The sequence below is a fragment of the Vanacampus margaritifer genome, chromosome 6 (assembly GCF_051991255.1).
Source record: "Vanacampus margaritifer isolate UIUO_Vmar chromosome 6, RoL_Vmar_1.0, whole genome shotgun sequence".
Lineage (NCBI taxonomy): Eukaryota > Metazoa > Chordata > Actinopteri > Syngnathiformes > Syngnathidae > Vanacampus > Vanacampus margaritifer.
In genome coordinates this window covers 28,532,005-28,815,722 of record NC_135437.1, presented here as the reverse complement: position 1 = coordinate 28,815,722, position 283,718 = coordinate 28,532,005, and the positions used below count along the sequence as shown (strand labels likewise).

Below are 283,718 nucleotides of genomic sequence, written 5' to 3'. Positions count from 1 at the left end.
GCTCACAATATTCTGTTGAAATAAGATGAGTGAAAATGCTGGAAATCGGCTGGCGCTGTGAGTCGGGGTTGTTTTTTTGGGATAACGTTTGGCGGTAAAAGAGTTCAAAAATGGTCTGCAATTGGCCGTGGGCGTGTCCAGGGTGTTTTCCGCCTCTCACCCAAAGTCCGCTGGGATTGGCTGCAACTCACCTACGAGCCCAACATGGAACACGTGCTATAGAAAAAGGAATGGATGGGATGTTGAAATTGTGTGTACCTTGCTTGAGTTGCCTGCCAAAAAGCGGTCTGTTGTGTTGTGCAACTTGCTGCCGTCCGTCTTTCATCTTGCGCTCATGTAATATTCACCGCAGGGCTCACAGTCGATCCTAATGAAGCATGAGAGCTAAATAATCCTCTCTTTTGTTCCGTGTATGATTCATCTTTTTTTGTTTCTCCGCCTTTTGCTCCCGCTCCGCCAACACGGTTAAATGGCACACGGCCAGAAACGAGTACAAGTCGCGGCGGGAAAGAACTCCAAACGCTGGCGATGAACAAACGCTGCCTTTTTGCCCCGACTATTTGTCGCACGCTGCCGCGGTCTAATCCGGTGTAAGTGAGCAGCCTTACTGCTCCGTATCGATTTTCAACCAGATCCAAAGGGAGAGAGACGGACTTCATATCGCCTGCTGCCAGCCCAGCCAAAGAGACGTAAGCATATTTGTGTCGGGTGCAAACGCAGCCAGAGATTTACGCTGCAGAAGGTGAGAAGACAGAGTCGGAATCAATAATGTTCACATTTATCTCCATTTACTCCTCGAGCAAACTCAGCCGTGCTTCCCGTAGAGGTCAAGTGCTTTTTAAGGAGGCCGATTTAACTCTTTGACTGCCAAAAACGTTAAATAACGTTTAGTAAAATCCTAGGGAGGAGTGCCAAAGACGTTAAAAGACGTTTGTTTCAAAACAGAGGTGAAACTAACCATTTTCTATTGTGGATTACTGAAAAACGGAATAAGGTAGAAACAAACTTTTTTTTTCTGATGAAAGATGAGAGTCCAATCTTTTTTTGGTAGTATGTGTGTTTCCATAGTCCAAACACATAATTTTCTATGGACCTTGAAAGATCAGTCAAAATGCTTCAAATCGGCTGGCACCCACGGCATCCCTTTTCTGAAAACGTCTGGCAGTCAAAGAGTTAAATGATAACCTTCTTTTAGGTCAGCGTTTTTACCACTTCTCTAAAAAGCAGAGTTGGCGAATGTACTGAAGTAGAAGTACGCTCAGGAAAGACGTACCGATTGAACTCCAGAGCGTCAAATCCATGGGAAGGGAAAATACATTTGACACGACAATCGTTAAGTATTTAAAGTGAGGCTCTGAAATCTGACATCGCGCTTGGTGGCTGAAAAGTAAGCTCAACTTTACGCCTGCTTGAAAGCAGGTCTAAGTTGTGGCGCGGGTGGTGTGACACGATTTGGGGGAATTCGATCAAGGTACAGGTGGGCCGATTCTGACCATGTGGGATGGATGCCGTCCTATTTCATTCATAGATATGACAAAAGCGTGCATGGAACCCTACGATCGTCTTTATTGACACACGGGCACGAACCGTCAGGTTGTAGGCAGTCTACGAGTGCCCCCTTCACAGCTGTAATTATTATTTTTTTTTTATCAGTCTGGCAAAATAAACATCATCCACCAGTGGAGGTCTGCTTGCAGTTCCTTATAAACTCAATCACTGGCAGCCATTTTCACTGAAGCAACCCCCTTCGCTCCCGTCTGTTTTACTGGATTTGGACAGATTTTGAAGGCCCGCAGAAAATTGTGTTCTATTACTATAAAAACATGAAACCTACCAAAAGATGTGGTCCAAGCAAGGTTTTGAACCCGGGTTCTCCATGGTGGCAGGCAATTGCTTTAAGCACCGAGCTAACTTGACTTCAGCATTCCCACAATTATTTTGCAATTAACTCTTTGACTGCCAGACGTTTTCAGAAAAAAGATGCCGTGGGTGCCAGCCGATTTTAAGCATTTTGACTGATCTTTCAAGGTCCATAGAAAATTATGTGTTTGGACTATGGAAACACACATACTACCAAAAAAAGATTGGACTCTCATCTTCTATCAGAAAAAAAAGTTTGTTTCTACCTTATTCCGTTTTTCAGTAATCCACAATAGAAAATGGTTAGTTTCACCTCTGTTATGAAACAAACGTCTTTTAACGTCTTTGGCACTCCTCCATAGGATTTTACTAAACGTTATTTAACGTTTTTGGCAGTCAAAGAGTTAAGCCATTCAGCGTTCCAGTCAACATTAAGACTGAACTCTAAAATACGGCATTGCGCGTTTATAAAAATAACCAACAACAAAAAAAAAGCTTCTACACACGAGCAGTAAACGCGAATAATGTGCCGTGACCGAGCAGGTGTCGAGTGCATTATCCACGAATGACCCGACTCCTGCAAACAAGTCCAAAGTGATTAGCATGCGACGCCCGCCTCTATTGCTTTTCTTAAATAATTCAGTTCTCTCTTTGCAAGATCCCCAGCCAGCGCGGCACACTTTGGATTGGGACAAGCTTGGCACATCATTAAACATCTCTCGACACCAGCGCTGAGTTTCGTGTAAATATCAGCTGCGAGGGCGACCGCGCAGACCGCGCAGACCGCGCCGCCTTTGCCGCTCTCCCGGGGACGCCTCCTTTGCATTTGACAAAAATAAGCTCGGAATATCGTCGACGCTGCGGATTTCCAATGCAGAACGCTAACTCGCTACGGTGCTGATGATGATCGAGCGTATGCATGCAAGTCATGAGAACATTTTGCATATGGCCGCTTCCACTTCACCTCTCGGCCCAATCCCACGCGGCGGCCGGGACCCAATTAAACGTCGCGAGGTTGGATGGACTTGACATGCGCGATGTTTCGAATCATCTGCGCTAATTTAGGACAGCGTCCGAGGCTGACATATTTCCATACGGTTCAATCAAGGAGCTGATTGCGGCCCGAAGAACCGGGAATACCTCCCGAGATGCTCCGCCATAATCATAATTGCTCAAAGCAACGCTTGTGTGAATAATCGCCCTCATTTGCATAATGTCTCAGTCTCGGGGAAAAAAAAGGTAGGGATCAACTTAGTGGCTTTTGCCTCGTGTCTTTTTTTAGAACCTTCAATCAGTCCTTCCGTGCGGAAAAATTCTTGAATCAGGGCACGGCCCCCCTGAATTCTCCTTGACTTTTCTGGGTCATGACGATAACAGCCAGCACATGTTTCTTATCTGGAAGAATGTTGCTGGCATTGAGGAGAGTCCGCTGGATGCTCAGGTGACGTGAAAGCGTTTCAACGGTTTGGAACAGAAAACAATGACTTTGTATTGCTTCAAGAATCACACTAAACATTTTAGGGTATTTTTTGTACACCGCATGTCAGCGCTACTCAACGTTTCATAGAATTAAAAAAAATTTAACATCGATGGAATTCATCCCTCACCCAATATTCAGCCTTTGGAGGCAGCCTTGACTTGGAATTGTTTTTAGTTGATTCATCGATGGCCGGTATTTTTTTGCCTTGAGATAAGAGCAAACATTTGAGATACAAGTGCGTTTTAGACACTCACTGCTAGATGGCGCCAGCAAATTACACCTAACATCAGTTTGTTTCTGCTTTAATGTTGCATACAAGAAAAAAATCCAGTTTTTCTGACTGTTTTTTTTCTGTTTTACTAAATATATAACAGAACACCAGGTTTGTTTTGTTTTTTTAATATTCAAAAAAAATAATTACTCTAAAAAATATCTAAATAAATAAATAATTATTTTATAAAGCGGGGAAAAAATACTCAGAAAAACTGAAAAGAAATATTAGAAAAACAGGGAAAAATAAATAAATAAAAATACTCAGAAAAGCAGGGGGGAATATTTTTTTAAAAACAGGAAAAGAAATGTATTCCAAAAAACAGCACCAGATTTTTTTTTTTATATTCAGAAAAACTGAAAAAAATATTCAGAAAAAACAGAAAAATTATTATTTTATAAAACGGAAAATATACTCAGAAGAACAAAATAAAATATTCAGAATAACAAGAAAAAATGTTTGTAAAAAAAAATAAAAACTGGAAAAGTACTCAGAAAAACAGGGGGAGAATAGTTAATAAAGCAGAAAGCAAAAATTTAATTGAAGTGCAGAAATCGGGCATTCCAATTTATGGAGTTTCCCCTGCAACGCTTTTTGTCAAACAGAGATAATAAAGTGTTGTGCCCCCACAATGTGGACATTTTCATTTCACCAATATAATGTTGGACGCTGTAAAAAGATGCCTCTGCTTGCCGTTTTATTATAACTGGAAAAATGTGCACCACCTGCTACAGCGAAGTCGACGCCAACGGAGATTGCCAGCCAGGCACGCACGCACGCACGCACACAAAATCTACAAGTGCTTGGGAATTTGTCTGCCTACATGCTCCAAGGAACTGTGTGTGCGTGTGTGCGTGCGTGTGTGTGCGTGCGTGTGTGTAGAAAAACTGGCTGCATGTCAATGCACTGCAGGATCACCGGAGGGGGTGATTGAAAGTAGTGCGTTATAAAAGGAGAGCACGAACAACACGTTACATAGCGTCAGTGGCGGGTGATGTCGAAATATAACAGCATTCAACTTTCAATATTTATATATTAACATGACCAAAACATAACAAATCTAAATAAAATATGTCATACCCCACAGAGGTGCTGATCATTAAATGTATTCATCTGTGAGGACGTGTTTTGCTTGTTTAACAGTTTGGCTCCAACCAACCAATCAGAAGACGGCAAAGTGCTGATGTCATCAAGGGCCAGCTCTCTGACACCTGCCAGGATGAATTTGAAATATGATTGGTTCAAGAGACGGCCCATTTGTTTACATAGTACAGAACTATCAATTCTGAAGGCCCCCCGGGCAGATTAGATTCACATGGCGACACGATACGGAATCTGATTGGAGGAAAAAATCTATACGCTGACTCGATGTTTTGTGAACGGATCATTGCTAGTTCCGCCGCTGAGGTTTATGGGAGGGAATGTAAGATTAAAGGATACGATGTACGTCAGCACGACAGCGACAAAAAATAAATATGAATACTTGAATAGTGACACAATTAAAGACATCAAGTAAAAACCTACGGAGGGAGGCCAATGACGTCAAAAGACGTCATCCGATTTTTTTTTTTTTTTTTTTTTTTGAAACGGGTGGGGGGAAGCCTTCCGCATCTGTGGTGAAAGTTTCAATTAGGTCTGTTGTGCCTAAGGACTATTTTTGGCCCCTAGAGGGCAGCGATGACTGTCTTTTGACAAGATCGGGTGGGCGTCAGTAGAGGCGGAGCTAGAGCGTCGAGCAGGAGATCAGAATGGAAAACAAAGGGAAAATGGCGACCGGTTGCGAGGAGCTCCCGCCCGAGCCGTTTTTTTCAAAGACCAAAAGCATCGACCAACGCTAAAAGAGCACATTGATGACAACGATGATCGTTTCACAAAAAGCTCTTTTTCTCCGTTTTTTGTTTCAAAACAGAGAATTTCGGTGAAAGTGACCATTTTCTATTGTTGATTACTGAAGAACGGAATAAGGTAGAAACAAACTTTTTTCTAATGAAAGATGAGAGTCCAATCTTTCATTTGGTAGTATGTGTGTTTCCATAGTCCAAACACAACATTTTCTGTGGACCTTGAAAGATCAGTCAAAATGCTTAAATCGGCTGGCACTGGGAACAACCCGTTTCTGAAAACGTCTGGCAGTGAAAGAGTTAAATATTCTAATAAAAAATATCGTGAAATATTTTTTTGAAAGGTGAAATAATGAGAGTAATAATTCAAAATGTAATAATATATATATATATATATATATATATATATATATAGCATAGGAATCAGTGTAGCCAAGAAAAATGCTATGAAATAAATAAAGTAGAATGTTAGGACTAAATTAATACAATTTCACGTAACCAGGGATGTAGTGACCAAGGAAAATATAATTAAAAAAAATATTAAACCCATTCCTGCATTGAACAAAAAACATCAGAATGTCGGTTGTCAATGTAGAAAAGTGCTTTTGAGCCTTTCCAGCCGTGACCTTCCACCGCTGCAGAGCATCACTCGTGTGTAAAAAAAATAAATAAAAAATTGGAATTGTAAAACAGTGTGATGTTGTTGCATAAAGAGTCAGCGGAGGCAAAAGCGCAGTTGTTGCTGCGTGTTCTCTTGTGGACCAACTTGACGAAAGTGTAGGAGTGACTTTTTGCAGCCTCTTGAAAATGACACCTCGTTGTTATGCGGACAGATGGCCTGATCTCATCCATTCCTTCACTCCTCTCTTTTTTTTTCCTTCTTCCCTTTCTCCTACCGATTCAGCGTGCGCATTGAAACGTTGCACTGACAGGACCCCCGTGCTTGCCATCTGGCTCGTCATCTTTGGCGCCCGCGCTTGCATTTCCTGCTTGGAAAAGGCTCGCTCGCTCGCTCACACTCGTCGGCTCAGGTGAAACTCAAATCCTCACAAATCTGTAAGTCTATATTAGAGTATTGACGTTGCATCTTGTGTATTTATTTACTTTTGCCTCGTACTAAAATTGGCTGCCTCCTCCCTCACTCTGAAATCTACACTCAGTAACTGACTAATCCCAAATTAGGAGTCTGTATGTTTATTTTAAAAAAGTTACAACATATAAAAAGTAAATAATATAAATAGATGTATTTTTCAAATATTATATTGATTATATTTATTTTTTTAAGGGGGGTGGGGTGAATGTATTCACTGAAATTAAACACATGCCACTTTGAGGGTTCTCTGTAGTCTAGCAGTTGCTTGAAAGTGGCTCTGGAACTTCACACACCCAAGCTGCTCATGGCGTAGGCAGAGAAGCTCTTTCTTTGGTGGCGGAAAAAATACAAATAACTTATGTTTGTTTAAAAAAAAAAATAAACTACTGTACTGCTTATTAAATTTCACACTTGTTGTGTTTGCTGGCACTCCAGAAATCCTGCTGCATTTTTATATTAGCATCTAAAGTGCCAATTTTCAATAACCTTTAACTCAAACCCAAAACCGTATCATTTTTTTTTTAAATACTTTGTCTTTGTTTTATGCTAGCTAGAGCATGCAGAAGGTGTCGATGCAGCTTCTGACCCGAAGAGGTTGCTTAAAGCAATGGTAGTTGTTACAAAAAACGGCCAGCAGGTGGCAACAGGGTATAAGAAATCATAATGATGAAACCATATTCTAATGTGCTGCAAAACAGAAACAGATATAAATATACTTTTTTTTCCTGATGAAAGAAGAGACTCCAATCTTTCTTTTGGTTGGTTCCATGTTTTTATAGCAATAGAACACAATATTCTGTGGGCCTTGCACAATCAGTCAAAATCCAGTAAAACAGGCCCGCGAGCGAAGGCGGTTGCTTCAGTGAAAATGGCTGGGGAAAAGAGCATGTTGCAACATGGCCCTGGTTGATCTTTTATACTTTGCTGCCGCCTGCTGGACGTTTTTGTAATAACTACCATTGCTTCAATCATTCTACAAACATTTAAAAAAAAAACGTATAAATACATTTTTGGGAGTGCGGAAGAGAGTATTTAATTTTTTTTTTTTTATAGATTTTTGTGTTTGAATGAGCTAATGTTAACAAAATGGCAAAATGTGCAACATGGCCCTGGTTGATCTTTTATACTTTGCTGCCACCTGCTGGACGTTTTTGTAATAACTACCATTGCTTCAATCATTCTACAAACATTAAAAAAAACGTATAAATACGTTTTTGGGAGTGCGGAAGAGAGTATTAATTTTTTTTTTTTTTTATAGATTTTTGTGTTTGAATGAGCTAATGTTGACAAAATGGCAAAATGTGCAACATGGCCCTGGTTGATCTTTTATACTTTGCTGCCACCTGCTGGACGTTTTTGTAATAACTACCATTGCTTCAATCATTCTACATACATAAAAAACGTATAAATACGTTTTTGGGAGTGCAGGAGAGAGTATTTTTTTAAAAAAAACAAATTTATAGATTTTTGTGTTTGAATGAGCTAATGTTGACAAAATGGCACCCACAAATTTAATTTGAGGGCATGTCACAACACAACACAACATCATTTGCGTGCCAAGGACTTCAGATGATTTTTTTATTTATTTTTTCCTATATCAAAGATGATCACCTATCATGGGTGCGCTTGGAACATTTTCCTGCAGTAAACACGGGTTCACTTGATCATGCAGAAAAGCTTCTGGAGGGGATGAAAGAGTATTTAAGAACATAAGGATGACACAGCATGTTTGGCTTGTTAATTGCAGCCTGCGAATTTGCGACTGCGGCCCCTGCAAGAAAATTCCGTCTTTACCGATCATCCAGACAAGGCCAAGAAATGACAGTCACTTTGTGGAGTGGAACCAAAATGTAATCAGTTTGCTTAATGGCGCGAGCCTCCGCTAAACAGCCCGTCGACGTCGTCCGCGTTGCCGCGCGGCCTCCTGAAGAATCGCACTTCAACATCTGTCGCCCGCGCGCTTTCGACGCGCACGTCGCGGGTGTTGGCAGACGCATGCGTGGAACAATCATGACAACATCGCTGATTAGCACCAAAACAATCAGCACTGGGGCCGAGCGCTCTTGTACCCACTTGAACTCAAGTCATCATTGTTCACTACCTTTTTTTGGTTGCTGGGTTTTTTTTTTTGCGCTTTTTTGAACGTAACGAGGAAACCTCGTTCGTCCAGATGTCATATTTTTCACAAATCGATACTATTGTGCCCATCGATCTGTTATTATTTTTTTTATTTTAGGGTCGTCAGGCATGATTTCAATAGTTAACTCAGGATTAATCTCAAATTTTATATCTGTTCTAAATGTACAATAAAATGTACAATAAAATATTTGTTTTCGAAGATTTCTTTCTCTTGTTAACATACGCTGCAAAATTGGCAATGTTAATTCAACACCTAATGAGTTAAATTTCATACCTCAAAAGTGTGTTTATTTTTAACTCTGAAATGGGGTTAAAACAACTCTTGTTGAAATTTAACACTACTCAACACTGGTCAGTGTTGATTTTACACTAATGGGTGGCAATTACTTTTTGTTGTTTGTGAAGGCAGAGATTAGTTACTTCTCTTCAGAGTTAATCTAACACTAGGCAATCAACTCTGTAAAATAACACCAATTAACTCTCAAAATGTTACAAAATTACACTTCAGGAGTTAAAATCAACTCCCCAAAATTTTACTCTGAAATTTGAACACTCCAATTTTTTGCTGTGTAAAAGGGCAAGGAAAAAAAAGTTAAATAGAAATATGGCTGGATCATTTAGTCATTGATACAGTAATTTCATAATAATTATTAAAATTGAGTTAAAATTAAATGGGGATAATGATTTGTGTTGAGCTCATTTTTCTGCCACTAGATGGCATCATTGCATTTGTAAGACGTTGGTGACATCTCAGTGTATTTTTCTTTTCATATTAAGAGCTATCGAATCTTTAACTTGTGAAATTCTGCACATTTTTTAAATTGTAAAATACAACCCCAGTCTCCATGGATACAAGCATTATTATTATATTTATTACCGCTAAATTTGGACACGGACGTGTCTGCTGCGCTGCGACTGGAATTCCCCCACTTAATAATAATAATAATAAGTAAGTGGCGGTCATTGATCACACGTTAAAAAAAATTGTGGCAACTTTAACTCAACTCAAAATGAACACACACATTTGGACACCATCAAAGCCTGTGAACACCCTCCGTTCTGATCGAAAGGCTTACCGGGAAAAAAAAAAAAAGGGAAATGATCACCAAATGACAAAATCTCCACTGAAAGATTAAATCACATTTGAATAATATTCCAGTAATATTATTAAGCTTGCTTCCTTCCTCTTTGCAAGTGAGTAATTGCTTCGTCAGTGCTTGATGGCAGGATGCAATCCGGGCACCAGGAAGTACATGAAAGCATGCGTCCTGTGAGTCAGCCGTCGCGTCATCAGCATCGATTGTATGAAAGCACTTCACACAATACACACGTTCACGCGACTCGCTCGCCGTAGACGGCCCAAAAAGCGCCAATGGCGTGAAAGTCAATCAAGCCGTCTCTCGCCGCACGCAAGGTGGCGTTCCATGATGGCGCTCGTGCGGAAATGGAAACGTCGAGCCGGCGTTTTGCCTCCTGCTCCGTTCAGAAAAACTTTGAAATTGAACGCGAAAGATACTGAGACTCAATTATTTGTATACAGGACAGTGCAATTACTTTTACAACAACAACAAAAAATCCATGTCTGCTTTTAGATGAGCTTTCATCGCAAACAATGTGGAGTTTTGCACAACAAGTTGTTTGTTGTTATTAGCCAGCGTGTACACAGACGGCGACGAGAGCGAGAGCAGCACGGCGCTATATTTAGCCCGCAGATGATTGGCATCTCTCCCCCCTTCCTCCTGTTCAAACTGTGACGGTGACATGAAAACACGCTGTTAGCATTGTGAAGCGCGCACTCCACTCGGTCACGCCTCCGTGACTGAAGACCATCCGCGGATTCTTACGACGTTCTACTTTATTATTTTTTCAGTTGTTTGTACTTGGGTATTTATTTTTTTTATTTATCGCTCCAAAGATCTCCGTCTAATATGAAAAAGTCCATACGAATAATGTGTTTTTTTCCCCATTTGTTATCATTAGCTAATTTTACATTTTTGCTCGCGCATTTAACTCTTTGACTGCCAAAAACGTTAAATAACGTTTAGTAAAATCCTATGGAGTGCCAACGACGTTAAAAGACGTTTTTTTTTTTTTTTCAAAACAGAGGTGAAACTAACCATTTTCTATTGTTGATTACTCAAAAACGGAATAAGGTAGAAACAAACTTTTTTTTCTGATGAAAGATGACAGTCCAATCTTTCATTTGGTAGTATGTGTGTTTCTATAGTCCAAACACATAATTTTCTGTGGCCCTTGAAAGATCAGTCAAAATGCTTAAAATCGGCTGGCACCCACGGCGTCCCTTTTCTGAAAACGTCTGGCAGTCAAAGAGTTAAGTTAATAAGAGGGAAAAATTTCAATCCATATATTGTTTAATCTTTCCATTTTCAAACATCTATCGAAAAGCAAAAAAGGGACACATAATGTTATTTGTTTTTTAAACACTCACGTACACACACACACACAAAATGCTACATTTACAGCGTTTACATTATCAGCTCTGATCAAAAATATAAAATAGAGAAACAGGCCAAAGGTTTGATTTGATTTTTTTTTTTAATTGTTTTACGTGGCCCTTAAAGCAACACTAAGGAACTTTCAGTTTACGTTGATTATGGCGGCGCCATATGGACAAAAGCGGTATTGTTATGCCTGAAGGAAGACCACATTTCCCATGAGGACAGGCGCATAGCATCGTGTTTTTTTTTTAGCTCATGCCAGCAAGTGAAAGCCGTGCCGTGTCGTATACTGTATATTATTCATTTATTTGTTTATTTATTTAGTCATGTATTTATTTTTAATGTTGGCAGTTTTGGTCCTCCATACAAGCATGAGCACAGCATGTGGGTACTTCCGCCGTACACGTCAGCGGTACTGCGATGGTTCCCAGCTGGTGGCGCACACCAAGAAGACAAAAGGTGCTGATCTTTGCGCCGACTCGCTTTAATGAAGAGCTGGAAGACGACTAAGACGCTCTCGTCCCACCTGTCAGCACAAAGTCGGCGTCCCATTAGCGCTGACAAGGCGCTAGCGGAACCAGCCGGCCAGCGCTAGCTAATTGCACAATGTGTGCTTGGTTAGAAAAGGCGGGAAGAGAAGTGGGAAAAGGACACCGAGGGCATATGGGAGGGGGGAGGAAGCGCAGCAAAAGGTTTGTGTCATTACCTCAGACAAGCAAGGTTGCTTTTACTAACGTATGAGTTTGTCTGGATTTTTCAAATAATTGTGGGAATGCTGAAGCATTGTTACATATATTTTTTGTGATTTTTATTCCCTACACTTAATATAATAACATAATACTTCCGATTTACAAAGCTCAAATTTCAACTTACTTCAAAAATTCACGCTCCCGGGGTATTTATATCAGGAAATGGATGATCATTTCTAAATGCATGCTAGCTTTTAGCATCAGATGACCCTTTTCAAAATAAATACGCCATTAGCCATCATTTTGAACAAGTCAAGTTAGCTCAATGGTTAGAGCAGTTGCTTTTCACAATCACCACATAGTACCTGCGTTCGAACCCTGCTTGCATCACATAGTACTTTAGTTATTTATCTTTCAATTTACTTCATAAGCACATGAATTAAAACTTAGCATTTAGCTTTTCAGCATTCCCACGCAATTTCTGAAAAAATTGCACTTTGTCTAGTCTTCTATATATGTTTTATTCCATTTAAGAAATATTGAATATATTCATATTGTCAAATCTAATACGTACTTTGTTGGGCATCCAGTTCTCTTAGTTCCAATCATGTATTAGTAAAAGGAAGTATTGGCTTGAAGCCAACTAATTGCTAATCACGTTTTTTTTTTTTGTTTTTTTTTCAATCGGCCAATTTCCAGAAGACTTTCAACTCTTTGTCTGCTGCCGTTGCCAAAATGTTACGCCCGGATGAGCTGCAAAATGTCCGTCCAACAAGGTGACAGTCTTCATACATCTGCGCTCATCTCCGAGTCTGATAATAAGATGGCGGCGGATGAGAAGAGCGATTAGCCTCGCTAGCTTTGGCTATTACGATAGTTTTCCATTTTTTTTTATACTGGTGCCATTGGCGGCGAAGACGCAGGGCAGACTCGCAAAGCCAAGCTCCGTCTTCATCTCCAATATGTTAAGGCCAATAAGAACGGTCTTTTCTTTTCTAGAAGCAAAGCAAAATCCATGAGAGGGAAAAGATGTGAACGACCGTAATGTCATTTTGAGAACATTTGTTGCGCAAACGTCAAAATCAAAACTCATTCTCTATTTTGAAAACAAATATAAATGTATTTTTTTTTACTATATTGATTTACTTTTAAGTTCATGTTAATGGCCGCTCCTCCTGTCTGACATATGGCATAGTATACCGTAATTCATTTCCGGTTCTGTTTAGCTAGTCACTATCACTTAATAACGTAGCTGCTATTTTGATCTTCAAAGTTAGGATGTCCTCCATTTTGACGCAATTCTAGCAAGACGTGAAAAACAGACCCAATCACCCAAGCACTTAATTCCGGTGTTAAAGGCGCTAGCCGTGTGGATATTAGCTTAGCAATTAGCATGACTTCTCTTAGCTTATTTGCCCCCCCACGGGTGTGATAATTACTGACTTGGGAGCAACTCTGCGACGTGTTTAGCCCAAAGCTCGTTGCTAGCTAGCTAGCTAGCATAAGTAGCATCGAGTTGTGCCTCATCATTCTACTACCCGAGGTGGTGTAATAGCTCTTTTTTTTTTTTTACCTTGCCACGATGTCCCCTCTTACAACAACCTTGGATGACCTTGATTTTGCCATCTTTAATGTTGTTGAACCAAACGATCCGTTTGCATCAGAGTTGCATGCAACGCTTGTGCAATTGATGTCACGCCAAAAACAGAAAGTAACTCTTTCTGGAACGTCTCGACACTCGCAAACTGTGAAAGGAAGCTGCCATGTTCACGACTTTGAATCCAAGGAGCAAACGTGCCGCATGACGGCGTCCCGATGAAAGCGTGTCGCGCGCATCACTTCACAAAGTGCTGCCTCGCTTCAAATGTGGGAACGCAAAAGGGCATTTTCATTTGCGCTCAAAGGTCACACGGCGTCTTTGTCTTGAGCAGTTAAATAGTCCGTGTCCATCATCTTATATAATCAAATGCAGGGAGTGTTGGAATTTATTTCTATATTAATATAAACTCAAGTTAATAATCTGACTCCAATTTGTGACCTTACCAAACTATCACCCATCCAACAATAGCATGCTCGTTCTGCAATAGAAAGGTATCAGGAAGCCGGCATTTTCACACACGAGTGGATTTATTCCTAACACTCAAATCTAATACAAAACAGCTGGGGTCCCGGGTCCCTATCAATACAATTCTATACGTCTCTGTCTCAAGCAGCCGACGTAGTCTCATCCGAGTTGCCCCAGTGAATAGTTATACTACACAGTATTTAAATGACACAGAAACAAAGGCATCCTGACATTATTCTATTGGCTACGTGTTTTCTGCAGTTTAACTTTAGCTTGCTTTTCATTGGCCGATCTTCATCCGCAGCGTCACTGGATGGCTTCTCCTGTTTTGTACTTTTCCGCCCCGGTGTAAAACAAATGTGGTTTACAACATACTTTGAGCTTATCGCGGCTCTGCATCTCCCCTTGCAATTAGCATCCTTTGTTCTGAAACATTCCATTCCTGCAACCCCCACTTGCATCACACACATCCTGTATTTCACCCCCACTCACACAAACTCTTATATTCCTTTAGGAGCAACACTTGTTGATTCTTTATAATAATATTAAATGCATATTTTTGTATTCCCCCGCCTAAATACGTTTGTTTTTTTTCAGTCACAACGCGTTTTTGAACATACAGTATAACACACATGTGTTATGCATAAAGAGAACCGCTTTTTTTCTGCTCAAACTGATCTCTTTATTTTACCTTTTTTTTTTTTTTTTTACTACATTTTGTAGTCTGAGGAATAATATAATTCATTTCCAGCAAACTTCTACTTCCTCTTATGTGTTTACTATGTATTTGTATGGACGTAAATTTTAATGCAAATTAATTTTTTTTAACGGGATTAAAGACCGCCCCTTAACTTGGAAAGCCTGTACTGGGGGGGATTACAATCGCAACGCAGCAGACACGCCCACGTTAAAATTGAGCAGTAATAAATGTAATAAAAATGCATATATTTGTGGAGACTGGGGTCAAGTTGTATTTTACAATTTTAAAAAAATACGCAGAATTTCACAAGAGACAAAGATTAGGTAGCTCTTGATATGAAAAGAAAAATGTACTGAGCTGTCACCAATGTCTTACAAATGCAATAAGGCCATCTAGAGGCATAAAAATGACTTCAACACAAATCAATATTTCACTCGTACAGTACATCTTTTTAAATTTTAACTCAATTGGGTGAATTATTATGAAATTACTGTATCAATGACTAAAAGATGCAGCCATATTTCTATTAGTTTATTTGTTCCCCCCCCCCCAGTTTATGTTAACAAGAGTATGAAAACTACATTTAGAACAGATATAAAGTTGGCAATTAATCGTGAGTTAACTATTGAAGTCATGCGATTAATTCCGATTCGAAAATGTAATCACCTGACACCCCCCATTTGAAAACACGACACGTGTTCTAGAGATAACTCAGCAGTGGTGGAACATTGTGATTTCCGAGGAATGTTTGTCAAAGTGGCCATTCACGGCAAAGATCATCGCAGCCACCAATTTGTCAATTAATCGCTGCGCAGCATCTTTGGACCTCATCTCGTCAACAGATGCACATTTACATTCCGTCTTGATCTCTATTTAATGCCGGTGTCTTCGAAGCAAATGAAAGCTGTTTTTTTGTTTGGTTTTCTTGCTTTCGAGCGCTCCGAAAGCGGCGGCGGCGCCGACAAATGACCGCAAGCGAATGGCGACTGGAGCTTCATGATTCTGTAACACGGCATGAAATGGGAGTGAATGTCATTGTGGTCCATTACTGTAAGCGGCCCGGTCCATCCGGCCTAATGCGCTTTCGTACGTACAGTACGCCTTGGCAGCTCATTCCTTTTTTTTTTCAGCAGGGGAGTCGCGCTCTCCGATGATGAAGACGTTGTGTCTGTCTTCGGACAGGATTAGACCAAAGCACGCACTGTGTCACTTTCAGCTCGTAATAATGCAAACTCCCAGAATGCAACGAAAGCTCGCATTTGGCAACCTTGAGGAGAGACGGTCAATCAATAGGTGCAAATCCACAAGACATAATTAACATACATACTTTTTTGTCGTAATAAATAAATAAATAAATAAATAAATAAAACTCTTGAGTCAAGTAGTGCCTTGTGTACCAGTTCTGATGTTCTAAAACCACCCACGATAAACAAAAATATGTAATGTATCATATACTACTTTTTATTTTAGTATTTATATATATATATTCTGAAGACTTACGCACAAAATATGTGAGGCACAGGTATTATTATTATTATTATTATTATTGTTATTGTCCACTTGAGGTGAACCCCTGACGTTCTATACTATAGTATCTGTGACTTTGAATGTGTGTGGCTTTTAACTCATTCACTGCCATTGACGGTTATAGACGTCAAATATTCATTTGAACTATTTCTATTGGTTTAACGTTTTCTTACCCTTTTGTTAACAAGAGTATGAAAAATGACAATTTTTTTAATTGTACTTTTAGAACAGATATAAAATGTGTGATTAACTCTTTGACTGACAAAAACGTTAAATAACGTTTAGTAAAATTCTATGGTGGAGTGCCAAAGACGTTAAAAGACGTTTGTTTCAAAACAGAGGTGAAACTAACCATTTTCTATTGTTGATTACTGAAAAACGGAATAAGGTAGAAACAAACTTTTTTTTCTGATGAAAGATGAGAGTCCAATCTTTCATTTGGTAGTATGTGTGTTTCCATAGTCCAAACACATAGTTTTCTGTGGACCTTGAAAGATCAGTCAAAAATGCTTAAATCGGCTGGCATCACTTTTCTGAAAACGTCTGGCAGTCAAAGAGTTAATCGTGAGTTAACTCATGAAGTCATGCAATTAATTACAATTAAAAAACTTAATCACCGGATGCTCCTAATTTTTAATAATCTTTTTTTTTTTTATTCCATCAGGCGATTAAAATTTTTTAATTGTAATTAATCGCATGACTTCAATAGTTAACTCCCGAATAATCATACATTTTTTATCTGTTCTAGATGTACAATATTTTTTCTTCTTCTAGGTTTTCGTACTCTTGTTAACAAAAGTGGAAAAAAATGTTAAACTAATAGAAATAGTTCAAATACATTTTTTGACGTCAATAGCCATCAATGGCAGCGAATGAGTTAAAAGGCGGGGCCTGGCCTGGTGAGTGACGTGGGAGTCAGCGAATGAGAGGGAGTCCCCAACGTTCGTCGTGGCCCTGTGTGAGTGTATGTGTGCTAATGTGTTTATTTTAATCAGTGAGCTACAAGAAATGAGTTCATGGTGTTTACGTACGAGTTGAAATGATCTCAAACTTAGAGAAAAATGAAAAATTGATCTTACGTAGCAGGAAAACCGTGCATGGCGAGTTGAGAAAGCCATGAAATCATTATTACAAGTCATTAATAATTAGCCTCTTTTTCACAACCAAGGAGTTTGTCCAATGGGGAGCAGCTGCACATTTTCCAGGAACAACAATTCCCAAAGGGGTCGCGATGAGGGTCCGAAATGAGACATCTGACGCTGAACTCTCAGCTGGCCTGGCGCCCTGAGGGAGGAGCGCGCACTGTACGCGCCTGCATCCGTGACGTTCCGCACTGTCGAATGTGTGTGCGCGCCGTCACCGTGCCACGTGAGTGTCGTGTCGTTGTCCCCAGCGTACCGTACGCCTTGTGTTCCCACGCCTCGCCTGACACCGCTAACGCAAACAGATGTGGCGGCCGTGACAGGAAGTCGAGCGCTTCTGGGACGCGCTCAATCTCGGACACTGAGAGCACGTGACGGGCTCGTTGTGTGTGCAGCGGCACTGAGCTACAGTATGTTTACTACCTACCACTTGACTTCCTTATAATATTTGTTCTAAGAATTGCATTTATTTTTTCATATTACATGTATGTGGATGTTAGATTTTGCCTGGCCAATCAGATTCCGGCCCCTTAATGTTGCTATGTCAATCTAATCTGCCCAGGCCTTCACAATCAATAGTGCTGGGCTGGCTCATAACATTTGAATTAGGATAGCAATGAGACAATCAAATTTCACATTTGTCCTCACTTTTTTTTTTCATTTATTGAACATAGTAATACAAATACCAGTCAATCCGATTTACATGAAAATAAAAGAAAAATTATAAACAGAGAAGAAAAAAAAACATCATTCAGGCAGTTCCAATAATAATATATATATATTTTTAAATAATTCTGCATGGATATTAATTATCAAATGACATTTCTTGTTCGCTACAAATTTAAGAGATTTAAAATAATTGTCAATTTCAATCCCCCAAAAAAATTTGAATAAAGGTTTCAAGTTTAGAAATGTACATTTATGGATACGAAATGTTCCCAATAAAACATACAAATTAACCAAAGTTGACCATTTTTTGTTCTTGGATTCAAAACGGGTAATAATGTTTTTACCATCCAATATAATTTTGTGTTTTGATTCACGCGTAAAATGATTTTCAAAATCTTTCCAAAAAACAGCACTAATGGGGGCAATCAAAAAAAATAAATGCGTTACAAAAAAATGTATCATTAATATTTCCAAAACGTGAAACATACAAAATTTTTAAATGTAGTTCTCTAACTTTATTGGTAATGAAGAACTTACAATAGTGGCAGATATTAAAAGGAAACCCGACTGCCATGACAAGTTTGCTCTATATTATTTATTTGGTTGTGGTTAACATAACTATGAGATCCATTTTTCAAAAATCATTTCCAGAGATGAATTGAGCTTTACAAAGTACTTTTTTTTTTTTTTTGAAATACTTTTCAGAATGTTTGTGAGAGTCGAGTCATTAGCTATAATGAAAATTAATCGTGCGAAATTGTTCTATTTATTTCCCTTATGACATCATATTTTTTTTCAATGGTGTATCTGTGAAACCAAACTAAATGTGTGCATCGCTAGGGAAGAGCAAGATTTCAAAAAATAAACACATTAAAAAAATTTTTTAAAAGAAGCCTGGGCATCCATTGAAATCAACATGTGAGTAATGTGTGCGGGAACACAATCATAACGAATGAAGCAAATTGCACAAGTGAGTCAAGTGCGCTCGTGCAGGCGCTCTGCGAAGTAATTCTCAAAAGAGGAGATTAGATTTCGAGGCATTATCATCTTTTTAAATGCCATTTAAATGTGTGCAATGAAGTGTTGCTTACACGGACAACAGCGCCACCTAGCAAGCTATTCCGGTGGCCAAATGATTTGACATTATTGTAGTTTAAGTGCATCGCGATGACGTGATTGCAGTATTGGCCGCGTTGTGACACCGTCTGTCCTGTTTTGTTCTTCAGTCCAAGACAGGAAGGCACAATTGCGCTTCATGCTGGAAGGCCAATGAACAACATTATGGGACGGCGCCGCGTTACCTTCCACACCCACACGCAATTTTTTTTTTCTTTTCCCCTCCCACACAACATATTAAAGCACACTTTTCCAAAGTAGTCCTTATGACCTGTTAGGGCTGCGCAATATATATATATATATTTTTAAAAAAAAAATCAATGTTGTGATATTGGCCCGTGCAATATGCAAATTGCAAACATGCAACAAAATTCATATGGAAATTTGTGCATAACGCAAATGTGGCCCGCCATCCAATAGTTGAACATTATCGAGAGGTTGTTACACTTAACTCGTTCATTTTAGATGTTTCTGGGGGTTGGCGAAGGACTCTGGTTGGTCGGTGCTGGATTTCACTTTCCTTTCTTTTCTTTGGTCCTTCCTCAGGTCTCCTGACGGCCTCACGACTCTGGCTGGATTCTGAAGTGTTCGGTTTAGGTGAACGGTATGGGATTTTTTAATAGGTTTTAGGTGAACTAACGAATACACGCACACACACACATGCACATACTCACCCACATACAAAAAAAAAAAAAAAAAAGAGAGAGCAATGATGATGACATGTCAAATCGGTAAAATTACCGAATGAACAATACTGAGCTCTCCAGAAAACCAAAACAAAAAAAAAACAATTAACTCATTCACACCCAGACATTTTCACTGAAGCAACCCCCTTCGCTCCCGGCTGTTTTACTGGATTTTGACTGATTTTGCAAGGCCAACAGAATATTCTGTTCTATTGCTGTATATATATAAACCACAAGGACAATGGCGGACAAACAAGTCTGTTGTTTGTGGCTTTTCACTAGAATTGAAAAGATGGCCGGGCTGACACATTGCTTCTCCTTGTTTCACACTTTTTGGCTACGACAGGGTGGACATGACACTGACCGCGCGCACACGCACGCACGCACACGCACGGTGTGTCGCTGATGTGAGCGGCTCTTTGTTGCGAGGCGGCGGCGTTGGTGCCACTCTGGAAGCGATTTTCCTTGGCTGAGAGCCCGTTTGTGTCGGCGCTGAAAGGCGATGGAAAGTGCTCCAGGATGAGGCGCCGACTCGGACCCTTGAGCTCGGCACAGTGCCACGGGGGGTGCGAAGCCTGACCTTTTTAACTCCAGGCCACTAACGCTGGCTGACCCTTTACTTGGTAGCACTCGCCTCAATGTCAACTTACACTAAGTGGCGAGAAACTTGAGTCAATTGTTTTCACTTATCTTGAGTACTCATTTTTCTGATGACCTTTGACTTTTATTCCCCACATTTGAACACAGATAGCTAGCTGTACTTTATACACTGTAAAAAGTCCCAACTTGTATTTTAAAACAGTCATTGAAGTTGGACCAATTTTCATATAAATTAGACTGGAGAACGCCATTTTTGTTGAGTTGGGTTGAGAGCTGCATTTAAACTAATTTTTGGTTGCGGAATCCAAAACTGATCTCAGTTTTTCTTTTTCAAGTCATGGTTTTGAGCTATAGAATCCACATTTTCTTATAAATAAATAAATAAATTTGTATGTATGTAAATAAAACACTAAAACGGAGTAGCTTTCAAAACTAAAACAAAATAAAACAACAAAAAGTCCACAATTACAAGATTATTTATCTGCTCGTCTTCTAACTTTACATTTTTCATGTAACCGTGTTTAAGATGAAAAGTTATTAACTCATTCATTCCCAGCCATTTTCACTAAAGTAACCCCCTTCGCTCCCGGCTGTTTTGCTGGATTTTGACTGATTTTGCACAGAATATTGTGTTCTATTGCTGTTTAAAAAAAACAAAAAAACACGGAACCTACCAAAAGAACGATTAGAGTCTCTTCTTTCATCGGGAATAAAAGTATATTTGCATCTGTTTCCATTTTGCAGCAATTAGTTAGCATTAGAAAATAGCTAAATTTCATCATTATTCACATTTTAGTTTTAATCAGTATAATAATGTAATAATCTAACTCAACAGAACCCCCCCCCCCCACACCCCATTTTTTTAAATTTTTATTTAGGGCAATAACGTTAGCTAGACCAAGAAAACAAACAGGTTGTTTGTGCCAAACAATTAGCTGAGCTGTTTTTACTTCTAAAATGAGCCCCGTGAACACTTATTGCTTTGTTGTCAAATGCCAATTTTCACAACAGCAAACTTATAACATTTTGTTAAATTGCCAAAATGGAAATGTTATCGAAAATGATTGTTTTGAAATTTTGAGCTCGTCCAACTTTTTTTTTCTTTTTTGCAGTGTACTCAAAACAGTGTGTCGAAATAGCCTTGATGCTTTTTCAACCTCCACAAATGACAACAAGACGTAAAAAAAAGACGTTAATAGAAGTCGCGTCAGTCGCGCGTGAGATCTTCATTGATTGGTTGACCTTCCGCTTGCTGACTTTGATCCAGAATTGTAGAAACATGTTTGAACATTGAGGTGAAATCCTGAACCGGTTTCACGTTCATCATCAATCGTTTTTCACACAATCGAGTGAGCTATTGCATTTTTATTGACGCGTGCTCTCACTTTGCCTTGAATCCTTTTTTTTTTTACATATATATATATATATTTCACTGACATATTTTATCCGCACCAAAATGATTTTTTAATACCCTTTTGGACGTCCCAAGGAATAAAAAAAAAAGAAAGTTACCGAAGATTAGACTCCATCTTGTTGCAAGTGAGCTCATTTGGGAATGTCGGGGCTGCGCGAGGGATGAAAGCGGATACATGAAGATTTCTTCTATGATTTAGGGTGCATTTCATCTTCAGGCAGTACGCATCAGTCTCGAGTAGTGCTTCACGTAGGAGGAGGAGGTGTGAACGCTGTTTTTTTTCTCCCTTCCTCCTTCTCCTCTCCTTTCGCCGCACACTGAAAACGCAGCCGTTGCTAACCAAGCATGAATTCCGAGGAACACCGCATGGGAGCCCTGCGGTAAAACGGGAGACACACGCAAAGATATGCTCGGCCGCCATTTTTCACACCAGTAATGACATTGAGGTAATGAGTCAATGACCAAATACTTTGGGGCGGGGGGGGGGGGGGGGGGGTGGCTGTGGTTGTGCATTGAGCCTCTACTGGTCTCCCGATTATCATGTCGATCGATTATTTTCTTTTCTTTATGGGATGAATAAAGTATCTCGCTCTCGCCAATATCTATCCATCGTGTATGTCAATGATTCGATTCACTGTCCAGAGGTGGCAAATCCAGGTCCAGAAAGTCAAAACCCTGCCACAGTTTGTGTTTAGCCCCTGATGCTATCTAGCTAGCTGGCTCCCTAGTAGGTAAACAAGCGCCATGGGAGCTAGCTAGCTAGCACCTGGGGCTAAAGCCAAACTGTGGCATGGTTTTACTTTCTGGATCTGGATTTGCCACCTCTGGAAGTAAAGTCACTGGCGGCCATCTTACATTGGCGGCCAACACCCCCTAACTTGACTACATTGATTACTCTGCAGCATTTTCACGTTATTTTTTTTGCCTCTATGGTAAAAATTCCACAGTGTATGAAATACGCAATAAGTCTGGGCGAAGTTTCATTGTTAAGAAAAATACTTTTAATTTGCTCTTCTAAGATGCTACTGAAAGATTCGCGTGCGTCATGTTGTCAGAGTCATCAACAATCAAATGGAAGTCGAGCCTATCAGGAAAAAAATGAGCTGTGAAATGTGTCGCTATCACGATGTGTTACATCAATTTTCGACATTACTCGGTTTTATATGAATGTGGTTTGGTTTTACTCCGTGAATTTCAATAAATCCAACTAGGGCATTAAAGTGCATGTCTCACCTCTTCTGAAAAGTGGCGCATTGTCCGCTTCGGAATACGCTCGTGAATCCTCGGCTATAAAGGCTCCCGCGGCCTGGCTTATTTTCTTGCCTTTGTCTGAGTTGAGTCGATAACCCACTTTTTAAACGATCGTAACAGATGACGGCGATGACATGAGACCAGAGCTGTAACGTTGTGGATGAAACTATCAGTGACACCCGGCCGACCACAGATTACTGCCAGACGATGATATGAGATGTGTCAGAAAAGTTCCAGGACTGTCATCGCAAAGGAAATGCCGCCGGACACCAGAGACTCACTTGCACTTCGCCTTCCTGACTAGGCCGCCTGAATGGCAATGAGTCGATATGTTTTGGCACGACCCGATTCTCGCGGCTTTTTGGTTGGCTCACCCACAACCCGTCTCCTTCCTCTGTTATGAATGGAATATGGCGCAATGTTGGCTGCGAAGCCTGCCTTCTACTTGTGCCCTCTTCACTCCCGGCACCCCTTATCTGTCTTATTACAAAAAACGGCCAGCAGGTGGCAGCATAGTATAAGAGATCAACCAGGGCCATGTTGCAAAAAAAGCTATTTTCCCCAGTGTTTGAAACAGATTTGTGAATATTGATTAAATGTAGCTTTTTTTTTTTAATGCTAATTGCTGCAAAACGGAAACAGATAGAAATAAACTTTTTTTCCGGATGAAAGAAGAGACTCTAATCTTTCTTTTGGTAGGTTCTATGTTTTTATAGCAATAGAACACAATATTCTGTGGGCCTTGCAAAATCAGTCAAAATCCAGTAAGGGAGTAAAGGGGATTGCTTCAGCAAAAATGGCTGCCAGTGAAGGAGTTAATCAACAAAAATAATAGACCGATTAATTCAATTAGATTCAAATATTCAGTTCAATTCAATAACCATGCTACCAAAAAATTGCTTTTGTTTTTCATAAGGCTGGAACAAATGAAGGGCATTTCCATTTATTTGAATGGAAATCCAGTAAAACAGCCTGGAGCGAAGGGGGTTGCTTCAGTGAAAACGGGTGCGAGTGAACGAGTTAAAGGGCAAAATTTGCCGTTTGGATTCGAAATCTCCCTTTTCCGATCCCGTGTGCATGCCAATGCGACGTTTTTTTTGTTACGAAATCCAAAACCAGTTCACATCCAGTGAGCCGGCAAGACAAAACAGACGTCACATCACAGGACAACTTTTTGGGAAGGAGCCACTTGATTAGTGTTGGCCCGAGTTGAGTTGTCGGTGCGATCTGGAGCGTATCACAGTGGCGCTAAACGACTGGTCCAGGGTGCCGGCTGGCGGAAGGAGATAACGGCCCATGTGGAGGGTCCGCTGCGGCCCACCATTGGTGCAAAAATGCCCCCTCAGTTATTTAGCTCGCGCAGCCACACTCGGAGTGAGTTGGCCCCGTGCGGCACATCTGCGTCCCCTGAGTGAGATGCAGCACACACACGCACACACACGCACACTCCGGCAAAACACTTGTAAGCACACATAAAAAGGTGACAATCACACGAATGCGCACACTCGACAAGTGACAGCCACATGCAGCATATCTTTCTTTCTTTTTTTTTTTTTTCAGGAGAGCTCAGTATTGTTCATTCGATTTGACATCATCATTGCTCTCCTTTTTTTTAAAAAAACAACAACAAACAAATCAATTTAAAAAAAATTAATAAATGTTTTTTTGTTTTTTTTTAAATATATATACATATATATATATACATATACACAAATATATATATATATATATATATATATATATTTTTTTTTGTATGTGGGTGAGTATGTGTATGTGCGTGTGTGTGTGCGTGCGTGCGTGCGAGCGTGTGTGCATTCATCAGTTCACCTAAAGCCCATTAAAAAAAATCCCATACTAATAATATAATATAATAATAAATTGCCAGATGCAGAAACATCAATGTAAGTTATCACGATGTGGTGGCTCTCGCTAACAGACAGAATTAAGTAACCGGAATTAGGTTAAAAAATTCTATATACGTAGACCATGTTTCTATAAATTTTGATATTTGGTTTTTATTTGAGGCCGATATTTTTTCCATTAAAATGTGATTCATGAGGAGGTTAGACCATTGGTCGATATTCAGAGTTTGTTTATTTTTCCAGTTAACAAGAATTGTTTTTTTTAGCGATAGTAAGGGCTACAAGTGGAGATTGAAATTGTTTATGTGGTAAGTCAGTTGTTGTTAGGTCACCTAGCAAACACAAGTTTGGAGATAAAGGTATCCTACAGTCCAAAATAGCGGAAAGTTTTTCTAAGACTTTAGTCCAGAAATACATAACCGGAGTACATAACCATAAAGCATGAACATAAGTGTCTGTAGTGTTTTGTAAGCATTGGAGACAAATGTCGGCGTCTGAGAGTCCCATTTTCTTCATCATATATTGAGTAATGTATGTTCTGTGAATAATTTTATATTGGATAAGTTGTAAATTTGTGTGTTTTGTCATTTTAAATGCCTTTTCACAAACTTGAATCCAAAAGTCAGGTTCCGGTGCTATAGACAAGTCTGTGTCCCATTTTGAGATGGGTAAAGACATTTTATCCGTATATGAAAGTAGCTTATATATTTTTGAAAGTTTTTTGGTTGTTGTCGGAGAAAGCTTGTTAATATCTTGAGCTAAAACCGGCGGTTGGAGCGTACCCCGAAGTGTTGGAATTTTTTTCTTTATCATATTTTTAATTTGTAGATAATGTAAAAAATTTCCGTTTTCTATATTGTATTTTTGGAGCAAGGATGTATATGATATAAACATATTATCTGAGAAGAGATGGTGGAGATGTGTAATTCCTTTCTGCTCCCACACAGCTAAATGAAACGGTTGGTTGTTAACTCTTTGACTGCCAGACGTTTTCAGAAAAGGGATGCCGTGGGTGCCAGCCGATTTTAAGCATTTTGATTGATCTTTCAAGGTCCATAGAAAATTATGTGTTTGGACTATGGAAACGCACATACTGCCAAAAAAAGATTGGACTCTCATCTTCCATCAGAAAAAAAAGTTTGTTTCTACCTTATTCCGTTTTTGAGTAATCAACAATAGAAAATGGTTAGTTTCACCTGTTTTGAAAAAAACGTCTTTTAACGTCTTTGGCACTCCTCCATAGGATTTTACTAAACGTTATTTAAAGTTTTTGGCAGTCAAAGAGTTAAGTTGAAAGTCGGGGTTATGCCATAGGGGAGAAAGTCCACAGGGCTCCACTTGGGCTTTTGTCAATTCTAGTGCCTTCCACCAGGCAGTCACGGTGGCGGAAACCATTGGGTTTTTAAAACAATTATGACGCTTAATCGATGTTGTAATAAAGAGTAAATGTGGAAGTCTGAGGTTATTACAATCCTTCTGTTCTAGTTCCAGCCAACAGTTCGTGTCTCTGTTGGGTTGTGCCCATAGAACGATATATTGTAGCTGCTTGGCTATATAGTAGTACATAAAGTGTTTTAGTTTAGTTTAAGTGATAGACTAATCTTTGCTTTTTTTTTTATTCCAGTAAAATTTTGTTACGGCTGAGTCCAACAACTGGAACCATTTAGCCGTAGGTTTAAATGGAATCATTGAGAAAAAATCGTTTCTTTTGGGTAAAACTTTCATTTTAATGGTGGCTATTCGTCCTATTATACACATGCAGCATATCTATTGCATGCCTGTTGAGGGGGGAGAGAAAAAAAAAAAGTGTCTGGTGGATATCAGTCAGTGGAGAGCAATGACAAGGAGAAATAGCGGAATGAAATATTAACAGCCATGAAATATTAAAGGCATTCTTCTGTTTAACGGCGAGCCTTCTTGGGAATGTCGAGTCTCGGCACCAGTGAGTGTTTTACACGCATACCGACAATGGATCCAAATTTGAGCATTTTCCGCTTTCCCTTGCGATCAAAGTCAGCAAAGGCCTGGCGTCAAGACGTCAATCTTGAGCCGTTATCCTGAAAACAATCGGAGCCAACGATCGTGCGACGTCGCCGTTGATCAGAAAGCCCGAATGCGGTCAATTTCAAGTTTTTCCACAAACCAAGCCGATTGTTGCGTTCCCGTGTTGTCTGTTATTTTTTTCACATTTTTAACACATTTAACTCTTTGACTGCCAAAAACGTTAAATAACGTTGAGTAAAATCCTATGGAGGAGTGCCAAAGACGTTAAAAGACGTTTGTTTCAAAACAGAGGTGAAACTAACCATTTTCTATTGTTGATTACTGAAAAACAGAATAAGGTAGAAACAAACTTTTTTTTCTGATGAAAGATGAGAGTCCAATCTTTCATTTGGTAGTATGTGTGTTTCCATAGTCCAAACACATAATTTTCTGTGGACCTTGAAAGATCAGTCAAAATGCTTAAATCAACTGGCACCCACGGCATCATCCCTTTTCTGAAAACGTCTGGCAGTCAAAGAGTTAAGGTGTTAAAGGTAAGCTGGCTAAAAAATCGATTGGCTCTCTTGAACGGTCAACTGTCTGAGAAATGCCTTAAAACTCTTCAGGGGTCGTGCGTCATTATGTTACCTCAAGATTGAAAGTACACGTGTTTTTTAGAAAGAGTGTGGAATTTTTTTTTTTTTTTTAATTAATGATTTAATAGGGTACTAAAATGTTCATTGAACATAAGATATAATGTCAAATTGAATGATGCGGTATTTGGTAACTCAAGCCAGAATATTTTTTGATGACCTGAAAAGTAGCGATTTTAGAGATACAAGATGAAAGAAGTTAAACCTGTTCAACACGTACGATCACAAATCCTAAGGTGAGGTATCCACAACACACGCCGACGATCATCCGGAATTCGAGCATTATAGATATACACACTATAATAGGGCTGGGTATCGATTCTAATTTCCTCAATCGATTCAACTTCGATTCACAAGAGTTCAGTTGGATTCAATTTTTTTCCCCAATTCAATTCATTTCACTTCAATCCGATATTTTGATAAATTATGGAACATAATCAAGTCTTCTTAAATATCAAGGACATGATAAAAACTCCACAAACATTAAATTCCAAATTAAATTTTGCGTAGGAAGTAACTGGTTCAATGATTGATGAGTGTTATTCTATTTATATTTTTTATATTTTTACATTTTTGGGATGTCTGCATTCAGTTCCATCCCAAAAACCTAAAAAATGTTTAAAATAAATAAATAAAGAAGACAAAAATGGACATAAGTGTTTTTCACACAGCAGCGACGATTTGCATCAGCAAGAATGAAATGAAAACATCTTCATATTTCTAATTCAATAATTGTAAATATAAATGAAAGTTCTTTTTTTTTTCTTTTTTTTGTGAAAGAGTTCTGAATTGTCTTAAAGTACAAGAAGTCAGGTCTTTCATAAATGTAAGAGAATGTGAACATTAAATGTCAAGAAAACGGTAAAATACACCAAAAACCTCAGCCTTTAACTCTTTGACTGCCAAAAACGTTAAATAACGTTTCGTAAAATCCTATGGAGGAGTGCCAAAGACGTTAAAAGACGTTTTTTTTTTCAAAACAGGTGAAACTAACCATTTTCTATTGTTGATTACTCAAAAACGGAATAAGGTAGAAACAAACTTTTTTTTCTGATGGAAGATGAGAGTCCAATCTTTTTTTGGCAGTATGTGCGTTTCCATAGTCCAAACACATCATTTTCTATGGACCTTGAAAGATCAATCAAAATGCTTAAAATCGGCTGGCACCCACGGCATCCCTTTTCTGAAAACGTCTGGCAGTCAAAGAGTTAAAATGATATTTTCTTATAAAATTTAAAATGAAAAGATATTCAAATCATCCATTCATATCATGCGAGAAAAGGAAAATCCATTCAATACTGATTATTGGATTTTTTAAAACCGGCCCTCCACTATAAGAGCGTGCCGATTCCGTTTGTACTTTCTGGATGTTTCCAGTCATTGAGTTGTTGAGGTGCCGTCATTTGAGAATGACGTCGCGCTGTAGCAAGTGCGACACGACGGCAAGAGGCGAAGCAAGGCCAATCGTCGCCGTCCATCTGTCACGTCATCCATCAATCTCGAACCCCGGCACGCACGTGTCAAGCTTCATTTCCCGCAATGTCAAGGTCCAGTCATTTGCCCGTCTTAATCCCGCCAGAAGTCTGGGACGGCGATGAGTCCGATTCCTCGAGAGCACAAATCAAACATTTCTCGCATATTCTTGGAGCGAGCTTCCAAGTACGCAGAATCCAAAAGAGCAAACATTTTGTGTTGGTTGTTGCGAAGGAGGAGAGCTTTGTCTTTCCAGTGCCTCCACGCAATGTGATGGGCTTTTTTTTTTTCTCCGCCCACTGCTTGTTTTGTTTGACAAGCACAACAAAATGGAGCCAGAAACTCCCAAAGTAAATAACCACATTTGAAAAGCTGAAAAAACAATGTCTGCTTAGCATTTTGGATCAAATGAAATGTTGTTTTGTGGTCAGGAATCGTTGCCAATCTTCGGGCATGGTAACGCGGTGTGTCGCGTCGAGGATGGCAACCGTTGCCGTGGCTACCCCACATCAACTGTAAATATAACATGACCTACGAAAAAGTCTTTGGCGTCGTATGCTAAATCTAACCATTTTGATTTTACTCTGGAATTTGGTGCCATTTTTTGGCGTCATATTTGAACTAACTCCTCCTATAGTATCTATCTGATCGTCTTTTAACGTTACATTTTTCATGTAACGATGTCTAAGATGAAAAGTTATTAACTCATTCATTCCCAGCCATTTTCACTGAAGTAACCTACTTTGCTCCTGGCATTTTTACTGGATTTTGACTGATTTTGCAACGCCCACAGAATATTGTGTTCTATTGCTATAAAAAACATACCAAGAGAAAGATTAGAGTCTCTTCTTTCATCAAGAAAAAATAAAAAAATAAAAATATTTCTTTCCGTTTCGCAGCAATTAGCATTAGAATATAGCTAAGTTTCACCATTATTCGAAAATCTGTTTAAAACACTGGCAAAAAGAGCTTGTTTGCAACATGGCCCTCGTTGATCTCTTATACGCTGCTGCCACCTGCAGGCCCTTTTTGTAATAACTACCATTGCTTTAAGCCACCTCTTCAGGTCAGAAGCTGCATCAAAGCCTTATGTATATTCTAGCATAAAAAAACATATAAATACATTTTTGGGAGTTTAGTTTTTTAAGTATTAAAAACGTATTTGAAAAGTATTTTTAAAAAGTATTAAAAAGCGTTTAAAAAAAAACTTTTTTTTAAATGTATAAATACATTTTTGGGATAATATTTAAAATAGAACGTTTTTATACGTATTTGGGAGCAAATGAGTTCAAAGCGTTTTTGTTTCGTCCGACGCTGTTGCCGTAGCAATGTGCACTTTCCAAAGTAGAAAAACTACGGCAGTTGACATTGGGGCAGGAGGCAGGGACCACCCTGGACTGTTCGCCAGGCAACCGTAGCCGGAGGTCCCTGTATTTTAACGATGGAGCTGATGACACCTGGTGCTTGTTGTTATTGTTTATTACGACAGGCCCCCGGAGGCTCTCGCTCCATAATTGCATGTGACAAATGAGCCTGGACGGCAGGATGGCGGCTGGTCATTTTACTTGAGAGCGTCAATCTGAGCCTCCATCTCCGATTTCCCGGCTTTTGTGCCTAATCCATTTTTTTTTTTTGCATCTCTGAGTGGCCATCGTGATAATCTGGCAATCTTGGCTATGGTTATTCATTTCTTTCCCCCCCCCAGCTTTTTCAACCATGCAGTTTACAGAGATGCTGTCTTTGGGATTTTCAGTTTTGTGACCATATCGTTCCCTCGCCCGTCGCTCAGCAATTATCATTGGAGCCGTGTTGCCAAATTGCCCCCGAGCATGAAAGTGCTCCGTGCCGGACCGCAGTTCAGCAGCAGCGCGAGAAGCTTTATGGCCGTCACACTGCTGTGACGCGCACCAACATCGGGTTGTTGAGCATCATAAGCCTCCCCCTCCGAGCCTTTCAACAACCCGAGGTCAGTTTAGGTAAAGCGTTCTCACGCTCCGAAGCATCTGCTGGATTGAGCTTTTGTTGATGCTGACTTTTAGTGCAGCGACTCCAGATCGACTTTGGCTGGCTTTGCGCAAACGCTTGCTTTAAGAGTTCCATCTTTTCATCAGTGGTGGGAGTTGCAGAAGTACGGAAGGTGATTAGGGCCAGCGAGGAGAAAAAAAGAGCTTGGCGGGATTCTGACTTTCTGCCCCCCCCCCCACACACACAATTCAAAGTCAGAATTCTCACTTTAAAGTCAGAGTTCTGAGAATAAAGTGAGAATTCTCACTAAAACAAAACGCTTTGAACTCATTTGCTCCCAAATACGTATAAAAACGTTCTATTTTAAATATCCCAAAAATTTATTTATTTAAAAAAAAAAATGTTTTTTTTAACGCTTCTTAATACTTTTTTAAAATATTTTTTAAATACGTTTTTAATACTTGGTCCTAAACTCCCAAAAATGTATTTATATTTTGTTTTTGTTTTTTGACTTGACTGCTAACCCTTTTTTTCCCCCTCTTCATTCGCCCTAATCCTCTTCCGAACAGAAAAACAAATGCTGTTGAGAGAAAATTGGCGTGAATAGTGTAACTTTGTGACTGTGATGGCATTTAAGCTTTTCAAGCTGGCACTGAACTGACAATTTTGCAATTCTCCTCCAATGTCAACTGGCGTTGATGATCTTATAAAAAATTACAACGTGTAATCAATCAAATTCTAGCGGCCTCGCGTGTGTCTGAATGATTCCTGATACAAAATAGAAGACAGGGAAAATGTATCGGGACTTTTGAGACACCGACTTTTAAGGTAAGAAGTCACCCCCCAAAAAAAAGCAAAATCTACTTGAGTACAGTAAATCTACTTGAGTACAGTAACAAAGTATTTATACTTGTTTACCTGCCAGCACTGGTTGCAAGCTTGGTGCGCCGGCATCCGCACGGAAGTCCATTTTTGCTCAAATCGCTACATCCCCACTTGACCGGAATGAGAGAGAACAAAAGGAAATACCTCCCCCGGGGAAAGCGCAAGGGGTTAAACCCATTACAGCAGACCAATCAGGAGTGGGGGGAGCACCGCAAACCTCCGCAGTAAAAGAGAGAGACGGCGGAGAGGGAGAGTGAGGACGAGAGCGAGAGGGAGGGAGCGCCGATGGGGAGAGCAGGAGTGCCACGGTTTTGCACTCCCGTCCAGACAGCCGAGGGAGGACGAGGGGTGTTCACGCGCTCGGCTGCCCGGATGGACGAGAGGCTGGATGAGGAGAAGCCCGCCACGGACTGACTCCCTTGTGGTCCTCCCGTCGGATCTGGGAAGGGAAAAGTACTGTTGGATTACCGCAGCCGGCCGACCTCGATCGTCACCGGAGCGCAGCGCGGAGACGAGAGGACAACGTGGAGCGTCCGCGTTTGCCCGGCATGGTGAGCTCGTCTGCCTTCGGACCAGGAACTCGCAACTCATCCATTGACCGGTCTAGAAACCGCATGAAAACTGGACCCGCATGCACAACAGTTGCATCTTTGGCGTCATGTAACTTTTGTAGATTGTCGACGGAACCTCAAGTATGCAAGACTGGAGGATTTGACTAAGATCTGATATGCGTGCTGCGTATGTAGAGAAGATATTCGGAGGGCGATGGAAGATTCGAAACGATAGAACCAAAGACAAAAACGAGGAGTTGAAAATCCAGGGTGGACGTTTGCAGAATATGACAGAAACACTTGAGTTTCTTTGCATATCATTGAAGAATTGTTGTCATGAACTGATCATTTTGTTGTGGTGGTCTTTGCAGATCGGGTTCCTCAGCCAGTCCAGGGTTTGCTCTTCCTTTTGCTCCAAAGTCAGCTAAACATGATTAAGCAGTTCTAGAAACGAGATACGGATGAGATCATAGAATAGTCTGTCACAACAGTCGCAGAGTAGTGGACATGTTTCTTCCGGGGGTTGGGGGGAGGGGGGGGGGTACGAATCATACGGAGTGTCATGGGAGGAGCCGTCCATGTCTGCTTGACAAGTTTCCCGGGGAATCACGCTGCGCTCGCAAGGCATTCCGCCTGCCCGACATCATGACAAATTGCGCAAGCGTTTCATCAGCCGGGCTGTAAAAGTGTCACAGAATCATTTCACACAAGCGCTTTTCCGCCGGATGATTTGCGTGGACAAAATTAGACGTAAATTGCCGGCGCTAATGTGAAATACTGGCAGAATTTGCGGCAGGCAGAAACACGGTTCGACATCAGAGGCTCGCTGCGATGCAAACGACAACGTCTTGGTTGGCGCTCTGCGAGGGGGATGTATTTATTTGCACCAACGCATCCCCCACTCGAACCTCTCCTCCACCTCCTCCTCTGACCCCCTCATGCATTGACTTGCTCTTTCTCTCTCCTCAGGTCGCCTCAAGGCGCAGGATTGAAGGACAGGGAGAAAAATCCCCTTCCCTCTGAACTCTGTGGGATGACCTCCCCCTCCCAGCAATCCCCCCACCCTCAGCCGCCGCGGATAAATTCTGCTATCGCAAATGTCACGGTGGTCACACGCCATGCCGATTGGATACGCCGCTAATCTGCTCCACTCACGCAATCTCCCGTTATTGCGGGTTCAAGCATGTTGAGGGGCCGGCGAGAGACCTGTGCTGGGTTTGCCAGTCTGCTGACGCCTCCGGAATCCAACGCACGGATAGAAGAGGCAGACGGCCAAGGCCTGCTCCAATAGTGCTCCCGGGGGGAGGCATGGGCCGGGGCGACTGGCCGGATGCGCTGACCTCATAAGCGGCCATTACGGACATGGTGGAGGCGGATCAATCCACATGACTGACACTCTCTCGTGGAATACAAGCTTGTGGATATAACTCGGGATCCCGGCATGAGCAATTGGAGTGTTTTTACGTCTCTCCTGGATGGGGACGCCAAGTGATACGGCAAAAACGGGAAAGTTCTTCTGACCGCATAAACACTCGAGCGGCCGGTCCAAGAGAAGTCTATCGTAGGACAAAAAGCCTGCAGCCCTCCAGACGGACGACAGGTGCAACCCCGCTAAGGAAAAGCCCGACACGCCGGCGATGTTTGGACGTGATGCTCGATCAGACGGATCCCGCACAGACTCGCTGGCCTGATTCCACCACCCCGCGACTCAGATAGTGCTGGAGGCGAGGGTAAATACCACTGGAAGCCCGTTGGAAGATATTTCCGGGTCACCTCGGGCCTCATTCCCGTTTATTTCTCCAGGGAAAAAACGTTTTAATATTGCACGGGTGATAATTCAATCTTAACAATGAGTTTTCGCTAGGATTTACGCAATCCGACCAATCAGCAAGTCCAAAGAATCCGATATTCAATCACCGACTGGATCAGAGGATGGAGAAATATATCTATTTAAACAATTTGTATTTGTATTTGTATATTTGTCTACAGTTGACTCCTGATATAAAATCAACGTTGACGCATTGAAATTTATTGAAAAAAAACCCCCTTCATTTAAAGCCCAAAAATTCGTCCAAAACAACAAACATCATCTATTTTTTAGACATTAAAGAAAAAAAAAAGCATGCTAATTTGCTAATTACTTTGGCTAATGCTAAATTCTATTACTTACTTACAGAGAGAAAAAAATGCATGAACTTTGCCACATAATTCAAGAGGAAGGGGAGTTTGCTAATTCCTTTGGCTAATGCTAAATGCTATTGGTAAATTACAGGGGGGGTTTACGATCGCATGAACTTCACCAGTAAGTTAAGTGGAAGGAGGTTTAGCTAATTCCTTTGGCTAATGCTAAATGCTATTAGTAAATTACAGGGAGAAAAATGCATGAACTTCGCCAGTAATTCAATTCAAGTGGAAGGGTTTTTTTGCTAATTACTTTGGCTAATGCTAAATGCTATTGCTAACTTACAGGGGAAAAATGCATGAACTTCGCCAGAAATTCAGGTGTAAGGGGGTTTTGCTAAATACTTCGATCGTCGGATACTTCGGATCCGCTCAATGACGTTACTGATTGATTGCGCAATTATTACAAAACACTCAATCGTCATCATCGATAAAATGCTAAATATCGGCCGATCTTGATCTAATCGATCAGATCGGTGTTAAGTCTAGTTTCAACAAACCTACCTCCCATTTTGATTACAATTCATTTTGTGTCCATAACTGATAAGTCGTTTACAAGGCACCTTATGTGACTCGACCATTGATGGACAGTCAAGTGATTCAAATGAATGCGGCTGCCTTCGTCCATTTGCAACCAAACAGAGCTCAAAGGTGGCCACGGTGTCGTCTTTCTTGACCTCTGCTGCACATGTATTATGCATCGGAAAAATACTGTATCCAGGCGCACTTAAGGTCGGCATTGTGTTCCTATGAATTGACAGCACGGCAGCCTAGCTTGACAAGATTGATCCAATTTATGGTAACTCAAAAGGTTCAAAAAGGAGCCCTGCACGAGTCGCCGAGCTTTCACAATCGAATTTAAAGCTGCAATCAGCAAAGAAGGGACCACACACAGGTTAATGAGATGCACCCTCATCTAGCGGAAGCGCCTTTAATTCTTGTCATTGTTGTTGAGTATACGTCGCTGGCATAGATAGTGGAACATGGATACATTATTTGAAGTAAATACATTATATTCGTGCCAATCAGAGGTGGCAAATCCAGGGCCTAGAAAGTAAAATCCCTGCCACAGTTTGGCTTTAGCCCCTGATGGTGGCTAGCTAGCTAGCTCCTGAAGGTAGGGTGACCAACTAACCCTAACCACTTTTGGGAGGACGTTTGGGAGGAAAGACCATTTTCTTACGTCCTGTTTGGGCGTCCGGGAGTTTTATAAATTCATGAAAATATCCGCTTGGCATTGCGTGGCTAATAAGTGAAGTACACTGCGTAACTGCCACAATTTTAAAGGCCGGGGCAAGTGTCGTCTTTTTTGGGGGGGAATGGGAATACGTTCACCCTACCTGAAAGTAAAAACCCTGCCACAGTTTGGCTACTTAGCTAGCTAGCTCCCTAGCAGGTAAACGATCACCTTGGGAGCTAACTAGGGAGCTAGCTAGCTAGCGCCTGGGGCTAAAGCCAAACTGAGGCAGGGATTTTACTTTCTGGACCAGGATTTGCCACCTCTGGTGCCAATTACGTGAAACTGGATGATTTCCAACAGCACACCTGATAATTTCTCCGATTTTCTCTCACACTGTTGGGAATCACAGTTTGATGATACTCTACTGTACCTGCTTCTAATTATGGCTCATTTCAATTCCCTCAGGTCTAGGTTGGAGTCTTGACTGCCTTCTTTCTGGTTTCCCCCAACACTCTCGGGAAAGTCCAAAATTATGCATGTCAAGCTCATTGAAGACTCTCAATTGTCCATCAGTGTGACTGTGAATGTAAACGTTTGTGTGTCTGTAGGTGCCCTGTGATTGGCTGGCAACAGTCCAAGACATGTTCCAACTTTTGGCCAAAGTCAGCTGGGCTAGATCGTCTCTAGCTCACCCTAATGAAGATAAAGCCGTATAAAAAATGGATTCATGGACTTTTGGACTGTTTTTTGCCTTTAAATTTGAGGCTAAATTCGTATTTGTCCACATTCCAGCGATCCATTTTCTGTACTGCTTGTTCGAAGAAGGTCTGGATTCTTTATCAAGTGACTTAGAACAAAAGTTGGCATACAATCTGATCTGAAAACCCGCTATGTGAACCACTACGCTGTTTCCACACTATATTGCGCTTCATCGCTCGCACTCCAGCTACAAAGTATATTGCGGATTTGTAATGATCTTTTTTATACATTTTTACAGCATAGCCACAGTCGTCGATCCTCCCACACACTTTAAACACCATTAAAGTCAGTAAAGCACACATTTTAAAGTGTTCCTTATCACCTGCTCTCTCCTCTTGCTATCGTAAAACATCACTTTGAGGAAATAAAACGATAAAACTCGCTTGCACAGTTCTTCACAGAAGATGCAAAGTGTGCTCATTTGTAAGTCCTAGTTGAAGTTTGTCGAAAAATTAACACAAAACAATCTAGAATTGAACAAAGTGTAGTTAATCACTCAAATGTTTAACGAAACCATGACATTTAATCTAACGAAAGGTGACTAGCTTAATGCTAAAGCCCGTATCCCACTGAAGGGCGAAGATTTGTGATGCTGGCAAATGTTGATTTCACGCCAGGGTTTTGCTCAAGGTCCCAACCTTGACTTAACGTTGCCTAAACAGATTTAATGTTTTTTCTTGTCGCAAGGAAATTTAACGAAGAAACGTCCCCAACCCTCGCAAATTGTCCCCTAAGCGGGATACAGGCTTAACACGTAACATTTGAGACTAAAGGAAATTAGCATAGATGTTAACGGTTATTATAAACCTTCACACAACGGCTACTGTGACACTCAAAGAGCAGCAACAAACACAAACAGAGATTCGCTAGCTTAATGCTAACATCTAATGGGAAACTCTATACACGTGCTAACAGAAATTTCGATTATTACAACCCTTCAAACTAGTGCTACTAAAGTGCTACTTTAAGACGCAACGAGCAGCAACACGTACAAATGGAGCACGATACTTATTAGATATTTGCTTCTGAACTACGCTACATCTTTTCCAGTAAACCTCATATGCTTATGTTGTGGTACTACACTGAAGGCGCTCAATTGGAACTTGCATGCGCGCCGTAAAAACTCATTCACTGGCATTGACGTATACAGCCGTCAATGGCAGATCACTTAAGAAACGCGATATAGTGGTGGTCAGGGGTGTCAAATCCAGGTCCAGAAAGTAAAAAAAATCCCCTTCCGCAGTTTAGGTGCTATAACGTTGGTGTGACTATCAAAGATTGGTGGATTTAAGACACAGAAAGACCGACATCATCTGTCCTTTGTCTCCCTCAAACATGACAGGATAATGCATATCATCCCCTGCCCAAAGGAAGAAGGCACCATGAGCAACGTGACAGTCACCGACAACACCGAGCCCCTCACCCGCACCATGAGCCCGGCGCCCCCCAGCCCCTACAGCTACCCCGTCAGTTTCCAGGTGTCGGTCACGGGATTCCTCATGCTGGAGATCCTCTTGGGCCTGAGCTCCAACCTGACCGTGCTGGCCCTCTACTGCATGAAGTCCAACCTCATCAGCTCCGTCAGCAACATGGTGACCATGAACCTGCACGTGGTGGACGTTCTGGTGTGCCTCGGCTGCATCCCCCTCACCATTGTGGTGGTTCTGCTCTCCCTGGAAGGGGACCGGGCCCTGGTGTGCTGCTTCCACGAGGCCTGCGTGTCCTTCGCCAGTGTGGCCACCGCCGCCAACGTGCTGGCCATCACCCTGGACCGCTACGACATCTCGGTCAAGCCGGCCAACCGCGTGCTGACCATGCGCCGGGCCCTTGCGCTCATGGCGGGAATTTGGGTGCTTTCCTTTGTCAGCTTTCTGGTTCCCTTCATCGAGGTGGGCTTCTTCGCGCAAGGCCACGCCGAACTCAACCAGACCCTGGTGGAGAACCTGGTCCACTCCAACCAGTACTACACGGAACTCGGCCTCTATTACCACCTTTTGGCACAAATTCCCATTTTCTTCTTCACCGCCGTGGTCATGCTCATCACCTACTCCAAAATCCTGCAGGCGCTCAACATTCGCATCGGCACGCGCTTCCACGCCTCTCAGAAGAAGAAGGTGCGCAGAAAAAAACGTCCGTCCATGACGGCAATGACGCCGCAGCAGGAGCCCACCGACGCGTCCCAGAGCAGCGGCAGCCGCAACCCCACCACGCTGGGCATGCGGACGTCCGTGTCCGTCATCATCGCCTTGCGCCGGGCGGTTAAGCGGCACCGCGAGAGGCGGGAGCGGCAGAAACGGGTCTTCAGGATGTCCCTCCTGATCGTGTCCACCTTCCTGCTGTGCTGGACGCCCATCACGGTGCTCAACACGGTCATCCTCAGCCTGGGCCCCAGCGACCTGATGGTCAAGTTGAGACTGGGCTTCCTGGTCATGGCTTACGGGACCACCATCTTTCACCCGCTGCTCTACGCCTTCACCAGGCAGAAGTTCCAGAAAGTCCTGAAGAGCAAGATGAAGAAGAGGGTGGTGTCCATCATCGAGGCCGACCCCACCCCCAACAACGCCATCATCCACAACTCCTGGATCGACCCAAAGAGGAACAAAAAGGTGACGTTCGAGGACAAGGACGCCCAGCAGAAATGTCTGTCTTCGAAGGACGTGGAGTGAAAACGACGTCGGCTCACCGCTTCAAAAGGGGAAAAAAATGTTCATCCAAAGCCGCCACGCACTTTGTAAATAACGTGCAATAGGATTTACAGGAAAAACAAGATCATTTATTACTATTTATTGAGAACAAATGTAGGTTTCATAGACGGGACAAACAGTCTACTGTACCGCAGGCAGTGGTGGCAAATCCAGGTCCAGAAAGTAACAATCCTGCCACAGTTTGGCTTTAGCCATTGATGCTAGCTGTCTCCGTAAACTAGCAGCATGGGAGCTAGCTAGGGAGCTAGCTAACTTGCACCTGGGGCTAAAACCAAACTGTGGCAGGGTTTTTACTTCCTGGACCTGGATTTGCCACCTCTAACCATAGGTACTGTATTGCATGGCTTTTTTGTAACTTACAGCACATTGTGTCCATACATGATACGTGTACAACTTAGCCAAGGAAGTAGGAATTGTGTAAATGTTTATTTATAAGAATAAATTGGCTCTCTACTCACCTGAAGTGGGGGAACTTTTTCTCTTATCGCCACCCCAAGCTCCAAGTCAAGTGTTTGTGACTCTCTAAAAGCTGTGAAATTTGGCCTATTAATCAACGTGCCACTGGCGAAACTTGGGGACATGCATTTCCTTGATTGGTCCCGTTTTTATTTTGGTTACAAGCTTGTTTTTTTTAGGTAAATCTAAAAAAAATGTCTCATGCTAAAGTTACTTTTTGCATATGTATGCCATAGTGCCGCAGAGTCTCATCTTCCACTACTCCCAAAATCTGCAGACACCAGTTGTCCATCTGTGCATATGCGGGTCACACATCTGTAAAGCTCCAGATGTTCCCCTAACATGAGATGAAAACCGCTTTTCCCGTGCCTACACGCTGGCTAAACCGTAAAAGTTTCAGATCACCCACTGGACTCTCCGCCATGTGGTTGATCTGTGAAGCCTGAAGCAGTGCGGCGATCTAAGAGTCCAATTGGGATGGACCAACATGTTTTTGTCAGGGCCGATACAGATTATCAGTAGTCGAGGGTGTTGGTAACCGATACTCGGAGCACATACTCATTTTCACTAAAAGGGAAAATATTGGCATCGAAATTCGAAAAAATACAAACATCAGCTCTTAAATTTGTTGAATTTTAAGCATAAATGTACTGAACAACTTCTAGGATTCGTCAAATATTGGAGTTTAAAAATCTAAATAAATCTTAAGTCATTAGACATCTTCGTTTCAAAAATGTAACAAAAGCTTCGGTTATCCCAGGGACAGTAGCATGTCTTCAAAAGTTAAATAAAATCTTAAGCAAGTAAATAGCTCACTATAGTTTTCCACAGTAAATAAAGTTTGCCAAAATGTCTAAATATCTGAAGTATTACATTTTTACTTATCTTTTTATTTCAAACAAAAACAGAAGTGAGTTCCCAGGGTCAACAGCATGTCTTATAACGTGAGCTGAAAATTGAAATAAACAGTTCCCTGAAGTTAAAACTTTTTTCGATCTATTATTGGCCGTATGGTTCTTCAAAATGGCTGATGCCGATATTTGTAAAGCGCTTACCTTTTGGATTTGATGTAGCGTTTCAGACTCAGGCAGTAGCTCGAGAGTGGCGCTGGATCTTCACCCAGCCCGGAAACCCAGTGATGGACGGCTATTATCTCTTTGACTGCCAAAAACGTTAAATAACGTTTAGTAAAATCCTATGGAGGAGTGCCAAAGACGTTAAAAGACGTTTTTTTCAAAACAGAGGTGAAACTAACCATTTCCTATTGTTGATTACTGAAAAACGGAATAAGGTAGAAACAAACTTTTTTTCTGATGAAAGTCCAATCTTTCATTTGGTAGTATGTGTGTTTCCATAGTCCAAACACATCATTTTCTGTGGCCCTTGAAAGATCAGTCAAAATGCTTAAATCGGCTGGCACCCACGGCATCCCTTTCCTGAAAACGTCTGGCAGTCAAAGAGTTATATTAATTCGCCTCCCTGTGACTTAACAGTGGGGTCGACATTTTGCAGAACATCTTGCTTGCACAGTTTCATAAATAGACGAGGTTATGCAGAACCCAGAAAGAAAGGCCATTTTCCAGAATGTATCAAAAGATGCATCCATGAATGATTTGGTCCCCGGAAAAACAAAAGTCCACCTTTTGTGAACTTTCGTCCACCCGCCGTGCATACAGTTGGTAGTGTGTCTCGGAAAATGAGAGTGGTGATCAGTCCCGGGCTAAACGGACTCCTGGCTCCAATTCCATCCCCGCCAACCTGCACAGAATAAGCATCCCAGCTAATGAATGTTGAGCCGCCAACGACACGCAGGGGAACTATTGAAAGTGTTTGTGTTTTTACCGTAATAACACTGATTTCATCCCTGCCGTAACCACACATCCTGGGCCTAATAAATGATTCCGTAAAGGTGTGGTCTTTCGTTTTGTCCGTTTGTGTTTGTAAACAACCGATTCAAAACGGACTCCTCTCATGGCTCCACCCCCTTCAGTGACACGCCCCCCCGCTCTGTGATTGGCTGGGGGGGGTGAACGTAGACTTTCCGCCCACAAACGTCCCTCTCATGGCAAAACACAACAAAATGGCAAACATGATCCACAGGAAGTTGCATCATTCGGATCCTCAGCAGGCCATGGGAAGGCCAAAAGTAAGTTCACAAATTGATTTTACTATATTTTAACTATGACAGTTGCCTAAATTATTTTCCATTACAGGTATTATTATTTTTAAATGCAATTTTTATTGACTGGCTGTATTGTTCTTAGCATCAGCATGCTATTAGCATAAATGCCACGTGGCTAAAAAATAAAATAAAAATCCTGTGGCTTTCAGTCCTCTTAATCAAGTGAGGAGTTTCAGTACAGTAAAACGCTGACATAATAAAATCAATTGCCTGAGGTTCAATATGTGCTGTTATGATTTTGAAAAAAGACAGAAATGTAAATTTAGTTTGAGATGGTTACAGATTTGATGGTGAACAGAAAAACCCGGCATTTTCTATATTTGATTGTAAATTTTGTGTGTAGCTCCATCTCGGGATTCGTTTTTCTTGGCGTCCCTCAAGGTCAGTCACTCGTTTAGCATAAGAATGAGTGCGGCGATCAGCACCTACACCGCACTTGACACGTACACGTGTCAATAAAGTAACGCGCTCAATAATAGCAAAGGCGTCGCAATGGACCTCACGTCAATCACTCGACCTTGCCGTGTCCTTTTTTTTTCTTCTTTAACGTCCGCTCCAGTCTTCAACGACTGTTACTTCCTTCCACATCTCTCTCTCTCTCTCTCTCGGTCAAAGGCTCAATGACTCCGGGCCGAGATGCCATCTCTTCTTTCCCCGGTGCAGACACATCATAAAAGCCTGGCAAAATGACATTACGCCACCACTATTGCATTACCTCAGCTAACACTCACCTGCTGCTGGCGGGAGAAGAAGAAGAAAAGCCGATTGGAGCGCCGCAACCAAGTCAGCTTCTGAGACCGAAAAACTCATCAGTAACCTAAACCCGCGATTCTGCTGCAGTTGGAACAAATTGGTTAAAAAAATGTTTATATACATTTGGGGCTTTTATTTTGAAAGACGTCTGTGGTAGGGATGAGCTGACAAACAAGCAACAAACAAAAAGTTGATACTAAATCTGCTTAAGTGGGCCACCAACAACTGATGTAGTGAGCTGGATTTGGCCTCCAGTTCTTGGGTTCTTGGGTTTCCCATGGCTTGGGACATGAGTAGTGTGTGTGTGTGTGGCTTGAAATCAATGACATATGAAAGCTGTTTTCTGTCATTATCTGCACCGAGCAGTCGTCTAGTGAGTGACTGATGAATTGTCTCCCTACTGAAGGGCGATAGTGGAAAATCAGCTAATCCAGGGAGAGTAAACATGCGACGATGGGAGCCACTTGACTTGCAAACGTGGATCTGACCTAGCCTAATATTAACATCCTCAAACTAAGGAGATAAACAGTGCTCAGCAAGTTATACAAGCAGTTTACAAGATATTGTTTTTTTTTTTCGCATTAATGTTATGTGAGGCATCTTAAAGCTTTTTGTGACATAACAATCACACCCTGTAGTGAAAACAATCACTCGCTTGTGTGCTTGAGGTTGGAACATACCACAGAAACGAATGTCAAATTGTCATTAATTAGGGGAACACAATTGCAATAATAAAGCTAGATGTGGCAAAACAATCACATGCTAGTGTTGTGAAAACAATAATTTTGGAACTGTAAAACAATTAGATGCCAGTCGTCAGCTGCGTATTGCCCATGTGTTGTATCTCAAGGTAGGACCATAGGACAATCACTAATACTAAAATGTTAAAAATGGAAAATAACTTGATTATTAGTATGTGTGGCATAACAATCACACATTTGTGTTAAGAAAAAAATCCGTAAACAGTGCTCAGCAATCTATAGAAGTAGTTTAAAAGATGTGATTTCTTTCACATTAAAGCAATGTGAGGATCCTTTAAGATGTCTGCGACATAACAATCACACCCCCCGTAGTGAAAACAATCACTCGCTCGTGTGCTTGAGATCGGAACATACCACAGACACTAATGTTAAACTGTCATTAAGGGGAAACCATTGCAATAATAAAGCTAGGTGTGGCAAAACAATCACATTCTAGTGTTGTGAAAACAATAATTTCGTAACGGTACAACAATTAGATGCCAGTTGTCAGCTGCGTGTTGCCCATGTGTGGTAATTAGCATAGGATAGTCACTAATACTAACATGTCAAAAATGGAAAATCATTTGATTATTAGTATATGTGGCAGATAGTTCAGATGTTCAGAATCTTCAGATAGTATGTGTATTTTCAATTAAATTGTAATGCAAAATTTGATGGCTCGCATCTGCATTTAAAATTTATTTTAATGTTACGTTTTTTTAATTAAATTAGGTGTGTATGTAAAAATTTTTTTGAATAAATCCATTAAATATAATAACTGAAAATTATCATTTTAAATAACACCAAATATGTCAAATGCATTTTGCTCTATTGAATTCAATTTAAAAATATGTTTTTGTTACCATGAAAATTGGACAAAATACAACTCAAACATATAAAATCTATGATTTTAAAAAGGTATCAGTTTGAATTTAAATTGTGAAAAAAATGTATGCTGTTGTATTTGTTATTCGTCAAAATTAATAATTTTAACTGTTGAAAACATTTTTTTTTTAATTATATAACCTAGATTTATGCTTCTGTTGTATTGAATTTAAAAAAAAATATCAGTATATTTATAATCATGGATATAATTTTAATTTAATAATTTAATTTAATATAATTTATTAAATATATTTACTACATAAAACAACTTAAATGTAGAAAAGCTTTTCATGTTTTCCTAAATAAAATAAATGCAATTGATCATTGGAGTAATGTTTGATATTTTTTTTTACTATCCTTTGATAGTAGTTTTACTACATTCTTTTGAAGATTAAATCAATATTTTAAACAAACTGTATGAATATTTTTTTTATGTATGAATGACATTTTATTTCAAAAATATCATCAAAATGACGGTAGCATGATTTTTCTGGACACGGATGGTGGGTGCGCACCAGCTTCAGAGTGCGTCGTGCGCGGCGGCCCAACGCAGCAAAGGGAGGAAGAGGAAACAAAAGGCGAAAGGGCAAACACTCAATTTACAGCTGAAATGATTTTGCAGCAGGTCATCGGGTTCAAACGCGAGCATGAAAAGAAAAGTGGCGTCTCCAAGCAAACGTCTTTTTCTGTTTCCAGGCCGTACTGTCCCGTCCTCCCCTGTGGGACACGGACGGCCATGGCTTGTACACAATGGCGGGATTGTGAGTATAAATAGCTGATGGTTGACTCCCACCTTGCACACGTATGAAAATCAACACAGACGACAGTTTATTTCCCAACTGGCCTGGGAAAGTCGACATCCCCCGAGCAGGAACAACAACGGCGAATGACTTCCTGGGGTCGCGATGCAGAAAGGGAAAAGAAGAATGTTGCTCAAATTACCTTTCAGTTATTCATAATAAATGATATACATTTACTATGTTAAGGATTTACCAAGGCAGGATACAGATAAATATCTAAAAAGTCCACAAGTGTTTTTGTGGAATATTGACATTATTTCTAGGAAATCATAATGTCCCGTCATTGGTGAGTTTTATTATTTATTTTAGAACAAGTCTGCTGGCTACTCTGAGGTACTTGGGGCTACCTGGTGGACTACTGAGGCATCATGGGCTGCCTCTCCTCATCTCGCCAGCAAGTGTATGCAAAACACAAGGTTGATCTAACTGGCGAGTGTGCCTGTATCGCTTAATGAGTTGGCTCACCAGCAAGTGCATGCACATTTTGTCCATCGTTTGGCTGTTTCCTTTCCTGCATTGCTTCTTGAGCTGGCTCCTATCAATGTCGCCGACAAGCGTATGTGTAATACGAAGCTCTATCTTGCCAGCAAGTGTATACTTAGGAGCGGGCTGGAGCTCACCAGCAAGTGTATGCACATTTTGTCCATCGTTTGGCTGTTTCCTTTCCTGCATTGCTTCTTGAGCTGGCTCCTATCAATGTCGCCGACAAGCGTATGTGTAATACGAAGCTCTATCTTGCCAGCAAGTGTATACTTAGGAGCGGGCTGGAGCTCACCAGCAAGTGTGTGCACATTTTGTCCATCGTTTGGCTGTTTCCTTTCCTGCATTGCTTCTTGAGCTGGCTCCTATCAATGTCGCCGACAAGCGTATGTGTAATACGAAGCTCTATCTCACCAGCAAGTGTGTGCGTAACATCTATCTGGATCTTGCTAGTTCAGGTTAGCATTTGGATGTTTTCTCTTCTGCATTGCTTGGTGAGTTGGCTGTCGTTGTTGCAAAAAGCCACCACAGCCTAATTTTGCCATATATTTGCTTGAAAGTGGCTGTGGACATTCCCCCAACCTAGATGATCATGTCATGAGTGGAGAAACTTTCTTGTTCTTCTTTTATAAAAATGTGCTGGACAAAAAAAAACACAGCCAAAGAAAACCTATTTTAGCACACACAGAGCAGGATTGAAAATAAGCTTAGAGAATTTTACTTCAACTCTGGTTGACCCTTTTTAGAAGGTCTGGTTTGCTTGCAGCACAACACAGTAGCTGGCGGCTTGCCAGGTAATTGTCCCCTTCTCCTGTTAATCAGTGCTTTTGTCCATTAGTGCTCGTGTAGCTCGTTTGAAACCAATGCATGTTTTATGACGTGCTAATAACAGTTAGAAACGCGTTCAAATTTATTCGGACCCCAATCATTTAGCCAGATTTAGTTAGCCTCTGAGCACGGTGGCCCAGTGAGGGAAAAAATGCAGTTGAACACGTGCCTTAGGAGCACAACAAGCCGGTTTTGACAATATAAGGAGTAGAAGGTACAACTGCAATTGAATGTAGGGAGTCCAAATAAAGTCATCCGAAAAAAAAATAACTCAAGATAAGGACAGATATAGTACAAAACTACAAGCAACATAGTCAAGGTTGAAACACAACAAAGAAGAAAAATAAGATGGGCATGTAAAATGAACTGTTAAAAAATATATAAGTTAAAAAAAAAAAAACCGATATATACATACTGTATATCAATAAAAGGCAACATCCCAACCTGTGTTAAAAGCAAGAGGGGAAAAATGTATTGTTTTGGCGCCATCTGGTTGTATCTTTGTACATAAGTGAGTTGAGGAACTTCGTTATGACAAAAGTAGTCCTTGACCGCCACCGTGTGTCATCCATAAGCAAATACAGTAAATACATTTTTTTAGGAAGCTGAGTTCTGTCACTTGGGGGAGATTTGACTATTTTTGGACCCCCAAATTGCGACTGGCGGGCGGGCCCCCAGTTTGAGGAGCACTGCTGGCTGCTGATTATCACCTCTGGAGTGTTCTCATATTTTCGTGGCATTCACTTGACAGCCATGGAGAGGCGAGCAATCAAGACGTATTCATTCACGGCTGAAAGGCGATTGACGGCGGTTGCAGACAGTTTGCCGTGAGCAGCTGTCTGCCGCTTTCAGACATGGGGGGGGGCAAAAATATAATTTGCTTGAAAGAGGATGAGCTCATGAATTTAATTCCCTCGCTCCTTCTGGTAATGCCTGCCACAGTCACGTCACAAAAACGCAATATAATATATTATAATATATATATATATATTTTTTTTTTTTAAGACAACACATTCTATGACCGAATGTATACTATTATTATTATTATTATTATTATTATTATTAAATAATAATGGCCTAATATTGATGAGCATTCCTTTTACTAGCTACTGGACGAGTGCTCATGGAGTAATGACGTATGCCTGCCCTGCACAATCTACGAGTGGCTAGCGCCCCCTGGTGGTCAATAGACTTTGTTACAAGATGTCTTTCGTGGCTTTACGTTTCAAACCATACTACACGTCTCCACCCCCCACTTCCAAACACCAACGCTACTTTCAAACCCTAAACCTACTTTTGAAGCCTAATTTGAAACCCTAATCCAAGTTTAAAATGACGAGCCACGTAGCTAGGAGGCCTTGTCACGTGCCTTCACGGGCAGTGACGCCTGACTCGGAGGTGCTTTTTGTAAACTCACAACCAAACATGCATACAGTAGTATTGTACTGTATGTACGCTTAAAATTAGCCCTAAAACAACAGAAAGCTGGGAATGGATTATACATTTAGCATCAAATTACATTGATATCTACTGTATGTCAAATTAATCATTAATAGCGAATGTCGGATGCTGAAACTAAATACGCTATTAAAATATTGGAACTAATGTATGGGAGGACACATTGTAAGAACAGGTCTTCAGTACACAGCTTTGACCTTGGTCACCTTTCTGTCTTTCAGTTGAGTGTCTCAAGAAAGCGTGTTGAGACTGTTTACTACCAAGAGTTCAAAGGTCACTTCACAGGCTTATGCTGTAATTGCACCACTGTCCCCAGATTGACCGCATAGCCTGGTCCTGTTTGGTATTGGGCATTTCAACGGATAGGAAGCTCTAAATTGACTTTCACTATAATGTTGTATAGACTGGCTGAGTAATATGACTTCTTACTCCTTTTCCATGACTTGCCCCTATTCTAAGTGTACGTATGAGGTGAGTGTGACCTGCTTGCTTTGCTCACCACCAAACATGTGACGTGACCGTGCCGCATACTTTCTCCCTTTCTGGAAAGTAACCTGTAACTGCTAAATTTAGAGGCCCCACGTGCCGAGACATTCCAACGTGTGGTTTTCGCTGTACTTGCTTTGAAGAGGGTTTGTGGTACCTGTGAGATCTTGTGCAATACTCTCACGGCAACAGTTTTTGATATACAGTGTTTCCTCACCTAATGTACTCATTTTATGAAAGTTATGAGGGTTTGAACATTGAGAAATGTGAGAAAATGTAAGTGCCTCAATGAAAAAAGTGTATAAACTATGTGGTGAGGGCTTTTAGAGCCGTAAAATATTTCTAATAAATGTAAATCATAAAGCTAACTACTTTGCGGATTTAATTTATTGTGGGTATTTTTGGGAACCCAACACCAGCGGAAAACGAGAGAACACTGTACTGTAATTCAATTTTGCGTTTGTAATGTTATTGTTTCACGTTTGTCTTGGGTGATTGTGATGTATAATGGGAAGTTGGGAAAGGCCGAAAGTTGGGAAATTACATGCTATTCAAATATTTGCATTTTGCACAACCTTAGTCTGGCTCCGTTTAAAACGTTTTTCAATTCAACAAAAACAAATACAAAACATTGACCACATTTGAGGTCAAAGAATGAATCAAATAATAAAAAAAAAAAGCTTTTTGCTTATGCCCGAAAGAAATGTGGAAGGGCAAGACTACCGGTCCAAGATGGCGGCCACTCCGCATGTCGCAGGCTCCGTTGGAGGAGCAAGCAAACGCTCCCGTGCAGAGGAGGAGAGAAGGGCGGTGCTTAGCCAGCCCGGCCGCTGCTATAACATCGCAGTGCGACTGTGTGCGCCTTCCTTCCTCTTCGCTCCGAGTTTCGTCGAGTGTCAAGCGCAAAGTGATCCGGGCCGGGGGAGACATGGCTGGATATCTGAAAGTCCTCAACTCGCTGTCTAGGTCTGCCGCCGCAGCCTTTTCCAGAAACCCGGCGGTACTCGCCCCGGCTGCTCAATGTCAGACTTTGCAGCAAAGGAACTGTGAGTGTGCCGACGGAAGAAATCATGCAAAATGGGTCGAATTTGTCATGGACCGATTGGGTTTTACGTCAGCCGTTAGTCGCCGGCGGCGGCGGCGCCTGGTTAGCAGCCATGCTAGCCGGGCTCGCGCGCTGCTCCTCCGCATGGATGCGGTTCGATAGCTTTGTGATTTAACGTCGAAGGCGAAAGTATTAAAATCTCATAGATAATTCTGATTTCAAATGGCTGCAGTTGTATGAGTAGCTTCGACTATCACCGGCTTTTTGTCACCCAGGGCCAGCGGAGCCCGTCTTTGTCTTCCCCATTCAAAGTGAATGGAGCGGGCAACTGAAAATACGCGCTAAAAGGGCAAAATGTTTGCTGACTTTAACGTTTCAGCCAACGTTTTTCTTGAGAAGGCATGGCGTAGACTTTTGGCATCGTCGAAGGTAATGGAACGTTTCGTAAAAATGAACGGTTACTGTTTTTTTCAAACGCGACCGACGAGTCAAACTGGTTATTTAAATAATAATCGACTAACATTGAATTGACTGTCATCCCTGTAAGGGTGTCTTTGGGGGCAAAGTTTCCCCAAGGTCAGCGCCGCAGACGAGGCTCCTCCGCGGTCAGAAATGGCTGCCGATGTCCTACATACTCTTTTTCCATCCCCTCCCTTGGCTACCGCAGTTTTGTCACGCTGCTGCGCTCTTGGTTTGAACCTGAACACCAAAAAGGTTGAGGAAAAATATCATGCAAATCGGCTGCTTGCGCGATACCTTAAAATAAACTTTGGACTTGCATCCCCTTTTGTTTAACTGCATAATAAAGCTTCATTGTCACATGATCGCTGCAGGCTACCCCAAATGAACTGCAAACTGAGACTACCTGAGCAAACCCTCGGGCCACATAGCCATTTATCAAGTTAAAGGGTCACTTGAAGGACTCCTGGCCATTTGTGTTGGTGTAGTATTGTATTGCCAATGTAGTATTTGCTAACAACAGGGCCTGTGTCATGTGTGTTGCCGGTGCCGGCGTGCCCTATTTCAAATGCATGTTAAAAGTAATAAACGTCAGCATGCAGTTTCTTGGCTTTGTCTCATATGTGACTTGCCTGACAGTAATGCTAACTTTCTATCTGTGTTGGGAGGGAATTGGCTATAACCTTCAATGGCTGCAGGTTCATGTCAGGTGAAAGTGAAACTAGGAAGGGCATTTAAGGTGACCGAGGTCATCCCGACTCTTTTCAACTTTGGCCTCATTTCAAGCGTTGATGAATCGGTTGAATTTGCATCGAACTGCGATGTGTTGTTTGGTATGACGTGTTCTCAAAAGCTGCAATTATGAACTGCGGTCGGTCTTGGGATAAATCTCGCATTGCAGGTGGTGCGGAGAATGCACACGGTCGCGGCGGCGAGCGGGCCTTTGTGCCGCTCGCCCTTCAGAGCCTGCTGTGTTGATCCAGCCACACTTACGTAACATTCTCTGCTCAAGTCCCACCTACCCCCCCCCCCCCTCCTCTGCATTGTGATGGCAGAATACCAGCTGTAGTGGATTTGGTGGTTTGTCAACCAAAGGGGAGTATAAAATGTGTTTTCACCCATGATGCACTGCACCAAGCATAATGCTGATAGAGTAGAAGATACCGTTGTGTCAACGAAAATGAAATGTCATGCCTAGATTGTATTGTTTGTGTATGGCTTCTGCTTGTGAGTCACAACTAAACCAAATCTTTATTTTCATGCTTGAATGCAATACCGAAATTTTCCGCTGCTTTTGCAATCCTGGTCACCGTTGTTGGAGAGAAGTCATGAATGTGAATGAGAGGGTGGTGGTGGTCTTGAGATAAGCATAATCATTGATTATTGATTTAATCACCTTAACAGAGGCAAGATGGTAGCGGTTGTTTGCTGCAGCAAAGCAGATGTTGATTCAGTCAAATGGCAAAAAATATATATTTTTCTAATGATCAAGTCAAGCCGTTGCAATGATTCCCTCAGTCCCGGGATGTGAAGTTGTTGTCAAGCAATCAGCAGCTCTGAGCAGCTCATGCTTGAGTGCTTTCCTTTCTTTGTAAGCATTGGACTCCTTTTGGGCTACTCTGAATAACAGAAGGGCACATTTGAAGGGACATTAATTGACCAGAAAAAGCCATATTAGAAGAATCGATACATGGTTTTATGAATCGATATTGGGCTCTGAAAAGCAATATGAATATTCTAATCCCAGCCCTACCAGTGATTACTCTCAACGACAACATTAACAGTCGTCTCTGCAAGTTTATTTTCGGTCCATCAGCTGAGGTTTGTATCATGTTGGGAACAGAGCGGCGGCTGTTTGGACAGGTGTTCCCATGACTGCAAGTGGGTCAAATGTCTCCGCAAACCAGCATCGGGGTGCGGGGGGTAGTGGGCGGGCATTAATTCGGGGCGAGAAGTCTCTTGATCTTCTGCTCCTTCCTTCGTCTTTGTACTTTTTCAATGCACTCAAGTAACTCTGCTGGCTCAAGAGATTGAGAGCTCGTCCTGGTTTGAGATGTTGAAAAGAGACATTTTGCAATCTGCATCAAGAGCATACAATGAAAGACCTGCTTCTTCGTTGCCATGCAAATCAAATAAAGCCATGGTGTCTGCTGATTGAAATCAGCTGCGTTGGAGCAGGGAAACCTGAAATCCAAAACCTGCAGGACTCTGGCCCTTGAGGACGGAGTTCGCCCACCACTGGTTTGGAGCGAGTACGCATTTTGAGGGTAAAACTCTTACGTTCCACTTTTTAAAAAAAAATATATATATTTAAAAAAAAAATAAAAAAAAAGTTGAACATTACAGTTTTACCACGTAATGTAAAGTGTGTGTGTGTTCAATTTTGTAGATTCCACTCTGTGATCCTCCGTTGTTTTTCCTTCTTCTTAACCAAGAGACACATTCGATGGAATGCGACACCACAGTACTTTCCTTTAACAAGATTACCACTGATAAGAAGGTTATCTTGTCACCCGCGTCCGCGCATTTGTGAGCCTGTCTGCTGGCAGCATTATGGCCAAAATACACCCGGTTCACTTTCTGCACGGGCCATGAAAGAACAAATTGAAGCTTCTCTCTCTTTTTTTTTTTTTTTCTCTCTCTCTCTTGACAAGATGAGTGCTGCTGTAATCAAAAAAAAACATTCCTGTGTGGTGACGGTCTCGTTTTGTGGTGATTGACAGATGCCGACAAGCGCATCAAAGTGGCCCAGCCGGTGGTGGAGATGGACGGGGACGAGATGACCAGGATCATCTGGGAGTTCATCAAGGAAAAAGTGAGCGTTCAACACACACACGCGTCAAGCCCGCCCGCCCGCCTGCATGCTCCCGAGTCGGCTTTATTTTTAAACCAGACTGACACGTGGACGCGAGTAGGCGGGGAGGTTGCCTCCAATGTGTGGGCTGGGCCTCGAGTGCTGATTCATTCAGAAACGTTGCCGGGGAGACGGCAGACGGCGCATGCGCTCTGCGTGCGCGTTTTCTTCCATGACCACAGACAAGAATAACCGCAAATAAACATGAATTATATTTGTACTAGGGCCCGACTAATTATTCTGATTATTGGTAGAAAAAAATACAGATCCATCTGCCAATTATTTATCTCTCTATATCTCTATCTATATATCTCTCAAACCAGGACGAGCTCTCAATCTCTTGAGACTTCGGGGATTGTATTTCGTGCCATGACATGTGGAAATGTGAGTGTCAGGACAAAAAAATATATATTTTTTAAAAATCCTTGGATGTTTGCGTTCTTGAATTTTGAGAAAAGGAAGTCTTTGAATCCTTCAACTATCAACTTTAAATACAACTTGACAGGCCCGCGACGAAATAAAACAATAAAGTGAGATAGAATCAACTAAAAATAATAGCAATTTAAAACAAAACAAAACAGTAAGAACAAATACTGCACTGACTTTTCCTGTGCGTTTTGGCCTCTTGGGGGCAGTGTGGTGCCGTGCATCCAATGGCGTACACACTTGAAGTGAGTACAGAAGAAAGTTGTGTGGAATTCTGTAAAAATACCTCGTTTTTCACACATTGGGAAGAATGGGCTTTTCTTCAATAATGTCTTAAGGGGTAAATAATCATCCATTTGACCCAATTGGCCGTTGGTTGAAGGCCAATAATTAAACCGTCGGTCGATTTGAAACTATCTTTATGTCCCAAAATATTGAGTTAAGCGCAAATGTATTTATTTTTCATCTGTGCACCCACAGCTCATCCTTTCCAACGTCGATGTGGAGCTGAAGTACTTTGACCTGGGTCTGCCTTACCGCGACCAGACCGACGACCAGGTGACCATCGACTCCGCCCTAGCCACCAAGAAGTACAGCGTAGCGGTCAAATGCGCCACCATCACACCCGACGAGGCCAGAGTGGAAGGTTTGTGAGAAGTGTTGTGCCTCGGGTGCGTGTCACTCAATTGTCAAACGATTTATTGGCCGCTTATCAAAAACGGAGCGTGAGGGAATTTCAAGTTTTCAATTTGGTTCACAATTACCTTGCAGTAAATTCATTAAAGTGTTTGGAAGGTTTGAATTCACTCTTCACACAACCAATTTCCTCAAGTAGCATCCGCCCACTAGGAAAAAAAAACCGCCTCACTTTAAAGGCCAACTTACTTTTTCCTCCCCACCCATCATTAGAAGAATTGTTGTAATTACCTTCTGATGACGTGTGATGTTTTGTGCTAGATTCCTTTGTGGCAGCACATCAGGTACTGCTTGTAAAGATGAACTTTGTTGGAGGTTTTGCTGCCAAGAGTTCAGCAAAACATGCTGGTAACATATCATTTGACCACATGACCAGACAGTGTGCTGTCCTTGATTTAAGAGCTTGCGCTTGACTCAAAGCACTCAATTCTCAAATTGTCTTTTCCCACTCAAATGAATGGAAATGAAATGAATTTGTTCCAGCCTTATGAAAAACCAAAGCAATTTTTTTAGTAACATGTTTATTGGGGCTGCAACAACTGAATATTTTAAAGTAATCACATTAATCCGTCCATTATTTTGTTAATTGTTGAATCAAAACCACCCCTTATTTGGAAAGCCTGTACTGGGGGAATTCCAGTCGTAAAAATTTTGAAATAATACATTTTATCATTATAATACATGTATTTGTGGAGACTGGGGTCAAAGTAGTATTTTACAATTTAAAAAATGTGCAGAATTTCACAAGCTACTTCATGTTGAAGATTAGAAAAATGTACTGAGCTGTCACCGTCTGAAAATGCAATGATGCCATCTAGTGGCAAAAAATGACCAACACAAAAGAATGACTAAAATATGTTTTTTTTAGTTAGTTTAATATTTTTCCACTTTAATGTTAACAAGAGTATGAAACTTTAAAAAAAAAAAAACATTTTTATTGTAGTTTTCACAAAAATGTAACATTCCACTGTAAATCTAAATCTGATGCATTATTATTATTAAAAATTAGATGGCTCTTAATATGAAGAGAAAAATGCACTGAGCTGTCACCAACGTCTATCAAATGCAATGATGCCATCTAGTGGCAAAAAAAATGACCAACACAAATCAATATCACACGTTTTTTTACAGTAATTTTTTTTTAATTTTAACTCAATTTTATAATATTACTGTAACCATGACTAAAATATGCAGCCATATTTTTATTCTACATATTTTTTACTTTTGTGTTAACAAGAGTATGAAACTTGGAAAACACATTTTTATTGTACATTTAGAACAGATATAAAATTTGTGATTAATCATGAGTTAACTAATGAAGTCATGTGATTATTTACGATTAAAAAAATAATAATAAAAATGTCATCGCCCGACACCCCTAATTAAAATTAATTTACTTTTTTATACACCTTCTAAATCAACCCATTTGTAAATATGTTTTTTTTTTTTTATGATTTTTTTAAATTTATTTTATTATTATGTGAATGTCCAGAGTTTAGCCTGAAGAAGATGTGGAAGAGCCCCAACGGTACCATCAGGAACATCCTGGGCGGCACCGTCTTCCGCGAGCCAATCATCTGCAAGAACATTCCCAGGCTGGTTCCCGGCTGGACGCAGCCCATCACCATCGGCAGACACGCTTTTGGCGACCAGGTACGAGCAGCAGGTGGGGACGAACCCAAAGCAACAGTCGTTGAAATGAGATTCTTTTCTCCTCCCAGTACCGAGCGACAGACTTTGTTGTGGACCAGCCGGGCAAATTCAAGATCATCTTCTCACCCGCTGATGGCGGCGCGGGCAAGGAATGGGAAGTGTACGACTTCCCCGCAGGCGGTTGCGGGATGGGCATGTACAACACGGACGAGGTGAGGGACCGTTTGAAGAATGCAAAATGTTTCTTTGGCTAATCTGCCGGCAAATCTCTTAAACCTCGCTGGTTTAACGGCTGCTTTTGCTGACAAGCGGCGAGCGGTCGCTAACTCTGCTCCGCTTGCGTTTTCTTGACTTTCTGTTTGGTTTGACATCGGACGAGGTCGCGTCGAAGATGTCAGGGGCAAGGCGAGGCTGTTAACCTCTCCAACTGATTGCTTCTCTTTCTTTCTGCTCAGTCCATAACAGGCTTTGCACACAGTTGCTTCCAGTACGCCATTAACAAGAAGTGGCCGCTATACATGAGCACAAAGAACACCATTCTTAAAGCGTACGACGGCAGATTTAAAGACATCTTCGAGGACATCTTTCAGAAGTGAGTTGCAGTGTTTGAGTGCATGTTCGAGGCCTCGTGGACAAATGTGCCACAGTGCAACCGATCAAGGAAATCCGATGTGTGTGTTTGCACCGTTGCACTTGACCATTTTGAGTTGCCCGTTGTAGGGCTGGGCGATATGGCCCAAAAAATACAATTTCGATTTTTTTTCCCCGTTTATTTCTTTATTTTTCCAGTCATTCAATTTGAATCTAATAAATCCAGCAAATATTTATTTAAACAGGGATGTGATTTTTCCGCTAATTCGCGGAATTCCGCTTTTTTTTATCTCCCCCCCCAAAAAAATATACTGTATATATTCCGATAATTTTTTTTTAATATTATTTATTTATTTTTTTTCAAGTAGTAGTTGATTGTGTATGCACATGACTCCGACAGATAACATCTTCTGCTATAACAAAGACATTTGTGGTATGCTCTAATATGAGTTACTTTTCATTTGGTCATGATACAATTATTTGTTCATGAAATTTGAACTCTTCAACATTATTTATGTGTTAACTTAGTAATCACATTAGTTAGATATGATGATATTCTCAGTGATAGTTTTTAAAAGCAAAGGCAGTCCAATGTTTTTGAATGGGACTGATTTTGAGTTGACTAAAACTGCCATTTTATATGGGATAGTTCAATATACATTGAAAATTGATGCTGTTGTTTTGTCTATTTCTTTGTCATGTCAGTGCATTGAAAGTACTTCAAAACACGGAAAACCCATGAGCTCCGGGGGGCGAAGCCTAGCTGGGTGCCAGCGGCCCCCAAACCCCCGGCTAAATTTTCAGATAATTTCACTTTGGTCAAATCACATCCCTGTTTAAAGTGTCGTTTATTCAAAAATAATTTCTGTGCAAAAATGTTCAGACAACAATAATTCTCTCAATCAGTTCTAACATAAACTTAACATATACAAAAACTCACAATAATTCTGCATGTAACAGAACATAAGAAACAAAAGCTTTCAATAATCCAGAAGACAAAATTCATTTTAGTCAATTTTCAACGATTCGGTTTTCAAAATGACGATTAATCAAATCAATTTGATTTTTTTTTTTGCCCAGCCTGTTAACATTTCAGTCAAATCAGTTGACCTTCAAGAACTTGTGAGCGGAATGATGTTTTTCTTTCTCTAAATGACGTCTTAGGTGACTGAAGATAAATACTGAAAATATGCCGAGACTATCAACTATGTAATCATCAATTGGGGCTTTTGGGGGGGGGGGGAGTCTGACATAAGTGGGTCCTCTCTCACAATATAAAAATTGAATCTGCAGTTCCTTGGCGACATTGCGACCCGCAGTTAGCTAAGCTTAGCGACATATTTAGGATGTTCGATGACACTTTTTTTCAAACCAATACCAGTATGAGTCATTTTTGTACATAAAAAAAAGGACCGATCATTCTCAAGAAAGAACTACACTGTATATCCCAATATAGCTTTATTTTTTTTTTAAATGGCATGAAATGAATGGCAATTTTCTATTCTTCTAGTTTCTGATTGTAAAACGGCCACAGCAGCCGTCACGAGTATTGACACCTCGAAAGAAGGCCAGCCATTGGCTCAATAACTGTTACCAGCACTCGGCCAGTCGTACTACGTATACGGACACGCCAAAAATGCATCTTCCTACGGTTTTAGAGTGCCCCGTTGTCAGCCATGAGTGCACGCCAGCGTTAATATCGTTTTGGAATTTTCATTTTAGTTAGTTTTTATTTTGTTTTGTTTATTGCGCAATATTTAATAATCACCTTTGTAAAACGAGAAAAGTAACGCATTTCTTACCTAGTGTTGCATTTGGGCTAAGTTGAATGAAAAAGCAGGCGAGCCAAAAGTCAAGACGCAAATTTGTCGCCTAAGAGTGATGTCGTCTGAAGTTGCTTTTCTATTGGCTGCTGCTAGATGACATCACTTGTGTGTGTGTGTGTGTGACACACCTTCAGAAGTCTTGATTCCCGGCTGATATCGAAATAAATCTACTTAAAATCATCCCAAAGGCTCATCATGTATTAAATAAATTATGAAAGACTAAAACAAAGGAAATGTTCGCTATTATTATAGTTTTAGTTAGTTTTGTAAACATAAAATGTAGTTTCAGTTTGTTTTTTAAAAAGCATTTTCGTTTTTATTTTATTTCTTTAACGTCATTTTTGTTTTTTTTAAATTAATTTATTATTTTTTAAGGTGACGACTACTAATGGTAATAATGATGACGATATTAACTGACCATTTGTAGATATATGAACTCAAACTCGGTAATTATTAGTAACAAAATTTCTCTTCATTAACATCTCAGTGGATGAAGAAAATACCTGTTCAGAAGCAAACATGTTTTGCTTACGTGAATTATTAAATTTTAACAGATTATCACTTTACTACAGCTTTCTTGTTTTCCTTTGAAATGTGGATTCAGGTTAAGTTTTGTGCAGTTTTTTTTAGTTTTTTACCGACAGCAGTCTTCGGAACATTTGAAGAGGTTCACATTGTACTGTATTTAAATTGTGTTGTTTTTATCAGAGCGAGAAAGTAGCAATCTGAAAGCGATCCTCCTTGTGCTCGTCTTTTCCCAAAGGCACTACAAGCCCGAGTTTGACAAACTGAAGATCTGGTACGAGCACAGGCTTATCGACGACATGGTCGCGCAAGTGCTCAAGTCTTCTGGAGCCTTTGTGTGGGCGTGCAAGAACTACGACGGTGATGTTCAATCCGACATCATTGCGCAAGGTGAAGCGATGCCTAGCGGGGTATTTTTTTTTTATTTTTTATTTTTTTGCTGCTTTGTCAGACGACAAAAGATCTGACTTTGCCCTGCTTTCTTTCAGGTTTCGGTTCTCTCGGGCTTATGACGTCCGTGCTGGTGTGTCCTGACGGCAAAACTATTGAGGCTGAGGCTGCCCACGGCACCGTGACCAGGCACTACCGCGAGCACCAGAAGGTCATTTCACTTTTCAATTCAGCCGCAAAGCAGTCATTCTGTATTGTGGAGTTATACTGCCACCGTGTGGTCAATTGATGCTGGGACAGCATTACCTTGATATGTGCAATTGATTCACACCACTTGTCTTTCAAATCAGCTTTCCCACTTTGAAATCAATAATCTATTCCATCCCCCCCAAAAAAACTTTCTTTGTAATGCATTTTAAACATAAAAAAATTGTATATAGAGAAATAATCTATTTTTCTGTAATTATGGCGATTAATTATCGCCTGATCCCCCTAATTTTTAATAATCTTTTGTTTTAAAAAGAAAAGAGTATTTCAAAATATATTAAAATATTTTTTTAAAGAAAATATTATTTAAAAAAAATTATTACAATTATATTTTTTTAAGAAAAGATTAAAAAATTAGGGGCGTCAGGCGATTAAAAGTTTAAGCGTAATTAATTGCAAGACTTTACTAGTAAACTCACGATTACTCACAAATTTTATTTGTTCTAAATGTAAAATCATTTTTTTCCTAGGTTTTCATAAAAAAAAAACAACTAATAGTTAAAATGAATTTTTTTCCCGTTTATAGCAATGGCAGTGAATGAGTTAAGAGCAATCTAATCTTTAACAAGAAATAACTTGTGAAATTCTGCACATTTTAAAAATTGTAAAATAAAACATGACTTCAGTCTCCTCAAATATATGCATTATTATTACATTTATTACTGCAAAATGTAGTCGTGGGCGTGTCTGCTGTGTTGCGACTGGAATTCCCCCAGTGCAAGCTTTCCAAGTAAGGCCATTAATCGCGCGTTAAAAAAATAATAATAATTTGAGTTGATAAAGAAACTTTAAATTAACACGAAGCAAAAAAAAAAATGGACTTGGTGACTGCTCATAGCTTGGAAAAACACTTAATATGGGGCGCTTAAAGTCAAGATTTGTGTGAGTACATCCAAAGTCTAAATTGTGTCCTCCATGTTGTTTTCAGGGAAGGCCGACGAGCACCAACCCAATCGCCAGCATCTTCGCCTGGACCCGAGGCCTGGAGCACCGCGGCAAACTCGACGGAAATCCCGACATCATCAAGTAATCCATGTTTCACGCTCTTAAAGTTTCACCACAGCCCGGGGTCAAAACATGACTTTTGCTAAGAGGATCCTTTTTGTTGAAATGATCAGGTTCTCTCAGACTCTGGAGCGTGTGTGCGTGGAGACGGTGGAGAGTGGCACCATGACCAAGGATCTCGCTGGCTGCATCCATGGCCTGGCCAAGTAAGTTCCTCCGACTTGATATTCGCTGCCAGCCTTTTTCGGATCCGCCTTAACCCAAACACTACTGCATTTCTCCTCTTTAAAGTTTCGAAACATTATGCTAATGAGGCCATAATATTGAAGTACAATGACCTCTTTGGCATAAAACATCAATGTTGATATCGACGGCTCATTTATTCTGCAGCAGATGCACTCGTCAGACCACACGGTCATGTGATCAGTCATGGAGGAAAGAAGGAAAATATTGTGTATTGTGTAAATTGAGAGTGCAATTCACTCTTCTATTGAACTATTAGTAACTTCAGAGAGACTTTTTTTTTTGTGACAACGCTGCATTTTTTTCGTATCTCAACATTAAACCAAAATGGCTGGAAATTGTTGTTTTCACCTTCTTTTTTTTTTTTTGAAACATTTTCTGCAGCTATAAGCAGACCAGGGAAAAAAGACAAAATGAACCATTTTAGTTGAATCAAGGTAGTTTTTTGCAACCTTCATTTAAGCACAGGGGCTTACAAAAAAATACTTTTTAGGGATAAAACCTCCCATCTTGTTGTTTGATGCTCATGAATTCCTGCATCTTCACGTTTGTTCCTCTCGCCGTCTTTCCCCTCACAGCGTCAAGCTGAACGAGCACTACGTCAATACCACCGACTTCCTTGACGCCATCAAGACAAATCTGGACAAAGCCCTGGGCAAGTGACGGACTTGAAGAAAGTCACGAAGATGGCGTTGTCACGCTTCAGTTTTTGTACCTCATTTTTAACTTAAAGGTCAATCAATTCACAGATATTTTCATCTGAAGGACGAGCGTTTTGTGTTCTAGAAGTATTTGGTGTTCTTTTAGGGGTTATTACACGGTTGAGAGTTGCCCTAGCACTTAATGCCTCCCTAACACCTGTCCATTGTCTTGCAAGGTTTTATTTTTGTAATGTGAAGTACTGTATTCGATACTGTGTAATGCCTGGAGCAAGACTGCAGCTTATTTGGCAATAAACCCTTTGTTTGACCCACACTACACCTTGTCAAGTCTTTGAAAACCTAAACGCATCATCCTTACATAAAACACCGGTGTTGTCATAGGAGTTTGCAGCTTCTCAAAACCATACAATCATTTAAAAAAAAATCAGCAGCCATCCCTATGATATAGTACCTAGTAAAACACATGGTGGTAGTAAGTAACATACATAAATGTAGAAATTAAACCGTTTGCGTAACATTGTAACTGTGCACCGTCTTGGTGTACTCGCCTTGGCCATGTGGGGGCAGTATAATACAAATGGACATTGTCACAAATTCAGTAAAGCGCAGTAATACTTCTTTTCATACAGAAGTCATTTGTTCTGCAGCTTGTGTTCAAATATGCATTGCTAAAAAGGGTTAACACTGAGGCACAGGTGCTATACGTTAGCCGGTCTAAGGCGTTTTGCATTGTTTCTTAGCATTAAGCTAAGTGGACTTTACTGAGGCAAAGCTATGTAGTTATATTAAATAAACGTAACTATTTTTAAGTTGACATTTTTTGAATACTATCTTACAAACTACTGTGTGTTGCCTTAATACAGGGTTCAAAAATACTGTAGATCCACATCGCCACAAAAAGATTTATTACAGCATCCCCTTATACGATTCATCGCCAACTGATGGAATGAACTGACACCTCCAAATTAGAATTTTTATTTGGACTTTATGATGGAGATTGCACATGTAAACGGTGTTTTGAATTTTTATTTATTTTTTTAAGCTTTGGGAAAACATATTGAACGCTTCTTGACTGATTTTGCGCAAGGTCCATCGCCCTGTCACAAGATGGGAGGTTTTCATTCATCACCGGAGAGCGTCGCGCAACGTGATGGATGGTGACACATCCCACAACACACTAGGGCACTTCATATTTCTGTCTTGAACTTCTTTTTTTTTTTTTTAGGACAGTTCTTGTTGAGATTCATCAATTTAATAAAAAAAAAAAAAGGAAAAAAAAGAAAGAAAAGTGATATGACTGCTAGGTTCGCATCGCTTTGGGGAAATGCAGCAGCCGTGACTTTGGCTCTCTCTCTGATCATCTTTTTTTAAGAGATCTACAGATGAATTGGGGAGGCGAGCTTGCATGAATGCAATTTCACAAGGTCTGAAATGAGACCAAAAGAAATCCAGTGTCCCAACTCGAAAGGATTCAGGGCGCCCGTAGCAACAAGATTAGCTCAAGATTCTTTGGTAACGGAGCTCTGCTGTTTTGATTCTCTTTTCGGTGAAAATGTCATTCAAATAATTACATTCATAGACTATTAGATGAATCATGGACACAGAGGTGGCAATGAATGCAGGGGAAAAAAACTAAAAAGTAGACAGTAGTCAATACAATGTACCAGCAACTGATACATTCTGTACAATAATATACAGTACAGTAAAAGGGAGCTCGTCATTCCAAAGGTATAGTATGGAAGCGTAGAACTAACTGCCAATGTGGAATAAACAGTTTTGACTGGGCTATGTCGTTCAAACGAGTTGCTAAAACTTTTCTATTGACTTATTTTTAACGTGTTGCTAAAACGCACGTAGGCTAAATGCATTTCCCATAATACCACGGGGCATTGATTTGCGCATGCGCAATTGTGCCATTACACCGTAGCATTATGGGGGGGGAAATGCTATGTTTTTAGCATTTAGTACATTTTAACAATACTGTATAGTACTTTGGAACAACATATATCGCCAGTCATTTTTTTATTTTATTTTTTACTCCGCATTGGCATGTCCACGCTGCCGTCATGTAGCAAACTTCGAAGACATGTTTGAATTCATCACAGTAAAACCAAAGTTGACCAGTGCCGCTTGTTAAGCTTTGGTAAGTGATTTAACACGTTTCCCTTTTCTCTTGAACCTTTTCTTGTAGTTTACATACAATAGAGGGATCAAGATTGTCTCAGTGTGTCAGTGCAGCATAACAACATTGATGCGTTTATCTTCAAATGTGCTTTTGGACATTTGGCTCAGATGATGTCGATGTGACGCAAAAAAAAAAATCCTCATTGGACAGTCCGCTTTTTTGCAGGTATGCTTACAGTACATTTGTTTTTTTGTGTTTGTTTTTTTCCCAAGATAAAAATAATAATAATAATAACGCTCTCCAAATTGTTACTTTTTAAAAAATCAAATCAAATAAACTTTTCTAGTTTAATTTTTGGCGCTGATTCAAATCTGCCCTCATTTTTTCCTATCTAACACATCAGGTTTTCATATTAGAGATAATAATGAATGAAGGGTATGTTAGTTCAGCAACAGGTGATTCTTTTTTTTCACGGATAAATATGTATATATTGATGTGGTTGAAAAAAGTAACAACCGTTTTTAAATCAGCGTTAGGGACACATAAAGCCATTGCTGTCGACCAGTTTCATCCACTCACCGGACATTTAATTAGGTACACCACTACGCTATTTCATTAGGATCCAACAAGTCAAATGAGAATTTATTTCACAATGTGTTTAGTTTATTTAGTTCATTTGTATTTTGGATTTCATGGTAGGCCAAGTGCGGTGAAATACTCATAACATTTGCATTTAAGAACGTTTTGTTTGTCCTCCAAGTTTTATTTTTTTAAGCTATGCATAATGTTGCAGTGGCTTCAAATCATGGACTTACCTTGGCCTGCTGTATTTTAAGGTGACCATGAGGGTGGTACTCGGACAACTAAGTATTTTTTAGGTGCTACTTCATCTAAAAAAAATAGACAAGCACTGTTGCACACTATTACAAGTGTGCAGTGTACCTAATTGTTTCCAGTGAGCAGAGTTGAACATTTGTTTTGAAACATTGCATTCCAGTGCATATGAATGTGCAGGATTGCTTGGGTTGTCAGAAAACAACCCAAGCAACAACAACAAAAAAGCCATTTCTATCCTCATCTTCATTTTGGGGTGGCTTTGCTAACTCATGTACTGCAGCGGCCTGCACCTTTGCCATACGTGCTGTAATACTCCATTTGAGACCGTTTGGAAATGTCTGCTCTGTTGTTGTTGTTGGCCCGGTTCTCCCGCTCGCTGAATTCAAAGCTCTCCCCGTCATACTCCTCCTGTCCTTCCGTGTCTTGCGGCGGCTCTGAAGGGAGAAGCACAGAGAAATATGAGTCAAGCCTGTCCTCAATAAGACCCCCGCAGCTATTTCCAAAGACGCATGGCGAGATTGGCTGTCCTCCCCGTGTCAGTATCACTCTCCGCTGATACGGAAACGGGCATGTCTAATCCAGACACGGCTATATTTGCTAAATACGCAGCTAGCAACTGACAGCCAAACGTCAAAACAGACAGACGTGAGATCGCACTACATGCTGAGTCAAAGTGCGTTAGCATCGTAGCCACAGACGCTGACAATAATTCGACACAAAGCCCGCCAAAGTTTGACTCTCGAGCAGGCACGTCGCAGTGTGTGTGTGGGGGGGGGGGGACTTTAGGCAACCTGGGCAGTTGCCGAGTGGAAGGGGGCTTCGGCTATCTATGGCAATCATGCTAAGGGGTATTGTTGTATACCAACTGACTATCATAGTTCCACTTTCCATTTAAATGAATGGTGGGTACTGCTTGCCTAGGTGGCACTGTTGAGTGATTTTTTTTTTTGTGTGTGTGTGTGTGTGTGTGTGCATTTTTCCATTGGATATCATTAGTTCCACTTTTCCATCTAAATGAATGGAGGGTACTTTCAGATAACACTTTAACGTAAACATTTCAACTTGCTACAAAAATTCACGCCTCCTGGGTTCAAGTGTTGTTTTTATCCATTTATCTTTCAACTACAATTAATGCATAGTAATTTTCACATCATTCATCTTTCAATTTACTTCATAAGCATTCAGCTTAGCATTCAGCTATTAGCATTCAGCTTCCAGCATTCCCACACAATTTCTACAGAAATTGTACTTACTGTATTTTATTCTAAAATTGTGCACATTAAAAAAAAGAAAAAAGAAAACGTTTTTTTAATACAATGTATGTAAAGTTTTCTTTAAGGGTTGGTAACTTGGTAGTTATGTGGAATCAGGTTGTTGCTTAAAGTGGCTCTGGATCTTCACCCAGCCTAGCTGATCACTTCATGGGTGGAGCAACTTGATTCATTATCAATTAAGTGGATAAAAAAAAACAACACACACACCATAATTGTATTTTTATTCGATTATTTAAAAACAGTCAACGGTGTAGAAATTGCACAAGCATAAATTAATGAATTGACTGTTTTGGTCATGTCAGAAAATAGTCAATAAGGTTGATCAACTCTTTTCCAAAGTAAAAAGCAAATAAATAAAGCAAACTTTTAAATTGAGTTTTAAAACGATCAATCAATTATCAAAATAATTATCAATTAATTTGATAATCCATTTGTTGTTGATTAATGCATTAATCGTTGCACTTTTAGTAAACATAATCAAAAAGTAATTGTCCTTGATTATATCATTTATATACAATAAAAATGACAATTTATGAATTATTTAATAAAATCAAGAATAATACAAATATGTAAAATTATTCATTTTACAACTTGTTTTTATTATATTATTATTAACTACAAATAATACATTGAAGTGAACCAATTTTAGGGAAAAAATTGCAATAAATGACTGCAGGAAATATGACCGAATTCATGATTGTTGCGTCATACTTTGCCCACCCCTTGTCCTAAGAGCACCCGAGTGAGTCACATACCGTGGCCCTCTATCGTGCCGTCCATGACGCCATGTTTGACCTTCATGTGTCGGCTGAGGTTGCCCTTCAGGTTAAACTTGCTGCTGCAGTAAGGACATTTGAAAGGCTTGCTGCCGGCGTGCAGGTGCATGTGGCCCAGCAGGTTGTACATTCGGTTGAAGGACTTGCCGCACACCTGAAAGACCAGAGCACAGACTTTTGGGGACCCCTTTTCCTTCCCGGCGCGGCCTCCCCGGGGCAGAACCTCGGCGTACCTTGCATTTGAAGGGCTTGACGGGTAAATGGACAATCATGTGCGTCTTAAGGGTCTGCTTCTGGACGAAGGTCTTGAAGCACACGTGGCACTGGAAGGGTCTCACGCTGGCATGGATCAACATGTGTCTCTTCAGGTTGGCGGACAAGGTGAACTCTCGGGAGCAGACCTCACATTTGAATTCTTTCATTCCCTATTGGGGGGGGGGGGACAAAAGGGTCTGTATGAATTTTGCGTCACAAATGTTGAGACAATTTATGTCTGTGTGCACCTCTCAAGTATTTTAGTCGTTTGTTGGCTATTCTATTCATGTCCCTGTTTGCTGAGGTCGCCCCCCCCCCCACCCAAACCCATACTATGCCCCTCACTTATAGAATGTTGGTCAGTGTTTTTTTTTTTTAAATGTCTCTTGGACAGGTTGGTACTGTTAAGTCGGGATGTGCCGAAAAATCGATTCTCATAAAAATCGCGATTCTCATTTAGTACGATTCAGAATCGATTGTAAATGTCCCAAAATCGATTATTTAAATGTTATACTGTCTTGCCCTTGTTTGTGTGTGCCTTTATTGGGAGCACTGTTCATGTTGTACCCGATTTGGCCACTTAGGGGCAGTGTGGTTCCACACATTGTGATACACTGTTAAGTTGTAGCCACATTAAGAGTAGAAGGAAAAAGTCACAATCAAGTTTTGCCAATAAAAGAAACCTAGTAGTTTGTAGATTGGATTTGAAATGTATATTTTGTGATACCAGTCTTAGAAGTTTTTTTTTTTTTTGACACACATGTAGTCATTAATTAGCAGAATCTAAGTGAGAAGAAGAAAATGACCATGCCAAATGGTTGAATACCTCGTGGTATATATTTACAATTTGCAGCTTTAATTTTGTGTTCATTCTGTCATAGAAATTCGGCAGATCTCACGGTGGAATAAAGATGATTTCATTCGGAGATAAAGAGCTAGCGAGAAAACTGGTGATTCAATTAGACACAAAGCGCTTTTCAACCGCTCACAAAAACAAATTCACACCAGTAGGGAATTGAGCCAAACAGGAAGTTCAAAACCTTTTGAAGATTAACAACGCATGCTGTTTTAGATAACAAAAAGAAAAAGAAAAAAAGACTAGTTGTCAGTTTGCTGCATAGCTTCTCATTTTCTTAGCGCTTTCATGTATTGACTGTTGAGTGGATTGGGTTCTTTGAATCGCCAGATAGTTTTGGATTCTTTTGCGTCTGGGCAAAAAAAAAGCCAAACTCATTAGCATCATCAGTATTCGTATCATCAGGACCTTCAGTTCAGTAGCTTGTGGTGTCATGTCACTCACCTTGTGAGTGAGGGCGTGTTGCCGCAGGTGATGGATCTGGACGAACTCCATGCCGCACTCGGGGCAAACGTAGGGTCGCACGTTCTGATGCTTCATCAAGTGGTTCTGCAGCTGGCTGCGGTACGCAAAGGACTTGTGGCACTCGGTGCACTGGTACGTGGCGGGGCCCTGGTGGCTGGCCAGGTGGCGCTTCAGGTGCGCGTACGTGGGGAACTCCATGCCGCACTGCGTGCAGACGTGGCACTGGCCGTTCTCGTGCTTGCTCTCGTGCGTCCGCAGCTCGCTGGGGTAGGCGAAGCCGCGGCCGCAGAAGCGGCAGCTGTAGGGCTTGACGTCGGTGTGCTGCAGCATGTGCCTCTTCAGGTGGCTGGTCTGCGTGAAGGCTTTCTCGCAAACGCTGCACTTGTGAGGTCGGGTGCCCTGGTGGGTCAGCAGGTGCGTTTGGAGGTGGCTGGGCTGCTTGAAGAGTTTCCCGCAGTGGATACATTCGTGGGGTTTTATTCCGTTGTGGCCCAGGATATGCGTGACGAGGTTATATTTGGACGTGTAGGACTTCTCGCACATTCGGCACTTCCATCGTTTTAGACCCTCGCCCACATCGACGCAGTAAGACTCATCGATCTGTACGTTGATGTCCAGGCGGTCGATCTGCATTCGCCTGGCGAGACCCTCGGGGTCCGACCATAGCATGGCCTGGCCGTTTTCCTCGTACTCCCCCGGTAGCGCCATGCCGGCCGACTCGTACGCAACCTCGTTGGCTTCAAAGTATTTGTTGTCCAGAGGTTCGCCGCTATCTCCACCGGTCTTCAGATTGAGGGCCTCCTCTTCCACCACGGATTCCTCTTCCTTACTGACCCTTTTAAGGTCTTGGTCCTGTCTTAGTGGTCCACCTTCTCGTGGTAGGGACGTGTCGCTGACACATGAAGGACGGTTTCCACAGGCTTGCTCTTTCAGAGAGCTTTTTTGATTTGCAAGAGGATCCTCTTGCTTGGCGGGGACGCACCTGTCGTTCATGTGAACGCAAGTAGGAGATGTCTCCGATTCAATTAGTTCACCTTTAACCTGAGCTTGCGGACTTTCGGCTTTGAGAGGGTGTGCCACTAACTCTCCATCGCTTCTGGGTCTCTTGGTCCTCGGTCCACGGGGGCCTGGCCGTCTCCTCTCACTAGTGTTAAGCTGAGAGTCCCCAGCAGGTTCAGGCAGGTAGTCCCCATTGGCCCCGATCAGCTGGTCCGCATACTCGTACTCCACGGGCTCGGGCGGCGGCGGCGGCGGCGGGCCCTCTTTGGACTCTCCCGTGTAAAAGCCGTTTGGAGCAATTGTGGCTCCAAAAATTTCATTTTGGGAGATGAGCCCGAGAACGGCGGCCTGAGCCAACGACAGAACCACTACAGGTTCCGTCTGCGTGCCCGCGTCCATTTGGCCTTCAGTCACCTTTGGGTAAGTCCGCAACATTTGGCCACTCTCCTCCTGGAAGAAACGTGGAGTTTGAATCAGGAAAACAAGCAGAACCCAACGGCGTCTCTGTTTTTCAGTTATTACAAAACCTGACCTTACGCAATATCGCCGCATTGTAACGGAGTTCCCCTTTTTAGCCTCACGGTTTGGTAACACTTCTATTAATGCAAACCAAATGGCTGTCATGTAAAAAGATGACATTGTTAGGTTTTATGCTCGATTGTGCCGGATCGACCGCAAGGGATTACAGGAGAGCCTTTTTCTGGGTTCCTCCGTCAAAACAACTCTGCTTTGTTTCGTTGCTTTGAACGCACACGTCGGATGACGCCGATAAGACGACAGACATGCGTAGCACGCCACTTCCTTCCTTGACGTGCTGTAGAATAATACGCAGCACAAGAAAGGATGCGGGTCCGGCCAGGAAGTTGACTTCCGTGGACTGTCTCGGCACTTCCTGTGGGATCTCTCGGCCAGCCTGGCTGACCGGGAAAGTCCGTCGCTGGAGTTCTGCCGTCGCATTCAGCTCGGCGGGCTCCACATTGCCTGCACGCCTGAACCAGATGATAAATACCAGCAGGCAATCTCATATCCATAACAGACATTTGATTGAGCTCCGAGCTCATTCCGTATTCCTGCCTGATGCATAACTCTGGCAAATTACGGCGCGATTGCAGAGAGTTGCGGACTCCGAGTGAAACCGCACGCAATCAATGAACGCTACAAATTGACGGCCGCCGGTTTCGGGTGGTTTTTCAGGGTGTGTAGTTTTTATGGCGTGACATTGGGTGTGTTCAATCACGAGTTGTAGTACGAGTTGTGGGACACAACACTGAAAAGAGAAATGACTGAAAGGGAAACAGCAGCCACAGAGAGGCAATAACGACTTGTGTGGGGCGAGCAGAAGCAGACCTGGATGTCCTGATAAGCACGTCATGGATAATTACTGTTTTTAAAAGTCGTCAGACGGAGACAGACTGTGTGTGTTTGCGTGTGAAAGAAAAGGAAAGAGTGACTGGGTGTGTGTTTGAAAAGCGTGTCAGTGAGTGAGAAAGAAAAGAGAGGGAGGGAGGGAAGGAGAAAGAGCTGTGGGCGGGTGGGGGGTGTGGAGGGAGGGAGGGAGGGAGGGATGTAGTCAGACGAAGAGAGAAATGAGATGGAGGGGCTGAAAGATAAAGAAAGAGGGGAGGAGAGGAGGGAAGGGGAAGGAGAGATTGAGTGAGCGTGTGAGAGGTGGGAAGACAGAAAGGAAAGGGAAAGGAGGAGGGAGGGAGGCTGGCGGTGGCGGCGGCGGAGGGTGAGCCGGGGTGGGGGGGGGGCAGAAAAGACAGAGTGAAAGAAGAGAAAGCTGAAAGGCTGACAACGTGAAAGAGAAAAAGACAAATGACAAGGCCGAGGCAAAAGAGAGAGAGAGAGAGAGAGAGAGAGAGGGGAAGGCTCGGTAAATACGCGAGGCCGCACTTTGCCGCGGAAAGTTGCGAGTGGAAAGACACCTACGGACAAACCGGCGCGCCGCTGATGGGAAACAAGCACGTTTGGAGACGTCGCAAAAGTGCACGCAAGCAAGTCGGTGCGCCGGCACCGGCTTGCAAATCATCTCAAGTTGTGTTGTGAACTCACCACATTGTTCCTGGAGTGATGCTTGAGATGTTTGAGGGATCGCATCCTTCAGGAGAAATGAGTGGAGTAAAACAAGCCGCCTCCTATTTATAGTGGAGGGGGGGAGTGGGGGCGGTCCCACGGCTCATCCTCCTCCTACTGTTGCTGTTATCAGAACTGACTGTGCCTGCCGCCCCCCCCCTCCCACAACAGCCCTCCGCCCCTCCAAACACGCACACACACAGCATCACCCCATTTCTTTCTCTTCCTCCCACCCTCTCCTTCCCATCTCACTTCTCTTTTCTCTCTCCTGTTCTCTTTACACACACACAGACACACACGCACGCGTCTTATCTGGCTCTCTCGCCACATACAATCCAGCATGACCCTTCAACACACATTTCTCTTTGCGGACACACATACGCACTCTATCTTGACTTGATCACACTTACGTTGATCAATATATACAGTGCTGCCTTGAGATTGGACTTGAATTCATTCCGTGACCTCACTCATATCCCAAATCGTCTTTTCCCATTGAAATAAATGGGAATGTCATGAATTTGTTCTAGCCTGCCACACCTCAACAAGCAAAAAAATTTGTGTTTTTGTGTGTGTGTGTGTTTTTTTTTTTTTTACAAGGAGAAAAAGCGCTCTATAATATCGTATTCAACATAATCAAATAGAATGTAAAACAGTGTGCGTCATGATTTAATCCTCTAATAATTACAGTGGACCCTTGCTTTTATTCACAATTTTATTCATAATTACCCCCCCCCCAATACTTTTAATATATATTTTTATACATATTATTTTATATTAAGTGACTCAGTAAGATACTGTATAATATTAGTTGTTTTTCATAGAGGCTAAAGAATGCAGTTGTGCTTGCAAGCTTATACATCTTTGGGGGAATGTCAACTTATGAGCACAACTGTAAATGTACAAAAGCTAAATGTTGCTTAATGACACAAAAAATTGTCACCAAAACTCATATGCACATCTCTACTCATGTCAACTTCATTCTCAATATCAAAACAATTGCCACAGCATTGTGGATTTTATTGGCATTAATCCTTTTTCTCGCCATACAGTGTGCTCATAAGTTTACATGATACCAATAAGGTATGTCAAGTTTCTAGCAGTTTGGCTTTAGTTAATCCCCAGATGCTAGCTAGCAAGCTCCCTAGCTAGCTCCCCGGGTGCTCGGAGACCTGCTAGAGCAGGGGTGGCCAAGTTCGGTCCTCGAGAGCCACTATCCAGCCTGTTTTTCATGTTTCTCCCCACTAACACACCTGATTCATGATCACGATCGTTATCATGCTTCTGCAAAGCGTGCTGATGAGCTGGACATTAGATCCGGCTGCGCTGAAGGGGCGACACATGGAAAACAGGCAGGATAGGGGCTCTCGAGGACCGAACTTGGCCACCCCTGTGCTAGAGAGCTGGTTAGCTAGCTAGCTAGCAGCTGGGGCTAAAGCCAAACTGTAGCAGGGTTTTTACTTTCTGGACCTGGATTTGCCACCTCTGACTGTATATACGATACGATACGATATGATATACTTTTATTTTCCCCGTGGGGAACTTTTTCCTGGACTCCGTCCAGCTGCAGTTTACAGTAAGAGAAAACAACAGAATACAGGGATGTGATTTATCCGCTAATTCGCGGAATTCCGCTTTTTCTTATTCCCCCCCCCCCCCAAAATCTTTTTTTTTTTTTTTTTTTTTTTGTAGTAGTTCATTGTGTATGCACATGACTCCGACAGATAACATCTTCTGCTATAACAAAGACATTTGTGGTATGCTCTAATATGAGTTACTTTTCATTTGGTCATGATACAATTATTTGTTCATGAAATTTGAACTCTTCAACATTATTTATGTGTTAACTTAGTAATCACATTAGTTAGATATGATGATATTCTCAGTGATAGTTTTTAAAAGCAAAGGCAGTCCAATGTTTTTGAATGTGACTGATTTTGAGTTGACTAAAACTGCCATTTTATATGGGATAGTTCAATATACATTGAAAATTTATGCTGTTGTTTTGTCTATTTCTTTGTCATGTGAGTGCATTGAAAGTACTTAAAAACACGGAAAACCCATGAGCTCCGGGGGGCTTCGCCCCCCTTGTCCCCCCACCAGGGCACTGCCCTGGACCTAGCTGGGTGTAGCTAGCAATAGCAATATAGCAATAAGTAGAAGACTTCCCAGAAGTCTTCACAGGCGTATACATGTGTAGAGAGGTACATTGCACACACCCATATACACACACACATATACACACTTCCATATATATATATACACACACATGAGTATGTACACAACATTGCACCATATATATATATCTTATAGCACTGTGTGCAAAACATAATGTTTGTCAGTATTGCTATATTGTCTAAATGTGTAATTCTCCACGGTTTGTGCTAATTGTTAATCATGCCCATAACGTTTTGCATTGTTTGTTAGCATTACGCTAAACAAGCATTCCAAAAGGTAAAGCTATGTTGTTTTGAAAATACACAAAGTGTATTTGTCATTTTGACAGTAAACATAACAGCTTGAAGCCTCTTTTTTTTGAATGAATTGTTTAATATTTGCTTAACTGTTGCTTATTGTGAAGAGAGTCGACTTGTATATATGCTTGTATATCAAGTTTGTGCTCGCCCAAAAGTCTTCACGTAAACAAGGAAATGAGCTCGTATCTTGGAAATAGTTGTAGGTTTGTCACTGCCACCTCTACTTCATTCACAGCATTCTCTTGCTGTAAAAGCCAATCAGAAGTTCCTTTGAGTGCGTGAGTGCGCGCGCGTGCAAGCGCAACACGGGCACGCACGCACTTTGTCCGACGCGCACGACATTTGCGCACACACTCGCAGAGCGAAGGTGCGTCCGTCAGTAGCAAAAGAGACGGACAGCTGACATTTGAACTTTTCTGCACAGTTTGCCAAATTTCAACATCCCAACCATGCAGCTAATTAACCGACAGCCCGACGTGTGTACAGTGGGAGAAAAATTTGATGTAAGAATGACAAAAGACTCGAGAAGGAGAAAGAAAGGAGAGAAAAGCAGTTAGGAGGGAGGGAGGGAAGCGTATAGGGAGAAAGAATAAGGAAGAAAGAAGCAGAAGCGGGGGGGGGGTGAAGCTGAGTGGAGGAGGAAGAAGAAGAGGGAGGAGGAGTGAGGATGGGGGTGCATGAAAGACAGAAAGAAAAAGGGTAGAGAGGAAAGAGAGCCGTGTGGGGGAGGGAAGGAGGGAATGCATTAAAAAAAAAAGGAGTATGAAAGGAAAGGAGAGACTGGGTGGTGGTGGTGGTCATGTCAAAGAGAAAGCAAGTAGAAAAGAAGGAGGGGGTGGCAAGAAGATAGAGAGACAATGCCCTGAAAGAAGGAGAGAATAAAAAAGGGGGGATGGGGAGGTGTGAAAAAAAGAGAGACGAGTCCATCAAGAAGGAGTGGAGGGCTGCAGGATGAGTGAGAGGGAGAGGCAGCAGAGATGGAGGGGGTGTTGGGCGGGGGGGGGGGGGGGTGTTGTTGAGAGCAAAGGGAACGGAGAGAGAAAAGGAGATAGAAACCAAGAGTGAGGGAAAAGGAAAGACATTAACTATTGAACTTCCAGATTCTTCTCGTGGAACACAAGCGGACCTGCGGGGGCCGCCGGAGTTCAACTCACAGGGTCGGCCCGCAACATCACAATTAGACAGGTAGGAGAAGCCCTCCCATCCAACAAACACCTGCAGGGCCCCAAAAAAAAAAAAAAACGGAACAAGATGAGTGACACAGGTGTGTGTTTGCATGCGTGTGCGGCCACGTGGATGCCGAGCATAAACATTCGCCGCTAAATAACAGCAAAGGGCAAACCTTGATCAATCATCAGCGGGCTGGGAGTGCTGCGAGAAGGAAAAAGATAGAGAGAGAAATGGGAGTGGAGGGGGAGGAGGGAGAGATAGGGAAGGTGAGTGAGCGCAAGGGAGGGGAGGGAAGGGAAGGAGTAGATGTGTGTGTGTGGGGGGGGGGAGCGGTTGAGTGTGTGTGTGTGTGGGGGGGGTGGTAGATAGCAGGAAGTCGAGGGAGAGAAAATAGAAGGAGAGCGAGGGAAGAAACAAAGAGATAAGAGGCTGAAAGACAAAGAAAGCACATGGAAGAAACAACAAGGGACACGTACATAAAACAACACAGAGCTAGCGAGCCCATGGGGGAAATGAAAAAGACACAGACAACAAAAGTTTGGGAAAGAAGAAATGCGCTGGCTCCGGTCCAGGCCGGAATTCTTACAAGCGGTGCGACCTGCTTGCTTGCTTTGGCCAGCTGAAACCGACGCCCCCTTTCCACCTAGCCGTCCACTTAAGTTGCGCTCGCTAGGCAATTTTCCATCCATCCATTTTCTGTGCTGTTCAGGTTCACCGCAGGGGCTTGGATGCTATTCCAGACGGGTACGCCCGCGACAGGCTGATTGCGACGCGAGACCGGCAGTTATGTGGCTCACTCCACTAACAAGCCGGCAGATCGTTAGCTTCATAGCATGATTGCTCAACTCATTCGTTAGCCGGTTCTCAATTTGCGTTCTTGAGCTGAAACTGAAATCTTAAGTAAGATATCAATTTCTTAAATTTAACCTAAATTTGCTTCTTTTGCTTCGACCAGTTATTTTTTTTAACTTAAAATAAGATTGTCAGACAAGATCATCCTGCTTATTTTAAGATACTTATTACTCACAGAGGTGGCAAATCCAGAAAGTAAAAACCCTGCCACGGTTTGGCTTTAGCCTCTGATGCTAACTAGCTAGCTCCCTAAAAGGTAAACAAGCACCATGTGAGCTAGCTAGCACCTGGGGCTAAAGCCAAACTGTTGGCAGGGTTTTTACTTTCTGGACCTGGATTTGCCACCTCTGATTACGTAATGATCTTATTTGATCAAGCAGTGTTAGCCTTGAGTGTTAACAGCCAGTTTTAAGTACTGTGAGGCTTAAAACGAACGTTTTCCACATTTTAAGATGACAAATCAACATCAAACACCCTGAACTGGGGTTTCATAAATTGAATTTTTATTTTAAAATTTTGCATAAAAAAGTCTGAAAACAATTAGACAAAAGTGCAATATAGCTCTTAATTGTAAGCATTTTTTCTTGTAAACATCAGTTTGTGTCATTATATTTACTAAGCTCATTTGATCCTATTGCCAGTAAATGGACCACCCGCTCAGTGGTCTAGTGATAGAGTGTCTTTCCTCTGACTGCAAGGTTGTGTGTTCAATTCCCTGGCTGGGTCATATCAAAGACAATTAAAAACGGGACATAGTATCTCCCTGTTTGACACTCGGACTAAGATGGCCAACTGCACAAATAACCCAACTATAGCTAAAAAATGGACAGATCCTCTACTTGGGTTTATTTAGTGTAAAACAACAACTCATAAAAAAATTGGTCCCATGACGTGGGTTAAAAAATTGGGTCATTTTGTATAAAAGAACCTAGAAAGTTGGGTCAAATTGATCCATAAAGTGGATCGGTCCATTTTTTATCCATAATTGGGTTACTTTTGACCCAACTGTTTTTAGAGTGTGTGAATGAAAAAAGAAAAGAAAATAGTTTTATATATTCCATCTTGAAAACATTGCTTGTTTTTAGTCTAAAAATACTATTTTCAAGACTGCTGTGGTGGAAATGGGCCTAGTATTATTTTCTTACTTTTAAAAATCTTATAGATAAGTTTAAGTAAAATTGTCTTATTCTGTTGGCAGATAATTTTGCTGGTAATAATTTGAATATATTTTTGTTTTCTACTGCTGTCCTTTTTGCGGCGGAATTCTTAACATTCTTGTGATCTCGTCAAACATCATCAATCGTAGCTCAAGTTCCAATTGAAAGTACACAAATGCCAAGAACACGCAAAATCGCCGGATGTTGTTCAAGTCGGCGAGCTTCAACCAAAGACGCATCCGTTTGGCTTGGAAAATGAGTGCTGCTGTCACAGAAATACGGCACAGCACAGTTCAGGGGGAAGTTTGTAAGTACACAACAAACGGCGCTAAAATCAAGTCAAACAAAAGAACAAAATCATCGGCAGTTGTTTGTTTACATTCAAATTGTCGCTTGTAGCTAACACGAGTGATGTCACACAGGCTGTGATTATGAGATGAGCATTTCAGCATCTGGAGACTTCAGTCATGCTCCTCCACTCAACATATAGATTGCGCAACAAGGAGGAATCAAACTCAAGTACTCACTGCGCTCCCCGCACCATCCCAATCGTCCACTCGTACCCTCAGATCCGCACGCCGCCGCCTCCTCCTCCGAGTTGCCAGCACCGAGCTCTGTTCCACGGGAGACCGACTGCACCACGCCTATGAAACAAGCAAACCCCCATCCAGCTCAGGGCTTTACAGATCCGGACACCTTTTGATACAACGTAAACCTTAGACCGCTGATGTCATAATGAGCCGCCTTTTTTTTTGTATTTTGACGTTATGCTTTAAACTCGAAGCGGTCAAAATGCATTGTTATTAATATAAGCCCCCAAACGGTGTTTGGTGTGGGCTCTCGGATCCATACTGGACGCGCGCGTGTCCACTGCAAGTGCAATTCTTTGTTGTTGATCTTGAGGAGAGCAAGCATACGGCGCAGTGTCACATCCTCCCTGCGATGTGAGTCAGAGTTTTCGACTGATTTTTTCCCCCCTGAAAGAGGAAGTAACCTCTTTTGAGCAAGCACTTTAAAACATTTATTGTGAGGTACTCGTTCAAAGCAGCATGTCCAAGTTCAAATAAAGTCAAGTATTAATTGTAAAGGGGCAACAAAGGATTAGTTTGATTTGATACAGTCAGAGATGTATTCATCTAAATTGTAATAAAGGCAGACAGATGGTTCATTGCGCAACAATAATGATATATGCAGCCATACATTTTTTTCAATGCTTGTATGATGGGCAGGGGTGTCAAATCCAGATCCAGAAAGTAAAAAAAACCCTGTCACAGTTTGGCTTTAGCTCCCGAGCAAGCTCCCATGGTGCTTGTTTACCTTTTTAGGTGCTAGCTAGCTAGCATCAGGGGCTAAAGAAAAAAAACCTTAACACGTTGTAAATCTGAAAAGCTGTTCAATAAACATGCTTAAAGGCATTTAAATAAAGTTAAGTGTTGGGAGTTTGTATGATTCCAAATTTTTCAATATTTTCCTTTTACTGCAAACGAATATCGGCTCCAAAAATCTCTATATATAGTTATCGGCCTCCTCGACTATAAAAAATTGGTATCGGTATCGGCCCTGGGAAAAACATAGCGGTCTATCTAATGTCCTCAGAGGTGGCAAACCCAGGTCCAGAAAGTAAAAACCCTGCCACAGTTTGGCTTTAGCCCCGGATGCTAGCTAGCGAGCTCCCTAAACGTTAAACAAGCACCATGGGAGCTAGCTAGGGAGCTAGCTAGCTAGCATCCGGGGCTAAAGCCAAACTGTGGCCGGGTTTTTACTTTCTGGACCTGGATTTGCCACCTCTGGTCCTCATTAGGGTTGCTGGTGAGCTTGAGCCGATTTTGGATAACAGAATACGCCGTCGACTGGCAAAAATAGAGGCAAACAATCATTAACGTCTATGGACACCGGTGAGTTACTTACAGTATTTGTGAAACTATTCTTCATTTGTGTCTGCATTGCCACTGGACCTAAAAATCTAATTGAGAGAAAATGATCATTTTTACAGTGGTTCATTTTTTCCAATGGTCTATTTTGGTGTGGGGGGTAAATATGAGCGCACATTGTGACAAATCTGCATGATGCGACAGTATAAGCACCTGTGAGTTTATTTGTCACCGCACTTGTTTTTTTTAGTATGTTGCGCATCTTAAGCCTCTTCCAGCCCAGTGACAGCCCACACGCGTGAGCGTGCGCGCTTGTGTGTGTGTGTTTGTGTGCGAGGTGATAGTGATAATTCAACATCTTTTCACTGTCAGGCACGCTGGTAGCAGTGTGGGCTCGTGTTTAGCGTTGTTATGGCTACAGAGCTCAGGTGAGTGTTTTCTTCTGATCACGCCGACAGAGAGGAGGAAGGTGAGGGCCAGTTTGAACTTTGAGTAATTGAGCCAGTGGCTTGCTTGGCTTGACCGTCACAGCATATGGAAGGTATTAAAAGCGGGTGCACGTCACCTTTTTTTTTTTTTTTTAATCATGGGCCCAAAATGTGTCCAATAAAAAGCAAAAGCATGAACTCACAGGCTGATTTAAAAGCACTTGCGATGCAATTGATACTTCCAAAACAATCACGCGTGTGGCTGAACGCGAGCGACGAATTGCTGCCGACTTGATGATAATTGTTTTGAGTCCACGTATACCCTAAATCAGGGGTCACCATTGTGTTGGGTAGCCCCCAAGGACCACGTGAATACGCCGCCGGCCTGTTCTAAAAGTAGCTCATCAGTGATGAGACAATTGTGATTTCCCAGGGAAGTTTGAATAGTGACCGATTGAAAATGGGAACGCTGGCAGATATTTATAGAACAAATGTATATTCAATTGATATTTAAATGTTTTATTCCTAATTATTCTTTTCACATTAATGAATATCATTAATTACTCATAATAATGTATAATAATAACTCGAGCCCGACAATATGTTTTTTTGGGCCTGTGCCACCTATTTGGTGAATAAAAATCTGATAACCGATTAATGGGATGATTAATTTAAAAAAAAAATATATATATATATATATATATATAAATTAATAAAAAAAAAAATATATATATATATATATAATTATTATTTATTTTTTTGTTCCCTTAACGCAGTGGTGTCAAAGTCCGGTCCTCGAGGTCCTGAGTCCTGCATGTTTTTGAGGTTTTCCACCTTCAACACATCTGATCCATATTTAAGCTCATCAGCGAGCTCTGCAGGAGCCTGAGAATTATCCTGTTCATCAAATCAGGTGTGTTGGAGTAGAGAAACCTCGAAAACACGCAGGACTCAGGCCCTCGAGGACCGGATCTTGACACATGTGCCTTAACGCTTACAACAATAAAGATATGAATTGTAGCCAGAACATTGAAATGTTTTACAATATTTTGTCCTACTACTTTTCAACAGAGAGGAAAAACGGTAAAAAATTGGCCAATTTTTCACCTATATTTTTGGGGGAGATTGTTTTGAACACCCATTTGTCAAAGGCTGATTTTTATCCAATTTTTTGACACATTTTAAAAGAGCTAACAATCAGTCGAGTAAATCGATTAGGCCCCCAAAAAATGCCATCGCTGAAGGTAATTTGAGCTCATTTGTTATTTCCAGAAGTGTGTATCAAACTGGTAGCCTTTCACATTAATCAATACCGTTGCTGCTTGCTAAGGCCGCCTAATTTCTCTACTGTGTTGCTCCACCATTTGTGTTCAAATGTACATTGCTTAAAGGATTATAACACAACACCAATGCTAGTTGTTCTCAGTTTTGATCAGGGATGCTTGACTCACTGCTGCCGCAATTTAAAACGTGAGGCGAGCTCACTTAAACGAGGCAGACAAAGTATAGATGGCAACTTCGCTTGTAAATAAACAATAATCTGCCCAAGAAGCTCTCATCTTCCCATTCAATCTGCCCCCCCCCCCTCCCCCCTTTTCAAACAAACCGTCCTTCAATCACTCTCCTGCAGACAAGATGCTGAAAGGACCAAAAGAAATAATCATAAAAAAATAAAAAATAAAAGACAAGCCTTCCTCCGTTTATAGTGAGGCCCCTAAATGGGAAGACAGAATATTAGCAATGAAATAGCTCTGCTTGGAGACAACATTGGAGAAAGGAGTGTGCGGAGAGCTTGGAGAGAAAAAAAGAACAGAAAGAAAGAATCACTGAATATAAAGGAGGAAAGACAGAGTTGAGGGAGGAGAGGAGAAGAGCATTCAGCAAGGAGGATATAAAAGGAACGGGTGGGGGGGGGGGAGAGGGGGAGAGATGGAGGGAGAGAGCGAGAAATAGATGGAGTGGGGGGACAGGAGAGAGAGAGAGAGAGATCAAGAGCAAAAAAAAAAGAGGAGGGGGAGTGAGTGAGTGAGAGGACGAAAGAAAAAAACAGGAGGAAGGGAGCGGGGGGGGGAGAAGGAGGGATAGTCACAAGAGACTCAAAAACCACAGGATAAGAAAAAAAAAACCTCTCTGTCTCCAACTCTGTATGGAGATGTACAAATAGCAATCCCTTCATATGGGAAGGGGGCGGGGGGGCTTGCATTTGCTCACCTGGAACACAAAGTACACCAACAAGTTCATTCAATAAGTGGACAATGTAAGACCCGCGTCCATCAGCGGGAGAGCGTCTTGCCTATTCCCGTCGCCATTTGCTCAGGGATGTGCTGCACTCCACAATTTCATCCACCGCAAAGAACTTCAAGAGTTCCGCGAAAGATGCTGTCTTGAGAGTGTAAATCATTTTAAGACCACACTTGCACCGACAATCATCTTTCCCTATTGAAATGAATGGAGATGCCATTCATTTCGTGTGGACGGGGCCTGAGTCTGTTGTGTTTGTCCAGTCGGGGTGGGCGCATTGTTTTTTTTTTTTTTTTTTTTCGTTTTTTTTTCGTTTTTTTCTCAGGAAAGCTCAGTATTGTTCATTCGATTTGACATCATCATTGCTCTCCTTTTTTTTAAAAAAAAACAAACAAACAAATCAATTAAAAAAATTTTAATAAATGTTTTTTTTTTAAATATATATACATATATATATACATATACACACACATATATATATATATATATATATATATATATATATATATATATTTTTTTTTTTTTGTGGGTGAGTAAGTGTATGTGCGTGTGTGTGTGTGCGTGCGTGCGTGCGAGCGTGTGTGTATTCATCAGTTCACCTAAAGCCCATTAAAAAAAAATCCCATACTAATAATATAATATAATAATAAATTGCCAAATGCAGAAACATCAATGTAAGTTATCACGATGTGGTGGCTCTCGCTAACAGACAGAATTTAAGTAACCAGAATTAGGTTAAAAAATTCTATATACGTAGACCATGTTTCTATAAATTTTGATATTTGTTTTTTATTTGAGGCCGATATTTTTTCCATTAAAATGTGATTCATGAGGAGGTTAGACCATTGGTCGATATTCAGAGTTTGTTTATTTTTCCAGTTAACAAGAATTGTTTTTTTAGCGATAGTAAGGGCTACAAGTGTAGATTGAAATTGTTTATGTGGTAAGTCAGTTGTTGTTAGGTCACCTAGCAAACACAAGTTTGGAGATAAAGGTATCCTACAGTCCAAAATAGCGCAAAGTTTTTCTAAGACTTTAGTCCAGAAATACATAACCGGAGTACGTAACCATAAAGCATGAACATAAGTGTCTGTAGTGTTTTGTAAGCATTGGAGACAAATGTCGGAGTCTGAGAGTCCCATTTTCTTCATCATATATTGAGTAATGTATGTTCTGTGAATAATTTTATATTGGATAAGTTGTAAATTTGTGTGTTTTGTCATTTTAAATGCGTTTTCACAAACTTGAATCCAAAAGTCAGGTTCCGGTGCTATAGGGGTGGGCGCATTGTTGACGTTATGTGTGGAAGTTCACGCGCCAAGTCTTAGTCACAGCCAAGTCGCCTTCATCACAGCTAAGGAGCCACTAGGTGGGTTTCTATCCACCTATTTTATTCAAATTTTCAAGACTTTGCGAAAAAGAAACTGAATGGAAACGTCGAAAAAAGGCCCAAAATTCGCAAAAAAAGTTTTTACGCTTGGAGAGGGTGGCTTTTGAAGCGTACCCGAAAAAAGGAAAATGCGCATTTGGCGATGGAAAAAGGTTTTGCGACTAAGCGACTACAAGACCGAAAATACGTCGCACGTTTGTTGTCACAATAAATGGCGGATGATAAAGTAAGATATGTTTGGGGAGACGAAGAAAAACAATTCTTTTTTATAATTAATTAAAGAAAAAAAGTCATAAATGCGATCTTAAGTGGCTTTATTAACATCAGCTCTCAATGTAACGACACACTTCACTTACATGCGCATATTCGCAAAAGAAGAGCGGATGGAAACGGGCATAAATCGCATGTCTGTTTTGCACATTTTCACAAAATTCGCATAAAAAATTCAAAACATTTGAGTGGAAACTATTGTCACTGCCAAGTAAGTAGCCCTCGTCACAGCCAAGTCAAGTCAAGCCCAGGCAAATCAGGTCCTGTCACATCACGCTCCGTTCCAGTCATGGCGACCAGTCCAGTCACGTCCTGTCCAGTCATGGCGACCAGTCCCGCCACGTCCAGTCATGGCGACTAGTCTACTCACGTCCTGTCCAGTCATGGCGACCAGTCCAGTCTCGTCCCGTCATGTCTCGTAAGCATTCAGCTATTAGCATTCAGCTATTAGCATTCAGCTATTAGCATTCAGCTTCCAGCATTCCCACGCAATTTCTGCAGAAATTGCACTTAGTCTAGTTTTCGGACCAAATGGTGAAGAACAGTTGAATGAATGAATTTGTCGTCTTTTTCCGGAATCATCTTGAAACAAAACGTACTGTCTGGCTTTTCCGAGATGTCTGTGGCGAGTGTCCTACACAGTGATACAGATTTACAAAAGGTGATGCCCACCCTGATCCCCCCCCCCCCCCCCCCCAGAAGCTTATTAACACGACAGGTCTCCGGAGTGCTCCTGAGGCTCGGACACTTTAAGGCTGGACCAGACGCCAGCGTCTCTCCTTTTACTCGAATTCCTGCAGCCGGTGCTAACAAATCTCAGCCGGAATGACTTTTCTTTCCTCCAAGTTTCATTCTTTTTCAAATCAAACCCTTTGTCTATCTCTCCTTTTGTACCTTCCCCTTGTTTCCATGGTTACCTCTCTCTGGGCTGCGTACACTATCTATCTCTTCCTCCGTTTGCCTCTCTGTCTCCCTCACTCTGTTCTTATCTTTCTCATTTTGCTTTCATCTGTGCCTCCCTTCCTCCTGCTTTATCCCGCACCCTCCTCACTCCGCCTTTTATCTCTCTTCACTTTCATCTGTCTTTCACCTTTCTCTCCCCTTCAAGCCTGCCATTCCATCATGCTGCCTTTTCTGCTTCTTGCTTATATCGAGAGGGGGGGGGGGGTTAACTTTTATCGCTTTCCCTGTCAATTCTACATTTTTAATCATTTCCAATTCATCCAAGCCCACTTTCAATGCCACAGAGTCATGCATTAAATTGTCTCGGTGGCGAATGTGTGGCTGCCAGATAGAAGCCCAAAGTGTGGGTTGCTGTAGTCTTTTCCTATCATAAAGGAAGGGGAATGATTTCCGTCATGATATCGGGAGATGAACTGGCTGCTGTGGTTTTGTCCCCCCCCCCCCAATTCAATGCGGCCATCCCCGAGCCTTTCCTCCATTTCCATACACCATCACTTACTGTACACGTGCAAAGGAAAAAAGAAGAAGGCACAATCGGATTATTTATGAGTTACTTGAATTGAAACCCGCCGGGACCAGAGCCGGTGCGGAGGTACCTTTCGTTGTCCCCCCCATCCTGCGCAGATGAAGATGTTTCTTCTTGCACACCTCAGCTGGGAGATAATTGTATTCAAACAACACCTCAACTCATCATGTAAGATCGCCTTTGTCACAGCCAAGTTGTCTTCATCACAGCCAAGTCGTCCTCGTCACAGCCAAGTCGTCCTCGTCACAGCCAAGTCGTCCTCGTCACAGCCAAGTCGTCCTCGTCACAGCCAAGTCGTCCTCGTCACAGCCAAGACGTCCTCGTCACAGCCAAGTCGTCTTCGTCACAGCCAAGTCGTCTTCGTCACAGCCAAGTCGTCCTCATCACAGCCAAGTCGTCCTCATCACAGCCAAGTCGTCCTCGTCACAGCCAAGTCGTCCTCGTCACAGCCAAGTCGTCCTCGTCACAGCCAAGTCGTCTTCGTCACAGCCAAGTCGTCTTCGTCACAGCCAAGTCGTCTTTGTCACACCCAAGTCAACTTTGTCACAGCCAAGTCGTCTTCCTCACAGCCAAGTCGCCTGCATCACAGCCAAAGCAAGTCATAGCCACTACACAGCAAGTCAAGGCAAATCAGGTCCTGTCACGTCACGCTCGTTCCTGTCATGGCGACCAATCTAGTCACATCCGGTCCAGTTATGGCGACCAATCTAGTCACATCAGGTCCAGTCATAGCGACCAATCTAGTCACATCAGGTCCAGTCATGCCAACCTGTCTAGTCACATCCTGTCCAGTCATGGCGACCTGTCCCGTCAAGTCGTGGTTGTCTGCTCACCTTTTCTACTATGTTTCATTAAAGTACAATGTGTTGCCTTATTTTTCCTGCATTTGGGTCCGCCATCCCTCAACCAATCACGTCCACCATGACAATCTTTTCGTCATTGATAAAGTAATTTTATAATAATTCATAAAATTGAGTTAAAATGAAAAAAAGATGTACTGTACTGTAAAAAACGAGTGTGATATTAATTTGGGTTGAGGTCATTTTTCTGCCACTAGATGGCATAATTGAATTTGTAAGACGCTGGTGACAGCTCAGTGCATTTTTGTTTTCATTTTAAGACCTATCTAATCTTTAACATCAAGTAACGTGAATTTCTTCACATTTTAAAAATTGTAAAATACAACTTGACTCCAGTCTTTACAAATATATGCATTATTATTACATTTATTACTGCTAAATTTGGATGTGAACGTGTCTGCTGCGTTGCAACTGAAATTCAGTACAGGCTTTCCAAGTAAGGGGCGGTCATTAATCGAATGTTAAAAAAAAATTGTGGTATTAAAGGAAGTTTAAAAGAATTCAAAATGAGCGCACTCATTTTGACACCCCTTGACGTACTCCTGAGTAGCAAAAGCTCAAGCGTTCTCATAATAATGATGATTTCAGGCCTGGTATTAAGACAATATTGGCCTGATTTAAGGTACCGGGTACTCGTACCAGCCACTACGAGCCTCCGCCGTTGTCTCCCGCAGGTTATCTGGATTAGTTTAGATTTTTGTTTTTTTTTCTCAAACTGGTAAAACCAACTAAGCCTTTTGAGGTCCATTTCCTGATGCCGGCCCAAACTCTCTACCGTCTTAGCTGCAATGTGTGAACGTTGATGAGCTAAATTGCTTACAAACATGAGACGGTTGTGTTTGTTGTCTTGTACCAATTCAATGGAGAGGTTGTTGGTGACGCTCGAGGGAGGGGAGGGGGCGGTGGGGGGGGGGGGGGTTCTTCATGTCCAATGACAAACTCATTCCATGAGACGCTGCATGCAGTGTGGGAGGAAGTTTTATTCCGCAGCTTTGACTGAAACTAACCTCCTCTCTCTTCTCTCTTTCTCTCTTTCTCTCTCTCTCCATTGTCCCCTCCCTCCCTCATTCCCCGTCAACCCTCGCCTTCTCCCTTCCCCAGAAAGTGCCACCGCTATTCACAAAAGACAATAAAGAAACGCTGAATAGAGGAAGAGAAGGGGGAAAAAAACGGGGTCCCTTGGCGAGAAAGGAAAGAAAAACAATGAGAGAAAAACAAAATGAAAGGAAGCCGGAGAGAAGGAGGGGAAAAAAAGGGAAACAAAAAGATATACACGGGAGCTTTTAAAAAATGATTTGAAGCTCGACAAGCCGAAAACATTTATTTGCCACAATGAGACATTTTGATTGTTGACAAAAAACGAAAAAACAATTCCAATTATTTAAGTTGATTGCATCATTTGACGTCCCTCTGTTATATGCTATCAAAAGATCGAGAGAATTGAAGCAACATTCTTGTGTGGAAAGATGGATTTATTACATGCGAACAAAAATGCAAGTCGTTTTAAAAGTGCAACAGTAATTGGGCGTTGAGGTGTTTGTTTTATGTCGGTTATGGTATTAAATATTAAAAGCGTCTCTCAGCATGACGCGGTGCATTCCTGCAACGATGCAAAAAACTACAACCGCAATGATAAATCTTCTTAATTCATATCTCAATTTAATATGATCATCTTTGTAACAGAAGAATTTTGGCTCTCTGCATTAGCAGGATATTTTTGTTATTTTAAAATAATATAAATTAAGTAAAAGTAAAACTAGTCCTCCAAATGATTACTTGAGTAAGAACACTATTTGAAAAGAAATGAGTAACTGGCGAGTAACCCTCTATTTATAACATTTGATCAAATCGGAGCATGAACGATAAATAGACTACAATGTAAAATAAAAAAGTGCCATTTCAAATACAGAATCACTTTAACGTAAACAATAGGTTAAAAAAATAGTGCTGTCAAAGTTAATTAATTCAAATTAATTAATCACAAAAAAATGATCTCATTAATTCAAAAAACCCAAAATGCTATTCTGACATGTTAAGGAAGCGGAAACATACTCAATGTAACAGGTTAAGGCTAACTTCAAAATAAAGTTGAGCAAATACAGTAACACATTGATGGCAATGCAAATAGCCTGAGTACACTTTTACTTTGAAGTTGACCCACGTCGTGGCGCAATGGCAGCTTGACTTCCCTTTTAGACTTTTCTTTAGTTGATGGTCGTTAGTAGTTGAGTGACATTGTACACAACACAACGCTATCCCGAACTCATGTTTAATCGCTAATTTAGGACGCTAAGACACCGCTAATTAATTACGCCCTCACTGTATGATACGGCAGAAGTCTCCGACGTAAGTGGCTAGCGGCTAGCTGTTAGCATGACCATCGAGTGGCTGGCTACCGACTGGTAAATTTGACAGCTGCTACCTGGCTTAGCCTACTTTAATTATTTTTCTATATTCCTGACTAAGGCTGCTTTGTAATTCACTCTCTATGTTTAAAGGAAGGGAATGTGCCTTAAATTGCACGTTTTCATTATTTTCAAAAAGGATAAATAGGACTTTGTCTTCATTTATTTGATAAAAACACAATAGTTTGCTGTTTTTATTTGTCCGTCAGGGGTTAATACAAGTGCGTATGGATGTTGTTTGGCAAGAGTCTTTTTTTTTTTCTTTTTTCTATTCACCTTGAGTCAGCCCTCCCTCGCTAACATTAGCCGGATGACTCCGAATCCGCCCACAAAATGACATTGCGTGATGTCAGCGTAGCAAAGACACGACGACGAGACTTATCAGCCGACTCGGCAGCTCCCGTCAGCTCGCCGCAAGGATTCCTTCCAACTTTCAGCTCATTGTTTTTGCTCCGCAACTCGACTGTTTTGGCTTCACTGGAGCTGCTCTCACGATGACGTTTCAAACAGATTGCAGAACAATGAACAAGACGCTGTTACTGTACAATTGCTGCCGCTATGCTTTCATCGGGAAAATGAGCCAACGCTTTTGCTACGGCCAAAAAATAAAAATGGACGCATTTCACTTTTTCACTCTTTTCAAGTGAAGTTTGCAGTGTTGCCATTGATTCTCAGTCCATTGATTGGTCAACTGAAAACAATCACTTTTGTGTCACATAAATTCTTCACAAAAAGTTAGGGATTTATGTTGAAATTCAAGATGAGCCTAAAATTCACATGTGAACTTCATTTGACCTTTTCTGAACTTGCGAATGTCCATTTTTTGACTCAACCAATACAGGCTATTTCATTGACTTTCCGGCTGCTTGGATTAGTGACATAGACGTGCGCTTTTGACGATGAACTGAATAAATAGCTCACTGTAGCGCTAACGTAAGCTAGCAGGCTAGGCTTGCGATTATGTTTTGCTAACGTAAGCTAGCAGGCTAGGCTTGCGATTATGTTTTGCTAACGTAAGCTAGCGGGCTAGGCTAGCGGTTATGTTTTGCAAATTTAAACTAGCGGGCTAGGCTAGCGGTTATGTTTTGCTAACGTAAGCTAGCAGGCTAGGCTTGCGATTATGTTTTGCTAACGTAAGCTACCGGGCTAGGCTAGCGGTTATGTTTTGCAAATTTAAACTAGCGGGCTAGGCTAGCGGTTATGTTTTGCTAACGTAAGATAGTGGGCTGGACTAGCATTTATGTTTTGCTAATTAGATGTGAGACAGACCATCCCAATATTTGATCATGTGAATAAATGTCTTCCACAAATCCGATAATGAAGAATTGGTGTTATATTTGCTCGATTTATCCACCTCACCCGCAAGTGCTGGTGGATTCATTAAAATTTTTGCTTGAAAATATTTTACAGTTGAATTTGTACCTTGACCATGCTTGTAATTTAAAACACTGCAATCTCAAATAATCATTCCCCATTGAAATAAATACAACTGAATGAAAACTTGTTGTAATTTGTATATTAAGTCATTGGCTGGCAGCCATTTTCAGTGAAGCAACCCCCTTCGCTTCTGGCTGTTATTCTGGATTATGATTGATTTTGCAAGGCCCACAGAATATTCTGTTCTATTGCTATAAAAACATGGAACCTACCAAACGAAAGAATAGAGTCTCTTCTTTCATCAAGAAAAAAAAGTATATTTCTATCTGTTTCCGTTTTGCCGCAATTAGCGTTAGAATATAGCTAAGTTTCATCAATATTCACAAATCTGTTGAAAACACTGTAAAATTAGCTTTTTTTTTGCAACGCGGCCCTGGTTGATCTCATTCTCTGCTGCCACCTGATGGCCATTTTTTTTGTTGTAATAACTACCATTGCTGTAAGCGTTCTTCTCAGGTCAGAGGCTGCATCAAAGCCTTCTGTACGTTTAAGCATAAAAAAAAACATTAAAAAAAAAACAACACACGTATAAATATGTTTTTGGGACCGTGGCAATATTTTAAATTGAATATTTTTATACAATTTTGGGAGCAAATGAGTTAACGATGAAAAACAGTACTCCATAATATTGTGCTCTATGAAAACATACAATAATGACATTGTTAAATAGACTTATAAGCAGTAAAACTCGAGTGGGAAACGGCAATAAGCAGCTTGACGATTGGTTTTTCGAAGAATTGTTCACGATTTGCCGAAGAGCTGCAAATCGCGAGGTGAGATGAGTTGAGTTTGCCGCCACAGTATGGCGCTCGTATCTCAATTGTGCGCTCGCAAGTAAAGAAAACAAATCTGCCAGATGATGGTTGGCATCTCGAAAACCTCATAAGTTGAGTGACTCCATTTTTCTGCTGCAATTGAAAGCACACAAAGCAGGAAGTGAGTGTGCCTGGAGACCAAGTGAAGGAAAGCGCGTGATGACCTTGGCTACGCCTTGTAGACGCAATGAAACCGCGGCAGACAGAAGAAGCCACGCGCGACATTCAGCTTGGAGACAGACCCTGAGACTTCCTCGTCTGAAAGACCCTGAAGGTCTTTGACAAACATTGATGCAATAGCACCACTCCCCCCCCCCTTTTTTTTTTACCATATGAATGAGATGAAAGGAAAAAAAGAAACCCATAATCCATTCCCAAAGATGCCTCTGTGCTTCTGTACCCAAACAAAAACATGGCTGACTACCTTGACAGGAAACTACAGAAGGGAGTATTTTCCTCCTGATGGAGCCTTCAGGAATGATGACAATACCAACAGTTGCTATTTGACCTTCCAGTCCAATTTCTTCAGTGTCTACAGGTAGAAGATAAATAATGGAAACTGAAATTAATGGACCTCGCTTCACCACTGCCATTGCAGGTTTCAATTCTAACTACTTTTTTTTTTTTTATACAGTTAACTCTATCTCACTCAACTTTTGCGTACATTAGGTGTAGTTCCACTATCGTGCACAAGATGGCGGCAAACACATTTACAGTACCTAGAACAAAAACAAAAGCAGGATGCCTTCCAGCTCTACCTAGTTTTTGTTGAAAATGATTGAACGTCATTTGCTGGACAAGGAAGAAAAACATGTTGCTTTGAAAAAGAAAATGTGCCTTCAGGAAAATAACAACCCCGCCTCACACCACCATTGCAGGTTCCAAGTCTAACTACTTTTTTTTTCTCTTTCTAACAGTTAAGTTAACTGTATCTCACTCTAACGTTTGTGTACACTGGGTGTAATTCCACTGTTGTCCAAAAGATGGCGGCACACATTTACAGTACCTAGACAGTCTCATTTTAAGGAGAAGAACAAAAGCAGCTGTACCTAGATTTGTTGAAAATGATTGAACGTCATTTGCTGGACAAGGAAGAAAAAAATGTTGCTTTGAAAAAGAAAATGTGCCTTGAGGGAAGTTACAAGTTACTGGTGGGAAAAAAGAAAATAAACTACTTTTTTTTTTTTGCATTATTTTGTGTTCATGTTACAAGGAAAACCAGAATCTATGATACTAGATTTTCATAATTACGTATTTTCTTCTTCATTCTCACCTGTTGACAATTTAAAATCCTCAATGACTCTCAATAACGTTATATTTTTGGGTCCTCTGGACTAAGAAGCGAACATGCTGCCACAAAAGAAACACGCTTCACATTTTATTTGACAGCACTGCTTTTTGAAACTAGGTCAAAATCAAATGGTACAGAAGGATTCTGGTGTTTTAAAAAAAACCCCGCTTACGATAAATGCAGCCTGATGCTCGGCCAATCATGAGCACATTGACTTAATTAGCACTCAGCCAATTAGTATGAGGCATCGGTCTTCCTCTCTGGCAAGTGCAACTCCTTACATAATAAGCAATCGGTGCTCAGACACTTGTGAATCATCATCATCATCATCATCATCATCATCATCCTGTCACACCTACGAGACGTTAATTGTCACATCTGTCAAACGCGACGTAATGACCGCCAATGCAGAAAGTCACGTAACGTATGCATTTATTGTTACTTTCCTTTGTAGTGCAGTCACAAAATTGTACTGCACCTGTGTTTGAAATTTGATATATATATTTTTTTATTATTATTATTTTGTATTAATTTTTCTATTTATTTTTGAAAAACAAATGTTGCTATTTATTTATTTAGTTATTTATGTATATATTATTATTATTAAATTACAAGCAGCCTTTATTCTCAAGCAATTCACATACAATTGAGGATAAAGTGTATTTTCCACCGTTTTTTTACTTCCCAACAGTAGAACAGCTTGTATCAGTCGCCTTTCTTTATTTCTTTCTTTTTTTTTTTAAATGTGCTTTCTATCTTTGGCCAGTAGATGGAGGTCGTGCCATGTTAAATTCTAAATTGGATTTGCCAAGAACACTTGCATAGCATAGATGACATTGACTATTTCAAACAACAAAAATTCAAATGATATAAAACGTTTAAGTGATGCTCAGCTATGACATGTAATAGATTATATTGAATTTATAAAATACAGTACCACACATCATACATCCTAACAAATAAGAAAAATACCTCATTTAAAGTTTTTAATCATGTTTTTTTTTCTTTTTTCAAGCACGCTTCTGCCTTTTGTTTACAAACATGATGAGAACAAGAATCTGAAGTTGTTCTTCAACGCACCTTCATGCTGCTGCTGTTACGTTGTTTTTTTTTGGGGGGGGGGGGTGCATGATTTCATGGCCTGCAGCCACCCTCGCGCAGGTGCAGACTTGTCTGGACTGAGACTTTGTTGTTGATTCACCTTGTTTTGTTCCAGGAAGAGGTCGCGCTTCAAAGCTGAAAGCCGCGCTCGTCATCATGGGGTCAACGACACGCACGCACGCACGCACACACGCACACGCAGCTGCTGGCAGGTAAAATGAGATGATATCATTCCAGAATTTCTCCTACGCCTCCACACCAATTTTTTATGCTCTGTGAAAAATGACTGCTATTACTGTGCCTTACTGAGTCACTTAACAGTAGTTGTGAAACTCTTCTTTGTTTCTGTCTGCATGACTGTATGATACTGAACCCATTAATTCAACTTGTAAGTCAAGGCGCCACTGTAGTAAAATATCATATGCAGAGGTGGCAAATCCATGTCCAGAAAGTAAAAATCCTGACACAGTTTGGATGTAGCCCCTTGTGCTAGCGAGCTAGCTAGCGAGCTAGCAGGTAAACGAGCACCATGGGAGCTAGCGAGCTTCCTAGCTTGTATCTAAAAAAAAAAATATATATATATATATATATATTGCCCCCGCCCTCTAAAAAAATTAATTATATGTGGCCCTAATACGCTATTGTACGAGGGAAAACCGTGACTAAAGAATTAGTTTTGTCAAATGTCACTCACTGCTGCACCCATGAGGCAGTTAACGGCATTACCACTCGTGAATGTGAAGTGACCGTTTTTTTGTGGGCTGCTTGTCGTCGTCGTTAACCACTTGCCAGTAATGAATTGTGCTCTTTTCAACTAACTGTAGTCTGATGACTTCACTGAGAAAAGTAACACGTTCCATTTATTTCCTACCGTAATGCGTTACTTTCCGCCAGCATCGACTGCTGACACAATACGGAACGTCAACAAGTTCTGACCACCAATTAGTGTTAGCGTTGGACGATATCGAGGCTTTATTTGACATTCACGATTGTGGACTGGTTCTGGGCAAACACAGGGAGCGCTTTATGGTTGGAGGCGCTTTGAACGGACTCGTGTGGGGGACCTGCCAAGCAACAGACACTGTCCGCTTTTGTCTCCGCCTCCTCTCATTGAAGCTCTGCGCACCTGTTGGCTGCGCAGAGCTTCAAGAAGGGCTCTTTGATATCTCGAGGTGCGCGTGGGTGCGCATGCATATGTGAGAGATGCGATCGGCCACGTGCACTCGCTAATCTGCGCTCCCAGGGTGGCCACCAGTCTTTTGACTTTTACAAGGTTTTTTTATTTGGTCTATCAAAGGAGCCAGCATGCTTGTTTTTTTTCTTTTTCTTTTTTTTCAGATCAACCCGCTGCTCAATCCAAGACACAATCTAGAGTAAATTATATCAAAGACGCAGGAAGAAAGTTGAGCAGAATGTTTGGCATTTTCCACAGCAAACTAAGAGACCACATACAGTGATTTATTTTTTTTTCCAGTGCAAAGTTACTCTCTGGCATAAAAATGATCATTAAAGGATGGCACAAAACTAAGCCATGTCTGCCATCTAGTGGCAATATTAGAAATTTAAAACTACAGTTGATTTTTTTCCGCTAATATTTTTTAGATAATAGATTTTTTTGTTCTTTAAAAAAAAAAGTTTTTGTAGGGTTTTAAAGATTTTTGGGGGGCTTTGAAAAAAAATATTTATTTTTTCCAGATTGTATTATTATTATTATTATAATTATTATTATTATTATTATTATTATTATTATTATTATTATTATTATTATTATTATTATTATTATTTAATTAATCAACTGGCCACTCAGAGAAATTGTGCGTATGAGCGTCAGTAGTGTGCATGTGAGAACGTTTCAGTAGTGTTTGCATGAGTATTTGAGGAAATTAATTGTGAGAGGGTTTCAGTAGGGTGTGAGCGTATTTCTGTTGTGTGAGAGGGTTTCAGTCTCATATGTTTAAATTGTGTGAATGAGAGTCAGTAGTGTGCATGTGAGAGTGTTTCAGTAGTGTGTGTTTGAGGAAATGAATTGTGAGGGGGTTTTAGTAGTGTTTGTGTATTTCTGTTGTGTGAGAGCGTTTCAATCGCATGTGAGAATATTTAAACTTGTGTGTATGAGAGTGTTTCAGTAGTGTGTGCACAGGTGTTTGAGGAAATTAATTTTGAGATTGTTTCAGTAGGTGTGAGTGTATATCTGTTGCGTGAGAGTGTTTCAGTCTCATATGTTTGAATTGTGTGTATGAGAGTCAGTAGTGTGAATGTGAGAGTGTTTCAGTAGTGTGTGTGTGTGTTTTTGAGAAAATTAACTGTGAGGGTTTTAGTAGTGTGTGTGTGTTTGTGTGTGCGTGTGTTTCTGTTGTGTGAGAGTGTTTTAGTCTCATGTGAGAATGTTTAAACTGTGTTTCAGTAGTGTGAATGTGAGAGTTCTTTCAGTAGTGTGTTTGAGGAAATTAATTGTGACAGAGTTTCAGTAGTGTGTGAGTGTATTTCTGTTGCGTGAGAGTGTTTTAGTCGCATATGTTTAAATTGTGTGTATGAGAGTATTTTAGTAGAGTTTATGTGAGAGTGTTCCAGTTGAGCAACCCTGACAATGCTTCAGTAAAGTGTCAGCGCATCTCAGTAGCGTGTGCGAATGTTTAAATTGTGTGTATGAGAGTATTTCAGTGGTGCCTGTGAGTGTGTTTCAGGCGTCTTCGCTCAAGGTCAAATTGCTTAATTGCTTTCTTTATGCGCACCACTGATTGGCGCAAGGGTTCGTGAAAGGGACGAAGGCGCAGCAGGATGCGCTGCAATTCACTCGGCTTGCGTTTGAAACTTGGCCACAAGTTTCCCCTCCGCTCGAGGCTGCAGGATGTCAATCGAGCAGAATGATGGCTCGCTTTGATAAGCGCTTCGGTTACCGAGCAGTGTCGGCTTCCGTCATCGCCGAAATCCCCGTTTTTTTCCTTTTTTCTTTTGGAAGGTCATTGTCATTCATCGGCGGTCTTCGCCATGACTCGACTGTGGTCTCCTTTCATGATGGAAGCTGCGATGAATTGGGGGAAGAAATTGCGGTTATTTTCTGCGCGTAATGCGAGCTTGCTAGCTGGAGGACACGAGCGCCAGCAACAAAGTCCACTTAGCACTTTGATATTTGACACGGTACTTTTGATCATGTGTTCCACCTGCACACCATCCAATCGCTCGGGCTGCGACCACCAGTTACAAATTATTTTCATGCTTTTAGCTGTTTTTTTTTTTTCATACCATTTATCGGACTTACTTCGTTTAGATAAAGCAGAACAATGGAACTTGTTGGAATGGAACCCCGCGCTGTCATTTCTCGTGTATAAATAAAGAGGGCAGCTCAAGAGAGATGGCTAATATGAGGGGGAGAGTCGAATGGTGGGAGGTCGGAGGAAAAAGACGCCTAGGTCGTAACATATTCGACCTTTGCAGCGTGGCCGAGGGCCAGAAACAGCTGCTCGTGCAATTCTACATCATTGTAAAATAAATAAATAAAAAAATAAGATTAAAAAAGACATTGTAAATGAAATGAAATTAAATGTATTTCTTGTACTTTGCGACATCGGTGTGTGTTATACTACTCTTTTCCTACGTTCCGTGTAATTTCCTGCATCCTTTTACAATAATTCCAGGTGACAACACTCCTTGAATACACTCCATCTTGGATTGACACATTTGAATCTCTGCTCTAGCTCCTGGGCAGCTAGCTTCTAGAGGCTAGACATGCTAGCAGCTCCGCTCGCTAGCAGCACAACACTGGCATAAACAAAAACTATCCAGGGTCGACCAACTAAATTTCCAGTGGACCCTCACTATACTGTATATACTAGACTGTTTAATGACATGATACTCATGGGGGCGGAGTGAGCTCCCACGCATAAGTAGTACTAGCACCTGCTTGATAGCTACACCACTAGCGCAAAATATAGCACGGAATACAAACAAAAAAATTTTGTTTAGGTTTTGTGATTTTTTTAAAGTTTTTTTTTTGTTTGTTGGTTTTGTTTTGTTTAGTTTTTGTGATTTTTTTTTTTGGTTTTGTATTGGTTTTGGTTTTGTTGAGTTTTTATATTTGTGGTTTTGTTGAGTTTTTGGTTTTGGTTTTGTATTGGTTTTGTTGAGTTTTTATATTTGTGGTTTTGTTGAGTTTTTGGTTTTGGTTTTGTTGAGTTTTTATATTTGTGGTTTTGTTGAGTTTTTGGTTTTGGTTTTGTATTGGTTTTGTTGAGTTTTTATATTTGTGGTTTTGGGTTTTTGTTTTGCAGATATGTTCACGAAGTGCACCTTGTGTGTCCAAAGTCTGACTGAGCACACATTGCTTATGGACGAGAACGACTTACCTTAGTTTTCCTTAGCGGGGAATCGAACCCCCGCCAAGTTGCATCGTAGGTAAGAGACCGTACCGCTGTGCCACCCCCTCCCCGTTTGAAGAGTCGATTTGGTGGTGAGTTCTCCAGTCCCTCCTCTCCCTCCCCTCCACCCCCACGTGTTCGCTCTGCCAATCGTGATTTGTTGTCTTCAAACTTATGTCATGGCGTAAAGCATGCATGTCCAGTGAGCATGTGTCCTCTTTTTTGCTTGTTTCAGAGCTTAACGAGCCACTTCCAAGGTAATTGTTTGTTTGATTGTTTGATTGACAGTACCCTCAAAAACAGAGCGGTCTGCTCGCGCAGGGAGTGAGGGAGATGGAACATACCAAATGCAAAGGGGTGTACGGGCTAAACTACTACATACAGTAATGTATTGTTTCCATTTTTTCCCTTTCTTTTTAAAATGCTTTATTGAACAACTTCCAATTACAGCAACAGACATCGCAAAAGTCACTTTGAAGTAGTACAAGTCTACACAGTGGAGCTAAACAGATCACACCTCATACTAAAGACACCAGATTGTTTTTTCCCACGCATCACGCTTTCCTTCCTTATCTCGGTGACTCAGCCGTTGTGAAAAATAAAGTTTGGTAAATGAACGCAAAGCTTGCGCACGGACTTACTTCGTTTAGAAAAAGCGGAACAATGGAACTTGTTGGAATGGAACCCCGCGCTGTCATTTCTCGTGTATAAATAAAGAGGGCAGCTCAAGAGAGATGGCTAATATGAGGGGGAGAGTCGAATGGTGGGAGGTCGGAGGAAAAAGACGCCTAGGTCGTAACATATTCGACCTTTGCAGCGTGGCCGAGGGCCAGAAACAGCTGCTCGTGCAATTCTACATCATTGTAAAATAAATAAATAAATAGATAAAATAAAAAAAGACATTGTAAATGAAATGAAATTAAATGTATTTCTTGTACTTTGCGACATCGGTGTGTGTTATACTACTCTTTTCCTACGTTCCGTGTAATTTCCTGCATCCTTTTACAATAATTCCAGGTGACAACACTCCTTGAATACACTCCATCTTGGATTGACACATTTGAATCTCTGCTCTAGCTCCTGGGCAGCTAGCTTCTAGAGGCTAGACATGCTAGCAGCTCCGCTCGCTAGCAGCACAACACTGGCATGAACAAAAACTATCCAGGGTCGACCAACTAAATTTCCAGTGGACCCTCACTATACTGTATATACTAGACTGTTTAATGACATGATACTCATGGGGGCGGAGTGAGCTCCCACGCATAAGTAGTACTAGCACCTGCTTGATAGCTACACCACTAGCGCAAAATATAGCACGGAATACAAACAAAAAAATTTTGTTTAGGTTTTGTGATTTTTTTAAAGTTTTTTTTTTTGTTTGTTGGTTTTGTTTTGTTTAGTTTTTGTGATTTTTTTTTTTGGTTTTGTTTTGGTTTTGTTGAGTTTTTATATTTGTGGTTTTGTTGAGTTTTTGGTTTTGGTTTTGTATTGGTTTTGTTGAGTTTTTATATTTGTGGTTTTGTTGAGTTTTTGGTTTTGGTTTTGTTGAGTTTTTATATTTGTGGTTTTGTTGAGTTTTTGGTTTTGGTTTTGTATTGGTTTTGTTGAGTTTTTATATTTGTGGTTTTGGGTTTTTGTTTTGCAGATATGTTCACGAAGTGCACCTTGTGTGTCCAAAGTCTGACTGAGCACACATTGCTTATGGACGAGAACGACTTACCTTAGTTTTCCTTAGCGGGGAATCGAACCCCCGCCAAGTTGCATCGTAGGTAAGAGACCGTACCGCTGTGCCACCCCCTCCCCGTTTGAAGAGTCGATTTGGTGGTGAGTTCTCCAGTCCCTCCTCTCCCTCCCCTCCACCCCCACGTGTTCGCTCTGCCAATCGTGATTTGTTGTCTTCAAACTTATGTCATGGCGTAAAGCATGCATGTCCAGTGAGCATGTGTCCTCTTTTTTTGCTTGTTTCAGAGCTTAACGAGCCACTTCCAAGGTAATTGTTTGTTTGATTGTTTGATTGACAGTACCCTCAAAAACAGAGCAATTCGAGTCCTTCTGCTTCAGAATCGTACATATCGTAAAAAAGTACTACGCTCGTACTGCTTTAAAAAATGTGGTTCCTCACACGCTTCGCTCGTGTTTTTCAATCGATTTCAAACTTTAATTTAATGGACATCGTTTACTGAGATCCCAAATATTTAGTTCTAAATTGTGTTATCACCCTGATAGATTGCATGCGCTGTTGACGGCCACGCTGACTCGTCTACATTTCAGTAAAACTGACAACGGGTGTAAAAGTCTTTTGTTGTTGTTTTGCACTTCAGATACCTGCATGGAAAATTTGGCAGTTTGATATGGAGGACCAAAACTACCCAAATAAAAAAAATACATACATAAATAAATTTTTAAAAGTGAAAATAAATATGTATATAAAAATATATAATAAAAAAAATGTAATACTAAAAATAAATATAAATGGAACTTTTAAATAAAAAAAATACACACACATAAGTAAAAATAATGCAAAAATAAAAAACGAGATTTGAAAATAAAAAAATAAATATAACAATAAATGTCAAAATTGCCTCGAGGAAGCGCGTCGAGGTCACTGAGATTGAGAAAAATATTTGATTAATTGATTGAAAAGGCTCCTTAGTATGATTCTGAGAAAAAGCTTCCTTCTGTCAAGCATTATTTTTTTTTTTTAAGCAGGCTGTTAAAGTTAAAGTGTATCTTTAAAGGTTGAAGACGATCCATTCTGCGCTGAACGCGCTCAAAATGTAAAGTCGCTGCTCAGCATTTTTGTGCCTCTTGACAGGAATAAGTATAAGTTGCCAACAAGGAATCTCTCCAAAATGATCCACGCAGCCCCAACCGCACCTTTGCAGGTTGCGTCTCGTCAAATGACACGGCCTCGTACCATCATCAAGTCGTCTTTGTACACACGGAGACTCTCGAAAAAAAAAAAAAGGGAAGAAAAGCCAGCTCAGTTTTGCAGCTCATAACATGTGATTTGCAGATTTGTCTCCGTATTGCTCCGTCATGTGTTGATGTTTTTTATTCCACATGCGTGAAGCAGCAACATCTGTGAATCACACGCCAAACTTGGATAAAGGTCCGAACTGTCAGTTCTCATCAATCTCGCTTGGATTTTGATCTTTTCTCTGCTGCAAACTTTGGTTTTATTGGCGGCGCCATATGCTGCAAATATTTGTCTGTGACTCATGACTTTGAAAAGAGACGAGCCAATTGAAAACACTTCTCAGGTGTTTTCATAACAGTCCTGTGATAGTTGCCTTTTTTTTTTTGTTTGTCTTGACTAGACGTCCTGCCATTTGGATTTTGGCCTGTTTTACTGCCGCTTTTCCTCTTTCTTGTCCTCCGCAGGCAAGTGGGAAAATTGGAGGTTACCTGAAAGTGGCTCTGAATCTTTGCCCACCCTAGCTCACAAGTTACGTGTTGTTTATTGTATAAAGTAGCCACACTTTATGACACATTTTATTTTATTAAGTAGATGTTTTATCATTTTAAAAAATCTATTTTAATTGCAAGAGGATAATTGACATTAAAATCGGCAAGTTATGTGAGTTTGCTGACAGGGAGGACAATGACAGGGGAGGACATTTTTGGCTACTGTTAGCATTTTATGAGCACGGGCCTTTAGTTTGCTCCATAATTCAGTTAGCGAGCTGACTGTGTGCTGTTTGACATTTCCAAATTCAATGAGGCTTTTATTGATATTTTACTATGACAGAGTGGACATGTTAAGCTTCACAACATCCAACTACATACAATATGATGAAAATGGCTTGTATTTAACGCTATTTGTGATGCCACGGACTGGACAGCGACATCTATTGTTCAAAATTATTATGAAAATAAACACTCCATTAAGTCGTTGAAAGAGCACATGTACATTTAATTTCGCATTTCCTCTCGTGTTAGCGATTTGAAATAGATTTGAAGCCAATCTGATCATCCACGTCAACATCCAGCATTTTGTGTGTCAAACAAACACGTCCGACCGCTCTGCTACCGGGCAATCAATCCCGCTCAACACACGTCAGCCGCCAAAACAGCCTGCAGCTGGATCGATGCAACATGCCGGCAATGTACACTCTTCATTGCAGAAGTCACATTCATGCACTTGAAAGTGTTTTCAAACTCCACACCATTGACTTTGATCGCTGTAATATTTTTTTTCATTAAGTGTTTTAATATATATACATTTTTTAAATATTTATTAGTAAACTGTGAGTACAGATTGGTAAACTGTGGGACCAGATTGCTAAACTGTGGGAAGAGATTGGTAAACTGAGGGAACAGATTAGTAAACTGTGGGAACAGATTAGTAAACTGAGTACAGATTTCTAAACTGCGGGAACATATTAGTAAACTGGGGGAACAGATTACTAAACTGTGGGAACAGATTACTAAACTGTGGGTACAGATAACTAAATTGAGGGAACAGGTTAAAAAACTGTGGGTACATATTAGTAAACTGTGGTACCAGATTACTCAACTGTGGGTACAGATAACTAAATTGAGGGAACAGGTTAAAAAACTGTGGGTACATATTAGTAAACTGTGGTAACAAATTACTCAACTGTGGGAACAGATTACTAAACTGTGGGTACCGATAACTAAATTGAGGGAACAGGTTAAAAAACTGTGGGTACATATTAGTAAACTGTGGTAACAGATTGCTCAACTGTGGGAACAGATTACTAAACTGTGGGTACAGATAACTAAATTGAGGGAACAGGTTAAAAAACTGTGGATACATATTAGTAAACTGTGGTAACAGATTACTCAACTGTGGGAACAGATTACTAAACTGTGGGTACCGATAACTAAATTGAGGGAACAGGTTAAAAAACTGTGGGTACATATTAGTAAACTGTGGTAGCAGATTACTCAACTGTGGGTACAGATAACTAAATTGAGGGAACAGGTTAAAAAACTGTGGGTACATATTAGTGAACTGTGGGAACAGATTAGTAAACTGTGGGTACAGAATGCTAAACTGCGGGTACAGATGAGTAAACTGTGGGAACAGATTGCTAAACTGTGGTAACAGATTACCAAACTGTGGGTACAGATTAGCAAAAACAAATAAATAAAAAATCATAACCTGGCACCAGAGGAGCTACGTACAAAACAGGTCAAATCAAACTCAAACAGTATATAATCCTCAGGGTTAATTTATTTAGGTATGCATTTGTATTAGGAGAAAGTAGAATAATGCAGATCCACATTCCTTTTTTTTTTTTTTTTTTTTGCAGATCCACATTCCAAAGTTTTCCTGTGGGGCTCCTCGCTATACTGGTCTTACTGGTGGAGATTGAAACGTTTGTCGCGGTTGCATGTTGTCGCTCGACTATGTGGAATGTGAGCAGTTGTTGCATTGCCTCGTGTATATTTGACCCGGCAGCAACGGGCGCTCGGCTTCTGATGTGCGAAGGGCTAATTTGGGCGCGCAACTGGTCGCTAACTGCATCCTTCATTTTGGGCCTTGATTTAACCTCAACTGGGAAAATCTGCTTGGCTTTCTTTAGCTCAAACTCAACAGCACGTTTTGTTCTGGTTCGAGCTTTGTGGACCGGCCAGGTGACGAGAGAAGCTTGCCAAGGGGCGAGGAACATAATCGGGTGGTTGCCACGGAAACGTGGAACTTGATAGGTCGCTGAGAGAGGATAAACAAGGTGCCTGATACCTGTCGCCTCTCAAGTCCGCAGATGATTAGCTCCAAGTGGGGTATTATTACGATTAGGGAGGAAAAGTTGACGATATGGATGAGAGAAAAAAGTTTTCTGTTTTCATCCTATATTCCAAAAACAAATTTTAGGTTCCTTGAAGACTCAATTGTATGACGGAGTATTAGGGCCACATACAGTACATGTTTTTTGTTTTGGGGGGAGGAGGGGAGTGATATTCCAAGAAAAAAAAACTCACAAATTTGCCAATTTCTAAAGTCACAGCATCATAAATTGGCAAAATTACAATATTTGTTCTCACAAATTTGCCGCTTTATAAACTTGCAAATTTGCTAGGTTTTTTTTTACGCAAATTTGCCACTTCATTAAGTTGCAAGTCTCACAAATTTGTGATTAATATAGTGGCAAATTTATGATATTTTATCTTCACAAATTTGCAGCTTTATAAATTGGCAAAATTACAATATTTGTTCTCACAAATTTGCCACTTTATAAACTTGCAAATTTGCTAGTTTTTTTTTTTACGCAAATTTGCCACTTCATTAAGTTGCAAGTCTCACAAATTTGTGATTAATATAGTGGCAAATTTATGATATTTTATCTTCACAAATTTGCAGCTTTATAAATTGGCAAAATTACAATATTTGTTCTCACAAATTTGCCACTTTATAAACTTGCAAATTTGCTAGTTTTTTTTTACGCAAATTTGCCACTTCATTAAGTTGCAAGTCTCACAAATTTGTGATTAATATAGTGGCAAATTTATGATGTTTTATCTTCACAAATTTGCAGCTTTATAAATTGGCAAAATTACAATATTTGTTCTCACAAATTTGCCACTTTATAAACTTGCAAATTTGCTAGTTTTTTTTTACGCAAATTTGCCACTTCATTAAGTTGCAAGTCTCACAAATTTGTGATTAATATAGTGGCAAATTTATGATATTTTATCTTCACAAATTTGCAGCTTTATAAATTGGCAAAATTACAATATTTGTTCTCACAAATTTGCCACTTTGTAAACTTGCAAATTTGCTAGTTTTTTTTTAACGCAAATTTGCCACTTCATTAAGTTGCAAGTCTCACAAATTTGTGATTAATATAGTGGCAAATTTATGATATTTTATCTTCACAAATTTGCAGCTTTATAAATTGGCAAAATTACAATATTTGTTCTCACAAATTTGCCACTTTATAAACTTGCAAATTTGCTAGTTTTTTTTTACGCAAATTTGCCACTTCATTAAGTTGCAAGTCTCACAAATTTGTGATTAATATAGTGGCAAATTTATGATATTTTATCTTCACAAATTTGCAGCTTTATAAATTGGCAAAATTACAATATTTGTTCTCACAAATTTGCCACTTTGTAAACTTGCAAATTTGCTAGTTTTTTTTTAACGCAAATTTGCCACTTCATTAAGTTGCAAGTCTCACAAATTTGTGATTAATATAGTGGCAAATTTATGATATTTTATCTTCACAAATTTGCAGCTTTATAAATTGGCAAATTTACAATATTTTTTCTCACAAATTTGCAAGTTTTTTCTACGCGAATTTGTCACTTTATAAAGTGGCAAATTTGCGAGGTTTTTTTTCTTGCAAATTTGCCAATTTACAAAGTCGCAAATTTTCACGATTTTTTTTCTTGTAAATGTGCCACTTTAGAAAGTGGCAAATTTGTCACTTTATAAACTCGAGAATTTGTGAGATTTTTTTCTCGCAGATTTGCCACTTTATAAAGTCGCAAATTTACAAGATTTTTTCTTCTAGATATTAGCTAAAGAAATATATATGTTTATAGGTGGCCCTAATACGCTGTCGTCCAATTGTCCATAGGTGTGCTGTTTGTCCGTAAATCCCCATAATTTTGGCGATTAAGAAAGTGTTTGTGTTTTGTTACTAAGTTGCGACCGCTGTTTCGCCGGCATGATCGTGAGTTTATTGTGCCAGCTGCACGAGAGCCACTCAGATCTTGCCGGAGCCTCTTATCGCTCAGCTAAAAGTGCTCCATGCTGGGGATTAAGACAACTATTCCAAGATGGTAATGACGTGCAACTGCTGCTCTTCATCTTGCCCCACCACACACACACACACACACACACACACGCTGATGGCAACATCTGCACCCAAGTCACAACTCTGCCTTTTATGTCGATGTTTGAGAAAAAAAGTTGCTATCAGAAATACATTTTCATCCTCTTGTTTACGCTTGTCCAGTACACAGGAACTGCTTTCACTCTTTACTAGTGTTTCATAATTGAAACTGCAGAATCGACCTCTTGTAAGATTCTCCGCGTGGAAGGTCGCAAGTCAAGGTCAGCCGCCCGCATCTCGCTTTCTCTCTCAATAGTGTCATTGTTGAAGTGCTCGAGTCCGTTTGGCAACTTTGAAACGCTGCAGCTCTTTGCAGGCAGGCAGACAATCATTTTTCAACTCTGTCGTCTCCTGCAGTATCAACGGGTTCAGGTCTGTGAAGTGCCGTTGACATATATATATATATATATATATATATATTATTTTTATATAATTTTTTATATTAATTTTGGAAATATATTTTTAAAGCCGTTTTTATTTTCTCTTTTTTATTCACTTCCAGGGTTGGCCACCCCTGGCCTACAGTATCTGTAGTTTGCTGGTTGCGTTGTTCCATTGAAAGGCCGCGTCTGCCGACGTGATGAAGATGATGATGATGATGATGATGTCAGATCCCTAACTTTAAGCTTTCTCGACTGTTTTCCGGATGCTTTCAATAATCTTATTTGAGTGGTTTTATTTAAATCGAATTATTATTTCTTTCCTTGCTAAGTCTGAGAAGGAAGCAGGATGGCAGACGTAAGATGTCCGTGTTTCCTCTCCAGGCCTGCTCGCATTTGCTTCCAATTAAATGTGGATGTCGTTTCGTCCTATCGGCAAGCTTTGTTTCAGAGCAGCAATCCATTTTTTCATCTCATGAGGACGATTGGATAAAAAAAAGCTGGCAGCGGTGGGATTCGAACCCACGCCTCCAGGGGAGACTGCGACCTGAACGCAGCGCCTTAGACCGCTCGGCCACCCTACCTTTGTGACTCGATTGATCCTTCAGTCGTACACAGATGCATTTCCAATCATTTCAATGGGGAAAGGTGATTTGAGATGTGAGTGTTTTGAGATAAGAATTTTTGTTTGGTTCCATTCGATTGTTCGTCTGTGCCTAATAATGTGACTGGTGGATACGCTGCGTAAGCTTTACACAGTAGTAGGGCTTGGTATCGATTGTAATTTCCTCACAAGAGTTCAGTTTGACTTCGATTCGATTCACTTCAATCCGATGTCCGTTAATTATGGCACATCGATTCTTCTTCAATGTCAAGTACATGAGAAAAACGGCACTAATATGAAATTCCAAAGTAAATTTTGCGTAGGCAGTAACTGGTCAAAGGATTTCGTTTATTAATGGAAGTTACACGTGTTATAATCACTTAACTCATTGACTGGCAGCCATTTTCACTGAAGCAGCCCCCTTCGCTCCCGGCTGTTTTACTGGATTTTGACAAATTTTGCAAGGCCCACAGAATATTGTGTTCCATTGCTATAAAAACATAGAACCTACCAAAAGAAAGATTATAGTCTCTTTTCTTTCATCAGGAAAAAAAAGTATATTTCTATCTGTTTGCATTTTGCAACAATTAGCATTAGCATATAGATAAGTTTTATCATTATTCACAACTCTGGTTAAAACAGTGGGGAAAGGGCTTTTTGCAACATGGCCCTAGTTGATCTCTTAGACTCTGCTGCCACCTGCTGGCCGTTTTTTTGTAATAACTAACCATTGCTTTAAGCGTCCTCTTCAAGTCAGAGGCTGCATCAAAGCCTTCTGTATGTTTTCAAAATAAAAAAAGTATTAAAGTATATATTTTAAATTTGGAGAAAATGAGTTAAGTGTTACTCAAACACTGACATCAGCAAGGAGGAGATGAAAATATATTTTCATAATCTAATTCAATAATTGTAAATATTTTTTTTAAATTAAAGTGCAATTAGTCAGGTCTTTCATAAATGTAAGAAAATACTATTAAATTCATGTAAACAGTAAATTTCAGGAAAACAGTAAGATACAAAAAAAAAAGTTAACCGTTAAAATTCTTTGTTCTTAAGAATTTATGAGAAAAAAGAGATACATAAAATAATCGATTCATGGTTTTATGAATCGATATTGAGCTTGAAAAGGAAAATTGATTCAATATCGATTATTCGATTTTTTCGTTTTCATTCTGCTTTGCGGTGAGATATGAATAAGCACATATATGCAAATGAACTCACAGGAAAAAAGACCATATTACTTTTAGTTTGCTTACTGTTTACTTTGCGTCGGCAACCCCCGTGAAATGAGCGATTTGGCAGGAGGGATTTTCATGCGATGTGAGGAAAAAGTCTATCCCAAGAATCGTATCTGTTAAGTCTGTTGAATATTTCCGATGTTGGGCCAGTCCGTTCTGAAAATAGCTGCAGTTGACGCGAATGTTCAGAGGCATCCTGTGATGCGGCTCACGTGTCAGGATGGCCGAGCGGTCTAAGGCGCTGCGTTCAGGTCGCAGTCTTCCCTGGAGGCGTGGGTTCGAATCCCACTTCTGACAACATCTTTTGGAGCACTAGCTTAGTTTCTAAAAGAGTATCTAAAAAAAGTACAACTAATCCGGTCTTCTCTGTCTTTATTTACTCATTCACTGGCAGCCATTTTCACTGAAGCAACCCCCTTTGCTCCTGGCTGTTTTACTGGATTTGGACAGATTTTGCAATCCGACAGAATATTGTGTTCTATTGCTCTAACAACGTGGTACATACCAAAAGAAAGATTAGAATCTCATTTGTATCTGTTTCTGTTTTGCAGCAATTAGCATTAGAATATAGAATATAGTTTCATCATTATTCACCAATCTGTTTAAAACTGTGGGGGAAAGAGCTTGTTTGCAACATGGCCCTGGTTGATCTCTTATACTCGGCTGCCACCTACTGGCCGTTTATGTAATAGTCCAGTCGTGACAACCTGTCCAGTCATGTCTTGTCCAGTCACGATGTTCTGTCCAATCGCAATGTCCAGTCTGGTCACGTCCTGTCCAGTTGTGACAACCTGTCCAGTCATGTCTTGTCCAGTCACGATGTCCTGCCCAGTCGCAACTTCCAATCCAGTCACGTCCAGTCGTGACAACCTGTCCAGTCATGTCTTGTCCAGTCACGATGTCCTGTCCAGTCGCAATGTCCAGTCTGGTCACGTCCTGTCCAGTTGTGACAACCTGTCCAGTCATGTCTTGTCCAGTCACGATGTCCTGTCCAGTCGCAACTTCCAATCCAGTCACGTCCAGTCGTGACAACCTGTCCAGTCATGTCTTGTCCAGTCACGATGTCCTGTCCAGTCGCAATGTCCAGTCTGGTCACGTCCTGTCCAGTTGTGACAACCTGTCCAGTCATGTCTTGTCCAGTCACGATGTCCTGTCCAGTCGCAACTTCCAATCCAGTCACGTCCAGTCGTGACAACCTGTCCAGTCATGTCTTGTCCAGTCACGATGTCCTGTCCAGTCGCATTGTCCAGTCTGGTCACGTCCTGTCCAGTTGTGACAACCTGTCCAGTCATGTCTTGTCCAGTCACGATGTCCTGTCCAGTTGTGACAACCTGTCCAGTCATGTCTTGTCCAGTCACGATGTCCTGTCCAGTCTGGTCACGTCCTGTCCAGTTGTGACAACCTGTCCAGTCGTGTCCTGTCCAGTCGCAACGTCCAGCCCAGTCACGTCTAGTCGCAACGTCCAGTCACGTCCTGTCCAGTTGTAACAACCTGTCCAGTTACGTCCTGTCCACGTCCATCAAGTCATGGTTGTCTGTCCACCCTTTTTTCTGTGCTTCATTAAAGTTGCACATATTGCACTTGATTCCTGTCTCACATTTGGGTCCAGCACCCCTCAACCACTCCCGTCCACCATGACAGTAGTCTGTTGAAGGCTCATCCTGACAACTGTGATACGACAAATATGCTAACCGCCTAACAAGTGTCCACCGCTCGGAGATGTCCAAATGACCTTTTCCAGCGGTCGATTATCTGCACGGTCACGCGATGATATTCCTCGGACACGCATGGCGTCAAATCCGTTGTGACGGCAAAACCTGACGAGTGATCTCATTCATCCGCCGGTCGGCTTACGAGCGCCGAGGGCACTTTGCGCTTATCGGATGGCACGTATTGAATTTGGAGCACCTCCTTCCTCGCGTCCACTCCTCTCCCCACCCTTTTCGCTGAGCGCAGCCTATGATGTAATGCTCTTGCTGATGTTCCAGCAACCCCCACTCCAGCTTTTTTTTTTTGCTTTTTTTTTTTTTTTTATATACTTCCTCCCCTCCCCTTTGCAATCTGCTGTTCGGGATGCATGTGTGAGACGGCGTGCCGGTTCAGCAGCAGCAGCAGCAGCAGCAGCAGCAGCGGCATCCTCTCAGGGATCTCCGCAGGATCTTCTCGGACCGACAGCACCAGATCTGTTCTGCTAAAAGGTCATTCATTGTTTGAGAAAATAATCTGCATGCAAAGAGTGTGAATGGAGGTTATGAGTGTGCAGGATGCTCCTGATTGACTTGGTCGAGCCGCTGGGAGCTTTCGGTTTTGGCTGCCATGGCAATCGCTTCCCCGGTGTGTGTGTGTGTGTGCGTGCGTGTGTGTGCGTGCGCGCTTTCTGGTTTCCATGGCAAAAGACGACCGGTGCTCGCTCATACTGCAACTACTCCGGTGTGGAGCGTTGTCTTCATTTGCATATTTCAAGCGCATGCCAAAAGATGACATCATTGTCCAGAAAGATTTTCTCAAAGTGACTGTTTGATGTCCACCGCCCCCCCCCCAAAAAAAAACTGGGCGTGTGCAGAGAGAAGTCCAGCAGCTGAGCGCTTGCGTGTCGTTATCTGCATGCAGATTTGGTGACGGCATGACGTCATCTCTCGCTCACTTCTGCTCCTCCGCGTGCGTTTGTGCGTCGCAAGGACTTGCTTTTGCCTTCAAGTTAATATTTCATGTCTCGTCTGGCCCGCATGTAGATGGCGGTCATAACTAATTCATCCTCAGGATTTTCCCTGTCTGATGTCACACTTTTTTTTTCCAACCTCCTTTTGTTTGAAACCATCTGATTGTTTTGGACTCTCACGTACTGAGTGAGCATAAAAAAAAGCCCACAACCTTTTGAGGGGAAACCCGTTTGTGGGAGGGGAAACCCATGTGTACTTTTGTAGCCCTTGTTGAAAGCAGGGTTATTATAATTTTGGAATTTTCATTATAGTTAGTTTTATTTCGTTTTGAATGTTTTTTCAATTTAGTTTTTTCAATTTAGTTTGCTTCGTTTTAGTATTAATTTTCTTTTTTTCCCCCCTTTTTTTTTTTAAAGTGTTGTGCAATACAAGACTTAACTCATTCACTCGCAGCCATTTTCACTCCCGGCTGTTTTACTGGATTTTGACTGATTTTGCAAGGCCCACTGAATATTGTGTTCTATTGCTATAAAAAGATGGAACCTACCAAAAGAAAGAACGGTCTCTTCTTTCATCAGGGAAAAAAAAAGTATATTTGTACTGTTTTCCGTTTTGCAGCAATTAGCATTAGAATATAGCTAAGCCACTGTGGTGATTATTACTCCTATAGGCAGAGGTGGCAAATCCAGGTCCAGAAAGTAAAAACCCTGCCCCAGTTTGGCTTTAGCCTCTCATGCTAACTAGCTAACTCCCTAAAAGGTAAACAAGCACCATGGGAGCTAGCTAGAGAGCTAGCTAGCTAGCTAGCACCTGGGGCTAAAGCCGGGTTTTTACTTTCTGGACCTGGATTTGCCACCTTTGCCTATAAGTCAGTCATACCAGTAAATATTTCAACATCTCCGTTAAAAAACAAAACAATCAAAGACATTTTTTGTGTCCCGGTTCAGCGGAACACATCATTGGGAGCTGCATAGTCCATGATACTTTGCGCCACTGAACTAATAGAAGCACATGACAATGACATGGCCAAGCCTGTATTTGTCCGTCACTGTTGGTATTATGCATAAAAACACAAAATTGTAGTTTGCTTAATTATCTATACAAGATCAGTCGAGTTATTGAGAGTGTGCCAATGAATTACTGCACCAACTGATAGAAGCGTTCTTTTCAATGACTGTACTGATTATTTTTACTTGCTGGAGAATTTATTGTTTGCCTAATGAGTCACGATCACATAATTAATAAAGAAACCGTCGAGCTGACAAACCACTTAATTGATACTCTTTTTTTTTTTTTAAACGGATAGACGAGTTAATTGCCTTGACCCTGCAGCAACATTAAAGGAAAGGAAAAGCTGCCACACATTTGTATCGTCTCATTATTCAAAAAGATCATACGGCCATCTTGTATTCAAATCCAATTTTCAGCTTATAGATGTTGGACGCGGAGAAATGCTTGGAGGAAAGTTACAGGGCTGAATCCCGTTTGGTGAAAATGCTTGGTTATCTGCTGAAAACGAATCATTTTTTGCCTGTTTCCTGAGGTGGCAAATCCAGGTCCAGAAAGTAAAAAAACACCGCCACAGTTTAGCTTTAGCCCCTCATGCTAGCTAGCTAGCTAGCTCCTTCGCTACTCTACCGGGTGCTTGTTTGCACGCTAGGGAGCTAGCTGGCTAGCTAGCATGAGGGGCTAAAGCCAAACTGAGTTTTGACTTTCTGGACCTGGATTTACCATCTCTACCGTATTCTGATCAAACACTTTGCAACAGAATCTTAAAAATGCTGACCGGATAGTAGAACACACATTGTGACATGTGACTGGCAGTGCCGGGAACTCCGGGCGCAGTTTCAGCCTGCTGAGTAATAGTCAGAGTGAAAATGAGCATGTGTGTAATGAAAGGGCCCGAGGTGAGTCACATGGATGGATGGATGAGCTCCCTGGCAGGGCGGGTTGGGTGAGGGGCGTTCAGCACGTTCTGCCACACAGGTAACATTTTCTCTCCAAGAGCCTCAACTGATCTCAATCGCACAATCCAGTCGGAGCCTCTCGTAGTGCCGTCTGGTCAGTTTTCACTGTCTGTGAAAAAAGGGGACAGATGGCAGCAATGTGAGCGAGATATCAAAGTGCGAGGTGTCACATTATCAGGGTGGAAAATCAGTCCCAAAAAGTCCAGCGTTGTTTTGTCTCCAGCGTGCGTTTGGACGTCTGGTGGGAAGCTCAGAAGAAGATGTCCGCCTTGGCGACACGCCGCCGCGCTATTGTGACTTCATCCCGACCCCTCAAGCTCGTCTTTGCCGTGGTCGTCCTGGGCACACGCCGAAAGTGTATAATTAGCATCGGCTATTTTAGAAAACAGCCGCGCCCCATTTCGAACCCCCCCCCCCCCCCCAGCCCACATGTCTCCCTTCACCCGAGAAATATTTTCTGGAGAATGCTTGACTTGGGGTGGGGCGGGGTCAGCCTCTTAAGCAAGTTGCGGTAGTGTCAGAAATTGCTTGTGAAGGCAAAACGGTCATGATTTGAAAAATATGTACTTCTTCGTTTTCATTTAGGGCCAGTGTTTCTCAAACTGGAGTGAGAAAAAGCTCATGGCACACCACCAAACAAACCAAAAATCCCAGAAAAAAATAATTAAAATAAAAAATAATTATTAAAATATTGAATAAATTGGGTGATGCCGGCATCGACTGTAATTTTAAGTTGTAATATCACCATTCACCACTAGATGACACACATGGCTTAGGTGTGCTAACACCGATTCTTATATTTGATTTACTTATTTACTTACTTGTATCAATTGATTTCTTATATTAATAATTTATTTGATTTACTTTCTTAGTTACTTATGGTATTTATTAAATATTTGTTCTTGTTTTATTAATTTATTTTATTTACTTAGTTACTTACCTATGGGATATTATTTATTAATTTATAGTGTGCTATTAATTTATTTTATTTAGTTTTTCACGCACCTACTTCTGTTATTTATTAATTTATTTTATTTACTTATTTAATGACCTACTTGTATCAATTAATTTCTCATTTTATTAATTTATTGTATTTACTTATTTACTTACCTACTTATATTATTTATTAATTTATTTTGTGCTATTCATTTATTATATTTACTTATTCACTTACCGACTTATGATATTTATGAATCTATTTTGTCTTAACTGTTTTTATTGCCGGACTGATGTTCAGCACTTTGTATGGAGCGATGGTAGTTTCAAAGTGCTTTATAAATAAAATTGAGTTGAGATATTAAAACATGAGTAGACCTAATCATTTTTTATTTGATTTTTTTTTTTGGGTGGAAAAGGAATGATACACACGACAAATGCAGTATCTCAATAATATTACAATTTTGACCAAAGTTCTTGTCCTTGAATGGTCATTTTAATGCAAGTGTGTGTGTGTGTGTGTGTGTGTGTGTGTGTGTTGAGGGCTGTATTATGAAAAATGAAGTATTTTAAGAGCAGGTATTTTGCACGTGCGCATGTATTTTGTCCATATTTAAAATAGAATTTGTTTTGTCATCCATCTGGTCGGGAAGTACGTGGCCCAATGTGGCCCCTCCCAGTCGCACTGATGAAAATGGTGCCCGCCCCCCGTTCTCGAACGAGGCAAGTGCTTGACGAAGGCCTTTGAAACGCGGAGCCGGCGAGTGGCACTCAAGCCTCCCGCTGTGGGCGTGGCCTCTGCAGTGTGGGCGCGGCCTGCGTTGCAGCGCCGACCGAAGCTGGACTTGGGTTGGAAGCGGCTTCACACACGCACACGCTCGACAGTGTCAGGAGGGAAGAGAGAAGACAAGAGAGAGGAAGGACGTCGCGGACCTGCTCCGAATTTCTCCACCAGCTTGCTGAGGATTTTTTTTGTTTATTTTTTTTTTTTGCGCGCGCGTCCTCTGTTGGAGGGAAAAGAACCCGCTGTTGCTTTCTGGAACCGAGTTAAGGCGTGTAAGTCAATCTTGTCTGTTTTTATCGAAGAGACCTTGTGCTCGCGACGCGTGCGTGTTGTGGCTTCGTGAATCATTGATGTGCGTTGATGGCAGTGAGTGCTCTAGTTAACCTGTTGTAAAAAATGACGTCACCACTTCCCTGATAGTAAAGTTGAGTAAAGCGTATGTTGTGGCTAAGGAAGTGTGTGCTGCTGCTGCCCGTGTTGTTTGGCGAAAGTGGGTGTGAGTTGACACGAAGCAGCAGCAGCAGCCCCACAACTTGGTGACTTGATCACTAGCGCTCATCTTTCCACCAAATATGTTCGGCATGACAGTACAGTTGATTATTTGTAGGATTTTGAACGTTTCCCTGTATTTTACAGGCTTGGAAAATTGAATAGACTGAATGTAAAGTACAGGATCTCTTCCAGTACTTTTACCATTTAAATTGGGTTTTGCAAATAAATGAGTGTATTTGCATTTGTTCTAGTTAACGGTTTGGTAAAGAAGAAATGCAGTCAAAGTTCAGAACAATTGCAATTTCTGCCCAGATGAAAAGAACAAATCCTTTTAGAAAGAAACGTAAAGTAGTAAACACACTTAATTTGAGGGGATAGGCCGATTATCGGTGCCAATACTTAGCATCTTGACGAATATCGGCATCGGCCGTTTTTGCACATCTGAAAGCAGATAAAACTGTTCTCTCTCTGAGCGGCGAATGTTTGCAAACTTAGTGAATTTTGTGTTTTCTTCAGGGTTGGTAAAATGTTGCAAAAGGTTGCAAAGATGGTCACAGGCAGTTTTTACTTGTCACAAACTGGTTTTCCTGTCACAAAGAAATTTTGACCATTTTCGGACAAATTTTGTGAACTTTTTTTCGAAACATTTGATGAACTCTAGACGAGGACGCAAAATTTGCTACGTTCACAAGCACAGAGATTTAGAGCAATTTAAAACTGGGTTCAGTTCATGGAAATTTTTATGTATATATTTATTTAAAATTTCACTTGAATTTATAAGAGAAGCTGCTTTTGTTAAAAATAAAACTAACATCGGTGAAAGTTTAACATTTCAGTTATGTTAACATTTTTATTTACTATAAAAAGTATTCACTTTTTTTTGTTTTTTTTGAAAACAAAGCTGTCTTTTTGCTGTATTTTAAATGAAAAGAACATGTTGAAAATGTCATTTCATTTTTATTTTTGGTTCAGGCAATAACGAAGCACACAGTCAGTGTCGGGTTCCACATGAGAAAAAAACAACATTTGAACAAACATGCTTAATTAAAAAAATGTTGATGCTTATACTTTTGCAAAAAAATATCGGTTCCAATTATCGGTTATCTTGCCTACTAATAATCGGTATTGGTAAAAACGTATCGGTCTGTCACAACTTAATTTGCTTTAATGGTCCACATGAGACAATGTGGCTGGCCTTGAGTCCGATTGGGGTCCCTGGACTCTTTGGGTCCATTGGAAGATGCTTTTCGGTGCAAAGGTCGTGGTGACCAACAACAGAATCTTGTCTCGTATTCATGGCTGCAGTGGCCTCGTGTCCCATTACTTTTGTTTATATAGTGCGTGTGCGTGAAATGAAATGATGAACCTTTTATGAGGCTTGCGACCTAGCTTGTAGCAAACTTAGCCTGTCGCAGACGTGTGCGACGTCACGCGTGTTGCCATCACGTCTTTGTGTGGAGAATCAAAATCACAATAACATAGTTGTGGGAATGAAGCTGACTTGACTTTGAAAAAGACACAAATTGTTTTCAGCTTGAGGCTTTGGATGGCAACTGTTTGCCTCCTTTCATCTATTTCGGTGCTCCGCCATTGCGCCAAATGCTCAAGCTTGCCGAAAACGGCCACTTTTGTTCGCACCGAGTTCAAAAAGAGGAGACTGCGCATTAGTGTCAGCGTCTTTAGAGGACGACTTGACATCCGTCTCAAAGCCGGCGGTGCGGGAACCTTGGCCATAACTCTGTCAAAACACGGGCCGATGCTCTCAACGCATGCTCGGCCGAAGATTTGGGAACGGCAGATGATTCCACTAGAGGGCCGGAATAATGATGCGGCCTGTGACAGAGACTTCTTGTCCGAGTTCCTCGTTGTTGTCTGGTGTCAGAGAAAAGCGCGTCTGTGCTGACCTTGGCCTGCTGTTTTCCTTTGCAGGGAGCCACAAAGAAAACAGCTGGCGGTTGCATTGTGGATGCCGGCGGCCTCCACAATGAGCCGCCTGTGCCGTGCTGTCAGAAAACGCTCTGACTGTCAAGTAACATTTCTCTCACCGTGATGTGCGTGCACTCATGGCTGACAATGGGGCGCTCTAAAGGGCCCATGCCAGCCCAAAGCACCCGTCCACATGCTGGCTGCCACGTCATTTTTACATGTTGTTTTTTTACCTCACTCTTTCGCCTTCTCCTTGTGATGTGCGTGCACTCATGGCTGACAATGAGGCGCTCTAAAGGGCCCATGCCAGCCCGAAGCATCTGTCCACATGCTGGATGTCAAGTCAGACCTTTAAAAATGGTTTTACCTCACTCTTCTACCTTCTCGCCGTGATGTGCATGTAGCTGACAATGAGGCGCTCTAAAGCAGCCATGGCAGCCAGAATTGGTTGTATTCTGGATGCCGGCGGCCTGTCAAGTCAGACTGAAAACGAGGCACTCTAAAGGGCCCATGCCAGCCGAAAGCATCCGCCCACACTCTAAAATTTGTTTTACCTCACTCTTCTGCCTTCTCTTTGTAATGTGCGTGCACTCATGGTTGACAATGAGGCACTCTAAATGGCCCATGCCAGCCCACAGCACCTGTACACATGCTGGCTGCTACATCATTTTTTATTTATTTTTACCTCACTCTTTCACCTTCTCTCACCATGATGTGTGTGTTTGCCCTCATGGCTGACAATGAGGCACTCTAAAGGGCCCATGCCAGCCCGAAGCACCTGTCCACATGCTGGCTGCCATGTCATTTTTACATGTTTTTTTTTAAACCTCACTCTTTCACCTTCTCTCACCATGATGTGTCCGTTTGCACTCATGGTTGACAATGAGGCACTCTAAATGGCCCATGCCAGCCGAGAGCACCTGTCCACATGCTCGCTGCCACATCATTTAATTTTTTTTGTTTACCTCACTCTTTCACCTTCTCTCACCATGATTTGTGTGTTTGCACTCATGGCTGACAACGAGGCACTCTAAAGGGCCCATGCCAGCCGAGAGCACCTGTCCACATGCTCGCTGCCACATCATTAAAATTTTTTTTTTTACCTCACTCTTTCACCTTCTCTCACCATGATTTGTGTGTTTGCACTCATGGCTGACAACGAGGCACTCTAAAGGGCCGATACCATCACGGATTGTTTGCATTGTGGATGCCGGCGGCCTCAGCAATGAGCCGCCTGTGCGATGCTGTCAGACGCTTTGGCCGCTCGCTAAAGCGCTGCCTGTTGTTATATCAGCGCTGGAAAATCCTCGCTTGGAAGGTATCGCGTGGCAAAGTCGGTCTTCAAGTGGAATACTTTGTAGGAGGGGGAATGCGGCGGCGGCGGCGGCGGCGGCGGCTGTGGATCAAGTGCGCTGCAAGTAATAGAAGCTCAAGGATAAGATGAAGCGATGCGAGTGTGTGCGTGTAGTCAAGTAGCTCAAAGCGGTGGCCGACCTGTTGCGCTCGACTAAATGCGGAAAAGACAAAAGCGCAATAAATCCTAGCGCGTCTGCTGGCAGATGAATCTCAAATGCCGTCGCCGCCATATGCACGTGTCTCCATTTTGTCAGCGCGCTTCCCCGGCGTGCCGCTTCTTTTGTCAGGTTGACTTTAGGCGAGATCATTTTCAAGTCGCTTTTAAACAAAACGCTATTTTTACCCCAAAGGCCTTGAAAGCGCGTAGCATTCAAATTTCCCGACTCCAATCCAAATCCCTCCTGAATTGGATTTCAAACATTAAGGGAATCGTTTATTAGACAAAATAAAAACGGTTTCTTCCCACACGTCCTCGGGCAGACTTGGAGTTGCCGCTCCGCTCTTAATGTAACACAGCTCGGCACGTGTTTTATGTTCTTCGTACTAAAGCGGAGCCTCAAAATACACTCAGAAAGTCGATCAACTTGAGCTTTCGGGGGAAATTTCATGATGGACCTAAAATGCGCTCAAACCTTCTTTCAGGTGAATTGAAGTTGACCCAATAGGCATGGACCCAAATTCTGATAACCGTGAGCAAAAAATGTCACGGTATTAAATTAAAATTACGGCTCTAAAATACACTTTGAAAAAGAAATATTTGGGTAAATCAAAGCATGTCTTTCCCTATTACACACAGTCTCAACAAAAAATTGTTTTTATAAAAAGTTTATATAAATAAATAAATGTTAACATTCTTCTTTTATTTTAATCCGTCTTACTAAGTCATATTGTTATTATTTTTATTTTTTATTTTTGGACATTAACAGAACATTATTAGTCATCGAGGAGGCCGATAACCGATATTTGAAACCGACTTTAATTTGCAGCATGAGAGAAAATATTAGCGTCCAAAAATCAGTAAATAATAATAACTTTGTTGATAGCGATGAAGTATGTTTGTTGTATGTTCAAAATGTCTTTGTGACAAGAAAGACAGCCTTGCTAAAGCTACCGTCATCATCTTTGCAACTTTTTTTTTTTCCAAGCCCTGACAAACGCCCAAAATTCACTACGTTTGCAAGCGTTCCCGCTTAGTGAGTCACCAGCTTTGTCGGCCTCCAGATTTGGAAAAGGTTCCGTTGCCGATATTTGCCAAAATGCCAAATACGGAGGCCAATAATCGGCCCGGCCGATAATCGGTTTATCCCTAAAGGAGGTATCCATATTTACCGTGCATATTTTGTTTCCAAGCAAGATATTTGTGTCAAGTAGCATTTTTTTCGAAGGTTTATCATTTCCTTGAGCTCATCTTCAACATCTTTAGCATTAAGCTAACCTACTTTCATAACCGTTTGAATGGCCCCAAGCGCATACGTTTTGGAACGCAATCATTTGTCATTCTTAATTTGTTAATTTTGAACTTGTACGAGGTCTGCATCACAAAAGAAAAGAAAATTGTATTTCGTATCCAAACTAGATTGTTTCATCTTGGAAATAATCCCCAGGAGTGCCCTGCACTTTCCCAGGCTTCTTTGACCACGCCTACTTACACTTTATCACGGGTTCTTCCCGGATGTTCCGCAGATCTCGATGTTGTCCACTTAATGGCCATCAGCGCCACTTAGAAGTCGCCGTCTCCATGGCAACAAGAGCTAGCGTTAGCTTTGGGGCTTCTCTTGAGTTTCGTCTTGAAGGCCAAACAAACTTCTCTGCTGTACATTTCCTGAAAAAAACAACAACCTGGAAATCTGCTGCTGACAACTTAAGTGCCCTTCATCTTCTGTTGCTTTTTTTTCACGTGACATTTTGTATACCGTCGTTAATGTTTCGACATGTGCTAATGGGAAGAAATGAGTGAGGAAAGGGTTAATGTTGCGCCGCGCTGCCGTCTCGTAACCTAAAGGTCAAACGCGGGCCTTGAGGGAATCCTGTTACTGCGCACTCTCCGATGGGAACTCTGCAACTCGGCATTGTGGGAGCACAGCGGGCTTCTGTGTTTATTCCCACTCCGGCGCGGGTTCGCGATGTGGGAAACGGCCGTGGATGTGGAAGCGGGCCAAGACGCCGCCATATCTCTGAGATTGTTCTTTTGAAACGTGATTGCAGCGCTGGTGGGAAGCAACCATGGACAAATATGACGTCACGCTACTTCAGTGGATATTTCAGGAACATCATAACTAAGCTGCACAAGATGCAATATTTGTGCTCAAATATCCGTCGCTTGACATGTTAGAGCGACCGCAACATCCATGCTAGTTTCATTAGCCTGCCTGTTGTGTATTAGAATTAAGCAAGTGGACTTTTGTGAGACCAGGTTATGTTTTTCTTTTCAACTATTATTGAAATGTACTGTCATTTTTTTGGTGTCATGATTAATTTGGCAGTCAGCTTGAATTGGGAGCGGCGATAAACCGCTAAAAGCGGGCACTACTGCTACTTCGTGTTAAGTTAGCTAACACCATTTAGCGCTAGCGACCCAAAATGTTCTTGGCTAACACTGTGCTAGGCTAGCAAATGAGAGGGAATTTACACATTTGGATGCTGGACCTGTGAGATGAACTAGCTTAGCGCTAGCTAGGATGAGGCTAGTAGCAAGGTAGATCGATTTAAAATGTGCCCAAAGAGGAAAATCTTTTTAATCTTTCTTTCTTTATTATTATTGACATTTACTGTCATTTTTTTGGTGTCATGATTAATTTGTCAGTCAGCTTGTTTCATGTTTGATAATAAAGACCTATTTGCAAGCGCCCACGTTGACATTTGACCTCAGGGGGCCTACAAGGTGTCACACTCGGCACTGTTGGCGGTCCAGCTTGTTGTTGTGCGAGAGCAGGTTTGATTAATGGACGGACCCTCCGGGCGAGCCCTCGTTTAGCAGCCGGGCCCCCCCCCCCATCCCCCCCAAACGCTGTGATTTGATATCATGGGGCATTCCATGAAGCGCCCTTGACTTTGCTAATGGTGCTGCTGACCCTTTCCGACATTCCATGTGCAACTGCGGTCACGAGTTACCCGATCGCCTCGCTGTAAACAAGACGCGGCTGAAAAAAACGATTCATGGTTTTGTGAGTCGATGAACTGAAAATTAAAATCAATAGTTGCCTGCGGTTAAAATGATTTGAGCTTTACCTTTTATCAGCCGTCAGATTTTGAAACAAGGCCGATAGCGATATTGGTCAAAATGCTCACTTATCGGCGCCGATAATTGGCCGGGCCGATTATCCCGACTTTCTACTTGAAAAGCAACCGAAATTGCTTCACAAATCAGCTGCCAGAATCCCAAAGTGTCGTTTTTGGAATGCAAGGTGAAGCCCGGCATCTCATGATGTGAGCCAATATTGCCAAAGTGCGCCGTGCACCTGCTTTTCACCCTCGCAAGCAGCCCGAGCGAGCACACGCCTCACGTTGCCGTCCCACAATGTGTGCTGCAAGGTCTCCGTGGGGGCATTTGCTGCCGCAAATAGATGCGCGCCGCCTGCCGCAGTCAAATACATTCACTAGGAAGCTGACATTGAACCTTGAACACGTCTCAGTTGGATCTTTGTTATCGTGTGCACTTGTGGCGCGTCTCATTCTTCCAGCGAGTCAGCACACGTTAAGCTCGCCATCACGATGTTAGCGAGCGCACGGAACTCAATCCCTGTTTGGTGTCCAAGTACGGATCTTGTGACCGGCGAGCCGTTAGCATATGATTCGCATTCTGGCTCGCTCCACTTGATCCGGTCCTCATCCTCTTTCTTGTTTCTTTGGCGCTTGTGATCCACAGCTAAACTTCAACCTTCACACATTTTAAAGAGTGGAGAGCTTCCGATAGAGAACAAGCCTGAGGATGTTTTGCATTGCAAGCAGGCATTAATTAAGGTGCCGTCCAAATGTGTGAAAGTGATTTCACACTTATTTACAAACACATCTGGAAGTCTGTCAGTATTTACGATATTTCAAGTGCCTGAAAGTGTTCTAATGATTTTGCCACAAAAAATATTGCCACATAAAACCTCAGGTGGCGGGATTATATCCCGCCGGGTCATCATGAGGCTTTTCCGCAGCACAATGAGGCGCTCTATAGCGGCCAGGCCTGCACGAAGATCCTGGCCACACTCTGGCTGTCAAGTCAGACTTGTAAAATTGGTTTTACCGTACTCTTCTGCCTTCTCTTTGTGATGTACATGCACTCATGGCTGGCAATGAGGCACTCTAATGGAGCAAAAGAAGCACCTGTCCACATTTTAGCTTCCATTTTTTTTCTTTTTTACCTCACTCTTTCACCTTCTCTCACCATGATGTGTTTGCACTCATAGCTGACAACAAGGCACTCTCAAGGGCCCATACCAGCTGAAAGCATCTGCCCACACTCTGGCTGTCAAGTCAGATTTGAAAAATTTTGTTTTACCTCACTCATCCGCTTTCTCTTTGTTATGTGCATGCACTCATGGCTGGCAATGAGGCACTCTAATGGGTCCATGGCACCCGAAAGCACCAGTCCACATGCTGGCTGTCACGTCATTAATATATTTTTTTTACCTCGCTCTTTCACCTTCTCTCACCATCATGTGTTTGCACTCATGGCAGACAACAAGGCACTCCAAAGGGCCCATACCAGTTCAAAGCATCTGTCCACCTGCTGGAGGTCAAGTCATTCCTTTAAAACTTGCTTAACCTCACTCATCTGCCTTCTCTTTGTAATGTGCATGCACTCATGGCTGACAATGAGGCGCTCTAAAGCAGCCAGAATTGCATATACAGTAATTGCATACTACGTACATCTCAGTCTTTGTGCAATGTATTTAGAAACAAATTACTGGATGTATTAAAGAAAGATCTAGTTCAAGGATGATCTAAAAAAAATCTATGTCAAATACATTTTTTGATGCTGCACTTTTGCGCATGCCCTGTTGGCGGCTTTTCCTCCTCTTCTGCTGCAGTGATGTCATGTCACAATGTACACAACGGTGTGTTCCCCTTTTCAGCAGGGTAACTCAATGGCTTCGCTTACTGTTATGTGGCTCCATTCAGAGGGCCCGAAATAGAGATGGAAGTACACAATGGAACGCTCGCCGGTCCTAAAAGCCTCTCGTGGTAAAAAAAAAAAAGGACACGTTGCGGAGCTGACAGACGGGCCGGCGGGGCTCATGTTTTTGCAGGAGAGGCACAGTAAGATAGCGACGTCTGAATAATTCATCCTGTCGGCTCGGAGATGTGATATTTTAAGACGCGCTGTTTTGTGTGCAGTGTGAGCGGCTGCAAGGCTCACGGCGGCTTCTTTCTTTTGCTCTCTGGCGCTTCGCCACCAGCCGGGTCAAGTATGCAGTTGCGCATGCAGGGGCGCTAAACTGACTGGCGCGATTGTTTAGGAAACAAGGCAATATTTGTATTGAGTACTTATTTTCTTAACATGGAAACCTGTGCTTGCACTCTAAAATCAGTTGGGTCAAAAAAGTAACCCAATTATGGATCAAAAATGGACCAATCCACTTTAGGGGTCAATTTGACCCAACTTTCTGGGTCCAATTTTTTGACCCAAGAATGAACCAATTTTTGGACTCGAATTGGGTCAAATTGACCCAAGCATTACATCGGTCTATTTTTGACCCATAGTCGGGCTATTTTTGACCCACCTTTTTTTAGAGTGTGATTTAGGGTGGATGGTGTTATCTGCATTAAAAGGCCTGTTGTGGTCCCTGCTTATGCACTCTAAAAACATTTGGGTCAAAAGTAACCCAATTATGGATAAAAAATGCACCGATCAATTTGACCCAACTTTGTTTTACACAAAAAGACCCTTTTCTTGACCCAAAGTTGAGGATCGGTCCATTTTTGACCCATTTGAGTGTGTGATAAATGGGCCTGATGATGTCATCGTGGTGCTGACACAATGTTAACTGGACAGCAAATCTCTGGTGGGAACCGCTTAGCGTTTGCACGCTCAATTTTTTTATGCGGCGGTTTAGGATTAATGACGTTTGATTTTTCAACCACTTCACTTTTATAGCCATGTCATAAATAAAAGCATTTCATCATTAGGTCCCATTGCTATATGAATACTGTATGTTTGTGAATGGGTGCCTTTGTGAAGCGCTATGGAAGTGCACTTCGTTTACCATTAGCATTTACTGTAGAACTTTTATGGTATGGCAGTTTGTTTGGATTTTCAAATGTTTTTTTTCCCGTAGGAAATAATGGAAATATATTGAATCTGTCACTAACTTTCAAATAGTTAAGCATGTGTGGAAAATAAAGCTAACCGCTGTTGTAGTGAAACACAAGAGCAAATATTAAGGTCTGAGTCGTTCTCAATCGTTCAAGGCAGGTTCGACGGATCCGCTTGGAGGCGACTGGACTTTTCGTGTTTGTTGAGGACGCTTCGCATTTCCACACATAGAAAACACTCTAAAAAAAAAAAGTCATGTTCAAATGTCAGTTTGGGAGATGCCGTTAAGGTTGAACTGTTTCGCCAAAACTGTCTACTGGCACAAGCACAATATTGCCAAAAGAACAGCATATCGACAGGGATCTTGTTTTCCCATTTGCAGCTGGCGCCTTCATCAAGATGGAGGCACATAGCGGTTAGCGGCACAAAAACGTAAAAAAAAACAACAACTTGTTATCATCACTTAAGTGATTGACATCAGCAAGGATGAGATGAAAATATTTTCATAATTCCAATTCAATAATTGTAAATATTTAAAAAAAAAAAAGTGCATTAAGTCAGGTCTTTCATAAATATAAGAAAATACATTTAAATTCACGTGAACAGTAAATTTCAAGAAAACATGAGATACAAAAAATGTCGGCCTCCAAAATTAAATTTTCTTCTGAATTTATGGGAAAAAGGAAATATATATATATATATATATATATATATATATATATATATATATATTTTTTTTTTCTTTTTTTCTGGAGAGCAATTCATTCGGTAATTTTACCAATTTGACATGTCATCATCATTGCTCTCCTTTTATTTATTTATTTTATTTAAATTTTTTTTGTGTGTGTGCGTGCGTGCGAGTGTGTGTGTGTATTCATGAGTTCACCTAAAACCTATTAAAAGAATCCCATCCCGAAAAAGGAAATATTAAAATAATCGATTCATGGTTTTATGAATCAATATCAAGCTCATAAAGTAAAATCGATTTGATATTGATGATTCAATTTTCTCTCTCTCTCTCTCTCTCTCTCTCTCTCTCTCTCTCTCTATATATATATATATATATGATGCATGACTTCCTGTTTGTATTTGTGAAACTGGACGTACGCTCTCCCGCATGAGAAGTTGTCAGAGTTGCGGTGAAATGTCGCCGCGATGTGGAAACTGATTCACGTCATCTCTGCGTGACATCGGCTCCCGCCCGCGTGGTTGGACTGCGGCGCGGTGTGAACATGTTCCAACTGAGATTGCATCTGAAACCCACACGAGGAGTTCGGTGTGCTTCTCGCCTGGAGACAAAAGAGCTCTTTTTGAAGTTTGCACGCTAATCTGAGCGAGCGTTACCGCATGGAAAATGTCTCGCAACTTTCCCGACTTAACGTGGCCTTTTTTTGTACCTTCTTTGAATGATTTCTGCCTTTGCGCAATGATCATCTCATCGTGTGATGTCATGGGTTGCGCCCGCCCGCGCACCTGCAACCGGGCTCGCTGGACTCCGTCATCTGATTGGCTGCTAATCCACTTATTATGCTTGTCTGCTTTCATACAAAAGCCAGTCAGCCATTAAATCATCTCGCCTGAGGGTCAACGCCGGCCCGTCATTTTCTTCTGTTCCCCGACCGTGTCCAATGTGACTGAAAGGGGGAAACCAATGTGAAAACATCGACTCTTCGGATGGCGGTCAGTGGAGTGCGGACCTCTGCCCAGGTGGGGCAATCTTTATCAAGAGGACATTTTCGGCTACCGCTTGTCATTGGAAGGCAAGGCAAGTTTTTTCGTAGACCGCAATTTGTACAGAAGACAATTCAATGTGCTTTACAGTTACATAAAATTACAATAAGGCAAAAAAAAAAAAAAAAAACATTCCATGAAACAAAAATAATCATCAATATACTAAATTAAACAGAAGAATGATAAAAAAAAATTTTTTTTTATATCTACCGCTAAATAGAACTGCATTTAGCCTGATTTTGAACATTGTCAGTGTTGAGGCTTGTCAAATTAACACAACAACAGAGGTCACATAATTGACCCCTGGGGAACCTCACAGGTCATAAACACTTTGACCTGTGTTTGCTAGTTCATACAAATATTTTTTTCATCCTTTTTGTCTTGTTATACAAGAAAAAACTTCAAAATGGGCGCCCAAGTCCTGTCCTCAAGAGCCCCTATCCAGCCTGTGTTCCAGGTTTCCCTCTTCCAACACACCTGAATCACATGATCAGATCACCAGCAAGCTCTGCACATCCTGATTATTTGATCCAGGTGTGTCGGAGGAGGGAGACATTGAAAACAGGCTGGATAGGGGCTCTAGAGGACCGGACTCAGAATTCTCACTTTAAAGTCAGAATTCTGAGATTAAAGTGAGAATTTTGACTTTAATCTCAAAAGTCAGAATTCTGAATGTAATCTCAGAATTCTGATTTTAAAGTGATTTAAAGTGAGAATAATAGTAGCACTAATAAAGTCAGAATTCTGACCTTTAAGTCGGAACTCTAAGATTAAAGTCAGAATTCTGAGAATTAAGTCAGAATCCTGGCAACCTTTTTTTTTTTTCCTCTTCTGTAAATACAAAACAGAGATCTTAAAAACGTTTTGTTTTTTTAAGTGTTCTTGGTATATGTGGCGTGTTTCCAAAATGTTTCATGGAAATGGTTGTGCTTGTACAACCTTGCTAAGAAAACAAGCCAATCAAAAAGAGTCCTGCAATAGTTCTAAGACGCCAAATGAGCAACGCAGGCCCGACTCGTTTCCCCTTGACTGACAACATGAGCCCGACTGCATTGGCCTTGCCAAATGAGGGGCGCTCTTGAGTGACAAGAACTCATCTGCCCCGTGCGCTTTTCCTGATACGCGGGTCTCACGGGTCACATCTGGTCGCCCGGGATTCAGGATATCAATGATCGGAATTCCCGCCACATGATCCGCCTGCCGAGGGCTCGGACGACGGGGATGCCGAGGTCCGAGTGTGACTCCCGAAGACGCGGGAATGCGCACCCTCGCTATTGATCCTCACTAAGTGAGGTCAGTGAATGCGGGGCGTGGCGGCCTCACTCCTCGGACCCCACAGGAAGGACGGCCCCCTCCCACAAAGTTATTTCAATGCGCTCCGAAGGTCAGCTGAAGAGGGAGGACTTCACTTGAGCTTTTGACATTCCAAGACGGGATATTAGGGTCGGATTAGGCAGGAAAACGACATGCATGAAGAAACTGTTAGACAAAGATTTAATTCTACAGGTGTTCAACATGATAACAATCCAACATGATTAACCAGATCAATTATCATTTTTGGTAGAAATGACAAGGAGAGTCATAGAAAGCCGTTTCAATGGGCCGTGAGCCCCCCCCCCCCCAAAAAAAGCTATTTGCAGTCAAATTCAGTCCAAGTATGCTGTAAATTTCCAATACATTTTCTAGGAATTTCCAGTAAATTTACTAGAAATGTTAAAAAATATAACAATCCAACATGGTTAACCAGATTAATTATCATTTTTGGTAGAAATCGTAGAAAGCGTTGTCGAAAGCCGCTTCAATAAGCCATGAGTCCCCCCCCAAAAAAAATCTTAGATGACACCCCCCCAAAAGCTATTCACAGATTTTAGCTATTTGCAGTCAAATTCAGTCCAAGTTTGCTATAAATTTCCAATAAATTTTCTAGAAATTTACTGTCAATTTCCAGTAAATTTTCTAGAAATTTACTAGAAATGTTAAAAATTATAACAATCCAACATGGTTAACCAGATTAATTATCATTTTTGGTAGAATTCGTTGTAGAAAGCCGCTTCGATTAGCCATGAGTGCCCCCCCCTCCCCCCCAAAAAAATTCTTAGATGACACCCCCCCCCCCAAAAGCTATTTATTTTAAAGCAGATGTTAGCTATTTGCAGTCAAATTTCTTTACAGTAAATTTCTAGAAAATTTACTGGAAATTTTCTAGAAATTTGCTGTGAATTTCCAACACTGGAAATGTTAAAAATGCTAACAATCATGACAATGATTAACAATGATTAACCAGATCAATTATCATTTTTGGTAGAAATGACAAGTAGAGTCGTAGAAAGCCGCTTCGATTGACCATGAGGAAAAAAAATCTTAGATGACAAAAAAAGCTATTCCCAGATTTTGGCTATTTGCAGACAAATTCAGTCCAAGTTTGCTGTAAATTTCCAATACATTTTCTAGAACTTAACTGTAATTTTCCAGTACATTTTCTAGAAATGTACTGGAAATTATATTATATAAATGATAACAGTCCAACACGATTAACCAGATCAATTATCATTTTTGGTAGAAATGTCAAGTAGAGTCAAAGAAAGCCGCTTCGATTGGCCGTGAGTCAGCCGCATTCCATTCCTATCTGCGCCAGCTTAGCAAAATCCCAAAAGCAAGAAAACTCCACTTTGCGCTAGACTTGCGCTGGCCACGAAGACCTGCCAACATCTAACCGACATTAACTAAGTATATATATATATATATATATATATATATATATATATATATATATATATATATATATATATATATATATATATATATATATATATATATAGGAGTGTGTGTGTATTATTTATTTTAATTATCTCTTTCTATTCTGTTGTTTTTTCCTTACTGTAAACTGCAGCTGGACGGAGTCCAGGAAAAAGTTCCCCACGGGGAAAATAAAAGTATATCGTATCGTATCGTATCGTATCGTATCGTATAGGGCCCCCACCGTGTGCGACCTTAAGCAGTTGACTTGGCCTTGTGCCCCAAGTGGGCTGGCGGTCCGAGTGGTTAATGGGCATGCGGCGAAATTGACAAGCTCAGCCTTTTATCAGCTCGCACACTGATGGATGTGTGCGCCCCTTTTGCCCAGCGGCCAACTTTGCCCAGCGGCCAACTTTGCCCAGCGACCAACTTTGCCCAGCGGCCTCCGGCCTGAGCTTGTGTCTGAGCCTCTAAGCCAGTGGAATGTGTGCAGCTTCGCGCCCGCCGCCGACATCAAGGGGGGGGGGGGGGGGTAAGTGGACACACCGCGGACGCTTTTGTTGTCGGCCTTTCATGGACGGCGCAGCAGCTTCATCGATTTCAATCTTTCAGTGGCTCGTTGCTCAACTAGCGGTCCACGGGTCAACGGGACTCTCGAAGGTTACTGTGTTTTGTTTTTTCGATTGCAGTTTGGCCACCAGGGGGCAAGCGGGGCAGATTTGCGGCTAATTGTGCACTTCAATCATCTTGTTTTGTAGCAGAAGTGTAGAGACTTGCACAGTAATGACTTGAGTCAAGTGCAGTTTTGATGAAGGTGTGTCGAGTATGAAGCGCCGTCCGCGGGTTGCAATTCTGTCGAGATCGCGCTTTCGTCAGCACCGCCTCCATCACTGTCAACATTCCACTCCAGTAAACGGGTTTCTAGGCTAAACAAACGCAGACGTTGAAAAGTTTCAACGGGCCTGACCTACTTCCGAGTCTCACCTGGCAGACACGTGACCCCCGCGTCAAAACAAAGGCCTGCGATATCACCAAAGCTGCCCGTGTATCTTTTTCTTGCTCTCCAAGAATCGTCTCGGTCGGCAATCAGGAAACGCCGCCTTCGCTGGTTCTGCGTACGTCCGCGCTTTGTCGAACGCACGCTGTTCGGTGATCACAGGCTTGCTTATGTTACGTTTACGCTTGGGTGCTTTGGGATTTTGGACATTTTTGTTTTTTCCGATTTTCTCACCATCAGTCAAGTTAAGTGTTCACATCATACGCAACTTATTTTGATACAGAAAAAGCTCCACATCAACGCGATGCATTTTTCCCTGGCATACGCCAATAAAATTAATTGATTAATTGACAATTAATGGACAAGCAAATTAATCCACAACAATTTTAATAATCGAGTAATCGTTTAAAACCATTGTTTAACTTAAATTTGAGCAGGCTTATGATTTCATTTATTCTCTGATTTCTGTCGTCCTTCTTGATAACAGACTCATTTTTGTTTTTATTCAAAATAAGACATTTTCAAACGTCTGCGTTTACTTTGGAAAGCAGCAACCGAATCAGTTTCAAAAAGGTTGGAGAGTTCAATCAATCAATCAATCAATCCCTCTCTTGTGGTACTGCTTAATTGTTGTTTAGTTGTTATTTTAGCACTTAACGATACCAAATAAACAACATTTGGTTCATAAACAGTAATCAGGGAAAAACGGTTTTGCAATACACTTCAATGCAAAATAAAATTTTATCTAATTATTCGATGAATCAATAGAATAATCAATTCTAATAAATCCAAAAATTCAAAAAATATGTGATAGTGACAACACTGAGTACAAAAAAAATAACACAAATGGACATTGGACAGATTTTTTTTTTTGGGGGGGGGGTTATGTTTTTTGATTAATAAATTTTAATTAATGAAATAATAAATTCATTCTAGAGATTCCAACAAATGGTCTAGAAACCTAAGAGTTAGGTTTTAGGAATTTAGGAATTAGGTTTCTCATTCGCACCTTGACAGCTGTGGCAAACGTTTTGATGGCGTCAAACCTGGCCAGGCATCCACGGCAATCACAGCCACAGCCACGTTTGCCCATCCTCTCCCCTTGCATTGTCTCACGAGTCTAGCAAGATTTCCCCAAAGGTCGACGTGAAGTCAGCAGCCTTCTTAAAGATTCCAGAAGTGTTTTGTCCATTTGGGTCATGGAAACGGCAAATGGAAAGACGAGCTCATCTGCGCATCTCATCACAGCCCACTCGAACGGGCTTCTCTCGTCTCGCTAGGACACTTTGACGTGAGAACGTACTCACAAATGTCGCTCGCTAACGTTGCCGCGCTGTCCGCTGCAAGCTAAGACCAGCAACACTAGTTATTTATTTATTTATTTTCCCTCCCTGCTGGTTGCGATGGCCAGCGGCGGAATCTTTCCTTGCGGCCAGTTTAAGGGATTTCAGGTCCATTTGGAGGCCATTTCAGATTCATCAGATCACTTATATCGTGAATGCACTAGCAGAGGATTAGCAAAGTAAATATGTGCACTCGCGTCCAAATCCCATCATTGCAACAAAGGGAATGCGGTTCGACAATAAAGTATTAGGGCCACGTATATTTTTTTTTTCAAGGGGGGGTGGGGGTGTTGCATTCTGATCAAAAAAAAAAGTCGCAAATTTGCCACTTTATAAACTTTCAAATTTGTCACTTTATAAACTCTGAATTTATGAGTTTTTTCTCACAAATTTGCCACTTAATAACGAGGCAAATTTACAATTTTTTTTCTCCCAAATTTGTCACTTTATAAAGTCGCAAATTTACACGTTTTTTCATGCAAATTTGCCACATTATAAAGTGGCAAATTTACATGTTTTTTCTCTCAAATTTGTCACTTTATAAAGTCGCAAATTCACACGTTTTTTCTTGCTAATTTACAACTTTATAAAGTTGCAAATTTACTTTTCTCCCCGCAAATTTGTCACTTTATAAATGTACATATTTTTTTCTTGCAAATTTGCCACATTATAAAGTCGCAAATTTACCCGTTTTTGTCTCGCAAATTTGTCACTTTATAAAGTCGAAAATTTACACGTTTTTTCTTGCTAATTTACCCCTTTATAAAGTTGCAAATTTACACTTTTTTTCTGCAAATTTGTCACTTTATAAAGTGGCAAATTTACACGTTTTTTTCTCGCAAATTTGCCACATTATAAAGTCGCAAATTTACACGTTTTTTCTCTCAAATTTGTGACTTTATAAAGTCGCAAATTCGCACGTTTTTTCTTGCTAATTTACAACTTTATAAAGTTGCAAATTTACTTTTTCCCCCGCAAATTTGTCACTTTATAAAGTGGCAAATGTACACGTTTTTTTCTCGCAAATTTGCCACATTATAAAGTGGCAAATTTTTGAGTTTTTGTCCCGGAATATTGGCCCCGCCCTCTAAAATGTTATTTTTTTTTTTTATACGTGGCCTTAATACACCGTCTTAATTTAAGGTCCATTTGTAGGCTCGGGTAGTTTCATCAGTTGACTTGTATTTTGCATGCACTTACAGAGGATAAGTAAAAAGTAAATATACGCTCTTGTGTCGAAATCCCGCCGTTGCAACAAAGGAATTGCGGTCAAACCCTTCAAGGCAAAAACAACTTGAGTAACATTCATGCTGGTGTTTGTTGTGTGGCGGAGGAAGCAGTAAAGTGAGGTTGCCACCGTCTTAACGGCTCGTCCTGCAACCCACCTGAAGACTTTTCCCTCCGTTTGAAAGTAGCGCCGGACGTACAGTCGTCACATTTGCCGCTTCAACGTCCTAAATGACACAAACTCGCCGTGCGTGTGCGTGTGCGTGTGCGTGTGCGTGTGCGTGTGCGTGTGCGTGCCACGATGCTATTGAGTGACAACGTCTCGGAAGGATCTGGGAGTCCCCTTCTTGTTTTCCTTCAAACAGCCGGCAGTCATGAAAGAGGTCATTCCGGCTCCGGCAGCTTCCAATAAAAGGATCCGTTTTCACACACCGGATTGTGACTCGTGCCGATTGAGTCGCTTCGGAACAGCAGATGAAGAGTTTTGAGTCTGACTTTGGGCCTCAATCGGATGCCTTTTGACAAAGACTTTTGTTTTCCAAAGTAAATGCAAATGTCTTATTTTAATTAAACACAAAAGATAGGACTACAAAAGTAAAAGTAAAAACTACAGGACTACAAAAGTTAAACAGTGGTTGTCGATTCATTTGATAATCGATTACTTGTCAATTAATCGATTATTTTTGACAGCTCTAATTAGGTTAATAATTCTTTTTCACATTTTCTGATGTATGTAATGATTAAAATGATCAACAACACTCTAAAAAGATAGTTAATAGAATTGAATTGTTGACTAACATAAAAAAAAAAGCTTCAATTGGGAACACACGATTGAATTAAGTTAATCCAAAGTGAACATATAAAGTTTAATGAATTATGAGTTCATTAAACTTAATATATTTTCTTGAATTAAATGAATCCAAAGTGAATATTAATCGAACCTAATATATTCAATTTGGATGAACTTAATTCAATTGTGTGCTACCATTTTTTGGGGGTTGGTCAACAATTCCATTTGTAATCTTAAATTGGTTCAACAATTCTCTTTTTAGAGTCAATTGTGAGATGACTACCAATTTTTGATTTTTTTTTTTTTTTTACCTTCTCATTCATTCTCTTTTCATGGACTTTTCTGACCCCCGCTGCTCTTCTTTCACCAACTTGAGGCCCGATTGCAAAAACAGTCCCCGACTACTACACATCTGCTTGGGAAATTTGCTCCGAGGAGTGAAACGGAATCTCATTGGGAATATTTTCACTTCCGCCGCTTGTATTGTTTTTTTTCGGTGACCAAACGCAGCCACTTGCCTTTGCGGCCTCATTTGTCGCGATCGTGTCAATATTGCTTGAAATTCCCGCGACGGTCTCCACGACCTCCGTCTGCGTGTCACGTTTCCCTGCGGAGAGGCCAGCTTGATGAAGTTAACTCCCCTCAACCCGCGGTTCAAAATGTCCGTTCAAAATGGAGTTCAATAAGATTTTAATTAGCCAATTAAAAGTCTTTGGAGTGGCATATGGTCATAATTACTGCTTTATGCTTCATTTGGGGAGGGGGGGGGGGGTCATTAATGACTCTTTGCTGGGTCTGGGGATTGGACGCAAAATGGGTCAGGAAGTGAACATGTTGTGTCGTCCGGCATCACACAAATGCTTACTTTACGTTTCTTGCTCACTCTTAACTCTTTGACTGCCAAAAACGTTTAATAACGTTTAGTAAAATCCTAAGGAGGGCTGCCAAAGACGTTAAAAGTCGTTAACTATGTTTTTTAGGTTTTTTTTGGGAAACGGGTGGAGGAAAGCCTTGGTAGTATGTGTGTTTCCATAGTCCAAACACAACATTTTCTGTGGACCTTGAAAGATCAGTCAAAATGCTTAAATCGGCTGGCACCCACAGCATCCCTTTTCTGAAAACGCTCGGCAGTCAAAGAGTTAAGAGGGATTTCGAAAAATCGATTTTGCCATCAGAATCATTTTTGCTCCAATCTAGTGAAAACGCTTTGAGCTTGTTTATTAATAAACCAATGTTACAATACAACGTTTGTCACCATCATTTTGTGGCTCACCCGTCATCCATTTTTGACATCCGAACCTCAATAAGGTGTGGGGGGGGGGGGGTGGATATGCAAACACTCGGATAGTTTCGTGACTCGTGTGGAGTGCTTGAGAACTCATGTGAGCGCTGGTCGTAATGGATCAGGACCACGTCAACACCTAACTGTAGCATGTAAACGGGCTATTCTGAATATTTCAGAAACGGAATTTTGCCCTTAATATTGACTGCAGGTGAACGCAGTCAGCTGACGGATGATGTCGTGGCCACCTCGCACCTGCTCATTCACACCTTGGTGGTGGGGGGGGGGGGTGCGGAAGAGCAGGACATGGGGGGGCAAGTGGCACGCCCGGGTTGAAGGCCACATCTGGGGGCCAGCCAGCGGGTTTTGCCCCCAAACTTGTGACGCAAGAGTGTGTGCGTGAGCGGTCAGACGCATTCAGCAGCTGGCCCACATGACCCGAATCGTCACGGCGGCGCCGCCCGTTTCATCACCGCTATTTTTAATACTCACCATAAGTCGAGCTGTCGTTGATCTGTCCTCACCATGCGAGAATCTGTTGCCGGCTGATCGTTTGCCTGTGGAAGAACAGCAGCTGCCTTCCAGGAAGTGCCGGTCGCGACTGCTGGGAATTTAAATATCAAGTTCATTTCCTCTCGCTGGCAATATTGGAAGCACGCAGGCAAAGATAATAGCAAAATGTTTGTCGTCGTCGTCCTCGATGAAAGCAATTAGAAGTGGAATTCCAAAGCGAGCGCTTTCAGTTGGCAGCCGGCAAGCGTGGGGCGTTTTCTTTATCGCTGCCACGTGTTAATGAATCAGAAGTGCGCTGGTTGGGGATTCACTCCCAAGTCTATTTTTAGACTTACAACACATTTCTACGCTGTCAAGTCTAATCTTGTCTCTCCCTGACAATTGACAACGCTGCTTCCTGCTAATCAATAATGACTGCTGTTGCATAATTGCAGTAGTGGGTGTCCTTGTTTCATCATTTTCTACTTCTACAACATTTATATGCCGTTTAGCATATCGTTTTTTTTGGTTTTGTTTTTGGACCAATTTTAAAATCTGACAGTGGACAAATGTCCAAAATAAAGCTGACTACTTTCCAGATTTCACCAGCGCTAGACCGATTATCGGCCGGACTGATTATCGGTGCCGATATTTGGCATTTTTGAAAATATCGAATCCCGAATCTGAAGGCCGATAAAGTTGGTATTTCACTGAGCGGCGAATGCTTGCGAACGTGGTGAATTTTGGGTTTTCATCACGATTTGTACGATTTTGACAGTTTTTACTTTTCGCCAAATTGGCTCGTTTGCATGTATTTGTCGCTCAGTAATTTACAGGGAACTTTTCAATTATAGATTTATTTAAATTTCCAGTTTATAAAAAAAAAAAAGGATGCTGACACTGGGAACTCCCTACACTTTTTATTTTATTTTTTAAAAAATTGGGAAACTATTTACAGTAGAAAACTTTAGGGAACTATTTACTTGCTTGTTTTTTGATTTATCTTAACACATGCTGATGACCCTGGAAGCTTCTTGAAAATTTTCTAGTTTTAAAACAAAGCTGTCAATTCTTTATATGTTTAAAATGATAAGAAAAAGTACGTAAAAAAAATTAAGCTAATATGTTCTCCTTTACGGCAAATGAATATCGGCTTGAAATATCGGTTATCGGTCTTCTTGACTACTAATATATCGGTATCAGTATTGGCCTTGAAAAAAAGCATATTGGTCTATCGCTGAATTTGCTGGAGTGTAAAACCCAGCGACGAACGCCGGAACACCGTTGCTACTTGAGGGTGGGACGGCGAGTGGCTTCGATAGCCGAGCACACTATCGGGCCTGTGTGGAGAGAGAAAGGGCGGATTGAGTTTGTGCACGATGCGGGCCAGAGCAGCAAAGTGCAGAGTTGCATATAGATTGTTGCGCTGTCAGAGGGAGCCTTGTTCTCTTCTCTCGCTCGCTCGCTCGCTCGGGCTCACTCCAACCCTCCTCAGTCTCATGCGTGGCTCGCGTCTCGTCTTCCTCTTCTTCCTCTTCTGACTGATGCACAGATGAGACAGAAGGAAGGACTCTTGAACCCTCGTCTGGTTTGTGTTTGCTGTCATGATATTTTAGAGATACGCATCTGACAGCTTCTCCGCGGTTACGGTGGCCTGTTGAACGTCCGCCGCGCTGTCCGGGTGCCGCACTCAATAACGTCAGACGCGGAAATGTCTGCGTTGGCCGCTCATGTCTCGGAGCCCGGAATAGCTTTCGCTATCGATCGCCACGTCTCGCATAAAACCAAATCTCCCGTCGGTTGCATTTAATTAGGGCCTCCCTGAGGCCGCTGTAATGGAGGCCTTGCACTTGCGACCGGGATGTCGCTATTGGATTTCCTTCCACGTGCAACCGCTGTCGGTGCCGATTGACTTCAAAGTCCGTCACTGGTGTAGGAGTAGCGGAAAAACATAGCAGAATCAGTGGCTATAGCAAACAGTAAACCTTGACGTACACTCTAAAAACAGTTGGGTCAAAAATAACCCAAATTGGGTATCTAACCCAAAAAGTTGGGTCAAATTAAATGAATAGCCCACAAAACAATCTCAAAATTGGATGTTGTGTGGGTTATTCATTTGACCCAACTTTCTGCGGTATATAGCCCATAAATTTTAATTGGGTCAAAAAATGAACCGACCCAACTTTTTGTGGTCCTTAGCCCATAAAGTTGGGTCAAATAAATAACCCAAATTGGGTATCTAACCCAAAAAGTTGGGTCAAATTAAATGAATAGCCCACAAAACAATCTCAAAATTGGATGTTGTGTTTGTTATTCATTTGACCCAACTTTCCGGGGTATTAAGCCCATAAAGTTGAATTGAGTAAAAAATTAACCCACCCAACTTTGTGAGTTATTTAGCCCCAAATGTTGGGTCCAATTAAAATAATAATCCAGAAATCAACCCAATTTTGGGGTTGTTTTGCGGGTTATTCATTTTACCTTGGGTTGGCTTGCGGATTATTCATTTGACCCAACTTTTTGGGTTAATGGAATTACCCCAAAAAGTTAGGTCAAATAAATAACCCACAAATCAACCCTTTGGGTTGGGTCATTCATTTGTTGGGTTCATTGAATAACCCAATTGAATTGGGCAGAAAATTAACCAACCCAACTTTTTGAGGTATTTTGCCCCAAACGTTGGGTCCAATTAAACTAATAATCCAGAAATCAACCCAATTTATTTATTCATTTACCTTGGGTGGGTTTACAGATTATTCATTTGACCCAACTTTTTGGGTTAATCGAATAACCCCAAAAAAGTTGTCTCAGTCGCCTTTTGACCCTATTTGAGTTAATTTTGACCGTTTGACTGTTTTTAGAGTGTCTGAGTTTGACGAGTCCATGCTTGTAAGTGAACTCGAGCAACAGCTAGCGGATATTTCATCAAACTTGGGTCCCGTATTTGAGGTCGCAGCGTATTTACTGTCCACGCTCTTCTTGCTTCTCAACATTGTGCAAGCCAAGGAATGTCAGTATTGTGCCATGTTGTGTGTTTTACACTCTTATCTGAGCGAAAGCACTTTCCTGTGAGATCAGCAAACATTTGCAAGAATTTGCAGATTTCTTGTCTGTGCGCTGAGTCGCACAATAGAGCGGATCGGAACGACGCAGATGGGCGGATAAGCGGCCTTGGTGGCATCAAGCAGTCGGCGGCGGACTTTGTCAAATCAAATAAGCACCCTGGAGCAATCTTTTACCATCTGCGGCATTCCGATACTCGTGGCAGCGGTTATTTTGCTTTAGTAGCCCTCGGAGAAAAAAAAACGGTAGCGGTTTGACCTCACATCTGTTGTCGTGTGAGGAAAATGGCAGCTTGACTCAAAAGCCCGCAGGCCAATTTGGGCCTCGGCGTGATTTTATGTGCCCCGCGAAGGCTTGACTACCGTATGAAGCTACATTCCATCATGAAAATGACCAAAATCAAATGAAAGGGGAAATATATGACATATTAAGCAATAGACAAAAAATAGCTCAAGTGATGGTCAACTTTAAGGCTGGACGCGGCCACCGTTTTCAATCAGCGCTTCTGGGGGCGCATCGGTCCGAGCACTTCCTGACCTGATGCATGAAAAAAATGCCTTTTAGATCGTTTTGAGATTTTATAGATTTAGATATTTTCTTTTATTTGTGCATTTTTTTCTCATAAAAATGAACTCTCTCAAAATATTGTAATATATAATATTTATTTGTTTATTTATTTATGTGGATCGAGTAGCCACTCTGAGTGCGGCAGATCGCACCGAGACTGCAAACAACACATTACAAACCATATGCACGGAAATTTGTCCCACCCGGCATAAAGACTTTTGTCCCTTTTGACTTGCTATTGATGCTATTGATACCTGCTCAACAGGGACTCCCATGTGCTACTGTGTGTGTATTTCTAATACCTGCTCAGCCAAGGCGTCAAGCCGGTGTGTCAAACTCATTTTTATCACACAAATACACACCGTAACAAATCGGAAAAATCAAACATCCTTGTTATTTCTACATTTTTTTTTTCGATAATGATTGTCTTATTATGATTTTTATCCTCCACACTTTTTTTTGCCGTGCAACAACTCCCACATAATCAGGGATGTGATTTTTCCGCTAATTCGCGGAATTCCGCTTTTTTTTTTATCTCCCCCCCAAAAAAAAAAAATCCGTATTTTTTTTTTATTTTTATTTTTTTAGTAGTTGATTGTGTATGCACATGACTCCGACAGATAACATCTTCTGCTATAACAAAGACATTTGTGGTATGCTCTAATATGAGTTACTTTTCATTTGGTCATGATACAATTATTTGTTCATGAAATTTGAACTCTTCAACATTATTTATGTGTTAACTTAGTAATCACATTAGTTAGATATGATGATATTCTCAGTGATAGTTTTTAAAAGCAAAGGCAGTCCAATGTTTTTGAATGTGACTGATTTTGAGTTGACTAAAACTGCCATTTTATATGGGATAGTTCAATATACATTGAAAATTGATGCTGTTGTTTTGTCTATTTCTTTGTCATGTGAGTGCATTGAAAGTACTTAAAAACACGGAAAACCCATGAGCTCCGGGGGGCTTTGCCCCCCGTGTCCCCCACCAGGGCACTGCCCTGGACCTAGCTGGGTGCCAGCGGCCCCCAGACCCCCGGCTAAATTTGCAGATAATTTCACTTTGGTCAAATCACATCCCTGCATAATACTTCCGATTTCCACCGTTCAAATTTCAACTTGCTTCAAAAAGTCACGCTTTGCGGGGTATATATCGTATAGTTCATGTTACTTACAGTATTTGCACAATTTAACGTTAAATATCAACTTTTTCTCCATTCATTTTCAAATGGACTGACGTTGAACTTTTTCCATGCCCACTTTCAATACATATAACTTACCATCATTACCGGGTGTCTGATACTGCCCAGTGGCACAGTTGGTAAAGTTAAGTGGCATACATGTGTCCCGACGACCATATCCAGAAATGCATTATAATTTCACTGAAATGATGAAATCCATGCTAGATTTCAGCATCAGATGACACTTTTCCAACTAAATACGCCATTAGCCATTATTTCAAACAAGTCAAGTAAGCTCAGTGGTTCGAGCAATTCCTTCCACCACGGAGTACCTGGGTTCAAACCCCGCTTGGACCATATTTTAGTACAAGTCATTTTTCTTTCAATTTACTTTATAAGCACATGCATCCGAGTCTTTTCAGCATTCGCACACAATTTCTGCAGAAATTGCACTTTGTCTAGTTACAGTAGAAGAATGTGCTTGAAAGTGCCAGATTATTAATGCTTAATTGGGGAAAAAAAAATAAAAAAAAAATAAAAACAATTTCAAATCTTGTTGTTTGCTTGTTGGCAGATTTCCAAGGGAGCCTTTCTGGTGGCGTCCGCATGGCGATGGCGCGAATGCTGAGGTGCGGGACGGCCCTCCAAAGCAGGCTCAGCCGCCAGCACCAGGGTGCGCCCCAAACAGCATAGAGATCAGTTTCGAGGTGCCCAAAATCCTCCAGGAGAGAAGAAGAAAAATCAACAGCTCCAAAAGACGAAACTCTTGATGCATCCCGCCAGCACGTGAAAGGCAAATAGTGCGAGTGGGAGGAGTCATGCGGACGACGAGGATGGCCTGCGTCCGTCTGCCCGTCTGCACTCTTCTACTTGTTACCCTCCACTGGGCCGCCGCGGAGCACGACGTCATTCCTCGACTCACCTTCTCCTACAGTAAGTCAAGCTCGGGATGATGTCACTTGTTGTTATTGTGACTTTGGTGGTTTTTCACAGCGGAACCCTCGCGGTCGGACGCCATCTTGTGCAAATAGTAGCAATGTCAATAAGCAGCAGCTTCATTTGCTTCGGATTCAACCTGAGCAATGTTGGCCTTGGGAGTGTCTTGAGTTGAGTTTCTATTTGCGGACAAGGAGTTGGCAAGCTCGCTGTTGTTGACAAGCGCCACCGCATGGAAGGGGTTGGAAGTGCGGCGCTAATATTAGGCCTTGAAAACAAAGAAATGTTTGTTGGGATTTTTAACAACAGTTTATCAGAGGGGAATTATGTATTTTAAATGCACATTCTGTCCTTCAGCACAAATGTTTGCCATTCTACGGGTTCTTGTGCACGTTAAGCATTCTCCATTTTTATTTGCTACAACTTGAAAAAAATGTATTTTTCTTATTTTCATTTGTGACCATAACTTCATCTATAATCCTTTTTCTTCCTTTTAAGTCGAATGAGACAAAAAAAAAGTAATAAAAAAAATTATATATATATATATTTATTTATATATATATATATTTATTTATATATATATATATATATATATATATATATTTATTTATATATTTATATATATATATATATATATATATATATATATATATATATATATATATATATATATATATTTATATATATATATATATATATATATATATATATATATATATATATATATTTATATATATTTATATATATATATATATATATATATATATATATATATATATATATATATTAGGGGAAATTTGTTTTAGAAAAAAACAACCATGAACATTGGAGCCCGTCACACATAAAATCCTCGTTCATTTGTCGGCGGTGTGTTCGGAAATACGCTCCGAGCGCGCTCCTTCACTCCGAATGGGGAGGGGCAAGAACCGATACCCGTCCTCACTTCAAAGTGACGGCAAGCATTTTACAAACAGGAAATAGAAATTACGAATGAGAAAAATTGAAATTTGCGACAAATTTTATGGAATTTTAAGGGAAAATGTTATATACAGTAGGTCTTTATTTAAATTGATCTGTCACTTAAAAAAAAAAAAAAGATGTATAAAAAGTAGATTACTAGTGGTATCAGTATCGGTGACTACTCAAGAGTTGTAACTTGAGTACCTTAACCGGAATCCAGGTCGCATTGTAGCCAAAGGTACGCCATGTAAATCCTTGTTGTGGAAAACCAAAACCTTCCACTTTCATACTTATAAGTCATGGCAACTTGGTTTTGATTTGTTATTCCCCAAAATGGCTGCCTGTGCCAAGTGAGATGTTTACAGTATCCGTCTCACTGCGCTCCACACCAGGACTAGCTTGACTTAGCTAGCTGTCCATCCAGCTAGCTAGCTAGCTAGCCATACATTCATCCTATCTGTCTTCATTTTGAACTTCTCTACATGATTTGTCTTCATGAAAGCCATACATCGCCGCCAGTGAGACGACAAACAGGATTAAAAGGTTGAATGTGCTTTAGTTGCGGCTCTGGGGAAATGATAGAGGATGATGAATTGAGACATCAGCGCCGGCCGGCTTTCAGCGTTTGCTCCGCGCTTAATGACTCGGGCCTCGTTAGAGTCACGCAAGATTGTGTTGATCAACCTGCGTTAGCCGTCTTTTATGGACGCGGATGACATCCTGTCTGCGCTTGTACGCTTCCTCATTTCCAAGCCGCACGCCATCAGGTAATCTCTCTTACAACAAAGCGCACGACTCATTCCGGCCCCGCCGGCGCATTTCACGGCAACACATACCATTAATCACTCGGCGAATAAGAGCAGACCTCTCGCATTGTCGCCGTCGTCAAGAGAAATATTTGCTTTCAGGGCATGCGGCCCGCGCGAAACGGCGCAAAGTATGTGGAAGGCTCATGTTAGACGAATAGTCAAGCACAAAGACACCATTGTTTTATGCGCTATACGTGTTGTTGTCCAATTTAGCAATTCATCTCGTCAGGAGAATCATGTGTCTTGTTTGGGGATTATTTGCAGGAAGGAAGTAGCGCAACCACCAATAACAGTAACAATATGACAAAAAAACTTTTCTTTTTTTTTTTTAAATTTACTATTAATCAGTTCGACGGCGTATTAGAGCCTCGTATAAATTCAGAGAAAAAAACTCTCAAATTTGTCACTTTTTAAAGTGGCAGATTTGCTATAGTCTAATGTGAGGATTCGTTGGTGGTTAAGGGGACATTGTTTACAAAATGAAAAGGCAGGATGAACACGGATTCACTCTTAATTGAAACTTTACTCATCATACGCGGCAGCTAGAGCGACAACACTTCCTGATCCCCGATCAGCTGACTAACACTAACCAATCAGAAGCTAGCATACTTTAGGTAAATGCAAGTGAATGACAGAGAGCAGCAGATTTGACACATCGACTTAAATACTTAAAAATACCAGAATGTGTAAATATGAATTCCAGAAACATAAATGTGTAAGTAAATATTTATTTGAACAGATTAACTTAAATGTTTGATCCTCAGGGTGTGGACCTTCGCAAAGCGAGGTGACTCGAGGTGAACGCTTCAAAGTGCCAATGCTTAACATGATATGGTTAAAGCCATTACTATCTCCCTATTTGAAAACCCCACCGAAAAGTATTGGCACAAACATTCAAGTAGTACGCTACGTGTATTTCTCGTAAAAATAAAAAAATAAAAATTGGGTGGGGGGGGGGGGTTATCTCGCAAATCTGCCAATTTAAAAACTCGCAAATTTAAGATTTTTTTCACGCAAATTTGCTACTATATAGTTGCAAATTTACCGTTTTTTTATCACAAATTTTGCCACTTTATAAACTCGCAAATTTACGAGTTTTTTCTTGAAAATGTGTCACTTTATAAACTCGCAAATTTATGATTTTTTTCACGCAAATTTTCTACTGTATAGTCGCAAATTAAAGTTTTTTTTCTCACAAATTAGCCACTTAATAAACTCGCAAATTTATGGGGGGGTTCTCGCAAATTTGCCACTTTATAAAGTGGCAAATTTACAAGTTTTTTCTTGCAAATGTGGCACTTTATAAACTCGCAAATTTATGAGTTTTTTCACGCAAATTTTCTACTGTATGGTCGCAAATGAAAGTTTTTTTTCTCGCAAATTTGCCACTTTATAAATTCGCAAATTTACGTTTTTTTTCTTGCAAATGTGGCACTTTATAAACTCGCAAATTTGCAACTTAACACGTTTTTTTTTCTCGGAATATTACCCCCTCCTCTAAAAAAATATATATTTATACGTGGCCCTAATACGCCGTTTTTTGCCAATTTTTTTTTTTGTAGAATAGAAAAATGCTGACATCATCCAGGACAGATATTTGAAGCCAAACCGATGATGTTTCCGCTTGATGGCCCTGACTTGCCACTGCTGCATCGAAGCCAGCAATTCTCCATTTTATTAGAAGTTATGGTAACACAGTGACGCCTTCATTGCCACCTGATGGCTTGTGCAGTAAAAAGGAATGTCTGTCAGTCGTATTTCGATTGTGGGAAACATAAAACATGTTGGTGCAACTCCGCAGACGTTTCCCAGGCTGCCGTTTGCACTTTGTGTTTACAGTATCAAAGAGAGCGGCGAGCAGCGAGCCCTCGGGGAGCTCGACTTGAAACGGCGCCCGTTCTCCTCATGGCTTCTGCTTACCTTGAGTTGTGTTGCGGAAGCCTGGCTAGTGTCGGTGGCCGCTCGGCATCTGCTAACATTTGCGCGCACTCGATACCTCCCCCCTTCGCTTCTATCTGTCCCCCGGTTCCCGCCTTAGCCTTAATAAGGAGGCTAATCTGCCATTAATAATGAATGGCGATTCGAACGCTTGTCTGGTTCTAATTATGAACACGTCGGATGGGTTCAGTGAGTAAAAAAAGCCTACATCTGTTTTTCTCCCACTACAGTTGCGGCCTTTTAATGCCGAGCAGATTTTGTGTGAAACGTCCCTCAAACGTGCGCCTTAAAAGACGTCTTGTGTGTGGGTGGTTACAATTTTTGAGTCTCACTGCGAACGCAGCTTCATTATAAAAAAAAGAAAAAAAGGTCTCTTCTCAACCAGTCGTGAGAAATTCAAGACGACAGCGGTGCCAAGTGAGATAACGGCTATTTGATACGCTGGTGATGACGCATAGTGCAAAACTCTTGTTCGCTACATGCTATGTCATTATCTATTGCGCGTGGGGGATTTCCGTGCTGTTTCAACAACGCCACCTGGTGGTCGGGAGGGACGAAATAGATCTAGCTATCTAGCTAGCTAGCTAGCTAGCTAGCTTCTTTCTTTCTGTCTGTCTGTCTGTCTGTCTGTCTGTCTGTCTGTCTGGCCGGCTGTCTGTCTAGCTAACTAGCTGTTTAGTCTGTCTATCTATCTATCCAGCTAGCTAGCTAGTTAACGAGCAAGTTAAATGCTGGAGGGCCACAATTTTTCATCATCGTGAAGTGGGGACCCACATATGACCACACTTCCAAACTAGATGGATGACATAAATACTATTTAATTTTGTTAATTAATTTATTTATTTTACATGAAATTTCCAAATTGCTGTGATTTATTTTCCCCCTAGTGCAAAAATTGCACAAAAATGACCATTCAAGGACAGCACAAAACTGCTGAATAGCAAACCGACATTAAGCTTAAGAAATCATTTTCTAAAAAAAAATGTTTTCACAAAAATCAACTCTCTCCCAATCTTAATATTATGGAGGTGCTATATTTGTAACATCAACGCACACCATTAACATTCAAATTGCTTTAACATATATTGCATCATGCCAGTGTTGGAAGACGCACAAAAACATCACACTCGGTCAGTAAAAAACAGTCCACTCATCACTTTGCCCTTTGAGTGCTTGTGTGCGTCTTGGCTCGTGCTGTACATGCACAGCGTGGCGCGGGCGGGCCAGACCCGGAATGCTGCGCTACGGTTGGAATCGGGTCGTCGGCCCATGTACGTTCTTGTTGCCTCCGCTGTGTTCACTGGCGGGCGGCGGCGTTCCAGAAGAGCCGGCAGCTGCTTTACATTATTGTGCTCAATCTGAGGTCGGGCCCTTGTTTGCTTCCTCAGCAGCACATTATTATTATTTTACCTTGCAGATTGCTCCTTTGAAACTTCACGTACTTTTTCGTTCAGGATGTTGACTCATAGTAGACGCATTTCTTCAGAATTGTCTCTATCAAATTAGCAAACAGCAAATCTTTTCATCAAAGTTTCAGGAAAATGTTGTTTTTTTACATTTTAAACTATTGTTTTTGTATATATAAAAAAAAGAAGCTATTATCAGTCTCGTATTTAGTGTGTATGATTATTCTTAAGGGGTTTCACTCTTTCACCGTTTTGAGATTCCGCCAATAAAACAGTTGCGTGGATGGATGGATGGATAGATAGATGGATAGAGCTGCTCTCAATGGATTACAAATAATAAAAAAATAATGCATGAGATTTCTATAGCACTTTTCTGGACACTCAAAGACCATACCTTCCATTACGGAGAATTTCAAGACCTGGCTCCCAAACCCTTGCCCGAATTTCAAACACTTGTTGTCTAGACTATAAAAGAAACTGGGTTTCTACTACTAGTTCTTTATTTTTCCCATCCCTGGAACATTCTTACAACAGTTTCTATCCACAGACAATTAAAAAGCCAAAGATTTCAGACCTCAGAGGCTGAACGTGAGGCCTGGTAGCCACCAAACTTGTAAAAAAAAAAAAAAAATCCTCGCTGTTACTTTACTTTAATGCTGCCTATTTTATGGCCGTTTCCTGAGTTTAGTTTTATTTTATTTATTTTTTTACAATATGGCTTTCCAACCTCTGTTTCCTGAAGTTGTGTACACATTCCCGGCAGTCTGTTACCTAGCTAATGAGATTCAGACCCCCCCCCAACACGCACCGTAAATCTCTCGATAACTTGACCTTCTGGCTTTGTTGTTTTGATGCACCTCAGACGCTTGAACATCTCTGATCTCGTTTGTTCTGGTTTTGTGTCTTGATGCCACCAGACCAACCGGATTCTAACCTGCCCATGAAAGTCCATTTCAGACTCTTTCATTGTGGGCAGCCTCACTTTTATGACACACCTCGAAACTGGTATTGCTTGCAGTTTGGTGTTTCGTTTTCCAGCTAAATGATAGCCACGTTCCAAGGTTTTAGTCACACGATTTCTTGTCCTTCCGTCTCTATGCAACATCCTTCAACGATGACCTTTAATGAGAAATTCATGCCCCTGAACTTACCGACCGAAATTACCTCATCTTAGTTCATCGTCTGAGGTCTTGTGATGGGAAATCGTGTCCGGACGAGCGTTTATGATGATAATCTACCGGCCGTTATGTTCTTTGGTGACAATTGTGTCGTTCTGTTGAATGAACCTGCTGATCTTTGCCCTGGCAGCTGTTACACGTGATAAAAGACCCTCATACGGGAGGGCACTGATTGAATCAGCCTGTTGGTACAAAAGAAAGCACTTAGTGCTCTGTCACCAAAGGACAAATGACTCTTCAACTCCTTTCCAGAGGGCACCTTTCAACCTTTTTAATTATGCTTGTACATCTGGAAATTGGCTGCCAAAAAGTGTTGAAGGATTCCTGCAAGTAATTAATTCCCTTCTCGTGTTAATTCGGCAGCGTTCAAGGCGACTCTTTAAAACGTAATTACATAATAACGGTGATGATCGGCACATTGTTGACAGCTGCCGAGGTTGGGTGCACTAGTTAGAGGTGGCAAATCCAGGTCCTGAAAGTAAAAACCTTGTCACAGTTTGGCTATAGCCTCAGGTGCTAGTTAGCGAGCTCTCTAGCTAGCTCCCCAGGTGCTTGTTTACCTGCTAGGGAGCTAGCTAGCGTGCCACAGTTTGGCTTTAGCCTCAGGTGCCAGCTAGCGAGTTCCCTTGCTAGCTCCATAGCTCGCTCCCCGGGTGCTTGTTTATATGCTACGGAGCTAGCTAGCCTGCCACAGTTTGGCTTTAGCCCCAGGTGCTAGCTAGCTAGGTCCCTAGCTAGCTCCCTGGGTGCTTGTTTAACTGCTAGGGAGCTAGCTAGCGTGCCACAGTTTGGTTATAGGCCCAGGTGCTAGCTAGCGAACTCCTTAGCTAACTTCCTGGGTGCTTGTTTACATTCTAGGGAGCGAGCTAGCCTGCCACAGTTTGGCTTTAGCCCCAGGTGCCATCTAGCGAGCTCCCTTGCTAGCTCCCCGGGTGCTTGTTTACTTGCTACGGAGCTAGCTAGCCTGCCACAGTTTGGCTTAGCCCCAGGTGCTAGCTAGCGAGCTCTTTAGCTAGCTCCCTAGGTGCTTGTTTACCTGCCAGGCAGCTAGCTAGCGTGCCACAGTTTGGCTTTAGCCCCAGGTGCCAGCTAGCGAGCTCCCTTGCTAGCTCCCCGGGTGCTTGTTTACTTGCTACGGAGCTAGCTAGCCTGCCACAGTTTGGCTTAGCCCCAGGTGCTAGCTAGCGAGCTCTTTAGCTAGCTCCCTAGGTGCTTGTTTACCTGCCAGGGAGCTAGCTAGCGTGCCACAGTTTGGCTTTAGCCCCAGGTGCCAGCTAGCGAGCTCCCTTGCTAGCTCCCCGGGTGCTTGTTTACTTGCTACGGAGCTAGCTAGCCTGCCACAGTTTGGCTTTAGCCCCAGGTGCTAGCTAGTTTCCTAGCTAGCTCCCTGGGTGCTCGGTTATCTGCTAGGGAGCTAGCTAGCTAGTACAAGCGACTAAAGCCAAACTGTGGCAGCGTTTTTACTTTCTGGACCTGGATTTGCCACCTCTGGTCCTCGAAGGGTCGCGCATGTCACCGTCTGTCACACTCCGGCAAGAAAGTGTGAGATATAAAGGTAGTAGGCCATCCAGCTCTCACTAGTCTTCCTAACAGGCCACATCCACAGTCCTGGGATCCGTTCTGTTCAATATCCCTTGTACCCTGAAGCGTTTGCATTTGTTTCTGTTTTTTTAGTCCCGTTTGTTGTCCCTCAGTTGTAGAGATGCGATGGCCTTTTGACAACCTTCTTTCTTAAGTGCCTTGCTGTGTCTGTCCACTGCTCTTTCCTCTTTCTGGGACGTACATTTCCACGGATGGCCATCCCAAGAGACTTCAGGTCAGGGAGGCGAGCTACAATAGTTTTCTAAGAGTGCTAGAAGGAAGGTTAGGAGGAGTTCAAGTACGAAACTGTCATCAACTTGTAAGCTTGTGTTTCAGCTACTGTGTCCTGGCTGTTCTCGCCCAGTTTGCCAATGAGAATCCCCAAGACCATTTATTCCCCCAGTACAGGCTGTCCAAGTAAGGGGCGGTCATTGATCGCGTGTTTAAAAAAAAATAACTTGAAATTAACGCAGTGCAATTACTATGTCCTTATTTGAAAACCCGACCGAAAAGTATTGGCACAAACGTACGCTACGTGTATTTCTCGTAAGTTTCTTGAGTTTTTTTCTCGCAAATCTGCCGCTTTATAAAGTGGCAAATTTATGAGTTTTTCTCTCGGAATACTGCCCCCGCCCTCTAAAAAAATCTATCTTTATACGTGGTCCTAATACGCCGTCGATAACATTGGTGCCAAGTGGGAAGTCGAAAGTCAGGCATGTGAAGCACAACTCCGTCCATCACTTGCAAATTTCCAAGACTTACCAACACCGTCATTTGATCTTCATCTCTTCTCTGTTGTTGATATCCCATCACTGAGATCATATCGAATTAGAGATAACGGTTAGCATAATTACAGGTGTTGGAGACACTTAAAAGTTACATCCGTAGTTCCTTTTGCTCTGGTTGGCCGACCCGAAATGCTTGATTGACCTCGACCTTTTGACACTTCAACCTGGGAGGTGAGTGTGGCGTGTGATGCGTTGAATCGATATCAGTGCCTTTGGAAAAAGACGGCTGGTTGAAAAGAAGAAGAACAAGTTGTGTATATATATTAGGGCTGCACAATATTGGAAAATCATGCGATATGCCATATAGTTGCTGAATATAGCGATATCGATATTATTGCAATATTTAACATGTGTCTAAAGAATTGACATATTTATTATCTTTTTAAATTTATTAATTTTTTTCTCTAGAGAGCTCAGTATTGTTCATTCGGTAATTTTACCGATTTGACATGTCATCATAATTATTATTATCTAATGAAATATTTTTTTTCATGCAGCAAAATAAGCAAACTCAATATCATCTTAGTTAATTTATTAAACTATTCACTCTAAAAACAGTTGGGTCAAAAGTAACCCAATTATGGATCAAAAATGGACCGATCCACTTTATGGGTCAATTTGACCCAAGTAGAGGATTGGTCCATTTTTACCCATAGTTGGGTGATTTTTGACCCAACTGTTTTTAGAGTGTTGGATGGCGGTGCACATCACTCTAAAAAGAGTTCAGTCATAAATCACCCAACTATGGGTAAAAATGGACCAATCCTCTACTTGGGTCAATTTGACCCCACTTTGGGTCAAGTCAACTCATAAATATTGGTCAGATCCTTTACTTTAAAAAAATGGCTCATTTTGTATAAAACAACCCAGAAAGTTGGGTCAAATTGATCCATAAAAAATGGTGGATCGGTCCATTTTTCATCCATAATTGGATTACTTTTGACCCAACTTTTTTTTAGAGCGCATTCTAGTTAGTGCCTGACTGGTTCAATTCAGATAAAAGCATCAAATTCCAAATGAAACTTATTGCATGTCTTGGCGATATGCATATTGCATGGTCCAATATCGATATTTTTTCGGTATTTTGTACAGCCCTGGTATATACGTATCGGATCAGAAGCCAAGATTCAACAAGCGAATGGATGACGGCCTTTGATTTTTAAATGTTTATCATCTAATTTTATTGACCTGCCACATCTTGCAACATTCCGTTGGCAAAACCTGCTGTGTAAGTATCCCATTAAACACTTAATGACCCCTCAGAGGATCAATGCTTGGGCCAGCGTGTCCATGCGGGCAGATGATTTATCTTTCTCGACGTAATAAATGTTCAACTATGTGTAGCTTACGAGCCCTTCTCTTTAATGATCCTCAATTAGTGGCCCGCCGATGTTTTTTTTCCTGATCGCTTTGCAAAACCGCAACTGAATTTACATGCTGCAATGATAATGAAGAGAGAGAGAGAAAAACGCAAAAATAAAAATTAAAAAAAAAATGTAAAATTGATGCTATTGAGAGTCAATTTGACCAAAAAGACTCCGTTTTAGAGTAGGCTAATATTTACACTTAGAAAAGAGTAAAATAAAGAATTTGAAAAAATTAAATAAAACTCACTCAAGGGTTTGAGGAACGAACTCACAACCTTCATTCTGGGAGACTGCCACACTACCACCTGAGTTCTGCCCCTCCTACTAGTGGTGTGCGATACTGCAAATTCCGTATCGATCGATACCAAGTAAATACAGGGCCAGTATCGCCGATACCGATATCGATATTTTTCGACAATTATGGTATATAGTTTTTTTTTATTATTATTATTAAGGTAGCTGTATCATCAAATTGCTTACTCACAATCAATTTTCAACCTTTAAGTGTTTTAATTACGATTAAAACTTTTAATCGTAATTAATCGCATGACTTCACTAGTTAACTCACAATTAATCACAAATTTTATATCTGTTGTAAATATACAATAACAAATATAGGTTTTCATAGTCTTGTTAACAAAAGTAGAAAAAAATTGAAAATAATAGAAATAGTTGAAATGAATTTTTGACGTCTATAGCCGTCAATGGCAGTGAATGAGTTAACATGTTGCTTCCCCGCGGTTAGACGTGGCCACTCACCTTTCTGTACCTTTCTGTACCTGATGACCGAGGTGAGGTCATGCCAGGTCATCGTCCGTCTGATTGACTGGCAGCAGCTCAAACTTGTTGTTCTTGTAAGTATTGCCACGAGCGTCTTTTGTTTTGAGCCGTGTAAATCTGTCACGGCGGTCAGAGTTGAGTTGCGGTCACAATAACAAAAAAAAAAAACAGACCCGCTTTGTTTGACTTCATGCATTAGTTGGCTCGCGCGTCGGAATTTCTATGTTCTATTTTAATAAGCGGCTTTCACTGTATTTCTGGTATGTATAAAAAGAGGGATTGTGTGAAGAAGCCTGATTATTATTTATGGATGAAAGCAGTGGAAGTCATTTCCTCACTCGCAACGTTTTATGTTGAAATGTGTGAAGGTTCGACACATGGCTGTGGTGCGCTAACCCAGCTTGATGCTCGTCTCCTCTCAACTGTCCGTGACTACTCGAGTGTTTAGCGCCCACAGAAGGATTTTCGGTGGTAAAATAACGGAGCGGGTTTGTCGGCCGTGATTGTTTCGGTCTCAACAGATCGGCGAGGAAAATAATCACCGCACCACCGCATGATAATCGCTCTGGACAATCTTTCATAGTGTTTATCGTAAGCGAGTTTAAAAAAAAAAAAAAAATCCTCAAACTAGGTCCGATGGCGGGCGTCTGGATTTAGTTGAAGACTCTTCCGGTCCTCGTCTGTTGCCTCGATGCTGGCGTGCAATTAAGGCAGGCTGCTCAAGCTGAGCAGACCTAAAAGACAAAAAAAAAAAAAAAAGCTGCAAATCTCAACCACGTGAGCTTTTCAAGCGGCGATTAGTCGAATCAACGAGTTAACCCCTGGCTGTAGTCAGGAGGCGCTAATGTGCTTGGACTGAAAGCCAGACAGAAACATGGCCGGCTTGCTTCCTGGTCTTGGAGGTCAGTTTACGGCGCAACAACTTCCAGGTGCCAAAAGTGCAAACGTTCTCAACGTCAACGAACCCGTTTAATGTTATTTGACCCAAAATTGAGAAAATAGCGTAAATGGCTTGAATGATGATTTTAATATTAAATTACAGTTCTGTTGCTCAGATTAAATGGGAAGTCAATTCAAAACATTTCTTGACAATCATTTTGGGAATGCTTCCTGGTTTGGACCACATTTGAGTACATTCGACGGTTCGATACCAACTGACTATAGTATTGATCGAAATAATTAAATCCCGCCTCAGACAGATTGCATTTCAAGTGTTCTTTTTATTCACTTGTCATTTAACTGCAATTAAAAATGTGTCATTCTCACATCATTTAGCTTTCAATTTCCTTCATAAGCATTCATCTTAGCATTTAGCTATTAGCATTCAGCTTCCCGCATTCCCACGCAATTTCGCATGTTTTATCTGCCTCCACTAGTCTTAACATTTAATCTGATTAATATTGTTTTTGTGGAATATGAATTAACTCTTTGACTGCCAAAAACGTTAAATAACGTTTAGTAAAATCCAATGGAGGAGTGCCAAAGACGTTAAAATACGTTTTTTTTTCAAAACAGAGGTGAAACTAACCATTTTCTATTGTTGATTACTGAAAAACGGAATAAGGTAGAAACAAACTTTTTTTTTCTGATGAAAGATGAGAGTCCAATCTTTCATTTGGTAGTATGTGTGTTTCCATAGTCCAAACACATATCGGCTGGCACCCACGGCATCCCTTTTCTGAAAACGTCTGGCAGTCAAAGAGTTAAGCAAAGAAATCCACCATCATGGCTGACCTGTTTTCTGGGTTTGGTCATGTGACGTTGGCTACACTCTAAAAAGAGAATTATTGAACCAGTTTAAAATTACAAATTGAATTGTTGACCAACTTAAAAAAAAAAAAAAACACGATTGAATTAAGTTAGTCCAAAGTGAATATATTATGTTTAATTAATTATGAATTCATTTAATGTACACTCTAAAAACAGTTGGGTCAAAAGTAACCCAATTATAGATCAGCCTGTTTGATGTGACTCAATTGATTTGTTGAATCCATTGTCATCTTAACAAAACCTTTAAAACTATCCTGCGGTTGCTGCATAAGCGCTGTAAAAAGTTTTTTTTCCTGTTGGAATAAGTCATACGTGCGCAAGAGTAATGGATTCTTCGTCCGGCTTTACGTCTTTCAAAGTGACTCCAATCCAAATTAAGTAAAGTTTTAATGAAGTCATAATTAATTCAACTTAATATATTCACTTTTGACTAATTACTTAATTCAAGCGTGTGTTCCCAATTGAAGTGACTTTTTTTTAAGTTAGCCAACAATTCAATTTGTAATCTTTAGTTGGTTCAACAACTCTCTTTTTAGAGTGTAGCTGAGCCCGCCCGGCACTTGTGATGTCATTTTCAAGGCAAAATGGCCGCCCACTGAGATACCCTGGTACAAAACTGAAAAGCTCTCTACATAGAATGGTACAAAAATATTGGGTCAACTTTCCCTTCCAGCCAAAGGAAAATGTGACTCCCCGATAAGTTTGCTCCTGTTCTGGGAAGATGTTCTCCGAGATGTTGTTGATCCTCCGCAGATGCAAAGCAGAGAACATGCAGAAGTTTCTCGGCGGGCGGCGTCTTCAACTTCACGTCCCTCCTGCTGAGCGGCGAGGACAACACGCTGTACGTGGGCGCCCGCGAGATCCTCTTTGCTCTCAACCTCTCGGACGTCGGCGCGCCGCAGCTGCAGCGGAATGTAAGCGCGGGAAGCATGCAACGTGATGGCGGGAGGGTGAAAATGTTCCGTTGGATCCGTTTGCATCAGAATTGACCAACTGTCACAAATGAAAACATTACAATGACATTTTTGGGCAATTCAAGTTTTTATTGTGTGTATTTTTTTTTTTTTCTATGCATCCGACTTGAATGCAGGAAGATTGCATGGCTTATTCCAAACCAGTTTCCGTATTAAAAATCGATTTGATTGTTCTATAATATTAAAATTGGAATCACTTAAGAGTATTCAAAGAATCACAGAATTAAATGTTTAAGTAAACAGTTTTTTTTTATAAGCAGTACATTTTAATTCAGTATAGTTCTTTATTTTTTTCAATTTAGGACAATGTTAATGTTCAAGCCGTGCGTAATGTTAAATTAGCTCACAATTCAATGTAAATTGTTTTGGAAATTTCTATCATATAGAGTATGAGCGTCACTTTTGAACTACTGAAAGAAAGTTTTCCATAATTTTCCAAAATGTAGCTTTATAAACTGTCGCCCAATAGCCAAGATGATCCAGTCCTGCTTTTTCACGACGTTTTAAAATAGGCCGTTGGTTTATTCCTCCCAATTTCTTACCATTAACTCCCACGTATTTCCATTCCATGCAACGTTCGTTCCGATCCCCGAGATGCATAACGATGCGTTTATAACGATGCGTTTACAATCAAGTCTCCTTCGGTCCTGGAATCAAAGCCCCGTTTAATTTTTGTCCTGTCTTTCCAGCTCACATGGAAAACTCCGGACAAGAAGCGCGGCGAGTGCAGTTTCAAGGGAAAAAACCTGCAAGTGAGTCGCTGAATTCAAACACTTGAGAAAATGTTCGCGAACTTTGCGAAAATGGGACAAAGTCTTGGAAATTTTCCCGTCGAGACGTAACTTTCCGGATGCTGGGCTTTGTTATACGTTTTGTGATTGTGAAGCTGTCAACACCAGGGAGTGCTGCTTTGCTCCACTGTCATTAAAGTGATGCTGAATGTTGTGGTTTGGATTTGTTTGATAATCAAGTTCAATCGAATGCATCATTAATGCCATGTTTTGTAATGATGGGGACCGCGGGGCATTTGGTGTGCTTTTTAGCGGCAGACTTTCGAGAACTGTTCGTCATAAGCAATAAATATCACACGCGAGAGGGAGTCGCTTAGCCTTCAACCAAATCACGGCTGCGTGCTTCGTGCTGAAGATAATTGCTAGCTAAAGTTGCTTTTAGACAATAGTTCAACAAGAATCTTTTGTTGTTAACAGTAAGTGGAAAAGAAATATGATTTGTTTATTTCTTAAAGGTTATTCAGCTCCACCGACACAAAGAGTTGCGCAAGCGGTGGTGTTAGCTGCCAAGTTAGCCGCTAATGCCACACACTAACTAGCCAAAGTGTGCTGAAGATAATTGGTTGCTAAAGTTGCTTTTGGACGATAGTTATACAATAATCTTTTGTTGTTAACAGTACTAAGTGACAAAAAAAAATATGGTTTGTTTATTTTTTAAAGCTTATTCAGCTTCTCCAACATAAACAATTCGCAAGCAGTGGTGTTAGCTGGCAAGTTAGCCGCTAATGCCACATGCTAACTAGCCAAAGCGTCAGCCTCAACATTGACAACAACAAAACAAAACAAATGATGCTTTTTGTTTCGAGTGGGCGCTCCATGTTGACCAAAAGTTACACAAAATAGTCTGGAAATGTCAAATAAAGCCAGTAGATGTGACAATTGTACATTTGTTATCCGTGTTAGCATGTTGGCCAAATGTGCGACATGCTAGCTAGCCAAAGCGTCAGCCTCCTTTGTTGATTACATTCTTTAAAAAAAAAAAAAAAAATGCAAGGAGCAGAAAGAAGTAACATTTATTGTATATATATATCTTGTTAACTGGAAAAATAAACAAACTCTGAATATCGACCAATGGTCTAACCTCCTCATAAATCACATTTTAATGGAAAAAATATCTGCCTCAAATAAAAACCAAATATCAAAATTTATAGAAACATGGTCTACGTATTTAGAATTTTTTTAACCTAATTCCGGTTACTTAATTCTGTATGTTAGCGAGAGCCACCACATCGTGATAACTTACATTGATGTTTCTGCATTTGGCAATTTATTATTATATTATATTATTAGTATGGGATTTTTTTTAATGGGCTTTAGGTGAACTGATGAATACACACGCGCTCGCACGCACGCACGCACACACACGCGCATACACATACTCACCCACATACAAAAAAAAATGTATATATATATATATATATATGTGTGTATATGTATATATATATGTATATATATTAAAAAAAAAACATTTATTAAATTTTTTTTTAATTGATTTGTTTGTTTTTAAGGAGAAAAAAGGAAAAAGGGAAAAAGGAGAGCAATGATGATGTCAAATCGAATGAACAATACTGAGCTTTAAAAAAAAAAAAAAAAAAAAAAAGAAGTAACATTTATAACATCTGCCCCAAATTAACACAAATTTGAATAATTCAAACAATATAACTTAACACATGAAATGAAATGAACACAAATGAGCACAAATCGAAAATGAGACTTTAAAAGTGTCATCTTATCTCGACTCTTGTCCACTGAATGTGCTGAAACCACGCGCCCTCAACGCCCCACTAGTCCCGCCTTCCTCCGCGCGAGTTCCGCACACCCGCAGCTGACAACGAGGCGCTCTTTAGCAGCCAGGAAACCTGCGCTGCATATTAATGCAAGGAATGACTGATGACACCGTAGCATCATGCATTCTTCATTTGTGTGTCCCTTCCAGACGGATTGCTTCAACTACATCAAGATCTTACTGCGAGTGAACAGCACGCATCTGTACGTGTGCGGGACGTACGCCTTCAGCCCCGTCTGCGCTTACATCGTAAGTGTCCGGCCGCATCTTCTGCCGCGCTCTCACAGTCAAAGTCGTGCACGGAAGGATGGCAGGAGATTGCAGACATTCTTCTCTGTGTCAAACGAAGAAATCGAAAATTTAAGAATATTTGTTGTCCGAGCACTGCGAAGGTTAACAGAGTGCATTGAATAAACGCTGGAGTCTCTTTATTATACTTTATGTTGACGTTTTGAAGAGCAAGCGCTTGCATTGATGAGCCTTTCACCTAAATCACGATTGTCTGCTTTAAACCGTTTTGCATAACTTGTGAAAAATGATTTTGTTCATATATATCATGTCATTTTGTAGTTTAAAAGTAGGTTTATTTAGTCTTATTTTTTGTTTTGTTTTTGTTGATTAATGTTTATTTTAGGTGTCAGGCCATGGATTTTTTTTAATCATAATTAATCACATGACATCACATCTGTTCGAAATGTACAATAAAAGTTTTAATAGTCTTGTTAACATAAGTGAAGAAAAAAAACAATACAAATATGGCTGCATCTTTTAGTCATTGATACAGTAATTTCATAATAATTCATAACATTTAGTTAAAATTCAAAAGATTGTGGGATATTGATTTATGTTGAGGTCATTTTTCTGCCACTAGATGGCATAATTGTTTTTGTAAGATTTTTTTAATTGTAAAATCCAACTTGACCCCAGTCTCCACAAATATATGCATTATTATTACATTTATTACGGCTACATTTAGTTGTAGTCATTAATCACATGTTCAAAAAATGAGTGGCATTAAAGGAACTTTAAATTAACTCAAAATGAACGCACTCATTTTGACACCCCTTGTTTTTATTGATTGATTGATTTGCAGTTAATTTTTTTTTACGATTTTCAAATAAAATGACAGGGGTTCCCAACCTTTTTACACCAAGTAGCACCTAAAAAACAACTTGGCATCATGAGCAACATTGAAAATAACATAACAATCAAATACGAGACAGAAGTTTTATTCTTTTTTATACGTCAATGGTGTATTTTTATGAGCCACATTATGCATAGTTTGAACAATAACAATGTGCTTACGTAAATATAGGAAATTACTTCAATAATGATTTTGTAAAGCGCTATGATTAAAAATAATGCCGCGCATTTTCTAGAACACCGCCAACTTCTCCCTGGTCACAAGTCAGTCGGGCGAGATCGTCACCGAGGACGGACGCAGCCGGTGTCCTTTCAACCCGGACTACAAGTCCACCGCCATCATGGCTGGTACGTGCGGATTGCTCGATTGGGAGGTCCCACGCAGCGCAGATGTGATTTCCTCATTGTGCCGCAGACGGCGAACTGTACGCTGGCACGGTCAGCAATTTCCAGGGGAACGAGCCCATCATTTACAAGAGTCTCAGCCAAGGAACCGCACTCAAGACGGAAAACTCCCTCAATTGGCTTCAAGGTGGGATGCGGCACTAAGTTTTGCGGTTCAAGTTTTCTTGTTATTCATTTGGCATTTAACTACAAGGAAAAAATAATCATTTTCACATACTGTAATTTATCATTCTCTTTGCTTCATAAGCACATGCATTCAAATCAGCTTTTCAGCATTCCCACGCAATTTCTGCAGGAATTGCACTTTGTCTAGTTTGAATAAAGGTATTCTGAAATGATGCCTTTTTTTGTATTTATTAATTTGATCATTTAATTCGAATTTTAAATAGACATGGACATACATAAATGCATATATTTATATTATATGGGCCATTCCACCAAATAATACTTCTTTTTGTAAACACTGAAAATAAACTTAAAGTTGTATCCTTTTTTTTTTTTTTGCTCTAAATTCATTGCCGTGCATATTGAACAACTGAAAATGTGTATTGGTCAATTTCAGACTTGTCCTTATTTTTTGATACTGAAACTCTTCATGGGTTTTTAGTATAAAATTAGCAAATATATGAAGCCATGACGTAATAAAAATATAGTTTCATGTCATTTTTGTGCATTTATACTTTTTTTTAAATTTCCTGGGGAAGTAAATGACTCAAAATTGGTGGAATGACTCATAAACTGTAAGCTTTAACATAGACTAAGAAGGGATTCCTCTCTTTGAGTACGTTGAAAATGTACAATTTCAGAAAATAAAGAAAAATCGTCTTTGCCCAGATTTCCGATCAGTTGAAAATCATGTGATCGGGACATTCCAAATAATAATAATGATAATAATGCATTAATCTTAATGACAAAATCCAGAATGCTTTTGGCCCCGCCCTTCTCAATCCATCCTTTCTTTTCAGATCCGGCCTTCGTGGGCTCCGCCTACGTCCGGGAGAGCCGGCCCGAGGGCAACCCGGTGGGCGACGACGACAAGATTTACTTCTTCTTCAGCGAGGCGGGAAAGGAGTTTGACTTCTTTGACAACACCGTCGTGTCGCGCATCGCTCGCGTCTGCAAGGTGAGTCGTCACGCTTGAAGGCAAACACGCCAAATGGAGGAGCTTTTATTTGCTCTCCTTCGCATCTCCGACTCACATAAGGAGGGCAGGGGCGTGCTTAGGGTCATTACAGGTGCTCACACTATATAGCGCACATTGAAAATATATGCTGTAGGAATTTCAACTTGACAGCTGAAGCATGACATTCGATTGCGTGTCTAAAAACAATAAAAAATCATTTGGATGATGCCAACACTTCTGGTTCATGATATGATCTTAACTAACCGATCAGAATCGCAAGATGTTCATGTTAGAAATGTTGCATATTATGGAGGACCAAAACTGCCAAAATTCTAAATAAATTAATGATTAAATAAATGACTAAAAGTGAAAATAAAAACGGATGTAAAAAAAAATATTTTGAAAATTTAAAAAAAAGTATATATATATATATATATATATATATATATATATATGTGTGTGTGTATATGTATATATATATGTATATGTATTTAAAAAAAAAAAAACATTTATTAATTTTTTTTTAATTGATTTGTTGGTTTTTTTAAAAAAAAAAAAAGAAAAAAAGGAGAGCAATGATGATGTCAAATCGAATGAATACTGAGCTCTCCTGTGAAAAGAAAAAAAAAAGAAAGAAAAAAAAAAGAAAATTAAATCCAAAAAATAAATATAAAAGGAACTAAAAATAGCAACAACAAAAATAATAATATATATATATATATATGTATATGTATATGTATATGTGTATATATATATATATATATATTTTTTTAAATATATATAAATATAATTTAATTTTCGAATTATATTTTTTTATATACATTTTTTATTTAAAAATAAATAAATAAATATATTTTTTTCCTTTTTTGGTGTGTTTTTATTTCCATTTTTATTTATTTTTTGGATTAAATTTTCAAATTATATTTTTTTTGCATCCGTTTTTTATTTTTCACTTTTAGTCATTTATTTATTTATTTAGTCATTTATTTATTTTTGAATTTGGGCAGTTTTGGTCCCCCATAGCATATAAGCTTAATAACACGTTAACACGTTACAGCCATATTATCCTGGCGTCCACTATAACAACTCAAAACGTGAGATAGCAACAAAAAAGAAATCAGAATCAGAAAAGAAAGACATTTTTCCCAGCAGAAAAAAATGAAGGTCTCAAAGGTGCCGCAAAAAAAAATCAAAAAAACACCACCAAACAAAATCTGCACAGAAAGTGCCTACCTTCTGCCATCTAGTGGAAGAGCAACCCTAACCCAGGACATATATGCAGTATATAAATATGTGTGTGTGCTTGCAGGGAGACCTTGGAGGCGAGCGGGTCCTGCAGAAGAAGTGGACCACGTTCCTCAAGGCGCAACTCTTGTGCTCGCTGCCCGATGACGGCTTCCCCTTCAACATCATCCAGGACATGTTTGTGCTGACGCCCAGCGCGGAGGACTGGAAGAAGACCGTCTTCTACGGCGTCTTCACCTCTCAGTGGTGAGTGAGCGCCGGGATCGGGGAAAAGTTTTGCGCCTTGTGCATTTCAAAATTGTCATTGCTGGTTTATGGCGTCGACAGGTACAATGGCGCCTCAGGAACGTCGGCCGTGTGTTCCTTCACGATGGCGCAGGTGGAGAAAGCGTTCGGCGGCCGATACCGGGAGGTGAACAGAGAAACTCAGCAGTGGTACACTTACAACCATCCCGTCCCTGAACCCCGGCCTGGAGCGGTGAGTCCCTCTGCTGGACAACACGTGTACTGCATACCTTCATGCCAACTTAGCACAACTTGGCAGACTACCCTCTCAACTTTTTCCAACACAAAAACACCAAACAATAAATTGAGATACTTTTGTTCAGAAAATCTTTTTTCAACTCCAAATCTCATAGATGGATATTTCATATTTTATGAATTATAGGCAACTCTACAGTACAGGCCAAAAGTTTGGACACACCTTCTTTTGCAATCGATTTCATTTATTTTCATTGTAGATTCTCACTGGAGTTATGTACGTTTTAAAAAAAATAATAGGTGAAAGAATTGAAAACGTTTTAAATTTTAGTTCCTTCAAAATAGTCACTCTTTTTGCTCTGATGATTTTTTTGCACAGTGCAAAATGTAAGAAAAAATATATAGAAAAATAAGAAAACAAAACAGAAACATTTTACAAGAACATTTTACTTAAATTAACCTGTAAGATTTTGAAAAATAAGAAAATAATACTCGGCCCATATCAACCACAGCGCTCTTGAAAATTGTATTTTTAGACTAAAAACAAGCCATGTTGACTTTTTTTTCAAGCTGTAATAAATCAAACTGGTTGTTAACACTCAATGCCAAGAGTGCTTGATCAAATAAGATAATTAAGTAATAAGTATGTTAAAATAAGCACAATGATCTTGTCTGACAATTTCATTTGAAGTACAAATAACTTGCCAGATTAAAAGAAGCAAATTCAGGTTGAATTAAAAAAAAATATAGCTTACTTAAGATTTCAGTTTTTGCAGGGTATTCCCTGCATGATGTCATGTCACCCGAAATGCTTTTTCAACAGTTTTTACCGAGTTCGGAGAGGTGAGAATTCCAAGAGTGTGCAAAGCAGTCATCAGAGCAAAGAGTTGTTTCATAATGCAATGACTGTGTCAGTAAACTGTATTTTTTATTTTATTTTTTTTCGTTTTCTGCAAAATCCCCATGAAAATAAGTTGTCAGCGCTGGACAATTGTGTCGTTATGTCACACAGCAGGTTGCACGACACGTCTGCTATAATAAGACATAAGCCGCCGTCTGTCAACTCGCACGGTCGCTCCCCGCTTTGTTTTCTTCAACACCTTAACTTGCAAATAATAAGGATTTTTACTTCCTGGAAGGAAACAAAGAGAGAGGCGTGGCACAATTCCACTTCATTACGCTTGTCGACTGCGTCTGCTTCATCCGCACGCTACTGAAAACAAACATCGGCAACAGCCAAACTCTTTGGCTTTGAAATTTTTCATGAATTTGGCAAAAGATAGCCAATTGTTCAAAAAAGAGGCTTCAAGCTGTTTACTGTCAAAACGAGATTCAGGTACACCTTGTGCATTTGAAACAAACACTTAGCTTTGCCTTTGAGGCCGCAAGCTTAGTGCTAATGCTAACTGTCAAAACGATATTTAGACATTGTGCTCTTGAAACAAACACTTAGCTTTGCCTTTAAGTCCGCAAGCTAGGTGCTAATGCTAATTCTCAAAACGATATTTACACCTTGTGCATTTTGAAACACACTTAGCTTAGCCTTTGAACCACAACCTAAGTGTTAGCACTTAGAGATTTACACTTTGTGCATTTGAAGAAAAAAAACACTTAGGTTAACCTTTGAGTCTGCAAGCTAAGTGCCAATGCTAACTGTCAAAACGATATTTACACCTTGTGCATTTGGGGGAAAAAAACTAAACGCTTAGCTTAGCCTTTGAGTCCACAAGCTAAGTGCTAATGCTAACTGTCAAACCAACCTTGTGCATTTGGAAAAAAACAACAACACTTAGCTTAGCCTTTGAGTCCACAAGCTAAGTGCTAATGCTAACTGTCAAAACAACCTTGTGCATTTGGAAAAAAACAACAACACTTAACTTAGCCTTTGAGTCCACAAGCTAAGTGCTAATGCTAAGTGTCAAAACAACCTTGTGCATTTGAAAAAAACAACAACACTTAGCTTAGCCTTTGAGTCCACAAGCTAAGTGCTAATGCTAACTGTCAAAACAACCTTGTGCATTTGAAAAAAACAACAACACTTAGCTTAGCCTTTGAGTCCACAAGCTAAGTGCTAATGCTAACTGTCAAAACAACCTTGTGCATTTGGAAAAAAACAACAACACTTAACTTAGCCTTTGAGTCCACAAGCTAAGTGCTAATGCTAAGTGTCAAAACAACCTTGTGCATTTGAAAAAAACAACAACACTTAGCTTAGCCTTTGAGTCCACAAGCTAAGTGCTAATGCTAACTGTCAAAACAACCTTGTGCATTTGAAAAAAACAACAACACTTAGCTTAGCCTTTGAGTCCACAAGCTAAGTGCTAATGCTAACTGTCAAAACAACCTTGTGCATTTGGAAAAAAACAACAACACTTAACTTAGCCTTTGAGTCCACAAGCTAAGTGCTAATGCTAAGTGTCAAAACAACCTTGTGCATTTGAAAAAAACAACAACACTTAGCTTAGCCTTTGAGTCCACAAGCTAAGTGCTAATGCTAACTGTCAAAACAACCTTGTGCATTTGAAAAAAACAACAACACTTAGCTTAGCCTTTGAGCCCACAAGCTATGGGGAAACCATTTTAAAGGGCAACAAAGATGCTTCCCAACAGTATAAAATGTATTTGCCAGCAAGTAAACTACCGAAAGACAAACGTACTGACTTTTTAGTGTGATGTTTATGTGATGTTTGTGTATGATCGATTTCATTCATCAATACAAGAGAAATGTCTCCAAAAGGAGCCAATTCAAGAGAAAGCTTGTCGTCGTTGTTCTTTCCCGCTGGCAGTGCATCACCAACGCGGCCCGCAAACAAGGCGTCCTGTCATCGCTGCACATGCCGGACAAGGTGCTGAATTTTGTCAAAGACCACTTCCTGATGGACAACGTGCTCCGCAGCCAACCCCTGCTGCTGAAACGCCACGCTCGCTACACGCAGATCGCCGTCCATCAAGTGGTGGCGGCGCGCAAGGCCTACCACGTGCTCTTCATTGGCACAGGTAGACGCGGTTATGTCATGGCTGCTTTTCACGAGGGAGTCATTCGCACCCATGTCATGAAACGTCGACTTGAATGCTTGCCTTCACAAGAATGTCAAAGATGAATACAGTGGCGCCTTGAGGCTATTTTTCGCTTTGACTTGTGAGCAAAAATTTGAGATCCGATTAGTGTGAACTATGGCTATAATAGTTTTTATTTCATTTGGACGTTTCTTTTTAAATTCAGGACATTCTGGTTAGTTTTTAAAGCACATTTGTGACTTTTCATTGTTTTTTATTTTTTGAAAATGCTTCGTTTTAGTTATTAGTTTTAGTATTTATTTTTTTTATATATGGGTTATATTTCATGTGCAAGATATTTGTCATTTTTTTAATAGCTTTTATTAGTTTTAGTATTAGTTTAAGTTTTTCCAATATGTATATAGGGTATATTTCAAGTGCAAGATATTTTTTTTAAGTTTTTAGTTTTTATTAGTTTTAATATCAGTTAGTTTTTAATACATGTGTTATATTTCAAGGGCAAGATATTAAAAAACTAAATTTCAGTTTTTATTAGTTTTAAGGTTGTTGTTTTTTAAATATATGGGGTATATTTCAAGTGCAAGATTTTTATTTTTATTTTTTAAGTTTTTTATTAGTTTTGGTATCAATCTAAGGTTTTTAATATATGGGTTATATTTCAAGTGCAACATATTAAAAAAAAGTCAAGTTCAGTTTTTTTTAGTTTTAGTATTACATTTTTTTAAATATATGGGTTATATTTCAAGTGCAAGATAATTTTTTTAAAAGTTTTTATTAGTTTTAGTATAAGTTTAAGTGTTTTTTTTATATATGTGTATAGGGTATATTTCAAGTGCAAGATATTTTTTTTAAGTTTTTCATTTTTATTAGTTTTAATATCAGTTTGTTTTTAATACATGTGTTATATTTCAAGTGCAAGATATTAAAAAACTAAATTTCAGTTTTTATTAGTTTTAAGGTTGTTGTTTTTTAAATATATGGGGTATATTTCAAGTGCAAGAATTTATTTTTTTTTAAGTTTTTTATTAGTTTTGGTATCAATCTAAGGTTTTTAATATATGGGTTATATTTCAAGTGCAACATATTTAAAAAAAGTCAAGTTCAGTTTTTTTTAGTTTTAGTATTAATTTTTTTTAAGTATATGGGTTATATTTCAAGTGCAAAATAATTTTTTTTAAAGTTTTTATTAGTTTTAGTATAAGTTTAAGTGTTTTTTTTATATATGTGTATAGGGTATATTTCAAGTGCAAGATATTTTTTTTAAGTTTTTCATTTTTATTAGTTTTAATATCAGTTAGTTTTTAATACATGTGTTATATTTCAAGTGCAAGATATTAAAAAACTAAATTTCAGTTTTTATTAGTTTTAAGGTTGTTGTTTTTTAAATATATGGGGTATATTTCAAGTGCAAGATTTTTATTTATTTTTTTTAAGTTTTTTATTAGTTTTGGTATCAATCTAAGGTTTTTAATATATGGGTTATATTTCAAGTGCAACATATTAAAAAAAAATCAAGTTCAGTTTTTTTTAGTTTTAGTATTAAATTTTTTTAAATATATGGGTTATATTTCAAGTGCAAGATAATTTTTTTTAAAGTTTTTATTAGTTTTAGTATAAGTTTAAGTGTTTTTTTATATATGTATATAGGGTATATTTCAAGTGCAAGATATTTTTTTTAAGTTTTTCATTTTTATTAGTTTTAATATCAGTTAGTTTTTAATACATGTTATATTTCAAGTGCAAGATATTAAAAAACTAAATTTCAGTTTTTATTAGTTTTTAAGGTTGTTGTTTTTTAAATATATGGGGTATATTTCAAGTGCAAGATTATTATTTTTTTTTTAAGTTTTTTATTAGTTTTGGTATCAATCTAAGGTTTTTAATATATGGGTTATATTTCAAGTGCAACATATTAAAAAAAAGTCAAGTTCAGTTTTTTTTAGTTTTAGTATTAAATTTTTTTAAATATATGGGTTATATTTCAAGTGCAAGATAATTTTTTTTAAAGTTTTTATTAGTTTTAGTATAAGTTTAAGTGTTTTTTTTATATATGTCTATAGGGTATATTTCAAGTGCAAATGAATAAATTTAAACAACTCAAAAATTTGTAATAATATATATATATTTTTTTACAATTATGCTGATTTTGTAATTGTGGAGTGTAATAATTGAAATTGTACCCGGTAATTGAATTTCGATTAATTACACAGCCCTGTTTTGAGTAAATAAATTTAGGTTGTATCTCAAGACACTATGTATTTTTTTTTTTTAAAATGCTACATTTGAAGAACAACCCCCAAAACGTCTGTTTGTTGTTGTGGAAGCGACTCTTATTTCCAAACATGATGAAAATGTCTTTTCCAAAGCGAGGAAGCGAACCAAAAATGTTCTGGCTTCATTTCAAGTCACGAGTTGAATTGCTGCATTTAAAGACGAACGTCTTCCTTTGCAGATGACGGCCGACTCCATAAAGCCTTGAGCGTGAAGAACAAGATGCACATCATCGAGGAGCTGGTGCTCTTCCGGGATTCGCAGCCCGTGCAGCGCATCCAACTGGACTCGGAGAAGGTAAAGCGGCCGCTCGCCCGCCCGAGTGACGAGCGCAGCGAATGCATTCGTCGGCAATTTGGCTGCTCGATGAGGTGTGAGTGAGGTTCGCCGAAAGGAGAGTTTGCGTTAAGTGAGCTCATGACGTGAGGCGGACTGCAAACATCTGCATGTGGGAAACTTCTTGCATTTTACACGCAACCTTAAATCTGCGCGTACTGAGTTTGGATACAACTCAGACACCGATGATGTACCGTATGTAGTTACCGAACAGTGGATGAAAAAGTCTACACACCCCCGTTGAAAAGAATCGAAATCAGAGGAATCAAAAGAACGGGAAGCCTGGCGGTTTGCTAGTTAGCGCGTCAATTTTCTTAGATGGGGGGGAAAAAAAATAAAATGGGGAAGGAGGGAGGAGGAGCCAGGTTTGTGTGTTTTTGCGTGGAATTTTCGTCTTTTTTGGGGGTCGTCAAAAAATTGACTAACTATAATAAAAACTGACAAGCATGATTGGAACTGGACTATATGGAAGAGGATTAGGGCCAGTGAAGAGAGAGAAAAAAAAAGTTTGGCAGGATTCTCACTTTATTCTCAGAACTCTGATTTTAAAGTCAGAATTCTCACTTTAAAGTTAGAATTCCGATTTTAAAGTCAGAATTCTCACTTTGAAGTCAGAATTCTTAGATTAAAGTCAGAAACCTGCCACCCTTTCTTTTTCTCTTCACTGGCCCTAATCCTCTTCCATACGTTAAGAAAAATGTTTATTTATTAATTTTTTTTGCGTGGAATTTTCTTCTTCTTTTGGGATCGTAACAAAAAAAAAAAAACAATTGCGAAGCCCTGTATTAACTCTTTGACTGCCAAAAACGTTAAATAACGTTTAGTAAAATCCTATGGAGGAGTGCCAAAGACGTTAAAAGACGTTTGTTTCAAAACAGAGGTGAAACTAACCATTTTCTATTGTTGATTACTGAAAAACGGAATAAGGTAGAAACAAACTTTTTTTTCTGATGAAAGATGAGAGTCCAATCTTTCATTTGGTAGTATGTGTGTTTCCATAGTCCAAACACATAATTTTCTATGGACCTTGAAAGATCAGTCAAAATGCTTAAAATCGGCTGGCACTGGGGACAACCTGTTTCTGAAAACGTCTGGCAGTCAAAGAGTTAAATTCATCATTATTTTAAACTTTAAACCCAGCAACTGATATTTCTGTCCCACTTGTGTCTTTTCTCGACAGGGTCTTCTGTATGTTTCCACTTTCTCCGAACTGGTGGAGGTCCCACTCGCTAACTGCACTAATTACCCGAGCTGCGGGGAGTGCGTCCTCTCCAGGGACCCGTACTGCGCCTGGAATGGCCGACAGTGCGTTGATGTCAGACGGGCTCCGCCAAGCAAGTGAGTACGCGCCCGTCTGTTGTCGTTGGTTTTGTTGCTGCTCGCGCCCTGAAGGCAGACATTTCCATGATCATTTTTCCATAACAGGAAAGTTGTGTTTGACGGCGCTGTTTGTTTTTCTAGTGCGCTGCAGCAGGATGTGGACAACGCAGACGCTTCAGCCGTTTGCAACAAGACAACGGCTAGCGCACGCTTTGCCAAGTCGGCACATGCACGTAAGTCGGCTGGATTTGACTTCCACATTCATCGAGAAGGACGTCTTCTGCTCTTCTCTGTCCAACTATTTATGACATCAACGGTCGATTTCTTGATAGTTATTATTTTTATCCAAAACAAAAATCCTAAATCTTTTGGGAAGTATGTTGGCAGTGCAACCCCAAGCAGCCGTGTCGTAATTTGCAGTTCAGCTCACTTGCTTTTTGCTCATTGGAAGTACGCGACACTATTGGTGTCCAAACTACGGCCCCGGGGCCATTTGTGGCCCACCGTCCACTTTTTAGTGAAAATTAGAATTAGAAAATGATAATTTTGAGTTAAAGTTCCTTTAATGCCACCATTTTTTTTCAACGTGCGATTAATGAGCGCCCCTTACTTGGAAAGTCGGCACTGGGGGAATTCCAGTCGCAACACAGCAGACACGTCCATGTCAAAATTTTGCAGTAATAAATGTTAACAATAATGCATATATTTGTGGAGACTGGGGGCAAGTTGTATTTTACAATTTGTAAAATGTGCAGAAATATTAATATATTTAATATCCATTTTTATTTTCACTTTTATGTATGTTTTTTTTTTTGTGGCATTTTTGGCAACCTTATTCTAGTGGGATACAGGACTGCGACCCACTCAAAAAAAAAAAAAATTAATAACATTATGGCATCTTTAACAGAAATCCTTGAGGTAGGACTATAACTGATTGATTGGGTTTACCATTTTTTTAATAGGTTAAAGTAAAAAAAAAAGTGTCTCTTGCATCTTTCTATTTTTCTTTCATGCCGTCTAAGTCAGCGTCGGTCTCTCGGCAGGGCCGTCCTCTTGCCAGGTGATCGTCATCCCGGCCAACACTTTCCAAGTGCTGCCTTGCAAGCTGCGCTCCAATCTGGCCGAGAGGTTGTGGGTGTTCAGCGAGACGTCGGCCCACTTCCATTACCCCGGCTCGGAGGGGGGTCTGGTGGTGGTGGCCCAGGCGGACGGCCAGGAGACCTACGAGTGCTGGTCGGTGGAGGAAGGCTTCCGGCAGCTGCTGGCCAACTACTGCGTGCGGGGCCAGGCCAAGCGTGAGAGCAGCACCCCCGCGGGTCGCACCCGCGTCGCGGCCGCCTCGCAAGACCACTTGGTCATCCTGCCCGGCGAGGCCCGCTCGCCGCAGATCAACACCAAGACCTACTGGAACGAGCTCATCGTGGTGTGCGCCCTCCTGGCCTTCTCCCTGCTGGTCTTCTCGCTTTTCGTCATCTACCGAAACCGCGACCACATGAAGTCCATGCTCAAGGAGGGCGAGTGCCCCAACATGCAACAGAAGAAGCCGCGGATGGCGGCCAAGCCCGCCGAGAACTTGCCGCTCAACGGCAACGCCGTGGCCGCCTCGGCGGCGGACCACAAAGGCTACCAGACGCTGCACGACAACTACACGTGCGGAACGCCCCCGCACGAGTGCTCGTCGCCGGAAAACGGCAACTCCGAGTCGGAAGCGAGGCCTCTGGACTTGCAGGACAGCCGCGTGGAGATCTCCGACACCAGCCCGCGCCCTCGAGTCAGACTGGGATCTGAGATTAAAGACTCGGTGGTGTAAAGACTCAAATCAACCAGAGGTGCCAAATCCAGGCCTAGAAAGTAAAAATCCTGCCACAGTTTGGCTTTAGCCTCAGGTGCTAGTTAGCTAGCTCTCTAGCTAGTTCCCATGGTGCTGGTTTACCTGCTAGGGAGCTAGCTAGCTAGCTAGCACCCATAGTGCTCGTTTACCTGCTAGGGAGCTAAACTGAGGCAGAGTTTTTACTTTCTGGACTTGGATTTTGCACCTCTGAAATCAGCGCGAGATGAACGCGTGCCTGCTGACAGACACGACAGCGTCTTCATCGATCACACACCTTTTGCACTTTGTTCTCGTTTGTGCTCTTCCTGTGGTCCATGAACGTTTCTTTTGTGCATTGGGAGCGCACTGACTGCCTTCAGACATGTGGTGCTTTCGCATAACAGAATGTAAGTTGTGCTGGCAGACCTGCGCCAAGGCCAAAATAAGGAAGTCAAAAAAACAGGTGACACTCCTTACAGTTGTAACATGATCTCACCCGTGACAAAACGTCACACGCGCGCACGCACGCACGCCCCGCAGGATTTAAGAAAAGCACTCGGCAGTGTTGCCTCTCAGTCCGTCCTTAATCTTTACACTTTGATGAACGTGTTCACACTCACAGATGAGAAGTTGCGCCGTCTCTTTTATTTGTCTGCCATCAAGAGCCGATACCCTTCACTGAGGCTATGCACTATCTACTGTACTGTAGCAAGGTCAACTCACAACACATCGTGTCAAGATGACAGGCGAGGGGGTCAAATAAAAAATAAAGTAAAAAAGCCTCATTCGGTTTCTTCATTTTCACGCCTAAGACTATGGGATTCCATTAATGCCAAAAATATGTCTGTGTTATCGAACGCTGACCTGTCCTTGTGTCCATGCTAAGTATATGTACATGCCTATGCTAGTGCATATGCTACGAGCATATGCTACGGGTGTATGCTAACTGTTGTTGGACAATGTCGTTGATATTTGTTAGCTTGTGTCCTCCTGATGTGCCATTATGACAACGTGGTTATGCTTTGGTACCGTGGTGGCACCGGACGCGGCGCCCGTACTGGTACTCTTGCTTCCAGATGGGCTCAGAGAGCTCCGTTGGCCGAGGACGGCATGCGACGCCATCTTGAATCGGCAAAGTACGTTACGTTAAAGTACGTTAATGGGGCGTAACGTACTTTGTCGATTGGAACTAGCGTAGCATGTCGTCCTCGACTCCTTGGCACTTAGCATATACAACTAGCATAGACGCGTACATAGACACCTAGCATATGCACTAGCATATGCACCCATCATAGGCATGTATATTTACACTTAGTATGGACGCAAGGACAGTTCAACGTTCGATAACACAGACATATGTCACCCATAGACATAAGACAACATATTTTTGGCAATCATGGAACCCCATATAGAACTAAAATGTAACATTGGTTGTGTTTAAGTCATTCAGAGAACAGTTGTGCTGTCGGTTGGCATGGGCGGGAATCACATTCTAAAATGTAAACAAAAATATCGCGGTTTTGGCAATTACAGCTCTGAAACGTAGTATTTTACCAATTGAATAAAATAAAAATGTAGTAGGCTACAACAGTAAGAGTACTTCCTCATCTCCGCCTTTTGAAGTAGCTAGCATGATAGCTAGCTCATTATCTGGTGCCTTGAGATACGAGTGACCCAACTCACGAGTTGTTTGAGATTACGAGGCACCATTCGGATCGTGTTTTGCGCGCACTTGAGATATGAGCGCTGTTTGGTCACAGTAAACTCAATTCAACTTACTTCGCAATAAGAAGCAGTTGTTCAAGTAGGGAATATTTCATAAAAAAAAAAAAATTCTTAAGATGTTTAATTCCACTTCAAGTGAAGTTCAGTGTCAAACATAAACATAGAACGAAGAGTAGTAGGCCTACATGTTGCTGCTAGCTTAATGCTAACAAAAATGGAAAATGCCATTAACATGCTAGCGGTTAACATTGATCGTTGTGAATATTTGAACACAAACGGTGAATTAACCGGCGGTATATCTTGAAACTTGTAACCGGCCCATGCTTAGAACCTCCACCTCGATTGTAACGCACCAAAAATCCCCACTGTATGAAGAATATGCATTGTTATCAAAAGTATTGCTTTTGTTTTTGTTTTGTTTTGTTTGCCCCAATAATGACCTAACAAAGGGATTAGAAACATGTTCAGGTATGGAACTATGCAGTCTATGCAAAAGCACATCATGACAAGTGACGTAATCTCCTCCTCGTAAGCACAATTGCGCAATCATCACCATCAGATCAGTGAGACTGCAACACTCACTCATGCAATAATAACTGTACGGTATGTACTGTATGCAGGTAACATGATTCCAGAGGGTCCAACACAGTCATTCTTCTTTGATATATACAACATGTAGATGTGGCCAAATGGATGTTTTTTTTTGTCATGTTTGCAAAGGGAAATAATACATCTTTTGTGTATTCATGATCTGCTTACGTATCGAACCCATGAAAGAAATCACTTCTTATACACTCAAAGGTCACTCACTAATTATAATCAGTCATGCAGCATTGTATTATTTTTTTTTAAAGTATTTACATTTACAACGGCGTATTAGGCCCACGTATGAATTCGTCGCGAGAAAAAACTTGTCAGATTTGTGAGAAAAAAAACTCAGAAACTTACAAGAAATACACATAGTGTACTACTTGTATGTTTGTACCTTTCGGTCGGGTTTTCAAAAAAAGGAGAGTAATGACTTTAATCATATCATGTTAAGCATTCGCACTTTGAAGCGTAGGTCCACACCCTGATGATCAAGCATTTCAATTAATTTGTTAAAAATATATATTTACTTGAACATTTATGTTTCCAGAATTATTATTTACACATTCATACATTTTGGTATTTTTTTTTGTACAAGTAGCTAAATCGATGTGTGGAATCTGCTGCTCTCCGTCATTCACTTGCATTTACCTTAAGAATGCCAGCTTCTGATTGGCTAGTGTTAATCAGCTGATCAGGGGATCAGGAAGTGTTGTCGCTCTCGCTCACTGATCTGAATATATGACTGGATATCCAATAGCCCGTGCAAGCCGTTGAAGTCACAGGGCAGCCATCTTGCTCCTCCCATCTCACGAGCATACTACTGTATAAACTATACGGTATACGTACAGGTATGCCGAGAAACGTTTCTTCTTGGGAGGAGCAACATGGGGGCCTCGCGATTTCAAAAGTCTTGGCCTATCGGCCATCCAGTCATATATTCAGATCAGTGCTCTAGCTGCCGTCGTTTTTTGACAAGTTACGTTGAAATTAAGAATGAATCCGTGTCCATCCTGCCTTTTCATTTTATAAACAGTGTCCCATTAACCAACAACAAATCCTCACGTTACACTATAGCTACGCTACGTGTATTTCTCGTAAGATTTTTTTTCTCTCGCAAATCTGCCACTTTATTAGTCGCAATAAAGTGGCACAGTAAATTTGCGAGTTTTTTTTCCGAATATTGACCCCGCCCTCTAAAAAAATATATATTTATACGAGGCCTTAATACGCCGTCGTAGAAATTGACGGCGAGATGAAAAGAGTCTATTACGCCTTAGTGAGTTGCAAGTCACGGCTTTGACAATAAATCTGCCGTTTGGGAGAATAATTGCCTTTTGGGGACTCAAATCTGGAGACGTGCCTCTTGGGATCTTCAGACTAACCAGGTAACCAACGACAGAGCTGGAAGCTCACTGCTCTGACATAAGAGTGAGTACGTCATTACTACTGTCACCATTGTACAGCATTGGCTCATGATGTGGTTTTGTTATTTTTGTTTATGCGTCAGCGGCTTTCCCCTCCATCAGGAACTCGATCTTTGTGGTGTAGCAAACAAATAACCGCTGGCTGATTGAAATATGTCAAAGGTAGATAAGCGTAGTGTTACATTTCTTACCAATGGCACTGCAAAACTGTGTGTGGGAATAATGGCCAGCTCAATCACGCAGAAGGAGCTTCTGTTTTGACTGTTATTGGAAAGTAAACAAAAGGCAGCCGTTGGTGGCTTGGGCAATATTAAAAAGAAAAGAAAAATTTGAAAAGCATTCTTGAGAGCGACAGTCAGTGGGTCTGTATTTCAAAAATGGTTATTGAGCCAAGATACATATTTTGCATGGGCCAAAAACTCAAGGCACACCACCAAACAAAAAGGTTATACACTGGCGCCTTGAGATACAAGTGACCTGACTTACGATTTTTTTTTAAAGATATGAGCAATCTTTCATTTTTTTTGCTTTGACCTGGAAGCAAAAATCTGAGATACGAGCACTGTTGAACTCCAAGAAATGTACTGTTAAACCAAACTTTTTTGTATTTTAAAAAACAGAACTTTGCCTTAACAGCCACTAGCTTAATGCTAACACACATTGGAAAACCCCTTACTTAGACAGGCTAACAAAACTGGCATCGGTGTTGCACCTTTATGTAACGGATATTTGAGCACAAATGAAAGGTGCGATACATGTAGTCAGACAATATGACAATACTCGCAGGCATATATTCTTTATCCTGTGCAAAGAACCGTTTTTGGGGAGGTGGGAACGGTTTAATTGCATTTCCATTTGTTTCAATGGAGAAAGACAATTTGAGATACTGGCTTTGACTTACAAGCATGACCATGGGATGAATTGTATCTCAAGGCACCACTGCAATAATGATCTCGGCTCAATTCACTCACAACATTACTTTAGTGTGAAATCTGTTGAGTTGAACACAAAGCTGTTCTGTTGTATAAATGAAAACGTGAGTACACAGGTTTATTGCACCTTCTGCCACCTAGTGGAAGAGCATTTAATTGTTCTGCCCGTCACTATACGTCGCTGGGATAGAACATGAAACATTTGTAGTAATTAAATAGTCATTTTGGACCAATTAAGTGGCGTTGGATAATTTCCATAGCACACCTCAAGGCACAGTTGAGAAAATTAACCACTATTATTAGGCCTTTCCATGTATCGTAATGGAAAAGGTCTTTATGTACATGTTTTGTAAATTCAGCTGCCAGTGTAAAAAAAATAAATGGTGAAATGTATTTTTTTGTATTATAATTCACTGTTGTGTTCCTTCATTTATTTTGTATTGTATATAAAAAGGCACTTTATTTTCCATTTTCCAAATAAAGATCAAATCGATACTTTCTTAAAAGGAGGAATGTGTCGTGAAACTTTGTGTGAAAAGGCGCGTGGTATTGGCGGAAGTAGTAAGTTGTTTGGGGCTGCGTGCGCGCGCTTCATTATGACGTCACAGGAAAAACCCCAAAAGGTTGTAGCCTGAAGCGGAACTTATGTTCAATGTTAAGGTTTTTGTTTGTTTGCTTGCTTTTGTACGTTTTTGTTTTTGTACGTTTTTGTTTTTGTACCTGTAGTTCTGAATAATGGTTACTTGAAAAAAAAAATCGTTATGCCATTAAAAAAATAAGTAAATATTGCAGACTAAAAATAAAATAATATTAAATTGTTCAGAATATTCTGACGTTAAAAAACGATTTGGAAAACTAACATAATTGTTTTCCCGATGGGGTTTACCTGAAGCGGAACTCGGGTTCCTTTATTCCTAAATGGCCCCGCCCACGTGACACCCATTGGTCCAATCAGGTACTCGGAGCTCACCTACAAGAAGCTTGTGTGTGTGCGTTTGTCATTTGGAGGATGTGAGAAGCAAAAGAAGCCGCCGCGTGACGCTTCTAAAGTTTAAACGTGCGTGAAAAATGGAGCCCAGCAACCTGAAGAGACTCTTCTGCGCCTGTGACGTCAACCAGTCCGGCAAAATCGAGTTCGAGGACTTCACGGTGGTGTGCCGGGAGCTCAACGTGGACGACTCCGAGGTCCAAACATTGTTCGGAAAGTTCGACGTGGACGAGGACGGCTGCATCGACTACGGCAGGTTCTCGTCCAGGTTCCAGGAGGTTTTCCAGGCAAGGGGTCTAGCCGGTACCGGGATGGAATTCGCGGCCCGGTTCGATGCGGAACAGGTTCTTTCTGAAAGGTCAGCTGGTCGTCAATTCATTTCACCATATGGAGCTCATGAATACGTTGCAGTATTTACTCGGAAGGGAAATGCATTCAAGCTGTCATTGATTGCAGTCTGTGATGGGAAGTAACGAAGTACAAATACTTGAGTACTGTACAGAAATACAAATGCTGTACTCCTAGTTTTCAGTTCTCAATATTGACGTACTTGAATCTACATTTGAAAATGGACACAACATAGCAGTTTGCGTCAAGAAAGAAAATTTTGTATTGTATTGTCAAATATAATCTAAAAAGTATAGAAAAAAAATAGTACTTTACGGCAAACTGTAACGTAGAAACGTAATAAAGGAGATAGTAAAGCTTTCATGAAGTGCATCGAAGATGAAAACCTCGCACACACACACAAGCAGGATAAGAGTTCCCAAAATGGTGCCCACCATCATCACCAGGTAGGCTCACTGGTGATAGGACATTGTGATTTACTGGGAGTTTTATAGAAGTGAAGGAAATAAAGTGTTGTGTTTGGATATTTGTTTGTTTACTACTTTTGTGAAAGCAACAACATGATCAGTCTTTACAAAAAGATGATCGTTATTCATAAGAGCATCTAATTAATAGTCATCAAGCAGTAACCAAGAAGTAGCTCTGTTTAAAAAAAAAAAAAAAAAAAGCTGGTCTAGAGAGTGCAGTGTCACAAAAAAAAAAAAATCTAATAAAAAAACAAACAAACAAAGATACCTTGGCTGAGATGTGTCGACTGGAGCTAATTGCACAAGTGATCAATATTGAGCGAGCGTTGAGCATCGTTGATAGCTGTCAGGATGTATTGCCAAAGGGATGATTGAAGTTCAAACCATTTCACTAATAGATGTGTTGAGAAGCGGCCTATTGTTTTATGATGTGGACGTCAGCAGCATTCCAAATGGAGTCGCGCGTTTCATCACAGCCAAGTAGTAATTAATCTCAATCGTAAACATTGTTAAATGTGACCCGACCGTGTCAATCAAAACTGCAAAATGATTTTCTTGGTAAAGAAAGAACATTCAAATGAGATCTTAAATGTGATCCCATCGCCAAATTTTTGGATGGCCGTGATGTCTGCGTAACTCGGCTTTCTACTTCTTCTTCTGTGGCGCAGTCTTCGGGAGCAGCTGGCCGACCTTCATCGGGCGATGGAGTCGTGTGGCGAGCCCGTTTTACTGCAGCAGTACGAGCAAGTTGTCTACTCGGTGGTCAGCCAAAGCCTGGACAACCGACTGGAATGTGAGCAGCTGGAGGCCAGTTTGAGGCGGTGAGTGAAAAAAAAAAACGCGTCGGTAGGCTCACAAAATGTGGCTCACAAAATGTGACAAAAGTTTTCTTCATTTCCAGGAAAATTGCAATAAGTGGGATTTATGGGAATAAATTATTATATTTACAAATGTAAAGGTTGATACTATAGGGGTGTCAAAATGAGTGTGTTCATTTAAAGTTCCTTTAATTTCACTCTTTTTTTTCTTTTTTTTAACGCACGATTAATGACCAGCCCGGAATTCCAGTCGCAACGCAGCAGACACGTCCGCGTCAAAATTTACCAGTAATAAATGTAATAATAATGCATATATTTGTGGAGATTGGGCTCAAGTTGTACTTAAAAAAATTTAAAAATGTGCAGAATTTCACAAGTTGCTTTTTTGTTAAAGATTAGATAGCTCTTAATATGAAAAGAAAAATGCACTGAGTTGTCACCAACGTCTTACAAATGCAATGATGCCATCTAGTGGCAGAAAAATGACCAACAAAAATCAAAATCAGTTTTTTTTTTATTTTTTTTTTTAAATACATCTTTTTAATTTCAACTCAATTTTATGAATTATTATGAAATGACTGTCAATGACTAAAAGATGCAGCCATATTTCTGTTTAACATTGAAAACTTAAAATATTGTATATTTTTTTTGTACATTTAGAATGGATATAAAGTGTGTCGTGAGTTAACTATTGAAGTCATGCGGTTAATTACGATTAAAAAATTTGAATCGCCCGACACCCATAGAATAGGTATCTTAAATGCAGTTGTGGAAAGCTGAGCGTAAAAAAATATGCCACATTGAACACATCAGTCTTACAATCTAATTTCATATGTACAAGTTGCACTTGAGTAAAAGTTGCAGGATCAACCAAACTAGGGGGGGAAAGTGTGCTTTATAGTCTAAAAAAAACTAAAAAATTTCCTGGAGCATATTTCAAAATGTAAAAATTGGAAATGGATTATCTCGGCAAAGGAGAAGCGTGCACTAAAATGGATTAAGACAGAAGTCTACGATCAATTTTAACTCGTGAAAGAAAATGGAAGCCAATCAAAAGGGCTGTTTATTTTGGTTCCATGTATCGCTAAATGCTAGCTTTACCAAAATGAGAAAAAAAAAATTCACATACCCATAGCAATCATTTTTTTACAGTTTCTATAATTTGAGGGTTTTGCTTCATCCTTCTTTTATCTACATCAAAAGCAGTGTATCGTAAATGTGCACGGATAATGTTAAAAAAAAAAAAAGAAAGAAAAAAGGCAACTGTTGTTTGGTTACTTTGCGTTTTCGTGTCAAACTCTCCACGCAGGCATGAAAAGCAGGTTCCGAACATGCGGCGTCCAACTCTTGTAATAGTACAGATGGTAGATCAGATGCAGATCACAAACATAAATGCCATTCTCATGTTTAGCTACCATTTCCTTCTACTTTTTTCCCCCACAGCAGTAATAGGTTTAGTTGTTCTCACGACATTACAGCTAGCTAGCTAGCGAGCTGTTTCGCTTACTTTGTAGCCATACTGATACCATACCAGGATACAAAACACACACCTGCAATGTTTGATGCATTGAGAAAATTATTATTATTATTATTTATAGGCCGTTTTGGTGACAGAGACTCCCCACACTTGGCTTTTTTTTTTTTTTTACCATAAATATCTATGAAATTCAAACTGAAACTGTATAGGGCTGCTCGATTATGAAGAAGATATTATAATAATCACGATCATTTTGATAATTCAATTCACGATTAGAACAATCAATTATTTTTTTGTTACAAAACAAGAAAATGTTTAAACGTAAAAAATTATCCAGACAAATAAAATTATTTGAAACACTGTAATTATGTGCGTTCCTTTTGGATGAAACATTTATTAAATTAGTTATTTTGAAATTTAAAAAAGATGCAAATGTACAAATTTAATATTTGTAATATTTTAATGTAAAATTTATATTTTTTTAGTATTTATTCAATTCAAAATTTGTATTAATAATCCCTTTTTTTAGCTGGGCAATAAATTAAATATTTAATTAATTTAAATGATGATTAATTTGATTAATCAAAATCGAATTGCTGAAAATAAGCTACAACATGTAAATAATCCACTCTTTTGAATGGCTATTTTTTGCACAAACTATAAATGTTGAGTTTACGTTAAAATGTATTTGAAATCAGTATACGATATTGTTGTCTGAACATTTTGCTCAGGGTTTATTTTTGAATAAATGGAACCTTTAAATCATTTTTTTTGTTGGGTTCATTATTTTGATTCAAATCGTAATCATCCAGAATGATTTTTATTTTATTTTTTTGAGATTTTAATTTCATGGTCATATCGCCCAGCCCCAGTCGAGTGTAATAACTGAAAGTGTAATAGAATTTAGATGAGTTGCACAGCCCAAGTCCTGTAAATAATCTTGACTTTCAAGATATCATACCTGCGAACGTCATTTGTGTTGATCTGTTGATCAGACCCGGCGGCATCAGCGGCATCTCCACCGTGAGTGACGCGGGCTTGCCACCATTTGAAAACAATAATCGCACACACAATGGCTGTTTTTATGAGTTGCCAACATCCTGGTTAACATTTCCTTGATGGCTCCTGTTACTCAACTTTGCCAGACGCTGAAAAAGGTCAAGTATGATGGGCGGATGTCGCGCAAAGCTATTTTCACCCGTCGACGGGTTGAACCTGTATTCACCTGTGAACATGTTTTACTGCACATTTAGAAAAATGGCAGTCAAATTTGTCACCAAAAATATTAGCAGTATTTGAAACTGATCTCAATTTACTTGCATTATTATTATTATTTGTTTCTATGAGTGGCAACAGGTGCATACAAAGCTTAATTGCGTCATCTAGTGGAAGCGCATTTCATTGTTGTACTTGTCTACATCGCTGGCGTAGATTAGATTATCATTAGATTAGATGAACAATTGATAAACATAATTAAGTGAGATTGGATCATTTCCCGTAGCACGCCGGATGATCTCTCAAAGCAATTTAGAAAAGCGAGTGTTAGTAATGTTGTAATATATATATATATATATATATATATATGGAATATACATTGAAATATGCACTCTTAGCATGCTAAATCATTTAGTTGGATTTTTTTTTTTTTTTAATATATTTTTGTTTTAACAACTGTATTTGGTCGTGAAAATATGTTTTCTGAAGCATGGCTTTTTATTATTAGTGTGGGGAAATTACATGTCGACGTTTGAGAATTTTTTTTTTTAATTGACTGTATTTTTTTTAAATTAAATTAACAAAGTAATATATATATATATTTAATTAGGGCTGCTCGATTTATGAAGAATTCATAATAAAATAAATATGAAGAATTAATTTGGAAATCACGGTTAGGACAATCTTTTTTTTTTTTTTTGGTACAGACAAAAAATAAAGTCAAACTTGTTTTAAAAGAAGTTGTCTCCAGAAACTCCTTCCTAGTGCTGCCTAAATAACAAATGTTGATGTCATAAGTCATCATTCATCAAGCTGCTTGTATTCAAACGAGTATTGCGTAACCGTGTCAATTGCAAGAGAGAAAAAATATTGTTTTCATTTCCTGATCCTTGGGTTAGTGTTACAAAAACAAGTTTGTGAGTTGAGACATTTATAAAAAAAATCTTACGCAAAGCACTTTGAATCTGGTGAGTGAGAGTTGAGTGTAGTGAGATTACAACCACTGCCCCCCCCCCCCCCACACACACACACACACACAAACCCCGAGCCTCCTCTGTGTCAACGTTGTTCCCGTACCTCAGTGACCTGCCGCGTGCGACGAGGCGGGGCAGAAGCGGCATTCCTCGCTGAAGGAAGTCGAGCGCGTCAAAATGCGCTGCTCGAACCTGTTTCTTTCACTCCCCCGCCGCGCAGCATCCGCGGCTCCATTTTCAACACTTGATTTCGGAGCAGGGCTCGTTTGGTGATCCTTGTTTGCGCTTGTGTGTCGAGCAGAGTGGCGGACATGAGCAGCAGCCAGCTGTCCGACGTGGAGGACGACATGCAAAGGCAACTGGCGGGGGCCGAGGAAAGAGCCCGGGCTGAGGTGAGAAAGATCTCAACTTGATTACAACATCCAAAAACATTCCCGGTTTGCAAGTGTTCCTTGTTTCTATTCCTGAAAAAAAAACGGTGTCATTATTTGTTTGAACATTAGCCCAGTGCTTAAATAAAGGGGGAGGGGCCAAGCAATTCAATAATGATTCAAAGAAAATCTTTCAACTTTTCACCATGCGGGATTTCTTTGGAATCATTTTGAGACGAGATGACCCGTTGGGCCACTGACCGGGAATCAAACTTGCGCCGTCCTTGTGGGGTGCAAATCAAAGTTTTCAAACGGTTTGAGGCCAATGGACGAATATAAACGTCCACGGCAATGAACGACTTAAAAATAAGTGTGTTGTGCTCACGTTGGATATATCTGCACTGTCCTTGTATATTGCAATTTAAGAATCGATGTCTTTATTTGCTGTAAAATCCCACAAATGACACTTTTTTTTTTTTCTTCATTAAAAAAATACCCCAAATTAAGGGAGTGCATTATAAAAAAAAAAAAGAAAATATTTTACGTTGTTTGGATGTTTGCCAGCACCGAGGGGTTCAAATTAATAAATAAATAAAATTAAATCACTGATTTCTAGTGCATTTCAATACATAACATAATTCAATATGCTCCACATACTGTCATGAAAAGTGCAACATTTAAAAGCAGTTGCAGATTGAAGAGATTTCAAAGTAAAGAAATAAAAAGAGACCTTACTAAAATGACTTAAAAAAACAACAACAACAACAAAAAACGTGCAGTGCACGAATAAGATTTTGGAGAACATGATATTTAAAAACAAAAAAAAACAAAACTGGATTTAAAAGCATTTACACTTGATTAGTACGTTTTGAATCGCTAAACATTCATATCATTCACTCTGATAATAAAGGATACCAACAAACCAGTACAAGTACAGGGAAGAAAATGCTTATTAAAACTCATTCAAGCCCAAAAACATATAATTACGTTTTTTTAATACTTTCACTCTCCAAAACATATTTCTATGTTTTGGTTGTTTGTTTGTTTTTTTTTGAAGGGGGGGTTCAAGGGCATATAGAAGGCTTTGATGCAGCTTCTGACCTGAAGAGGTCGCTGAAAGCCAGCGGGTGGCAGCAGAGTATGAGATCAGCCGGGGCCACGTTGCAAAAAAGCTCTTTTCCCCTACAGTTCTAAACAGGTTTGTGAATAATGATGAAACTTAGCTATATTCTAATGCTAATTGCTGCCAAACGGATACAAATGTACTTTTTTTTTTTTTTTTTTTTTTCCCTGATGAAAGAAGAGACTCTAACCTTTCTCTTGGTAGGTTCCATGTTTTTATAGCAATAGAAGACCATATTCTGTGGGCCATGCAAAAATCTGTCACAATCCAGTCAAACAGCCGGGAGCGAAGGGGGTTGCTTCAGTCAAAATGGTTGCCAGTGACTTGTATGCATGTATTGGTGGTATTTTCCGCTGCCCTTCGAATGCGAGCGCTCAGTCGCTGCTAGTGAGTCGCATGCACACAAAGAAGCTTCTGTTCAGCGGTTTGGTTTCTCTCACCGCTCGGCTTTTGTGTGCGCAGGAGCGCAAGAAAATGGAGGAGGTTTTGAGCAGCATGCAGAGGAAGCACGGCAACCAAATTGCCGACCTGCAGGCCACCGTGGAGCGACTCCTACAGGTTGGTGGCACCCGCCTCGCCATCTTCAGCCCGCCGGGTAAACATTACAAGGTGTTGCGTAACTGGCAGGCAAGAGGCTTTAACATTCCCAACTGAAGACCGGCCTTGTGCGGTATCTCACAAAAGTGAGCACACCCCTCACATTTCTTTATATCTTCTCTTAGTATAAAAATGACACAATGAAACGTAGTCTGTGTTATCAAATATATAAATGACGTATTGATCCCTCAAATTACAGCCATTAATAGTTAATAACCCTGACAGCAAAAGTGAGCACACCCCTATGGGAAAATGCCCATAATGTCAAAATATATGTATGTAACGAGTTTGAGAGCTGGAATACCAAATTTAACACACCTGCTCCTGATTCTCACCTGAGACTTTGTACACTAACAAAACCACATGAACCTGTGGAGGGAAAATGATGAAATGTGCTCAGTTGGGACATTTTCACTTAGGGGTGTCCTCACTTTTTTTTTTCAGCAATTCATGGCGATTATTTTGAGTTATTTTAAAACAAACACGGTCTGGTAAAAGTTGAAGTACCGATTCAACTTTTGTCCTTCAAGTGAAATATGCAAATATAAAAGTAAAAATGATTTTGTACATTTCACTTTCTGTTTTGGTTGCTTTTCACACAGTAAAAAATCCAAACAATTAGAAAAAAAATGTGACCGGCTTTTTTTTTTTTTTTTTTTTTTTTTTTTTAGCTGAGGAACGTAAACACAAACGAGTTTAGCTGTACGGACGAGCGTGAAGACCAATGAAACGCAACGACAAATTTGATAATTACGCGGCGCCAGGATGCCAGCCGAACCGACCCGACGACGTCACAAATGATTCGGATGAAAAGCTCTCAAGAGCGCCGAAGACTTTCTCCCGGAAATGGCGTGAAGGTTCCAATCCGAATCGACGGTCTTCATGCACGCAATGTTTTACGTGTGTGCTTGCAATGCTAGTCTGAACATTTCCGGTTATTTAAGCGCACAATCAAATAATAACCTCCCAACGTGAATGTACTGCTAAAACGTTCAAAGCTAGCTTGTTCCTATTTTAGCTCGTAGAACATCCACTGTCGACAAATCTTTGTAATCCAAATTGAAAGTACATTTTTAGTTCCTGGAAGTTCTTTAACAAGTCTATTTGTCCCTTTTAATTTATTGTTCTCATTGACGGCGGCGTCCAGAAAAGCAGGTTCTGGAACGGAGCAATGCACGTAATCATGTGTTGGGAAATTGTTGCTTAAAATACACTTGAGTTGATGATGATGATGATCGGGCACTTTGGAACATAACAGTGTTCATGGTTTGGTTTGTGTTGATTTTGGAATTAAAACAAACCAAAAAAATTGCTGTGAACAAATTTTTTTGGGGCGCCAAGTAAAAAAACTGTTTGCAAAAGTTTTTTATTTTTAGGACAATGCAAATTAATTGACACCATCCATGTATGCTTTTGTCTTTGCCCTGAAATTTAAACTTCTTTTAAAATAGTTAACCTCCTCCAGCTTAACTAGTTGTTTTGATCTTATTTCATAACTGCAATTGGTAAACTGGCACAGCTCTTCCTTTCACAGGAAAAAGCTGCACGACCAGTTAGCCTCCTCCTAAAATTAGCCTCAAATCATCCTTTCATCCTTTCCTTTAGTGCACGTTTAAAAAAAAAAAAAAAAAAAACTACAACAAAAATGTATTTATTTATTTTTAGATAAATTATACCGCACACAAATGTTTATTTTTTTATTTAAAAAAAAATTTTTTTACTGCACGCAAACAATTTTTTTAAAATGTATTTTTAGAAATAAGTAAGTCTTATCGCACACAAACGTCTAAAATGTATTCATTTATTTATTTTTAGAAATAAGTTTTAACGCACACAAACACAAAATTATTTTTATTGCTCTTTTTATGTAGAAATAAGTCAACCAAGTTTTGCATTCACTTTAAAAGTACTATTCCTGGCGCAAAATTAGATTCTGGATCAAGTTCGAAGAAACAATGAAGTCTGCGTGTGCAAATAAGTTAATAGCTTGACGTATGTTCCTACTTGTAATTGTTTTCGTGTAGAGTCAAGCGCAGTCTCGTTTCACGCAATCCAAGGAGGAGGAGCTTGAAGTCAACAGACGCATCGGCCAACTTTCCCAGGCGAGTTGACTGTGAGGGCGTTGAGGAGAGCGGCGTCGGCGGCACGCACGCACGCACGCTCGCACTGCTAACCCTCCGTTCCGCTGGGTCCGACGACTAAATAATGTTTCCTCCTCAGGAGAACGAGCTGCTGCGCTCGTCCTTGCTGGAGGCGCAGACCGACGTGGGCGCCCTCCGCACGGAGCTGGACAAGCTGAAGAACGCCTTCGCCGACCAACGGGCTCAGCACGAGCGGTGAGGGCTCGAGCGACCGACACCGAGCGCAATCACTTTCTTTTTTTTCTTTTTTTTCCCCCGCCCCTCACACATCTTTTTCTTTGTGTCGACAGAGAAACAAACGACTTGAAGAGGATGGTCATCGAGTACGAGTCGTACTCCAGTCAAGTCCAGATTCTACAGTAAGTCTCTTTGGAATCGGGGAATAATGCACTTGTACTTCATTTATCACCACACCCCCATTAAACTGATAATATTTGAAATATGAATGTCTGAGAAAACGTATTCAAACTGATCAATTTGTCAGTCAAATTGTGTAATTACCAAAAGTCTTTTTTTTTATGTTTTTGGGAAAGACGGAAAAAAAAGCTCATTCAACAACCAGAAGAGTCCAGTTGCCTCGATTCAATGACTAAGAATCTACACAGACATGAAGATCATTTTATTTTATTTTTTCAAGCTCATTGGTATTTTTTTTTAATTGCTTTTTTTTTTAAATTTATTTTATTTTTTGCACCTTGTTAAAATTTGACATAATAGAAAAATAGCTTTTGTATGAGACCAGGATCAAATGTTATGGAAAGTTCTTTGCCGCTTTTTGTGCCGCTTTCTTTGTTGGGTCACTTTTAAAATGAGAACAAATGATGAAAGTATTTCCTTGGCAGGGAATTGAACAAGCAGCTCTACGACAGCAACGACGGCTTGCGCGCGACGCTGGTGACTGAAACCAAACGCGAGGCAAGTTTCACTTTCATACTTGAATTGGAATTAGTCAATTAAATACAAAAAGTCAGCACAAGTTGACTGTCCCGTTTTTTGTTTTTTTTCTTCTTTCAAGAATGAAGCGCCTGCTCGGAGGAAGCCCGTCAGGCAGAGCACCCTCAAACACAACAGGTCGGTGACAACAACCACTTGTTTTTTTTTTTTTTTTCCCCATAAGTTGAATGGCATGAAATGACAAGGAAGTGGCAAAAAAAGTGGTTTCATTTTAAATAAAAATAATAAAATGTTAGACACTGCATTATTTCTAATGTTCTTCTATTCATTACATGTTTGTTTTTTTATTCTTGAATTTATTATTAAAGAATGTGTACAGTAAGAAGTTACATTTGATATAAATTAAAAAATATTCAAAATGGAACTATATTTTCAAGCCAATAATAATCTGGCAATAATGAATAAATATTTGTAATTAAGAAATTTTGAGAAAAAATCAAGCATTTATTTAAATATATATATATATATATATATATATATATATATATATATATATATATATATATAATTTATTTATTTTAAAGGGGGTGCTAAAAATGCAAGTGAATAATGACTTTTTTTTTTTTTCATGTTTTGTCAGCTTAGAGTCGAACGTGTCGACCATGTCGACCATGTCAACCATGTCCGACGTGTCGTTGTGGGCCGACAAGTACCTGGACAGCGGCGTTTCGCTGCCTTTGGACACCACCGAGAGCTCGGCCAGCGACTTTGACTTGGAGACGGACGACGGCCGGGGCTCCACGGAGACCATCCACCGGAGCTACTCTTGCGCCCACTCCGATGGCGAGGTCACCCCCCCCACCCCCCCACACCTCCCCCTTACTAATTCTCAGCCCGAAAACAATCATTTGAATTCCTCTTTTGACTTCATGCGGCAGTTGTTGGACACCAAATCTGAGGCGGGGCTTTCCTTGGCGCAGAGCTTCGGAAGTTCCAACGCGTCCTGCATGCGAAAGCAGTTGTCCGCCTTCACTAAAGAGGTAAACGGCAATACCGGTGCACTTTCACTTGCATTCCAGTCATGTGTTCATCCATTCACGCCCAGAGGCGCTCAACACGCAAACTGGCTGACAGCCAGCCAACTTTGCACTCTCATTCGCTCACCCCATGTGACTAAACGGGCTAGGCCACGCCTTTTTACAGACCGACACGACAGTGTAAAATTTGAGCATGGTGACACTAAGTGGACAAAAATAATATCTGTACATCCTCGCGGGCATATCTTCTATTGCTGTTATGCATAACATTCAATACTTTTTTTTTTCTTCTTTTTTTTAAGATTAGACTCAGATTTTTAGAATTGTTATATTTACATATTTTAAAAGTATTTTATGTATATCATATTTTGACAATAAAGACGAATGAATGAATATTTTAAGAAAATAGTTAAAATATTATGTAAATAACTTGTAACGTCATTCAAATATTATTTTTAACCAGTAATAAGGTAAATGTAAAAGGTCAGACTTTATATTAATATACTATAAATATATAAATTATTAAAACTATAAATCCCAATCTCCCCAAAAAAATAAATAAAAAAAATAAATAAATAAATAATTGTCTTTTCTTTTTTTCTGATGAGAAAGTTACTCTAAAAGGTTTTCCACAAAATGCCTTGGTTGGCTGTATTTTATTTATTTATTTTTTAGGACAGACTTTTTTTTTTTCATTCAGACTTTATATTAATATATTTGTAATTTTTAAAAATGTATTTACTTTGTATTATTATTATTTTTTAATGATGAGAAAGGTAATATATACTCAAGAAGGTTTTCCAGAAAATGCCTTAATTTGCAGTATACATATTTTTTTTAGGACATGAAACTTTTTTCCAGTAATATTAAGATAAATTTAAAAAGTCAAGTAGCTAATAAAAACATTCAACAATAATAAAGGGGGGCTTTTCAAAATTGAAAAAAAAGTTTCAGGAATTGATTGAAAAATTGCAATTTTCAAAAATCTCAGAGGGAAAAAATATTTAAGGAGAATTTTTTTGTAATTAATTTTGCTAAAAATTTTTTGGTATAACCTTTTTCAAATAGTCATGATGAGGAAAAAAAGCCAAATCATGTCTTTGAAGAAACAAGCAGTGACACTGAGAGTAAAGAATGATGAGTTTGTTCCCATACTGGGGCCAGTCTGGAGATTCGAGTGTCCGTCTTAAGATTGACTTGTGTTGCGTTTGTGTCAGAGTGCGGGCTCGGACTTGTCGGACGGCGACGACGGCGTGCCCATGTACCGTCTGGTCTTGGCGGGAGACGCTGGAGCTGGCAAGTCCAGCTTCCTGCTGCGACTGGCCCGCAACCAGTTCAAAGCGGACATACAGACCACGTTGGGTATGTTGACTTAAAATAAACAAATAAATCCAAAGTTCAATACAGCTGATCATCGCCGATGTAGAGAACGTTAACGCGAGACTTGTGAAGCCTAATGGCGTCTTTGCTTGTGCATCAGGGGTTGACTTCCAGATCAAGAAGATGCTGGTGGACGGACAGAAGACCAACCTGCAAATATGGGACACGGCTGGACAGGAAAGGTGACGCAATCACTCGCCTTGAAAGTAAATGCGGATGAGAGAATGGATGGCGAAATAGAACAAAAATATAGACTCGGGCTGCGAATAACAATTATTTCAACTCATTCACTGCCAGCCCGGTTAAAATGGATTTTTGACATCTGTAGCCGTCAATTGCATTCAATGAGTTTGATAATTGATCAATATGTTGATTATTTTGTCAATTGAGGAATATATTGTAATAAGTTATTATTTGTATTTTTTATTTATTCTTATTGTCATCATTTATTATTGTAGTTCTATTTTATTATTATTATTATTGTTCTATTTTTGTCATTATTATTATTTTTATTATTATTATTGTAATCTGCTGTAACACAGTTTGAACATAACTGCATTTTAATACAGGGGGAAATAAATGTACATTGACATATTTTACACGTAAAAATGTTAAAAATTGTACCTAATTGTTTGAAAGCAAGCAGTGCTGAACGATGAAATGCAAACTGGAATAAATGTACCTTAATTAAAAATTTTTAAAGTGCATTTATTCCAGTGAATCTTTTGCAAACCGCCAGAGGAAGCCCGTGTACTTGTATAAAAATTAGACAAATTAATTTTAAAAGTACTCTTAAAGTTGTAATATTACTAAGAAAAGTAGTTTATTTATTTATTTTTGTAGAAAAGTCAGAATTCCCACACAGATATAAATGCAGCTTTTAAAACAACATTGCTAAAGGATGAAATGCAAACTGGAATAAATGTACTGGAATTTTAAAGAATGTGCATTTGTATGCATTTATTCAAGTGAATCTTTTGCATACCACCAGAGAGATGTACTTGTACTTGTTTAAAAATGAGAAAATTATATGAGAAAAGAAAAAATATAGATCTACTCCAAAGATATTAAAAATCATCCCCCCTCCAAAAAAAAAAAAATATATATATATATATATTTGTTATTATCATATTATTTGCGTGAGTGTCTAATGGATTATTTTTTGTTTTTGCACGTCCGTAGGTTCCGGAGCATCGCCAGGTCTTACTTCCGCAAAGCTCACGGGGTTCTGCTCTTGTACGACGTGACTTCCGAGAGCAGCTTCCTCAACATCCGAGACTGGCTGGATCAGATTCAGGTACGAGCCGACGTGCAGTCGGTACCCAAACCAACTTTGCTTTGACGTGTTCCGCTCTGCGTCCAGGATGCCACGGAGGAGGACAAAGTTCCCGTTTGCATTATTGGCAACAAGGTGGACATGCGAGAGAAGATGGCCGCCAAGCGCTGCGTTAGCACTTTGCATGGAGAGAAGTTGGCCACGGTTGGTTGTGTTGCCTGGAGAAATTCTCAATTCGTGAGCTGTGTGCGCGTGCGTTTTGCTGTTGTCGTTCATCCAATCATGGATGGCGTCGCGTCTCCGCTGTTGTTTTAGGCGTACGGCGCCTTGTTCTGCGAAACCAGCGCCAAGGAAGGAACCAACGTGGTGGAGGCGGTGCTCCATCTGGCCAGGTTGGTGTCATTCGTTGCCATTTGCATTTCCAAATAGACTTTGAGTGGCTGACTTTTGTTGTTTTTTTTTTTTGTGTGTGTTTGTTGGCTTTGAAGAGAAGTGAAGAAGGGCGTGAAAGTGGTGAAACCGAAAACAACAACGTCGCCGGTGGATCTTTTGTCGACAAACGCCAAGAAAACTTTCGGCACATGCTGCCGCCTGTAGACGCACGTCAAGATCACTTTTTTTTTTTTTTTTTTTTTTTTGTAGTACGCTGTATATTTATATAGAATTTTTGCTAATGATGTCCATTCTCTTACTTTTTTTTTTTTTACAAAATGGGATCATATGATCATGAAAGTTTCACTGTACCGCCATCAGGATTTTTTTTTTTTTTTTTTATTAAGCTGTATATTTATATAAAATTTTGGGTAATGAAGGCCATTTTCTTATTTAAAAAAGGAAAAAAAAAAGAATGGGATCATAACCTGCAAATGGATTTTTTACTGCACTGCCTGGAAATAGCAATTGTACAAATGCCAATATAACTGTACATGTGATCAATCACGTTTATATTTTTGTATTTATTGGCTTGTAAATACTTGTTCCTGATTGACCAGATTTATTGGTTTGCAAACTCAAAGTGGAAATTGTTCATTTTTGTATTATAAGAACAGCATCAGTTTTTTTTTTTTTAAGGTGTGAAACTACATTTGTGGAACTATTTTATTAAACCTCAATCTGGACAGTATAATATTTAGTCTGAACACATTCACTGTGGTAAAAGCACTTTTTTCCCCCTTTTTTTTTTTTATGTGTTGAATTTTTTTCTAATAAAATCTTCTGGGAAGATTGACATCTGTCAGAATGCTGCCTCCATTGGTCTTTCAAGTAATTGTAACCCTTACATCCTTTATATGAACGGCTGTTCTTGGCCCGGTTCCATATGCACGTACAGTACATGACCCAAGTCAAATTGTAGGCCATCCATGAGCGGCTAAGAACAAGAGTGAGCTAAATCCATTTGCCTTTTTGTATTTGTGTTGTAACCAGAGGATCTGAGGTTTAGGAGTGCTATAAAGACATTTAGGGGTGCTTGGGTACTACAACGGGGTGGGGGGTATGTGATAGGTAGCTTGTTGTGGTTTGGGGTTACTTCCCACTCCAAAAATTGCTTGGGAAGTCAGTGAGTAAATCAAATCTAATAAAAGTTATGCAAAGGAGAAAAGGACTTAAAATATAAACATATCCCAACCCTAATTTCTTGAGAAGGGTACTCTTTTTGATCTAACAGCTCCTCAAAAATGAAGCGCCCCCAAAAATGGTCTAAATACACGTCTGGTTGTAACCAAGCTCTTATCTTTCAAAAACTAACTTTCTAATGTGTATTTGAATGAGGAAAATTTACACTCTATATAAAACTTGAATGTCAAATATAATGTAGTAGAGAATTCAACCGTTTTCGTCACTTTTTGCTTTAATTCAATGGGCATTATGCTGCTGCTTCTGCTTTGTGTGCCTTGGCCACCTGAGGGCAGTATGACGTATGATTAAAGTTGGTACCAAACCAACCTGTTGTGGAAATTTACACTCTTGCCTCCGTATCATCTTTGACATAATGCGCACGCAGTCTACTCGGTCATGTGACAGCATGCTCCAATAAGAGCGGCGTATATGCGAGGGTGCGGAAGTGGACGTCGGTGAAGTCTTCCTGCTGCTTAAAGTAAGTAACTTTTGTCCGTGGGGTTTTCTTTTTCTTGTGTCTTGTTTGACAGCGCCGTTTATGTGCTCAGTTTGAATTGGATGTTGAAGTGTGAATTAATAATAAAAATAAAAATAAACTTTTGTCCGTGGGGTTGGTGGCCAAAGTTTGGTCCTAAAAAGCCGAAGTCCTGCATATTTTCGGTGTCTCCTGCCTCCAACCCAGGTGTTTCAAATCATCAGCTCATAATTACGTTCTGCAGGAGCCTCTCAGCTGTGTTCGAGGAGGGAGACCTCAAAAACATGCAGGACTACGGCTCTCTAGGACCAAACTTGCCTACCTCTGGTGTGTAGATGCTCAATGGGTAGATGCCACGGACTTCCGACTTCCGGGTTTCACACGTCAGCGCCGTTTCCGGCCACTGCTGTCAGCGTTCCAACACTCGCACTCACACCAGGCGTAGGGCGTCTCAGCTCTCTGAAATGCTTCAGACAACTGAGGCAGGCACACTACACACTCGCACCCGTCGACAAGGGCGGAAGCGCAAGTACTGGGATGCACGCGGCCCACACGTCGCACACAGCAACCGGAAACAGCGCTGATGTGTGAACTGTGAAACACGGAAGTCGCAAGTCCCGCATATCTGTTTGAATGGGATAAGTTGCTTAGTAAACGTTTGAAAGTGCTCTTGACAATTCCGAACATCCATATTACCGCAGTGCAATGCTTCATTTCCACGGTGTATTGTGTTGCTTTTGCATATGACTAGCACACAAACCAATTTTTCATATGTTGGGACTATCAAGTGGTACCATTACGTAAACGATTATAGTTCATTCTGAACTCTGTTGTTGATGTGAACGAGAATCTCGAAGTGCTGCTGATGGCCCAAAGTCAAGGCAAAAATAAATAGTATCATTCTTTTGTCTATAAAATTGCTAAAAGCTGCAAAGGAGCTAAATATTCCTTACATCTGACAATGAGAGCGCCACTGCCACCAACTTTATCGGATGTGCAATTACAGTTTATTTTAGTACATAAAAAAAACAACAACTGATGTCACACGTGCCCCCCACCCCGATTTAGTGAGTTATTTGCAATGAAATCTGTGGCATTTCCTATTGTGTTAGCTTAAAGATGCCGTTTGAAATATACACCATGTAATTCACTTTGTTTTGGGTTTGGTGAGTGCACAAAAACCTTCAAGTCAAAAACTTAAATTTAGACCAGTATTCATCTGAAAGGAGGTATCCCTTTTCTGTATTTATTAGAGATGTCAAAGTTAATCGATTATCAAATTAATCGACAACTATTTTAATCATTTGGAGCCATTTTTTAAGTTCAATTTAAAATGGTCCAAATCTTCTGATTTCAGCATATCAACAGTAATTGTTCACTGATTTCTGTAGTCCTTCATGAAAGAAGTCTGATTATCTTCTGTGTTTAATGAATCAAAATAAGACATTTGCAAACATCTGTTTTTACTTTAGAAAAACAATGACTGAACTGTTGTTGTTTTTTTAAATCACTATATGAGTACAAAGTATGAAATAAACACCAATCACTGCTTAATAAACAGTAATCAGGAGAAAACATGTTTTTTTAATTCACTTTAATGCTAAATTCAAATGAATCTGATTAGTTGATTAATCGATTCTAAAAAAATATAATAATTCAATAGTGACAGCACTAGTGTTTATTAGTCACTTTAATGGCAAAAATGGGAGTTAGCCCACTGTAGTTCTCTCAATGTTGTACAGTAAATAAGAGAAGAAATGTTTGCTGAAGATGAAGTGGCGTTCAAGTCCTTGCCGTGAGGACGACTGATGTCACTAAGCTGCCCAACGCCACCACGAGAGCTCCGAGGATCAACTTCCATGAGATGCTCTGAAACCAAACAAAGTGAAATGTTTGGGAACGTGCTGCTGATGTTGCACTTTTCAATCATCTCACCCATGTTGTCTGTTTGGAGGGGAGGAGAAAAGGTGCGATGTTTTCGCCCAGCACCTCTGCGGGCTTGGCTTTCCATTCTCGGGTCGATTTGCCCCCCGACTGCCTCGTCACAAGCTTGGAAAGCTCAGCATGGATAGCCTGAGGGAATTTTTTACATACTTTTCTTATATATATATATATACAGCTCTGGAAATAATAAGACCCTCACAACACATTTGGATGACCTTATAAATGTTTGCTGTAGTTTTCAAAATGTCCAGCGGATGGCAGCATAGCATAGGATTGTGAACAGAAGTTTACTGTACGCCATATGAATAAGCCAAATACTGAATTTGACTTCATTTTAGGTCAGTTGGTTCCACACAATTACATTTTGTGCTATACAATGAATCCAGAATATAAAGTATTTGAATTTAAATGAATTTATTCATTGAGCCTTTTTAAATCTCTGCAGCCTTCGATTTTTGTCTGTATACAAACGACCCTTGGAAGAAAAAAGTCAGGGTGTCAAATGAGACTTTTTGTTCTGCTTCAGAGTCCGTGTTGACTGCAAAGGATGACTCGTGTGACTCTTTCGTAGCGAAGCTCTTAAAAGACAATATTTAGCTGGCGTCAATGTTAGTTGTACTATATTTGCAAGCTGCTTGCTCTCGCCTCCGTGGGCCCGTGTGGTGCAAAAGAGTCAAAAGTCAAACAAACAAGACGGAACAAGACGAGGCTGCTCAACACCAGAGGAAAAGTGTGCCAACTTCATGTTTCTTGCTAAATGGATTTCTTCGTTTCATTTAGATGACAACGTACCGAAAATGCAAAAGTCAACCCCCCAATAATATGGTTTATGTAGCCCCATTAGCCTGAACATTTTTGAAATCAGGCTACTTCCTGTTAAAATCAGGTCACTTGTGGGTCACTTCCTGTTGAAACAGGTCACTTCTGGGTCACTTCTTGTTGAAATCAGGTCACTTCCTGTTGATTTTAGGCCACTTCCGGGTCACTTCCTGTTGCTTTTAGGCCACATTAAGGTCACTTCCTGTTGAAATTGGGTCACTTCTTGTTGAAATCAGGTCACTTGTGGGTTACTTCCTGTTGAAATCGGGTCACTTCCTGTTGAAGTCAGGTTACTTCCTGTTGAAGCAGGTCACTTCTGGGTCACTTCTTGTTGAAATCAGGTCACTTCCTGTTGATTTTAGGCCACTTCCGGGTCACTTCCTGTTGCTTTTAGGCCACATTAAGGTCACTTCCTGTTGAAATTGGGTAACTTCTTGTTGAAATCAGGTCACTTGTGGGTTACTTCCTGTTGAAATCGGGTCACTTCCTGTTGAAGTCAGGTTACTTCCTGTTGAAGCAGGTCACTTCTGGGTCACTTCTTGTTGAAATCAGGTCACTTCCTGTTGATTTTAGGCCACTTCCGGGTCACTTCCTGTTGCTTTTAGGCCACATTAAGGTCACTTCCTGTTGAAATTGGGTCACTTCTTGTTGAAATGAGGTCACTTGTGGGTTACTTCCTGTTGAAATCGGGTCACTTCCTGTTGAAGTCAGGTTACTTCCTGTTGAAACAGGTCACTTCTGGGCCACTTCTTGTTGAAATCAGGTCACTTCCTGTTGATTTTAGGCCACATTAAGGTCACTTCCTGTTGAAATTGGGTCACTTCTTGTTGAAATCAGGTCACTTGTGGGTTACTTCCTGTTGAAATCGGGTCACTTCCTGTTGAAGTCAGGTTACTTCCTGTTGAAACAGGTCACTTCTGGGTCACTTCCTGTTGATTTTAAGCCACATTCCCGGTTCACTTCCTGTAGAAATCGGGTCACTTCCTGTTGAAGTCAGGTTACTTCTTGTTGAAATCAGGTCACTTCCTGTTGATTTTAGGCCACTTCCGGTTCACTTCCTGTTGAAATCGGGTCACTTCCTGTTGCTTTTAGGCCACATTAGGGTCACTTCCTGTTGAAATTAGACCACTTCCTGTTGAAATCGGGTCACTTCTGGGTCACTTCCTGTTGAAGCAGGTCACTTCTGGGTCACTTCTTGTTGAAATCAGGTCACTTCCTGTTGATTTTAGGCCACTTCCCGTTCACTTCCTGTTGAAATCGGGTCACTTCCTGTTGCTTTTAGGCCACATTAGGGTCACTTCCTGTTGAAGTCAGGTTACTTCCTGTTGAAATCCAGTCACTTCCGGTGTCACTTCCTGTTGATATCAATTCACTTCCTTACTTCCTTACTTCCTAACCCTTGTCAAGAAATGTTTTAAAGTTGACCACTATAATTTAGCCAAACTTATTGTTGCCGCTATTGTTTTGCTCCTCCACCAGCAGCACAATCTCATTATCTTGTTTTTTAGACATGTCTATTTTTGAATGAACTGTTAAAAAGTATAAAATGCCCTCTGACTGGTCATTTTAGGACGATTATAAACACGCACAATGAGAACATGATCCAAATAATATGTGTGTGCGTGGCGGCGGCGGCAGTCAGACAACTTTGAGATACAATAACATGGTGAGGTTTATTTAAACACTCAAAATCCTTTTGTCAACATTTTGGCCTTGGCGGAGGTCAGCGCTTTGTGCCTGCTTCTTGCTTTCCACTATTTCTCAATCACGTGTGTTCATGCTTGTGACATTGTGACCTTTGACACAAGCACAAATACTGTACATTGCTACTGTACTGCAAGTTTTTAGCGTGTCTTTTTCTGATGACGTCTTACTTTTGATATTTAAAAAGTGCGTAACCCACAAAGGGACAATGGGAAATGTCAATTCTGTTTCTCGTGCGCATTAGAAAGTTTTCTTCCATGCGCGCTAAAAAGTATTTGCTGCATCGATGCAACTTGAAGAATGAGCCTTGCTGCTAATGTTGTGGACTTTGGTCAGATTTGGTCTCACCTTGGTGGTCGGCTCCAGTTTCAAGGCCTTCTTGAGCAGCTCCATGGCTTCTTTGTACTTACTCAAGTCTGACAGGATCTGAGAAAACACAAGTTCAACTTTCTTTGAAAACACTGCAGGCGTTCCCTTTTCACTACATTTAGTTTTCATTTGATTTGGAATTTAGTTTTTCAAATTCCGTAAATTTTCTGTCGTTTTTTAGGGTTTTAAATAAAATCATATAGAAGGTTATCATGTTAGGATTGTTTTCATAATAATAATAGTCATATTAATAATAAATCAAGACAATTTGGACACACCTTGACAAATGTCAGTTTAGCAAAATGCAGGCCCATAAAAAAATTCTAGTTGATTATTATTATTGTTGTTGTTTATTTATTATTATATTATTGTTATTATTATTATTAATCAATATAATACTAGATAATAATAATAATAATAATAATAATCTCTTTTTATCTGTCAGTGGTGACCAGGGACAAAATTATTATTATTATTATTATTATTATTATTATTATTATTATCTAGAATTATATCAATTAATTAAAAAAAATAATAATAATTTTGTCCCTAGTCACCACTGGCCGATGAAAAGAAACAAAAAAAAAGTAGTAGAATCGATGGTGATTTTTGTCGTGTTTTAGGGTGGATGTTGTTTTACTTGCTTTGAACAGCTAGGGGAGGGGGCGAGCGCCTGACCTTTCCCGCCCTGTAGAGGGCCTTGACGTTGTTGGGGTCGAGGGCCAGGACGTCGCGACTGGCGTGGAGCGCCTCGTTGTACTGCTCCAGTTTGAGCTGAGCCGTGGCCAGGTTGTTCAAACACTTGACCCGGTAGTCGCGCACCTCCCGCTCTTCCTCCCTGGCGCCGCCATCGCCGGCATCTGCCGAGGAGAAAAGTTGAACAAGTCGCCGTCAGAGGTGGCAAATCCAGGTCCAGAAAGTAAAAACCCTGCCACAGTTTGGCTTTAGCCATTGATGCTAGCGAGTTAGCTAGCTAGCTAGCAGGTAAACAAGCACCATGGGAGCTAGCTAGGGAGCTATCTAGCTAGCACCTGGGGCTAAAGCCAAACCGTAGCAGGCAGAGTTTTTGCTTTCTGGACCCGGATTTGCCACCTCTGATGGTGACAGTGTTGCGGAAAAAGCCGACGGATCCACGTGACTGCTGCCTTGCACACGTGTGAGCCAGGCGTGTTCCCCGCTGGTGTCTCCTCATCTGTGCTAATGATGTGATCTTGATGCCCTGATAGGAAACTCCTCAGCGAGCTGACGCGCTCGCTCCCCGCATGTCGCCGAACAATTACGAGGCGGTTCACGCTTCGGTCGTGGCAAATTCGCTGGCGAGCTCCCGCGCGGCCGTGCACCGCAATTAGCGTCATTAAGAATAACGCGCTAGTTGATTAGCTATGATTATGCGAAAACATTGAGGCAATTTAGCGCGGCACTCGGCTTTGATATTGTGGGTTGGCGGCGGTGGCGGGATTTTGCAGACTACCTCACTAGGCGGCAAAGATCACACACATGCAACAGAAGGCATCTTATAGACTAACAATGAGTATCTTGGACTCAAGGCTAATACTGACAAGACCATAAGGATAAACTTGAAAACTAGCGATGGAGAACCCAGGACCAGAAATTATACATGTAAGCAATGAATGTAAAACATTTTTTAAAATCTAATTTCCATCTGTTGAGTAAAAGCCCAAACTTTTTTTTTTTTTTACTTTCTGGACCTGGATGACCAATCTCTGCCAGTCGACTCCGCCCCTTAGGCACAGATGATTAGATAGCAGAGGTGGCAAAACCAGGTCCAGAAAGTGAAAACCTTGCCCACATCGCTTTTATTCAGCCGGCAGGTAAACAGGAGCTTAATCAAGTCACACCAAAATCCTGTTGCGCCACAACTTAGACCTGCTTTTAGCTTGTCGTTCTGTGAGGATTTTCTCATTTTATGTGGCTTGTACCTCACATGTAAAGGATTCTGCATGTAGGCCGTTGGTTGTCGGATACAAAAAGAGCTTTTCGTCAATCTTTTAGCAGGAAATGATAAAAACGTATGTAGCAACTAGGGGTGTCAGGCGATGAATTTTTGTAATCGTAATTAATCACATGACTTCAATAGTTAACTCAATATTAATCACAAATTTTATCTGATGTAAATCTACAATCTAAAAAGAGGAAAAAAATGTTTAACTAATAGAAATATGGCTGCATCTTTTATGCAGTAATTTCATAAGAATTCCTAAAATTGAGTTAAAATGGAAAAAGATGTATTGTATGGTAGAAAATGAGTGTGATATTGATTTGTGTTCAGGTAATTTTTCTGCCACTAGATGGCATAACTGCATTTTTCTTTTCATATTAAGACCTATCTCATCTTGAACATGAAGAAACTTGTGAAATTCTGCACATTTTTCAAATTGTAAAGTACAACTTGATCCCAGTCTCCACAAATATATGCATTATTATTACATTTATTACTGCTAAATTTTGACGTGTACGTGTCTGCCGCGTCATTAATCGCGCGTTTAAAAAAAGAAAAGAAAGTTACTTTAAATCAACTCCGAATTAAGCCACAAATTTTGACACCCCTAGTAACAACGTGCTAGTGTGTGGCTAAAACATTTGTACCCCTGCCGCAGGTGGTGAGCACATCCAGAGCCATACAGTAAGCCCGTGCGGCCATGCTGAACTCCTCCCTCTGGAAATGGAAGTTCCCGCGCTCCCGCTTCTGGTTGCCGATGCGGATGCGATCGGATACGGGCAAATTCAGCGGATCTGGTTTGTCCCCGACGTCCAGCAGCTGCAGCTGGTAGAGCAGAGGAGACCGGGCGGGAATGTCGGGCTCTCTGCAAAGCACACATACATCCAAATCAATACGGCAACAGAAGGGCTGGCGTTTAACCGCAGAGGTAACTCGGGTCAAGGCAGATGATTTCAAACCAATCAATAAGCCAGTCTGCGTGGATCAATCGATGCGCTAAGCTAGTTAACTTCCTCAATGACACGCTTGCTCGGGCGTGACGCTCAACGTTGGCGCAGTTGCTCCAAGCCCGATTGTTATGAAAGCAATATTGCACCGTAAATGTTTCTTGAGCCAACACATTGACACATTCAAAAAGCATTTTGGAGCTCGGAAGCTTTCGTAGGGAGTTCACCTTTTTAAATGTGATCTTGTAGGGGTGGGAATCTTTGACTGTCTCACGATTCGATTCGGATTTTGGGGTCTGTGATTTTCGATTCTGAACGATTTTCGATTCCAAATGATTTGATTGATTTCTGCTTCAATTTATACATGTGCAAAGAATCGCCATGATCTACTCCAGTCGGACTCGCTAATGCTAATTAGCGCGGTACTCGCGGCACTTTTATCACTCAAAAGAGCCGATATTCACACAAAACGCTTCAGGAATGTTTACAGACAAGCATCTTAACTTTACTCACCGGCATACGCTGCAAAAAAAAAACAACTTTATTGGCATAACTTGATTGTGACTTTTCCCTTCTACTCTCTAATGTAGCTACAACTTAACAATGTATCAGAAGACGTGGAACCACACTGCCCCTAAGTGGCCAAATGATGTACAATATGAACAGCGCTCCCAATAAAGGCGCACACAAACAAGGGCAAGAGGGTATAAAATATGTCATAATCGACACAACACGCTGCGATTCGACACTTCATCCTTAGCTTCTATTCTACTCAAATCCAAATCGATGCAACGCCACCATTTACAGAGATCTGTTAACCGTATAAATACGTTCTATTTGAAATATTATAATAATGTAATATAATAATATAAGACATATACGTATTTTGTTTATTAATAATAGAGCATACAGAAGGCTTTGATGCAGCCTCTGAACTGAAGAGAATACTTAAAGCAATGGTAGTTATTACCAAAAACGGCCAGCAGGTGACAGCAGAGTATAAGAGCTCAACCAGGGCTATGTTGCAAACAAGCTGATTTCCCCACTGTTTTAAAGCGATTGGTGAAAAATGATGAAACTTCGCTATGTTCTAATGCTAATTGCTGCAAAATGGAAACAGACACAAATATGACTCTAATCTTTTTTTTGGTAGTTTCCATGTTTTGACAGCAATGGAACACAATATTCTGTGGGCCTTGCAAAATCATTCAAAATCCAGTAAAACAGCCGGGAGCGAAGGGGGTTGCTTCAGTGAAAATGGCTGGGAGTGAATGATTTAATAGTGGCCACACTAAATATCAACATTTTGGTCAGTTTCCTGTAGGGGTGCACTCACTTTTGTTGCCAGAGTTTTCACTAATAATGGCTGTATTTGGAGTTATTTTAGGGAGCAATAAATGTACACCGTTATAAAAGCTGTACGCTGACGTCAGTTCTTCAGTGTCGTCCCATGAAAAATTGGAATTAAATAACTGTAGAAATTTGAGGGGTGCACTCACTTTTGTGAGACACTGTACATCAGTGGCAGTATATGATTGGATTCCAATTTAATGTACAGCATTCCGATTATTTGTGTGTAAAACAAAAGCCACATAGAAAAAAGTACTGAAACGATTGGTTAATGTCAAGGATGTGCTTGATTGAATCAAACGTGTTCTAAGCAGCTCGCACCTTTCCCACCTGAATGATGATACTTGCAAGTGTGTGCTTTAAAATATGCGAATGGACAGGGCGTGACGGGAACTTGTTTGTCTCTCTTATTTGCTCATGATTTGTGCCTCGGAGAAACGTTTATTTAATTCAATAGATTCATTTAAAAAGCAAAAATTATACTGACTCCTTCAACTCATAGTAAACTCAAAAATAGTAACTCACATAAGAAACGATGTAAATATAAAATGTACATTTTTGGGCTGCATGAATAGCAAGTTAGGAGTGCTTGTGCATGACTCCTGAGGCACTCCACTTGATCAATGACATCACACGTGGATCACCTATTAATTTTATAGTCATTGTAACGCTCTGCTAACCATACTATCTATCTATCTAGCTGAGCTAGCTAGCTAGCTTAGTTAGCTAGCTAGCTAGCTAGCTATCCAGCCATGTAATCTACCTATCTATATGGCGTGGAACTGCGCGCATGTAACATTGCAGGAGCAAAATCAATGGCTGTTGTGCTCGCACCACAAAACGTGAAACGCTGAAAACACTGTGCTACAAATGGAACAAATTAAACACTTGAGTTAGCAAAGACACACTCAGTTTCCAAGTCAGTTGTGTTTTATTGCGTGATGGTGGTGTGACGCGGTCGTTTAGTGAATGTAAACACACCTGCCCCCCCACCCCACCCCACCCCACCCCACCCTCACCCCCCCGCGGGAGTCTTATGCAAATCAAAGTGAGTGGCTTTTCTCCCTGTTGTGTTGACGGTAAGCGATGTTTGCACTTAAGACCGACCGGATTCAAGTGCTGGCAGACGTCCTCGCTTCGATGTATGATAGTCGTCTGAGTCAGCCATGCGGACCCCTCGTGGCTCTTGGTGAAAGGGGAAAAAGCCCCTCAGAGGAAATCAGTGGCTACGCTGACGTCAGGCTCGCCCACTCCAAAGGCCAGGGATGTCGGTTGCCGTGGTTACAACCTGGATGTCACGCTAATAGACCGCCATAAATGCGGCACAAAAAAAAAAAAGAAGATTGTATGATAATGGAAAGACAGGTCAGGAATTTAGGACGGCCATATTTGTGGAAGTCTGACATTTCACGTGAAGGCCTTTGACAAGATAACAGTAGGAAAATAGCAACGACAAATCAAATCATTACTTTGGAGTTGAGCCAACGTTTGCATTAATGAATTGAGTTACACTTGCAATTATCATGATATGCTTTATAATATAAGAATTTTCTAAATGCCATCCATTCATTCACCCTAATTTGGCTATTCGTCGTAAAATAAAAATGTTGTTCCCATGAACGATGTCGTATAACTAGTGTAATATTTTCTGGCGACGTGTCCTACCATTTTATCAATGACGGTGTATTAAATTGGCCATTTTTTTGAAGATATGAAGTTTAGTGATTGAACATGATATTGGGGTGGTGCTGGTGCGCAACGGCATATCATTGCAATATAAGATCTAATACTAGCGATACACCGATAATCGGCCTGACCGATTATCGGCGCAGATGTTGGCCATTTTGACGAATATCGTATCTGTTTTTTTTTATTATAAATAATCTGAGCAATAAAAGGTCAATCTTAGAGAACTATTTATTTAAATCTTCATTTAACTTTATAAAAGATGCTTTTGACCCTGGGAATCTTCTGAACCTTCTGTTTTTGTTCGACATTAAGACAAATAAATGTGAAAGTTTAAGATTTTAGATATATTTTACATTTTGGGAAACATTTTTTTTGCTGTAGGAAAACTATAGAGAGCTAAAGTATTTACTTATTTAGATTCCCATTTAACTTTTTAAGACGTACTGATAACTTTGGGAGCTCCCTGAACATTTTGTTAGAAATTTCAAATGAATGAATATTGTCTAAGATTTAAAAAGAAGTCTGAAAAATGGTTCAATAAACATGTTTCAAGACATTACAACAAGTTCAAGATTGGGATTTGTATTTTAAAAAAATGTTGACGCCAATATTCCCCCCCTTTTTACGAAAAATGAATATCGGCTTCAAATATCGGTTATCGGCCTCCTTGACTACTTCTAATCGGGTATAGGTCCTGAAAAAAACGTATCTGTCTATCTCTATATAATACCAGCCTGTATGGTAAGAAGTGATTTGCGAGGATTCCGCCCAACCATGATGGAAAAGTGAAATATTTCTTGATTCAAATTTTTTTCATAATTTGGTCTATTATATCTTACAGCCAAAACACCAAATTTCACCATCTTGAGAAATTTTGAATACGAATTAAAAAGCAAAGTTGTTCTTCGTTTTGAAAAGAGCTGGGATTTGACCTTCTTCCCGAACCTATTATTTGAGTTTGACTCAAAGTCTTCCACATGATCGTAAACCTGTAGATGAGCTAATGATAGCATAAAATCTTCTGCAGTCAGAGCCCGTTTAAGAAAGCGCGACCTAAATAGAAACGCAAGATTGACTGTTGACTGAGGAAATGACATCCCAGGCAATATAAAATCCCAGCTGGACACTTTTAAGTTCCCAAAAAAGGGACGTCTTGTTCCTCTCCTTCGCCGGGATGTTGACGTCGGCGCGTGTGTTTATGTGTGCGTTGTGTCTGTTTTGACTCTCGGCCGGACGTGCAGCACCACCACGTTGGTGTAAAGGAGCTTAGCTGTAATCCTGCCCTTGGTGAGACGTCACAGCTGTTTTTCCTTGCATGCTGCCTGCCACACTGACCAATTTTCCGGAAAAACAGCCTCCCGTTGGAGTGAAGCAAACGAGGGCCGTTCAGCTGCTTCCTCGACGTGCGCTTTCCTCTGCTGTTTGTTTTGCGTTTTCTCCTTCAGTACGCAGCCGTGGGAGGGGGGGGGGAGGTCCTGAGCTTCTCAAAAGTCGCCATATAATCTGCAGCAGATTTCCTCATCCTGTTAAATAAATCCAATTTTGGCAATCTGCGGCTACCTGCAGAGCAAATGGCGGCCTGTCAACGGCACTAATGTGGCCTTTCCAGGGAGACGAACTGACAGGAAATGGATGATCATTTCTCTCAAGTGATTAAATCCCACCTTGCCGGTCAAGTTTCCATTTTATTCATTTGTCATTTAACTACAATTAAAAAAAATAATAATTTTCACATAATTTATCTTTCAGTTTCCTTTATAAGCATTTAGCTATTAGCATTCAGCTTCCAGCATTCCCGCGCAATTTCTGCAGAAATCTATCTTGCCTTTAAATTGTAGCGAAATCGTGAGAGTGCAAGCGTAAAATTATGGTCAGTCAAGAAACTGTAAGTGTCACGCTTTCATTTCATTTGAGGCCACAAATAAATCATTTGTGGTCATGGAGCAGGGTTGTGCTATAAATCAAGTTCATTCGATTAATCGTCATTTTAAAAATGTAATCGTTGAACATGAGCTACATCGTCATTAAGTTTTGTTTGATCCAAATGTTATTGTGAGTTGTAATTTTGCACGAGTGGCAGAATGCTGAATGAATTAAGACGCGTTTACAATAATTACTTAGCTACTTAATTGTGGCATTTAATTTAAGCAAGCTATGCATAAGATATGAATGTTAAGTTTACACAAAAACTTATGTAAATTCTTAGTAAAGCAATAATCTTATTAAATAAATATGAACGAGAGAAAGTTTGAACATTATGCCATTGTCATAAATGTCAGAAATCATATTGTAGACCAAGTACACTTGTGACTGAGACTAGCTGTCACAATTTTATTTATTTTATTTTTTTTAATTTTGCTGCTGTTGTTTATGTTGTTGTTGTTTTTAATTAGTTTACCTTGTAAACGGGGCAGATACAATAATTACATTCAACAATGAAGAATATTTTATATTTTTTTCTTTTACAAATGAATGAAATAAATGATTGGAATGAAAAATGAAATGAAAATCGGTATACATTGTTGTTGTCTGAACATTTTGCACAGGATTATTTTTGAAAATTTTTTACTTTAAATAAATACTTTTTGGGGGGTTATTCCTTTGATGCAATTTATAATCGTCCAGAGTGACTAAATGGTATTTTTTGGCCATATTGCCCAGCCCGATCTTGAAATAGCATAACGTGCGTACAAAAGTTTAAAGTGCGGAGTACTTGTGTATGACTCCTGAGGCACTCCACTAACTGTGCTACTATATTCACTTACTCACAATATACGTACCAGAATCATACTTATTTTTGATCAATTGAATCCATTTTTGACATTGGTGATGGTTTTCAATGTAAACAACAGATGGCCATGTTTAAGATTATTTGGGCCTTGGTGGAGGTCGCACAATCTAGTGTGTTTATTGTCATTATATTTCATTAAATGCCACACAGCAAATCCAACACCTGAGATTTGAACCCTGATATTTAGTACTACGAGGCAGATATTCTATCCACTAACCCACCATGCAGCCCATATAAATCATATTAAAGATTATGGTTACTGCGTGTTTAGCTGCGGGTGGGGCATTAAATATCACTCTGGTGACAGTTTGCAATGTTATTTATTTATGATGGCAAATGTATGACAGGGAACTACAGTAAATGTCACAAAAAGATACGCATCAAATTAATTTCCTTTTCAAGTCGCTGCCGACATTCCTGCCGTGCGTGGAAGCCAGATGACTTCCACGGAGAAAATGTCACCATCAACTGATTAGTATCGTCTTGCAAAGTGGTGACCGCACGGCGAACCGGCGGAGGCAAAGCGGAGGCCAGCGCATGCCGCTACGGGCTGTCAGAAGTGACGTCACTTTGACGTGTGTGCTAAAGCTGTGCGGTAAAAATCTCTCTCACGCATTCACTGCTTGAACCAAACGGTCATACGTGGGCTGGATACTCTTTGTGGGCGTGAATGTGGTCTGCCACGGTTTTGTTGTGACGTACTTGTGGGTGAGGGACGGGCACGGACATTATACTCTCACACGCACTACTGAAACATTGATGTGTACTCTTACTTGAATTGCTCTCAAACCACGACTGAAATACTTTCATATACACTTTTAAAATGATCTCACACACTACCAAAACTCTCATGCAAAATACTGAAATGCTTTCTCACACACTACTGAAACACTCTTGTGTGCATTACTTAAATGCTCTCAGACAAAGAATGAAAGACTTTCACATATACTTTTAAAATGATCTCACACACTACTGAAGTGCTTTTACATATATTACTGAAACACTCTTGTGTACATTACTGAAATGCTCTGTCACGATTGAACCACTTTTAAACTGATCTCACTCATCTATGGAGAAACTCTCATAATAACTACTGAAATCTGCACACTACAGAAATGTGTACATACACACTCCTGAAACACTCTCACAGTACTGATTTTTTCCCCCCTCACACAAACTAAAATAACTAAAACACTCACACGTGCAACTGAAAAGCCTTTCATGTATCATCATCAAATATTTTCATATATTGAAATGCGCTCATATTCCCAAATGTGCTAATAAGCGTCAACAAAAACTCATTTCAGTTGAGTGTATGTGAGTACTTTTCAGTAGTGTGTGAGTGTTGTCAGAGTGAGAACGTTGTGCACGTGAGAGCATTTCAGTTGTGTAAGAGTGTTTCATTTGTTGACGTGAGAAGTAGTTGTGAATTCTGTCCCTGGCGGCTTCTCATACTCGCATGTGCCTCCAATCACCAAAACAATCAGCGTGTCAGAAACTTTCACTGCGAGCTCCATTTTCAAGCTGTTTTTCATCAGCTGTCCGTTTGTTGCGTTAACGGCCCGTCCAGGAGGAATAGGAGCGTGTGCCGTAATTTGGATCACCCTGATCCGACTTCCTTCCTGCGTCTCGTAGCCTGTCAATCAACAGCAGCACTCTGAACTCAAGTCTTTTTATGTAGGCCAGAACCGATTTAATGGCATTTCCATTCATTTCAATGCGGAAACTTGATTTGAGTGTTTTGAGTTCCAAGTGTGGAATGAATTCAACTTGTATCTTAAGGCACCGCTGAAATATTCTTTATTTGTCCTTTCTCTTTCCAACACTCACAAAATTCAGGACGTGTGCTGGCACGTGTGCACGTGCGTGCGTGCGCGCGCGACGAAGTAGTGACGTCTCAGCACGATGAGTCACACTCCAACGTCCCCGGTGACGCTGTTTCCCGTCCTCCAAGCAACACCTGGTTGGTCACCTCACACATCTTCTGTGCAGACCGTGTACACACTTGTGAATTCTCACACACACGCGCACTATATTATTGTCTACCTTACCAAGACGAGACGTGATGTATTGGATGGTCCATTTTTCAGTCATATATTTAGGCCACAAAACACCAAGACGAAATATGTTTGATGTTTCTTTTTACATGAGAAATGTAGTGATAGACCGGTATGTTTTTTTTCAATATGTTTTTTTATAAGTAGTCAAGGAGACCGGTAACCGTTTTTTCAAACCAATATTCATTTGCAGTAAAAGAGAAAATATTAGCATCAAAAAAAATTGTTTTTTTCTTTTTTTCTTTAAATTTGACACATGAAGAATCGCCAACTTTGTTTAAAAATTATAACAAAAATTGCTTCTAGGGTCATGAGCATGTGTTAAGATAAATTAAAAACTAAGCAAGTAAATTGTTCCCTTAAGTTTTCTATTGTAAATAAAGTTTTCCAACATTTTAACATCATTTCTTAAATTAAATTTTTGTTTTATTTAAAAAAAAAAAGTGTAGGGAGTTCCCAGTGTCAGCCCCATTTAAAAAAAAAATAAATAAAATTATGTGAGAATTACAAAGTTTTAATTGTAGTTGAAAGATAAATGAATCAAAAGCAAACTTGAACTGCAATCCGGTGAAGCCTCGTCTCCGGTTTTCTAGAGTTACAAATGAGGACGATGCACAATGATTCACAGGTTGCCGGGCAACTCTACGTCTCTCATCGCTAGTCTGCCGTTATGCTCCAATCATCACTCACTTTGACGTGATGTCCATTCAGAAATCGGGCAGCATGGTGGAATACTGGTTGGCGTGTCTGGCTCACAGTTCAGGTTTCGTATCCGGGCAAACAAACAAGCTAATTGGCAAATAGCAGACGTCCACGTTAAGTGTTGATTTGAGTTAAAGCGATTCGTGACCCGTGTCCAGCAACTTTTAAGACGAGCCATTGTACAATAATTTAAGAGCAGCCCGCGCATGAACCTTCAAAGTCCAAGGACTCGTTTAAGAGAAAAGGCACATAAAACCGACTACAATGAAAAGTTTCAAAGGGGGAAAATAAATGAGTGCTGCCTGCATATGCGTCCAAAATATGCTAAGACAAACAGAAAGTTGCTGCGGTCGCGCACGACAAAGCCAAGTCAGCCCAATGGCGAGTTGCCTACGCTAAAAATATGCTCTTCAAATAAATGTTCTGGTCCCACTAAATACCCCACGGCCGTGAAATGGAGAATTCCCTGTAACTGAAAGCAGTTCAGTGTTACAAGCAAAGCACTGTCGATGGCGGAGAAAAAGCAGCTCGCTGTGGGTTGAAGGGCAACAGCCAGAGGGATTAGACGAGGGACACGCTCGGTGAAAAAAAACAGCAAACCCACAAAAGTCATTTTGCCCAAGTGGGCGGGAGTCAAAGAGAGGAAGTTCCACACAGAGTGGACATCATCATCATCAGTCATCGCAATGGACTGGCTTTGCTATGAAGGCAGGGTACGTTGGCGGGAAAATACAAATGTAGCGTAAAAGTAAGAGCTTTATGTGAAAGACCAAGAATTTAAGGAGGAGTCAAGACCAAGACCAAGGATATGTGCGACCAAGTGAAGATCAAGACTGAGGATTTGAGACCATGTCAATAGTAACACTTTGAGGGGTTGTGGACAAATCAAAACCAAGATTTTGAGGGGTTAAGACTGAATTAAGACCAAGACCAACAATATGTGAGACCAAGTGAAGATCAAGACCAAGGATTTGAGACGGCATCAAGAGTAAAACTTTGAGGGGTTGTGGACAAGTCAAGACCAAGATTTTAAGGGGATAAGACCGAATTAAGACCAAGACCAACAATATATGAGACCAAGTGAAGATCAAGACCAAGGATTTGAGACTGCGTCAAGAGTCAAACTTTGAGGGGTTGTGGACAAGTCAAGACCAAGATTTGAAGGGGATAAGACCGAATTAAGACCAAGACCAACGATATATGAGACCAAGTGAAGCTCAAGACTGAGGATTTGAGACCATGTCAATAGTAACACTTTGAGGGGTTGTGGACAAATCAAAACCAAGATTTTGAGGGGTTAAGACCGAATTAAGACCAATACCAACGATATGTGAGACCAAGTGAAGATCAAGACCGAGGATTTGAGACTGCGTCAAGAGTAAAACTTGGGGGGTTGTGGACAAGTCAAGACCAAGATTTGAAGGGGATAAGACTGAATTAAGACCAAGACCAACAATATATGAGACCAAGTGAAGCTCAAGACTGAGGATTTGAGACCATGTCAATAGTAACACTTTGAGGGGTTGTGGACAAATCAAAACCAAGATTTTGAGGGGTTAAGACCGAATTAAGACCAAGACCAACAATATGTGAGACCAAGTGAAGATCAAGACCGAGGATTTGAGACTGCGTCAAGAGTAAAACTTGGGGGGTTGTAGACAAGTCAAGACCAAGATTTTAAGGGGATAAGACCGAATTAAGACCAATACCAACGATATGTGAGACCAAGTGAAGATCAAGACTGATGATTTGAGACCATGTCAATAGTAAAACTTTGAGGGGTTGTGGACAAGTCAAGACCAAGATTTGAAGGGTATAAGACCGAATTAAGACCAAGACCAACGATATATGAGACCAAGTGAAGCTCAAGACTGAGGATTTGAGACCATGTCAATAGTAACACTTTGAGGGGTTGTGGACAAATCAAAACCAAGATTTTGAGGGGTTAAGACCGAATTAAGACCAATACCAACGATATGTGAGACCAAGTGAAGATCAAGACCGAGGATTTGAGACTGCGTCAAGAGTAAAACTTGGGGGGTTGTGGACAAGTCAAGACCAAGATTTGAAGGGGATAAGACTGAATTAAGACCAAGACCAACAATATATGAGACCAAGTGAAGCTCAAGACTGAGGATTTGAGACCATGTCAATAGTAACACTTTGAGGGGTTGTGGACAAATCAAAACCAAGATTTTGAGGGGTTAAGACCGAATTAAGACCAAGACCAACAATATGTGAGACCAAGTGAAGATCAAGACCGAGGATTTGAGACTGCGTCAAGAGTAAAACTTGGGGGGTTGTAGACAAGTCAAGACCAAGATTTTAAGGGGATAAGACCGAATTAAGACCAATACCAACGATATGTGAGACCAAGTGAAGATCAAGACTGATGATTTGAGACCATGTCAATAGTAAAACTTTGAGGGGTTGTGGACAAGTCAAGACCAAGATTTTAAGGGGATAAGACCGAATTAAGACCAAGACCAACAATATATGAGACCAAGTGAAGCTCAAGACTGAGGATTTGAGACTGCGTCAAGAGTCAAACTTTGAGGGGCTGTGGACAAATCAAGACCATGACCTTTAGGGGTTAAGACTGAGTCAAGACCAAGGATATATGAAACCAAGTGAAGCTCAAGATTTGAGGCTGCGTCAAGAGTAAGACTTTGAGGGGTTGAGGCAAAGTCCAAACTAAAGAGAGGCGGTCACACAAGTACACCAATTATTGGCTGCAAGGCGGTGGTGTCCAAGTGGCCACGTCACAGTGGCGAGCTCTGATCACCAACTTCAAATCATCCGCTCATGGAGGTCTGCTCACAGTTCCTTAAATGTATGTTGCACTTTTTCGATCTCATACGTGGACTCCTGTGAGTCCGTTTCTGAGACCAAAAGCTATTTGGCCGCGTTCACCTCTAAAGCGGTGCAAACTGCCCATTTCTAACTTTATACGTCTGCAAAACCATCAAGAGGAAGGAAAGTCCACCTGTGTGCACACCACAGACCATAAGACGAAGGAATTGAGACCAAGTCAAGAGGACAAGCCACCGCACCCATCCTGGAAGTCGATGCTGGTTGACATCTTTCGGACATTTTTCTTCGAAGAACAGAAGCCTGTAAAAGCTCTGCGGCGAATGAGTTAACGTGTCTGTCGGCAATGAAAAGCAGAACCGCCAGTTCTTGCCTGTGTCAGATTACATACGGCGATAAAAGCAGATTGTTTTTCAAGATGGGGACGGGACGGACAAAAAACCGTAAATCAGTGACACGTGACATTTGAAGAGCAGAGATGAGGACTACCACCAAAGTGGATCACGGACATGAGTTGCTCTCTTGATCCAAGAAGTCCCAACGAGGACCCTGGGCCATCATGCGATTTGCTTGCACTGAGATTGCACGTTTTTTGCCTTGTCACGCTTTTCCCTGCGTGCTGATCCACTTGCAAAAATGCGAGCGTTACCTTTCGCAGTCGCAATCCTCCCTGCTGGCGGGTGCGTCTGCGAGGCCGCGGGAAGGCCTCTTCTGTACTTGCCGACATCTTCAGGAGTGTCAACAATGATTCACTTTGAGCACATTTCCAAGCGCGTTCACCCGTCACTTCAGGCGGTCTATTTGTTCTGGCCAAACACGGGACATTTCAGCTTAAACAGATCCTGCCACCAGATGCCAATTTCCATCTTTTAGTCAACCCTTGACTTCACAACGCGTCTTGCCGTTTTGAAATCTTGGCCAGGCTTTAAAATGACAGTCAACACTGTGGCATGAGAAGAGGGGATTTAGTGCAGCAGGTGGCGCCGTTTGAGGGTGCAAAAACAATTTTGCAGTTCGAGACAATTTTGACGAAAGATGACAGTTCTTGCAAAACCATCTGAAAATGCTATAAAGTGCATTCCAGGCAAGTAGTGACGATGGCTGTTAGAAGCTTGCATTTTTTATTGTCTCACGATTCGATTTGATTCTTATTTGGAGGTGTGCGATTTTCGATTCTAAATGATTTTTGATTCAAAATGATTTGGTTGACAACGATTTCTGCTTCAACCTATAGATGTGCAAAGAATCATCATTTCTACTCCAGTCTGGTTTGCAAAACAGAATGACAAATGTGTGTATATATATATATATATATATATATATATATATATATATATATATATATATATATATATATATATACATAAGTTTTGAATTGTAAGGAAAGTGCATTTATTCCTGCCTCAGCTCAAAGCTAACACACAATGGAAAGCGCCATTGACTAGCTAACGCTAATTAGCACGCCACGCATGGCACTTTTCTCACTCAAAATAACGGCTATTCATACAAAAACGCTTCAGGAATGTATACAGAGAAGCACGTTAATCTCTGACTGTCTCATGATTTGATTCTTTTTATTTTTATTTTTTACATTGATTAAGTTTTGAATTGTAAGGAAAGTGCATTTATTCCTGGGCTCATAGGACATGCTCAGTCTACCTCACTCTAGCTCAAGGCTAACGCACAATGGAAAGCGCCATTGACTCACTAACGCTAATTAGCGCGCTACTAGATGTGCAAAGAATCATCATTTCTACTCCAGTCTGGTTTGCAAAACAGAATGACAAATGGATATATATATATATATATATATATATATATATATATATATATATATATATAAGTTTTGAATTGTAAGGAAAGTGCATTTATTCCTGCCTCAGCTCAAAGCTAACACACAATGGAAAGCGCCATTGACTGGCTAACGCTAATTAGCACGCCACTCATGGCACTTTTCTCACTCAAAAGAACGGCTATTTATACAAAAAAACGCTTCAGGAATGTATACAGAGAAGCACCTTAACATTACTCATCGGCATATGCTCTTCCTACGCTGCAAAAAAACAACTTTTATTGGCATAATTTGATCGTGACTTTTTTCTTCTACTTTCTAATGTGGCCAGAACTTAATGTATCAGAACGCGTGGAACCACACTGCCCCTAAGTGGCCAAATCGGGTACAACATGAACAGCGCTCCCAATAAAGGCACACACAAACAAAGGGCAAGATAGTATAAAATAATTTAAATAAAATTGATTTTGGGACATTTTCTATCGATTCTGAATCGTAGTAAATGAGAATCCCGATTCTTGTGAGAATGGACTTTTTTGCCACACCCCTATGGCTGTGTTCTGCCGTTATTTTGAAGTTGTGCCGGTGTCAGTTGAGTGTTTGACCATCCCAACAAATCAAGAAGTCGACATTTATGTCATCTGCAGACCCGCAATATAAGCTTAAAATGTCGAATCTTCCTTCACGTACGTGTGTTGAATTACTGACGTAGAGCTGCCGATCACTCATTTGGACCAAGACACCCAACGAGCCGTTCTCAAGTGAGTGTGCAGAATCGTAATCCTTCTGGCCAACTCGCACAGTGTATTTAACACACGTGCTGTTTCCACAAACTACCGCCTCCATTATTTACATGGCAACAGTCACGCTGTTGTTCACTTTCAGACCCGTTTCCAAATGTTTGCGTTGTAAAGTTCAAGCGTACTGTACAGTGTGGCAACCTTATCCAAACCATTTTGCTGACACTCATTCATTCCGGAATGTGTGAGTCATAAATCATATACTGTAAAGTCACATGCTGGGATGGCATTTTGCCAGATGCATCTCGTATGAACAAGTAACGCTCACATTCAGTCGCATACTGACCCTAACCCGCAACATAAAAAATGACAACTATTTGCAACAAACTTTGGTCATGACCCCAAAACAAACTACACTGCATACTTGGGTATGTTGAATACAACATTCATCATCACAGTAAATGTCTGACAGCGCTATGAAAATATGCTGAGCTGGCCTTTGTTGTACCAGATGAGCAGCTCTACTTTTTACCAAGGCTCCAGCAGTTGGCGTCCAGAACCGGCATTCGGACGGACACAGGTGGCAAATCCAGGTCCAGAAAGTAAAAACCATGCCACAGTTTGGCTTTAGCCCCTGATGCTAGCTAGCTAGCTAGCTCCCTAGCAAGTAAACCAGCACCATGGGAGCTAGCTAGGGAGCTAGCAAGTAAACCAGCACCATGGGAGCTAGCTAGGGAGCTAGCAAGTAAACCAGCACCATGGGAGCTAGCTAGCTCGCTAGCACCCGAGGCTAAAGCCAAACTGTGGCAGGGTTTTTACTTTCTGGACCTGGATTTGCCACCTCTGCATTCGGGTCACACAAAGGAGCTTCTTGCTACTCCTTGTTTATGTCGTCATTTGCTTAGTCTCTACAGTGTCTCTTGGGTTTGACTAAAGACTGTTTAGAGTGCGTGATGACCAACTTAGAAATTCTGGGTTAAGGTTTCAGCAGTTTTCACTAAAATGAACACATACACTCTAAAAACAAAAATTGCCCTATTTGACCCAAATTTGAGTCAAGGATTGGGTCTTTTAGTGTAAAACAACTCTTTTAAATTGGTCAGATCCTTTACTTGGGTCAAAAAATGGGTCATTTTGTATGAAACAACCCAGAAAGTTGGGTCAAATTGACCCCAAAAGTGAATTGTTCCATTTTTGATCCAAAATACTTTTGACCCAACTGTTTTTAGTGTGCTTTATGTTACGAGAGGGGTTCCCCAAGGTTTAACCTCGAGCCCCTTATTGTTGTGTCAATAAATACTACTACAGATGGACCGATATGTTTTTTTCAGGGCCGATACCTACCGATTATTAGTAGTCAAGGACGCCGATAACCGATATTTTGAGTAGATATTCATGTACACTCAAAGGGAAAATATTGGTGTCAAAAATTTAAAAAATACAAACTCCAGCACTTTTTTTTTAATTAAAGCATATGTTTATTGAACAATGTTTAGGGTTCATAAAATATTGGAGTTAAAAGAAAATCTTAGTCAATAGGCATTTTTGTTTCAAAAATCAAACAAAATGTTGAGGGATCTTCCAGTGGCAGTTGCATGTCTTCAAAAGTTAAATACAATTTTAAGTAAATAGCTCCCTATTGTTTGCTACAGTAAATAAAGTTTTGTGTATTACAATTTTACTTATCATAGTTTTAATTTCAAACAAAAACAAAAGGTGCAGAGTTCCCAGGGTCAGGCGCATCTATCAAAATTTCGATTTTTTATTTTTTTTTCTCTGAACACTTTAAATAGATCCATTATCGGCCGTATGATTCTCCAAAATGGATATTCTTCAAAATGCTGATTATCGACCCAGCCGATAATCTGTCTATCCCTATAAAATACAAATTTATTCCTAAATTCCTGAAACACTGATTTCAACAATATGTTACCATAAAAAGATGAAACCTTTATTAGTCACCAGCCACTTGTTGAGAAATGCTAAGCATGTGCAACACAATCCCCACAATCTGCTGACGTCATAGTTATTACCTTGCCACCATTGTCTGTCCGCGCCATTAATTAAACTATGACGCATCCCAGCGGTCTGACGAGCTGCACTTTAGCACATACTGTACCACAGCGCTCGTTCCAAGGCGTTCTCAGTTCCAAGGCGTTCTCAGCGTCAAACGACACCGACAACCCTCTGCTAGCACTTCGTCGCTAAGCCCGTGTTTTGACAAGTGGCCAATATGACATCGCTGTGCAGCATTTCACATCCAAAATGTCATTTATTTACGTAGCGCTACGACAATAGGCTTACAGTATATCTCGCAGATTTACTGGTGGAGGTCACTTTTTTTGGGGGGGGGGGCAAATTCAAACAAAAAATCTAAGACACCTTTTTCCACCAGGCTGTTCTGTCCTCAAGTACCCCACATTTTATGCTCATATTTATTCGTTTGTTTGTTTGTACTTCTTAAGTAATAAATGTAGGGCTGCCCGATTATGAAGAAAACATTAATCACATTTTTTTTTTTGGTAATTATTGAAATCACGATTAGAACGATCATTTATTTTTGGGTACAAAACAAGAAAATGTTTAAACGTAAAGATTATTCAGACAAATACAATTCTTTGAAACACTATAATTATGCAATTTCCTTTCGGATGAATTCAATGTTATTAAATTTGTTATTTTAAATTAAAAAAAATGTGCAAATGTATCAATTTAAACAACTCAAAATAGGGCTGGGCAGTAAATTAATTTTTTTCGATTAATTGTCTTTTTGAAAATTGAATCACTGAAAATGTGCTAAATCGTGATTATTTATTTTTGAATGAATCAAACCTTCAATGGGTGGGTTTCTTAAATTAAAATCGATTAAAATCGTAATCGTCCTGAATGGCTGGAAAAAAAGAGAGAGAAATTTTATTTTTAGGCCATATCACCCAACCCTAACTCAAAATTAGTATATTTTTTTTCTTTATGATTATGTTGATTTTGTAATTGTGGAGCGTAATGATTGAAATTGTAATTGAATAGCCCTAAGGAAAATGTGTCAATAAATTATGTTTATGAACAATTCTGACTAAACTCATAAAAGCCATTTTAATAAAATAAAAAGGCCAGCACCAATTGCTAGTGTGCTGTAAAAAAAATTAATATTGTTGAAAGTAATTTAGTTAAGTTGAGCTGACATGACTCCTTCTTGTGAGTGCCTTCAAGTCTGCCTTTGTATCATTCAGAGGTTTTGAAATCATGACTGGACGACATGTGGCGATCCTTTTTGTGTCTAGCATATCAAATACGCTTAAGCCTCCTCCTTGCCATAATAACCGCAGCCATTTAGCCGTATAGCTCTTTCATGACTAATGCATCCATGTGGATTTGTTCTGTTGTTGGTCGAAAGGTCAGATGACGGCGTATTTCATCACGGTGCGTCTTTCAAAGGCACACGCGTCACTGTATCTCATTGACGAGTGATCGCGACCCGGCCCGCTCGCTGCGATCAATCACAACATGTCAGACGTTTCCATTATCCTTGTGTTCACCTTTTTCCTCCTTCCCCAGAGGTCGCGACGACCTTGAACGCTTCTCGCACGCCGCTGTGCTGCGACCTGTTTTGATACGTCGCTCTGATAAAGAAGTGAGCAAAAAATGCTCCGTGTGACAGCGTTTGCAGCGGGCCCACTCTCAACAATTGAATCAATGCGAACAACACGGAGCAGAGAGAGAGAGACTAACCAGATTTTCTCCCATTGTCTCGCTGACGTTTTACGACGCAGACACGCCGAGGCTGTCAAATCAGCTTTGGAACGTACAGCCTGGGATTTAGTCCGCTTATTTATTTAATGCTTAGCTGTTGTCAATAGCTACAGACAAGCGAGAGCCAGAGCAGTCGACAGTTAAGTGAGGATCAAAGGCTGCATTGATTTAATGTAGCTACGTGGCTTACATGACTTGTTGGAATGAGTAGGTAGCTACTTGGCTAAAAGCTAGCTAGCTAGCTAGCTAGGTCGGTAGAAGACAATTGTCTCAAAGCTGTACGACATTCATTTGTAAAAGGCTGTGCGGAGTAGTTAGCTTGCTACGTATAACTTTGCTGAAAGGTAGCTAGCTAGCTAGCTAGCTAGGTCGGTAGAACAACTTATGACATCACTGAAAGATCATAACGATAACTAACGCTAATTAAAACTGCCACATTATTTTGCGAATGCCATGACATATCTTTTAGGCAAGACGAGGCAACTTTATTTATATAAAAACATTCCATACACAAGGTAACGCAATGCGCTTCACACAACCAAAAGCGCAACATCTGAAAGCATTAAAAGAACAACTGAAGAAAAAGTAGGTTCTTAAAATGACTAAAAGAATGTAAATTGACATTTAAGCACATTTACAACCAAAGGATTTAAAGACATTTAAAAGCAAACCTTTTTGAAATTAATAAACAACCTTAGAGTGAAATTGATTTCATTTTCGTTACGTTTCAAAAACGTATAAATAAGTTCTATTTTAAATGTTTTAAGTGTCCAAAATACGTATAATATGTTTTTGTTGTTTCAATAATCTGAATAGTTCCATCAAGAATATGACTATTATCATGTTAAAGCATTCATTCATTATCAGTCACTCAGGCTGGAGGTGGTGAGCAAATAAGGTGGAGGTGGCCGCCTCTGAATTTTGTACACAGGAAAAACACTGTTAGCTATATTCTGATGCGAATTGCTGCTAAACGGAAACAAGATAGGAAAATACTTTTTTTTCCCCGATGAAAGAAGACACTCTCATCTTTCTTTTGGTACGTTTCATGTTTTGTCAGCAATAGAACAGAATATTCTGTGGACCTTGCAAAATCCAGTCAAACAGCTGGGAGCGAAGGGGGTTGCTTCAGTGTAAATGGCTGTGAGTGAACGAATAGGGGGTGGGGCCACTTATTTTTTAAACTGGATCCAAAAGTATTTATAATTTACTAACCCAGCATTTCCTTGATGCATTCATTTTTTTATTCCATTGCATTATTTTTTTGTAATTGTATTTCTTTGTCAGCCAATATTTCCCAGCTGAAATAATAAAGATACAATTTCTGACCAAATCCTCACCAAATATACAAAAGGTCAATAACAATAAAAAGCCACCTAAACCATATGCTGTGTCTTGATTTGACTGCAGAGCACACAATTGTAATCGGGCACATGAAAACAATGATTAACTTGGACTTGGGAAAGTGTGAGTTAGCGCCACATCTTTGCCCCTCGACTTTTAAGGCTCCACAATGCAAACAGGACATCACACAACACACACAAAACCAGTAGCTCGCTCTGCTTCCAAAACAGCACCGAGTCGCGTACATCTGGACGTGATGTCGCCAGCAATTATCAGGAGTGTTGTGTAATGTTTACCCACAGCTTTGGATTTTTTTTTTTTCGGGGGTGTTTGCCTCGTGCGTACGCACTTGATGGCGCATGTGCTGCACAGGGAAGCGCATTTACCCCATTTATTAAATTTTCTGCTTTTATTCAGCTCCAACAACAACATGTTGGGTTTCATTTAACAGCATGTGCCTGGAGCCGGGGGGGAGGGGGGGCGGGGTTAGCGGTGGTCACACTTGCGGAACATAAATTGCAGATGGCGGAGTGTTTGAAAATGACCTAATTATGTTTACTTTGCGCTGATTCAAACACTGTGGCAGGGTTGATGATTTCACCTTCACGGGGAAACGCACGTCCACGACGACAACATTTCCACGTTCAGCTCTAACATTTCTCCTTCATAAGTGTTACCTATTGAATCATGGCAGGTTTTTACCGTCTTTGCCTAATCAGGTGAGGTTAACCGAAAGAAAACATGATATTAAAAACAAATGTTTTCATTCCTTCCATCATGTAGTTCTATAATCGGAATAAAAGGAATGAACTTATTTCTTGTAATTGTTTTCCCCCATACTACAACTTTTCTTGTAGTATTACAATTAGAATGTCATCGCTTTCTAAATGACTGCTCCATGTGTGTTAATGTAGCACTTTTTGGAAGAGTTTATGCTAATTTCCATTAGCCCGTTTATGGCTTTTCATGGTATATATATATGGTAGCAATAAGCTAACAGACTTTCGTTATCATGTGGCTTGATGGAACATTTTGGTCTTTGAATAGACAATGTTTAAGTCCCTTTTCTTTAATGTGACAATTTTACAGTCATTTTCAACTAGGAGTGCAAAATAAACGTGCAAACAAGCATACATGTCCTCTTATTTGGAGAACTGTGTGAGAAGAGTCTTTTTTTTTTTTCCCTCATCTCAACGCTCAACGTTGTCAGAGGTGGCAAATCCAGTTCCGCAAAATAAAAACCCTGCCACAGTTTGGCTTTAGCCCCTGATGCTAACTAACTAGCTCCCTAAAAGGTAAACAAGCACCATGGGAGCTAGCTAGCTAGCTTTTAGGGAGCTAGTTAGTTAGCATCAGGGGCTAAAGCCAAACTGTGGCAGGGTTTTTACTTTCTGGACCCGAACTTTAACTTTCTTGCTAGCTCCCTAGCAAGTAAATGAGCACCACGGGTGATAGCTAGCTAGCTCCCTAGCAGGTTAACGAGCACCACGGGTGCTAGCTAGCTAGCTAGCAGACAAAGGAGGCAAATCCAGGTCCAGAAAGTAAAAACCCTGTCACAGTTTGGCTTTAGCCCCAGGTGCTAGCTATCTAGCTAGCTCCCATGGTGCTCGTTTACCTTTTAGGGAGCTAGCTAGTTAGCATCAGGGGCTAAAAGCCAAACTGTGGCAGGGTTTTTACTTTCTGGACCCGAACTTTAACTTTCTTGCTAGCTCCCTAGCAAGTAACTGAGCACCACGGGTGATAGCTAGCTAGCTCCCTAGCAGGTTAACGAGCACCACGGGTGCTAGCTAGCTAGCTAGCAGACAAAGGAAGCAAATCCAGGTCCAGAAAGTAAAAACCCTGTCACAGTTTGGTTTTAGCCCCAGGTGCTAGCTAGCTAGCGAGCTCCCATGGTGCTCGTTTACCTTTTAGGGAGCTAGCTAGTTAGCATCAGGGGCTAAAGCCAAACTGTGGCAGGGTTTTTACTTTCTGGACCCGGATTTGCCACCTCTGATCGTTGTGATGTTGCACAGTAGTATCCCATATGTTCACAACGGGTGCAAAGAAGTCTTTTAAAAAGTTATTTATTACTGTGTGTCTCTACACGTATCCGCCATGATAAACTGGCGTTCACTGTAACAAACAACAACAAAAATCTCTGCCTCGCTTGATCTTTCTTTCTCGCTGGTAAATTAGGATTCCATGCCCTCTGCAGGTTTTTTTTACTGTCTCGCTCTAATCTTGTGAGGTTATCTAAAGCAAACGTGACATTCAAAATACAAATTTTCATCGGCGTCACACCAACCTCAGCGCGTGTTTATACTGGCCCTTTAATGGTGTGAAGGTTATAAAGCTAAAGCACGGGTCGTAACGAGAGTGGCGTCCTCCCATAGGTTGGGAGGTTACAAACATAGGCCGCCTCTCAATGGGACTCGGCGGAAGCCATCTGCTCCTGTTTATGGTTCATTAACCCCGCTGCCCTGGAAAAACAGGCCGCTCCCCACCTCGCTCCCCCCCGCCCCCACAGCAACAGGTAGAGCGGCTGGGGCCCGGGCCTCAGCCCGCCTTGGCCGTCCGTGTGCGCGTGAATAAAAACACGAGCGTGTCCAAGTGTGCCATCGCGACTCCTCCGCGTTTACCATCAACAGTCTTACCTGCCCACCGGCCCGTATGCGTACTGGGAATCAGCCAGCAGTAATGCGATCTCGCCCTTGTGCATGGACAGGACGCACTCCTCCAGCGCCTGCACATGTACACGTACAAACACACACACACACACACACACACACACACACACACACACACACACAGGCGCTACATTAGCGTGTTGCCAGACAGCAAGTGCACCGTAGTAGCTTGCAAATGCTTTCTCGGAATCAGCACAGATGGCAAAAGTACTCACAATCAACGATGCCGTTGAGATAAAAGTTTCATTTGTTCAGTGGTCACGCTTGTATCTCAAAGCGTCTGTCCTATATGTTCCAGCTTCCCAAAAAAACGACAGAAGTGTTGTTTTTTTTTTATAATGAGAAAAATGGCACTCTTTGATATTGTACTAGACTAAGTGCAATTTCTGCAGAAATGGCGTGGGAATGCTCAATGCTAAGACTTGAATGCATGTGCTTATGAAATCAATTGAAAGATAAATGATGTGAAAATGACACATTGAATGTTAAATGACAAATGAATAACAAGAAAACTTGATCTGCAATCTGTCTAAGTGGGATTTAATCATTTCAGAGAAATTATAATCCATTTCCTGCTATGATAGTCAGTTGGTATCCAACCATCGAATGTATTATATTATTAATATTATAATTGCTCTAAGCACTGAGTCAACTTGACTTGTTCAAATTCATGGCTAATGGCGTATTTATTTTTGAAAAGTGTCATTTGATGCTGAAAGATAACATGCATTTAATCCTATCAGTGACATAATAATCCATTTCTTGATATGATAGTCAGTTGGTATACATGTATATCACTTAGCATAATGGACATATATATATATATATATATATATATATATATTTGCAATGTACAGTCGAAGGTGGGATTTGAACCTGCGACCTCCTGGTTACCGGACTTTGCACTTTACTAAATGATGATGACTTGTATGTATGGAAGTGGGCGTGGCAAGCGGGACTTTGAAAAAGTTCGACGTCAGTCCCATTGAAAATTAATGGGGAAAAGTTTATATTATTTAACGTTAAATTGTGCGAATACTGTAAGTAATGTGGAATCAGACGATACATACCCCGGCAGGCGTGAATTTTTGAAGCAAGTTGAAATTTGAAGGTTGTAAACCGGAAGTATTGAAGCGTGGGAGTTGTTTTATCGCAAAAAAAAAGTGTGGAGAATAAAAATCACGACAAAATTGAACACTGCAGAATTTTTGTCGCACTTTTTGCTTTTATATGACTATTGTAAAATGATCCGTCTGCATTATTAGCTGACGGGTAGACAATGACAGGGTGGACATTTTTGGCTGGTTCGGAAGTCAATCAGCATCTGGTGGACCTTCACGTAGCAACATGTTTCAGTTTAACAAATACATTTCTGAAAGTTTTTTTCATATCAATTCATATTTCATATTTCATATACTCACTTGGTAACATACATAATATGATGAAAATTACAACCAATAAGTGTAAATATTTTCTCTGCAACTAGCCACTGTTTCAAGAAAATGCTGGTAGTTAGTAATGTAACTGAAAGCATTTGGGGCGTTACAAGGAAAAGCCACCCTATAATGACAGGGTGGACAGCAATTTAAAATTGAATATACATGATTAAAATGAGTGGTTTTATCAAATAACTTGTTGTGGACAATAAAATCTTGTAAAAAATATTTGGGGGATTCAATATAATTTACTCACTTATTCTACACCCTGTTGTTAGCGAAGCAGTGTGCGGAATGCCCATGGGGAAGAAAATCGTATACAATGAAGGAAACACTTTTATAAAAGACTTATCATGATCATACTGGTATACGTGCAAAGTTTCTATTAAGAACTCCCACTCGTATTATTCTGTATTTCAATGAGTGACTCTGATAAGATGATATTGTTGTCGGTGAGTAAACATTGCAACGCACTTGAAGTGAAAGCCCGGCCGGCCTAGTTTCTTTCAAGGAAGTGCGCTTTTCCTGTATTAACAATCAAGGTACTAACTGGAAACATTCAAAGAAACTGCTTACTTATAAAAAATAAAAATAAATAATAATTTAGATAAGAATTCGTAGTTCTTCCACAAAAATAAAGGTTTGTAAATGCTTTTAATTATGCGAAGCTCCTTGTGTGTGAAATGCGCTGGTTGAATACTGCAGAGACGTCCATGTTTGTGGAATGTGGGAGCAAGCCAAAGTTATACCTGAAGACAACCTATGCAGGGAAGCCCCACCTGAGATTCAAACCCAGAACCGGAGAACTGTGATGCTCTTTTCCACCGTTTCCCCAAATAAGGCAAAATGAGCAAAACTACAGAAACAATTTTTGTGATGTACAATCATACTTTCCAATGTATTTAACTAATTTGTGCACGTAACTCATTTCCTCCCAAAGACGTATAAATATGTTCTATTTTAAATATTACCATGCTCCCAAAGACATATTCATAAGGTTTTTTAAAATGTTTTTTTTTATGCTAGGGCATACAGGAGGCTTTGATGCAGCCTCAGAACTGAAAAGAATGCTTGAAGCAATGGTAGTAATTACAAAAACGGCCAGCAGGTGGCAGCAGAGTGCAAGAGATCAGCCAGGGCCATGTTGCAAAAAGCTCTTTCCCTCACTGTTTTAAACAGATTTGTGAATAATGATAGCTATATTCTAATGCTAATTAGTGCAAAACGGAAACAGATACAAATATACTTTTTTTCCCCTGATTGTTGGTAGGTTCCATGTTTTTATAGCAATAAAACACAATATTCTGCAAGCCTTGCAAAATCTGTCAGAATCCAATAAAACAGGCGGGAGCGAAGGGGGGTTGCTTTCTTAATCTTCGTCATTTAACCAAAAGCAGTTGATGCAAAATTCATTAAACTACAAAATCGTTTTTCATTTTCATCCAGTAGCAACGGCATGAAAATGAATTCATTGAATCCAATGCGAAACCAAAGTCCTCTTGTTGGGAAATACTTCTAAATCTACCTGACGTGTAAACGTTCACGCCAGGGACTTGAAAACTCGAGGTGATCGTTACCTGGCTCACATCTCCTTCCCCGACGATGAAAACCAGCTTGCAGTCCTTCTCCACGACGGTTCGGTCTTCTAAGACGGCCTGCATCTTCACCGTGACCTGCTGGCCCCAGATGGGCCGAGGGGCCGAGGAGGGGGCGGGCCCCAGCACCTTCTTCCTCAGCAGTCGGTCGTCTATGTGCGGGAAAGGACACTGGTGCAATCATCTTAACTAGTGCTGCCATTCTCGAATATTTTTAGAATCGATGAATCTATCGATCAGTCAATCGATTAATCGACGAATCGGATTCATTTGAATTTTGTATTGAAGTGTATTACAAAAGCTTTTTTTCCCCCTGGTTACTGTTTTTTAACCAGTGATTATTTTTTACTTCGTATTCGTATCGTGATTTAAAAAAAATAAATGGGGATTGATGTACTATGTTACCGGTTCGGTCATTGTTTCCCAAAGTAAAAACAGATGTTTGTAAATATCCTATTTTGATTAAGCAGAAGATTCTTTCATGACGGACTACAGAAATCAGTGAACAATTACTGCTGAAATGAGACAATATGGACAATTTTAAAGTAAAAGATTAATTTGATAATCGATTACTTGTTGATTTGTCGATTAATTTGGACAGCTCTAATCGTAATGATGTACAGCACAGGTGTCCTCCTCCTTTCCTTCCTCGGGACCTGCGAAAACTTGCCACCGTTGTTCAGTTATCGATCTGTCATGCTGATCGGCCCATGGACTAAGGCTAGTCCGCAACGCAGGCGACCACGGTTCGATTCTCGAGCTGGTCTTTCCTGCAGAATAATTCTCTTTCTCTCTCTTCTCTCTCCCCTGCTTTGTGTTCATACTTCAGCAAAGTACTTTGAGAGATCAGGTGAAGCTTCCCTCAGAACCTTTCAATTGGTGCCGTGACCCGGATGACGAGGACCGCTTCAATACCCATTCTAAATCCATCCGGCCATTATCTGAACCACTTACCAGGTTGCACCGGGGATAGGCTACAGAGAGACTGGAAGAGTCACAGAAAGGCATGGAAGTTTTCAAACATTTGTTGCCAATTTTGCCATTCAGCTCCTTGTGAGAGAGCAGCAATTCGCGCAACAAGTACCAGATGGACTACTTTGTCATACCTGTTATGAACTGCCAGTCTTCTTTCAGGAACAGCTTCTCGAAGGAGATCACGGTCCACTCCTCCAGCGCATATTCTGGAAAAAGACTTTCTGCCGAGCTGTCCCTCTCCAGCACGTCCACCTCTGAAGCCGGCTCTTGGAATCGTACCATCTTCCAGCTGTTTGTCTTCTTCAGTTCCCTTCGTCCTTGGCATCGTGTCTCTGATCCTTCTCTTTCTGGTCCAGAGGAGTTTCTGGTCTCGGTGTTCTCCGGTGTGATGTCCCCTCCGGCGCTCTCACCTTCGTCCTTCTTCAGCTCCTCCCCCTTTCCCTCCTCGGGTCCGACCATAACCGTGAGCTCGCATGTGGTGTCCCTCACCTCTCTCAACATCGGGTCCTTGTGCTCCTCACAACAAGACTGTGGTTCCATTTCCCGTTCAGAGGGCTATGGGCACCATCTGCTCCAGTCTCGCAAATTAGATGATCTTCTCAGGTGCAAGTCAGTCCGTCAGTCGCTGAGCTGTGAACGCCTACAAACACCTTAGAACCTTCCCATGATGTAATATGAACAAAAATACGAGCAATGTTTCATGAAATCCAGATGGCAGCGCATCCCAAAATCCTGTCTTCATCTGTGAAAAAAATCCCACGTCCGTCCCGCTAAGAGTTGCGTACTTTCTGCAGTCGGCGAACACTTTGACCTCCGCTCTCTCTCCCCCTGGCTGGCGTGTTCTACAACCTCTGGTTACGCGGCAAAGACACACACAAAAAAAAGATCAATGTAAAGAAACGACGCAGCACCGCAAAACACTCTCGGGTGGCGAGCTAGCGCGGGCACTAATCTGCGGGATTAGAAGAGAAAAACCTAATCTGCCAGAACGTCTGTAAGCTTCTTAATGACTTCACCGTGGTGCCCAATAATGCCGTTTCCATGAATGCGATTGACCAATAAGATGGCAGGGGCCGGAAACTAATTTGCCGGTGCAGATCTTGAACACGACTTTTTGAAATTGAAGAGAAAAATGAAGCGATTACAGATTAGACAATGTGTTTGTTTGTGCTGGCTAGACACACATTTCATCATCATGGGATTCATTTATAATACCAGGTATCTGTATCGGGCCCAGAGGTGGCAAATCCAGGTCCAGAAAGTAAAAATCCTGCCACAGTTTGGCTTTCGCCATTGATGCTAGCTAGCTAGCTCCCTAGCAGGTCCCTAGCAGGTAAACGAGCACCATGGGAGCTAGCTAGGGAGCTAGCTAGCTAGGACCTGAAAGCCAAACTGTGACAGGGTTTTTATTTTCTGGACCTGGATTTGCCTCCTTTGTCTGCAAGCTAGCTAGCTAGCACCCATGGTGCTCGTTAACCTGCTAGCTAGCTAGCACCCGTGGTGCTCTTTTACCTGCTAGGGAGCTAGCAAGAAAGTTAAAAACCCTGCCACAGTTTGGCTTTAGACATTGATACTAGCTAGCTAGTTCCCTAGCAGGTAAACGAGCATCATGGGAACTAGTTATAGAGCTAGCTAGCTAGCACCTGGGACTAAAGCCAAACTGTGGCAGGGTTTTTATTTTCTGGACTTGGATTTGTCTCCTTTGTCTGCTAGCTAGCTATCAGCCATGGTGCTAGTTTACCTGCTAGGGAGCTAGCTAGCTAGCACCCAAGGTGCTCGTTTACCTGCTAAGGAGCTAGCTAACTAGCACCCATGGTGCTCGTTTACTTGCTAGGGAAAGAAAGTTAAAAACTCTGCCACAGTTTGGATTTAGCCATTGATGCTAGCTAGCTAGCTCCATAGCAGGTAAACGAGCACCATGGGAGCTAGCTAGGGAGCTAGTTCCCATGGGAGCTAGCTAGCTAACTAGCACTTGATGCTAGCTAACTAGCACTTGATGCTAAAGCCAAACTGTGGCAGGATTTTTACTTTCTAGACCTGGATTTTGCACTTCTGGAGTCTGGAGATTTGAGTTCTGGTATCGGACTCAGTCTAAAAAAAAGTGGTATCGAACATCCCTAAAGAAAATGTTTGTTACTTGAAAAGTGAAGTCATGTTTGCATAGGCTCAGGAAGTGATGCAGCCTCACGTGTTAGCATAGAAAATATTCCACAAGAGGGTTTTTGTTCAAGATCGGCACACGACGTCGCCTTCGCCGCTTTAATCGCGTGACAGATTTTCAAGCGCCACACTAGTGTAATGTGTTTCCTTTAAAAAATAAATTACAAAAATTGGTATGTCATAAAGTATGTTTTCTGGCTTTGAGCCCTTTGTGCTAATTTCAAAACAGCGACTTAGTCACACAGTTTAGCACATGGTGTTCTCAGACGTGGACAAAGTGGCCCAGTCGTCTTTTTATTGGTTTGAAAACAAGGCAGAGAACTTGAATGTACTCTTGTGGACACGGCGTCAATACTGCAGTGGCAAACTCGGCACAGACGTCCACATGGTCTCGGCCTGTTTGTAAATAAACACTGAATTATTGACTGTCTTGCTGCGTGATGTCCATCAGGGATTACAGCAAATCAAAACAATAATTAGGCGCATTTCAACTGCAGCAAATCCAGGGAAATTTCATCACATCTTTTGAGTTATGAGGTTACGCTGAAAAACAACATCGGCCACAACATACTTGCACAATGAGATCCAATAAAAGTTTTCGCAGCAGGAATGTGATACCGCTGACCTGAATTCAAAACGGTGACAAAAAAAATGGGTGTGCTGGTTGTATTCCCGATAGGTTGAGAGTTTTTATGATTATGGATTGAATGTGGAGGATAAATTGAGTGAATGTTGTAAACAGTTGAGGAGCCACTACATCCAGCCATTACAGCATCAAAAGTGCCAATTAATGACAATGTCAATGAATTAGCCACTTCCTCAATAATCATGTTAACTAGAGGTGTGGCAAAAAAAAATCGATTATCATAAGAATCGCAATTCTCATTTAGTACGATTCAGAATCGATTTTAAATGCCCCAAAATCGATTTTATTTCAATTATTTTATACTGTCTTGCCTTTCTCTGTGTGTGCCTTTATTTGGAGCGCTGTTCATGTTGTACCCGGTTTGGCCACCAAATTGTTGAATTTTTGAATCGAGTTATCTGTTGGAATTTTTTTTTAAATTTCGCCCACCGTTCTGTCTTGCCTCGTTTGGTGACAACAGAAAGACAACTAGAGAATGCCGTGTTTTTTTTGGTAGAATTTGCATGTGAATTCTGTCACGTATGAAGCTTAACTAAAATGAATTAATTAAGTTGTTGAAAAGTAGAATGTGAGACTTGAAGCTGGAACGCTTTGAATTGGTCACGAAATGTAGAAGGATGAGCTAAATATGTCAAATCTCTCATTTGGTAAATTTATTGTGAAAACTTAGTAAATTTGCTCATGTGATAAAGAGTTCCCAAGATAAGCAAGTTGGAATGGTTCAAATCAGTGAAGAAATGTGGAATTGATAGTGATGTTGCCAACTTTTTGGAGATTCAACGTTTATTTTGCTATGCCAGATTATATTCTAATGCTTGTCATGATGCTAGTGCTTGGGAGCCATTTTTTTTAATTTAGGTGGTAACGCTTGGTGTCAAATGTTTGAATCCTCAGTACATTCCAGTGTCATTATAACCAACCACCTTGTCGTGTCTCTGCACGTGACTTTGCATACCAATGCTCGTGTGTTTACAAACACAGAGACACGCGCACACAAACAGAACAATCCAGTTTGCCGCCAGCAAGACGGACCAAAATAGTTAAGATCGAACGCGTCGAGAATGGAGAGAGAGAGAGAGAGAGAGAGAGAGAAAAAAGTCAGCGCGCTCCCTCCCATAGGGCAACTAGTGTCACCTAGAAAGCGAAAGTAGAAGAAGAAAAGAAAGCATGCCTGAAGTGTATGCATGTGCGTGCGGCTCTGCTTGTGCTTGTGTGTGCGTGAAGGAGGCTGGCCCCGCCCCCCCGTGCCGTGACGTCACGGGGCAGGAAGTCGCCAGTGGCGTTCAGTTGTAGAAATGGCAGCGCTGAGGCAGGAGCGTCGTTACGGGCTCTCCTGCGGCAAGATCAACAAAAACAGCCCCAATCGAACACTTTATCACGTCAAACTCACTGACACCGCCATCCGGACCCTCGAAACTTACCAGAACTTGAAGGTAAGACAAATTATCGTCGGACTGCTTTTCTTCTTCTTTTTTTTTTTTTTAAAGCCCCCCTTCTTTTTCTTCTTTTCCTCTAAGTCCAGCAACTGTAAAATTCCTGCTGTGAAGTAATTTTCCTGCTATAATGACGGGGGTTAAAGTAAAAAAAATGGAGCCATTGAAATGCTCTCGGAGAAAGCAGTACTGAGAAAAACGTGTTGTTTTTTCCTGCTAAATCCACACGAGCTCGGCTTCTTGGGATCATAACAGAACGCTCCAAATAGACTTTTGACGAATGAAGGGATTTCATCCAATTCTCCCCGTAAGCTTTCAGAACAATTTGTTTTTGCTCAGTAAGAAAAGCCGATCTAATTTAGAATTGTGCTTGTTTACCAAAGAATAATCCCCCTCCCAACACCCCCCCCCTCCCCTCCTAAAAAAAAGTTGCCATATGACATGAGGGTGGTGCTAATGTTCTATCCGTTAAATCAGTAGTTGTCAAACTTTTTTGCTTGTTTTTACACCGAGTGCCACCTGGAAAAATGCTTTGCATGGCCAACATTAAAATACTGTAGTAGTAGTTAATAACATTTTTAAATGAATTCATGTAAGTTTCAACATTAAAAATGTGTATCTGTATAAAAGTTTAAAAAAGAAACCAAACCGATCGAGCTTAAATGCAAATGTAACTATTGCACTAAAATGTTAAAACAAATGAATTGTACTTAGTTATTCTTCTGCCTTCCACTGGAGGCACTCTGACCATCACTTGAGTTTATGTTGCTGTCAATGCAAATGCATTTTTGCTAAAATGTTCAATTTGGTCACCAAAGAGTTAAATGTAAAAAAAAAAAAGAACAAAAGTCCACTTTGACAGTATGTATGAAAGAGTGCATGGACTATTAAACTATTAACTTCCTGAGCTCAGTTTGTACCATAACGCATGTTTAATGTACCAGCTGTCAATACTTTGATCCCTCATCTCAGCGACCTTATTACGACTTGCTCCTCCCAACATGGACATAACACCAGCTACAAAGACATCATCATGGGGAAAAAGTGAAGGCTCAAGACAAGCAGTTCAAGTGTTGCACGTTATGGCCCTCAAATTTGGAATTTTTAATTAAATTTTTAATTTGAAATACACCTCAAAACTGCCCAATCTTTAAAAGGAAACTCAAAACTCAACTATTGGCTTCATATTTATAATTAGCTGAATCCACTGTCTGGGATCAACGTTGTTTGTTTGTCATTTGTGTCGTGTTAGGATGTTTTTTGTTTGTTTATATTTATTTAGCTTGTTGTTTGTCTCGTTTCCGTTCCGATCCCTCATTAAATAAGCTTGAAGTAGCTTCTAAGTTGTGTCTCTCTCACGTAAATGTATATTTATATGCCAGCCGTGCTATTTCAACATGTGAATCCATTGAATTGGTTTGGCAATGGCAGCTCTCGGTGCGCACTGGGTGGCACTTGTAGCTGGGATCTTCTGTGTTATTGTTTGCCTTTTTGCCCTTCTTGCTCCTGGAAGCATGCCCAGCTCAACTGGGACTCGCTGGGCTGTGAAGCGCAGCAACGGCACCTTTGCAAAAAAAAAAAAAAAAAAAAAAAATCATACAAAGTTTCCCATGTCACTCGCGGCTGTTGTTCTATTTGCACGATTGCCCACACAGGAGACAAGGGGCTGCGTGGTGTGGTTGTCCTCTGGAGGCCCGGTCCAAACAAAAAAAACAAGCTGTGTTGACTTTTTTTTTTTCCATTCAATTTGGTTTTTAATTAGTTTCCTTTAAAGCACGTGTAAGACATGCAGAAATAGTGAATCCATCAATACAGAAAATAATATATTAGTGCTCGATAGAGACATGAATAACAACAATGTTTGTGTTTTCACGCTATCCCCCTGACTTGTCAATAGCTGACTTGATTTAGTCTATAAATAGACAAAAGTCCAGTGAGCTCTGCGGTTGAAATGATTGATTTACCAGAAAATAGTGTGTGTGTGTGGGGGGGGGGGGGGATCAGTTACTGAAATACGAAATGAAGTTACTAATTCCTTCAAACTCGGTTAAGTTCTTATCTACTGTTTGACAGTGTAATCAAAATAACAGTTTTAGCTTTTTTTTCCTTTTCGTCCCTCCTGACCGGCAGGTGGCGGCGCCGAAACAGCACGGAAATCCCCCACGCACATGCGTCACTCCAGAAAGAATTCTTAAAAGGACATTTCCGGGGTTCCGGCTGACGTGATCCTCGTATATAGAAGGGGATGGTAGCCGGAACCGAGTCTCTTTGACCTTCTCGTGCGGTCACTCACGGGGTTTACCGTCGTTCTTCGCCGCGGTGGCCTGTGATTTTGTTGATCGGGGCAGCGGTTTCCCCGCCCCCTTTGGTTGCGACAGCTTGCTGTATTTTTGACTCTTGAAATACATAAATGTATGTTGGAGCTCCCCTTCCATCTTTACATGATCTGCGCTCCTTAGTTTGTGTGTTCCCTTGGTGGATGTTAGCGACTGTTGACGGTTACTTTGACTTGTTTTGACTACAACTTGCTAGTGTTGGTCCGGTTATTTCGTATCCTTTCCTAGCTTGTATTGCCTCGCAACTTATGCGGCTCCGTCCGTGAGGTCGCCAGCCACCTTGATAGCTTTGATATTGTCTGTTGACTTGCGCACACTCGCATCAATCGGCGGCTGCTATGGACGACGACGACGACGACGACGCTCGCTGGAATCACTGTGGCGGCTCCTTCTTGCCTGAAGAAGGACGCACTGACTGCTGTCTCGACTGTCGCGCGGTGGCGACCGCTGCTGCGACGGGCCACACTCCGGTGAAGACAACTGATGTCGGAAAGGCGACAGTGGATCTTTTTTCCTCCAAGGAGTCCATTCAGCAGCTCGCTAGGCCAGGATGCTCTGGCCCTGCCTTCCCACCTCTCCCCCCTCATTCATCTGACCCTCCATCTGCCACAGTTTGGCTTTAGCCCCTGATGCTAGCGACTTAGCTAGCTAGCTCCCTAGCAGGTGAAGGAGCACCATGGGAGCTCGCTAGGGAGCTAGCTAGCTAGCACCTGGGGCTAAAGCCAAACTGTGGCAGGGTTTTTACTTTCTGGACCTGGATTTGCTACCTCTGATTGCTAGGCCCATTTTGGGCTAGATAGCTAGCTCTCATGTTCTATTTTAGCTAGGGAGCTAGCTAGCTAGCACCTGAAAGTAAATACCCTGCCACAATTTAGCTTTAGCCCCTGATATTAGCTCTCTAGCTAGCTCTCTAGCAGATAAACTAGCATCATGGGAGCTAGCTAGGGAGCTAGCTAGTGCTTTTTTCATCTATAAAGCGACTGTGTGTTTTCATATGGACTCACTCGAGGCTTAACATCATCTTCGAATGTAAGCATTTTCTCTTGTGTCTTTTAGAAGCTTCTAAAAATAAATTCTTTGCAAAGAAGGCTTTTTCATCAGATCTCTTATCCAATTATTTTGAACACGCAAAGATTACACTTAATATAGTAATCAAATAATACCTTCACTAGCCAGCTAGCACCTGGGGCTAAAGTCAAACTGTGGCAGGGTTTTTACTTTCTGGACCTGGCCACTTCTGATTACCACGCCCATTTTGACCACTACAGCCTGCAGTTAGCTAGCTAGCCAGCTATACCTACACCGTGAAAATACGTCGTCTTCCATGGATGCCACAATTTACAGAACAGCTCTGTGTCGTTATCTGAGTTCCAACGCAAGAAGGTTAATCCCTGTTGAGCCCGCCGCTCGTCCGCCAGACAAGAGGAACACCAGTAGCTTGTTAGCTTTCGAGCTAACGAGCTCGCTTCTTAATCATTCACTTTTGGCAGGGTTGTTAACCACACTAACAAACTCTGTGGTGTGTCAAATAGCAGATATGTTTATCTTCACTTTGCAGTGACGTCAACATATTATTCAATTCATTATTTAGGAAAACAATTACTTAATACAAATGACATCCACTCACAAAGAAACTGCTTCATTCCCCCTTGTGGTGACCCGTCATAGAAGGGTCGAGGCAATTTTTTGATAATTAACACATTTCTTGCGGGCCCTTTATTATTATTCCGTGCAATATGGAGGGTAGAAAATCAGAACAATGCTCCACAACAGGGAGGATATTTCCCCAAACCATTAATAATAAATTAAAAGCCCTGTCAATCACCAGTGCAGCTGTACTTCACAGAAATAGGCTCATCCTATTAACCGTGTATCATGTTGCCTTAAAGGCATGACATTTTTTTACATTTAAAAAAAATTGATGAAAAAAATTAATGAAAGAGGCTTTTAATGAACTATAATTGGTTTCAGAAGGAGGTTTGTGTGTCCTGGGGTATCCGTCTTGGCCCTTATTCGCTTCACCATTTTAGAAATCAGCTGCACCCCCCCCCCTCCCCCAGGCTTCAAAGCACACTCACAAGTGACATGAGCAAAGTTTTGCGCTGCGCTGATTAATCACACATTCCTGGCAAGATTAAGCCCAGAAAGCTCCCAAGTGGCGACGTTCAAGTATGCGATACGACAGCAAGTCGGGAGGGAGGCCCGTGCCTTCATGGCGATCGTGGTCACATTTTTCAGCAAGGTTTACTCATCATGCATCACAATTGCCAGAACCGGCAGGGTTAGGGAGAAGGGGTGGGACAAAATGCTTTGAATGTGATATGTCGTGAGGCTTCCGATCTTCACAATCCTTCTCAGTGAAATAGCAAGTGTTATTAACTTTTTCAAAATGCTTGTAAACAATAGGCGCAGAATTGTGAGTGACTACCGCCAGCATGAACTGAACTGATGGCAGAAACTTGTTTGCGCTGTCAGATTGGTTTATTTTGGGAGATTGTGTTATGGTTTGATGAAACAAAGATTGATGGTGACAGCATTTGTTGTTTTTTTTCCAGTTCCAAATAGCAGTTAGCGTAATCACAAAACCTACATCTGTTAGAAAGAGAAAAAAAAATGTCAGGAAAAGACCATCTGAACTTTATTTGGGGTTAATCAGAGGCACTTGAAATAATGCCGAGTGTGTGCAGACATCCATTTAACATGAGTTTGAATGTGATTATTAAATAATTAAATTAATAAAAAGGTTTAGTGTTAAATTATTAATAATAATTTATTATTATTATTATTATTATTATTATTATATTAACAAGAATATTAAAAAATGTATTTTAAATAAATCTAATAAATACATTTTAATTGTATTTTTTTGTTTAGTAGTTATATAAATATTAATTGTATTAATATTAATTAATAATAATAAAATGGTAATTTTCAAATATTTTTTTAGTTTATAAATAAATAAATGTATTTTTTTATTTAATAAATATATAAATATTAATTTTAAATCAAATTAATACAAAATTTTAGTTCTTAAACACAGCCCAGTTATGAGGGTGTGCACACTTGTGCAACCACAATTTTTTTTTCAGTTTTTGAGTTGTACAGGTTATCGGTTGGTCATGTTATCTTGGAGAAAACGTGGCAAAACAAAATGGTTAGCTTGCCAGTAGCTAACAGAGGAGAGCCACAGTTGCTTGTGCACTTTTCAGCAATTTATTGAATGCCAGGAGAAGCTGCAGTCAGCTGCATTTTTTGCCCACCAGTCCCGCCTCTTAAAGGCACAACCATGTCTATAAACACTATAATTGATACAGTACTTTCCATGACATGTTTTGGGTATTTTTTTTTGGGTATTGAAATACATTTGCAACATGTTTAATAAGGTTGAATGTGTTTAAAGCATGCGTGTATAATATTCTCTCAATCACAGATTTTCACTTATCACAGGAGGTGTCGGAATCGTCGCGCCAATGATAAATGGGTTCACTAAACTGGGTCAAACACAAACGTTAAGGGAGCTATTATGGGGTTTAATTTGAATCGGAAAATCATTTTTTGATTTACTTAAAAGATGCATCGAACTGAATTGAATCGTTCCACTTTGAAATATATTGAGTTACGTATCAAATTGTCTTTTACTGGAGAAATATATTGATTCATTTACAGTTCATTCAAATGTATGTAAACTGACAACAAAAAAGTAATTGCGTCATACCTTCACAAACTGAGCCGTACCATATAGAATCCAATTGTAATCTTACTAGTGCTGTCACTAACGACTTTTCCAAAAATCGAGTTGCCTGTCGATTATTTCATTGAATAATCGACTAATTGCCCCCCCAAAAAAAAATTTAAGAATTTTTTTTTTATCCCCCCCAAATTTTTTTCTTCATAATTTTGTTTTTTTAAGTCCACTTCTTGCTGCTGACGCCCATAGGGCCGCCATCTTACGTGTGTCTGGCGCCAATAAATTCATTAGAGCTCTTTTTATTTATTTAGCGATTTTGACGCGGAGACATGTAGCGATGCTAATTTTCTCCCTTTACAGTCCAAAGAGACCACAAACAAACCCTAAGAAGCATCTTAGTTAGTAGTGGCAAATGCCGGTTGGAGTCCGTCAGCAATTAGTGTCCATGTGGGAACATAAAATAGTTTCCCGCCCGCCGGCAACTTCCAGGTGCCGCAAATATGTTTTTTTTATTGATAAATGATTAAAATAGCTTCGACCATGCATTTTTGCGTCGAGCAATTTTTGTGGTCGACCCAACTGACTTGGTCGACTTTTTTTCCCCAGCCCTAAATTTAACCAAATCGAATCGTTCCACTTTCAAAACAAACTGTTGTTGAATCGTTTCATTTGTTCCTGAGAATTGTGTTGTATTAAGAATGTCAACGCTTGTGTGAGTCCTACTGTACTTCCGCTAGATGGCTTGAAAGTGTGACTTTTTTTGTTTTTTTGTTTGTCCTGCAGGCATCCCTTCCTAATCAGACATCCATTTGCTTCAAGGGAAACCAGGGGGTAAGTCATTTTCTTTTACACACTCTCTAATGCATCGGAAATGAAATTCACTAATGACTTGAGGAGCGCACTTCTGACCGTTGGAAAACATCAAATACATGCGCGTCCTAAAGAGGTCGACCTCGTCGGAAGCCGCCCCGATCTGATGCCGTCTCATTTTCGCAACCGCAAACACGCGAAGCGTTAAGGGGAGAGGTCATCGCTTAGCTCGGCGACGCTGCTGTGTGACAAATATCTCGCAAGAGGACATTCCTGTGAAGGAGCAGCCCGAAAGACAGAAAGATCTGTACAACTCCCTCCTCAGCTGCATTTACCTCACAATCGTCCCCGTCTAAAAGAAGTGGCGCTAATCCCGGCAAGAGCCGATTGCCGGCACCAAAGTCACTTTGCTGTGTACACAAATAAACTCCCACGGGGTCCTGGAAGCCCAAAGACAGGGCGCACTGTAGCCCCGGGCTGGGCCAGGTTACTGGGTCAGGCCTGCAACTGGGGAGGCTTTGTTCGGGGAGGGAGTCGACCACCCCTGGGGGACCCCCCCCCCACCAACACCACCACCCCCACCCCACCCCTCGTCTTCATGCCTGTTGTCTGTGTGCAGACGTGACGTACAGTCATGAACGTGAGCAATAGAATTCTTCTTCACGTAATAAGAGAAGACTTGCCACTTCTCAGTTGGTCCGTTTAAGTGAGCGCATTTCAAGTGTGCTTTCATCATTTGATAGGATTTGCTGATTAGATCGCGACTGGCACGTCACATATTCACAAATTGCTTTGCCTTCCCTTCGTAGAACTGGACGATTGGGCGTTAATGAGGGAGTTGCACCCATTGGTGGGATGGGGGTGGGGGGCCAGATTAAACCGTTGGGGGGGGGGGGGGCATTGATGTCGGTGAAGGTGGCAGTCTGGCGTACGGCAAACCCAAAGGATAACCAGTATCTGTGTTTGCAGGTTGGAGGCTTTGCAACACTTCCTACCGTTTATAATGACTACTTACAGTGGAAATTGATTTTTTCATTTGATTTTTCCCACAAAATCTGACTGAAACCAAGCCGGACTAATTGCAATATTTCTCATAGGGAATCATGGAAATCCAATGTGTAGCCACATTTACCTTGAAAAAGTAACTGAGTTACTTTACTAATTACTTGTCTTTAAATGTAACTAATTCTTGATTACTTTATTTTAAAAGTACGGCGGCGTATTAGGGCCACGTATAAATGTATTTTTCTTAGGGGCCGGAGGCAATATTCCGAGTTTATAGAGTGGCAAATTTGCGAGAAAAAAACTTATGAGAAATACACGTAGCGTACTACTCGGATGTTTGTGCTAATACTTTTCAGTCGGGTTTTCAGATAAGGAGCATTCACACTTTGAAGCGTTGGGTGCGGCCAGCGACAAAGACGAAAGTCCACACCCTGAGGATCAAACATTTAAGTTAATTTTTTCAAATAAATATTTACTTCATATTTACACATTCACACATTTTGGTATTTTTAAGTCTTTAAGTTGATGTGTCAAATCTGCTGCTCTCTGTCATTCACTTGCATTTACCTAAAGTATGCTAGCTCCTGATTGGTTAGTGTTTAGTCAGCTGATGGGGATCAGGAAGTGTATGACGAGTAAAGTTGAAATGAAGAATGAATCCATCTTCATCCGATCAGTGTCCCACCAACGATTCCTCACATTAGACTATAGCAAATGTGCATGTTTTTTTCTCTTGGAATATTGCCCCCGTATTTATACGTAGCCCTAATACGCCATCGTATAAAAGAAACTAAATCAGATTAGAAGTTACTTTATTAGTTACAGTCAAAATATGGCGACAACATCAAGTTGACAACCGGCTCCACCAACACTTCATTGGAAGTGCGTTTTTAGGAGTGACGTTTAAGAAGAAAGTTTGTTTTTTGTTTAAAACTAAAATAAAGGCAACCTGTTTTGACTAACTTAAGTTTTTTTTTTTTTTTTTAGAACGATAAGTCTTTACGGATTTCACTTAACATGAATGGGCTAATTGTTTTTATTTTTAAAAAATAGTCTTTGTAGAACTATTTTTTTTTAAGGGAATCTCGTTTGGCCCGATATATTTAGCTGTTAATATTGTATTGGCAAAACGTAACATTTAGAATGTATTTATTAAATTTGGGGACGTCACATGTGATTTTATATATATATATATATATATATATTTTTTTATGTACTAGTGTTTTTGAAGCTAGATAACAATTTGTAAACAGACTCGCATCACACCATTGATGGAACGTCTTAGCAGTATTGAAATTGCGACTTTTTAAAAGTGTGGCACACGTTGCAACTGTTCAGTTGAACACATTATACACAACTTACAAAATACTTCAAAATGGATTCCAGGAAATGAATGTCCAAATCAAATGAATGAAAACTTGGGACAACATTTAGACGAAAAAGATAATCAAATCATCCAAAACCCGAATCATACGAAAACCAAGGTTCAGCTGTATTTCCATTCAGCACTTCCTCGTCCCCTTTTCCCAAAAAAACAGCAGCAGGTTCATCAGGTCACGCGTTCCATGTGACATTTGCCGCTTGTGATCTTTGTCCTCGCCGCGGCTTGTCACGCTTCCTCTGAAGGGGGCTTCCCAGGGCCCGCCAAAAACCACACCAATTCTTCCAATCACTCTTCTGGCAATAATCCAGGACTCTGCGGTTTTTGGGGGCCCGGGCTTCTATGGAGAAATAGCACGCTGGGGTTTTTTGGGCGCCTCATTTCTGGCTCGCGCGCTGACCTTGTGGCATTTAGTCCGATTACCGTCAATTGAATGTCCGTCTGTTTACAAGCAAACGCGTTCTTGTGAACGATTGAACTGATTAATAACAATCATGCGATGCCGGGCCGGGGAAAATGGACGTGATGCAATTGTAAAGAAATACGAGTCAAAGCGGTGCAAGAGCTTCGGCGTTTGAAAGGAAATTGTGGACTTTGAAACGATGGCTGGGGATTAAGGAATATATCGGGAGCGGCTCGGCGTTCCCATGCCGAGGAATTTCACATCCCTGTGCCGTTTTACCTCTCCGCCCTCGCCGCACTGCCGTTTAGCTGCCGTGAGGGGTCAACAACGCTTTTGAAATTGAGAGCCGGCCATCGCGAAGCGCTACCAGCAACCAATATGCTCAAATTAACATCAATTCTGTACATATTAAAATCTTAAAATCTCTCATGTGACCTCACTAGTCTAAACATGACATTCTGATGAATATTACATTTGTGGAATATAAGTAATGACGCAAAACCCATCCGTTTTTATCCATCTTAGTGGGCAGCCATTTTGCAACTTGCTGTGGACTCGAGATGACGTCACAGTTGCTCAGGTCTCGGCCAACGACCAACCCTAACCCTAACCCAGCTCAGCTGTTTTCTGAAGCTGCACTGTGTGATTGGTTGCTACCTGAGACCTGAGCAACTGTGATGTCATCTTCAGTCGAGTGGCAAAATGGCCGCCCCCTGAGATGGATAAAAACGGCTGGATTTTGCTGCTTAACTCCTATTCCACTAACGAACAATATTAACCAGAATGCCGTATTTAGACTAGTGGGGCTGCTTATTGTCCAAAAATCTTTTTTAGGTTGACTTCCCCTTTAAACAATATTAATCTATGGGAAAACACCAATAATTATCAATGAGGAAACATACATTTCATTTCAATATGTAGTGCTTTATTTGTATAGATTTCTGCAAGTCTTATGACTTATGTCTTATTACAATGTACGTAGGCCTGGTTTAAAAAAAATCTATATATCGATATTGAATCGATATTCCTTTTCATAATATCCCAATATCAATTCATAAAACCATGAATCGATTCAAAGTAAGCAAAGAGGAGTTTGCCACTTTATTTACACAGTGAATCGATTTAAATTATTATTTTTTGATGAAGTCATGTTCATGAAAACATACATGATTAATGTCACTGCATTGGATTCCATTTTAAATGTAAATATTCATATATTTGTTGTTCATGCTAACGCACCAAGTAAGTGCAAGAAGTTTCTACTATTTGCAGCATTGGTACTTCTAAAAATCAATCTGAATCGAATCGAATCAAATCGATTTTTGGACATTTGAATCCCCAAATGTACCATCACTGACAAGCTATTTTTAGAACAGGCCAAGGGACGGGCTACTTATGTGGTCCTTCCGGGATAGCAGGTGATGCGGGCACCATGTTGGGGGCCTCTCAAATTTGGGCTTGACTTATGATGGCGCATGAATGTCTAAGACGGAAATTAATAATAATAAGCAATATGCAAATTAAAATATTCCCCAATTTGCATTCATGTGCTCTAGTTGACTTGGAGATTTTGATTCCACAGAACATTGGACGAGACGGCCTCTTGTATGTTTCCCAAATTCCAAATGGATGAAATGACAACAATTTTAGGGTTAGGGTCTTTTTCGCACATTTTTTACACAGCTTATCCTCATATCTGGAAGATTGATATAGATTTCTTCCGTGTTTTACGGGAGTATTAACTCTTAAGCTACTTAAAAGTACAGAATACAGAATAGCGATACGGCGATTACTTTTGATGTGTAAAATGTCTTTTCGCAAAAAACGCAGACGATTGGTGTCAAATTGCCGCTGTATAGCGCCAACTACAGCCGAGGAAGACTTGTTACTCCATGTCAGATTTTTTTTAGTATTGCTTTCTGTTATTGGCAGCCTCCACGAGTACCCGATACTTTCAAATAAAATACTACTACCTGGTATCAGTATTTGCCAGTCTACTGCATTTTCATTGACTGCAAATCGTTTTGCAAGCCCCCCGTTCTGCTTTGCACTGCAGACCCCCGGTGGTCTCCGGTTTGAGAAGTCACTTCAGGTCACTGCATACTGGATGTGACGAGTGTCCAAGCGCATCACATCTCGGCCGCGTCAGTTGAGCGGCAACAGGACAGGAGTGCGTTTGATTTCCCTCCCGTCTGGTGTCTCGTATGTGCGTGCGCAGCCGTCGCTGTCGAGGGAATCCAGCGCTCCTCTTAACATACATTCTCGTACCCACGCTCAATAACCAACAACCCCCAACCCAACCCCCATCCGCCCTCTTGATTATTGTGCCATTCCAGCATGGTGGTGGGGGAAGGAGGGGTTCTGCCGCACACACGCTTGTACTGACTGCCCCCCTTCCTCCCCCCTGCGGCGCTTTGCTGCACATCACAAATGAGTCTTTTGCACAGTATGTCCACACACATGCACTTGTCTTTTTTTTTTCTTTTAAACCCCCCTCCCCTTTTTCCTGTCTTGAAGCTAATCGGAATAACAATTGTAGGAATGTGTTTTTCGGATCTGGAATCTCAGTAACAGTAAGAGTTGTCGCACGTGTTTTTGAAAGGGCACACGCCGACCCGGCTCGGCCCGGCCCGGCCCGGCCCGGCCCGTCTTTTCTTCCAGATGTGTCCCACAAGTCGTGCTTCGACGCACGGCCGCTTGGATCACATTTTAGGAACGAGCTTCATGCGATCCCGCAGCTAAGATGACTTTTTGTTTAATTAAATTTTTTTGTAGTCATCCCGCCTGGCATTTTTGAGCCACGCCAGGCGACTGCGTGGGCCGGTATTTAATTCTCACAAGTTCAGAATTGTGAGGACAAAAACTCGCTATGAACGCGTTTGAGTAGGTAACATACTCTCAGCAGCCACTAGATTTAGATCTAATGAGATCCTAACCAGGGCCATGTTGCAAAAAAGCTCCTTTCCCAAGTGTTTTCAACAGATGTGTGAATAATGATGACATTTGCGATATTCTAATGCTAATTGCTGCAAAACAGAAAGATTTTTTTCTTTTGTTAGGTTCCATGTTTCTATAGCAATAGAATACAATATTCTGTCAAATCCAAAACTGTTGGTGACCACAGGCCAGTCGTCATTAAAAGCAACCACATCAGCCAGGTGGGTTCATACAGGTATCTGGGGGTCCACATCGACAACACACTCAGCTGGAGGGTACATGTTGGAAGTCTCTGCTCCAAACTCCCAACAGCGTCTTTACTTCCTACGCAGACTTCGGGTCTATGGAGTGGAGCAGAGGATCATGCTGTTGTTCTACCGGGCTGCATTGGAAAGTATCATCAGATACGGCATTGCGGCCTGGTACGGCAACCTGACTGTGCAGTCGAGGTCACAGATTGCCGGTCTGGTGCGGACTGCCGTGAAGATCATGGGGGTCGGGAATCATCCTTCCCTACAGATGCTTTATGAGCGGTCCGTCACCGGACTGGCACAGAAAATTGTTACTGACCCGACTCACATTCTGCATCATGAGTTCCAGCTACTGCCTTCCGGCTGCACTTCTTATTTATTTAATTTTAATTTTATCTCTTTCTATTCTGTTGTTTTCTCTTTACTGTAAACTGCAGCTGGACGGAGTCCAGGAAAAAGTTCCCCACGGGGAAAATAAAAGTATATCATATCGTATCGTATCGTATCCAGTAAAACAATTGTGAGCAAAGGGGGTTGCTTCAGTGAAAATGGCCGGGAGTGAATGAGTTAATAAGCAGTAATAGGGGGAAAAAATGCTTTTGTAATACACTTTAATGCAAAATAAATGAAATCAGATTAGACGATTAATCGATTGAATAATTAATAGATGAATCGATTCTAAAAATATTCAATAGAAACAGCACTAAAATAAATGTTCCATTATTAAACCAATAATTTCTGCCGTACAGCTCTGAGGTTCGGGTTCAAATCTGCCGCGTTGACATTCACGTTCACGCCAGCTTCCTCCCACATTCCAAAAAACGAGCACGTTCGGGTCATTGAAGACTTGAAATAGTCCACGAACGCGAGCGTGACTGCTTGTGTGTCGTTTGGCCCGCCCTCTCGCCAAAACTCAACTGGGATCGACTCCTACTCACCCGTGACACCAACAAGGACAAGCGCAACACGACTTGGGTGGTTGGACGCACCATCGACTTTGTAGGTTCTTGCATCAGTAAGATGGCCTGTTTTGCTTCAGTCTATTTATAAAGGCCTTGCTATTTGTGGTTGAACACACAAGATGCAAAAAGAAAGAAAGAAAGATATCTAGAGTTGTACATCGAGCCTTTGCAGAGATTTCATATGCAGTTTATACATAAAGTAAGTTAGTAACAGCAGGGTGACTTTTCCTTACCAGTGACCGACAATGAAAGCACACACACGGGCAGGATTTGTTGCTGTTGCCTCCACATTCCCGCATTACACATTACCGTGCATGTTCGGGATTTTCCCATGCCTGTCCTGCCACTTAATCCGCTTCAAGTCCATTTTTCCCAGCATTGCACAATCTGCCACTCGTTAAAGCATTGCAGACTTTTTGCGTGGAGAGCAAAGTAGAACGCTTGCGCCGCTGCAAGTGGTTTGTGGGATTGTAGGAAATAACAAGGTATCAACAAGGGAAGCGCGGTTATTGTCTTTGGGTCTGAGGTCGAAGAAACACAAGGATAGGATTGGACAGGGAAGTCCTGACTCTCACAATTAGTTAAGTCCCAGGAAAAGTCCAAATACGTCTTCTAAATTTGACACAGAATGGAGTACTGTTAACAACGTTAGAACGAGACCGAGTGCAATTTCTGCAGAAATTGCGTGGAAATGCTGAAAGCTGAATGCGAAGCCGAATAATATTCATTGTAATAAAAAGAACACGTGCATTTTTGAAGCAAGTTAAAATTTATATGGAAAAGTGTTATGTGAAAGTACCCGCTATTCATTTCGATGGAAAAGTGGAACTAATGATATCCAATGCAAAAATGAGCAGCAAAAAAAAAAAAATCACTCAATAGCGCCAAAGTCAAAACAAATGTTTTTATTTTGATTCAAGCCAAAGATAATCAGTCCACTTTCACGGAAGACAACAGAAATTGGATAACACTTACTGTTGAGAAGATGAAGTTTGGACAATTTTTTCAATTAAGATTTAAATGTCTAAAAATGTATTTAAAAAAAATTAAATCAAATAATAATAATCAAAATAAATAATAATAAATAAATAATAAATACAAATAATTCAATTTAAATGTAATGAACAATTCATCGATTACCAAAAATTATGATCAATTAGTGTTGTAATTATTTAGATTAGTTTTCAATTAATAATTGTACCTCTCCTCCAAACATGTATAATATATTTAGAAACAAATCGCTGGATTAATTTAACGACTAAAACAAAGACCTGAGCAGAAAACGGTTTGCTTTACGGTTGACTTGATTGAATAAAGAATAGTGATTATGTCAGTGAGACAAAACTCGTGTCCTCACCTCACATACAAAAGGGAGTTTTTAAAAAGAGGCGGTTGTCGTCTCCATCCTTGCGTCGTCACCTTCATTGAGGAGAAGGCGGGGCTGCATTGAGCTTGACAGATTAGCCCCGGCTTCCTGGAGAAAGAAGACTGATTCTGCTTGGCATAACAAGCCAGAACCTTGGGGGGGGGGGGATGTTCCACACTTGCCCATCCCCAGAGCCACACGCAAATACCGCCCCCATTTCGCGTTTTGCTTTCCTGTCTCTACCAACCCCCCCCCCCAGAGAATAGAACCTTAAGCAGTGGAGCCACTACATCACGGTCAGGCTCGCAAAGTGCTCGATTCGGGGGAAAAAAACACTTAATTGGTGAAATGTGGAGGAATTATACATGCACAGGATAGAAATAATTGAGTAAAAAAATATATATATATATATCAACAACCTCCCCACAATATCGCGATAATTATCATATTGTGAGGTTCATATCGTATCGTGATGTTTGGATATCGTGACATCGTGAGTAAAAGCGAAAGCCCAACTTGTTGATCAATGACGGATGATGTCAACAAATGGGAGACGGAAGCGGCGTCCAATTCGTGTCGTTTTCGGAATTTGGATACAGAGATCACACTAATCCAATGTGTATACAACTAAAAACTTTAAAATGTATTGAATTGATGGAGCCCATCATGAAAATTTGACCAATTAACAAATTCATTCAAAAAATAAAGGAAAGTGAGTACAAATGAAGAGAAACGGATATTTTTCCCAAACTTAAATGCTAGGGGTCCTGGCGATTCGATCCGTATCACGATTCATAGGTCACGATTCGATTCGATACCGATTAATCCCGATACGAATCTATAAATTGACTATTGCGATTTTTTTTGAACTAACATTTAGAAAATACTAATCAGTAAACTTGTACACTGTAAGATTTGTATGAAAATGTACTTCAGGCTTATATTGGTGAGCCACTGCATTAAACAAACAGATTGCAATCTGTTTCATGTTTGAACGGCATTGAAATAAAATATTAAGGCTTAATGTTATATTAATATAACATTCTTCCGTGCTTAACGTGTGAAGCCTAAGTAAGACGTCCTGTTGAATATTCCCATCAAAAAATTTAAGTTTAAACATCGATTCGGACGATTTAAGAAAACAAAAAGAACGATGCATTTCAACTCAAGGTGTCAGTTTGTGAAACAATCTGGATTATAAAACTAAATCATCTCAGTCTATTTGTATTTTTAACAAATGCATAAAAGCACAATTACTGGAAAAATAGATATTATAGATATATATAGCACATGGTCATGCTGTTGAATTATTTTGTTGAATTGTTGCATTGAAAGCGTCTTGACAGCTTGCTGTCATTTATTCTGTTGATCAGGGGCAGATATCATAAGTTTTACTACTTTCTGTCCCCTTGTATTCCTTTTTTTTTTTTAAGAATGAAATTACATTTTTGAATTTAATTGAAAATCAGGTGCAAATCCATCCAAATTGCTCGAACCGGAACTCATCCCCCCACCCTGCTCTCTTCGTGAAACATTCCTAAAGCAGGACTATTTAGGACCATGCACTGGCTTTACTGGAAACCAGCCCCCCATACACACACACTAACCCCAAATACCCCCCCCCCCCCCCAACAACACACAGCCACACGTCCCCGCTGTTCATGAATAATCCAGGCGAGCCGACAGGCCGTGGCACTCTGCTCGGTGGGGGGAAGAGGCTAGAACAAAACACGGCAGCTACGCTTGAGTAGGCTCCGATGAGAAGACAATGGGGACTAGTGTGAGTACAGATGGGGGGGGGGGGGCAAGTTGGGGGCGCGAGAGGTAGAAGACTTCACAGCAAATCACATAGCCGAGGATCCCGGTGCCGAAGAGCAGAGCTGGGAATGCTGCCTGCCTCGGCTTCATCTGTGGGAGGGAGCGCATAAATATCTCATCTCTTCCTGCAGATGTTTGGTTTGCCAAAACACGAGATTGGTGGTTGGGGGTCGGGGGGTCGGTTTGAAAACACATCCCTATAGTGAAGCTTAAAAGGGTTAATCGAGCCACTTTTAATATGCTCGAGAAGTTTAAGATGGATTTTTTTTTTTAAAGGACATCAGCCCTTTGTCCTTGATCAACCGCTGAGCCCCCCCCCCCCCCACCTCCCTCAAAGAGAATTTTCTGTTCCAGTCCAGTTCACACCTTCCAACGGCTTGAAAGTATTTGACATCTCCAAACGTGCCCGGGGGAGCAGATGTGGCCGGGCCGGGGCCACAGAGGCAGTTATTGAAGGGGGGGGGGGGGGTCGCTGTTCTGCCGCTTGCCCCCTTCGTCCAACGGCTAAAGTGGCCAAACGCACGCAACAGTGGGTGGTGTTGCGACACGCGCGCCCGCCACTCAATTATATTGAAGTGCCTGGTGTTAATAATGTATTGGGATGTTGCTAATACCCCATTAAGCCTTTCTCGGAGCAATTAATCATCAGATTAAATTTGCACACTTGTAATTAGGACACAGCAGAGAATAAGCCATTTAATGAATTCTTTCCTTCATACCGAGTCGGACGAATACATCGGCTTTGCATATCTCCGGGACAACGGGACGAGGAAGAGCACTTTCAAACGAGACGGGCAACATTTTGAATGCGGCCTTCAACAATTACTCGCATGTGACGATGCTGCCTTGCCATGTGAACGACTCGGCCACGTTTTGACATACGAGCTGTCAATTAACCGATTCTTTTTATTACTTTGTTTTCCGAGTGCAAACTTGAGATACGAGTGCTGTATGGTGGCCGCTGACTCAACTCGCTTCCAACAAACGGCAGATATAATTGGTAAATTGTAAATGTCAGAGGTCCAAAAAGTAAAATCCCTGCCACAGTTTGGCTTTAGCCCCAGGTGCTAGCTAGATAGCTCCCTAGCTAGCTCCCATGGTGCTTGTTTACCTGCTAGCTAGCTAGCTAGCACCAGGGGCTAAAGCCAAACTGTGGCAGAGTTTTTGCTTTCTGGACCTGGATTTGTCACTTGTGTTAAAGGTTACGGATGGGCTGATACGATTTCATTTAATTTTAAAGTGGGAAAAATGCTATATTAGGAGATTTAGGTCTTTCTTCAAAATTATCCGTCATTGTACTAGTGGTATTGGGGACTATTCAAGAATAAAGTACCAGCCAATATTCTTAAAAAAAAAAAAAAAGGGCCTTCAAGCTGTATATTGACACATGCAGCAGAAAAGAATGACACATTGAAAGCAACGCCATTTCCTACGCTACCTGAATGCCAACATACAGTGGGAAACTCAGAGCTAACGAGCTAACAATTAGCATCCATGTCCTGGTATTGATTGTTACCCTTTAAGCGAGGAATATCTGAACAACTAAACAGAAAATAAAATAAAGAATAAAATGGATCTTTGACGTCTATAGCCGTCAACGACAGTAAAAGGAAAAAAAACACATTGCATAACTGTTTTGTTCTTTTTTGGGGGGGAGGCTGGAACGGATTCATGGCATTTCCATTCATTTCAAGTGGGAAAGCTGGTTTGAGTTACAAGAAATTAAATGCCGTATCTCAAGGGACCACTATATAACAAAATGGAGACGGCTATCAAATGATCAATAGCAGCGTTCATGAACTGCTTCTACGTGTATTGTTGTGTACATTTGCGACCGGATCAAATATTGACGCGCTTCCGAATTGTATTTGAGTGCACACGCTTGGTGATGCACATGAAAGTAAACAGACTCGGTGCGTACGAGTGGCTCCCATTAACATAAGGTTCAGAGTGCTGGATCCGTATTTCTCAGAGCTGTTAATAGATGTCAAATGAACACTTCCCGTGTGTACGCTCCATGACTCATTTACTATTTTTTCCGCCCCTTTTTAACTTCAGTGTCATCGCCACTGCAGTCCTGTATGAACTGTTGTGTTTTTAGCAGGTAGAAAACTTCTATGGGACTCTGGTGCAGATGCTAGTCATGTTAAAAATGGGACAGGCTTCTCACTGTGAGAACTTTGGCTTTAGCTCCAGGTACTAGCTAGATAGCTCCCTAGCTAGCTCCCATGGCGCTTGTTTACTTGCTAGCATCGGGGGCTAAAGCCAAACTGTGGCAGGGTTTTTACTTTCTGGACATGGATTTGCCACCTCTGATAATTATAATCAATTAAAGACACTTATTAAAGTGAATTCAGATATTTGTTTGTAAATACTGTACACATGTGAAGAGAATAGCTTCAAAGTGTTTGGACCGACAACTGTGTAGGACTCACTTGTGGAAGCTGTAGCTATATTTTCTGATCTGCTGATTTATCACGAATCAATTTCTGTGTCATTTTACACCGCCCTCCCAAGATCGCAGACCTGCTGTCACAATGTGGCATCTACAGTCATTTGAGAGTTTCATCAGACTGGGCGGCATGATCAAACAAGCCACTTTGTGTAAATGAGACGTGATAATTGTATGCTTGAGACTAGCGGAAGTTCTAAAGTTCACAGATTTGCGTCCGTACAACGCAACCAGAGGTGGCAAATCCAGGTCCAGAAAGTAAAAACCCTGCCGCAGTTTGGCTTTAGCCATTGATGCATGTGTGGGGTGGGGGGGGATGTAACGGTTGAGGGTGGGGGAGGCCCGTACTGCCGCCTTGAGCCAGAAAGGGAGGACGTACGTGGTGGCACTATTGCAATGCCAAAAGCTCCTCCGGCGCTTGCTTACTTTTCCCGTCGTTTTTTTGCACGGCGACTTGTTGCTTCTAATTGTGGTCGTGGCGGCTGCTGGATGTCCCTCAAAGCACTCCGTCCCGAGGACAAGGCCCGTCCGTCTCCCGCTCCCGTGCACTTTGATGCTTTAATGGCTCTTAATTAGCCCCGAATCCCAAAGCAGACATATGCAGACCACTTTGTGAGCGTCCAGACAGAAATAGGTCAGAATTAATGGTCAGCTGCGTGTCTCAAGTGTCCGTGGCCTCGCGTTTTTGCGTTGACATGGGTGGGCCGTGCTGGTGCGGCAGAGGCTGATGGGGGTAGGATGAATGGCATGCGTTGGGTTTCAGAAGAGGAGGGGGTTGTTGGGGGGGTCGCACGGGAGGAGCTGCTCATTGGCTAGCCGCTCCCACAAAAAAAAAAAAAAAAAAAACTGCTTATGGCTTTGCTGCATGACCGGGCATTTGTGACAGCCGTAGTCCTGCCTGCCACATCTGCCGGGGGCGCTGAGCCCTGAGCCGGTCAGCTTCTAATCAATCACTTTCAACCGATTGCTACACAGGCAGCCTGACATTTGTTTTCCTTGAGTCGAGTAGTAAAAAAAAAAACGCCTGTGCTGCTTTGCCCTCAGGTGGTTTTGTCGCTGGCATCAAATATACAAAGGAGATGCGACACAGGGAGGGGGGGGAGTATGGAGGATTAAAACTGCCCAAATTAAAAATGAATACATGTCTAAATAAATAAATATGTCTAAATGAAAATAAAAATGGATACAAAAAATAATTAAAAAATTATATACAAAAAAGTTATTATAAATGGAAATAAAAACAACAAAAATGTATATACCCTAAATAAATAAAAGTAAAAATGAAAAACATTAATAAACCAGATTCAAAAAATATAAATAAATACAAATATATATATATATACAAAAAATTTAATATCAATCAATAAATAAAAACACTCTGCTCTCCTATTTAATTATTTCATGCTGCAGACGCTCTGTCAGGTTGAAATGTTATTCAAATGAGGGGGTGGTCCTAAGCGTCTTGGGTTGGGCTCAGCTGTTGCAAACTGTCAAAAGTGAGAGGCAACTTGTGACTTGAGTTGCTCGACAACAAGTTGTGGTGACAGTGGACAAGATAGTCGTCCATTGCTGGACGGAGGTGGCAAATCCAGGTCCAGAAAACAAAAACCCTGTCGCAGTTTGGCTTTAGCCCCAGGTGCTAGCTAGCTAGCTCCCTGGCTAGCTCCCATGGTGTTCGTTTACCTGCTAGTGAGCTATCTAGCTCGCACCTGGGGCTAACGCCAAACTGTGGCAGGGTTTGTACGTTCCGAACCTGGATTTGCCACCTCTGTTGCTGGAGCTCTCCATGCAAGCCAGCGAGACTTTCTTGTTCGCCGAGGTGCTCGCGAGACCATTGAAAGGCAGTTTGCAACGGCGGCGTAGCCCAACCCAAGACACGCTTAGGACCGTCCCCTCATTTGAATAGCATTTTGACCTGACAGCGCATCTGCAGCATGAAATGGATAAATGTGAGAGCAGAGCATTTTTATTGATTGATTGATATTTAATTTAATTTATATATTTATTTTTGCATTTATTTCCACGTTTATTTTTCTACGTATTTTATTTTTGGAATCTTATTTTTTGTATTTATTTTTACTTGTATTTATTTTATATATATATATATATATATATATATATATATATATATATATATATATATATATATATATATATATATATATATATATATATATATATATATATATATATATATATATATATATATATATATATATATATGTATGTGTGTGTGTGTTTATGTCCATATATAAAAATTTGTTTACATTATATTTTTTCCATCCATTTTTATTTGCACTTTTATTTATTTTTTTATTATTTTTTATTATTTATTTATTTAGTCGTTTATTTCTTTTAAAATGTTGACTGTTTTGGTCCTCCATAGGGGAGAGGGTCGGTCATCAGCACAAATTCACACTTGCGTGCAAAAGAAGGATGATAATTATTGTCTGTCTCCACAATCTCGGACATTCTATCAACAAATATGCTCCATTTTGAGGGCAAAAGACAGCCGCGGGCGGCGAAGCCGAGAGCCGCGGCCCGCTGTGTTGTAAAGGACATATTACCTGCTCGGTAATGACTTTCTAAGTTGAACTTTCTGTTTAGCGGAAGTGGGTTTTGGGGTCATTTTATGTAACGCAGCCCCGACAGAAGTTGCCTTCACCACGCTGGCTTGTTTGTTGCCATGGGAACGTGGACAGCCCGTGATGAATGAGGATATCGCACAAGTTTAAAAAAACAACAACAGTCTGCCATTGTTATGGTTTGCCTTTCAGACAGGCTCCTCCCACAAAGGGGCAACAGGTCACCATCCCTGACCTGGGAGGTTCTATGGCAACGCTCGGATTACAGATGATTTAGGTTGTGTGAACAACCATCAGCAAACCAGTCAGGAATAGTCCCAATTAATGAGTTGGGTTAATCCAGTGTTTTTTTCCCGCACTCAAATGGCTGCCGACATCTGGGATTGATCAAGCACGCGTATTTCAAAACAAACTGGCAATGCCAAACATATACTCAAGGCACGTTCGAGGCCACTGGAGGAAACATTGTCAAACTTTTACATGTAGAAAACAAATTGAAACTGTTTGATTTGTAACCACTCCAAAATATATTTTCCTCCCTCAGATCAATGTTCTCTAATAATGCTCTCTATTTGAACTTTTATAGTATATTAAGATCCCGACTTCGGAATCTCCCGATGGATTCAGAGTCTTCTCTTTCTACCTGTCCAGCGACAGCAAAGACAAACCTCAGTCCAGCTTCGACTGCATTCGTCAGTTTGTTTCAGGGTAAGCACAAAAGTCGTTTATTCACGTCAATCCTTTCAGATCGTGCTTGACAAGAAAACAGTTAAAGAATTAGTTGTGAAAAAAAGAAGTTCTCAAAGAACAGAAATGGCAAATCCAGGTCCAGAAAGTAAAAGCCCTGCCACAGTTTGTATTTAGCCTCACATGTTAGCTAGCTAGCTCCCTAGCAGGTAAACAAGCACCCGGTGAGCTAGCTAGCGAGCTAGCTGGCTAACATCTGAGGCTAAATACAAACTGTGGCAGGGCTTTTACTTTCTAGACTTGGATTTTGCCACATCTGTCAGAGTTAAATATTTCTATGTGACCAGTATTAGCAGCACACGCAAAGCTAATGGGGTAAAAGGCTTCAAGATAAATTGTAGAGTTAAATTGAGAGGCCGAAAACAATTTTTATTACATCCTTAAAGGGCCATACAAGCGTGAAATAAATTAACCGCGGTAGCATTAATACTTCAATGTTAGCTAGAAGTTAGCAAGTTGGTTGCTATCTTGTTAGTGACTAACGTTAGCAGCCAACGCCACTGACTGGAATTTAAAATCTTTTCCTCCTTGAAATATGTACAATACTAATTGTCACGCATAATGATAGTTTGACCTTCAAAAGAACATGTTAGCCAATTGATGGCTAGCCTACTAGTGACTAACGTTAGCAGCCAACGCCACAGGCTGGAATTTAAAAACTCTTTCTTCTTGAAATCTGTACTAAATGGATGTCGCGCATAATGCTGGTTTGACCTTTTGTTTACTTGATGCGTTCAAATTTGCGGAATTTATGCCTTCCAAGAAATACATCAAAAGAACATGTTAGCCAGTTGGTTGCTAGCTTGCTAGTGACTAACGTTAGCGGCCAACGCCACAGACTGGAATTTAAAATCTCTTCTTCCGTGAAATCTGTACTAAATGGTCGTCGCGCATAATCCTGGTTTGACCTTTTGTCTATTCGATGCATTCAAATTTGCGGAACTGATGCCTTCCAAGAAATACATGGAAAGAACACGTTGAGGACAGCGTCTTCTAAATGCCACTCAGTCTTGATATCAAAGATATGAAATGTTTAACGATACAATTGTTGATGACTCATAAATAGAATTCACTAAACCCGAGCTTCCATGAATAAAAACAAAGATGCGTTTGTGTTGTATTACTTAAGACCTGAAAACCAGTGACCACCATGCGTCTAAACGATGTCTGATAAAGAACCAGTCAAGCAATGTGACAAATGGACACCTTTTGCAAATCGAACATACTTTTTTGTCATTGTTCCATGAAAGCAAGGGCAAGGATCAGCTCGAGGGTCAAGGAAGCATCCAGGACAAGATCACCGTTTGCGCCACCGATGACTCGTACCAGGCCACGCGGGAGCGCATGTCCCAAGTGGAGAAGGACATCTGGAGCCGCTCGGCCATCGAGATCAAACCAGGGCCAAGTAAGTCCCGTCTTCTTCCAGCCATTGGTGTTTGCACCAGCAAACACAATGTTGCTAAAAGTGGTTGTTGTCTAACACCAATTTTGGGTCGTGTCAATTTTGGGTGATATATAATTATTAGCATAAAGCACGTTTGTTAAAGCAACTTTTCAAACATACACAAAATAAGCAGCTTTATTTTTAAAATTTGAACAAAAAAGTACATTTAACTCATTTGCTCCCAAAAACGTAATATTACCATGTTCCCAAAAGCGTATTTATACGTTTTTTTGTTGTTGTTTTTTTCTGGAGAGAAAAAAAAAACTATATATATATATATATATATATATATATATACGTTTTGTTTTTTTTAATCCTTGGAGTGAAAATGAATATCGGCTCCACATATCGGTTATCGGCGTACTCGACTACTAATAATCGGCATCGGATTATCTCAATGGGAAACTTCTCAACTGCTGCTTCTCAGTATCCCATCCTGCTGAGAGTTGCCACACGCTGCGGACGTTATCACATAATTGATCAGGTATCAGGATTTGATTGGGATTTGCCTAAAAACGTCATTTCCAGTGAGTGAGACTTAATCGGCCTGATGAAATACTTGGAAGTCTCTTCTTAAGAAGACGCCGTAATTAACTGGAGAGAAGTGGAAGTGTGAAACGGAGATCATCCTTTTAGCTGTAAAGTGTCATATATATTTATTTATTTATATGATCAATGAAAGCATGCTGTGCCGAGCATGCCTGCAGCACAATGTGGAGTAATTGCATTACAGGCAAAGTGTCGGAACCTCTGCCCGTGCATTTAATACGATGCTTCCATGCCAGAGGAGTGAGACATCCGAGCAGGCGCTTAACCGTCTTCATGAACGCATCATTGTGTGTGTTTTATGCGCCGACACGCACACTCGTCTGGTGCCGCCGGTGACTCACGCTTCTTTTGAAGGGGGAACTTGTTCAAATGTCCAAAATGGCTTGCTGATATCTCAATATTGGCACAATCGCAGTTTTGACCCAACATGCATTTAGGAGGAACATAACTTGAAATTTGGTGCACATTTGTGTGCTGCGTCTCCGCTCATATTTTTGAAGGGCAATTAAGTGTCACCATTGAGCGATTTATACGTCCGCGCAAACTCAAAAGTTAGAAACCAGCACCGATTTTTTTCGTTCTGCAAACATCTGCAGAAGTTGGCCTGTTGCTAAGCATCATTTTTGGCCAATGCTATTTTTCACATTTAACCCTCATGGAACCATAAAATACCTGGAATGTATCTAAGGTGAGTTATGTCTGCGTTGATCTCAAATGTACTCTGCAGCTGCATTATTATATTCACCTATCAAACAGTATTACGGTGCTTTTTGTTGGAATATTCTAATGAGGAAAGACGGTTATTTGTAAGGAAAATAGAACCCACAAAAGAAGAGCTGTCAAAATTAAATGATTCGACAAGTAACCGATTTATCAAATTAATCGCAGGGCTGGGTATCAATTCTAATTTTCTCAATCGATTCGATTTCGATTCCCAAGGGTTAAGTTTGATTTTGATTTTTCCTGATTTGATCCAGTCCGCTTCAATTCAATCGATTCAATTCTTCTTATCAAGATGAAGGGCATGATAAGAAAAAAAAAGATGATTAACTCTTTCACTGCCAGACTTTGGAATACAGGGCGGACCAAATGTTTTTCATGCTGCGGTCAACCCTCAAGCAGGCGTTTGCTGGTAACGCATGGTTCCGTCTTCGACCTATCGCAACCTCCAAAGTATGGCTTAAAGTTGTAATGAGATTATGGACTGTAGATATCTATAAGCAGCGCCTGGCCGGGTCCAGCTGAATTAGTGCTGCAACAGGAAGAAAGGGCCTCTGTTTGCTTGTCGCTTTCACTTTCAATGCTCTCTATTGACCCAGCAGTGGGCGTCGGCTCCTGCCACTCGTGCCGCCACACTTGGAAGGAAAATGTCCATTTTGGGGCTTTTTGCTTTTTATTAATATTCCAATAAAGTATATGGAAAAAAATCACTAAGTGAGCTGAAATTGCACCCAATTGTCCGAAACATGTTGAAGTTCAAATTGGCAACGTCCAAAATGTCAAAATTATTATTGTTATTATTACATGTGGGAAACAAATTTTTATAGTACACATGAGTAAAAATGTCCAAATTGTGGCCCATTGACTCCCATTATAAATCATAATTTTTCATGTTTTTTGATGCACTGTACACCTGATGTGTTATAGGGGGGGTTGATGTTATACTACGTTACCGGTTTGGTCAACATTTACCAAAGTAAAAACAGATGTTTGCAAATGTCTTATTTTGATTAAACAGAGAATATTCTTTCATGAAGGACTAGAGAAATCAGTGAACAATTACTGTAGATATGCTGAAATCAGAGGATTTGGACCATTTTAAATTAATAAATGGCTCCAAACGAATTAGAATAGTTGTCAATTAATTTGATAATCGATTACTTGCCGATTAATCGACAAATTTTGACAGCTCTAAAGTGAATAGAAGACTTGACTTTGGATATTCTGCTGGTTCTGTTAGCAGATTCGTTATCTTACCCCATCTTAAATGTACATAGTTAGTAACCAACAAGATTGTTTCTATCACTGACCAAATGGGTTTAACGTTCACAAAAGGTCTATTGTATTGAGACTTGAATGCGTGCCTTTGTTTTGATCTCAGGCAAGTGCGTGAAGGTCCAAAGGAAACAGGGTCCGGTTTCAGGCTCGGATAGCAGCAGCAAGCACTCCCCCAGCAATAAGAGGAGCCTGGTTCCCAGCCCTGTGGCACACCGGCCCTTGCGGGATCGCATCATCCATCTCTTGGCCTTGAAATCCTACAAGAAACCCGAGCTGCTGCTGTGGTTGGAGCGAGAACGGGCCGGTCCAAAGGACAAGACTGACCTGACCTTAGTGCTGGATGAGGTGAAACAAACAAATCCCACAAGTTCAACATCATCGGCATATCGAAGTGTCAATTTCAGTTTCAATTATTACACTCCACAATTACAAAATCAGCATAATCGTAAAAAAAAGATTGATACAAATGTATGCGTTGTTTAAATGTATACATTTTTACGTTTTTATTTTATTTTAAGAGAAATAATTAAATCTATTTAGTTTCATCCAAAAGAAGCTTGCAGAATTAGTGTTTCAAATTTTTTTATTTGTCTTAATATTTTCTTTTTTTATTGTACTAAAAACTCGTCCTACTGCACAGTGTACATGCTGCAATCCAACTTCAAGTTTTTACCAACATAAATAAATAAATATATATTATTATAAATATATATTATTAGAAATTCAGTTTGGTCCATTGCATAATTATAGTGTTTCTATTTTTTTAATTGGTCTTAATATTTTTAAATGTGTAAATATTTTCTTGGTTTGTACCCCAAAAAATAAATGATCAACCTGCTGCACTAAAACTTCCAAGTTTTTGCTAACATAAATAAATAAAGTTATATCATATAAATTTATTTTATTATAAATTCTGTTTGGTCCAAAAGGAACTTACCTGTTTGTATTTTTTTAAATTGGTCATTTTCTTGTTTTGTACGGAAAAATAATCGTGATTTCAATTATTGCCAAAATAATCGTGATTATTATTATTTTTTTCCATAATCGAGCAGCCCTTCAAGTGCTACTATCTCATAACGATAAGTTGAGAAAATGAAACCATAAAGGGATGTATGATCCAGTCAAGTATGTCGGCGGGCATTTTGCTGTGTTGACAATGTTTTTGTCACACAACAGTCATGGCACGGAAAGCGCCGTCTCATGACTCCTGTGTGGTCAAATTACTCTTGAGGAGAGGTGGGCAGCCTTCGAACTATTTTCTAGGAATGAAATTGTGGCTGGATTTGTTTGACTTCAAAACAATGCCGTCAGGCGTGTCGGTCGCATTCTGGACATTCTTCATCATGTGGTTTTCTGAATGCAGGGACTTTTTGCTCTTCTTCAGGTTGGCAAGCTGAACCCGAAAGACGGCAGCTTTTCTTTGAAGAACGAACTCTACAGAGACGTCCAGAGAGACTGGCCGGCTTATCTGGACGAGGAAAAGCAACTCATCAACAGGCTTTTGAGCAGGTGGGCTTTCGATATTATGATTTTTATTTATTTATTTATTTATTTATTTTTAGGGTGGGAAAAATATTCTGAGAAAAAAAATCATACAATTGCAAGTTTATAAAGTGGCAGATTTGCAAGAAAAAATACTTCAGAAAAACTTCAGAAATTCACGCGAAATACACGTAGCATACTACTCGGATGTTTTGTTAAAATTTATATTTAGTTGTACATTTCCAGAATTATTATTTATACATTTTGGTATTTTTTTTTGTACAAGTAGATAAGATGATGTGTGGAATCTGCTGCTCTCCGTCATTCACTTGCATTTACCTAAAGTATGCTAGCTTCTGATTGGTTAGTGTTAGTCAGCTGATCAGGAAGTGTTGTCACTCGAGCTGCTGTGTATGACGAGTAAAGTTTAAGAATGAATTTGTCTCCATTCGTGTCCCATTAACCACCAACGAATCTTTACATTAGACTAAAGCCACGCTACGTGTATTTGCCATAAAGTTCGGAGTTTTTTAAGTGGCAAATTTGTCACTTAACTCTTTCACTGCCACTGACGTTTAAAGACGTCAAGTAAAAACCTACGCTTCACTGCCAATGACGTCAAAAGACGTCATCCAATGATTTTTTTTTTTTTTTTTGAAACGGGTAGAGGAAACCCTCCCGCATGTCTGGTCAAAGTTTCAAGTCTGTCTGTTGTGCCTAAGGACTATTTTTGGCCCCTAGAGGGCAGCGATGACTCTCTTTTGACAAGATCGGGTGGGCGTCAGTAGAGGCGGAGCTAGAGCGTCGAGCAGGAGATGAGAATGGAAGACAAAGGAAAAATGGCGGCCGGTCGCGAGGATCTCACACCCGAGACGTTTTTTTCAAAGACCAAAAGCATCGCTGAAAAAGCACATTGTTGACGATGATCATCATAGATGATGAAGATGAGGGTGACTCCGTGGTTGGAAAGCATTGACGCGGCAGTAGAAGACGTTAGATGGAGCTAGATGGAGGAGGGAACGGGCAATGGCGAGCGTTTGCAAGCAGCTCTACACTTACAAGACGAAAGGCATCGACCAACGCTAAAAGAGTACATTGATGACGATGATGATGAAGGTGAATCCGAGCTTGACGGCGAAATTGGAACCGCTGACGCGGCGGCTATTACGGTGTCGTAACGCGGAGCGCAACCGAGCACGCACAGGCGGACGTTCGATCGGACGATGGAGAGTGCCCCGAGTCCAATGCATATTCATCGGAGGAGTGTGTACAGTCTGCTACTTGCTTTTTATTCCCCGGAAAAAAAGGCCGTCAAGAAAGTGTAACGTTTGCACGCAAAACGGACCAATGTGAAAGTGAAAGTAAACTGTTGTACGAGTCCAGCGGCGTCTCCTTGCACGCAGGGGAGCGTTACAAAAGGAAAAACTGTATTTGAAACATCCACATAATTGTAAGTAGTACCACAGTTGCACACATTTGGAAATAGTTTGCGAAATTGTTTTGTCAAATTGTTACACTGTTGAATGGAAATAAACGTATTTTGCAATCAAAAAACACTTTTTCATTGTTGGTGAAAGCGTTTTACAGAAGTAAAGCACTATTTAGGTGTTTGTGGCATCATTCATGGACAAAAAGAAGTGTACAATTCACTAGAGTGCATGAAATAACATCGTTTCACAAAAAGCTCTTTTTCTCCGTTTTTTGTTTCAAAAGAGAGCATTTCGGTGAAAGTAACCATTTTCTATTGTTGATTACTGAAGAACGGAATAAGGTAGAAACAAACTTTTTTTTCTGATGAAAGCTGAGAGTCCAATCTTTCATTTGGTAGTATGTGTGTTTCCATAGTCCAAACACAACATTTTCTGTGGACCTTGAAAGATCACTCAAAATGCTTAAATCGGCTGGCAGTGGGGACAACCCGTTTCTGAAAACGTCTGGCAGTGAAAGAGTTAAAGTCGCAAATTTACACGTTTTTCTCTCGCGAATTTGCCACTGGGAAAAAAGTTGGCAAATTTGCAAATCTATGTTTACACGTGGCCCGTATATGCCGTTGTAGAGTTCAGATACTAATTTGGGTTTGAACTGAAAATGTTTTGAATGTTTTGGTATGCTTTTTAGATGACCACTTAAAACACACTAGTATGATAGTCAGTTCTGTGCTAAAAAAAACTAAACATGGGATAATAATCATAGTCAAGGTTGTGAGGTTACTCCGGGGAAAACAACAACAACAACAAATGTTTGAATGGTTGCGTCTGAGTTCTTTTTGACTTTTGCAGATGTTATTGCCGTTGAAAATAGCAAAGGATTGCTGCGTTTTGGCAGTAGTAGCCACGATACAGAAAGGCCACAGAAGGTTTGCTGTGATCTCGCATCGACTCCGTCCGTCTCCGCGCTGACGAATCTCGTAATGGACGCATCAAAGTGGAGGCAAAATATTCCTTGTGCTCGCTTGCCAAATGCTGTTAAGCGTGGAAAGAAGACTGAGGCTCGTGAGGCTGAGCTTTACAGGCTACACGTTCTTCTCTTCATGCGGCTGCCAGTAAATAAGCGGGCCATGTGCTTCTAAAGGGTTCCGGCTAATTGCGCAACTCCCCCCCCCCCCTCCTGATAAGAGCAGAAAAGAGAACCAAATTGTACGATTGAAGTCATGAAATTGTACTCCGAGTGTGATGATGCAAATGATGGCACAGCGGGTTCGAAATCAGGCTCGGATCATTTTGGAACGCCACGACGATGACGTGGAGGAGTGGACTTGTTGCTGCGGGGGGGGGCGTTTTTAGGCGGAAGGAACTGCGGGAAGCAGCAAAAAAGGAGCTAAGGATTTTGGTCCTCGTCTCGTCGAGACATGAAGCAAAAACATATCACGGAAATGTAGCGCTGAAATTGTCAAATATTTATTTGTTGATCTCAGAGATGATTTAAGTAAACAGAGATGGGGAAAGTACTGACATTTTCTACTCGAGTAAAAGTACAATGACTTGTTTATGTTGTGTTTTTCCTGCAAAGCGCTTTGTGACATCATTATATGTTTTCTGCCAAAAATCGGCATCGGCCTAAAAATAAAAAACTGCATGTCGGTCGGGCCTGAGTGCTAAAATAAGCTAATGATTGCTGTAGACGTGCTATCATGTAAGCTAGTTCTGCTTTGCAGTAAACACGTTGCACTTTATCTTGTGAAATGATCCCAAACCGTTTCTAAAAATGATCACTGCAAAATCTCAACATCGAGATTTCTTTTTTTTTTTTATATATGATAATTGAATGATTCAAGTTATTGAAATAATTGTTGCAGCCTTGTGTGAATGTTCTGTGGAATGCGTTTCCAGTGGGAACGACCCCTGCCGGCCCGTGCGTCGTCCTCATCATAAATCCACCCATGTCAGCTTTATGAGCCACTTTCTGCCTCTTCCTGTCGAGCGCGACTGCCCTTTGACCCGGTGGCCAGCGTCCACGTGACGCTGCTGTGTTCTTCATCTTGTCTCCAGGAAGCTGCAGCCGCGCCACAGCAGCGGCCAGTCGAAAAGTCCCCAAGCCAACCAGAGATTCCACAAAAGTGCCCGGGATTCTCCATCGCAACTCAGTCCTGCGAAGACTCTCGCCTCCACGGTAATTCTTCACCTTCCATGCTTTGGATTTTCCCCGAGCGCTCACATAATAAGCCGAGAGGGAAGGGAATTTCCTCCGTTGCGGCTACCGTGTACTCAATTGTTACCTTAACGCTAAATACAACCCCGATGGGAATTAAATGAGGACTTTATGATCTGCATTTATGCGGTAGCTGAGTAGCAAGTGTTAGTTGTTGAGTTCCAGACAGAAAGTCATAAAGCAGCAAGTCAGCGCATTAAAAAGTTGATGATGAAAACTAACGGAACCCCTAAAGCAAGTTACTAAATGCAGTATATGTAAGGTAAAAATATCCGAATAATATTTGAGACAAAAATTGACTTTCCATTGAACTTCACATTTAAGTAGTAGTACGGTTCACAGAAGTCACGGTTCGGTACGAGTTTGGTTCAGAAAAAACAAAAAGTCCCAAAAGCTGAATTTTTGTAAAAAAAAAAAAAATTTTTTTTTTTAAATATTATATATATATATATATATATATATATATATATATATATATAAAATAATAATTATTAGAATAATATATATATATATATATATATATATATATATATATATATATATATATATATATATATATATATATATATATATATATATAAAATAATAATTATTAGAATAATATATATATATAATGATTTTTTTTATTTTAGCAGACAGTACTGAAAGGTATACTTTGCATAAAGCAAAATATGAGCTTGACAGGGTGGACGATGACGGACGGCGTGGATAATTTTGACTAACGTTAGAAATGAATAAGCTTCACTTGGCAGCACCGTTCAATTTGTAAACCGACTACTTTATACTTTTAAAAAATATATCTGAAATTTCATAAAGGTTACATCCATTGATATTTCACTGCGACAGAGTGGACATGTTGAGCTGGAAAACAAAAATGACAAAACACAAGTGTAAATATTGACATGCAACTCGCCTCCATTGAAAAAGGTTGGTGGTCATCTCACTGAAAATATCAGCGGGTTTTTTAAAAAGACAGTTACTGTTACCTCATTATGACAGGGTGGACAGCAATTTTGTGACACATGCAAATAGTTCAAATAGTTCATTATGGCTATGAAAACACTGTCGAATACAGTCGCCATGATGAATGAAATGACAAAAGTGGACAATGAAACCATGCTAATCAAAACCTCTTTTGATGTATTAGCATTTAACCCCTGGGCGTTATTTGACCATTTTTTGGCTTTTTGTTGGTTCTGACCAAGCCATTTCAAAATAAAATAACGCCCAGGGGTTAATCACTTATTACAAACATTGTCGTTGGCAGAGCAGTGTGTGGAAAAAGCCAAAATCAGACATCTCCAATTTGTGTAAGTTAGCGGGGTTTAACATAAAATGAAGGGAAAACATTTTAAACGAGACTAAGTGCAATTTCTGGAGAAATTCAAAATGGAATACTGAAAGCTGAATGCTAAGATTTGAATGCATGTGGGATGCTTATAAAGTCAATTGAGAGATTAATGATGAAATGATGAAAAAATGAACAAGGATAAGTTGATATTTAACATTAAATTGTGCCAATACTGTAAGTCATGTGGAATCAGATCTATTTATAGCCCAGGGGGCGTGAATTTTTGAAGCAAGTTGAAATTTGGACGGTGTAAGTCGGAAAGTATAATGTTATGTGTTTGAATATTTGGCTTTACTTCTATTAACAACGTCACATTGACGCATGTTTGTTCTGCCCATTTTGCTGCTAATATCCCAACCGCGTGGTGCTTTCCCCGCAGAAACGCCCTTTGCCTTTGGATCCAGCCACCTTTCAAACCCCCCCCAAAAAGAGACTACTAGACTGCCGCTTGCCGCGGCAGTCGCCGTCCCACGGAGAGCACAAAGCCAGCCCCGCCCAAAGCGACAAACGCAACAATCATCTCCAGTCGTGTCTGCACTCGCCGCACAAACTGAGCGGCTCGTCCACGAGGACGGAAGCGGCACCCAAGGCACTCACCCCCAAGTCCCCGCGCGGCGACACCTCGCTTTGCACTGACCAACAACCGCCCAACGGGCTGCATAAAATGAAGAAGTCCAAAAAGCACAAAGAGAAAGAACGCCAGCGCTTAAAACCCGAGTGGATCGAGACCAGCCCGGACCTGAAGAAGAACCAAGAACATCTCAAAGGTAAAGTTGTCAGAGTTGAATACAACTTACGGACGCGTTGGGTTCCCAGAGCTTGTTTGGAAGCAGGGCTTGGACTGGCACCAAAAAAATAATTGGACCAACATGTAGTTCTGCAACTGATGTTTATTGATGATGTTTCAGTTTGCGATCTATATTCGAAATAGATGAATGGACTCGTCCCTCTAAATTGTTAGCCTGGAAATGCAGACTGACTTTGCCGGAGAGTGAGTCTGGTCAACCGCCCAGTCCACCTCGGTCGCATTTCGGAGGCGGGGCAAACCCGAGCTAGCAGACAGTGGAATGAACCAATGAGCGAAGAGCGGACGTGGCGTCAGAAAAGCCACTCGTTGAAGTCTTTTTTTTTTTTTTGCGGAGACGGAATAAAAATCAAACATGGCTACTAGCCGAAGAGAGACAGTAGGTGAATGACTTATGTCGTTGTTGCGGGAAAAACTGTTAGATTCATGATGTCATGGGTCACGCTGTCTTGATATTTGAACAACGTTATAAATCAGTAGGCGAGAGTGACGTTGCTCACAAAGACCACGTCACGCAAATAGACAAATTGGATTGGCCGGCCTGTTTTTTCGGCCGGTGCCGAATCGCTGTCTATGGACACCCGCCCACTTTCTTGAAAAAGAAAGTGGGTGTGGCTTGGCAGGCTACTAAATTGTGGGCCAGTCTTTTGGGGTCAAATGCAGGAAAGTAATCATCTTAAAAGCACTGCATCGGCCCCAAAAGAGACCGGCCCAGCGGCCGTCTGCCCTGCGTGCCAGATGGCCGGTCCAGCCCTGCTTGTATGTCGAATTTGTAAGTCGAATTGAATAGAATAATACAAATATGTTCAATAAAAAAGTGAAACAAATGATATGCAGTTTATACTGTCTATATACTAGATAAATTAACATTATAATAATTATATTTTAATGTTATTATTTTAATATTTTTTAATGAAATAATTTGTAATAATTCTATCTAAAAATCATTTTAATTTGAATAAATACATATTTTTTTCCGCAACTACAAGACAACCTGTAATGTTGTTGTCAGTGTCGGCGTTTGTCGGCGTCGTAAGAGGTCATTAGTCGTCAGTGTGTTGATGATTGACTGCGCAACAGCTGGGCGACCTCCGCTCCGGCGAGTCAGCGTCGCCTCCTGCTCGTAGCTTGTGACGTCACCGCCTGCCTCGGATCACGTTTCCACTATCAGAATCTTAACGGACGTTGATCATATGTGACGCTCGACTTATCGCATTTGCATCAAGGCCAAATGCGCTCAACTGTTTTGCTTTCTTCTTAGGAGAGAAAACATCCGTCAAAGCGACCACAAAAGACGACCTGCCCGACTATTTATTGTGAGTTTTTAATACTTGGATTGGATACTTTCTTTGCATTCAGTTGAGTCAGTCTCATCTGTCACTATCGAAAGCCCCACAAAGCTCGAGGCTCAACTTCTAAACATTCACATAAAATCAAGGGAAATAAAACATGTCTGCGTTCACAAATCTTCCCAGAAAGTAACTTTGAAAACAAATGATCTGATGTCTTGCATTTCTCCATCTGTTCAACTCATCAGGCTGCAATGGCAAGTCACTCCACTATCCTATGGCTCCTCCTACTGGACGATTTAGGAACGACAGCTTCCCAAAAAAAAAAAAAAAACACAGTCAAATGAGTTGTTTGATTCCCTTTTTCAGAAAATACAGCTCAATTACAGCACTGGACCAACGCGAGCAATACAAAGAAGACTTCTGTTCCGAGTACGACGAATACCGAGCGCTTCACAACCGCATCAGGGCCATCACAGGGATGTTTGTTCAGTTAGGCTCAAAGATCAACACGCTCTCACCGGGAACGCAAGAGCACAAGGTACTGCCTGAACCCACCGGTTCAAACCGGTTCCTGGTCTTGTGAAAACGCATCTGATAAGCAAAGCTCTTTTTTTTTTCTTTTTTTTTTTTTATGTTTTGCAGCTAATGGAGGAGCAAATACTACAAAAGTACCGCAAGTATAAGAAGGTGCGTATCAGTTCCGTACACTTAAGTGACGTCAATGTCTGTATTCTTTCAAGAACCCCAAATTTCCATCTTGATGATCATTCTAGTCTACTGGTTGGTTATTTGCAATGATCAAACATTCACCTCGACCCCTTGAAAGGCCAACAGGGGGCGCTGTTTCCTGACGCAAACAAATGCTTCACTTAATTGAACTGAACCGGTGTTTGAATTGTTGTGATGAAGTTGGAGAAAATGAGCCACGGATGCAGGTCTTGGTCCTCCAAGATTTTATACGTGGTTTATTTGTGAGGAGTCAAAAGTTTTCAGCAAGAAAGAAACAGAATGAGGCATTTCGCAAGATTTGCTTGATCAAAATATTATGCTTGTATTTCTAAGCACATCATTTTACTGGAAGGGAGAATCTTTGTATGTGTTCAGTCTTCAGAATGGAGCCTCCCTGACTAGTTTTCTTTTCATCCGTTTTGGAGGGACGTTGATATTAGTGATGTCACAGTACTTGATAACGGTAATCACGCCGTCCCAGATTATATATCCAGCATTCCCATGCAATTTCTCCGGAAATTGCACTTTGTCTTATTGTGGGAATGCGTCACCATCATTTTATTCGCCACACTTTATTTGCCGTGAAACAATACTTTCGATTTAAACCGTTCAAATTTCAACTTGCTTTAAAAAATCCACGCCTCCCAGGGTACAGTATTTGGATACAGAACTTTTCCCCCCCAAAAATAACTTTACAATAAGCTTTTTCTTTGACCACTTATGAGTGAAATGACTTCTAATTAGTCGATGAACACCTTAGCTGTTGACAATGGAAACTCCTGCAAGCCAATAGTTTTCAGACTGGATTCGGGTTTGAATTTCCCGCGCCCTGTCTGCGAATGTGACGTAGTGTGCGTGGTGCGTAGTTGAATTTTTCGTCAGCGGGTGGCAGTAGCGATTCAAAATGGAATATTCTACGTTGAGTAGCTTTAAATGTCAACATTCTTTTTCAATGGGACTGACGTGGAACGTTCTCTAAGCCCCGCCTTCCACGCCCACTTTCATGCATAAAGCTGATCATCATTGCCGGGTGTCTGCAGTTGGTAAAGTGCATTAATGGTCCAGTAACCAGGAGGTTGCAGGTTTGAATCCCACCTCCAAAATATATCCATGGCTGTTATGCTGAGTGATATAAATGTATACCAATTGATTATCATATCAAGAAATGCATTATAATTACTTTTCAAAAATAAATGTGTATGTATATATATATATATATATATATCAAGTTAGGTCAGTGTTAAGAGCAATTGCCTCCCATGACGGAAAACCTGGGTTCAAACCCTGCTTGGACCACATTTGATGGTTGGATACCAACTGACTCTCATATCAGGAAATGGATTACAATTTCTCTGAAATGATTAAATCCCACCTTAGACAGATTGCAGTTCAAGTTTTCTTTTTATTCATTTGTCATTTAACTACAATTAAAAACGTGTCATTTTCACATCATCTATCTTTCAATTGACTTCATAAGCACATGCATTCAAATCTTAGCATTCAGCTTTTCCACACAATCTCTGCAGAAATGGCTTTTTTGTCTAGTATTTGATGCCATCAGAGACTCTTAAAATGGCGGCACGTATGCTGACTCCCGTTTCTAAAATGAGCTCGAACGTGATTGGCCAATCAAGTGACTAAAACCACGCATGCAAAAACGTCCCACAAACTCTGCCCGGCACTTCTGCAAGCTCATTTGGCGCCTTTTCTGGTTTTGTGTCTTGTAGAAGTTTCCCGGCTACAGGGAAGAGAAGAAGCGATGCGAGTTCCTCCATCAGAAACTGTCACATATCAAAAGTCTGATCTCCGACTACGACCGGTCGCAGGAGCTCCTAGGAGAGCGGCGGCGTTTCTCAAAAACAGGCCGCCCCGACACGACTTGCTTTACTCCTCCGAGCGTTGATGGAATCAAGGAGGTTTGAAAGGTGGGGCCCCGGACCACTCGGACCACTCGGACCACTCGGACCACTCGGACCACTGACTCAAGATCAAGAAGGTTTGCCCTTTAACGCCTTGCTTTTTAAAGGCTGCAAATTGTCCTGTTGCTTAACTGGCGGACGTGCAAGTGAAAGCCAAATCCGATCTTTCTTGTTTTGCTGGATTCTATAATTGACGGTTGAATGAGTTTATTCAAAGTATAACATTGATGGTACAATCAGTCTTAAGGGGAAACAAATGCTACTAGCGTGTTACGTGTCAATCAGTGAAATCTCGGAAAGCGGAAGTCAACCTTTCTTGACAATAATATGTTAGCTGTGACCTCACAAGTCTAAACATGACATTCTGATGACTATTACATTAGTCAAATCTTTTTTTCATTTGGATCCATCTGAAGATGACGTCACAGTTGCTCAGGGCGCGACGACCAATCACAGCTCATCTGTTTTCTGAAGCTGAGCCGTGATTGGTCATGATCCGAGTCCTGAGCAACTGTGATGTCATCTTCAGTCGAGTGGCAAAATGGCCGCCCCCTGAGATGGATAAAAACGCTGCTTAACTCTTTGACTGCCAAAAACGTTAAATAACGTTTAGTAAAATCCTATGGAGGAGTGCCAAAGACGTTAAAAGACGTTTTTTTCAAAACAGAGATGAAACTAACCATTTTCTATTGTTGATTACTGAAAAACGGAATACGGTAGAAACAAACTTTTTTTTCTGATGAAAGATGAGAGTCCAATCTTTCATTTGGTAGTATGTGTGTTTCCATAGTCCAAACACATAATTTTCTATGGACCTTGAAAGGTCAGTCAAAAATGCTTAAATCGGCTGGCACCCACGGCATCCCTTTTCTGAAAACGTCTGGCAGTCAAAGAGTTAACTCGTATTCCACTGGCACACTATCAACCAGAAAACCACGTTTAGACTCGCGGGGCGGCATACAACATTTTGGCGGGGGAAAAAAAATATTGGGGTTGACTTTGCTGTTTGCTGACTTGACACATTCAGTCACTTTATTAATTCACGTACCACAAAGATTGGTTTGAACGATACAATACGAAGGCAATGCAAAACATGCCGCCAAAAAAAACGGATATTTCCGTAGCACCGGCACCCTACAAAGTTATATCTCGAGAATTTTGCGATAAGTTTGTTATCGTTGATATCATCATGTCAGTTCTGCACGTCATCAACAAAAATCTGTCCTCCGTTTACGATCAAGTCAAATCGTGCAGCCTAACCATGAATGGCCTTCTTTTTTGTAGATCACAAAGCTGTCGCTTATCTCGTCTCCTGCTATCAACTATGGAGGACCAAAACTGCCAAAATTCAAAATACACAAATGACTAAATAAATAACTAAATAAGCAAAGAATAAAAGTGGAAATAAAAACAAAAAATTTATGAAAACATTTATATAAATGGAAATGAGAAAAAAAAATCTTATATATATCCACGAAAACATAAATAAAAATAAAACATGAGATTCAAAAAATAAAAATATTTAATTACAAAAATAGATATATAAAATAGAATGAATTAAATAACGCTCTGCTCTCACGTTTATTTGATGGTGCAGACGCTTTGTCAGGTCAAAATGTTATTGAAATGAGGGGGCGGTCCTAAGCGTGTCTTGGGTTCCTTTCGATGGTCGGCCATCTTGTCCACTGTCACCACAACTTGACACTTGAACTGCGCAACAAGTTTATTTATTCATGGACATATATATATTTTGTTGTTTTTTATTTCCATTTCTATATATATTTTGTATTTAATTTTGGAATGATATTTTTTTAAATCAGTTTTTATTTTCATTTTGGCAGTTTTGCTCCTCCATACTGTAATCAACAGGCTTGTTGTTGACCGCCACACGATGACTCCATAAAGCATCTTCAGCGGCGGCGGCGCCGCAAATCAAACTTTCCCACGTTTACGTATCGATGGCGAGCTTTTGCGTTTTGTCCGCCATTTAGTTGAATGGCCGACATGGGCTGAATGTGACGCCAAAAAAATTGGGCGGATGGCGCTCAGTTTCAAGTAGGGTGGGGTGTAACTGCGTGTGAGGAGCAGGCACAACCTGGAGGGGGCGCTCTCACGATGCTCAGGCAGGACATTTGAAAAGCTCATTACTGGAGTTCAGCCTGAGGTTCGGATCCCGTGGGAGCGCATTCCAAACCTTTGTGTCAATATCGCATTTGTCTTCACGAGAAGCCAGCGTTTGCCTTAAACATGCATGTCAGACATTTTCAAAATTCTGCCGTCTCTGCTGGAACACAAGTTGGTTCCAAGAATTCTCATTTGCATAAACTGGACGGTTTGGCACAAGTTGTTCATTTGTTCTGTATGTCTCGTTTCTCGTCATTTGGAATATTCTCAACTGGAAAGAGGTTTTACTCACCGTCCAATCTTGTCTAGACAAATGATTACTGCAGAAATGTATTTACGCCAACATTTTCGTCAGACCTGCAGTATACGGAGGATATAAAAAGTCTACACACCCTTGTTAAATGTCAGGTTTCTGTGCTTTGGAGGGAAAAAAATCGACTTACGATAATTGTCGTGACCTGCACAACTCAAAATCCAAAATGAAATCTCTTCACGGGGGTGAGTACAAATAATGACTTGAGACAATGTGGTTGCACAAGTGCGCACACCCTTAGAAGTGGGAATGCGGCAGTGTACAAAATGAACGAATCCTATTCAAACTCGCGTTACATTAAAGTCAGCTCGCACCTGCCAATCATTAACGTGCTTCTGATGAACCCCAAATAATTTTTTGTTGCCAGCGAGCTTGCCAAGAGGCTGACAGCAACGTTGAAGTTGAAGGACATTTACGGCTTTTTCTGTTAAGTACAGGCTGTTTTTTTTACATGACAACAATCTTCATATGTGAAAGCCTACTAGAACATTTTGAACTTTATTTGGGGTTAATCAGAGACCTTTTACACGGTAACAGGTGTGTGCTGACTCCCATTAGGCGTTTTAATGTGACTGCTTAATTCTGAATGTAGCCACATCGACATGTATGAGGGGTGTGCACACTTGTGCAACCACATTATCTCATTCATCTTTACTTTCCCTTTCAAAGATTTATTTTTTTTGGTTCAGGTTAGAGCTTATGGAAGCCAATGTGGAGTAAACTGGCGAGTGCGTCCAAACGTACTTGTAGACCAAATGCCACAAGTTTCAAACTAGGGGTGTCAAAATGAGTGCGTAGTTCTTTTAATGGCACAAATTTTTTGGAACACACGATTAATGAGCGCCCCTTACTTGGAAATCCTGTACCGGGGGAATTCCAGTCGCAACGCAGCAGACACGTCTACGACAAAATTTAGCAGTCATAAATGTTATAATAATGCATTTGTGGTTGCATTTTACAATTTTGAAAATGTGCAGAATTTCACAGGTTACTCCGATTAATGACTATGTTAAAGCTTAGATAGCACTTAATATGAAAAGAAAAATGCACTGAGCTGTCACCGTCTTACAAATGCAATTATGCCATCTAGTGGCAGAAAAATGACCTCAACACAATATCACTCGTTTTGACAGTACAGTACGTTTTTTCATTTTAACTCAATTTGATGACTTATTATGAAATTATAGAATCAACGACTAAAAGATGCAGCCATATTTTTTATTAGTTTAATGTTTTTGTCCACTTTTATGTTAACGAGTTAAAATTTAAAATATTTTATTGTACATTTTATTGTATATGTAGAAGATATAAAATTTGCGATTAATCGTGAGTTAACTATTGAAGTCATGCGATTAATTACGATGAAAAGAATGTCATCATGTTCAAACGTATTTGTGAGTACAGTTGAACATCGTCGCCAGTCAAAAAACGATTACTCCACATTGGCAGTTCCACGCTTCCGTAATAGTTCACGTTCAAGAGCAGAAAAGCTTTTGGAATGATTCATCTTTCGTCACCTTCAGCTCATTAAATATCACATTTCTCTGAGGTTCAGATTTTGTTAAAAAAAAAAAAGCGGCACTCGTGTCTCGGCACATATGAAAAGAAGAAGAATGGGAATATTTCTTAGCACTGCGAACGAACCCGGATGATGGCGTACAGTCTGAACGGATTCGCCACATGGATCGGCTCAAGTGAATTTGGTAACAAAGAAGAGCTCACAAAGCAATTTATTCATATTTCACAACATATTGTTCTCATTCTAAACATAATGACAAACAAAAAGCAAACAATCGATCGTCCGAGTCAAACAAATTGAGTCGATCGCCAACCAAGCACTCGAGGAATGGCGATCACGTGTCGTTCGAGACGCGTCATTAAAGTGCGAGATTGCGCAATAATCATCAAAAGATTGTAGCACGTTTTTGGGAATTGATGAAGGAATCGGTTTTTCGGAAGCGGCACATCACAGAAGGTGCCTTCTCAGCGACCGGCCGACAAGGACGTTCAAGAATTTGACTTTGCTGTCGTTTCACACGGTTGCCGCGATCGAAGTGATGATGTTGCCAAGTGCTGAAGTTGATGTCAAATGCAAAAAGAGAGGAAAAGACTTCCTTCATTAATAAAATGTTAGACAGCAACTACTGTAATGGAAGTGAATTTTGCATCTTGGTTACTGCCGTGCTTTGTTGGTACTCGAACAACCAAATGTGAAATTCACAAATCATCAATCCCAGCAAATGATCTACCGAGGAGAACAAATGTCTTTTATTTATTTCTTTTATGTTGTTGTTCTTTTGCGGTAGCCAACATTTGTTTTCTTTTCTACAACAAAAGCTGCAAGTATGGTGATGAAAGGGAAATGTAATATATTTTTGCAATCTTGATGGCGGATGCGTTATGCAAATGAGATCCTCATGACAAAAAGCTTTCAGGAAAACAAATGTATTGTCTTACCAAAAAAGGAAAATAAAACTATTTTCATTGGAACAGGTGGACAGTGTGACATTTTGAGACGTGTGTGAATAAGACAGAGTACTTTTTTTATTTTTTTTTTCTTCCTTTCCATGTTTCAAAATGTCATTGACTAACTACTAAACCAGTGTTAATACATAGAAATGAAGTTCACAAAAAGAGGATCATTTTGACATGTTAAGACTTTTTCCGAGCTGGCACACAATTATGTATTTCATCAACCTTTTAGCACCTTTCAGTTAAAAAGGGACCCCGACTGTAATGACACGTTTGCTTTATATTATTTATTTAGGTGTTACTTTAACTCTTTGACTGCCAAAAACGTTAAATAACGTTTAGTAAAATCCTGAGTGCCAAAGACGTTAAAAGACGTTTGTTTCAAAACAGAGGTGAAACTAGCCATTTTCTATTGTTGATTACTCAAAAACGGAATAAGGTAGAAACAAACTTTTTTTTCTGATGAAAGATGAGAGTCCAATCTTTCATTTGCTAGTATGTGTGTTTCCATAGTCCAAACACAACATTTTCTGTGGACCTTGAAAGATCAGTCAAAATGCTTAAATCGGCTGGCACCCACGGCATCATCCCTTTTCTGAAAACGTCTGGCAGTCAAAAGAGTTAACATAACCGTGAGATTCATTTTTCAAACATCATTTCCAGTTGAATACATTTATTTGGACGCACGCCAGCCGCCATTCTTACTTGGAATGTCGGCTGATTCTCTGCCGAGCGACGCGGAACGTCTATAAAGAAAGCAAGTTAAGTCTCGTAGCGTTCCTAAAGAAACAACATGCGATCGGTAGGGTCGCCTTCCCTCCCCCGCGCCGTGCTCTCGTCATTCGGCAGACACCTTGCCGAGTTTTGATGGGCCCTTTAGGAACGCTACGAGGATTGCCATGCTTTCTTCGCGTTGCTCGGCAGACAGCCAGCCGCCATTTTTACGTCACTACGCGCGGAATGCGTTGCCACGTAAATAACAATGGCGGCGTACGTCCAAATAACGTTTCAACTGAAAAAAATAAAAATAAAAAAATATATATATATATATGTGTATATGTATATATATGTATATATATTTAAAAAAAAAAATAATAATAAAAAAAAACATTTATTAATTTTTTTTAATTTATTTGTTTTTTTAAAAAAAGGAGAGCAATGATGATGTCAAATCGAATGAACAATACTGAGCTCTCCTGGAAAAAAAAAAGAAGAAAAAAAAACAAAAACAAATAACGTTTCAACTGGAAATCATTTTTGAAAAATCAATCTCATAGTTGTGTTAGTAACAACTAAATAAATAATATCATTAGTTTGCATAAGTGCGACCTTACATAGCCGACATTAGGAGTTGAATCGTTTTTGTAGTGAGTCAAAGTTGTTTAACTGATGATGTCATTATTTATATATATATTTATAACTTTTAAACTCTGCACACTTTCTCCTTCAAACACAAGCTCGCTCGCTTGTCAAATCAATCAAAGGCCTCGTAGACAATCCGATCTTGTAGATCTCTGACACCAATTCGCATAACACTTGCTAGTACATAGTAGCATTTTTTTCCCTTCAAAATCGCCTCCTATATTTGTAGCATACCCGCAATGTTGACGGTTGCACGAGTTTGATGGCGTCCGGCCGTCGGTGAGACCACGAGCGTGATTTAGTCAAGAGGGCGGAGTGCGTTTTGAGTTAAGCAGCAGAATGCAGCCGTTTTCATCCAAGTCAGGGGGCGGCCATTTTGCCATTTGCTGTCGAGTGGAGACGACGACGTGAATATTGATCAGCTCTCGGGTAACAACCAATCACAGCGCAGCTTCAGAACACAGGTGAGCTGTGATTGGTTGTCGCCAGAGCAACGGTGATGTCGTCTTCAGTCGACAGCAAGTGTCAAAATGGCCGCCCGCCCAGATGGATAAAAACGGCTGAATAATTCAATTATTAAAGATTCTGAATTAAAGTGCAGTAAGTCTTTTATAAATGTAAGAAAATACTTTTAATAAATTCATGTTAACGGTTCAGGAAAACCGTAAAATTGGCCTTTAAAATTCTATTTTCTTAAGAATTTATGGGGAAAAAGAGATACATAAAATAATTGATTCATGGTTTTATGAATCGATATCGGGCTTTAAGAGGAAACTTGATTTTTTTTTTTTTTAGTACAGCCCTATTGGTGCCTATTCAATGAATGAAATTGAGATGAATGTTTAATTAAAAATGGTGTTGAATCAAGTTCATGAACTGACACCTGTCGTCGCTTTCAATTGTGCAAATTGCTTGTCAATGTTCCGCCTCCAGACCGGCAACTCGTCCGAGCCAGGAAAACGCATCATGGTTTGATTCTCAACTCGGGCCGTACGAGGGTCACAATCCCGATGAGCGAGGACACCAGGCCACAAAATGCAACCACGCCCGCATTGGACTTGTAGAGCCCCAACTTGTCCAGCGGGATGGACAGATCGCAAACATTTTTGATGGTATCCAAAAGGACGGCCGGGTGCGATTTGAAGCTCTGCAGCAGCAGGAAGAGGAACGCGTCCAAATGAGGAATGACGACTTCGGCGACTTCAGGATTCTGGTTAAGATGTGACATCATTTCCTGCCTGAAGCGCTTATCCCGCGCCCTTTGCACCATCAACTGGGAGAGGACGTAAACGTCTCGGGTCAGGCTCATAACGAGCGACAGCAGGTGGCACCGCGAGGCGTTCACGTTCCAACGCTCCTTGCGGACGCTCGGGAGAAGGCCGACGCCGGCGGCCCACAGCACGTTGTCGCAGGCAAAGTAGAGCGCGCGGCTGACGTTGGCGGCCGTCAGGCAGAGGCAAATCGCTCGCTCAGAGAGTTGCGCGCTTCGCTTGGCAGCCTCAATGGCGTTGATTGCGTTCCCCAGCCTGAACACTGACAAAAGACAACACAAAGAGAGGTTGAGAACCGTCACCCCCAAAAAAAACTGACAAGTAAAAATGGATCTTTTTGGTCTATAGCAGTCAATGGCGCTGATTGAGCTTTTATTCTACTGATAATCAAAATCCGATTTAAAAAAATAAAACAGTATTACGAATAGGGGTGTCGAAATGAGTGTGTGGAGTTCATTTAGAGTTCCTTTAACGGCGCTCATTTTTTAAGACCGCCCCTTACTTGGAAAGCCTGAACTGTTGCAATCCCGTCGCAACGCAAGCACACGTCAAAATGTAGCAGAAATACATTTTATAACAATGCACATCTTTGTGGAGACTGGAGTCAATGTGCAAAATTTCACAAGTGACTTCATGTAAAAGATTAGAAAGCTCTTAGTATGAAAAGAAAAATATACCGAGCTGTCACCAACGTCTTACAAATGCAATTCCGCCATCTAGTGGCAGAAAAAATGACCCGACACATCCATATCAACCTCATCTTTTTAACTGAATTATTATGAAATGACTACCACCAGTCAGGTTTCCATCCAAATGTTGTGAAAATGCGCAAAACATGCGACTTATGCTGGTTTCCATTTGGCTTTTTTGCGAATATTGAGGCGACTTCGCCGCTGTAGGTGGCGCTATACACCACAGCGATGTGATCCACCAGCAATTTAAAACAAGAACAGAAAGCGACCGCACCGTGCAACGACGTCGTATGAGTTTGCTTTTGTCATTCTTGATGAAGCATTTCTTTGCCGTTTTCCATCTAAAATTGCATTAATAAACACTCCTTGAATTAATTCTAAAAATATTTCAATCTCGTCCCCCAAACATACCTTACTTTATCGTTCGCCATTACTTTGTGACAACAAACGTTTGTGTGACGTAATATCCTAATTTCCCTTTTTCGATACGCTTGAAAAATCCCCCCCCCCGACTGAGCATAAAAACGTCTTTGTGAATTTTGGGCCCTTTTTTGAATTTCTGGCGTTTCCATTCAATTTTACTTTTGCATTTTTTGAAAATTCTAACAAAAATGGGTGGATGGAAACCCCACAAATGACTAAAAGATGCAACCATATTTCCCCCAAAATTGTTTCCACTTTTATGTTAAGAGTATGAAAACTTTGAAAAAAATATTTTTATATTTTATTTAGAACAGATATAAAATCTGCGATTAATTGTGAGTTAACTGAAGTTACGCGATTATTTACCCCCCAAAAAATAAAAAAATCTGCTAATACCCCTAATTACTAAACATCCAAATATGCATGAGAGGTGCAGATATTCTTATCCACTTGGGGCTGGAGTTGCATTTTGTGAGCTCAGGTTAGCAGCGGGCTAGCATGCTAACTAGCACTAGCTAAGCTCACATGTCGAGTTACCTGAGCAATGGGACGACAAGATGTCCCCAAAATGACAGCTTGGATGCAAGAACATGTTGCATATTTCAGTCATCAATGGGGTTTTGGTTTTTCGAGGCGCTTCAAGATGGCGGCCGCTTGCCACATTGCTTCTGAGCCACCATCAAAAGCCCAGCGAAGTCGGCGGCCCGCTCGTTTGAGGCGGTCGAGCCTCCGGGCTGCTGCGACCGGGACGCTCAGGAGAGCTCATTAAGCGCTCCGCCAACGGAGCCGGGCCTATTTGGCCTTGACCTCCTCAGCCGGCACCAGGAGGGCCGACGTCTTTGTTGCGCACATGCAGCAGCGCCTTCATTTCCTACGAGGAGCTCGTTCGTCTCCAGTCTGCCGCTGAATTTTCAATTCAACCGAAACCTCAAAAGTCCAGAAAGTTTGTAAAAGTGAGCCCAGGTAGAAAGGCAAAGCTGTTAATCACTCTCACACGTCGAGCTCAAAGAGACGAGACTCGCAAAACTCCTGCTGTTCCGCACAATGCATTTATTCCAGCAAAGGTCAGCGACGCTTCGCGCAGCGTATTTCCATGTTTTAAAGTTTTCTCTCCTTTGCCGGATTAAAGAAAAAGCTGCTAGCCTGTCCTCTCGCGGGTTTGATATTTTAATGAGATAAAAGAATGATTCCAGGATGGTGGTAGCTGAAGGTATGTAATATTTATACTTTACAGAAGTGTTAACGAGAGCGAGTCATGGACCGCTTTGATCCCTCCATCCAATTTTGGATTGTGTCGCTCGTCATCAGTGTTGCAGGTGAGCCAAAGACGATCATGAACACACTCGAGGCAAATGGTGAGCCCGCCTCGCACCCCAAATACGCTCAGCCATAATAAACGGATGGACGGGTGTGCAAGAACCGGCAATTAACAATAAGAATATTGGAAGGTTTTATGGCTGAGTAATATGTAATGGCATCTTTGGAAATTAACTTATTATTGGAAAAACCTGTGATATAGTTGCAATAGATATTATTGTGATATTCAACATGTACCTAAAAAACTGACTTTTTTCATGCAAAAGAAGCAAGCTTAGTGCATTGTTAGTTAATCAATTGTAATTACCGTAGACTATGTTCAACTATTGTTCAAATTCAAATAAAAGCATACATTTCAATATGAAACTCATTGCATGGATTTGCAATATGCATCACAATATCAATATTTTTTCAATATATTGTGCAGCCCTAAAACCTACCCACATAATAGGTTGGTCTAATAAAAATAATAGACTGCACACAAATATATTTAAAAAAAATAAAGCTTTTCAATACAAGAAGGTAAAAAAAAAAGAAGAAGCTCGCCTAGTACATTTATGTAACAACAATTGATTGAGAAGACACGAGTTGGTGTTCCACGAGAAAAGGTCGAATACGAGCACATGAATATTGTAAAAGAATTTTGGAACAAACATTATTGATCATACTCACATTTTCGTCCAGCACTCATGTTTGCCTCCAGACTTTTAAGCTTGTTCACAAGCTGCTTTTGCTGGTAGTTGTTTCGGAGAGCATACACGGACAGGGCACACGCATATTGGGTTGCTCTAAAAAAAAAATAATAATAACGAAAAAAAAATATGACAAGTGTTGAAAGATAAATGCCGGTAAAGTTAACTTTAGACCATGAGTTCAATTTGCGCAACGCTTATCTTGTTCTCTTTGTATCGTAACAAAATCGAGTAGAACGCAACATTGCCAACAAGTCACACATGACATATTTTAGAAACCTACCTGAAAACACGATCCCGACCCTGACTCTGGTTCATAACATTTTGTACCAAATCCATCCTAATGTTTCCGCTGGAGAACGTATTCCACTTGTTGCAACGTTCTTTCAAGTTAATCTTCTTGTTCTTTGGCCCAATTGTGTTCGGTCTAAATGACAGCCAGGAATTACGGTTAGTTTCAAGTTACAGTTTACAAAATAAATGACAGTTCGTATTAACGGTAAAAACTTAAACTACGCTCATTTCTCTCTTATCGTGCGCTCTTGACAACCAGGTACGGTTGGTCCAAACTCGTCTGTTTCAACCCGGAAGTGTTTGCGGACGTACCGGAAGTTGAGAACGTTTTGGCCATCAGTGTAAGTGTTACAACGGTAACCACAGAAAATACAAATTCTGTCTGTTTGTCTGTGTGTCTATCTATCTGTCTGTGTATCTATCTATCTATCTATCTGTCTATCTATCTATCTATCTGTCTATCTATCTATCTGTCTATCTGTCTATCTGTCTATCTGTCTATCTGTCTGTCTGTCTGTCTGTCTATCTATGCCTACCTGCCTTTTCTATACCGTATTTTCCTTTTTATCCGTTTTCCTATTTTTCAATCGTATATCAACCTAACTCCATTCATATACAAAGGTGACTTAACACAACCTTTCTTTAACAGAGTTTTTTTTCCCAATTGTGTTTGTATTTTCATTACTAACTGCTATTATCATATTTGTGTTTTTTTTGTGTGTGTTTTTTTTTCTTTTTTGTAGTTGGCAGCCCGATCGATGGACTATTGGTTAACATGCCAGCTTGGCAGATCCGGGTCTTGACTTTGGTCTTCCTCTGTGGGAGTTTGAATGTGAGTGAGGACCATAATGGAAATAAGCCCTTGAGTTTTATTGTGTTTATATCCTCTGTGATGCTTAAATGTATGAACAGAAGTTTCAATATGCTTTCTTCTGTGCTATCACCAAATAAGTATAATCAATAAATCAGTGACAAAACAGAGGCCGGACCTAAAATCCAATTTAAAATATGTTGGATGCCCTCAATAATGCTATACACAAGAGATGCAGTCGCTTTTGATACATGCTTTGCTTGTGCAAAGAAGAGTAGACAGATATCGTTAAGTCAAAATGTGCCTCACACAACTCAACTTTATTTAGAGAGAACTTTGGCTTTATAGTTGTAACCAGCTGTGAAACACTCCCTTCTAAACAAAACAAAAATAGTTCATGGGTGCCCACACACTATTGCATTTTTTATTCCCATTTTTTTGTTTCTTTCTCTCTTTTTTGGGTGGGGGTGTAATTTTTAAGACCTCAGTCTATTCACATCGAACTTGTTCATCTAAATGAGTGTGACTAATAATATCCTGTCCGTGTCCGTGTTTAATCATCTCAAAGGTCCAATATAGAGAGGAGAACGTGATGATTCGGACTAATGATACATGCAGATAAGGCTACTGCCTATGCAGATCCTACACAATGACAGGTTGATAATTAGCTTTGATTTGACTTGCAGTATTTTGGAATTCATTTTTTGTCATTGGACGTTTAAGAGCATCATGGACCAACGTGTTGCGCATCTTCTGTTTCTGTTGCTATGGAGATCATAAGCGGTACGGATCAGACCCAAAATAGCAATTCAATCTCCTGTAACTCAGCTGAAATCGTTAGCTGAAATCGTTAGCTGAAAAATAATTTCCTTTCCATGTGTATTTTTTTTTCTTCCTATAGAGTACAACTTATGTATTTCTCTTGAGAGCCCGAGGATGATGCAATGCAAACTAATATTGTTATTTTATTGTTGTTTTGTTGTCATCGCTGCTCTGTGCCGTGTAAATCGGATGTCTGTCGAAATACCACGACTGACCAGTGAGTGGCAGCATGGTGCCACAGAGCATCCAGTTTGCCAGAAAATACAAAGAAAAAGGAAAACAAAAATAAATAGAAGAAACAAGGCTAACTGTTAGCTTATCGTGGTTTCTAATTCTTCTTGTCATTTTTTTGTGGTAAATGACTCTTGTACAGTCTTGTACAGTATAACATTATAAATTGATCATGTATTATTCAAGGAGTAGAAATACTTCCTCTTGCTGAGACACACAAAAAGTCATTTTTTAATGAAAATTTCCACATTAGTTTATCAAACATTTTGTCTCTGAATGATTTACAATTCACGTATGTTGAAATATTTTTTTCCACCCCCTCTTGCTTCCTTTAGGGATATTGCAGTCTGTCTCATGGCCTGATTTCATCACACACCCTAGTGGATGGGAACGCTTTTCTTATGAGGTAAAACAGCTACTGTACATTATCAGCAACTTGTTATAGTAGGGATGGCTATACAATAATAATGTACTATCAATTCATTAATTATTGAGAACTGTGTCCATTGCCTGAAATCAATTGTTTATAAATCATGTGTTCAAGCAATTGAGTCAAAATGAAAAGCACGGCTAGTTTGCTGTCTAAAAAAAAAAAAAAAAAAAGACAAACATGCCAACAGCTATGGGAAATTGCACGACACTGTCTGTTCAATCCAACATTGGCTAGGAAAGGCAGTACCATCCCAATTAAAAAGGCAATTAATCATTTGCTTTTCTCCAGTCAATAAAAACAAATAATGGAAAGTAGCCATCCCATTCCTCAGATAGCCGAGTCTAACGTACGTGTGGTGACTTCAATGCAATGAAATCTATTTCAAGGTGCATTTCACCCGGAATGAGCGACGCAGCGGTGGCATAGCGGCCCATTTAATTGCTCTGCTGCGCGGCGGAAACCAATTGGCTGAAATTTTCAAATGACAAATCCAATTTTTGGCAAATGAGCCAGCCGCTCAAAGGTCAAAGCCAAGACAGCAACAACAAACAGCCCGACTCAGTGGAAGGTGATCAAACTCGATCTTAATTTGCTGGCTGCCTTCCAAAATGGCAGCAGCCTTATCACATATTCGCGCATTTCACCACTAGTCTTTAATATTGAAGCTGTACTAAAAAAAAACAACAACACACAGCTCAGTGTGCATTGGCTTTCTTTCTTTACATTTGATTCCAAATGAAAGCAATGCACATCAGCTTTGTGCAAATGTATTGGCTTGATGATGTTATTCCATGCAAGACTTACAAACGAATGTGCGTCTCCAAAGCATTTTCTCCCGCGAGGGCTACGTTCACAAGGTTTAAGGAAGCTGTCCACACATGCCTGAATTAAGTTCAAATGCAGCGCATCCAAGCATGCTGGGGGCTTAGTTGATGAGGGCACTGAATTTATTTGTAAAGAAGCAAACCTGTGCCAGTCGTGACCTTGGATTCGTTTTCTTAGCATGCCGATGCGTTTTCCCTCTACGGCGCATGTTCAATGCAATCCAGTGTGACACATTTCATGGCTAATCTATTTGAAGCTAACTTAAGACAAGTGACACATCTCAAGCCTGCCTGTCAATCAATCTATGCAAATTAGCACAAGATGAATGATATCACATGGGAAAGTCATACGGTATTGTAAAGGTTCTGACTTCTAAAGAAAGAACTGCCCGCGGTGGTGAAGGTCAAGAGGATGATTTGGGGACTTTCAGAGATTCATGCTAATGTCATTGACCACTGAACACAGCCATATCCCACTTTAAAGACGGTGTGTATACTTATGCAACTACATCATTTCACTTTTTTGTTTTTGCTTCCCCTCTTGGGAAAAATGAGGTGCATCGGTTAGGTCACAATAATAGTGGAAAAGGTTGTAAATATGGCATTTGAACAGGGGTGTGTAGACTTTTTATATATCCACTGAACGTTTGGACACCCAAAATCTCATCATTTCTTTTTTTCTTTTTTTAAAATCCAACTGGGGGAAAATGTTTGACTTCCTGGAGGGGTTTTCTTAAGATGACGTGCTCCTGATGATGTGACAGACTGTTTACCAGATGGATGGACTGCCGGAATACACGATGCTTTAGGAGCAGAGATGTGATGAAATCTATGGAGGACCAAAACTGCCCCCAAAAATTAATGAATAAATAAATAAATTACTAAATGTGAAAATAAAAACGGATATAAAAGATGTAATTCGAAAATGAAATACAAAACAATAAATATAAATGGAAATAAAAACGACAAATTAAAAATCAATTTATTTAATTATATTTATATATTTATGTTTGTATTTATTTAGTTTTATATTTATTTTTATTGTTTGAATTTGTTTTTGTATTAATTTTTACTTTTATTTATTTATGTGTATATATGTATGTGTGTGTGTGTATATGTGTATATATATATATATATATATAGATACGTATATATATATATATATATATATATATATATATATATATATATATATATATATAAGTGAGTTAACTATTGAAGTCATGCGATTAATTTCGATTAAAAATTGGAATCGCCTGACACCCCTCGTAGTGAGTAAAAATGATCATCATAAACCTTTACCAACTGTAAAGTGTATAAGCAATATTTTAAATGTGATTTTAACATTCTTTACTGTCAAAAAGTATAGATATGTTTACCACAGCATAATACTAAACTACAGTAGAGTATAACTATTGTTTGTGCCCTACCCTTTAAAAAGACCCGATAGACACTAACTTCACTATTTGTGGCGAGAATTAATAACGTTGATGATGGTTGCTTGGATGCAAATTTTTCATTCCATACTTGAAGTCCAAATTTTGCAGTGTTGCACTTGGAGGCCATAGCGTACAAAAACAGCGTCATATGGTGGGGAACAGTCCCAGAGTTGCCGCTGAGAATCTCTCATTTCCATCCTGACTTGTTTTCAACCTAGAAACGAAAGGTAGAGAAAATGAGTTGCAAAGCTTCCTTGGGCGTCAAGAATCTCACAGGTCCTCTTGATCAGCGTGGCCACTTCATCCTCGCCATCTCGTAAGCATTGTGCCGCCTTTTCACCGCGTTGGCGTCTCATCAATCACCCTCAGGGCAAACAAATGTTGCTTGGTGGCTCTCAACCAGATGAAACGTTGTCATAGCTGCCTGGCTTTTGCTGCGTTTCCCCACGCTGGAATTCAGCCCAGACCTCTTTGGAATAATCAGCACACATCTGTTGTTAGTATTGATGACAATTTTTTTCATTTCCATTTTGTCATTTCTATATGCAAATTCCAAAATGGAAAATGCTCTTTCTATGGATAATGTTCAACTTGTAATTAAAAGTTTGAAAGATGGTGCTGTGCATCAATGCCAAAGGCTTATCTTTAATCAAGAGAAGATTCTTGTATGAGGTTTTGAGCTCCTGACGTTTTTTTTTTTTTTTTTTTCAAATCCCATCAACTTTTCATTTTCAACCATGCCGGAATCTCAAATCAATTCAATAAAAAAGTCATCTCATTTTTCTGTCGACAAGTGCAAGCAGTCTGTAAATATCGGGGGGAATGTTAAGATCTTCATATTTCTATCTTGAACTATAAGCGCGATACGCTTTGTAAAAAAACAACAACAACTAAATCCTGCAATAGACGACGACACAACAAAAACAAAACTCTCGACGGCAGAGCTTCTGTATCAAATCTCAAGTTTGTGAATAATGATGAAATTTATCTGTATTCTAATGCTAATTGCTGCAAAACGGAAACAGATAGAAATATTATTTTTCTGATGAAAGAAGAGACTAATCTTTTTTTTTGGTATGCTCCATGTTTTGATAGCAATAGAACACAATATTCTGTGGACCTTGCAAAATCAGTCAAAATCCAGTAAAAACAGCCGAGAGCGAAGGGGGTTGCTTCAGTGAAAATGACCGCAAGTGAATGAGTTAAAACAAAGAAGATGGAATTGGCGAGCCAGCATCAACGTTAGCGCTTAGCCAACAAACGTAAACAGCCTGCTAAATCTGCCCGAGTTTAGCGCATATCAGAAATTTGAATTTGAAACTTTCATAGTTTTGATTATAATCTGACACATACAAGCTAAAAGCCTCCTTCCTATTAGATTCGACTCAGGTCGTTCAGTATAGTAATCTTTCGAAGAACTGAGTCATTTTGTTTAAAGATAAACAAAATGGAAAAATCACAGTTGGCGGAGTCGGTAACGTAACAATGAGGAAATCTCAATCTATATTTGCAAGTGTGCATTGTGGAAATATGAAAAATTGGGACTTTGAAACCATGATGACAAAAATAAGAAAGCCAATATTCTCAATAGATGGATGTAGCCTGCTTTTTTTTTTTGTATTGCATCTGAGGGGAAATCAGCTTTTTTCATTTTCGGTGGGGAGACGCGCACAAGAGAAATCCATCTTTTCAAGTTCCAGACAAACATATCAGGGTGTTATTAGGAAGAAGCGATGTTGTTGTAGACTGGGAGGAAATGGAAGCTTGGACACAATGGAGACCAGATAAGCATGGATGTTTCCCATAGTAGCAATTTGATCACAACTAGATCGCAACTAATCTCGTCGCTGAATGCTTTGAATGCGCTGAATGCGAAACCTCGCAAAAAACTTGAGCAGTTGCCGTTTCCTTCGCATGTTGCACAAGACGAAGACGCTGAACTCCATTTTACTGGAGTCATAATGTGCAGTCTAAACAGAGCCCTGATGGCCACATTTAACTGTCCCCAGATAGTGACAATGCAACGAAATTGGGATGTACGAATAATTATTGAAATGATTTCACAGGCGTCATTTCTGTATGATTGCTTGTCAGCTTCAAAGTCTTATCAGCATGAATTCATATGAAGCAGCAAATGCATTCAAACCGAGAACATACTGGATGGCAAAGAATTACATTCAATCCCTGGAAACGGCGCATTTTTTTTCTTTCTTTTTTTTTAAGTCCAGCCTTAACATTTTTTATCACCCAGACGCCTTATTTTTTGTGCTTTGTTCAAAGCACATCAACCATGCATGGAATTTCAAGACAGCAATTGTCTTGCACAGCGGACATCACTTCATTCGCAAGCGAGTAAAGAAAAAAAATCATCAGTTCGGTATTATAAAATACCACAGCGTGTTAGGGCCACGTATAAATGCATTTTTTTTTTGGGGATGGGGGCAATAAGAAAAACTCACAAATTTGCCACTTTACAAA

The 283,718-nt window shown here is 40.6% G+C and overlaps 8 protein-coding genes and 2 non-coding genes across 15 annotated transcripts; 6 read left to right on the top strand and 4 right to left on the bottom strand.

Annotated features, from left to right (window-relative positions):
* The first annotated feature begins 12,514 nt into the window (after nt 1-12,514).
* On the top strand, nt 12,515-39,656 carry LOC144054183 (G-protein coupled receptor 22-like). 2 transcript variants are annotated; one of them, XM_077569366.1, is made up of 3 exons: nt 12,515-12,608; nt 33,344-34,104; nt 37,837-39,656. In XM_077569366.1, the coding sequence occupies exon 3, from the start codon at nt 37,841-37,843 to the stop codon at nt 39,158-39,160; it is 1,320 nt and encodes a 439-aa protein (XP_077425492.1). In that variant the 5' UTR covers nt 12,515-12,608; nt 33,344-34,104; nt 37,837-37,840; the 3' UTR covers nt 39,161-39,656. The 2 variants fall into 2 exon arrangements, with proteins under 2 accessions (XP_077425492.1, XP_077425491.1); XM_077569365.1 differs by lacking the exon at nt 12,515-12,608 and adding an exon at nt 32,055-32,374.
* A 9,402-nt stretch (nt 39,657-49,058) lies between these two features.
* On the top strand, nt 49,059-61,222 carry idh2 (isocitrate dehydrogenase (NADP(+)) 2). Its single transcript, XM_077567896.1, has 11 exons — nt 49,059-49,313; nt 52,495-52,586; nt 53,532-53,697; nt 55,240-55,400; nt 55,469-55,612; nt 55,856-55,992; nt 58,581-58,732; nt 58,831-58,943; nt 59,928-60,025; nt 60,118-60,210; nt 60,826-61,222. Exons 1-11 carry the CDS (start codon nt 49,196-49,198, stop codon nt 60,908-60,910), a joined length of 1,359 nt encoding a protein of 452 aa, XP_077424022.1. The 5' UTR covers nt 49,059-49,195; the 3' UTR covers nt 60,911-61,222.
* Nucleotides 61,223-61,861: 639 nt separating this feature from the next.
* Nucleotides 61,862-77,091, bottom strand: znf710a (zinc finger protein 710a). 2 transcript variants are annotated; one of them, XM_077567895.1, is made up of 5 exons: nt 76,756-77,091; nt 67,477-68,946; nt 66,155-66,346; nt 65,901-66,075; nt 61,862-64,305 (listed from the first exon to the last, which is right to left on the bottom strand). In XM_077567895.1, the coding sequence occupies exons 2-5, from the start codon at nt 68,929-68,931 to the stop codon at nt 64,139-64,141; spliced, it is 1,989 nt and encodes a 662-aa protein (XP_077424021.1). In that variant the 5' UTR covers nt 68,932-68,946; nt 76,756-77,091; the 3' UTR covers nt 61,862-64,138. The 2 variants fall into 2 exon arrangements, with proteins under 2 accessions (XP_077424021.1, XP_077424020.1); XM_077567894.1 differs by lacking the exon at nt 76,756-77,091 and adding an exon at nt 70,552-70,609.
* Nucleotides 77,092-104,873: 27,782 nt separating this feature from the next.
* Nucleotides 104,874-104,956, bottom strand: trnal-cag (transfer RNA leucine (anticodon CAG)). The gene has a single exon. It is a non-coding gene; the product is annotated as a tRNA-Leu (tRNA).
* Nucleotides 104,957-106,428: 1,472 nt separating this feature from the next.
* trnal-cag (transfer RNA leucine (anticodon CAG)) lies at nt 106,429-106,511 on the top strand. The gene has a single exon. It is a non-coding gene; the product is annotated as a tRNA-Leu (tRNA).
* Nucleotides 106,512-108,238: 1,727 nt separating this feature from the next.
* LOC144053568 (semaphorin-4B-like) lies at nt 108,239-173,393 on the top strand. 2 transcript variants are annotated; one of them, XM_077568143.1, is made up of 15 exons: nt 108,239-108,412; nt 138,572-138,930; nt 152,264-152,424; nt 153,174-153,236; nt 155,212-155,310; nt 156,441-156,552; nt 156,620-156,736; nt 157,575-157,732; nt 159,042-159,223; nt 159,305-159,455; nt 162,244-162,454; nt 164,928-165,043; nt 166,263-166,420; nt 166,544-166,635; nt 167,446-173,393. In XM_077568143.1, the coding sequence occupies exons 2-15, from the start codon at nt 138,816-138,818 to the stop codon at nt 168,210-168,212; spliced, it is 2,502 nt and encodes an 833-aa protein (XP_077424269.1). In that variant the 5' UTR covers nt 108,239-108,412; nt 138,572-138,815; the 3' UTR covers nt 168,213-173,393. The 2 variants fall into 2 exon arrangements, with proteins under 2 accessions (XP_077424269.1, XP_077424268.1); XM_077568142.1 differs by lacking the exon at nt 108,239-108,412 and adding an exon at nt 112,640-112,833.
* A 474-nt stretch (nt 173,394-173,867) lies between these two features.
* rasef2 (RAS and EF-hand domain containing 2) lies at nt 173,868-189,230 on the top strand. The gene is made up of 17 exons (XM_077568144.1): nt 173,868-174,230; nt 175,356-175,508; nt 179,473-179,563; nt 181,128-181,223; nt 183,287-183,364; nt 183,483-183,598; nt 183,694-183,762; nt 184,246-184,318; nt 184,419-184,474; nt 184,938-185,145; nt 185,236-185,337; nt 186,552-186,696; nt 186,815-186,896; nt 187,897-188,011; nt 188,078-188,194; nt 188,306-188,382; nt 188,479-189,230. The coding sequence occupies exons 1-17, from the start codon at nt 173,953-173,955 to the stop codon at nt 188,585-188,587; spliced, it is 1,965 nt and encodes a 654-aa protein (XP_077424270.1). The 5' UTR covers nt 173,868-173,952; the 3' UTR covers nt 188,588-189,230.
* A 744-nt stretch (nt 189,231-189,974) lies between these two features.
* On the top strand, nt 189,975-273,069 carry LOC144053280 (RNA polymerase II elongation factor ELL2). 3 transcript variants are annotated; one of them, XM_077567576.1, is made up of 14 exons: nt 189,975-190,085; nt 205,495-205,618; nt 227,554-227,762; nt 234,570-234,617; nt 250,343-250,464; nt 251,754-251,908; nt 254,598-254,839; nt 255,879-256,003; nt 259,465-259,585; nt 261,355-261,742; nt 263,042-263,096; nt 263,439-263,610; nt 263,715-263,759; nt 265,529-270,647. In XM_077567576.1, exons 3-14 carry the CDS (start codon nt 227,625-227,627, stop codon nt 265,721-265,723), a joined length of 1,806 nt encoding a protein of 601 aa, XP_077423702.1. In that variant the 5' UTR covers nt 189,975-190,085; nt 205,495-205,618; nt 227,554-227,624; the 3' UTR covers nt 265,724-270,647. The 3 variants fall into 3 exon arrangements, 2 of the variants coding, with proteins under 2 accessions (XP_077423702.1, XP_077423703.1); XR_013294374.1 differs by lacking the exon at nt 189,975-190,085 and adding an exon at nt 272,925-273,069 and having other exon boundaries at nt 265,529-265,797; XM_077567577.1 differs by lacking the exons at nt 189,975-190,085; nt 263,439-263,610; nt 263,715-263,759; nt 265,529-270,647 and adding an exon at nt 263,318-263,425.
* Nucleotides 191,746-224,784, bottom strand: fkbp16 (FKBP prolyl isomerase 16). The gene is made up of 8 exons (XM_077567578.1): nt 223,655-224,784; nt 222,531-222,700; nt 219,485-219,573; nt 197,526-197,743; nt 195,597-195,778; nt 194,898-194,975; nt 192,018-192,155; nt 191,746-191,951 (listed from the first exon to the last, which is right to left on the bottom strand). The coding sequence occupies exons 1-8, from the start codon at nt 224,061-224,063 to the stop codon at nt 191,865-191,867; spliced, it is 1,371 nt and encodes a 456-aa protein (XP_077423704.1). The 5' UTR covers nt 224,064-224,784; the 3' UTR covers nt 191,746-191,864.
* pex11a (peroxisomal biogenesis factor 11 alpha) lies at nt 269,722-276,809 on the bottom strand. Its single transcript, XM_077567581.1, has 3 exons — nt 276,670-276,809; nt 276,367-276,482; nt 269,722-273,524 (listed from the first exon to the last, which is right to left on the bottom strand). Exons 1-3 carry the CDS (start codon nt 276,723-276,725, stop codon nt 272,956-272,958), a joined length of 741 nt encoding a protein of 246 aa, XP_077423707.1. The 5' UTR covers nt 276,726-276,809; the 3' UTR covers nt 269,722-272,955.
* Between the last annotated feature and the right edge of the window lie 6,909 nt (nt 276,810-283,718).

Bases quoted from the DNA above. Each gene is read 5' to 3' on its own strand.
- pex11a (XM_077567581.1), bottom strand. From the start codon at position 276,725: ATGGATTTGGTACAAAATGTTATGAACCAGAGTCAGGGTCGGGATCGT. The intron at 276,483-276,669 runs GTAGGTTTCTAA...TTTTTTTTTTAG, and splicing joins GGTCGGGATCGTGTTTTCAG to AGCAACCCAATATGCGTGTG. The intron at 273,525-276,366 runs GTGAGTATGATC...GTCTTTTGTCAG, and splicing joins CATGAGTGCTGGACGAAAAT to TGTTCAGGCTGGGGAACGCA.
- znf710a (XM_077567894.1), bottom strand. From the start codon at position 70,596: ATGCGATCCCTCAAACATCTCAAGCATCACTCCAGGAACAATGTG. The intron at 66,347-67,476 runs GTGAGTGACATG...CCCCCCCAATAG, and splicing joins AACACGCCCTCACTCACAAG to GGAATGAAAGAATTCAAATG. The intron at 66,076-66,154 runs GTACGCCGAGGT...CTGGTCTTTCAG, and splicing joins TCAAGCCCTTCAAATGCAAG to GTGTGCGGCAAGTCCTTCAA.
- fkbp16 (XM_077567578.1), bottom strand. From the start codon at position 224,063: ATGGAACCACAGTCTTGTTGTGAGGAGCACAAGGACCCGATGTTGAGA. The intron at 222,701-223,654 runs GTATGACAAAGT...TCCCGCACATAG, and splicing joins AGACTGGCAGTTCATAACAG to ACGACCGACTGCTGAGGAAG. The intron at 194,976-195,596 runs GTCAGGCGCTCG...GTGTTTTCTCAG, and splicing joins CCCTCTACAGGGCGGGAAAG to ATCCTGTCAGACTTGAGTAA.
- LOC144053568 (XM_077568143.1), top strand. From the start codon at position 138,816: ATGCGGACGACGAGGATGGCCTGCGTCCGTCTGCCCGTCTGCACTCTT. The intron at 156,553-156,619 runs GTACGTGCGGAT...ATTGTGCCGCAG, and splicing joins GTCCACCGCCATCATGGCTG to ACGGCGAACTGTACGCTGGC. The intron at 159,224-159,304 runs GTGAGTGAGCGC...TGGCGTCGACAG, and splicing joins GGCGTCTTCACCTCTCAGTG to GTACAATGGCGCCTCAGGAA.
- rasef2 (XM_077568144.1), top strand. From the start codon at position 173,953: ATGGAGCCCAGCAACCTGAAGAGACTCTTCTGCGCCTGTGACGTCAAC. The intron at 179,564-181,127 runs GTGAGAAAGATC...TTGTGTGCGCAG, and splicing joins AGGAAAGAGCCCGGGCTGAG to GAGCGCAAGAAAATGGAGGA. The intron at 184,475-184,937 runs GTCGGTGACAAC...ATGTTTTGTCAG, and splicing joins AGCACCCTCAAACACAACAG to CTTAGAGTCGAACGTGTCGA.
- idh2 (XM_077567896.1), top strand. From the start codon at position 49,196: ATGGCTGGATATCTGAAAGTCCTCAACTCGCTGTCTAGGTCTGCCGCC. The intron at 53,698-55,239 runs GTTTGTGAGAAG...GTGAATGTCCAG, and splicing joins CGACGAGGCCAGAGTGGAAG to AGTTTAGCCTGAAGAAGATG. The intron at 60,026-60,117 runs GTAATCCATGTT...TGAAATGATCAG, and splicing joins GGAAATCCCGACATCATCAA to GTTCTCTCAGACTCTGGAGC.
- LOC144054183 (XM_077569366.1), top strand. From the start codon at position 37,841: ATGCATATCATCCCCTGCCCAAAGGAAGAAGGCACCATGAGCAACGTG.
- LOC144053280 (XM_077567576.1), top strand. From the start codon at position 227,625: ATGGCAGCGCTGAGGCAGGAGCGTCGTTACGGGCTCTCCTGCGGCAAG. The intron at 251,909-254,597 runs GTAAGTCCCGTC...TTTTGATCTCAG, and splicing joins CGAGATCAAACCAGGGCCAA to GCAAGTGCGTGAAGGTCCAA. The intron at 263,760-265,528 runs GTGCGTATCAGT...TGTGTCTTGTAG, and splicing joins AGTACCGCAAGTATAAGAAG to AAGTTTCCCGGCTACAGGGA.